A 288,358-nucleotide genomic window follows, 5' to 3' on the forward strand; every position below is an offset into this window, starting at 1 on the left:
TGCTCACTATTCCTGGAATACAAAGATAACCCCCACTTCTTGTCTCTACTGCAAACCATCTTCTTAAACCCCTCCACCCTCATCTCCAACAATAAGTGCGAGGAGCTTGTGGACTTCTTTGTCATTAAGATCAAGACCATTTGATCAGCTGCCTCTGCCACGTCCCTCCCTTCCACTCGCCCACTTGGCCAAACTTCCTATAATGCTCCCCCCAATCCTAGCCCAGAACTCTTGTCTTTCTCTAGTTTCTCTCCTATAACCTCATGCCTTCTCTGAGCTCATCTTGTCTATGAGACCCATCACCTGCTCCCTTGAATCTATTCTCACTAAACTGATTACCCAACTTTCCCTCCTGGTCCCCACATTAGCTGATATTGTAAACAGTTCGGTCTCTTCAGGTGTTGTCCCTCTCAACTTTAAATCTGCCATCATCACCCCCTCCTCAAAAAAACGCTTGACCCAACACCCTTGCAAACTACCATCCCATATCCAACTTTCATTTCCTCTTCAGTCTTTGAATGCATTGTTTCCTTCCAAATCCATTTCTCATCTATATGCTGCCCCTCGGCAACATCATCCAAAAGCACAGCATTAGTTTTCACATGTATGCTGACAACGCTCAGCTCTACTTCACCATCACTTCTCTCGACTCCTCCACTGTTGCTAAATTATCAGACTGCTTACTTGACATCCAGTACTGGATGAGCAGAAATTTCCACCAATTAAATATTGGACAACTGAAGCCATTGTTTTCAGTCCCTGCTCCAAACTCCACTCCCTAGCCACCGACTCCTTTCCCTCTCCCAGGCAATGATTTGAGATTAAGCCAGTCTGTTCACAACCTTGGTGTCATATTTGACCAAGATGAGCTTCCGACCTCATAGTCATGTCATCACTAAGGCCGCCTATTTCCACCCCTGTAGCATTGCCTGACTTCACCTGTCTCAGCTTATCTGCTGCGGAAAACCCTCATTCATGCCTTCGTTACCTTTAGACTTGACTATTCCTACACACATCAGGCTGGTCTCCCACACTCAACCCTCTGTAAACTTGGGGTCATCCAAAGCTCTGCTGCCCATGTTTTAACTCACACCAAGTCCCATTCCCCTATCACCCCTGTGCTCACTGACCTACATTGGCTTCCCAGTCAAGCAACGTCTTGATTTTAAAATTCTCAGCCTTGTTTTCAAATCCTTCCATGGCCTTGCCCCTCCCTATATATTCCCTAATCTCCTTCAGCCCCACTACCTTCCAAGATATCTGTGCTCCTCTAATTCTGGCCTCTTGTGCATCCCTGATTTTAATTGGCAGCTGTGCCTTCGTCTTCAGTTGCCTAGGCCCCAAGGTCTGGAATACCCTCCCTACGCCTCTCTCCACCTTGCTTTCCTCCTTTAAGACATTCTTCAAAACCTATCTCTTTGACCAAGCTTTTGGTCACCTGATCCAACATCTCCTTTTGTGGCTTGGTGTTATACTTTGTTTTGTAATGTTCCTGTAAAGCACCTTGGGACTTTTATTACGTTAAAGGTGCTATATAAATATACGCTGTTGTTGTGTTTGGCTTCTTACTGTGTTTGATGACTTCACTGTTGTTGGATGCTTGGAGATCATCTTGACTTGGTGCCAGATTCAAATTGGCAACGGGAAAGGGGACAATCCACCCTGCAGAGACAACTAGATCTTCATGGCAGTTTTCTTTACCGGCAGGGGCAAGGATTGTTGCACTGCTGTCTGCAAAATATTTCAGGAGTGCTTGGCTCAGTTGGTAACAAGTGCATCTCAGTCAGGAAGTTGTAAATTTGAGCTCCTTGCTAGGGGTTTATAATCTAATGATGTTGCAGTCTAGTATTGAGGAAGTACTGCATTTTTGCAAGTGCAGTCCTTTACATGAGATGCTAAACTGAATCCTTGTTCCATCTTATTTCGATGCTAAAGATCTGTGACACTAATTAAAGTAGTGTACGAGATTATACCAGTGTTCTGGCCAACATTCTTTCCTCAGAAAATACTAAAATCAGATAACTATTTGTGGGATCTTGCTCTGTTGCAAATTGCTGTAACAGTTGGCAACGATATTATTTGTAAAGCAGTTTGAAGTGTTTCTGGTGCTAAATAAAGTTTTCTTTGAGGCCTTCCTGGATTGTTCTGCTGTGTTTCCTGATTCCTTCCTGCTCCCATGTTGGCTCAAGCTCTCATTTGTTTCTTTGCTAAATTGCCTCAATTCTTTTGTCACTCTCTAGGTAAGAGAAATAAAGCTTACTGTAGCACTAGCACCTATTTTAGTGTCTAACCATCGAGGAAAGTGAATCAGTACCTTGGAAGGTTATCAATCCTGTGCCATTGTTTTTTTCCACGAGCCACTTTCTTGATCTTAAATTTGTGTCTCCTTCTAAAGCAATGGGTTCTGATGAAAGGTTACAGACCTGAAACATTAACTCTGTTTCTCTCTCCACAGATCCAGCACTTTGTTTTTATTTCAGATTTCCAGCAGCCGCAGTATTTTGCTTAGTAGAACAATCTATTTGTCTGTCATAACCCTTTGCAATTTTGAAGAGCTCCATCCAGTTACCCCTTTCCTTTTCCTGAAAAGAGTAAAAGTAATTGACATGAAATTGCTAAGAGTGAATTTCTCAGAAAACTTCAAACTCTGCTTTTGAAGTTGTGGTCACAAATGATAAATTCTGTTACAAACGGCACGAAAGATCACAACAACCTATACCTAATACAGAAAAGCAGCAAGAGACTGGTGGAACTATAGATATTTGACATGTTTAATTGCTCTAAAATATGTATCTTAAATGAAGGTGTGTAGTTGATGTCTCCAAAATACATTGAAAATCTATGTGCAAAGAGCAAGAAACTTCCACATTTAATTTGTAGTGACTTACTGCCCCCTGTTGATAATTCCACATAGGAACAGAATTGATGAATTAACAGTTCCGCAGCAAGTGGCATTCTTCTTCATTCCAGTATCCTCCATGTACTAAGCCCAAACTACCAAAGGACTAAATCATGTTTGATGTTCTCTCTTTAAGACCTTTGGGTAGAATTTCCACAAGACCTTCCAGATCTCCCACTGTAGCATCAGAGGAATCCCCAGAGAAATGGTGTAAACAGCCATTTATATCTTTTGTCTGGGGTTTCTGCTAAAGTTATAACAAATCATCAGGAAAACCCCCACAGAAGATCCTAGTGCTTTCTTTTGTCTTCGTCTTTTTCTCCTGTAAGCAAATATTCCCACCTGTTCCTGTAAGCAGTTTGAATTCAACAATCTTTTTGATATGATCTTGTTTTCTGGGTAACCAGACACTTGTGCTATTTTTTTTAAAAAATTGCACGCTTGCTGATGGATCTTGTAGAAGCTTTCAACTTTGTTCACCTGCTTTTTGTCAGTATTTGAACCCATGTGTCACTTCTCAATGTTTCACACGTAAAACTACATTTTGCACTCGGATTGTCGGTAGTCAATATGAATCTGTTAGATGCTATGTTCACTTACAGTTTGCATGTGAATTGAGGCAGACATATGTTAAGATAAGCAGATCATTTGAGTTAGAGGCACAGATTTATTTAGTGTTGATCTCCAGTTAGAAAAAAAACAAACCTGCTGACTAGTTCTTAACTATTCCTTTTCCTCAAAGAAATTTTCTGGGTCGATTTCGCTGTTTATTTTACTTTCTTCAAAACTAGTTACTAGCACTTCTGTTTGAGCTGAAGAGGATGATAAAGGGGTTAATTTTCTAATGTGAACACATTAACTACTTTTATTTAAGCATTTCAGTCTGTATACTTGCTTCCAAAGCATAACAATTCCACAAGAGTGCGTGGGGTTGGAGTGGTAATGAGTTTTACTCTGTGATGCGTGAAAGACCTGACTTGTTTTGTAGTAGTTTAGTTTAGTTTAGATACAGCACTGAAACAGGCCCTTCGGCCCACCGAGTCTGTGCCGACCATCAACCACCCATTTATACTAATCCCATATTCCTATCACATCCCCACCTGTCCCTATATATCCCCCTACCACCTACCTATTCTAGGGGCAATTTATAATGGCCAATTAACCTATCAACCTGCAAGTCTTTGGAATGTGGGAGGAAACCGGAGCACCCGGAGGAAACCCACGCAGACACAGGGAGAACTTGCAAACTCCGCACAGGCAGTACCCAGAATCGAACCCGGGTCCCTGGAGCTGTGAGGCTGCGGTGCTAACCACTGCGTCACTGTGCCGCCCCTGTACATCACCAATTCCACCACCCTCACCCACCTTATGTTTTAACTACTTGTTTCCACATGATAATGGAGTAACCAGGAGAGAGCCTCAACTATCCATATTAGTGGTCAACATCCATCAGGAATGTGACATGTGACAGTGAACGGCATCGACAGCAAACTCCAACTGAGATAAACAGCACAAATCTTCAGCTCGCTACATCTGTTCCTGCAAACCAGATTTTTATGCAGTATACAATTAATTGCATTTATAAAGAAATACTTTTATTTACATAGTGCCTTTCACGACCACAGGATGTCCCAAACAACTTTACAATCAATTAATTACTTTTGAAGTCTAGTCATTGTTGTAATGTAGCAGCCACTTTGAACACAGCAAGCTCCTGCAAACAGCAATATGATAGAGACCAGATAATCCATTTTTTATGATGTTGATTGAGGGATAAATATTGACCAGGACACTGGGGATAACTCCCCTGCTCTTCAAAATAGTGCCATGGGATCTTTTATGGCCTCAGTTTAACATATCATGTGAAAGACAGCACCTACAACAATGCAGCACTCCCTCTATCTTGCACTGAAGTGCCAGCCTTGATTTTTGTGCTCAAGTCCTGGAATGGGACTTGAACCCACCAACTTCTGACTTAGGCGAGAGTGCTACAAACTGAGCCACAGATGGCACCTATACAAACACCTTTACTACAGAAAAATGGCTCATGTCACTTTACAGAAGCATGAAGGAAAAAATGGATGTTAAGCCGTAGAGAGTTGGAGAGGTGATCAAGAGGTTTGTTGAAGAGTTTAATTTGAAGGAGGGTCATACACAGGAAGTGGACAGACAGAAGGCTTTAGGGAAGGAATTCAATTGTGGAAATTGGATGGCTAAAAATATAGCTCCTGATGAACAAAGGGGAGTGAGGGAAAAGGAGGATGATTTGGGAGGGGAGGAATGGGGAGGTTGTATGGCAGACAGCGTTTACAAGGATAGGGCGGTGCAAGGCCATGAAGGAAACTAAAAGACAAAACATGGATTTAAAATTTGTGGCTTTGTGAAACCAGGAATCAAGTACGATTGATGGGTGAGTTGCCTTGGGCTAGGATAAATAGCAGAGTTTTGGATAAGCTGAAGTTTATGGAGAGTAGAGGACGGAAGGCTACCAAGGAGAGCATTGAAATAGTCTATAGGTGATGTTAGGCCGCCTGAAAGCAAACATCCTGACTTTTATTAATGATCAGAAGTGGACAATCCTGATTTAACCAAAGAACATAAGAAATAGAAGAGTAGACCATATGGCCCTTAGAGCTGGCTCCACCATCCAATATGATTATGGCTGATCTTCTGCCCCAACTCCACTTTCCTGCCCACTCCCCATATCCCTTAATTCCCTAAGGGATCAAAAATCTATCTCAGCTTTGAGTATATTCAGTGATGGAGAATCCACAACCATCTGGAGTAGAGAATTCCAAAGATTCACAACCCTCAGTGAAGAAATTTCTCCTGATCTTAGTCCTAAATAATCAACCCCTTATCCTGAGACTGTGCACCCCCCCCCCCCGTTTCAGATTTTCCAGTCAGGGGAAACAATTTCTCAGCGTCTACCCTGTCAAGCCCCTTCAGATTCTTGGACGTTTGAATGAGATCAGCTCTCATTCTTCTAAACTCCAGCCCAATTTACTCAGCCTCTTATCATAGGACAATCCTCTCACCCCAGAAACCAATCTAGTGAACCTTCATTGTACCTTATGCAACTATAACAAGATTTCCTTGTTCTTGCACTCCAGTCCCTTTGCCATAAAGGCCAGCATGCCAATTGCCTTCCTAATTGCTTGCTGTACCTGTATGCTAACTTTGTGTTCCTTGCATTTCGTACACATACATCCAAATCTTTATGATCAATATTTAAAGGTTTCAGGCCTTTAAAAAAAAAAGTAACAGAAAAGCAGAATAAAGTGAATAACCCCACACTTCCCCACATTATACTCCATCTGTCACCTTGCTGTCCACTTACTTTACCTGTCCATATCTCTTTGCAGCCGCTTTGCATCCTCCTCACCGTTTGCATTCCAACCTAGCTTTGTTTCATCAGCAAACTTAGATACATTATGCTTGGTCTCAGGCATATTCTTCACTCTACCATCATCAAGGTAGGGAACCAATCCTGGTTCAACGAGGAGTGTAGAAGAGCATGCCAGGATCACACCAGGCATACATAAAAATGTAATGCCAACCTGGTGAAACTACAATGCATGCTGTAGACACAGCTAAGCGATCTCACAATCAATGGATCAAATCATAGCTCTGCAGTCCTGCCACATCCAGTCATGAATGATTGTGGACAACTAAATAACTAATGGGAGGAAGTGGCTTCAAAAACAGCAAAACCACCACCCCGCCCCCCCACCCCACAACCCCTCCATCCTCAAGACAGAGAGACAGAGAGCGAGTGGGAGCCAGAGCCAGAGCGCGAGCAAGCCAGAGCCAGAGCGCGAGCAAGCCAGAGCCAGAGCGCGAGCAAGAGAGACAGAGAGACAGACAGAGAAAGAGCAAGTGGGCGAGAGCGAGCAAGCCAGAGCGCTAATGAGAAGGACACAGAGCGAGCCAGAGCCAGAGAGAGAGAGCGAGAGCGAGAGACACATATAGAGAGACAGACAGAGAGCCGGAGAGTGAGCGAGAGCCTCAGCGAGCCGGACTGTGCGCGAGCCGGACAGAGAGCGAGAGAAAGAGAGGGAGAGACAGACAGACAGAAGAACAAAGAGAGAGAGAGCGCGCGTGCGAGAGAGCTAGAGAGCGAGCGAGAGAGTGCGCGCATGTGCGCGCGAGAGAGAGCGCGCGCGAGAAAGAGAGAGAGAGAGAGCGCGCGCGAGAAAGAGAGAGAGAGAGAGCGCGCGCGAGAAAGAGAGAGAGAGAGCGCGCGCGAGAAAGAGAGAGAGAGAGAGCGCGCGCGAGAAAGAGAGAGAGAGAGAGCGCGCGCGAGAAAGAGAGAGAGAGAGAGCGCGCGCGAGAAAGAGAGAGAGCGCGCGCGAAAAAGAGAGAGAGAGCGCGCGCGAGAAAGAGAGAGAGAGAGCGCGCGCGAGAAAGAGAGAGAGAGAGCGCGCGCGAGAAAGAGAGAGAGAGAGAGCGCGCGCGAGAAAGAGAGAGAGAGAGAGCGCGCGCGAGAAAGAGAGAGAGAGAGAGCGCGCGCGAGAAAGAGAGAGAGCGCGCGCGAAAAAGAGAGAGAGAGCGCGCGCGAGAAAGAGAGAGAGAGAGCGCGCGCGAGAAAGAGAGAGAGAGAGCGCGCGCGAGAAAGAGAGAGAGAGCGCGCGCGAAAAAGAGAGAGAGAGCGCGCGCGAGAAAGAGAGAGAGAGAGCGCGCGCGAGAAAGAGAGAGAGAGAGCGCGCGCGAGAAAGAGAGAGAGAGCGCGCGCGAGAAAGAGAGAGAGAGAGCGCGCGCGAGAAAGAGAGAGAGAGCGCGCGCGAGAAAGAGAGAGAGAGCGCGCGCGCGAGAAAGAGAGAGAGAGAGCGCGCGCGAGAAAGAGAGAGAGAGCGCGCGCGAGAAAGAGAGAGAGAGAGCGCGCGCGAGAAAGAGAGAGAGAGCGCGCGCGAGAAAGAGAGAGAGAGCGCGCGCGCGAGAAAGAGAGAGAGAGAGCGCGCGCGAGAAAGAGAGAGAGAGAGCGCGCGCGAGAAAGAGAGAGAGAGCGCGCGCGAGAAAGAGAGAGAGAGCGCGCGCGAGAAAGAGAGAGAGAGCGCGCGCGAGAAAGAGAGAGAGAGCGCGCGCGAGAGAGAGAGAGGGCGCGCGAGAAAGAGAGAGAGAGGGCGCGCGAGAAAGAGAGAGAGAGGGCGCGCGAGAAAGAGAGAGAGAGCGCGCGCGAGAAAGAGAGAGAGAGCGCGCGCGAGAAAGAGAGAGAGAGCGCGCGCGAGAAAGAGAGAGAGAGCGCGCGCGAGAAAGAGAGAGAGAGCGCGCGCGAGAAAGAGAGAGAGAGCGCGCGCGAGAAAGAGAGAGAGCGCGCGCGAGAGAGAGAGAGAGCGCGCGCGAGAAAGAGAGAGAGAGAGCGCGCGCGAGAAAGAGAGAGAGAGCGAGAGAGAGCGAGCGAGAAAGAGAGAGCGAGCGAGAAAGAGAGAGCGAGCGAGAAAGAGAGAGCGAGAGTGCGAGAGAGCGAGAGTGCGAGAGAGCGAGAAAGAGAGAGACAGAGAGAGACAGAGAGAGAAAGAGAGAGAAAGAGAGAGAGACAGAGAGTGGGAGAAACAGAGTGAGAGAGAGACACAGAGAGGGAGACAGAGACACAGAGAGGGAGACAGAGACACAGAGAGAGAGACAGAGACACAGAGAGAGAGACAGAGACACAGAGACACAGAGACACAGAGAGACAGAGACACAGAGAGAGAGAGACAGAGACAGAGAGAGAGAGAGACAGAGACACAGAGAGAGAGAGAGACAGAGACACAGAGAGAGAGAGACAGAGACACAGAGAGAGAGAGAGACAGAGCGAGAGAGAGAGAGAGAGACAGACAGACAGAGACAGAGACACACAGTGATCAAGATCACTCCTGACAAATGGACATCTCTCAAGTACTCCACATCGCTACAAGTGTGCTGGCAAACATTGGCTACTTGTGCAAGCAAAGAAATTCCAGGTATCTCACTAAATCAGTGTCCAACAGAGTGATGAGAAAGTAAGTCAATAAATTAATCTCATTTAAAGCTTCTTCACAAAATTGCGCGTTATTGTTTTGATTATTAGCAAATTTTTTATGCCTTTATCTTTCTGAAATTGTCTCACCAGCCCCCTATCTAAGACAAAAATTTTAATGTGCCCCCCCACCCACCCCCATGCAAAAAGGTTGGACAACCCTGACCTAGAAAGCCAAGGACAGCAAATGCATGGGAACACCACCCTCCAAGCCACACACCATCCTGACTTGGAAATATAATAGCCATTCCTTCACAGTCTCTGGATCAAAATCCTGAAACTCCCTCCCCAACAGCACTGTGGGTGTACCTGCACTAGAAGGACTGCAGCGGTTCAGGAAGGCAGCTCACCACCACCTTCTCAAGTGCAATTAGGAAAGGGCAACAAATGCTGGCCTGGCCAGCAATGTCCACATCCCATGAAACAAATTTTTAAAAAAATCCCTGTGCCTGTTTTCAGGGGCTAATTTAGCCTCCCCCACCTCCAAAATCCATGCAATTAAATGTTTTTGTTTCCTAAAAAAAGTCTGCTAATTTATATTTTGCCTGCATATCTTGGCCTTTGCTTTAACTGTATTTTCCCACTTGCACCTTTGTTGGTGACCTTTCCATGCCTCTCCAAAGCCAGCAAATGGACTCCATTGCAAACTTTTTTTTGCTGTCTCCTGCTCCAGCTCCAAACACTGCGGCAAAGAAAACACAAATACAAGAGAGAAACAGAGGTGAAGAGAGATGGGAAAGAAACACAAATAACCAGATGCATAAATCAGTAAGTCAGGGAGATCGTTCACAATAAAAATCATAGTTCTCAGACACAGAGGAAGACCATGATAGAAACACCTAGCCAGCCACGGAATGATCCAGATGATCAGTAGACAGACATCAAAGGGACACTGGCAGAGACCTTGACCAGGAAACACATCATTGGAAATACAAAGATCACAAGTGACACAAACTGGGTAAAATCAAATGCAGAAATTGGGAGTGTGCCAAGAAACTGGTCAAGGCGACAAAATTGGAGACACACAACAGGGTGGGGGAGGGGTAGAGACAGGATTCAGAGAGATCAACTAGCAATTTATACTGCTTTACATATACAAACATTCAATAGTTAGAACAACATCTGCAACAAAAGTTAACTTTGAATTTACAATCTCATCTTTTGTTCTGTATAAGAAAACTCAATAAATATGTCTCTCGTAAGAGTTATTTGGAACTCTCTGGAGAAGTGCTGCAGTTTAAAAGACTTGGTTGTAGTAGTTCAGAACACATGATGCAAACCAAATATGGAAGATGCCAGCAGCATTACATACCAAAACACTAGCAATGTGTTATCACTAGATGTCACTATTATTTTGCTGTGTGAGTAAAAATGATACAAAAGAGCTACCTTTTCTGAACTGCAAATTAAAAAAGATTGACAAGAATTTAGAATTTTCTAAAGGATTGATTCATGGAAGTTTTTGCAATTTGGAAAGCAAATAGGAAAACCTACATCTGTTTTTCAAAATCTAGAATAGATTGTCAATAAACTGTGCCTGAAACAGCTCAGAGACAAAGACTTTAAGGCAGATGTCTATTTAATCTTTATTATATTAATTGGACCACCTTAATGTCCTCAAAAATTATCTTTCAATTCACCATCCCATCGGTATATTCTAAGGAAATTAAATGTATTTTTACATTTCTCTCTCCTAATTAATTGGCATTTATAGTTGATGCAATTAATTATTTGTTGGTTCAGCATCAATTGTTCTATTTAGGCATACAATTTCTAAATTCAAAAATCATTCTCTACATTTCTTGTATTCTACACTGGCGTCAACCAGTTCATTGTTAGAGACATCATATACACAAACTACCCCAGAGTAGCAGTAATATGCAAATTCAGCAATTAAATTCCTCACACTTTTACACAGAATTACATCTACTAACATTGCAATATTTTCATCCTTTCTCTATAGACTGCATGGCAGAGATCTGTAGGTGAAAAACTGCACTGCACAGGGATGCTGTGTGGAAGGAACAGAGCATTACTGGGAGGGGAAAGGGACAAGGAGGAAGAAGAGATTAAGTGCAATTAAAAAAGAACCATTACGGTTCAGAACAGACACACTGCATTCACCATCAGAAAAAGTATTCACATAAAACCCTCTGAGGGATGAATTCTGCCTGGAATTGGACCATGGACAAGAAGTTGTAATATTTGATTCTGTGTTATTATGCAGTCACAAGATACGTAGTGGGATTCCCCACCCCATTTGTTCCAATGCAACAGAAAAAAAAAAACTTAATTCCCTCTTACAGATCCACTACAACCATATAAAATAACAGAGTGCTGCAGCATTTAATTTCTTTGCTGTGTTTTGCTTTATTATCTATGTACTAAGATTGTTAAAGATAACTGTGGAGACAGAAGGCACAAACATCTGTTTTTTTGTAGTTGATACACAGCAGCTTTACATCAGAAGCTTCAGGTGCAAAGCATGTTGGGGAGGATTAAATGGAGTCTTATTGAAGAAAAAACCTTTTGAAAACTATGTAAAGATTGATGCATCAGCAGGGACTAAACCCACGCATGCAAGCTTAATACTCCTTCTCCAGCTCTAAATTGTGGGGTAAAGAATTCATTCATGCCGTTTGTTTTTTGCTCTCCTCTCCTTACGGTGCTTGTTCATGGTATGATTTGGTTCCACAGGTGCTTGTAGTCCTCAGGTCCTTCATTTATTAGCCTACACTTTGAATGACAGCAGCCTCAACAAACAGAGTTTCAAAAAGAGTCAAAAAGCTGACCCTGATTCCATATTCAATTGATTCAATACATCAACGCATTGTCACGTACTCATCAATCTGTCATGGGAACAGGCAGTGCTTGCAGATCAGAGGTAATGTGCCATGGATTTGTGCCCTGAAATCCAAGCACAACCCATAACCTTAGAGACCCTATCAACAGTACATGCAATTCACAACTCTAATTAATCATGGTCCCAATGTGAATCTAATTCAAGTAGTAGATGAAATCAACTCTCAATTGATAGAAAACTATCAAATTTTACTGCTGAAAAAGAAATGCCACAATCTTACATTAGAATCTTGGTAATAATCCTACACGAAAGTGGATATGCTGTGATATTGCAAATTGCAAAAGCAAAAGGTGTCATGGGTACAACAGAAAACACAGCACCACAATGACCATTAGCTGGGTATACTTATTTTAATAAATTACTTTGAAGTTTTTTTTTTAATGTACATTTAATACCGTTCCAGATGAGGCACGTTTGAAGTGGTAATATAACTTTAACAGGATATGAATACCAGTGCCAAGATGCCTGCAATTCTCTGCTTTTGTGAATTTCTAGTTCAGAAAAATATACTTATACTTCTAAAATTCAGAAGGATTGTTTTTGGAATTCTCTTCACAATATACAACCCATTGCATTTGAGCACAATCTGTGTACATACAGATCATTACAAAAACTCCACAAAGTAATCGGAAATCAGATGGGCCACATTTTAAATAAACTTGAAACAAATTTAGAAATTCTCAACTAGAAATTTAGTTCAAACTCACTCCTTAGCACATCTGCAAAACAGTGACAAAACTAGAACCAGCTGTTTTCTCTGAAATCAAAAGTTAATTTAAGACTGTATTGGACTGAGAAAAGCAACTGAAATGGGGTGCTATGAGTTTTTGGTGTGTAAGGGTCCACTATTAAAAGCAGTGCCAATAGTGATCTAACTGGTGAATCGACCAGTGGTGAACTATACACCTTGTAGTGCTAATCAGAAGGGCAGTTTTATTAATGCTCAATTTTAGAAAATCATACTTCTCTCAACACAATAGAGATTAATGAGCAAAATTCTGGAAAAGGTTCTGAATTTAGGATTCTGTCATTCCTTTTTCCACACTATTTATCCCAGTATAAATTTGATACCTTTCCTATCCTGATTTTGGAGTTACAGAATTTGAGAAAACTAAAATTACCAAGTAAATGATCACCTTATTCTAAGGCATAGCGTACCCTCAAAATGGGCTTGTCAGTGCATTTCTTAACAGAGCATTTGATAGCAAAAATAACTCCAGTATAAAGGGAAAAAAATAAAAGGACTGATGAGGGCAGATCCAGTTTTTGTACTGGTTTCATATGAGAATTAAATGAAGATAATTTTGAAAAATTGATTCATTAAATTTTTTTTTGGGGGGGGGGGGGGGGGAGGGGGTTGCTAGGAAAATAAGCCCTTCACTGCCTATATCTGACCATTTAAAAACCACTTATCAAGGGAAATTCATTTCCCAAAGTTTGCAAAAACTGTCTGAAGAGTGCAATAGTTATCAATTTCCATAATCTAACATTCATTCTGACCAAATTATGTTCTCTTTCTGGGATTTTAAAATTGACTCCAATGGAACCATTTGATCAGTTAGCTTACCCAAGTAAACACAAGTCAATAATGCTTCACGGGAATGTGTTTTTTCCAAACAGAATGAACTTTTGGTAAAACAGGTGGTTCATAATATCAAGAAAGAGATTTTCTCAAGTGCCAAAAGAACCACCCAAAGACAGGTTCCCGCTGGTTCAAAAAGCGAACTCAACCCAATTAGCTTATGCCTTAATGCACAAAGTAGCAGAGAAGAGATGAAAATTAATGGTAGCAGGCCGACAAAGCTGTTTGCATATAGGCTAAAGCTGAGGTAGCAGATTACGTGTTTGAGGCTATGCACGGTAAGCAGCCGAGGCCACGTGCAAGGAAAGAACAGGGACGTGCTTAATCTGCCAAACTGGATAACTTTCTGCAGTTTTAGTGAAACCCTTTCGACTTTAAAACAAAAGGCAGCTTTTCACTCAAGTACAAAAAAGTTTCTCTAAATTCCCCACAATATTTTGCCTTAAATGTTAAATATAAAATTCATGTCAAAAATAGTATTAGATCATCCATACATATTGTTCTTTAGAAAACTGCAGTTACTTTCACAGGTCAATTTTTATCCTAAGCTGAAAGTTATCAGAAAATAAAAATCTTCTTTAACAGATACCTCAACCCCAGCCTTCTCACAAAATGAACAAAAGACATGGGATACGGATGAGACACTTGAAATTCTCTCTCTTTAACAAGCCTCACAAGTGAAAAAACAATTGTTTCTTTTACTCTTAGCAGTTTAATTGTCCCAGATATTGACATAAGAATCTACAGCTCATTTATTACAACTTCTGCCTCATCCATCTACAAATATTAGCCAAAATAGCGAACTTAATATATCCATAATGTATTTTGTTCAAATTTGTAAGAGGGCTGAGGAAAGTTACTGCTGTAGCTTCACAGATTGCCTTCCTTAATGGTTTGCAAAGTTAAGTGAACTTATTGATTTGCATAGCCTTCTTCAAAAATCTATGTACACATTTCTATGCAAGCCAATTGGGCCCCTTCTCTTTGCCATCCGCCACACCACCCCTCCCAAACCATGTCCATTCTGTGGAGTTTCAGGGATGTAACAGAAACAAATCCACGCTGTGAAAAGTATACAGACTTAGTTAAAGTGGATTCTATGATTTTTCTTAGGGGTAATAGTACAAAATTACCACCGCCAAAGGGAACACAAACTGAAATCCAATCGGGAAACAGTTTATTATTACAGGGGTAGCAAATAGATCAGATCAATCACCACAAAATGATGTTCCTTTCCCCTTTCAACTGGTGTACAAGTTGCAACCCTGAGATGTGGCTCTGAATGTGTCCCTTCTCCAAAATTGTGGATGCTGATCACCAGCATCAAATGGAACTTCCTCCATCACGATGACACTTTGGATAGTACTTGAACTGGCAGTGCTGAATACATATGTTCAAGCAGCTTGCATTAAAAATTAAGCAGCCAAAACCACATGGCTACATCCACTTCCATAACTCTTAAAGCAGTCCTTCTTCAAAATGGTTTCCAATTTTCATAGGCCATTTCATCTTTCAATGTCCAGTAGATCCAATGAAATCAATACATTGTTCTTTGTTCAGATCTGCTCTTTTTCTTCAAAGCCATTATCTTCACACACTGCTGTCCTGCAGCAGTGGCTCATTGTCCTCATCACTGCTAATGGGTGGAGTGGTGGGACTGTTGCCAAGACTGCTGCTATGCTTCCTTGCATTACTGGATTTACCAGATAAGCTATGCTCAGGAATAAATAAGGCAACCAAAAATGCCACCAGGACTGTAATAGCTCCAAACAGGAAAGGTGGTCCCGGGATAAAGGAATCCTGATTGAACAAGAAATGAATGAAGAAATGAATGAAGCAGCCACCAACAGCGTGCATTTATACAGTACCTTTAACACAGAATAAATGTTCAAAAACATTTCACATAGCATATTGGGAGAGGTGGTCAATGCTTGGACAAAGAGGTTTTAAAGAAGAACTTAAAAGGAGAGGGAGGTGGGTGGAGAGGGAGAAAATGTGGGAGAGAATTTCAGCAGTGGACCCAGATAACGGAAAACATGGCTGCCAAAGGAGCAGGGGATACAAAGGCAATCAGAGGAATAGAAAGTTGAGGATGGGAGTCATAGGGCTGGCTGAGGTGACAAAGGTAGGGTGGGGTGAGGCCATGGAGGGATTTAAATACAAGAATGAGAATTTTAAATCTAAGGAACTGGGGGATCAGGAGTCAATGAAGATAAGTGATAGAGATGTTGGGTAAGTTGGACTTAGTGTGGGATAAGATACAGTTTTGGATAAGCGATAGCTTACAGAGGGTGGATGATGGAAGGCCAACCTGTAACATTGGAGCAGTCGAGTCTGGAACAACAAAAGTTCCAGGGATGAGAGTTTCAGTGGCAGTTGCGATGCTAGAGAGGTGGAACTAGCCAGTCTTTGTGATAGAGAGGATATGGGGTTGGAAGTTTAGCTCAGGGTTAAATAGGACACAGCTTGTGGACAACCTGGTTCAGGCTGAGACAATGGCCGGGGAGAGGATTGGAATTCATAGATAATGGTGGAAGCTGAATACAATGGCTTGAGTCTTTTCAACATTCAACCGGAGGAAACTGCAGCTCTGCCAGGACTGGATGCTGAATAAATAAACTGACAACATATAGGGGTTGAGAGGGGTGACATCAGCATACAAGTGGAAGTTGACCCCATATCTGCAGATGATATCACTACATGGCAATATTACAATGAGGAAGAGCCAAAGATACAGCTTTGGGATAGTCCAAAGGCAATGGTGCAAGGATTGGAAGAGAAGCGTTATGGAGGACAAGTACTTATGGAGCTAACTAATTGTACAAAGACATTTGGTATTTTTTCTTTGCAGATAGTTTTGGTTAAATGCTACTTAAGAAAATTTCTTCCTTACAAAATGGAGCACTGTGGAAAAACTTCAGTTCACTAATAAAATGACAGAAGTGACAAATCTACTAGATTTCTTCGAGGATGTAACTAGTAGAGTTGATGAGGGGGAGCCGGTGGATGTGGTTTATTTGGACTTTCAGAAGGCTTTTAACAAAGTCCCACATAAGAGATTAGTGTGTAAAATTAAAGCGCATGGGATTGGGGTTAGTGTATTGCGATGGATAGAAAATTAGTTGGCAGACAGGAAACAAAGAGTAGGGATAAATAGGTCTTTTTCCAAATGGAGGCAGTGACTAGTGGGGTACCGCAGGAATCAGTGCTAGGACCCCAGCTATTCACAATATGTCTTAATGATTTAGATGAGGGAACTAAATGTAATATCTCCAAATTTGCAGATGACAAAACTGGGTGGGAGGATGAGTTGTGAGGAGGATGCAGAGAGGCTTCAGGGTGATTTGGACAAGTTGAGTGAGTGGGCTAATGCATGGCAGATGCAGTATAATGTGGATAAATGTGAGGTTATCCACTTTGGTAACAAAAACAGGAAGGCAGATTATCTGAATGGCTATAAACTGAGAGAGGGGAATATGCAATGAGACCTAGGTGTTCTCGTACACCAGTCACTGAAGGTAGCATGCAGGTCCAACAGGTGGTAAAAAAGGCAAATGGTATGTTGGCCTTCATAGCGAGAGAATTCCAGTACAGGAGCAAGGATGTCTTGCTGCAATTAAACAGGGCCTTGGTGAGGCCACACCTGGAATATTGTGTGCAGTTTTGGTCTCCTTATCTATAGAGAGAGTGCAGTGAAGGTTTACCAGACTGATTACTGGGATGGCGGGACTGACGTATGAGGAGAGATTGAGTCGGTTAGGATTATAGTTGCTGGAGTTCAGAAGAATGAGGGGGGATCTCATAGAAACTTATAAGATTCTAAAAGGACTTGACAGGGTAGATGCAGGAAGGATGTTCCCAATGGTGTGGGAATCCAGAACCAGGGGTCATAGTCTAAGGATACAGGGTAAACCTTTCAGGACTGAGATGAGGAGAAATTTCTTCACCAGAGAGTGGTGAACCTGTGGAATTCGTTACCACAGAAAGCAGTTGAGATCAAAACATTGTATGTTTTCAAAAAGGAGTTAGATATAGCTGTTGGGGTGAAAGGGATCAAAGGATATGGGGCAAAAGCAGGAACAGGTTACTGAGTTGGATGATGAGCCATGATCATAATGAATGGTGCAGCAGGCTCGAAGGGCCAAATGGCCTACTCCTGCTCCTATTTTCTATGTTTCTGCATTAAGTGAGGAGAGAAGTGGGGAAGTGGAAGAGAGGAAAGGTAGATTAAGAGAGGTACTGAATGGGCTCCACAAAATTACTGTGCCAAGAACCAAATGAAGATCTTTGCAGAACAGCAATTAGCTACAATTTTAAAGAATACATTTGAACAGTAAGATCAGCTTCAAACTATTCTGACTTATAACAAAATTCAATAAAATGGCAATAAATCAATAAAACGGTTTCCATCTTTATGACAGCAGTTAAAGAGGGCACGACGCTGAAGAAGCATTGAAAGGTTTATGCAACATACAAGAACAGGATTTGACAAAAAAAAAAGAACGTGCAGCAAATCCCTTTCCATAAGGGCAAAAATTAAGGCTCCTAACAATCAAAGCAAGTGCAAAGCTATTAAAAAAGATAGAAACTTCATATTGTTAAGAGTTATCAGGCAATAAATAAAAACCTGCATTCATTTCAAATAGAATTACTTGTATGAAACCATGTAGAGGATATACTAAAATGTTGCAACAATGCAGTAAATTACAGATTATATTCGATGAGAACTCAAATGTAAATATTCTTGCTTCTTTTGCATAAAAGCTTTATAAATTAATTACTGGACAATATGGTTGTACAGCATTTTCGGTTATTGACTGGAGGATTGGACACAAGACCATCATGATTTTTCAGTTGACCATCTCTGTAGGAATGTACTAATGTCCACACCTTACAGCTTGGACACAACTCTAAGAACGTGGGAACAAGTTACTTTCCTACCCTGTAACTAGGAAAACAGTGCATTGCAAGAGAGAATGAGGTGGGAATATTTTTTCAAAAAAGGATGAAGATCTATTCTAACCTTGAAAAGGAGACAAAGACTGATTAAAATCCTAAGTACAGTCAAGTGTTACAATTAGCTTTATTATACAAGACCCTTTATTCTATCTGTAGCCAAAATGATCATTCACTAATGCCATTAGTAGGCAGGCAGAAACTGATGTCGTTGCTTTGAAATTCAAAGTGAAATCCAAGGTTGGTTTGAAAACAAATTGGAAGTTAACCCATGGAAACAAAGGATTTAAAAAAATCTATTGTTGAAACGCAACTTTAAATGTTTTTCTGTATAAGCATACAATCCCCTGCAATCCCATTTATACATTCAAACATAATATAAGAATACAAGATAAATATTAGATTTGCTGCAATTAGTACAAAAATAAGCAAAAAAAATTGAACTAGAAAATAACATTTGATATAAAGATTTACCTCCATTTTGGAATTTTGCACATTGACCTTTTCGTTAGAGATTGCATCCAGCTCCACGTGAAACATGTAGAAAATAAACCCATATAGAGCAGGTCCAAGGCCATTGCACAACCCTCTGATTCCTGTGATCATTCCTTGCACAACACCTAAAATAACCAAAATATATTATAAATTAAAAACATTACTTCAAAGGAGACTGAAGCTGCACTAACAACATATACTGATGATATAATAACAATTATTTCTTTGTTAATTTTTTTTTAAATGGAAAGGAAAATCTTATGCCTTTAAAATTACCACCATCTGAAATCCATGCACTTTTCTTTGGAATTCTCTACTTCAGAGAGCTATGGAGGCTGAGGCATTGAATAAATTCAAGGCTGAGATAGGCAGATTTTTGAACTATAGGGGAGTCAAGGGTTACGGGGACCAGGCAGGAAAAGTGGAGTTGAGGCCAACATCAGATGAGCCATGATTGTATTAAATGGTGGAGCAGGCTCAAGGGGCCATATGGCCTACTGCTCTGCTCAGATTTCTCACATCCTTATATTATTTAGCCATAGACTTTTTGGTGGCTACAGCAACAATTATATGCAAATTTAATTTTAGTATTACACTGACTCAGTTTTTTAAAAAATCAATAAGAAGCCAAAAGGCACATTTCAGATGGATTTCAATTTAGGAAAAGATTTGCATTTCCAGCAAAGCAATCAGCTTTTTACAGAATTGTTGATCTTAAACCACCATGCAGGAAGTTGCAGAGCAGAAGCCAAGTGCTTCCTCAGACAGGTAAGAGAAGGGAGAATAGGAAAGACAGTTTTTTTTTAAAAAGAAAAAATAAATAAGGGAAAGTTACAACAACTAAATCTGCCTGCTAAAAGTAATAGTGATTAGAGGGATATCTGCTACTTGTGTGCATCTACTCAACAGATTGGCAACAGAAATTAGATGACAGTGGGAATTTGGTTTGGGGTGCCCCACACACTGTGGGACACAACAAAAAGTAGAAATACAGTGGTCAGAGGGGATTCGATAGTTAGGGGGCTGGACAGGTGCTAACGTAAGTCAAGGGGCATCGGCAAATATATAAATAATCAGACATTAAATAAATCTAAAGGGATTTTTTAAGCCAAAGGATGGGACTGCTGAAACCTGTTGCAATTCCTGTGCCATGTGCTGGAAGTGCCTTCCAAGGCTCAAACATGAACTTAAAGGTTTCTGAGCTTGAGGAGCGGTTGGAGTTACTGCAGAGCATATGAAAGACTAAGAATTTCCTGGGGCATTTGTTCTAGGAGCTGGTCATCCCACAGCTACAGATATGTCAGGAACATAGTAAGTGGGTGGCCATTTGGCAGGGTAGGAAGAGGCAGACAGTGCAAAAATTGTCTGGGAGTTTGGCACTCTCAAGGCAATTTTCAGCACTGACTACAAATAAGGGTGACAATGCCTTGGTGGGGGGGGGAGGGGGGGCTGGAGACTAGAGCACACCCACGCACTGTGGGGCAAATAACAGTATGGGGGACAGCAAAATGTAGAAGTACAGTGGTCATAGGAGATTCAAGAGTCAGGGGGCTGGACACTTGTTTCTGCAACCATCAACGTGACTCACATGGTGTGTTGCCTCCCTGGTGCCAGGGTAAAGGATGTCAGATGGCATAGAACATTTGGGGTGTAGCGGCGCAGGGAAGGGAGGGGCTGAACAGCCAGAATTCATGGGTCATATGGGAACAGATGACATAGGAAGGAAAAAGGGTTGAGATCCTGCAGTCTGTGTTTCAAGAGCTAGGGAGGAAATGTAAAAGCTGGACCTCATAAATGTAGCAATATCTGGATTACTGCCACTGTCATGTGCCATTGAGTACAGGAATAATAGGATGAAACAGGTTAATGCACGATTGGGAAAAGTGGCACAGAAGGGAGAGCTTCAGATTCTTGGGACATTCCACCTACTTCTGAGGCAGGAAGGAGCTGTTCAAGGTGGACAGGTTACACAGAGTCTATTTAGTTAGAATTACAGAACAATAGAGGGGTTATAATGTCACTGGATGTATACTATAAGCCAAACAGTGGGAATGAGATAAAGGAGCAAATTTGCAGGCAAATTACAGGAAGATACCAGAACCAGAGTGCAATGAGTGACTTCAATTATCCTAATATAGACTGGGATATTAACAGTGTAAATGTAAAGAGAGGGAAGAATTCTGAATGTGTACAAGCCCAACAAGGAAGGAAGCAGTGCTTGAAGTTGAGCATGTTTCAATCGGAGAACATTTGGGGAACAGTGATCATATCATCAATAGAATAGTTATGCAAAAGGACAAGGTATAATAGTGTAAAAATTCTTAACTGCAGAAGGGGTAACTTCAGTGAATTGAAAAAGGAACTGGTCCAGGTGGATTAGAATCGAAAAATTGTTGACAGAACAGTAATTGAACAACAGGAGGTTTTCAAACAGGAGATGGTTTGGGTACAGAGTAGAAATATACTGAAGTTGAAAAGAGTCAAAAGTCAGAAAATGGAGAATCGACAGAACCCAAGGCAGAATCTTAAACATTCCTTTGTTTGAAGGGGAAAATGGAAGGGAGCTCCTCATTTGGCTAAACATATAGTTGTAGAGAGTCAAGAGAGTGAGGAGCAGACCCAAGCATTTAAAGAGAAGCTCGAAAGAACAGCTGCACAGGAAGTTGTACAGCACGGAAGGAAAAAAACACAAAGTAACATCACGGCACAAGTGGTGGTGGGAGTAAGTTTACAGGTAAACATTTAAGTTAACCTACTTATAACAATTTAGGTCAAGCAATTAGTTTAAAAACTAAAACAATAAGCTAAATTGATTAAATACATAAACTTTGATTAATTAAATAAATAAAACAAGGTTAGATTAAGATGACAGTGCAGCTGATGTTCCGCAAGTGAAACACGTTGGGTTTTGTAGAGAGCATTGTGATCCCAGACAACCACATCTGCAGTAAGTGTCTGCATCTCCAGAAACTTCAGCTCACAGTTGTTGAGCTGGAGTCCGAGCTGCAGACAGAGAGCATCGGGATGGCGAGAGTTGCCTCCTGGTTAAAAGGCTCCAGGTAATCACACTCCTTAAGTTAGGTAGCAGTGCTGATCTGATTAAATGATCAGGGACAGGAGGTGTGACTGCAAGTCACGAAGGTAAGGGGACCCCAGCTGCAAGTACAAGGTTCTTGCTGCCTGTGTGGATGAGGACAAAGTCTGCAGTGTGATAAGCAACTGACCATGGCACCCTGGTACAAGAGGCCATTCAAGTGCGAGGAATAAATAAGAATGTGGTAGTAATAGGGGGAAAGTAAAATCAGGGGAATAGATACTGCTCTCTGCAGCTGTAACCAGGAGTTCTGAAGGCTGTGCTGTCTGCCAGGGTTAAGGACATCTCCTCAGAATTGGAGAAGAACTTGGAGTAGGAGAGTAAAGAGAAAGAGTTGCATTTAATTAGTCTCTTTCAGGACTTCCCAAGTGCTTTACAGCCAAATAAATATTTTTGCAGTGTAGATACTGTTGTAATGTAGGAAACAGGACAGCCAATTTGCACACAGCAAGCTCCCACAAAGAGCAATGTGATAATGACCAGCTAATCTGCTTTTAGTGATGGTGAGTGAGTGATAAATACTGGCCATCCCCTGCTCTTCTTTGAAATAGTGTTATGGGATCTGTCCACCTGAGACAGCAGAAGGGACCTGGGTTAAACAACTCATTCAAAAGATAGCACCTCCGACAGTGCAGCACTCCCTCAGTACTGCACTGGAATGGCAGCCTAGATTATGTGTAGAGAGGGAGGATCCAGTTGTTATGATCCACATAGGAGCCCATGACATAGGTAAAACTTGAAATGAGGTCCTGCTGAGAGTATTTGAAGAGCTAGGGTTAAAATTAAAATGCAGAACCTCACAGACAATAAATCACTGGATTGGTACCTGAGCCATGCACAAATTGGCATAGGGACAAACAGATTAAAAGGTTAAATCCATGGCTGAAAGAGTAGTGTGGGAGGCAGGGCTTTGGATTCATGGCACCAGTACTGGGGAAACAATGGGATGTTCCATTGGGATCGGCTCCACATAAACCTGGCTGGGATCAGTGTCCTGGCAAATCGAAGAACTAAGTCAGTAGATAGAACTTTAAAAACTATTTAAGTGGGGCTGGGAGGATTTAGGAAAGGGTAAATTCAAAAGCAATGAGTAAAATGTCAAGGCACTACAGCAGAGTAGGTCATGAAGGGGCAGAGGACTTAACCGAGGTAATGGCATTAGTGACTTGGGTGACATGAGGGAACAATAGAAAAAAATAAAGCTAAAGGCACTATATTTGAACATGTGAAGCATTCACAATAAAATAGAGGAATTAACAGTACAGATAGAAATTAATGGGTTTGGTCTAATAGCCATTGCCAAGACTTGGTTACAGAGAGACCACGGTTGGGAATTAAATATTGCAGGATATTTGGCTTTTAGAAGAGATAGGAAAAATGGAAAAGGGGGAGAGGTTGCCCTAATAACAGATGATGAGATAAAGACAGTGGAGAGAAAGGACCTTAGCTCGGAAAAATCAAGATGTAGAATCAGGTTTGAGTGGAGCTAAAACAAGGGCAGAAAATAATACTCAGCAGTTCATAGAATCCCCAACAGTAGCATAGTGGTAATGTTACTGGACTAGTAAGCCAGAGGCCTGGACTAATGCTCCGAAAACACGAGTTCAAATCCCCACATAACAGCGGGGGCAATTTAAATTCAATTAATAAATCCAAAATAAAATGCTGGTCTCTTAATAATGATCATGAAACTACCAGAAAAAAACAACATCTGGTTCACTAATGTCCTTCAAGGGATAAAATCTGCTGTCCTTCCCCGGTCTGGCCTACATGTGACTCCAGACCCACAACAATATGGATGACTCTTAACTGCCCTCTGAAATGGCCTAGTAAGCCACCCAGTTGTATCAAACTGCTATGGAAAAGTTAAAGAATAAAAAAAACTGACGGACCATCCGGCATCGATCTAGGCACCAGAAACAATAAAGGCTGATCCTCCTCACTAACATCTAGGGACTTATGCCAAAATTGGGAGAGCTGTCAAGCAACAGCTGGGCATAGTCATACTGAAAGAATCATAGCTTACAACCAACTTCCCAGACTCCTCCATCATCAGAGGGTGGCAGTGGCACAGTTGGAAGGGAGTGGCCTTGTGAGTCCTCAACAATGACTCTGGAACCCATGATGTCTCATGCTCATTACCACCTCCCACCCCTCCCTCAGCTGATGAATCAATGCCTCTGCAGGTTGAACACCACTTCGAAGAAGCACTGAGGATAGCAAGGGCACAGAATGTACTCTGGGTGGGAGACTACTAACCCAGCTAGCCAAGTCCTAAAGGACATAGCTGCTAGACTGAGCCTACAGTCGTTGGTGAGAACCAACGAGCAGGGAAAAAACCTACTCATCCTCTCCAATCTAACTGTCACAGATGCATCTGTCCACGACAGTATTGGTACGGGTGACCACTGTACATTCCTTGTGGAGACCAAGTCCTGTCTTCACACAGAGAACACCCTCCATCATGCTACGTGGCACTACCACTGTGCTAAATGGGTTAGACTCAACAGATCTAGCAGCTCAAAACTGGGCATCCATGAGACACTGTGGGCCATCAGCGGCAGTATTGTATTCAATCACAATCTGTAACCTCATGGCCCACCATATCTCTTGCTCTACCATTACAATCAAGCCAACGGATCAGCCCTGGTTCAATGAGGAGTGCTGGAGAGCATGCAGGGAACAGCACCAAGCAGGAAATGCCAATTTCATGAAGCAACAACACAGGACTACATGCATGCTAAAAAAATAAACAGACGCAGCATGCTGTAGACAGAGCTAAGCGATCCCACAACCAACAGATCAGATCAAAGCTCTTCAGTCCTGCTGCATCCAGTTGTGAATGGTGGTGGACAATTAAACAACTAAACAGAGGAGGCTGCTCCAAAAGCATCCCCATCCTGAATGATGGCGGAGCCCAGTACGTGAGTGTAAAAGACAAGGCTAGAACATGTACAACCATCTTCAACCAAAAGTGCCGAGTGGATGATCCAACTTGGCCTCCTCCTGAGGTCCCAGCATCATAGATGCCAGTCGTTAGGCAATTCAAAACACTTCACGTGACATCAAGAAACGGGTGAAAGCACTGGATACAGCAAAGGCTATGGGCCCTGATAACATCCTGGCTTTAGTACTGAAGACTTGTGCTCTAGAACTAGCCGTGCCCTTCACCAAGTTCCAGTACAGCTACAACACTAGAATTTAACCAAGGTGGAAAATTTCCCAGGTTTGCCCAGTCCACAAAAAGTAGGACAATTCCAATCCAGCCAATTACTACCCGATCAGTCTACTCTCAATCATCCAAACAGATGGAACGTTTCGTCGACAGTGCTATCAAGCAACAGTTACTCGGCAATAACCTGCTCACCGCTACTTAGTTTGGGTTCTGCCAGGGCCACTCAGCTCCAGACCTCATTACAGTCTTGGTCCAAACATGGACAAAAGAGCTGAATTCCAGAGGAGAAGTGAGAGCAATTGCCCTTGACATCAAGGCAGCATTTGACTGAGTGTGGCACCAAGGAGTTCCAGCTAAATTGAAGTTAATGGGAATCGGGACAACAGTCTCCACTGGCTGGAGTCACACCTAGCACAGAGAAAGATGGTTGTGTTTGCTGGAGGCCAATGATCTTTAAAAAAAAAGACTTGCATTCATATAGCACCTTTCACAACCACCAGACGTTTTAAAAGCGCTTTACAGCCAATTAAGTACTTTTGACACTGTTGTAATGTAGGATGCACAGCAAACATGCACAAACAGCAATGGGATAATAACCAGATAATCTGCTTTTGTGATGTTGATTGAGGGATAAATATTGGCTAGGACACCGGGGATAATTCCCTTGCTCTTCTTCAGAATAGTGCCATAGGACCTTTTACATCCACCTGAGCAAGTAGATGGGGCCTTGGTTTAACATCTCATCCAAAAGATGGCAGCTCAGACAGTCCAGTAGTCCCACAGTACTGCACTGGAGTGTCAGCCTCAATTTTTGTGCTCAAGCCCTGGCATGGGACTTGAGCCTGGAACTTTGCGCTTCAGAGGCGAGAGTGCTACCACCAGAGCCAGGGATGACATCCCAGGTCACCACTGCTGGAGTTCCTCAGGGTAGTGGCCCTAGCCCCAATCATCTTCAACTGCTTCATCAATAATCTTCCCTCCCACATAAGGTCAGAAGCGGGGATGTTCGCAACTGCTCAAATACTGAAACAGTCCATGCCCGCATGCAGCAAGACCTGGACAACATTCAGACTTGGGCTGATAATCCTCCTTGGTTATCGGGGTGGTGCGAGGGGGCAGGAAGACTGCAAATGTTATACCCCTGTTCAAAAAAGGAGAGGGGGTTAAACCAAGCAATTACAGGCAAGTCAGCCTATCAGTGGGGGGTAACATTTAGAGACAATAATGCAGAATAAAATTAATTGCCATTTTGAAGTGTGGGCTAACAAAAGAAAACCAGCACGAATTTGTTAAAGACAAAATCACATTTGACTCAACTTGATCAAGTTCTTTGATGAAGTAGTGACAAGAGTTGATGAAGCTAGTGAGGTTGATGTGTGCATGGACTTTCAAAAGACATTTGACAAGGTAACAAGCAAAACTGAAGCCTATGGGATTAAAAAGGACAGTGGCAACGTGAATATAAAACTGGCTAAGGGACAAAAAGAAGAGAGTAGTGGTAAATGGTTGTTTTTCCAGACAGGAGGGAAGTACAAAGTGGTATTCTCCAATGGGTGATATTGGGACCACTGCTCTTTTTGATATACATTAGTGACCTGAACTTGGATATAGAGATATTTACTGCAAAGTTTGCAGATTCTATGAAATTCTGAAATTTAGTCAAGAGTGAAGAGGAGAGTAACAAACTTCAGGAGGGCACAGTCAGACACGTGACAGCTGAAATTTAATGTAGTGAGGTGTGAAGTGATACAATTTGGTAGGAAGAATGAGGAAAGGGAATATGAACTAAATGTTACAATTTTAAAAGGGATGCAAGAACAGAGTGTTGGGGCTGTATGTACACATTTCTTGATTGTGGCAGGACAAGTAGAGAAGGCTGTTTAACAAAAGTATTTGGGATCATTGGCTTTATAAATAGAGGCGGAGAGTGTAAAGCAAGGAAGTTATGCTAAACCTTTATAAAACACTAGTTAGCCCTCCGCTAGAATATTGTGTACATTTCTGAGCACCACACTAAGAAGAATGTCAAAGTTTTAGAGATGGTGCAGGACAGATTTATTAGAATGCTACCAGGGATTAGGGACTTCAGTTATGTGGATAGATTGGAGAAGCTGGGATTGTTCTCCTCAGAGCAGAGAAGGTTAAGAGGAGATTTGATAGAAGTGTTCAAAATCATGAAGCAAGGAGAAATTGTTTCCAGTGGTACAAGGGTCAGTAATCAGAGGACACAGATTTAAGGTGATTAGCAAAAGAACCAAAGGCAACACTATTTAAAAAAAAACAGTGAGTTGTGATCTGGCATGCACTACTTGAAAGGGTGGTGAAAGCAGACTGAATAGTAACATTCAAAAGGGAATTGGATAAATCCTTGAAGGGATAATAATTACAGGTCTATGGGGAAAGAGCATGGGAGTAGGATTAATTAGACCGAAGATGGGCCAAAAGGCCTCCTTCTGTGCTGCATCATTCTATGATTCTAGCTACAGTTCTGCACCTCTTTAACCACCAAATTCACAGTGGGATGTAAAGGGAGCCAAGACATCTACCCTTGGAACAAGGCACAGAACCGAAGTCCCCATGGAGAAGCTCTCTTTCAAAACTCAACTTTCAGCTTCAGTCTAAGATGACAAAATGATCAACTCTGAAAGGACATATTTATCTAAATTGTACACGCAGTAGATCATAAAAAGCAGAGACATGATATATAACATTTCTGAATGAAACCCAATATCTTACTGTATTTTTGGATATAATGTTTTTGAGGGATTGAGAACTCCAATATGTAATAATTGAACAGGATAATGACACCATCTCTGACTCAGAGGCCATTACTGTAGATTTCCTCAGTTACCACTGGGTGGAGGTCCAAGAAATGAGAGAATTTAATTTTTAATGACAGGAAGCCAAAGCAAAAGTTTGGGCCATCAATAAGCAAACCAAAACCAACTCGCCCATAGACAACTGTTCTCTGTCTACAGTAATTTTGTTAAGATCATCACAGAGCTCAAGACACCAGAAATAGGGGAAGCAGTAGCTATTTAATGTAGCTATTTTTAGTATGTGATTAAATCATTCTTATTTCTGTAAACTTTTGTTACTCAGTAGCACATAAAGCTTTTAGGACCAAGGTAAAAGGGTCAAGTTTAATGCTTTAAAACTGCAGCTGGTCACAGTTAAACCACCCCCCACCCCCAAAATACCTTTTCAAAATCAAGAAGAAAATATTGAGCATAATCAAAACTTCGATCTGTTTTTCAGTAATTTATTTTATTCAAAAGAGGGCTGCTTTCTCCTCACCGAGATCAGAGAATAAATCTGTGAGCTAACGGCAAAGGAAGGAAAAAAATTCTAAACCTAAATCTTCATTCTTACAAATGAGATATGGACAGCTGCAAAGTCAAAGAACCATAAGAATCTATTCTTTGCAAAATGTCAACGTACTTCTTTCTTCACACCCTCACCCATGAAAGTAATATTGCATCCTTTGACTAGGACCTCACTAGCTTCCATTAAAATTTACACGGACAAAATGGATGCGTGCAAAGTCTTGAAGTCCCATTCTAAATGGTAGATTAAAATGCATCACTACACCCTAAAAATAAAATCAAGGCACATAAATAAATAAAATCATAGAGAAGATCTGGAAAAGGACAGAAGCAATACTTTAAGTTTAAAAATGCAAATCACCTCCTTTCGAAAAATAATGAGTGTTCACATTTCAAGAACTGCTATGGTAAGTGGATCTGGATTACTGGTTCAGAAAGAACTTTTTTTTTTATTCGATCATGGGATGTGGGCGTTGCTGGCTAGGACAGCATTTATTGCCCATCCCTAATTGCCTTCGGGAAGGTGGGGAGCTGCCTTCTTGAACCACTGCAGTCCTTGGGATGTATGGTAGAAAACAGCACAAAAGTACACCCACAATGCTGTTAGGAAGGGAGTTCCAGAATTTTGATCCAGCGACAGTGAAGGAACAGCAATATAATTCCAAGTTGGGATGGTGTGTGGATTGAAGGGGAACTTGTGTGGTGTTCCCATGCATCTGCTGCCTTTGTCCTTCTAGGTGGTAGAGATCGCGGGTTTGGAAGATGCTGTCGAAGGAACCTTGGCGAGTTGCTGCAGCGCATCATTGCTGTCATTGTGCCTCGGTGGTGGATGATCAAGCAGGCTACTTTGTCCTGGATGGTGTCAAGCTTTGAGTGTTGTTGGAGCTGGACCCATTCAGGCAAGTGCAGAATATTCCAACACACTCCTGACTTGTGCCTTGTAGATGGTGGACAAGCATTGGGGAGTCAGGAGGTGAATTACTCACCACAGAATTTCCAGCCTCTGACCTGCTCTTGCAGCCACAGCATTTATGTGGCTGGTCCTGTTTAATTTCTGGTCAATGGTAACGTCTAGGCTGCAGATAGTGGGGGATTCAGTGATGGTAATGCCATTGAACATCAAGGGGAGATGGTTAGATTTTCTCTTGTTGGCGATGGTCATTGCCTGGTACTTGTGTGGCGCAAATGTTACTTGCCACTTATCAGCCCAAGCCTGGATGTTGTCCAGGTCTTGCTGCAACATGGGTTGCTTCAGTACCTGAGGAGTCACAAATGCTGCTGAACATTGTGCAATCATCAGGGAACATTCCCACTTCTGACCTTATGATTGAAGGAAGGTCATTGATGAAGCAGCTGCAGATGGTTGGACCTAGGACACTACCCTGAGAAACTCCGGCAGTGATGTCCTGGGACTGAGATGATTGACCTGCAACAACCACAACCATCTTCCTTTGTGCTAGGTATGACTCCAACCAGCAGAGAGTTTCCCCTCGATTTCCAGTGACTCCAGTTTTGCTATGGCCTTGATGCCGTACCGGTCAAATGCTGCCACCATTCGCGACTCCTCAGATACTGAAGCAGCCTGTGTCCAGATGCAGCGAAACCTGGACAACATTAAGGCTTGATTGGTCAGGTTGGATTTGGTAATTGGTCAGGTTGGATTTGTCCTGCTTTTTGTGTACAAGACATACTTGGGCAACTTTCCACATAGCCAGGTAGATGCCAATGTTGTAGCTGTACAGTAACAGCTGTGCTAGGGGCACAGCTAGTTCTGGAGTCTTCAGTATTATTGCCAGAATGTTGTCAAGGCTCACAGCCTTTGCAGTATCCAGTGCCTTCAGCTGTTTCTTATCATCACATGGAGTGAACCGGATTTGCTGAAGACAGGCATCTGAGATGCTGGGGACCTCAAGAGGAGCTGAGGTGGTTCATCCAATCAGCACTTCTAGCTGAAGATGGTTGCAAATGCTTCAGTCTTGTCTTTTGCACGGATGTGCTGGGCTCCCCCATTATTGAGGATGGGGATATTTGTGGAGCCTCCTCCTCCTGTTAATTGTCCACCACCATTCACAATTGGATGTAGCAGGACTGCAGAGCTTAGATCTGATCCGTTGGTTGTAGGATCTTTTAGCCCTGTCTATTGCATGCTGCTTCCGCTATTCGGCATGCAGGTAGTCCTGTGTTGTAGCTTCACCAGGTTCACCTCATTTGTAGGTATGCCTGGTGCTGCTCCTGGCATGCCCTCCTGCACTCTTCATTGAATCCTGCTTGATGGTAAAGGTAGAGTGCAGGATATGTCAGGCCATGAGGTTGCAGATTATGATTGAATACAGTTCTGCTGATGGCCCACAGCGCCTCATGGATGCTCAGTTTTGAGTTGCTAGATCTGTTCGAAATCTATCCCTTTTAGCACGGTGGTACTGTCACACAACACAATGGTGCGTATCCTCAATGTGAAGATGGGACTTTGTCTCCACAAGGACTGTGCAGTGGTCACTCCTACCAATACTGTCATGGACAGATGCATCTGTGACAGGTAGATTGGCGAGCATGAGTTCAAGTAGGTTTTTCCCTCACCACCTGCCGCAGACCCAGTCTAGCAGCTATGCCCTTTAGGACTCAGCCAGCTCAGTCAGTAGTGGTGCTACTGAGCCACTCTTGCTGATGGACAATTAAGTCCCCCAACCAGAGTACATTGTGTCCTTGCTACCCTCAGTGCTTTTTCCAATTGGTATTCAACAATTCATCAGCTGGGGTTGGGGGAGGGGTGGGGGTGGTGTTAGGTGGTGGTAATCAGAAGGAGGTTTCCTTGCCCAAGTTTGACCTAATGCCATGCGACTTCATGGGTCCAGAGTCAATGTTGAGGACCCCAGGGCAACTCCCTCACAACTGTATACCACTGTGCCGCCACCTCTGGTGGGTCTGACCTGCCGGTGGGACAAGATACACCCAGGGATGGTGGTGGCTGTAGGACTGAGTTTATTTTATTTTAGGATTATTAGAATTTAGTTGTCATTTCCTTAAGTGGAACAATTAAAATTATATTTTGTATGCAACATAACCACAAAGCACAATGTTAGCTAAAGTTCTGATGACATGTCGAGACCCTTTATTTAAAAGTCGCTAAACTGTGCATTACTCCAGGGAGACTGTTAGGTTTTAAATGGTAAAAAAAAACTGTAAACAATCCCTGTCTGGTCACGAAGCTGTGAAACGAGATAAGCGCACATCAATCCCATTAAGTGATCACTGTGGTTGAATGGCCACAGCACAGTGGCATCGGATTATGATATGACCTTTTGTGAAGGAATTCAGAGAGTCAAGGAAGCTCGAATCTGGAGATACCACCCCCCAGCTCCCCGCCTTCCACCCCCCATTGAATGACAATGACGTAAATCAGGCTCGAAGTATCATCATGGAAGGGCAGTTAGGTAATGACTGATTAATCAGACGAACAGAAATGGGGTTTTACCTAATATGGCACAGAACCAAGCTGGAAAAGTGTATAAAGAAAGAACTTGTAAGACCCCAAAAGCATGCAACATCATTAAGACAACAGAAGATAGACTTCATTCAAGAGACGAGGCATCCAGTTAACTGGAGGTTGAGGACGGGTGTTCCATTGTGAACGCAACTGCTAACCACTGCCCTTTGCCAAGTATCACGATTTTGCTTATTGTGGAAAACTTAATAAAGTCTGTGAAGCTTGTGGAAGCACCCTCATACCAGTGTAGTTCTGTAACTAGTCTGAGCTGGAAGTCCCTTTTAGATCTGCTCTCCCAACTGAAACTGTAATTCTAATTCACCCAAGTCTTACAAGTAAATTGGAGCAAACCCCAGAACTTACATGCAGGGACATTGTCTGTAAGGTATGATTCCGTGAGTATGACTATGTCAGGCTGTTGCTTTACTAGTCTGTGGGACAGCTCTCCCAATTTTGGCACAAGTCCCCAGATGTTAGTAAGGAGGGTTTTGCAGGGTCAACAGGGCCAGGTTTGCCATTGTCATTTCCAGTGCCTAGGACGATGCCTGGTGGCCCATCAGTTTTATTCCTTTTCTTACGCTTTGTAGCAGTTTTGATACAACCGAGTGACTGCAGGACTGAACATTGAGTTCAATAATTTCAGAGCATGCCGGGCCCCCCCATTTTACTTTTAGTTTTTTTATTCTTTTTTCTTTTTTGTGTTTATTTTATTTTGTTCAGTTTCTTTCTACTGTGCCTACCCACTGTTTATTTTCATGTTTGTGCTTGTGGCTGTTCAGTTTTCAGTCCATTAACACCCTATCTGTACTAATGCTCTGTCTTTCAGCACACTATTAACATATTGTTTGCCTTTGCTCCATGACCTTCTGGTCAGTTATTCTATGACCTTGTCCCATCAACACCTTCTCTTTTGATATCTCTTGCCCCAACCCCACTTTATTTGTTTAAAATCTTTTACATTTCTTACATCTGCCAGTTCTGAAGAAGGGTCCCTGACCTGAAACGTTAACTCTGCCTCTCTCTCCACAGATGCTGCCAGACCTGCTGAGTATTTCCAGCATTTCTTGTTTTTATTTGAGATTTCCAGCATCTGCAGTATTTTGCTTTTACCTATTTTAGCAATGTTCATTAAGGGCAAAATACAAGAACATAGGAAATAGGAGCAGGAGTGGACCATATGGCCCATTGAGCCTGGTCCGCCATTCAATACAATTATGGCTGATTTTCTGCCTCATCACCATTTTCCCCCTTCACTGCCCATATTCCTCGATTCCTTGAGAGACCAAAACTCTGTCCGTCTCAGCCTTAAAGATATTCAACGGTGGAGCATCCACAACCCTCTGGGGTAGAGAACTCAAAGGATTCACAACCCTTTGAATGAAGAAATTTGTCCTCATCTCAGTCCGTAGTGATCAGTCATCGTAGGACCATGCCTTCGTGTTCTAGATTCTCCAGCCAGGGGAAACAACCTCTCAGTGCCTATTCTGTCAAGCCCCTTCAGAATCTTGGATGTTTCAATGATATCACCTCTCATTCTGCTAAACTCCACAGAGAAAATAGACCTAATTCACTCAGCCTCTCATCCCAGGGACCAATCCAGTGAACCTTCACTGTACTGCCCCCAATGCAAGTATATCCTTTAAGCACGGAGACTGAAACTGCACACAGTACTCTAGGCGTGGTCTTATCAAAGCCCTGTACAATTGTAGCAAGAACTCTTTATTCTTGTACTCTGATTCCCTTGCAATTAAGGCAAATGTGCCATTTGCCTTCCTAATTGCTTGCTGCACTTGCATGCTAGCTTTGTGTTCCTTGTACAAGTACATTCAAATCTCTCTGAACGTCAACATTTACAAGTTTCATGCCTCTTAAAAAATATTCTGCTTTTCTATCCTTACTGTCAAAGTGCCTTACATTTCCCCACATTATACTCCATCTGCCACCTTGTTGCCCACTCACTTAACCCATCTATTTCTCTTTTCAGCCTTTGTGTCTTCCTCACAGCTTGCATCAGCAAAAAAATTGGATACATTACTCTGTCTCTTCGTCCAAGTCATTAACATCGATTGTAAATAGCTGAGACCCCAGCACCAATCCTTGCGGTACTCCACTAGTTACAGTCTGCAAACATGAAAATGTCATGTTTATCCCTACTCTTTGCTTCCAGTCAGTTAACCAATCCTCTATCCATGCTAATATATTACCCTCAACTCCATCTTGTGTATTAACCTTTTGTGTGGCACCTTATTGAAAGCCTTTTTTTATACTACATCTACTGGTTCCCCTTTATCTAAAGAACAAAGAACAGTACAGCATAGGAACAGGCCATTCGGCCCTCCAAGCCTGCTCTACTACTAGTTACATTAGTAAACTACTAGTTACATTCTCAAAAAATTCTAAAATGTAACAATTTTTCTTTCATAAAACTGATACTATCATACTATGATCTATGATACTAAAATCATACTATAATTTTTTTTTAAAGTGCATTGTTAAGACTACATTAATAATAGGTTCCAGGACTTTCCTGATGACTGATGTTAGCTAACAGGCAGGTAGTTCCCCGTTTTCTCTCTCCCTCCTCCGGCAGAACTCCCCTGTACTTCAAATAATGCCATGTGATCTTTTACACCCACTTGAAAGCCTTCATCTTCTGGGGACCTGATCGGAGGTAGTGGCAGCGAATAAGAGAGCGTGAGGAGAACAGCACAGACCTGATCAATGTATTTCTAAAAAGCAAGGAGTGATGTCACAGGACAGCAGGTAAGTATTAGTTGCTTAGTTTTAAGGATTTCTTTCTTTGTTTGAATTAGCACTGGGAAACAAAGAACTGTATTAAGTTTATAGTTTAGCTAGTTAAATTAATTAATAAAATTTCAATTGAGTTGTGTATAACAGTAAATGAATTAGTATCAAGAGTATTAGCACAGAGCAGGTCTAGATGCATTAATTGAAATTAATAGTTTATACAAGGTAATAACTAGATTCTAAAAGAGGGGAGAGAGATGTTTTTTCTTAGATCATGGATGGGCAGCTTACTTTTCCCATGGGGATTTCAGGAGACTGTGTGTCTTGAGGGAACATGTACGTAGGAAGGGTGTTGCCAGCACTGGAGACTGCTGGGGGATGGGCACCAGCAAATAGTAGTAGAAATGAGCAATAAGGTGCACAAAGTGAGTGTGTAGGATAGAACTATAGAAGGAATAATTTGTATTTTTATAGCACCTTTAACATAATAAAATGTTCCAAGGCACTTTACAGGAGCATTATAAAACAGAGTGTGACACTGAGCCACATAAGGAGATATGTCAGATGGCAAAAAGCTTGATCAAAGAGGTAGGTTTTAAGGAGTATCTTAAAAGGAGGAAAGCAAGGTGGAGAGATGTAGGAAAGGTATTCCAGAGCTTGGGGCTGAGGCAACTGAAGGCACGGCCACCATTGGCGGAGCGATTAAAATCAGGGATGTACAAGAGGCCAGAATTAGAAGAGTGCAGATATCTTGGTGGATTATGGGGTTTGAGAAAATTACAGAGTTAGGGAGGGCAAAGACATGGAGGGATTTGAAAACAAGAATGAGAATTTTAAAATCAAGACGTTGCTTGACTGGGAGCCAATGTAGGACAGCGAGCACAGGGGTGATAGGGGAATGGGACTTTGCCTTTGACTTAACTCCCGAGTTTTGGATGACTTCAAGTTTACAGAGAGTAGAATGTGGGAGACTAGCCCGGACTGCGTTGGAATAGTCAAGTCTACGAAAACATGAATGAGGGTTTCAGTGACAGATCAGCTGAGATGGGGCAAAATCAGAAGTAGTAGCATATAGATAAAGGACTTTGAGGAATACAAAGACAGGTTTAGAATGTATGCATATGAATGCACAAAGTGTGGCGAATAAGGTTGGTAGCTATAAGCACAAATAGCTGTGTGGGAATATGATATAGTGGCAATGAGGGAAACATGGCTTAATAATGCTGAGGAATGGGCGCTTAACATTCAATGATACAAACAGTTCATAAAGATGGGGAAGGAAGAAAAGGGAGATCGGGTGACTGTACTGATTAGGGAAGACATGGTAGTGTTGGGGAGAGAGGATGTCCTTGAGGACGAGGACAGACTTGCAAAGCAAAAAAGCCTATTGCATAGGTTTCTAAATAGTGAGAGTAAAGGAGCAAATCTGCAGGGAAATCAAAGAGACATGCAAGAACCATAGAGTGGTGATATTGGGGGACTTGAACCAAATATCGATTGGGATAATATTAAAGGGAAAGGAGGGGGCGGAATTTCTGAAATGTGTTAGGGAGAACTTCCTTGACCAGACTGCCCTTGGTCCAACTTGGAAGCACACATTGCTGGATCTGGTGCTGGGGAATATAGACCAATATAGATAGGTTGAGTGAGTGGGCAAACATCTGGCAGATGGAGTATAATGTGGGAAAATGTGAAGTTGTCACTTTGGCAGGAAGAATAAAAAAAGCAGAGTATTTCTTAAACTGGGAATGACTGCAGAATTCCAAGGTGCAGAGGGATCTAGGTGTTCTAGTGCATGAGTCACAAAAAGTTAGTATGCAGGTAGAGCAAGTAATCTTTTATTACGAGAGGAAATTAAAATAAAAGTAAGGATGTTATCCTTCAGTTATACAGGGCATTGGTCAGATCACAACTCAAATACTGTGATAAAAACAGAAAGTGCTGTAAAATACTCAGCAGGTCTGACAACATCTGCAGAGACAGAAGCAAAGTTAATGTTTCAGGTCAGCGACCTTTCAACAGAACTGTTCACCTCATTAAAAGAACATACATACAAACACACAATTAGGAGAAGTAGGCCATTCGGCTCCTCAAGCCTGCTCCGCCATTCAATAAGATCATGGCTGATCTGTTTGTGTCTCGATTTCCACACTCCCATCGACCCCCGATAACCTTTGATTCCCTTGCCTAACAAGAATCTATCTGCCCCCACCTTAAAAATATTCAGTGACACCGCCTCCATCACCACCTGAGGTAGAGTTCCAAAGTCGCACAACCCTCTGAGAAAAAATTTCTCCGCATCTCTGTCATAAATGGGTGACCCCTTATTTTTAAATAGTGACCCCTAGTTCTAGATTCTCCCACAAGAGGAAACATCCTTTCCCCATCCACCCTGTTAAAGTCTCCTCAGGATCTTATACATCACCTCTTACTCTTCTAAACTCCAGCGGAGACAAGCCTAGCCTGTCCAATCTTTCCCCATTAGTCAACCTGCCCAATCCAGGTAATAGTCTACTAAACCTTCTCTGAACTGCTTCCAATGCATTTACAACCTTCCTTAAATAAGGAGACCAGTACTGTACACAGTACTCAAGATGTTGTCTCACCAATGCTCTGTATAACCTGAAGCATAACCTCCCTACTTTTGCATTCAATTCCCCTTGCAATAAACGATATCTTTCTACTAGCTTTCCTAATTACTTGCTGTACCTGCATACTAGTCCTTTGCGATTCATGCACTAGGACACTCAGATCCCTCTGCATCTCAGAGCTCTGCAATCTCTCACCATTTAGATAATATGCTTCTTTATTCTTCCTGCCAAAATAGACAATTTCACACTTTCCAACATTATACTCCATTTGCCAGATTTTTGCCCACTCACTTCACCTATCTATATCTCTTTGTAGCCTCATGTCCTTTTCACAACTTACTTTCCTACCTATCTTTGTGTCATCAGCAAATTTAGCAACTAAACCTTCAGTCCCTTCATCAAAGTCATTTATATAAAATTGTAAGACTTTGAGGCTCCAGCACTGATCCCTATGGCACACCATTCGTTACATCATGCCAACCAGAAAATAACCTATTTATGCCTACTGTTTCCTGTTAGCTAGCCAATCTCGTATCCATGCCAATATGTCACCTCCTACACAATTATTTGTCACAATAATCTTCGACATGCCACCTCATCAAATGCCTTCTGGAAATCTAAGTACAGTACATCCACTGGTTCCGTTTCATCCACAGCACATGTTACTTCTTCAAAGATCTCCAATAAATTGGTTCAACATGATTTCCCTTTCACAAAACCATGTTGACTCCACCTGATTACCTTGACTTGTTCTAAATGCCAAGCTATAACGTCTTGAATAATAGCTTCTAACCTTTCCCAATGGCAGATGTTAAGCCAACAGGCCTATAGTTTCCTGCTTTCTGTCTCCCTTGCTTTTTGAATAAAAGAGTTACATTTGCTATTTTCCAATCTAATGGAACCTTCCCCGAATTTAGGGAATTTTAGAATTATCTCACTTGGACTTCATCCTAGGGTCTTAAAAGAAGTGACATCAGGATCCGGGGACTTGTCAGCCTGCAGCTCCAACAATTTGCTCAGTACCACTTCCTTGGTGATGGTAATATTCTTGAGTTCCTAACCACCCCCCTCCATCTCCTCATTTATATCTATTTCTGGGAAGTTACTTGTATCCTCCATAGTGAAGACTGATGCAAAATACCTGTTCATTCATCTGCCATCTCCTTAATTCCATAATTAATTCCCTAGACTCAATTCTATAGGACCAACACTCACTTTGTTGACACTTTTCTTTTTAAAATATCTATAGAACCTCTTACTATCCGTTTTTATATTTCTAGCTAGCTTTCTCTCTCTCCTACTCTAATTTTTCCCTCATTAATCTTTTAGTCATTCTTTGCTGTTTTTTTATATTCTGTCCAATCTTCTGAGCTGCCACCCATCTTTCTGCAATTCTATGCTTTTTTTTTTTAAAGTTTGATAATATCTTTAACTTTTTTAGCTAACCACGGATGGTGGGTTCTCCTCTTGGAGTTTTTCTTTCTGGTTGGAATGTATCTGTTCTGTGTATTCTGAAATATCCCCATAAACGTCTGCCACTGCATCTCTATTGACCTATCCCTTAACCTACTTTCCCAGTTCACTTCAGTTAGCTCTGCTTTCAGGACTTCATAATTGCCCTTACTTAAGTTTAAAGTACCAGTCTTAGACTCACTCTTCTCTCCCTCAAACTGAATGTAGAATTCAAATCATTATGATCACTGCCGCCCAGGGGCACCTTCACTATGAGGCCATTAATTAAGCCCATCTCCTAGTATAGCCTGCTCTCTGGTTGGCTCCAGAACGTGCTGTTCCAAGAAACTACCCTGAAAGCATTCTATGAACTCTTCATTTAGGCTACCTATGCCCATCTGATTTTTCCAGTCTATATGTAGATTAAAATCCACCATGATTATTGCCATACCTTTCTGACAAGCATCCATTACTTCTTCCTTTGTACCCTGCCCTACCATGTAGTTACTGTTAGTGGGACCTATAAACCACTCCCACAAGTGACTTCTTGCCTTTATCATTTCTCATCTCTACCAAAACCACTTCTACATCCTGGTTTCCTGAACTTAGGTCATCCCTCTCTGTTGTCCTAATACCATCATTAATTGACAGAGCCACTTCTCCACCTTTTCCTAGCTTCCTGTCCTTCCTAAATGTCACATACCCGTCAAATTTCAGGTCCTAATCTATGTCATCCTGCAACCATGTCTCTGTAATGGCCATCAGATGATTGTACTTATTTATTTTTTATTTGCACTATTAGTTCATCCATTTTGTTTCGAATGCTACGTGCATTCAGATACAGAGCCTTTAGTTTTGTCCTTTTATCATTTTTGTAACCTCAAGCATTGTCTGCTGATTTACTCAGGTTTGTACCCACTGTCCCTTCCTGCCATGGTCGGTTTATCTTTTCCCATATTAATACCTTTCTGCCTTGCCTGGTCTCTACTCTGATTTACCACATCTTCCCTTGATCCCTTGTCCCCACTATTTGTGTTAAAACCCCCTCTACTTCCCTAGTTATGTGGCTTGCTGGAACAGCATGGTTCAGGTATAGACCACCCCAACGGTACAGCCCCCACTTCCCCTAGTATTGGTGCCAGTGCCCCACAAACCGGGACCCACTTCTACTACACCAGTCTTTGAGCCATGCATTTATTTCTTAAATCTTATTTGCCCTATGCCAATTTGCATGTGCCTCAGGTAATATTCCAGAGATTATTACTTTTGAGGTTCTGCTTCTTAATTTGGTGCCTAGCTCCTCAAACTGACTATACAGAACACCTCCTTCCTTGGCCTGCCTATGTCGTGGTACTAACGTGGACCAGGATGACTGGATCCTCCTCCTCCCACTGCAAGTTCCTCTCCAGACCTGAGCAGATGTCTCAAACCCTAGCACCATGCAGGCAACACAGCCTTCTGGACTCTCACTCTTGGCTGCAGAAAATAGTGTCAATCCCCTCTCACTATACTGTCCTCCACTACCACGACTTTCCTTTTTGCTCCCCCCGCTTGAATGGCTTCCTGTGCCATAGAGTCATAGAGTTATACAGCACAGGAACAGGCCCTTTGGCCCATCATGTCAGTGCCGGCCATCAAGCACCTAACTATTCTAATCCCATTTTCCAGCACTTGGCCTGTAGCCTTGTACGCTATGGCGTTTCAAGTGCTCATCTAAATACTTCCTAAATATATGTTGTGAGGGTTCCTGCCTCTACCACCCCTTCAGGTAGTGTGTTCCAGATTCCAACCACTTTCTGGGTGAAAAGTTTTTTGCTCAAATTCCCTCTAAACCTCCTGCCTTACCTTAAATCTATGCCCCCTGGTTATTGATCCCTCCGCTAAGGTAATAAGTTTCTTCCTATCTATCCGATCAATGCCCCTCATTATTTTACATACCTCAATCAGGTCCCCTCCCCACCTTCTCTGCTCTAAGGAAAACAACCCTAGCCTATCCAGTCTCTCTTCATAGCTGAAATGCTCCAGCCCAGGCAACATCCTGGTGAATCTCCTCTGCACCCTCTCCAGTGCAATCACATCCTTCCTACAGTGTGGTGACCTGAACTGTACACAGTACTTCAGCTGTGGCCTAACTAGCATGTTATACAGCAGCATCATAACCTCCCTGCTCTTATATTCTATGCCTCAGCTAGTAATGGCAAGTTTCCCATATGCCTTCCTAACCACCTTATTTACCTGTGCCTTCAATTATCTATGGACAGGTACACCAAGGTCCCTCTGACCCTCTGTACTTCCTAGGGTCCTACCATCCATTGTATATTCCCTTGCCTTGTTAGTCCTACCAAAATGCATCACCTCACACTTCTCAGGATTAAATTCCATTTGCCACTGCTCCGCCCATCTTACCAGCCCATCTATATTATCCTGTAATGTAAGGCTTTCCTCCTCACTATTTACGACACCACCAATATTAGTGTCATCTGCGAACTTACTGATCATACCTCCTACATTCACATCTAAATCATTACAAACAGCAAGGGTCCCAGCACCAATCCCTGCGATACACCACTGGTCACAGGTTTCCACTCGCAAAAACCACCCTCGACCATCTCCCACTGCCTCCTGCCACTAATCCAATTTTGGATCCAATTCGCCAAATTGCCCTGGATCCCATGGGCTCTTACCTTCTTAACCAATCTCCCATTCAAGACCTTATCAAAAGCCTTACTGAAGTCCATGTAGACCATATCAACTGCTTTACCCTAGTCTACACATCTAGTCACCACCTCAAAAAATTCAATCAAGTTTGTCAGACCATGGCGCCATTGTCAGACTGCTCATCCACACTGCAGCCCTCACTCTTGTCCATGCAACATTGGTTACCAAAATTGAGGCTCATGGAATAGGAGGGTCAGTGTCAGCATGCATTAAAAAATTGGCTTAAGGACAGAAAACAGTGAGTCTTGGTAAATGGCCGTTATTCCAGACCGGACTTGAGTGAGTGCTGAGGAGATTTACTAGAAATGGCTCTAGGAATGATGGACAGTGGTGTCCCTCAAGGTTTAGTGCCAGGACCACTACTCTTTTCATATATTGTTACGACCAGGTGAGAAGGGGGTCTAGGGGTTCCCTCTCAGCCTTTGCCTGGTTTGACCATCACAGGGTTTAACTTTTAAAATACTGTGTTTTAAGCTTCCCCTCAGTGAATCCTTGTTCACCGTTCTTCAATTGTAATGGCAAAGAAATTAACCAGACAGGTTTTCTTAGATTTAAACAAGAAAGGTGTAAGTTTATCAACCTTAAAACTCTAATTAATTTGGTTAAAACTACTAGAAATACATGACGCGACCACGCTAGCATGCAGATTCGAGAAACACACGTGCAAAAAGAGACAGAGGAGGAGAAAGAAGGAGAAAGGTTTAAAGTAATAGCTGGAGTTCAGTTGCTGGCTTTTGGGTTTGACGTAAAGTCTTCGATGGCAGTTCTTGTTGGGGCCCAGTGCACACTTTTTAGTTGCAGGAATCTTTTCTCGAGGTTTGAGTGTCTTCAGTGGATCCTCCTGGAACTTCGTGACAGAGAGAAAGGGAGAGACTTTCCTTCTCTGTTATCTTCAAATTGCAGCCTCTTCTCAAAACTGTTCTCTGAGCACAATTCAGAACTCCAAGTTGGCCAGCAGGTTTGTCCCTTATTTGGAACAACCACTCCTGCGGTATGTGGATTTCAAAGCTCTCAGGGAGGGTGGGGGGGGGGGGGGGGATGATGTGGTGCAGTGCTGTCTCTTACACAGACAAGATGTGGATCACCATTGCCCACACCAATCTTTGTTAACTGAAATCAGTGAGAAGTTCCCATTGTCTTTTTTTTTTCAATAGTCTTTTAGAATGCAAAACAAGCAGTCATGTTTCAGTGATCTTTTGAACCAAGCTACTTTTTCAGTCCAGTGACCACGGTGACTGCAACAACTACCGCGGAATCTCTCTGCTCAGCATAGTGGGGAAAGTCTTTGCTCGAGTCGCTCTAAACAGGCTCCAGAAGCTGGCCGAGCACGTCTACCCTGAGGCACAGTGTGGCTTTCGTGCAGAGAGATCGACCGTTGACATGCTGATCTCCCTTTGTCAGATACAGGAGAAATGCCACGAACAACAGATGCCCCTCTACATTGCTTTCATTGATCTCACCAAAGCCTTTGACCTCGTCAGCAGACGTCGTCTCTTCAGACTACTAGAAAAGATTGGATGTCCACCAAAGCTACTAAGTATCATCACCTCATTCCATGACAATATGAAAGGCACAATTCAACATGGCGGCTCCTCATCAGACCCCTTTCCTATCCTGAGTGGCGTGAAACAGGACTGCGTTCTCGCACCCACACTTTTTGGGATTTTCTTCTCCCTGCTGCTTTCACATGCGTTCAAGTCTTCTGAAGAAGGAAGTTTCCTCCACACAAGATCAGGGGGCAGGTTGTTCAACCTTGCCCGTCTTAGAGCGAAGTCCAAAGTACGGAAAGTCCTCATCAGGGAACTCCTCTTTGCTGACGATGCTGCTTTAACATCTCACACTGAAGAGTGCCTGCAGAGTCTCATCGACAGGTTTGCGGCTGCCTGCAATGAATTTGGCCTAACCATCAGCCTCAAGAAAATGAACATCATGGGGCAGGACGTCAGAAATGCTCCATCCATCAATATTGGCGACCACGCTCTGGAAGTGGTTCAAGAGTTCACCTACCTAGGCTCAACTATCACCAGTAACCTGTCTCTAGATGCAGAAATCAACAAGCGCATGGGTAAGGCTTCCACTGCTATGTCCAGACTGGCCAAGAGAGTGTGGGAAAATGGCGCACTGACACGGAACACAAAAGTCCGAGTGTATCAAGCCTGTGTCCTCAGTACCTTGCTCTATGGCAGCGAGGCCTGGACAACGTATGTTAGCCAAGAGCGACGTCTCAATTCATTCCATCTTCGCTGCCTCCGGAGAATACTTGGCATCAGGTGGCAGGACCGTATCTCCAACACAGAAGTCCGCATGGAAGATGGCAGGATCCCCAAAGACACATTGTACAGCGAGCTCGCCACTGGTATCAGACCCACCGGCCGTCCATGTCTCCACTTTAAAGACGTCTGCAAACGCGACATGAAGTCCTGTGACATTGATCACAAGTCGTGGGAGTCAGTTGCCAGCGTTCGCCAGAGCTGGCGGGCAGCCATAAAGGCGGGGCTAAAGTGTGGCGAGTCGAAGAGACTTAGTAGTTGGCAGGAAAAAAGACAGAAGCGCAAGGGAAGAGCCAACTGTGTAACAGCCCCGACAAACAAATTTTTCTGCAGCACCTGTGGAAGAGCCTGTCACTCTAGAATTGGCCTTTATAGCCACTCCAGGCGCTGCTCCACATACCACTGACCACCTCCAGGCGCGTATCCATTGTCTCTCGAGATAAGGAGGCCAAAGAAGAACAGTTTAAAATTAATGTTACATATGATGAAATTAATGTCTCATTTTGGCAGGTGTGGCTTTCATAACTATATGACTTAGTTATTAGAATAGACAGTAAAATTTCAATATTTGCCAATGATACCAAATTTGGAAGTGTGGCAGACAGTGACGATGATACCAATTGACTGCAACAGGACATAGCATAGACTAGCAGAATGAGCAGATGAAATTTAATACAGAGAAGTGTAAGGTGATGCATTTTGGTACCAGGGATAGGGAAAGATAACATATACTTAGTGGAACAGTTATAAACAGTGTGCAGGAACAGAGAGACCTGGGGGGTTCAAGTGCACAGATCTTTTAAGGTGGCAGGACAAATTGAGAGAGTAGTTAGAAATGCATATGGGATCTTAGGCGTCATAAATAGAGGTATTGAGTACAAACGCAGGAAAGTTACGCTGAACCTTTATAAAGCGCTGGTTAGACCACAACTAGAGAGTATTGTGCCCAGTTCTGGTAACTATATTTTAGAAAGGATATGAGGGTCCTTAAGAGGGTGCAGACGAGATTTACTAGAGTGGTTCTAGGAATGATGGATTTTAGCTACAAGGTCAGGTTAGAGAAACTGCAGTTATTCTTCTTGGAGTAAAGGAGATTGAGGGGAGATTTGATAGAGGTGTACAAGATCACGAGAGGTTCAAGTACGATAAACAAAGAAAAGCTGTTCTCATTAGCTGATTGCTCAAGGACTAGGTGACATAGATTAAGGTTTTGGTCAAGAAATGCAGGGGGAATGCGAGGAAGATCTTTTTTTTTCAAATGCAGCAAGTGGTGATGACCTGGAACTTGTTGCCTATGAGCGGAGACATTGAACAATTTCAAAAAGGAATTGAATGTGCACTTGAAAGGAACTCAGCTTGCAAGGCTATGGGGATACAGTGGGGGAATGGGACTGACTGGATTAGAGTCAGAGTTATACAGCACAGAAACAGGCCCTTCGGCCCAACGCGTCTGCGCCGACCATCAAGCACTCATCCAATCTGATCCCATTTTACCGCGCTTGGCTCATAGCCTTGTACTCAATACCTCTATTTATGAAGCCTAAGATCACACTTCTCAGGATCAAATTCCATCTGCCACTGCTCCGCCCATCTCACCAACCCAACTATATCGTCCTGTAATCTAAGGCTTTCCTCTTCACTATCCACAACACCACCAATTTCCGTGACATCTGCGGACTTACTGATCATACCTCCTATATTAATGTCTAAATTAATGTACACTACAAACAGCAAGAGTCCCAGCACTGATCTCTGAGGTACCCCACTGGTCACAGGCCTTCATTTGCAAAAAACCACCCTCGACCATCACCCTCTGCCTCCTTCCATTAAGCCAATTTTGGATCCAATTTGCCAAATTACCCTGGATCCCATGGGCTCCTACCTTCTTAATCAATCAATCTCCCATACTGGACCTAATCAAAAGCCTTATTGAAGTCCATGTGGACCACATCAACTGCCCTACCCTCATCTACACATCTGGTCACTTCCTCGAAAAATTCTATCAAATTTGTTAGACACTATCTCTCACTGACAAACCATGCTGACTATCCCTGCTTAATCCCTGCTTCTCCAAGTGGAGATTAATCTTATGTCTCAGAATATTTTTCAATAGTTTCCCTACCACTGGCATTCAACTCACTGGCCTATAATTACCCGGTTTATCCCTGCTACCCTTCTTGAATAATGGTACCACATTCACTGTCCCTCAAGTCCTCTGGTATCTCTCCGGTGGCCAGAGAGGATTTGAAAATTTGTGTCAGAGCCCCTATCTCCTCTCTTGCCTCACATAGCAGCCTGGGATACATCTCATCTGGGCCTTGGTCCCTAATGGGCCCCACTCTTTCCCTGGTTATCCTCTTGCCCTTAATATACTTATAAAACGCCTTGGGATTTTCCTTTATCTTGTCTGCCAGTGTTGTTTCATGCCCCCTCTTTGCTCTCCTAATTACTTTTTTTTTTAAGTACCCCTCTACACTTTCTATACTTCTCTAGGGCCTCCACTGTTTTCAGCGCTCTGAATCTGCCACAAGCCTCCTTTATGGATTGCTCCGCAGAGAGCCAACATTGACTCTCAGAATTGTTACAGCGCAGAAGGTGGCCGTTCAGCCCATCCTGTCTGCACCAGCTCTTCAAATGAGCAATTCACTCAGCTCCATTCCCCCGCCTTCTCCCCGCAGCCCTGCACATTCTTCCTTTGCATACAACAGGCTAATTCCCTTCTGAATGCTTCCATTGAACCTGCCTCCACCACACGATCAGACAGTGTATTCTAGACCTGCGTGAAAACGTTTTTCATGTCGCTTTTGCTTCTTTTATCAGTTACTTTAAATTTGTGCTCTCTCGCTCTCGAGCCTTTTATGGGAATAGTTTCTCCCCATCTACTCTATCCAGACCCCTCATGATTTTGAATACCTCTATCAAATCTCTCAGCCTTCTTTTCTCCAAGGAAAACAGTCCTAACTTCTCCAAGGAAAACAGTCCTAACTTCTCCAATCTATCTTCATAACTGAAGTTCTTCATCTCGTGAATCTTTTCTTCACTTTCTCCAATGCCCTCACGTCTTTCCTAAAGTGCAGCTCCCAGACTGGATGCAATACTCCAGCTGTGGCCGAACTAGTGTCTTATACAAGTTCAACATAACCTCCTTGCTCTTGTACTCTATGCCCCTATTAATAAAGCCCAGGATACTGTATGCTTTATTAATCACACTCTCAACCTGTCCTGCCATCTTCAATGCCTTATGCACATATACACCCAGGTCCTGCTGTTCCCACACCCCCTTTAGAGTTGTACCCATTATTTTATATTCTCTCCATGTTCTTCCTACCAAAATGAGTCACATCACATTTCTCCACATTGAACTTCATCTTCCACTTGTCTGCCCATTCCACCAACTTGTCTATGTCCGTTTGAAGTTCTATGCTATCCTCCTCACAGTTCACAATGCTTCCAAGTTTTACATCATCCACAAACTTTGAACTTGTGCCCTGTACATCAGGAAAAGCAAGGGCCCCAACACTGACCCTGGAGAACTCCACTACAAACCTTCCTCCAGCCCAAGAAACATCCATTAATCACTACTCTTTGTTTCTTGCCACTCAGTCAATTCTGTATCCATGTTGCTACTGTCCCATTTATTCCATGAGCGGTAACTTTGCTCGCAAGTCTATTGTGTGGCACTGTATCAAACGCCTTTTGGAAGTCCATGTACACCACATCAACTGCATTGCCCTCATCAACCCTTTCAGTTACCTCTTCAAAAAACCCCAGCAAGTTAGTTAAACATGATTTTCCCTCAACAAATCCATGTTGGCTTTCTTTAATTAACCCGCATTTGACCATGTGACTATTAATTTTGTCCTGAATTATTCTTTCTAGCAGTTTCCTCACCACCAAAGTTAAATTGACTCGCTGGGCCAAAAGACATCCTTCTGTTCTGTAATGACTCTGACTCCACAGTACAGCATTTGCTCAGGGTTGCACTGGAGTATCAGCATAGACTTTGTGCTCCAGTCTCTAGAGTGAGACTTAAACATAAAACCTACTGACTCAGGAGGCAATAGTACTACTAAGAATGACACAGAGCTTTGAAAATCTTGTTAATATTGCCAGGCAGGTTCCAAAGGAGTCAGCAGACAAAAACAGCAGGACATTCATTAGCTTGTGCAGGTACAGTTGTTTATAAGTTGCTGATTGCAATCGTATATCAGAGTGCTGTTCCTTACCCCATAGTTGCGAGGATATGCAGACAGCAATAAGTACAAAACCACTGACCAGCCCTGTATACATCGATGGTCCAAGATTTGGACATCAGAATGCACAGAACAGTCCTAGTAACTGGCCAAGAAATACGGACACTTTCACTTCTGTTGCCATTCATCTGGCATGGTGTCTGGAGTCTACAAGGGAAACTCTGCTTTTGAAGGCAGCAATGGCACCTTATCTGGTCACCATAAGGATTGCTGTTAATGCATGCCAATTGCTCTCATTCTTTTTGACCATGATTTCTAATATTTTACAAATGTGGACAATTCGGGAGAGATGGTGGCATAGTGGTAATGTCACTGAACTAGTAATCCAGAGACCTGGGCGAATGCCCTGGGGACATGGGTTCAAATCCCACCATGGCAGCTGGTGGAATTTAAATTCAAATAATTAATTTCAATTAATTAATAAAAATCTGGAATTGAAAGCTGGTCTCAGTAATGGTGCCATGAAACTATCGTCGATTGTCATTTAAAAAACCATCTGGTTCACTAATGTCCTTTAGGGAAACAAATCGGCCATCCTTATCCGACCTGGCCTACAGGTGACTCGAGACCCACAGCAATGTGGTTGACTCTTAAATGTCCTAGCAAGGCACTCAGCTGTCAAGGGCAATTAGGGATGGGAAACAAATGCGGGCCTTGCCAGCGATGCCCACATCCCATGAAAGAATTTTTAAAAATGTATTTGAAGCTTATTGAAATCTCAAGGTTAGAGTCAACTTGGGGAACTAAGGAACCACCTTAATTCACACAAAGAGATACTGATCCAGAGATGGTTTATGCATCCCACAAGTAACCATCAGAAACATCTTAATTATGCAGCACAATTAAAAGAAAAAGAAAGTGGCAAAGAAATGCATTGCATGTAGATAGCACTTCTCACATCGTCAGAATTTCCGAAGTGGTTCACAGTAAATGAAGTATTTTTGAAGCGTAATTACTGTTGCAATGCAGGGAAATTCAGAAACCAAATTATCCACAGCAAGTTCCACAAACAGCAATTCGACAGACAAACAGATAATCTATATTTTTTGTAAAAAAAAAAAAAAAACTGGTGTTGGTTGAGGAATAAACTTCAGCCAAGCCATCAGGAAAACCTCCCTGCTCCTCTTCAAATAGTGCTGTGGGATATTTACATGATCAAATTGGCAGAGCCTTAGCTGAATTCAAAAGATGGCAACTCCAACAATGGAACATTCCTTTGATACAGCAATGTTAGCCGAGATAATAAAGGCCTGAAGCAGAGTCTGAAGTCATAACCTTCTGACATAGAGGTGAGAATTCTACTGTGGAGCCAAACCTGCCACTGTATTGAACACCATCAATCAAGTCATAAAGTGGTAACATTCTTACAGAAAATAAGTTACTGCCAGGAAGCAACTCATATTTGCAGCACTCCTAAATTAACTCAGCATAAACTGGGTTATTTGCTTTAAATGATCCACTTCAACACAGGAGGCAGCAATTCGGCTCATCGTTCGTGTGATGGCTTTTTGAATGAGCTATCCCACCATCTGTTCTTACTCCACAATCCTGAAAATGTTTCCTTTTCACATATATATCCAATTCCATTTTGAAACTTACTGCTGAACCAGTTTCCAGCACCCTTTCAGGCAATGTATTCCAGATTATAACTCGCTTCTTCAGGAAAAGTATCATTTTCACTCTGGGTTTTTTATTTGCCTCTTATAGGCTCAAAAGGCATAACTGCATTCATAAGAGGCACAGACAGCAAATCAGATTCAAAGTGCTGATACTGTACAAGCAATTGATCACCTAAACATTAACAAATGGAATCCACTAGATGCATCAACACAGTATCTAAATTGCAAAAATGTAGAATTGGTCTTTGAACACTTTTGTGATGACTAACATGCAATAGTCATTACTAAATTCAAATACAAATTGAACGTTAACTAAGAATAATATTTGCTTGTTTCAAACAAATGAGCGAAGTTAAATCACTCACCCTGCTGATCAGAATCTGCATTTGTCGAAACCAGAGCACTGACTGCTGGAAAAGTAATACTGGACATTGCTGCCACAGCTCCTGCTGCCCACATCATCCTAAGAAAGCAAACGGCAATTAAAGATTCAGTGCCAGAATACTTACTTCAATATATCCCTTTCATGTGTTATGACAGCTTCATCTTCTTTTCCACTCCCCAAAAAAGCCCCAAGAACAAACTACTAATATCACAGCCAGTTTCAAAATTACTATTTGTATCTCGAGAGCTTGCAAATAGAAAATGATACAAACCAGAAGTCCTGAAAAAAAATGGGGTCCTCTTTTCCAGATGTACTCTGGAAGCAATAACTTATTTTAAATATATGCATTTTACACACACACTTACTTGTGCAATTCTCTCAGCATGAGGAATTTGCAAGTTCAGGCATTCAAAATTCCACATAACTAGTTTCTAGCACCATTGGATTTGCATAACTGCATTTTACAGAATACATGCCAGTACCCCAAATGAAGTACGCCTGCTTACCAGGGTTGGGATCCAAAGCCATACCAAGCCAGCTGCAACATCTGAAATCCAAGGCCAAGGAGAACAGTGTTCTTATTACCTATGGACCTCATTAGGATACTAAGAAAGACAGTCTGTAAAAATAGAAATTGGGAAAAAAAATGATTGTGTGCCGATTTCTTAACTTTAAAGAATGCTTGCATCTTTAGATATGAAGAATTTACTAGCCTAAGAGAATGGGAAGGTGAGGTGTGACATATTGCCTTTCTGCAAACTGGCTCATCCAGCAGAAAATCAAATCTTAATCCAATTTACCAGTGGTCAACTTTTAATATTGATAATCAACAATGGCTTTATTAAAAATCTGTTGTTCAGAGCATTGACGCATGAAACTCTAAATGAAAAGGGAAACTCAATTTTGTTGGTTACAGTTTCTACTGAGATACTGTTTCACAGCTTCTTGGATAGAAGCTTAATTTTGCTCAGTATACATGAGCAATAGCTGATTTGCAAAAACTGCTTTTTGAAAAGGTTACAAATTAAGAATGCGGACTTCCTCAAAGGTTTAATGAATAAATATCCACATAATCTGGCACTGAGCCATAAATTAGGTGGTTACAATTGGCCTCCAAATCCATGGGCTAGGGAAGCGGAAAAAACAAACAAATGCCATAGCTTGCACACACACTTATTAGCATCCAGTTAGCCCAACTAGAAACTGCACGTGTGGGGAAAGGGATCGGGTATTCTGTGGCGCCCTCCATAGTCAATTCGTCTGTTAACACTCAAAGATGAGAATGCCCACATGGGCCACAATAGAGCTGTCTTCCCTACTTGCTCTTGTGAATTCATCAAAATAATCATAACTAAAAATCAAGAAAATGTTATTCTGAAATGCAATAGTAAAGGGATGACTATCTGTACCTGTGGAATGTCACCTGACTAAGAATCAAAGAGAAGGGATAAAACTGGAAAAAAAAAACAGTATATGAATGTGAATTTATTAAATTCAGTGCATGTGATATAATGGAGATATGACAACTTTTACTAAAAGGATAAAATCATTTATATTCAAACTGGAACAGAATGGATAATACAGTGAATGTTTGATAATTAACAACTGTTATCAGTATTCTGAATGCTGATTTATATAGTTGCTAATGCCACAAGCAGACTTTGCTTACTGTAATTAAAGTGAAATTGAATTACAAACAAACCATAATATTGGCCTAATACGAGTGATTAAAATCAAATGTTGAAATTCCTTTTGTCAATATTTTAACAAAATAGTTGGCATCAGTTTAAAAAAAAGGGATTTAACTTGAATTAAATTGAAAGAAATTAAAATGCACTGAATGTTACCACAATACGAAATTTTACAATATACCATCTTACATGCTTTTTAAAAAATTCCATCACGGGATGTGAGCACGGGATAAGGCCAGCATTTGTTGCCCATTAGAAGATGGTGGTGAGCCGCCTTCTTGAACCATTGCAGTCCATGTGGTGTAGGTATGCCCATGGTGCTGTTAGGAAGTTCCAGGATTTTGACCCAGTGACAGTGAAGGAATGACGATATAGTGCCAAAAACAATTAAGGATGGGCAATAAATGCTGACCTTGCCAGCGACACTTAAATTCCATGAAAGAATTTTTTTTTTAAAGTCAGGATGGTGTGTGACGGAAGCAAACTTGCAGGTGATAATCCCATGCATCTGCTGCTCCTGTTCTTCTACTGGTAGAGGTCACAGGTTTGGAAGGTGCTGTCGAAGAAGCTTTGGCAAGTTGCTACAGTGCATCTTGTAGATGGTACACATTGATGTCACTGTACATCGGTGGTGGAGGGAGTGAATGTTTAAGGTGGTGGATGGGTTGCCAATCAAATCGGCTGCTTTATCCTAGATGGTGTCGAGCTTCTTGAATGTTCTTGGAGCTGCACCTATCCAGGCAAGTGGAGGGTATTCCATCACACTCCTGAAGTGTGCCTTGTAGATGACAGAAAGGCGTTGGGGTGTCCTCCTTGTGCAGCCTCATTGTTCTGTAATCAAGACCCATTGCTCCATGTCTCCCTGAAACACATCCTATTCTAGTATCTTCAAATTATAACTCTTACCTCCTTTAGTCTGTTTTAATCTGCAAATTTTACAGTTCAAGCTTGCTGCTAACAATTCATGTTTTCTTCATTTAACTATTCTTCCCTTCTACCATGATGCTGTCAATACAACAGGCCTTGGCCCTTAATTTATGACTCTCAATTATTACAACATGAATTAGTACAATTCTTATTTCTATCAGTCCACTGGGTGTACAATATATGACCAGCGGAAGTGCATGATCACAGATAGAGCCCCATCAATAATACATTACATATTGGCTTTGGAAGGAGTGCAGCACAAATTCATCAGACCATTACCAGAGCTCCAAGGGTTACATTATGAGGAGACATTACATATACTCGACTTGAATTCCCTGGAATATAGAAAGTTAAGGGCTGATTTGATTGAGATTTTAGGATTTTGAAAAAGTAATTGATAGGGTAGATAGAGAAAATCTCTTTTCTTGCTGTTGGGGAGTCTAGGACAAGGGGCCATAAACTTAAGAGCTGAGCCAGGTCATTCAGGAGTAGTTAGGAAATACTTGTTACACAATGGGTGGTAGAAGTGTGTAACTTCCTCCTGAAAAAGCAGTAGATGCTAACTCAACTAATTTTAAATCTGAGATTGATAGTCTTTGCTAACCAAGGGTATTAAGGGGTATGAAGCCAAGGCAGGTGGGCATGGTTTTAGGATACAAATGAGCCATGATCTCACTAAATGGTGGAACAGGCTAGAGGGGTTGAATGGCCTACTCCTGTTGCTACCTTGTGGAACTGCTTCCAATGAAAGCATTACTACAATATGATCCAGGTCCCTGGGTTTTAAATCCACATCATTGTAACATGTAACCAACTTGTAGGCTAGAAAGAACAAGTTCAATACGATCAACAAGAGAACAAATTGCACACATCTTGTGAAGGAACAGAATAAAGCCTATTTCTCATTAGACATTTATTCCACCCCCCTCCCCCCCATATTGTTTCATTATTCTTTAGTATTGTTCAAAATTTGTTGCAAGTTGGGTTGCAAATAGGAGAGAGAGAGAGAGAGAGAGAGAGAGAGAGAGAGAGAGAGAGAGAGAGAGAGAGATTTCCTTGCTCCAGCTTCAGTATTTAAACTGTCAGAGTTATAGAGAGATACAGCACTGAAACAGGCCCTTCGGCCCACCAAGTCTGTGCCGACCAACAACCACCCATTTATACTAATCCTACATTAATCCCATATTCCCTACCACATTCCCACCATTCTCCTACCACCTACCTACACTAGGGGAAATTTACAATGGCCAATTTTCCTATCAACCTGCAAATCTTTGGCTGTGGGAGGAAACCGGAGCACCCGGAGGAAACCCACGGGGTCACAGGGAGAACTTGCAAACTCCACACAGGCAGTACCCAGAACTGAACCGGGGTTGCTGGAGCTGTGAGGCTGCAGTGCTAACCACTGTGCCGCCCCTGTGGCTAGTTCAAAAAAACCTGGACCAGCCACTTTGCCATGTAAACCAGCTGGTTTAACCTGTCTTGACTCTGTGGATTGTATCATCTTAGCAGGGCTTGGAATGTGCTTCCTTACACCTTCAATGTCTGATCAAAAGTCCATTGTGGGTTAAATGGACCAGGGAATAGTTCTTTGCCTCCACAAGCAATGTCTGCTAGTAGGCAAATGTCCTTCCAGTCAAGTATCTGGTGATTTTTATTAACAAGTCCTTTCTTCACTCCAACAGTTCATATATCAATGTTCATATGACAAAATTAATATGCATCATTCTTGGCAGGCAGGGGTCTGCATGACACATGGAAATAGGTATGGGGCTCATCCTACATTGTGTGATCCTCTGCTCCTGAGGATCCGTATGCGTCAGTCAAAATCAACAGGCAGGTGCGATCCACGTAGAGGCCCTGGTCATGAGCAGCAGCCCCCAAGGAGAGCTCGCCATTACGATGGGCATGCATCTACCGGCCCCACATGACATGTCATCGGCTGTCAGAGCACCAGTGTCAGAGGTGATTGCGCATGTAGAGAGGGTGGTGACACGTCTCTGTGCCCTGCTCAATAAGGAACTGCAGGCCATGGGCTACGCTGGACATCTTATGCCTTTGGTCCTCATAGTGGCAGCGGTTCTCAATCTTGACGCCTATGCAGCTTTTTAGGGGCCCACCAGAGACCTTTGTGGGATCTCACAGTCAGCAGCACACCACTGCATCAGGGAGGTCACTGATGCCCTGCACCGGAGGGCTAATGAGTATGTTCGCTTCAGGACGGACTCTCACAGCCAGGCCCAGAGGCCATCAGTTTCAGCACCATTGCCAGAGAACCATAGGTTTTAATGTTCATAGACTGCACTCATGTGGCCATCAGGCCTCCCATCAGGCTACATCTGCAGACATCATAAAGGAATCCTCTCAATCTAGGTGAAGCTGGTATGTGATCACCAGAGATGTTTCATGCAAATCTGTCACCGCTTCTCAGGCAGCTGCCATGACACCTGTGACCTGAGTCAGTCCCAGCCTCCACCGCTGTTCACTGAACTGGCTCAGATGGAGGGGTGGCTTCTTGGAGATAAGGGCTATCCTTTGCAGACATGGCTCCTGACACCACAGAGAGACCCCACCACTGTTGCAGAGGAGAGATACAACGCCAGACACTGAGCTACATGAGCCATCATTGAGCAGGAGATCAGCATGCTGAAAGAACGCTTCCAATGCCTGGATGGATAGGTTGATGCCCTGTACTATGGGCCAAAAAACCCAGCTCCTTTCTTTGCTGCACAACTATGCACCCAATAGGGGGCAGGCCTGGCATGATGAGGAGAGACATTAACAGGATTCCTCCTCGGACTATGAGGACACTGAAAACCTACAACATGAAAGATGCGTGGGAGGGCAGATGGCACCCAGGCGCTGCACACAGGGCTAACAGTGAGCTAGGGATCTACGGCAGTGGCTTATCAGACAGAGGTTCTCTACTCCATAGGAACTGACATGAGCTCTGCAAGCCACACATCACCCTCGCTCACCTGGTGTGCATCAATCCACATCTGCAGCATTAGAGGCAGCAGCTGACTGAGCAAATGTCCATGTCACTGCATCCGTGGAGACGCTCGTGAGTAATGGTGGCATGGCAACAATGTTATTGCATACGTTGGTTCTCCTGAAGGGCCAACAGTGCAAAGGGATTTGACATTGGCACTACATGCTGGCACACATCATTCATAGAAAAAAGGACACGCATGTTGGTGAGGAACATTTAGTGAAAGACATATTTACATTGCTGTGACACACGTGCATTCCCATTTGTGTCAGAGTGTTCTCTGTAAATGGAGAGGTTGCCCCTTCTTGGTGCAACCTCTGCACTGCCAGCCTGACTGCAGGAAGGCTGCTGTTCCGATTGTGCTTTGGCTGTGGATGATTTTGGCGCTCATACCCTGTGCACACGAGGCCTAGCGGGCCCCGGCTGGCTAGCTGGAGTTCTCGTGCATCCCCTTCCAGCATTGGACCCACGGCTATTCACCTTCTCTGCCCTCTGCAGCCAGACTACTACAGTTCAGGTGGGAGAGCTCTTCTTACCGTCGCTGGTGAAAAGGATCTCCCGCCTTGCCCACACAGCCTGGAGGAGAGTGTGCAAGGAGGCTTCACTATACTGTGGGACCACCCTAGAGCACCCCTCTACCATCCTCGGCTTTTGGTGTGGTCCTTGAAATGCAAAAGGTGACTCTACCGTGTAACTGCTCTATTTTCTGGCTGCAAGGTTTGTCTTGCACATGTTTGAAAAAAAATGTAGGACTAGTGAGGAAATCTGTGCTGTTGTCATGGTTTTTCAACTATTACACATCGACACATGTTCACAAACACTGCTTCTGCAGCAGCTGATCATATTTATTGGTGTAATATTTCTAGTTGGCAATCCAGCTAGAATATGAACATATTTTCCTGGTTTTTAACAAAGATCGTTTAATTGCAGTTACGTGTATTCTCACATAACAGTTAGCAGAGAAATGAATAGATTCCAAATGCATATTAGTCTGCAGCTTTTCACAGTCAGATGATTAGAAGCTCATAGTATGTAAATATTCTTCAATTATGGTTTTATTTCTGTTGTGTATTTGCCTTTTATGGTATATTTAAGACTCACGTCCTGGAATGTGCAAAATTAAGATTATTCACCCAGGTGTGGCACGCCTACAAGAAGGAATGTTACACTTGAGTGGGACAAGAGGATCGCAACTTCACAGGACACTGGGACACAGCAGGGTAAGTATGTGGCAGCAAAGCAGAAAGTGCTGGGTCAGGCAGCATCTGTAAAGAGAGCAGAGTTAACTTTCAGGTCTGTGAACTTGGACAAGTCAACTCTGCTTCTCTCTCCACAGATGCTGCCTGATCTGCTGAGTTTCTGCAGCACTTTCTGCTTTGCTGTCAGATTGACAGCAGTTCCATTCTTCAACAATGAGCTAAGTATTCTTTGACAGCTGTCAGGAAGCAGGTGCTGGGGCACTTTAAATAGGGCCCCAGCACCTGCTGCACAACTGTCAAAAGAGCTCACTGCGCCGAATGTCCCGCCTCTCCCCATGTAGTATGGGGCGGGGGGGGTGCGGCTCGGCGCAGTGATGCTAATGAGCCCCGCACGACACATCACGGGGGCTCTGTGGCGACCGCTGAATGAGAGCACCCCACCGAGTTTAAAGGGCGCCGCCACAAAAATTCAGCCCCTTGTTTTGAAAAATCATTAAATGTTTGAAAAGCAGATTGCAATGCAGGTAGATGAACAAAATTATTCAACACTCACCTGTGCTATTATTGAGAGGATTCCCACCACAGCTATAAAGGCTGCCAGATTTCCAGCAGAAAAATCGATAACCTAACAAAGGAGAAAAATGTTAATAGTAGACTGAGAAATAGCAGTATCTGGTGACTTGCCTTGGTAATAGATAGCTCTGTGCAAGTTTAAAAAGGTCAAAATAATTACAGAAGCATTTAAATAGCACTTTCCCCATCAGTGTGATTTTCAACAGTTGACAATTTTATTTTTAGGTTTAATGATCAAAGAAAACATAATGCAGATATTCTTCTGACAATTTGTAAATAAAGTCAGCTTCCCTGATTTGTTGATTTTTACCAGGTAGCAGTGAAGGCAATCCAATTAGCCTCAGCTCCCCTGGGTTCAGGCTGAGGTAATGGTTGGGATGGTGGTAAAGCGAAGAAAAAGGGGAACAAAGTCAAAGTCAGCCTCCTGATCACTATACAGCTGTAAGGATACACTAATAGGTAACAGTGAAGAAAACTCAGCTGTGGCCCTCATCACAAACCAAATAATCTGACACAGTTAAATCTCAAATATAAATAATGGCTACTTAGGCAAGGTATCAGAGAGCAACTGATGCCTGTAGAACTACATCTCTGTAGATAATAAACATCTCCAGGAGAGTAGTCATGAGAAAACTGGCATGGAGAAAAGTTCTCTTCTATAAATCAAGTTTAGTTTAGAAGCTAAAAGGACTCCTTTACATAATTACTAGCCTCCTGTTGAAAAAAAATAATTTTCTTGAAGTTAGAAAGTGCTCTGTAAAATCAGTGTTTCAACCCAATGTTCTCAGCTTTATAACAGACTGACAACCTTGCTAACCAATTAAACAATAGGACTGAGAATGTCAAAGAGAGCAAGAAATGCTGACTGGAAAATCTGACACACCTGTTTAAGATAAAGAAAAAAGCTAGAGTACTGGCCAGCCTCAGGCAGGTACGACAGAAACACAGTTATACAGATGAGCAGCACAGTGGTGTCCTTCCCAACCTTCTTCAAGGACTGTAACAAAAGAAAAAATGCTACTTTACAAATTTTGTCAGCTTTAAGATGGTTATTCACATTATATGGTATAACAGATCTGAAGCACACATCCTAGAACTGTTGGCCCAGCAATCTGGAATTTAATGGCACTGCACAAAGCAGCATAAATATCAAGTAATGCAGCTGTAAATGAATAACAGGATTGTGGAAAAATATTGACCAAGATGGGACCTGGGAGTAACAGTTGTCTTGAAATTCCTCAAGACAAAGTGGGATGGAGTATAGATTCAAGGTGTAATCCTGCCATTGTCCGGAGTACTTGGCAGGCCCCAACTGGAATACCTTGGGCAGTTCTACCCCATTACATCGTATTGGCACAAGAGCAGAACAAGCAGACTCAAAGTAGATTCAAGCAAGATGTACACAAGCATTTCCAAGAGGGCGGTCAGTTTTTTCTTTAAAGAAAAGATTGAGATTTTCCATATTTTGAGTGTAATTTGTATATGCATCATATATAGAATACAGTGCAAAAGACACTGAATGAACGAGCTTGCCATGCACTTAACTACTTTATAATCCAGTTTTGCCTCATCTCCCAAAATTCCTGACTCATATTAGGTATCTGCTGGTAGTTTATCCCAGTGGTTATTTTCCCATCTGAGTCCATACAGCTTGCAGTGAACAATTACACTGAAGGGGCATCAAGCCAACCTAGATCTAGCCCTCACCAATCATTGATACACATACTTCCCAGCGGGGGTCACTGGACAGCCACAAGCTGAAACACTGGGCAGAATTTTAACTGACCTGACCCACAGGAAGCAGGTCGATCAGAAAATCAAGGGGAACCCACCATTCGACACTCTTTCCCCCCCCCCCACCACCCACCCCCCATGCTGTGGAGCCTTAACACCACTGTCTCTGACGCCAGTGATCGGTTCCCTGTCCAGAAGCCCAGCTTAATTGACAGCTGAGCCTTCAGTCGGGCGAGCAGCCAATCCCTGACTACGGCAGAAGCAGGTTAAGTCTGTACTGGGACTGGGCTTCAATGAGTGCGTTGGTCGAACAAAGAGAGCTGCCAAACCTAGGGTCAGCGTGGGAGGTTGGGTCCCGAAATGGGGGGGGGTGGGGGGTGCGGGGAGGGACCTGCTGGTGAGTGTGAGGACAGAGGTGTTGGGCAAAGGTCGTTGGTGGAGGGATGGGCTGATCAGGTACTTACCTCCTCAATCCATCATGTCCTTGTCTGAAGAAGGCTGCGGAGTTCCCCACAGCTCAGGAAGCCCAACTGACAACAGTAGAAGTCCAAAACCTGCCAGGTAATGAGGCTATGAGCCTCATTGGGTCGTGTTGGCTGCCTGACCAACTTCCAGCTTCAGTTAAAGCCAGAAATGGGTGGTTATGGGCCAGGAGGCAGATTGTTCCAACTTTAATCCTCCACCAGACTTCAACCATTTTTTTCCAGTTAAAGTTCCCCCCACTGACTTTGTTTTTCCTTTGCCTACCAAGTATGTTGGCTAGCTATTATTTAACGCACAAACCGGAGTTAATTACATCTGTTTCTAACCAATTTAACGAGCTCACCCTATCGATCTTTATTCCTGACTTGGGACACACTTAGAGAATAAACTGTCTTAAGAAATTATTTGTTCCATCAGCTCAAGACAACAATAAGTACCCAACATTGAAGATCCTTGCTGGAGTTTCTTTGTCCTACACACTGACAAGGATAGCCTAGTGTTCCCTAATCTTTCTTCCTGAAACTTTGGCACCTAACTGGGGCCTTCCCAACATTTTTGTATAAGAGGGAGAAGGTGCTGTACAAACCAGCAACAAAACATGGACAGTTTAAGATGCAAGGTCAGACCAACCTAAGCCATATCCAAGATGGCAGGGCAAACAGCCCTGAAAGCATATTCCAGCAAAACCACTGTCTGTGGAGAATTGTGCTTTCCATAACAGCAAGAGCCAAGTTGTTAATGTTACAGATTCCCCTCCAAATGTGCTCTTGCTGTCAAGAAGTAAATGTTACGACCGGGTAAGAAAGATGTCTAGGGGTCCCTCTCTGCCTTCACTTGGTCTTAACGTAACAGGGTTTAATTTTAAACACACTGTGTTTTTAGCTCCCCCTTGGTGAATCCTTGTTCACCACTTTCTAATTATAAGGCAAAGAAAGCAGCACAAACAGGCTTTCTTAAGTTTAAAGAAGGAAAGTTGAAATTTATTAAACTTAAACTCTAATTCGGTTAACGCCTACAGATACACGACATGCCCACGCGAGCACGCATATGCGATACACACATGCAAATAGAGACAGAAAAGGGAAGAAATAAAGTGGAAAAATTTGAGGCAATATCTGAAGAGATTTTGTTCTGGGTCTTCGAGCTCATTGTAGAGTCCTTGATTGTAGGTAGATCTTGCTTTTTGTTGGGGCCCAGTATTCTTCTGAAACCTTGTTCGCTGTAGGAGACGTTTCTCTCTTGGGGTTCATGTGTCTTCAGTGGATTCAGAAGCTGGAGAGAAAGAAATGGGAGCAGGCAGACAGGAGAGGTTGTGGCAAGCTAGCCAGGAGAGATCTTCTCAGTCCAGGAGCATTCTGCTTTCTGCCCAAATGGTTCGTACAAATTCAAAAAACTCAGGTTGCCCCGCAGGTTAGTCATGTGACTAGCTGGTCTGAACATGGCCATTCGTGTATTCAGCCATCGTAGCAGTCAACCTAGAATGCGAGCTCCCCCACCTTCAACGTCTGGTGATCAAAAGTCCATTGTGGGTTGAATGTCAGGAAATGGCTGCTTTGCCCTTCCAAACACTGTCTGTTAAAACACAAATGTCTTTTCCAGCCATGACTGACCTGTTTAACAAGTCCTTTCTTCAATCCAGTAACAGTTTAAAATCACTGTTCTTGACAAAATTAATGTGCCTCATTCTTGGCAGGTGAGGGCCTAGCATGACATAAAACTGTAATACTGCCTTCATACTATAGCCATAAAGCCAAGTACAATATGGGGAGAAAACATTAAACCACTTTTATTGCTTAAAAGCCTCTCTGGCAAAAATAACATGAAAATGAGATAACTGATGCTTCAAATGAATGTGCAGAAGTGGATGTTGGATAAAGCAGTTTATTCTATTCTTGAAGAACTTATATATATCTGGTACAGTCAATTTGTAAAAGTTGCTTATAATCAAATCTTTGAATAATGAGCCTCTGCATGCAACAGGATTTTGTTAAGTAATTACTTATAATGTTACTTTATTTATTTAGAGATACAGCACTGAAACAGGCCCTTTGGCCCACCGAGTCTGTGCCGACCAACAACCACCCATTTATACTAATCCTACATTAACCCCATATTCTCTACCACATCCCCACCATTCTCCTACCACCTACCTATACTAGGGGCAATTTACAATGGCCAATTTACCCATCAACCTGCAAGTCTTTGGCGGTCGGAGGAAACTGGAGCACCCGGCGGAAACCCATGCAGACACAGGGAGAACTTGCAAACTCTGCACAGGCAGTACCCAGAACTGAACCCGGGTCGCTGGAGCTGTGAGGCTGCGGTGCTAACCACTGCGCCGTCCTGCGCCAATATTTACTTCCAATATTATTAAATTCTGCAACAGTCTGATCACTTACTGATGTTAACAAAAATGCAATGCAGTCTGGACTAGTCCAATAAGTGCTGCAAAATGAATTAACGCATATATGAAGGATGAAATTCTGCCTCACAGTAGCCTGATGCAGAGATCAGCCAGCATACAAAGTTGTCAAATGAAGTTTGTGCATTCAACAGTTAAAAAATAAAAACAGACATCAATAACCTGTACTTATTCTTTTGGGCCTCCTTATCTCGAGAGACAATGGATATGCGACTGGAGGTGGTCAGTGGTTTGTGAAGCAGCGCCTGGAGTGGCTATAAAGGCCAATTCTGGAGTGACAGGCTCTTCCACAGGTGCTGCAGAGAAATTTGTTTGTCGGGGCTGTTGCACAGTTGGCTCTCCCCTTGCGCCTCTGTCTTTTTTCCTGCCAACTACTAAGTCTCTTCGACTCGCCACAATTTAGCCCTGTCTTTATGGCTGCCCGCCAGCTCTGGCGAATGCTGGCAACTGACTCCCACGACTTGTGATCAATTTCACACGATTTCATGTCGCGTTTGCAGACGTCTTCAAAGCGGAGACATGGACGGCCGGTGGGTCTGATACCAGTGGCGAGCTCGCTGTACAATGTGTCTTTGGGGATCCTGCCATCTTCCATGCGGCTCACATGGCCAAGCCAAAAACAGACATCAATAACCTGTACTTATATAGTGCTTTTAACATAGTAAAGCATCCTAAGCTGCTTCACAGGAGGGTTATAAAACAAAAATTTGACACCGAGCCACATAGGTATCAGGGCAGATGACCAAAAGCTTGGTCAAAGATAGGTTTTAAGCTGAGTCTTAAAACAAAAAAACAAAAAAGAGAAGTTTAGGCAGCAGGGAGTTCCAGAACTTAGGGCCTTGGCAGCTGAAGGCTCAGCCACCAATAGTGGAACGATTAAAATCGGTGACACGCAAGAGGCTAGAAGTGGAGAAGTGCAGAAATCTGAGGGTTGAAAGGCTGGAGCAGAATAGAGATAGGGAGGAGCAAGGCCAGGGAAGGATGTGAAACCAAGGATAAGAATTTTTTTTAAACTGAGGTATTGCTTAATCGGGAGCCAATGTAGTTCAGCAAATACAAGGGTGATTGGTGTACAGGACTAGGTGCAAGTTAGGACATTGTTAGCAGAGGCATGTGTGAACCTTTATAAAAGGTATGACTTACTTAATACCACAGCAACAAATCTTGCATTCTGGTAATTACAGTTTACATACAGATCACTGAATGCTTACAGAGAAAGGGTCCGCTTGCTCCCATGAGAAAGGTGATCCCCGTGAAGCTGGTCGAACCTTCTCAGGGAGAGATTCAGGCACAGCCACCAAGATAAAGCAGATGTCCAATGCAGCAATCACAGTGGCTACAAGTACCACAAGGTTATCACCATATTTACTTGAAAGATAAGCACCAATGGCAGGACTGGTTACCAAGCTTGCTGCAAAGGTCGCTGATACCTAGAGAAGGAACAAAAAAGTTTTACTGAGAAAATCATTAACATATTAACACAAAATGTGAACATCTCCGAAAACAAAACAAGCAACCTATGAGGTAAATACTAGATAAGCATATAGGGGATGAAATTGGTCTACGCCAGTGAAAACAGGCTCATAGTGCATTGGCAGCCTGTTTCATACTATTGTTGCAACACGACCTGATGATTTGCTATGAACCCATTTTGCACTACTAGCATAGATCAATTTCACCTCCCATATTATTTTTAAGCTTCAAAGTATTTTCTTAGTTAGTTCACCAAAGGGATAGGAATGAAGAACCCGAATGTAATAAATAACACCACTGCACATGCGACTGGGTCATCATCAATGCCACTACAATTGTAAGACCAGTAAAGAAGTGTCTAATGGTTTATGGGAATTGTCTCCAACTCCTGTATTCTAATAGAGAATTGGATCCATTTTACAAACCTTGAACCAACTCAGTTGTCCTTTATTTGGCGCTGGAGGCAAAGAGGATTACAACAGGAGTCTAAATTCTGTCCAAGACACCAGCGAATACAACTCAGCAAAAAATACTGCCAGAGTCACAATAAAAAACTGCATCACTTTAAGGGCTCAAAGCAAACTCACTTTGTAATAAAGCTGACACCGCTTAGAGACAGATGCCATAGAATCCCATTATATGGTGATTTTCATTTGTTGAGGTCAGACATGTTTATCTGCATAATTAAATTATTTAAAATGGAAAACAAATATTGTAAAATCAGCTGGGCACCAGGTAAACTAAAAAGATTGCTAGTTACCATGCTTAACTGGGCACAAGTTGGGTGCTTGGTGGCCTGCACGGACATAGTGGGTCAGGGGGGGGGGGGCCTGCTTCTGTGCTGTATAACTCTATGACTAAGTCAGACAGATCAATACCATTTAAAAATCTATATATTATTTCTTGCTGCTAAATTTATGCCAGTGACTCCTTACTCTCACTGAATCCTTTGGATGGTCACTGACAGCATCTCATATATTGGGACAGCGCAAACACTTCAATCACTTTTTCTCCTCTTAGAACTGATGGTGTTGCACTTGCACCATTAAGTTTGTAGCCTGCAGCAAAATCAACAGCAATTGGAAAGCAAACAATCATCTGGCAATTATTTCAGAATGAAACATAAAACACAAGTTTCTCTTTTCGTAGCATATTAGCTCTTTGCAATAATAAAAAGGATCAAAGTCAGCAAACATTAAATATAGACCATTTTGAAGATCCTTTTTTTATTTTTGTCACAATTTTGGCATGTGCAATTATCCTTGGATCACAATGGTCTCTTTACAGTGCAATTAGGAGTTGCAAAATTAAACATTTAGATATTAAAATGGTTGATGAAGTCCTACATAATGCAAAATAGGTTGTGCTTCATCTGGAACAGTATGCAACTAAAACTGAAGAAAGTACAATTATATTTCATAGCAGATCCAAGAAGGAAATCAAATTAATACAAGTGAAACATACAAAGATAATAGATAGGATATGTGCAGAGCAGTCCTCACTGGAGTTGAAGCATCTCCTATAACTCACTGCTCATCAGAATCTAGTTCCTCATCTACTATCCAGGACAACGGGCGGACAATGTGCTTCCAAGTTCTTTAGCAATGGTATGTTATGTACCCATTAGAAAGAAAACAAGTGTGTATGGTTGAATTTACATCTTCATTTTGTCCCCTCCTTCCCCGAGGAGCAGCATTCATTCATTTGGCAGACACTTTGCTCCTAGTGCACGTCAAGATTCACCATATGCAGTAAATATGTACTTGATCGTTCCATATCCTTTGCTGGTGTTACGATCAGGTGAGGAGTCGTCGAAAGGCTCCCCTTTTGTCACGCTCCTTATTTGGCCACAACAGGGTTTATTTCTTTTAAACAATGGATGTGCTGACCAATTCTTGAGTGTTTAACCCTTTATGTGCTATGGTCATAAAAGAACCAATTGGAGAGGTTTTCTGGTATTTAAACAAGAGGTTAGTTTATTGTACTTAAAAATCAAAACCCGAACTAAGTAAAAATAACAATGCTACAACTTTCACACATAAATAGGTTACAGAGTGAAGGTGGATAGTTTGGTTGGGTTAGAGTCCAGAACAAATAAAATAATATACAGTCTGTGGAGTCTGGCAATTCAGTTGTCTTTCAGTTGAATTCGTGATACTGAAGTTCCTGGCTGGTAGAGGTGGCCACTGGTTCAGGATTTTCTTGGAGACAGTGCTACAGATGGCTTTTTCACCAGAGTCTTTGCAGCAATAGAGTTGGATGTTTTGCTGCCGGTAGACACAGAGAGGGAGGGGCAGAGAGAGAGAGACACAGACAGAGAGAGAGAGAGAACCACAGATAGACAGAACCCCCTTGGGTCCTGTACTGGTTAAAATTCAAAAGCTTGTCTCATGTATTCAAAAGAAACTCCAAGTTTTCGCACAAATGGAGAGAATAGGACAATCATGTGACAGTGTATTCTATTTTGCACTTTAATGAGATTCAAGTCTAAGAATTCCCATCTCTCTCGGGTCTTATTATTTCAATGTTTACCCCTTGAGGTAAGTTTCCACTAGTGTTAAAAGTTCCAAGATGGCTTTGAATGTCTCGCTAATGAGGGCAATACCAGGCAGCTCATTCAAACCGCTTAAGCCATTGTTCTGGATGAGGGCTATTCAGACATACATTTCCACCTGGCTACACCTTGGAATGTGAGGTATTTCAATGCAAACTGCAGTGGCCATCTCAGCTGCTTTCTTTTTAAAAGCTGAATTTAAGTTTCCAGCCGATTAATTAAAAATCACTCGGCATAGCACGTTCACGACAGTGGGTTGCAAGCATCATAACACCAGGTGTCGATCTACATTCATTGAAATGTTCTATTTATTCTATGGGTAAATGGTGCTAGTAGAATTTCAACTCTGCTTTGCATGAAAGTTTGGAACACCACATCCTGCTGCAGACCATTAAATATTGTTTCACATACATGAATCATCAGCTTTGATTGACAATATGAACCATTAATCTTATAGGCAATGAAATGACTAACTGTATCAATTAATATAGACTGAGCATGCCAGATTTTAGACAATGAAAATAAATAATGTCTAATATATAGAAAGTTGCACATTGTTTAAACCCCAATAGCAGATACCGAACAGGAAGGTGAAGCTAAATCGCAACATAGAGCTTTATCCACTTAAAATCAAACTGAAGAGTGATAACACCACTGGTTTGGCAGAAGTCCACAGCTCATTGTACAACAGCAAACAGGGTGGAGATATCACACGTCACCAAAGAAATGCAGGTAAGCTGTGCGGGACTGGGAAACTACAGCTACAGGTTTTTATTTTTAACCTCAGTTCAGACTCAAATTACTTAAACAGCTAATTGGAGGTTCAGGAAACCTGCTACTCCTCTTGCCCCACTTTCCAGTTTTTCAAACAATACCAACTATTCAATTTCTTTCCATACAATAACAAGTTACCAGTGTAGCATTTCACGTTATACCAATAACACTGCGGACCATCATTCAAATTATGTTAGGATCTTAATAAGACGGTCAACATTAAAATATGACATATGAGCCGCCAGACCAATCTAAAATACATGACAGGATTTCACGTTTTAAGAGTTTTATTTTAACAGCTAAACTAAAAGAAATCCCCATTAATTACATAGTACTTTGTAAGTATCTGATACCCAAATTACAAAGAAAGGTATTTTCTTTACTTAGTAAAACACTTGAAAACTTCATACCACACTTGTACATTATAAAGTCCTCTGTGATGACAAAATCTTTACAGTAAAAAGTCCCAAACTCCTCCCAGTTGCATTGGATTGGATCTTCCAGACTTTTCTCAAAGTCAGCATACTCTTCATTCACTTCTCCAAGCACTTTCGACCGAATGTCCATGAATATGGTGATCCCTGGTGATACTGTTGGTCTTTTCCTTCTCCACAAACTTCAACTTTCAAAACAGGTTCAAATCTTTGCAGCCTTTCGCTGCATCAGTCGTCCCAGAGCAGGCAATTCCTCTCTCGCTCCCTTGAAGCTGCCACCGCTGGTCACCTTCCTTTCTTACAGCCTGGTCTGAGGCTGCCACTGCCGGTTTCCTTTCATACAGCCCATCTGCCTTAAGAAAATCTGTTAAATTTATCTGGAATCAAAAGTCAATATCTTATTGTTCTTTCCAATATGCAAAGTCCAGAAGTCTGGTTTCAGCACAGCCACCTGGGCCTTTTCAGGTGTTAGCAGCTGCCATGCACATCTGCATTCTGAGAATCACTGACTCCTTGCTTAAGATCCACAAATCTGGGAGGCTGAAACCCATTGTTCTTCAGGTGTTATACCCCTGCAGTCCCTATTTTTCAAAAAAGTTTTTGATCTGGGTTCTCTGTTGTCCTGAGTTGATGCAAGGTCACCTGACTTTTGACTCCATCGTTAACTTTTAAAAATCGCTGTTTCTAAAACATAATCATGTTACAAAGTCCAGCATCCATAACAATTAGAATATTAAACTACAAAGTTCCAGCACGTAACGTTATTCAAAAGGCTGTTGTACCTACTATATAGGGTCAAAAAAGCTCACAGCATTTGGATGCAGAAAAAGGAGAAAACGCAAAACAAAAAACGCAGGTAAGGTTTGTTATAAGATCCAAAGTTAATACTATTAGCTAAAAGCAGATTCTGACATCTTGCTAAATCACCTTTTGTGAAAGAGAATTGCTTCAAAATACTGAATATAGTGTACAGCACATTGGCTTGGAAAAATCCAGCTTAACAATATATACTTGGGTCCTTAGCTAAGCAAATATGCCCAGAGATGTTTGTGAATCCAATTTCTGTTTCACAGCCAAATGAAGTCATATTACAAGCATGAAATGAAACTGATACAAAAGTGGGAGTGTGCGTGGCGTGACTGCTGGGCTTATGCAACACTATTAAACCAATACTGTCCCACACCACCCACCCCCCGCAACACATCAATAATTGTTTGAACTGAATCTGCACATTAACTGCAAAAGAGAAGACCAGTATCTGCACTGAAACCTGCAAATATACTTTCTGAGATGCAATATAAAGTGCGTGTGCGGGCGCACTGAGAAATAGAACTAGCTGATTTGCTCTTGCATATAGCTGGCATGGGCAAAATGGGCCAAATGGCCTTCCCTGTGCTGTAACCATTCTATGGTTCTATTCTACGAACTTGTTGTGGTCAGTTTAGTAGTCACTTTTATTGCTTGCTGGGAATAGCTTGCCTCTATGAATGTGAAATACGACTTCCTGCTTATGTAGGTCACTGCAAAGGCAAGCAAGTTACCTGCGTCAGCTTAATGAGTGTTAGGTGTTAAAAGCAGCTAATATTAAATCACTGGAATCATTAATTGATTATATCTGGCTACGGTCTTTATTTCACAGGTGTAATGATTTTGTCAAGAAAGTCTTTCTGCAGTTGCTGTGTGTCTTCGAAACCTATTTGTGATGGACAGTTCTATTTAGAACCATAGCAATTTACAGTACAGAAAGAAATAATTCGTGGAATCACGTCTATGCTGGCTGTTTGCCAGAGCAATCCAAAACTAACTTAACTGCCCTTCATCCTCCTCGTTGCCCAATATCTTCCTTACTTCAAGCATTTACCCAGTTTTCCTTTAAAGTACGCAATGGTCTCTGCTTCAACCATTCCCTATTCCATGCTCCAACACTATTTCTTCAGTGTCTCTCCTTGCTCTCAATGAATATATTAAATGAATGACCTCCATGTCACTGACTCCTCAACCAGAGCAACAGTCTTTTCCTCTTCAACCACCTAAACATTTCTTGATTTAAAAACAAATGAATCTCTCCTTAGTAGAAATTGTCCCAGCATCTCAAGTCTCATTATTATATCTTATCCTAGAGTCTATGTTTTATATTCTCTATAGCTTTAAAGTCCTATTTATAATGGGTCATCCAGAACTCCACATAGTACTGTAATACAAATCTATTACTTTTTTGCTCCTGTACTCTTAAGCCTCTATTTATAAACCCAAAATGCTGTTGACCTATTTTATGGCTTTATATGCCTACACTCACACTTCCATTTAATTGTAAAGATAAATGTTCTTCCGTTGTCTCAGTTCAGGATTCAAAAGGGAGAAAATAACTGTTTCTAGTAAAATAATAACTATTTCTCTTTCATTGTATTGCCATGAAGCAAAGAGCATTTCATCAAGAAGGTATTTAGAGAACTGATAAAGACTTTTATGACCATTGCTTTGACAGGGACCATGTATGTAAAAAAAAAACTAATCATCATTCAGTTACATTTACTCTTGCTTCTGTTTAATTTTACTTCCTGATAAACCTAAAAAGGATGTGCATTTACATAGCACCTTTCACAACTTCAGAACGTTCCAGTATCAGTGTACAGAGTAACAGTAAATTGGGTTCTGTTCACAGGGCTCCCAGACTACCTTGTGTAGTCACAATTTGAAAATCATATTTTTGCCCTTTGCACAGAGTACAAGAACATATCTGTAGAATTACAATCCCTTTCCTCCAAACCCCCCATTGAGAAAACTTAAAGAAAATACAGCTGTTTACATTACAGTCATGAAAATTATATAAACACTTATAAGATCTGCAAACATTTAGATGGAAATATTTTAGTTAAGGTTCAAATAAGAAGTGGCAGTGGAATCCCAATATTTTTATCTACCTGCTTTAACAAAAATTTAGAAAGAACTACTAAGTGGTATGGTACTTAGCTGTACTAAAAGGCTGGTTTGAAGAAAAACTGTGGGCTTGACAAGGAAAGAAAGAATGTGCATTTATATAAACGCCTCTCATGACTTCAAGGCTTCCAGAGTCCTTATCAGCCTATTGAAATATAGTCATAGGTGTACTGTAGGAAATGCAACAGCCAGTTTGTGTAATGCAAGGTCCCACAAACAGCAATGTGATAACAACCAGATATTCTGTTTTAGTGTTAGTTGGGGAATAAATGTTGGGCAGGTCACGGGAGGATCGCCCCTACTCTTCTTCAAAATCCTGCCATGAGATCTTTTACATCCAGCTAAAATAAAAAGTGCCCAATGCCCCAACTAAAAGACAGCACCTCTGACAGTGTAACACACTCTCAATACTCCATTGAAGTGTCAGCCTATATCATGACCTTCCAACGCAGATGACTTCAGTCAATTCGATTCACTCCGCGTGATATCAAGAAACAACTGAAGGCACTGGATACTGCAAAAGCTATGGGCCCTGACAATATTCCAGCAATAGTACTGAAGACCTGTGCTCCAGAACTTGCCGCGCCCCTAGCCAAGCTGTTCCAGTACAGCTACAACACTGGCACCTACCCTGCAATGTGGAAAATTGCCCAGGTATGTTCTGTACACAAAAATCAGGACAAGTCCAACCCGGACAATTACCGCCCCATCAGCCTACTCTTAATCATCAGTAAAGTGAGGAAGGTGTCATCAACAGCACTTGCTTAGCAATAACCTGCTCAGTGATGCTCAGTTTGGGTTCCGCCAGGGCCACTCAGCTCCTGACCTCATTACAGCCTTGGTTCAAACATGGACAAAAGAGCTGAACTCCAGACGTGAGGTGAGAGTGACTGCCCTTGACATCAAGGCAGCATTTGACCGAGTATGGCATCAAGGAGCCCTAGTAAAACTGAGGTCAATGGGAATCAGGGGGAAAACCCTCTGCTGGCTGGAGTCATACCTAGCGCAAAGGAAGATGTTTGCGGTTGTTGGAGGTCAATCATCTGAGCTCCAGGACATCACTGCAGGAGTTCCTCAGGGTAGTGTCCTTGGCCCAACCATCTTCAGCTGCTTCATCAATGACCTTCCTTCAATCACAAGGTCAGAAGTGGGGATGTTCGCTGATGATTGCACAATGTTCAGCACCATTCGTGACTCCTCAGATACTGAAGCAGTCCGTGTAGAAATGCAGCAAGACCTGGACAATATCCAGGCTTGGGCTGATAAGTGGCAAGTAACATTCGTGCCAAACAAGTGCCAGGCAATGACCATCTCCAACAAGAGAGAATCTAACCATCTCCCCTTGACATTCAACGGCATTACCATCGCTGAATCCCCCACTATCAACATCCTAGGGGCTACCATTGACCAGAAACTGAACTGGAGTAGCCATATAAATACCGTGGCTACAAGAGCAGGTCAGAGGCTAGGAATCCTGAGGTGAGTAACTCACCTCCTGACTCCCCAAAGCCTGCCCACCAACTACAAGGCACAAGTCAGGAGTGTCATGGAATACTCTCCACTTGCCTGGATGGGTGCAGCTCCAACAACACTCAAGAAGCTCGACACTATCCAGGACAAAGCAGCCCGCTTGATTGTTTGTAGATGGGGTGCCATTCACTCCCTCCACCACCGACGCACAGTGGCAGCAGTGTGTACCATCTACAAGATGCACTGCAGCAATGCACCAAGGCTCCTTAGACAGCACCTTCCAAACCCGCGACCTCTACCAACTAGAAGGACAAGGGCAGCAAATGCATGGGAACACCACCACCTGCAAGTTCCCCTCCAAGTCACACATAATCCTGACTTGGAACTATCTCGCCGTTCCTTCACTGTCGTTGGGTCAAAATCCTGGAACTCCCTTCCTAACAGCACTGTGGGTGTACCTACCCCAAATGGACTGCAGCGGTTCAAGGCGGCAGCTCACCACCACCTTCTCAAGGGCAATTAGGGATGGGCAATAAATGCTGGCCTGGCCAGCGATGCCCACATCCCATGAATGCATATAAAAAAAAAAGATGAGATAGTTCTACCCACTGAGCTACTGGCTTGTCCTCTCAAACTGGAGGCCAGTTTTAGAATCTCAATGTTGGAGACAGTTGTTAGTCTTCCAGGACACAAGATTACAGGCTCAGCTGGGCTTGTCAGGAAGGAAGATCAAAATCTAGCCTTAAAAGTATTATAACGCACCACCTAGGCACGCAACCAAGGACAGTCATTGACTCAGTCTGTTAAAATAGATAATCCTGACCAGGATTGGGGTCAGAAATCCAATCAAAAGGAAGGTGGAGTGAAAAAAAAAGGATATAAACATTAAAAAAAGGTCTTACAAAGGCAACTTTAAAAAATGCAAAAACTAAGTTTCATATGTACAGAAAAGTTTAAGAAGTGTATCTTACCAGTCCATATGCTGTACTTCTCTCATGTTCTTGAGTAATGTCAGCTACATATGCAAATATTACTGAGAAAGTGACTGCAAAAACTCCAGACACTGAAATAACAGCAAAATACCACCTAGGAAAGTAAGCAGAAATAAGAGTAAAAAACGTAACAAATTGCACCTCCAATATAAATTAAAATTAGCATTTTTACTTTGTTTCAAATCATAAGATTTATTTTTAAGCAAGAAAGATTTTTGACTTTAGTGTTAAAACCAAAACTTATCCCTGAAAAATAACTTGAAAATTAGAGTTGAACCCAGGGATGTTGGCTTACTACAGTCCTTTAGGTGATACACCCAGCCAGATTTCCCATTTAGTGCAGTAATCACATCTTCATCTTTTGACAGGTAGCATTAATGCATAGAAATTCTTCAGCCAACTGTGTACTGGCCTGAACAGTCCAGTGGGCAGGAAGCACTGATCATGCAACTAAGGATGCAAATGGACTTCTTTTAGCATAAATTTTGCAAAGACAGGATTACTTTATTTTCTAAGCATTACTTGCTCCTTCCAAAATTATTTTACTGACTAAAGCTGGTATTTTCAGGTTACAAAGATTTGGTTTTACTGTTGACCTGAAGCAACATATTGGGCCCAAGCGGATATTACCAGACTTTACCTAAAAAGTCAGGAGAAAGATAAAACCTGGGGATCAGAAGGTCTATTTATAAGCCGAGCATTAAAATGTCAATACTGCCCTCTCTTTCTCTTTCAGTCTTACCCAAATGTTATTTTTATTCATACACTTTATCTCGCTGCTTAATTATCTGATGTGCAGTGCATTTGGTCATGATTCAATCTGAAACACAATGCAAATTGTTCCACACACTAATTTATTTTACTGTCAGGATAGTTATTAACCCATTCTCAGCAGTTTATACCTCCCTCTTCCACGCCCCCCCCCTCCCCCCCTGCTGCCAAATGCGTGCATGTGAACACTGTGATTCCACCATTCTAACTATAATTCTTACCATGGACTTATCCTCATTAAAGGAATTGGGACACAAGTGAAGAACACTGTCAGTAAGAGAAATGATCTCCTCCCCCACACATCAGACAAAGCACCTATTAGCGGAGCACTCATAAATGATAAAAAACCCTAAAAGGAAGACAGAAAGCATAGGATTAGACAAAACTACAACAAAACAGGTAACTTTTACATTACTACAATATAAACACAGGTAATAGACTGGTTTCATAAGAAAATGAAGATAAAATCTGCAATACTTGGCTAAACACCAAATTAGAGCTCTCAAACTTTAAGTACCAGAAAAAAGGTTTCAAAGACGGTCATTCTTTGACCCAGCTCTTCTATGTATAGTGCTTACACGTCCTGGTCAAATATAGACCAACAGTAGTTCTCTAAACACTACACCATTGACATCTAGATTTCACATGGAAAGATTTGAATTTGAAATTGCATTATTGCACAGCTTTTTGTATTTTAATTTTCAACTGCCTGAAGCACTACTTAGCTAATTTATGCAGCATAGGGTACCACAGAAGTGCATCAAACATAGTGCAGTTTACTAGTATTGCGAACAAATAATGCAGTCTAGCTGTTGAAGCACACTGGTTTGTTTTCACCACTTGTTGAAGTGGTATCTACATGTTTAACATTTTGAATTTTGTATACATTGGAGCTAGTTAGATCTTGGAGGTAAAAGAAAGTAAGTCAATATGTTTGAAATGCAATTTCAATTTGATTTGATGTGTACTTTGAACACTGCATTGTCAATAATATGGTATTGGAATTAAATATTATTTTCAATGTGGAACGACTAAGAATCACAGAGCAAAGGCATCTTTTAACAGTGTTATAAATGTCACCAACATCCACTCCAGTACAGTACACACTTTTACTATCGTCTTGGGAAGCTGTAGATGGAGAAGAAAATGCTCGGGTGTAGGCTTAAAATTGATGCTCACTCTCTGGAATGAAAGCATTAAATTTGACAAAGTACTAACCATACTACAAAATCTGTTTATCCAGGACATTCCTCTCCCATTCATTCCCACTGACTGGTGCTGATTGACTCTGAAGTGTCATGCACATCTACGTTTCAATTCTTCAAGTCACAGAGTTTACGGGCTGCTTTGTGCAGCCCCCGACGTTGGGCTCGGGTGGGGTGGGGGTTGGTTGCGAAAGATCGCGCCGGCAGTGGCCCGCCACAGAGTCAGACGGCAGGATTGCTAGGCCTGATCTTCCCGGCGGCAGTGAGGCACCATGACAGACGCCCGCCGCTCGGCAATGGCACCGGGTTTTTAATATTTAAATTAACTCAATGCATACATTTAAATCCAATTCCCAACAATCTTACTTTCGGTTCCAGATCTTCAGTGGGATGGGCGGCACTCACTCGCCTTCACTTTCCCATCCAGGGAAAGCTGGCGCCAAGGTAGGGAAGGGGGGGGTGGGGGGGTGGTTGTGGGGAATCAGAGCATTTTAGCGTGGGGGGGTTAATGAGAGGGGTGACTTCTGCAGTGTGTGCAGTTGGGGGGTGGGGGGGGGCGGGGCAGAGAAAACAGGCGAAACATTTTATTTGGGGGGGGGGGGGGATGGAAAGAGGGGAGAGCGGGGTCAACTGTCATCTGTCAACGCAAGCCTGGCAGCCCTTTGAAAATGGCACCAGCACCTGTGCAGAAACAGCCAACGCCGTTGATGCATTGCCAAAGCTGCCCCGTGATTGTGGGGGAGCCACCGCCCTGCATATTATAATAAACCATATAGTGCGTTAGATCACGGTGGCATGAAAGTAAAATGCAGCCTTATTTTTTCACATGCTGAATCTGCCAAATCAAGACAGACCTGAACAATTCACATATTGCAACATAAGCAAAAGGAAATATGGCTGCATGGTGAAGACTTGCAACACTTGTGTCTCATGAAAAACAGAGTTTTTGATTAAAAACAAAACAGGAATTCCCAGTATTGCAGAGGAATCTACCAAGTTTTCTACATATTTGGTGTAGCAAATATTTTGCAACTAAAGTCAACACACAGATTTTGTGCACACAGGCTGAAGGTTATACTAAATAGCAAAGTAATGCAGATGATGGAAAAAGTTAAAATAAATAAAAAAAAACAGCGCTGCAAACACAAAGTAAGCATTCTTGGAGAGAACAAATTTATGTTTCGGTTGCACTGGTTCACTGTGAGCTATGTCCTACACCTCCAACTGACAGGAAGTGACTTCAAGCAGCTACCAATTCATCTAGCCAGTTGCTTTACCCACAACAACAAAAGATCATGCAGACTGGAGACTCTTCAAACCTCTCTCTTAACTTACTGTCTTCAAGGTTCGAACTCAAACAGAGTATTGCTCTACAGTACATGATCTTCCACGACCTAACCCAAATGCACACTTCGACAACAAGCATCAACAGGTTAAAAGCAAAATACTGCGGATGCTGGAAATCTGAAATAAAAACAAGAAATGCTGGAAATACTCAGCAGGTCTGGCAGCATCTGTGGAGAGAGAAGCAGAGTTAACGTTTCAGGTCAGTGACCCTTCTTCAGAACTGGCAAATATTAGAAATGTAAAAGGTTATAAGCAAGTAAAGTGGGGGTGGGGCAAGAGATAACAAAAGGAGAAGGTGTAGATAGGACGAGGTCACAGAATAGCTGACCAGAAGGTCATGGAGCAAAGATATGTTACTGGTGTGTTGAAAGACAAAGCATTAGTACAGAAAGGGTGTTAACGGACTGAAAAATCAAACAGCCACAAGTACAAACATGAAAAAAAACAGGTTATCTGACCTAGGAGGCCATCATAGCAAAGCCCAGCACCAACCTCATTAGTTGCACTTGCAACAGGTCTCAGGAAAGGTGCAACAAGGATGTACAACAATAGCCACACATTATGTGGGTATAGGGGGAGCCATTCCTTTAAAACGGCATCCTTGTTGCTTAGGTCCAGACAGACAGGCCCAAGTGGAAGCAGAGGTACAATGTATGCTAAAGGGCAGCTTAGATGAACCTAGTCAGGACAGCTGGAATTCGCAGATGGGCTTGATGACTAAACCTGGTGGGTCAGCTCAAACTTGCATAGACTCTAGAAAAGTCGTTGTGGTAAAGAAGGCAGACTCCAACTAAACTTCACATTTAAAAGGACTGTATGGACAGAGTGGGCAACACAATAATGTCTTAAAGAGACAGATGTGTTGGAAGGATACTGTCAAATTCCTTTGACACCCCAGGGTAAGAAAAAATCAGCTTGTGTTATACTGGACAGGGTTTTCCAGTGTCAAGTGATGCCACATAGGTTAAGCGGTACTCGAGAAAAGTCTCAGAATAGTGAACCCAGTAGTGGTCAGTGCTCCTAGCTGTGCAGCTCACCTGACTGAGGTGATGAACAATAGGGACTCTTCCATGGCCTCCTGGTCTCCAGAGACAATGGGTAAGCGTCTAGAGGTGGTCAGTGGTTTGTGAAGCAGTGCCTGGAGTCGCTATAAAGGCCAATTCTAGAGTGACAGACTCTTCCACAGGCGCTGCAGATAAAACTGGTTGTCGGGTTGGCTCTCCCCTCGCGCTTCTGTCTTTTTTCCTGCCAACCGCTAAGTCTCTTCGACTCGCCACTCTTTAGCCCCTTTATGGCTGTCCGCCAGTTCTGGCGATCACTGGCAACTGACCACCACGACTTGTGGTCAATGTCACAGGACTTCATGTCACATTTGCAGACGTCTTTAAAGCGGAGACATGGACAGCCGGCGGGTCTGATACCAGTGACGAGCTCGCTGTACAATGTGTCTTTGGGGATCCTGCCATCTTCCATGCGGCTCACATGGCCAAGCCACCTCGAGCGCTGCTGGCTCAGTAGGGTGTATACGCTGGGGATGTTGGGAGCCTCGAAGACTTCTAGGTTGGAGATACGGTCCTGCCACCTGATGCCAAGGATTCTCCGGAGGCAGCGAAGATGGAATGAGTTGAGATGTCGCTCTTGGCTGATATACGTTGTCCAGGCCTCGCCGTCATACGGAGGACACAGGCTTGAAACACTCGGACTTTTGTGTTCCGTGTCAGTGCGCCATTTTCCCACACCCTCTTGGCCAGTTTAGACATAACAGTGGACGCCTTTCCCATGCGCTTGTTGATCTCTGCATCGAGACAGGTTACTGGTGATAGTTCAGCCTAGGTAGGTGAACCCTGAACCACTTCCAGAGCGTGGTCACCGATATTGATGGATGGAGCATTTCTGACATCCTATCCCATGAAGTTCATTTTCTTGAGGCTGATGGTTAGGGCAAATTCGTTGCAGGCAGCCGCAATCCTGTCGTGAGTCTCTGCAGACACTTCTGTGCTCAGAGCTGTGCTTCTCACCTGACTGAGATGATGGACAATAGGGACACTTGGAAGGAAAACACTTGGAAGACTATGCTTGTAAATTTAAAATAGGTTAATTGGAACAACCTTTTGAAAATTTAAAGCCGAAATGTTCTGGTGGAACTTGTTGCTGTAGCTTAAAATTTTTTTGTTTTAGAAATGTGTATATCTGTAAATGCATGAAAAAAAAGTTAGCATTTTTTCAATTTGTATTTTTTTTATCCATTGTAATGAAACGCACTTCAGGAATGGCGTTCCATTCCGCTAGGGACGGAGGTGTCATGGTCCTGTAGTTTTTTTTCGGAATATGTGGTTTGCCTTTAAGGTTTGCAGAGGATCAGTGTTGCTGTAAGAGCCGGCAAGCCCTAGGAGTAATAGGAAGGTGCATTTTCATTGCCTTAGAAACAGCCATTTGGAGACTGCGATTCTAAGCGTGCATTCTCGTTGCCATAGAAACAGTCACTGGGAGTGAGCCTGATGCGATACATTTGTTACAATTCAGTTTTGAACTGGCTTACGAGTTGAAGACAGTTTGCCCTAACAGAACACACAGACAGGAGACACAGCTGTGGTGTTCAGACACCTGAAAAAGAGCTCTCAACCATTTAAACTGAAGGAATAGGATTTTAGTCTGTTTTATCATCTATCAAAATTTTAAAAGTCAAGCCCAAAACAGAGATCACTGGTAATTTAAACCGAAGGAAGGGAAGTTCAACTGTGACAATCTTTTATCCCTCAAAAACTCTAAAGTCAGATTGATTCTGTTGAAAGTGTTTGCAAGTCGTTAATTGTTGAAATTCGCTGGAGAAGGAAAGCAACATTTCGTGAAGACTTTGAGGAACATTGGACTGTAAATTTGCAAGGACTCAACTTTTCTATTTTAAATGTTGTTTATATCTTCATAGTGTTTAAGAATTTAGTTCTTCTAATTAAAGAGTTAATTTATTGATTTAAAGACACCTGGCTTGGTTAGCCTCATTCAGGGGTTAACAGATGGTACAATTTGGCTGGGTCTTCCTTTAATTTGGAAAGTTTTTAAATGATATGTTAGCCGATCTGTGGAGCAACGGGATTGAATTAACAGTGCGTTGGTCCCACCGCAATCAGAATCGTATATTTTGACTGGGGGCTTTGACAGCAGCAGTCGGTCGTAACAAATACGTAGCTGTATACTAACTTTGCTTTTAATTTCTGCAATGGTAACATCGTTTTACTTTGAAAATCTGTCAATCTTTGCAGATAGGATAAAAGGTGCAAAGGATCCCCGAGAGCATGTCGACATTTGCAGGAGGTTCCCCCTCACCCTCACCTCCCCCAAAAAAGTTTAAAACCATTCTATTAATGGATGCAGATCTTAACTACTCAGCATGGGCAAAATCACTGTAAACTAGAGAGATTACACAGCAATCTCACACTCACAAAGCTGAATGAATGAATGAAATAAAGGACAAATCGCCACTTCTAAATAATATGAGTAAGCTCCCTTCCAGGTTGCATGAAATGGAGTCTTAGCTTGAAAGATGAATTGCTTTTTAATTTTTAAAATGTTCAAGTGAAATTAGGGAGTCTGCCATGACAAAACATTTCAGATCTGGTTTTCTTATCTGCTCATAAATACAAAATTGCTCCATTCTATAAATAGATCCCAAAATATAGAAGAGGAGTCATGCTCAATTGAATTTGAAGATCATGAAATAAGGGTCTAAAAAGAGCTCCTAAAAGAACATCTGAAGCAAAGTCTAACTGATGTTTGTCATCTATTGCTTCAGTAGCACAGCTGAAACTGATCCTCTCACCGAATGTCCACACACATGTACATTAAGACAACAGATGGTGATTAAGAGCAGGAAGGTAGCAGAACTTTTGTCTCTCCCTAACCAAGAAGCACAAAGTTAGTTGTAATGTTACAACTGCTGGCCATGCTGACATCATCAAAATAAACAAGGTGGTGGGGGGTGAGGGATCAAGCCTGGGTAGATGCAGCAAACCAAGGGGTAGAGTCAAGGCAGGAAAGCAGAATAGTAATATGGGAAATGAATGGCAGGAATGGACAGAGAAAAAACCTAATAACACACCAACAGTCAAGACGAGATGTTACAAAGACAACAAGACAAAACTAAAGGCTCTGTATCTGAATGCACATAGTCGATTCATAACAAAGAAGATGAGCTGATGGTGCACATTGAAATAAATAAATATGATCTGATAACCATTACAAAAATGTGGCTGCAGGATGACAAGGATTGGGTCCTGAATATTGAGGGGTATATGGCATTCAAGAAGAATAGAAAGCTAGGAAAAAGGTGGAGAGGTAGCACTGTTAATCAAGGATGGCATAGGTGCAATATTTAGAGATGACCTTGGTTCAAGAGATCAGGATGTAGAATCGGTTTGGAGGAGATGAGGAATAATAAGGGAAAAAAGTCACTAGTGGGAGTGGTCTACAGGCCCCCAAACAGTAACCATACTGTAGGATGAAGTATACAAGAAATAATATTGGGTGCTTGTGATAAAGGGATGGCAATAATCATGGGGTATTGTAATCTACATATAAACTGGGAAAATCAGGTTGGCAATAGTAGCCTAGATGAGGAGTTCATAGAATGCTTTTGAGATAGTTTCTTAGAGCAGCACATTCTGGAACCAACCAGAGAACAGATTATATTAGATTTAGCATTGTGTAATGTGGCAGGATTAATTAATGACCTCAGATTAAAGGCACCTCTCAGTAGCAGTAACCACAATATGATTGAATTTTACATCCAGTTTGAGAGAGAGAAGAGTGGGTTTAAGACTAGTATTTTAAACTTGAATAAGGGCAACTATGTAAGCATGAAAGCTGAGCTAGCAGAAGTGAACTGCATTACTAGGCTAGGAGATAGATCAATAGAGAAGCAGTGGCAGACATTTAAGGGAATATTTCAGAATATCAGAATGGGCGGCACAGTGGCGCAGTGGTTAGCACCGCAGCCTTACAGCTCCAGCGACCCGGGTTCAATTCTGGGTACTGCCTGTGTGGAGTTTGCAAGTTCTCCCTGTGTCTGCGTGGGTTTCCTCCCACATACCAAAGACTTGCAGGTTGATAGGTAAATTGGCCATTAGCAATTGCCCCTAGTATAGGTAGGTGGTAGGGAAATATAGGGACAGGTGGGGATGTGGTAGGAATATGGAATTAGTGCCGGATTAGTATAAATGGGTGGTTGATGGTTGGCACAGACTCGGTGGGCCGAAGGGCCTGTTTCAGTGCTGTATCTCTGAACTAAACTAAATACTCAGAATAAATACATTCCTACTATAAAGAAAAATTCTAAACCACCATCCGTGGTTTACTAAAGTAGTTAAGGAAAGCATCAAACTTAAGCAAAAAGCATATAATTGTGCAAGGATAAGTTGCAGGTCAGATGATTGGACAGAATATCAAGAATGACAGAGAATGACTAAAAGGTTCATCAGGAGAAAGAAATTCAAGTATGAGAGGAAGCTAGCTAGAAATGTAAAAATGTTTCTACAGGATTTAAAAAAGGAAAAGTAGTAGTAAAGTGAGTGTTGAGCAAGAATGGGGAGTTGATAGAAAATAAAGGAAATGACGGATAAAATTAACAAATATTTTGCTTCTGTCTTCACTATAGAGGATACTAAAAACATTCCAGCAATAGCTATAAATCAGGAGGTGGAAGGAAGAGAGGAACTTGCTGAAATTACAATCCCCAGAGAGGCGGTACTGAGCAAACTGATGAAACTGCGGGCTGACAAGTCTTTGGGTCCTGATGGGCTTCATCCCAGGGTCTTAAAAGAGGTGGCTATTGAGGTAAATGTGCTGGTGTTAATTTTTCAAAATTCTCTAGATTCTGGAAAGGTTCCATCAGACAGGAAAGTAGCAAATGTAACCCCTCTATTCAAGAAGTGGGGGTGGAGGGAGGCAGGAAACAGGTAACTATAGGCCAGTTAGCTTGACATCTGTCATGGGGAAGGTGTTAGAATCGATCATTAAGGAGGCTATAGCTGGGCACTTAGAAAAACTCAAGATGATTGGGAATTTATGTTTAACCAATTTATTGGAGTTCTTTGAAGGAGTAACATGCGCTGTGGATAAAGGGGAGTATGATCAGAACAAATCAGCACGGTTTTACTAAAGGGAGCTCCTGTTTGACAAATTTACTAGAGTTTTTTTTGAGGATATAACTAGTAGGGTAGATAAAGGGGAACCAGTAGATATAGTATACCTGGATTTTCAAAAGGCATTTCGATAAGTTGCCACATAAAAGATTAATAGGCAAGATAAGGGTCCATGGTGTTGGGGGTAATACATTAGCATGGATAGAGGATTGGTTAACAGACCGGAAGCAGAGAATGGGCATAAATGGGGCATTTTCAAGTTGGCAGGCAGTTAATAGTGAGGTGCCGCAACGATCAGTGCCAGGGCCTCAGCTATTCACACTCTATATTAATGACTGGGATGAAGAGACAGAGAGTAATATATCGAAGTTTGATAATGATACAAAGCTCGGAGGAAAGGTAGGTGGGGAGGATATAGAGAGGCTGCAAAGAGATATAGACAGGTTAAATGAATGGGCAACAAGATGGCAAATGGAGTATAATGTGTGAAGTTGTTCACTTCGGCTGTAAAAATAGAAAAGCAGAATATTTTTTTTTTAAAAAGGTGTGAAACTGATAAGTGCTCATGTTCAGTGAGACTTGGGAGTACTCGTACAAGGAACACACAAACTTAACTTGCAGGTGTAGCAGGCTATTAGGAAGGCAAATGACATATTGGCCTTTATTGCAAGGGGATTGGAGTGCAGGAATAAAGTCGTCTTACTAAAATTGTACATGGCTTTGGTGAGACCACACCTGGAATACTGTGCAGTTTTGGTCTCCACATTTAAGAACGGATATACTTGCACTGAAGGCAGTGCAGCAAAGATTTAATAAATTGGTCCCTGGGATGAGGGGGTTGTTCTATGATGAGGAGCTGAGTAAATTGGGCCTATATTCTCTGGAGTTTAGAAGGAGAGGTGATCTAATTGAGACATACAAGATTCTGAAAGGACTTGATAGAGTAGAAGCTGAGAGATTGTTCCCACTGGTCAGGTAAGCTAGAACACGGGGACACAGTCACAGGATAAAGGGGTCAATCATTCAGGACTGAGATGAGGAGAAATTACTTCACTCAAAGGGTTGTGAATCTTTGGAATTTTCTACCCCAGAGGGTTGTGGATGCTTCATCATTGAACACATTTAAGGCAGGGTTAGATAGATTTTTAGTCTCGCAGGGAATTAAAGGATATGGGGAGCAGGCAGGAAAGTGGAACTGAAGCCCAAGATCAGCCATGATAGTATTGAATAGTGGAGTAGGCGCGATGGGCCACAAGGTCTACTTCTGCTCCGATTTCTTGCGTTCTTGTGGGAGCCCACCGACATACTGTACTTGGATTTCCAGAAGGCATTTGACAAGGTGTCACATAAAAGGTTATTGTGCAAAGTAGGAGCTCATTGCGTGGGGGTAACATATGAGCATGGATAGAAGATTGGCTGGCTGGCAGAAAACTGAGTATGTACAAATGGGTCCTTTACTGATTGGCAGGATGAGAGAGTGGAGTCCGCTGGGGTCTCCGCTGGGGTCTGCGCTGGGGCCTCAACCTTTTACAATTTATATCAATGACTTTGATATGGGGAGTGATGGCATGGTAGCTAATTTTGCAGATGACACAAAGATAGGTAGGAAAGTATGTTGTGAAGAGGACATAAGGAATTTTGCAGATCGATATAGATAGGTTGAGTGAGTGGGCAAAAATCTGACAGATGGAGTATAATGTGGCTGTGTCCCCGTGTTCTAGATTCTCTGACCAGTGGGAACAATCTCTCAGCTTCTACCCTATCAAGCCCTTTCAGAATCTTGTAGGTCTCAATTAGATCACCTCTCATTCTTCTGAACTCCAGAGAATGCAGCCTCTCATCGTAGGACAATTTGTTCACTTTGGCAGGAAGTGGCGATCAAGCCTATCTATTCTAATCGCATTTTCCAGCACTTGGCCCTTAGCCTTGTATGCGATGGAGTTTCAAGTGCTCATCTAAATACTTCTTAAATGTTGTGAGGGTTCCTGCCTCTACCACCCCTACAGGCAGTGTGTTCCAGATTCCAACCACCCTCTGGGTGAAAACATTTTTCCTCAAATCCCCCCTAAACCTCCTGCCCCTTACCTTAAATCTATGTCCCCCTGGTTATTGACATCTCCGCTAAGGGAAAATGTTTCTTCCCCTCTACCCTATCTATGCCCCTCATAATTTTGTATACTTCAATCAGGTCCCCCCTCAGCCTTCTCTGCTTCAAGGAAAACAACCCTTGCCTATCCAGTCTCTCTTCATAGCTGAAATGCTCCAGCCCAGGCAACAACCTGGTGAATCTCCTCTGCACCCTCTCCAGTGCAATCACATCCTTCCTATAGTGTTGTCATGGTCCTGTATTTTTTTTCTCTCCGGGAATATGCAGTGTACCTTTAAGGCTTTTGCAAAGGATCAGTACTGCTTTAAGACCCAGCAGGCCTCCGAGTTACCGGAAGGTGCATTTTTGTTGCCTTGGAGACTGCGATTCAAAGGGTGCATTCTCATTACCACAGATACAGCCACTTCAATTGAGCATCATGCAAAACATTTGTTACAATTCAATTTTGAACTGGCTTTTAGATGAAGACAGTCTGTTTATAACAGAGAGCACAGACAGCCAGCTAGTGTTAGCACCTGAAAAAAAAAAGAGATCTTAGCCATTTAAACTGAAGGAAGAGAATTTTGTCTGTTTAATTATTATCTCAAAATTTTTTAATACTCAAGCCAGAACAGAGATCTCAGATAGTTTAAACTGAAGGAAGGGAAGTTAGACTGTGACAATCTTTTATCACTCAAAAACGCTAAAGTCAGATTGATTCATTTAAAAAGTGTTTGCAAGTTGTTAATTGTTGAAATCCATTGCTGGAAGGAAAACATCACTTACTGCTGGAATTAGACTACGGACTGTTCTACTGTGGAAGAACCTTTTTTCCCTATCAGACGGCTGTGAGGACTTCAAGCAACATTGAACTGTAAATTTTCAAAGTCTCTAATTTTTGCTATTTTAACTGTTGTTTATATCTTCATAGTGTTTAGGAATTTAGTTTTTCTAACTAAACAGTTAATTTGTTGATTTAAAGACACCTGGCTTGGTTAGTCTCATTCGGGGGTTAATAGATAGTAAAATTTGGCTGGGTCTTTCTTTAATTTGGAAAATTTAATATGATATGTTAATTCAATCCCGTCCCTCCACAGATTGCCTAACAGTGCATGTCTCCCACCACAATCAGAATCGTATGTTTTGATTGGGGGGCTTTGACTGGAGCGGTCGGTCATAACAGTGTGGCAACCAGAACTGTGCACAGTACTCCAGCTGTGGCCTAACTAGCATTTTATACAGCTCCATCACAACCTCCCTGCTCTTATATTCTATGCCTCAGCTAATAAAGGCAAGTATCCAATAGGCCTTCCTAACCACCTTATCTACCTGTGCTGCTGCCTTCAGTGATCTATGGACAAGTACACCAAGTTCCCTCTGACCTTGTGTACTTCCTATGGTCCTACCATCCATTGTATATTCCCTTGCCTTGTTAGTCCTCCCAAAATGCATCACCTCACACTTCTCAGGATTAAATTCTATTTGCCACTGCTCTGCCCATCTCATCAGCCCATCTATAACTTCCTGTAATCTAAGGCTATCCTCCTCACTATTTACGACACAATTTTCGTGTCATCTGCGAACTTACTGATCATACCTCCTATATGCACGTCTAAATCATTAATGTACACTACAAACAGCAAGGGTCCCAGCACTGATCCCTGAGGTACGCCACTGGCTTTCAATCACAAAAACATGACTGAAGATATATCTTATCTGAATATGTATGATCAATTACCCACTGGAAATCAGAGTAGTGACACATTCATTATGGACCTGTTATTGAACCAGTGAAGATCGTTCTACAGATATATACATTCAATCTGTTTGAATGCTCTGCACATTCATGGAAATCTCTATAAAAGTTGATAATTTTAAGAGGAAATGACTCCTCTTCGCATTCCTTTTTCCCAGTACTTTACAACTAAAAGGAAACGCAAAGCTTCTTAAAAAAAATTAATACATGCAAGAATCACAGTGCAAAATCCAAAGCGATCAATATGCCAGATCTAACGGTCACCCAAGTTCAGAACACAGCTGTACTAATCAAGAATTTTTCGTGCTAAAAAGACATGATGCAACAGAAATGATTAAGTCAATTGTTATGTTGTATTTGGGAATTGGCCTGCTCAACTTCAAATGTAATTGTCATCCATTACTGAATAGACCTTCCATCCTTTAAAAAGCTAATTACTGAACACTCAGAATTCCTGATTCCAAATGCCAGTTAGTGCTATCATTAAGCAAACATGCATTACCATAAGTCGCTTATGGGAGTTGTATATCCCAACAATTTGAAGATTCCCATAATACATTTCATAAAGGCAGCAATAAAAGGTAAAAAAAAAGTCAAATTGAAACTTCTAACAAGTATATTAGCTTATGGTACCTAGATGAAATGAATTGGGAAAACATTCTAAATTTAATCACTTTAGGCAATTAAAAATTCCAGAGCCGTAAAATGGAGTGTACGTGTATTAAACATATAGGACAAATATTTATTGCACTTTGTAAGACATTTTCTCATTTAAGAGATAGGTTTTCACAAGATGTGCCAGAGTTCATCAGGGAGCCGTCATCTCATTTTGTTTTGCATAGGCTGTATCGCAAGAAGTATGATATGTATGCAAGCTGCCTTTTACAGACTATCAAAAAATGTGTGGATTTCTGCAAGCTCGTCTGAACATGTAACATACATTCTCAAAGCTATTGATAAAAATCAACCAACTGCACTGATGTTTGATGCCTACCAATTAGATTAATTTCAACCTGTTGCATTGTTTCAGTTTTGTGTGCCTAACCCATAGACTTGAAAGTGCCTTTTTTGATCAATCTGCAAAGAACTGGCTAACAGAACAAAATAGTTTATATGACAGTGATAATCCTTGCCAACTACAAAGACTAGCATAGCAGCATGCCGTTCCAGAAAATGTACGATATCGGAATGCAGAATTTCGTCATGATGATTTGTTTTTTTTTTGCCTCGAGTTCTTAAAGCAGAAACTGTCAGTACAATGGACCTTCCACCAGTTGCATTGCAAGGCAGCCTCCACAGCACCATACAATGTTAAATATACAAAGTGATTCCTGACAACGCAGCCAGCTGCGGATGTCATTAGACCGTGCCAAGCTGCGCACATGCGCAAATGGGCTCCTGCTCTGCGCGCGTGTGCAGTGTTCCACATTGCCAGGACTGGTTGGCGCATGCGCAGATGACGTCATCACGTAACGCGGGGAAGCGAGGAGAGCACATCCGCCTGGTCACTGACTGCAAGCCGCTCGCTCCCCGCTTCTGCCCCCCACCCCCCCCCCACCCGCTGCTCACTCCACATTCCCACCCTGCCCGCTCGCTCCCCACTTGCCCCCACCCCACCCGCTCTCTCTCCGCTTCCCCCGCCCGCTCTCTCCCCACTATGGGTTTACGTTGCCTTGCTGTGATTAATTGAGCAGCACCATCTTTAGTTCTGGCAGCTGCCTGAATGTCGCAGACTGTGTCGTTTTCGTGGAACAGGCTACGTTTGCTCATGTGCCAGTACAGCGCCAGCAAATGCAGCCTTAAACATATGTCAGGCAAACCCCCACCTGCCAAGACTGAGGCACACATGATTTCACCCTGACTGGAAAGACATTTGCATAGTAACAGACAGTGTTGCAACAATGGGGACCCAGTCATTGCTTCCCTAATACAAAGTCGTCGTCAGACCAGTTTTGGTCACATGACTGATTGATGCAGGTTTTGAATTTGAACCACCAACAGAGGATTTGATCTCACAAAGCCTTGTCCTACCGGTTGGAACAGAACCTCCTCTCCAGTCCTGCCTGCCTCCATCTCGTTCCCACGGAACTGAATCTTGTTAAAACACGTGAACCTCAAAGAGAGAAAAGTCTCCTACGTGAACAAGGTTGAAGAAGAACACTAGGCCCCGACGAACAGCAAGACTACCTACAATCAAGTGAGCTCAAAGCACAGTAAAAAAACACCATTAGAGACTGCCTCAAAGCTTTCACCTTATAACTTCTCTTTTCCGTCCCTATCTGCATGCATATATTGCGTGTGCATGCTGGAGTGGGCACGTAATATATCCGTAGGCGTCAACCGTATTAGAGTTTGTCTAAATTTTAATAAATTTCACTTTTCTCCTTTAAACCTGAGAAAACCTGGTGTGTTGGTTTCTTTGCCTTATAATTGGAAAGTCGTGAACAAGGATTCACAAAGGGGGAACTCAAAACACTGTTTAAAAAATAATACCCTGTTACAATAAGACCAGGTGAAGATAGTGACAGACATCTTTCACACCTGTTCGTAACACATAACAGGCACAACAATGTTAAAATACTTCAGTCTAGTTATGTTTTAGACAATGGATCACCCCCAATAATGGGAGGGTGGGTGAACTGGAGGTGGGTGGGGGAAGATTCATACAGGGCAGCAAACAACAAAGTATCTTAGAATCTTGTAAGACACAACAACAAACAGAACCGGGTCATAGAATCATAGAATGGTTGCAGCACAGGAGACGGCCATTCGACCCATCATGACTATGCCAGATCACTGGAAAAGCAACTCAGCTAGTCCCATTCCCATGTCCCTTTTTTCCTCGTCAGGTACTTATCCAATTCCCTTTTGAAAGTTCTGATTGTATCTGCTGCAACCACACTCAGTTAGCGCATTCCAGATCCTGACCACTTGCTGGTCAGCCTCATTCTCAAGCAACTTTGTTTACCCTGTCACCAACAGAATAGTCTGGTGAATCCATCGCATTAGTTGGCTATCAGCAGCACGTTTTACTTTACATTTTAGCACTGACATCTAGGCTGTGCCAGCAAAATTGTAAACTAAATGGGTAATTAGTTGTGCTATCATGGGAGATGCAGAGTGGGTTGTAATGATAGAAGCCTTACACCGGGTTAACTGGATAGTTGTTTAGTCAGAAAACACATGCAACACAAAGGAACCTGAAATCATGTTAGAATAGATTTGCAAGTGCATGAACAAAATATAGATCAAATTCAGAAGTTAGCAATTGGGAGTTTCTGATGATTTCAATAAAGTTAATACAATAGATCAACTGCAGAGATATAGTGAGTAGAGTTATGATAAAAAAGGACACACTAATTTTCTTACAAAATATTCAGCCAAATAGATTAACATTTGTCATAAAATGCTTCCAGAAACACAAGGCAAAAATAATTTAAAACTCTCCATGCAAGCAAAATGCAATGCACTCCTGCATTGTAACATTCCATGGAACAGCGTCCTCATATGCCAACCTTCCTTCTTAAATTCTTGCACTATTTTTAAAAATCTAAACTTTTAGTAACCAAGAAGCAAATTGGAACTAGACCTCTGGTGTATCATGTACTTCCGTAGATGTCACACACATTTCAATAAAACAAGAAGAGCCAAGTGCAGTAAGGAATTGCAACAACTCATGTAGAGGGGCTCAGGCAGAAATCACAAGTATTATTGGACCTTGCCTGGAAAAGATCTAAGCTCAGACACATCTTTTGGCTTTGGAGAATTGACTATTGTCTCCTCTTTCACTGGCTGTAGTCCTTTTTCATTGATTTTCAAGCTAAGGAACACTACCTCAGATTGCATAAAGGCGCACTTGCTCTTTTTCAACTTCACATTGTGCTCATTGAGCCTTTTTAACACTTCATCCAACACATGAAGATTCTCTTCCTCTGTTGCAGTCGCGATCAGCACATCATCCTGATTACACAAGGAACGTGGTACTGCTTGCAAACTCTTATCCATTGTAACTTAGAAGATTTTTGGAGAAGACTTCATGCCATAGGGCAGCTTCGTGCAGGAGTAGAATCCCAAGTGCGTTTATCATAAGGTTCTGCTGACTCTCTCGATCCACTCTGTGGATCCAACTTCGTAAATGGCTTGGATCCCACTAATTCCGCATACAAATCTTGAGAGGTCAATAACGGATACTGCTCACCATCTACTATCTGGTTGATTGCGACTTTTCAATCCCCGCATAGTCTCATGGTTTTGTCTGACTTGGGCACTGCTATAATGGAGGTACTCCAATCACTGATCAGTTTTCACTAGCACAACATTCCCTTCTAGCTTCTTTAGTTTCTCTTCAACTTGGGTTTTGGGAGCATAAGGAACCAACCTAGTCTTGCAACATACTGGTTTTACATCAGGCTTAATTCAGATATGTGCTTTCACAGCAATTTACTTTCATAGTTATCCTCGAAAATGTTCCTGTAACTATTCAATAGCTGATCATGCTTCTTGGTCATCTCAACTTAGAAAACATGCTTCCAGTCTAACTTGAGCTTACGAAGCCAGACTTTTCCTATTAACACTGGTATGTCGACATATCTCACTACAAAAATGGGTAGCAGATTGGCTAGCTAACAGGAAACAAAGTAGGTATAAATGGGTCATTTTCTGGTTGGCAAGATATAATCAGTGGTGTGCCCTCAACTTTTACAATTTGTATAAATGACTTGGGTGAAGGGACCAAAGGCATGGTTGCTAACTTTGCTGATTACACAAAGATAGGTAGGAAAGTAAGTTGTGAAGAGGACATAAGGAGGCTACAAAGGGATACAGGTAGGTTAAATGAATGGGCAAAGATCTGGCAAATGGAATATAAAGTGGGAAAATGTGAAATTGCCCATTTTGGCAGGAAGAATAAAAAAAGCATTTTATTTAAAGGGTGAGAGATTGCAGAGCTCCGAGATGCAGACGGATCGGAGTGTCCCAGTGCATGAATCGCAAAAGGTTAATATGCAGGTACAGCAAGTAATTAGGAAAGCTAATAGAATGCTATCATTTATTGTGAGGGGAATTGAATACAAAAGTAGGGAGGTTATGCTTCAGCTATACAGGCATTGGTGAGACCACATTTGGAGTAGTGTGTGCAGTATTGGTCTCCTTATTTAAGGAAAGATGTAAATGCATTGGAAGCAGTTCAGGGAAGGTTTACCAGACTAATACCTGGAATGGGTGGGTTGTCTTATGAGGAAAGGCTGGACAGGCTAGGCTTGTATCCATTGGAGTTTAGAAGAGTAAGAGGCAACTTGATTGAAACATACAAGATTCTGAGGGGTCTTGACAGGGTGGATATGGAAAGGATGCTTCCTCTTGTGGGAGAAACTCTGAGGATCGTCAGTCTTTGGAATTCTACTCCTCAAAAGGCAGTGGAAGCAGAGTCTTTGAATACTTTTAAGGCAGTGGTAGATAGATTCTTGATAAGCAAAGGGATGAAAGGTTATTGGGGGTAATTGGGAATGTGGAGTTGAGATTACAATCAGATCAGCTATAATCTTATTGAATGGAAGAGCAGGCTCAAGTGGCCTACTCCTACTTCTAATTCGTATGTTTGTACGGGTGACTTGAGCTAATTGCCTTTATATTGGTCATTGCACTCCATCCGTCCAAACATTTCTAACACATCAGCAGAGTAGGTTTCCAATTGAACAGTGCTTTCAATTAGAGGTACATCACTGAATTTGCTTTCTCACGTGTCTCAACTCATGATGGAGCAATCTGCAGCCATATCAATGCGTATGTTGATGTACAGTTGATTTAAGAACACATCTGTACAAAATCCTCTGTCATTTGACGGATTGCTAGTGGCATAAATGCTGTATAACCCAACAGCGCCTCTTCACTTAAGCACTCTGCCTTTACTTCAAGATTGCGAATTCCGCCCTTGTTACAACACTGTTTCCCATTACTAGAAAGAGTTCTCTTTCCTGCTTTGGACTTCACTCCGCAAGCAGTTGCAATATGGCCTATCTTTTGGCAATTAAAGCATTCGCCATTTTTGTACCGACATGCCAGTGCCGTGTGGCTGCCATTTCAACGATAACAAGTCATTAAACTTAACGGCACTCTTCTGATCAAGTCTCCCCGCTTTAGACTTGACAGAAGCTGTAACTAGTCACTTGCATAGGATGAAATTCCTGAGCATTCTTTGATGCCATCTCATGGTAGAAGCAATCTTACACAATAGCTCAAATGCAAGATTGTGTGTGTTTAAGTAACTTTGACTGGATTCTCATCCACCAACCCACACATGAATCAGTCTCATAATGTACAGGTTGCAATGTAATGATAAATTCTTCTGTGCCACAGTTCGCTACTTCTCTGATTTCTGGTTCTAAATCTGTAGCTTTACACTATCTCTAGTGGCTTAGGAGTAAAATGTTCCTCCAACTTGGAGATGATTATTTTAAATGGCAAAGCTTTTGCCTTGTTGGGAGCAAGAAGGTTCGTTAGCATGCCGCACTCTTCCGGGCCAATCTCAGTTAGCAAAATTGCTTCCCCGAGCTCAGGAATTTCCTTATACCGAGTCTGGGCCTCTTCATTTTCACCTTCCGAGTTCGAATATATTATTAGCTCTGAAGAACATGTATGTACATCATGAGTCAACGTATGAACTGAACGGCTCTCAAGCTCTAACACACATTCCTAGCCTTCTGATGTATTCCATGGGTGCAGTCATTTTATCCTGCTTTCAAATGCAACAATGACACACTAAACACTTTACTGTGGCTGTCTGTTAACAATGATACAGAAGCTGTCAGCCTAATCAGAACAAACTTACCAAAGCTAGCCTTGTTGAACCAAATGAATGCTAGGACCCTGCAGAATCCATTTAACTGAGTGCAGCCACACGTCAGAAACAACAAGGCTCAACCCAATCTAGATGAAAATCTTGACCATCCTAGCAGGTAGGTCACTGGGAGCTAGCTTATTTTGTTCATCATGGTCTCTACTGCCTTTGCTGAAAACATTTTTTTTTTTTTACTTTACTCCCATTTTGTAACCAAAATCTTTATATATTGGGAGGAACTTGTAAAGAAAGACATTCACCAAGGCGGCCAGATTTCATGTTTAATGATACCATCACGCACTGGGTATGTTCAGGACATAGACATTACAATACCACTCACAAGAGACTGCAGCATAACTTCCGCTGCTCACCGTTCACCTTTAAAATGTGCATTGTGCTCATTCTGCATACTCATTTCCTAAATTATACTAAATTTACTGAAACAAAATACTTGAAGAAAGCAAATTTTTTCTTTAAGCTCAACAAAAATAATTTCACAACAGTTAAATGCATGATGTGCAACATCAGAATGAAATTTCAGCTGCAATGACCATGACAGCAATCTTCAAAGCTCTGATACTGCAACCTCACATGCAATCTACATCTCTACTCATCTCTATTCCTATGAACGGATATCAAATTTAATTCTCTCTGCTAATCCGGAAACTGAATTGCAGATATATTCTTACCTTAACACCCTGAATAAGGCCATTCATTAAAAATGTATGTTTGGGAAAGGTTTCGTGTAGAACCTATCAAGAAAGAGAATAAAAATATTAGATATATAATCGACAAAATCTAGTTAATACTTAGATTTACAGAAAATAGATTCAGTATCAACAATCTCATTATGAGCAAGCTAAAATGAACTAAGCAAAGTTTTCAAGCTGTAATTTAATTTGGCAGCAGCCATGTCTGTATTGCGATATATGCAAATGCTACATTAGTTACCCAGAGAAATTTTATCCATGTCAGTTGCAACAATCCCTCTAATTTTGTTCTGGACAGCGCAGTTGAGTTATCGACGGATGTAGCCCCTTTAAATTTTTTGCACACGAGTGGTAATTAAAAAGGGTCTGACTTGTGCACAGCGACTTTCAGGTTGCTGTGCAGCTGCTCGGTTTACAGGGAACATTGGTCAATAGTGAAGACCAGGAAGCCAGTGTACTGAAACAGGTTTTCGTTCAGAGTGCACAAATGTCACAAGGTGGTAAACAAAGGTTATGTTTTATTTCATACCAACACTGAGCCAGCATGGTAAATAACTTTAAGAATATAATCTGTGTTTTCACAACCTTCCCTATTTCCCAGTAATGGGCACATTAATGAGCAAACTGAACTGGTGCAGCCAAAAAAAAAAATACCATGGCTACAAGGGCAGGTCAGAGGCTGAAAATTCTCCACCTCCTGACTCACCAAAGCCTGTCCACCATCTACAAGTCAAGAATGTGATGGGATACTCTCCACTGGCCTGGATGAGTGCGGCTCCAACAACACTCAGGAAGCTGGACATCATCAGGGACAAAGCAGCCCATTGGATTGGCACCCCATCCACCACCTTTCATATTCACTCCCTCCACCAGCGACGCACAGTGGCAGCAGTATGCACCATCTACAAGATGCGCTGCAGCACTCAACGCCTCCTTCAACAGCACCTTCCAAGTCCGCGACCACTTCCACCTGGAAGGACAAGGACAGCAGTCGCATAGGAACACCAGCTGCAAGTTCCCCTCCAAGCCACACACAACCCCGACTTGGAAATACATCACCGTTCCTTCGCTGTCGCTGGATCAAAATCAGAGAGTCCGAGAGTTCGACAGCACAGAAACAGGCCCTTCGGCCCAACGCGCTTGCTCCAACCATCAAGTATCCATCCAATCTAATCCCATTTTCCAGCACTTGGCCCTTAGCCTTGTATGCTTATGGTATTTCAAGTGCCCATCTAAATACTTCTTAAATGTTGCGGGTTCCTGCTTCTACCACCCCTTCAGGCAGTGAACACACTGGATTCCAACCACCCTCTGGGTGAAAACATTTTTCCTCAACTCCCCTCTAAACCTCCTGCCCCTTACCTTAAATCTATGCCCCCTGGTTATTGACATCTCCGCTAAGGGAAAAAGTTTCTTCCTATCTATCCCATCAATGCCCCACAATTTTGTATACCTCAATCAGGTCCCCCCTCAGCCTTCTCTGCTCCAAGGAAAACAACCCCAGCCTATCTAGTCTCTCTTCATAACTGAAATGCACCAGCCCAGGCAACATCCTGGTGAATCTCCTCTGCACCCTCTCCAGTGCAATCACATCCTTCCTATAATGTGGTGACCAGAACTGTACACAGTACTCCAGCTGTGGCCTAACCAGCATTTTATACAGCTCTAACATAATCTCCCTGCTCTTATATTCTATGCCTCGGCTAATAAAGGCAAGTATTCTGTATGCCTTCCTAATCACCTTATCTACCTGTGCTGCTGCCTTCAGTGATTCAGTGATCTATAGACAAGCACCCCAAGGTCCCTCTGACCCTCTCTACTCCTAGGGTCCTACCATCCATTGTATATTCCCTTGCCATGTTAGTCGTCCCAAAGTGCATCACCTTACACTTCTCAGGATTAAATTCCATCTACCAGTGCTCCACCAATCTTACCAGCCCAACTATATCGTCCTGTAATTGAAGACTTTCCTCCTTACTATTTACGACACCACCAATTTTCGTGGCGTCTGCGAACTTACTGATCATACCTCCTATATTCACGTCTAAATCATTAATGTACACTACAAACAGCAAGGCTCCCAGCGCCGATCCCTGGGGTACCCCACTGGTCACAGGCCTCCATTGACAAAAGCAACCATCGACCATCACCCTCTGCCTCTTCCACTAAGCCAATTTTGGATCCAATTTGCCAAATTACCCTAGAGCCCATGGGCTTTTACTTTCTTAACCAATCTCCCATGCGGGACGTTATCAAAAGCCTTACTGAAGTCCATGTAGACTATATCAACTGCTTTACCCTCATCTACACATCTTGTCACCTCCTCAAAAAATTCAATCAAATTTGTTAGACACAATCTCCCCCTGACAAAGCCATGCTGACTATCTCTGATTAATTCCTGTCTCAGAATTTTTTCCAATAATTTCCCTACCACTGATGTTAGACTCATTGGCCTATAAATTACCTGGTTTATCCCTGCAACCCTTCTTGAATAATGTTACCACATTTGCAGTCCTCCAGTCCTCTGGTACCTCTCCCGTGGCCAGAGAGGATTTGAAAATTTGTGTCAGAGCCCCTGCTATCTCCCCCTTGCCTCACATAACAGCCTGGGATACATCTCACCTGGGCCTGGGGATTTATTCACCTATAAGCCCGCTGATACAACTAATACTTCCACCTTTTCAATGCTAATTTGTTCATGTATATCACAATCCCCCCCTCCCTGACCGCTACACTAAATCATCCCTCTCCATAGTGAACACAGATGAAAAGTAATCATTCAAAACCGCACCTATGTCCTCCGGCTCCACACACAGATTGCATCTTTGATTCCTAAAATCCTGGAACTCCCCCCGCTAATAGCAATGTGGGTGTAACTACACCAGATGGACTGCAATGGTTCAAGAACACAGCTCACCACCACCTTTAAAGGCAATTAGGAATGGGCAACAAATGCTGACCTTGCCAGTGACACCCACATCCTATGAAGGAATTTAAAAAAAAACTTCTAAGTGGCATTAGACCATAATATACTGCTTACTGTAAGCAATTTAGTACAGGTGATTTTAGCAATCACCTCAAACCAAGTTGCTAGTCATCTGCTCCATGTAGCGAGGACACCATTGGAAAAAAAACCAAAATGCATCACCCATAATGAACTGGAAAAAAAACGCCAGCAATATGCAGAACATGGTAGTCCTCATCCCTTCAAGATCACTGAACTGGAGAAAGCATGAAGGGGCCTAAAATGTGGCAAAGCAATGGGAAATGAAAATATTACACCAGAATTCTTGAAACAACTTGGCCCCCGTGCTCGTGTCTGGCTGACTCAGTTCTACACAAGAATCATCAGCTCAAACTCACTCCCAAAGGTATGGCAAAAATCACTGCCATTCCAAAACCCAGATAAGATCTCACACTGGCTGCCAGCGATCGACAGTTTTCACTACTTTCTGCGTGCTTTAAGATCGGAGTGTCTTATCCTGCAACACACATCTCTGGAAGTAGAGACCATCCTTAATTCAATCAAGTTGGTTTCCGTAAGAGGCGCAGCATGTGATCAGGTTCTGGCACACATCACTTATATTGAAAATGGCTTCCAAAAGAACCTGAAGACAGGCATAGTGCTACTGGACCTCACACCTGCCTATGATACAATGTGGCACACTGGCCTGCTCCTAAAGCTGTCCAGAGTACTTCCAACCTGGGTCAGGACAGTTGTTGAAACACTCTTTCGCAACAGATGATTTAGAGTCCACCTTGGACAAGGGAGAAGTGCTTGGAGAAGACTGGCCAACGGACTACCACAGGGCTCAGTGCTAGCCCCAACGCTGTTCTAATATATATATATATATACACAATGACCCGCCAACAACCACGTCTCGCAAGTTCATCTATACAGATGACATCTGTTGTGCCACACAAGCTCCATCCTTCTGCACCCTGGACCAGATTCTTAACAAAGACAGTACAAAGTTAACTGACTATTGCAGCACATGACGTCTCACATTAGATATGGTTTTAGAGGGATTCAGTGTATTACACCTCCACAATGCCAGTGCCAAAAAAGACCTGCGTATCTACATGGATGGTCAGAGACTAAAGCGTGATCCCAACCCAACAATCTTGGGAGTGACTCTGGATAGGACTTTGTCCTTCTGGGAGCATTTGAAGAAAACAGCAGCAAAGGTCGAAACCGGAAACAACCGATTAACCAAACTTGCTGGATCTACATCCATGTGGCGCTGCGGCCACAACGCTCTGGACCTCAGCACGTGCCCCATCATACTCAGCAGCTGAGTACTGTGCGCCTGTCCGGTATAGGTCAGCACGCACACGCACACGCGCACGCACACGCGCGCGCACACGCGCGCACACGCGCGCACACGCGCGCGCACGCGCACGCACGCGCACGCACGCGCACGCACGCGCACGCACGCGCACGCACGCGCACGCACGCGCACGCACACGCACGCACACGCACGCACACGCACGCACACGCACGCACACGCACGCACACGCACGCACACGCACGCACACGCACGCACACGCACGCACACGCACGCACACGCACGCACACGCACGCACACGCACGCACACGCACACACACACACACACATTTTATTGATACTCAAATGAATGCAACAATGTACATCATAACTGGAACCCTCCGCTCAACGCTCAGCCCCTGGCTTCCTGTCCTCTCAAACATCACTCCCCCATATCCGCCGATTGACGAAAACCCACAAGCTGGTGGAAACCTTCCGTGCTGCACCTCACTTACCACTCCATAATGACATGTTCAATCCACCTACTGCCCACTTTCCATCTCGGCGCCCCATATGGAGCAACCTTCCTGAGCACGATCTACCAGCAGACATCCTTTGGGTCAAGGAATGGGAAACACGGGAAGTCACTAACAATTCCTTGTGAGAAACCCCCGTCTGTCGAATGGCAGGCTTTGAACGACCATGGAGAGAGTAGTCCTAGCTAAACAGGTTCAGGACAAGCCAGGGCCACTGTGCAGCCAACCTCCACTGCTGGGGACTCAGTACAAACCCCTTATGCATTTGTGGAGGGACACAAACAATGCTGCACATTACCGAGGAGCATCTCCTCTACAGACTAAGTGGTGGACTAATCATCTTAAACCCAGCAAATAAGGAGGCTATCACTTAGCTCCAGGGATTTGTATTCGCTAAATAAATAAAAATACTTTGCTAAACAACTCTATTCTGTCCGCAAGTGCGATCCTGACCCCTCCGTCCCTCCATCTATTCCCATTCCAGCCTCTGTTTGGGCTCCTACACTGTTGCAACCAAGCTCAGGAATAATATCTCCTTTTTCTCCAGGGCAATCTGCATTCTTCTGCTTAGAGCACTGACTTTAGTCATTCAGATCTTAGCTATATTCCTCTCTCTTGACCTGAAGACTCCACAACAGAACTATAGAGAGCTGTTTGATGATATAAAAGATGAGGTGATGAAAAAGAAATGCAAAAAAAGTGCAAATTGCTGGGATGGTGAAAACCTAGGAAAAAGGGCAAGAAAATGCTTTGGGTGAACACAGAAAGAACTGCTAATGCAGGAGGTTTAGAAAATTCTGGAAACAAAGCAAGTCCAGAAAAGATAAACAATAGCCTGACCATAGATTGCCATCACCAGAACTATATTCTGGCAAAAGATCTGCACCCAAATCATCACACCACCTCCTCTTTTTTTCTCCTCTCTAACCCACCTCCCCCACAATCTTGACAGATCCACCCCACATCCCCAGCACCAACGTAACTTTAAAGAGAGTGATTATCTGGTCAGTTATCTCATTGCTGTTTGTGGAACCTAGCTGTATGGAAATTGGTTGCTGTTTCCCTAAATTTCAGAGACTATACTTTAAAAGTACTGAATTGGCTGTGAAGCACTTTGAGTCATGAAAGATGCAGTAAAATTGCAAGTTCTTCCTTATGTTTCTTTAATTCCAGCACGTTCTGTTCCCACTCAAATGTTCCAGTGCACTATCAATAAAACATCACTAATTTTAATAGGTTTATTGCTGGGGAAATTGGCTTTGGTCCAGTTTATTTAATTGTCTGGACAAAATCACATCCGTTAAGTAGAATGAGAGATTATTGTAGTACCCCTAGTACCTCACTGTACACTAGTGTATTACTGCCATTTTCAACCATGACAATGATCAGTTAAAAAATTCCCTTACAGGTCAGCAGCTTGTGACACTATAGGCAACAAGTTCTCGTCATTGCTTTACCTCTTTCACAAGCTAAGACAGTCCATTCTGGTTTCCATAAGAACAATTTTGTTTCACTTTTGCCAAATCGTTACTTTGTTTCTTAAATGAATTGTGGTAAATGGTATTGATACTTTTTTAAAACTCAGATTAAAATAATACATATTTTATTTTTGCAAAGCAATGCTTGTTCATGTGTCTCAAGTTAAAACAAAGACAGAAGATCCTGTCTAACAGAAGGTTTAGAAAGTGTAGCACAAAAATGTTTAAAATTACTTAATTGAAAAGTTTGATGTGTCTTCTCTGATAGTGTTATTCTAACAAAGCTGTAATGAAATATAGCCAAATTACTGGGGTGATAATTCTGACCCAAGGCCTAGCTGGTGACAGGAAAAACAAATGGCAGTGGGCAGTGTCAACTAAACACCAGACTTACTAGTGAAAATTGGGGCAGGGGGAGAATGTAGAATGGAAGATAGTTAAGTGAAGCAACTCCACCTATCTACCACAAAAATACAACTGTTTGCTGTAAACTATGATAATCGACTCTCCACAAATGGTCAGCATTTTTGAATTCACATATCACTGAACATTTCTGAACACGTTTCAATCCAATTGCAGCTAATAATTAGACCAGGTGAAAATCATTTAATTCAAGGGATTAGTTACTCTTTTCAAAAATTGGTCAGTGAGGCAACCAGTCAATATATTTTAGGTGATGTTGCCCAGAAAACTGAGAACACTCCCCTGCTCTTTGAATAATGCCATGGGATCTTTTATAACTATCTGAATAGGCAGTTATGAACTCGAGTTAACGTCTCATCCGAAAAGATAACCACCGACAAAGGCAGAAATCCTCAGCGTCAATCCAGAAAAGATGCTCGAATCCTGCAGCAGTACTTGAACACAAGGCCTTCTGACTCAGAGCAAAAGTGCTACCAGTGAGCTATGTTAATGTTCATGATTTATTTATTTTTTTTTAAATTTTATTTTAGAGATACAGCACTGAAACAGGCCCTTCGGCCCACCGAGTCTGTGCCGACCAACAACCACCCATTTATACTAATCCTACAGTAATCCCATATTCCCTAACACCTACCTACACTAGGGGCAATTTACAATGGCCAATTTACCTATCACCTGCAAGTCTTTGGCTGTGGGAGGAAACCGGGAGCACCCGGCGAAAACCCACGGGGTCACAGGGAGAACTTGCAAACTCCACACAGGCAGTACCCAGAATCGAACCCGGGTCGCTGGAGCTGTGAGGCTGCGGTGCTAACCACTGCGCCACTGTATCTTAATTTATACCAAAAATGTCAGCATAGATATTAGATTAGCAATTCAATAACACAAATGTCAATTTAATGAAAGGAAACAAATTAGTAATTTAAAATAAATGGAGTAGATTTCAGCAGGTTATCAAAACAGAAACAGTATAAAAGAGAGCTACTGCTGCAGAATGAAATTTGTTGGAAGGTCTTTCAACTCAACTTCATGGAATGAGATGAGATCAATCCAACTGCTTTGTGCACATTGTTTTCTGAATTTACAGATATAACTGCAGGGAGTTAGGCCATTTCAAGCTACCTGCTGAAATACTACTAATACAAATATTATCAACGTTAGTTTTTTTCCCACTGTCAGTCTATTAATAGTTGTTAGAGTAGAGAGAGATTCCACTAATACAGCTAAGAATCACTGATTTGTGGCATGTATTGTCAAGGGATTAGTTACTCTTTTCAAAAACTATGGTATCACTATTTCTAATCAATTTATTACAATTTTAATCTAAAGTTCCTTTTTGCCAAGACTGCCATTTCTTTTATTTATTCATTCACAGGATGTGGGCGTTGCAGGCAAACCCAGCTTTTAGCTCATCGCTAGTTGTCACCACCACCTTCTTGAGGACAATTGAGTGACTGGTTAGGCCATTTCAGAAGCCTTTTAAGTTAACCATCTGCTACGGATCTGGAGTCAAATATAGGCCAAATTGGGTAAGGATGGCAGGTTTCCTTCCCTAAAGGACATTCGTGAACCAGATGAATTTCTTAGTCAGTCAATCTGGGAGTTGCATGGTTACCATTACTGGTACTAGCTTTTTACTCCAGATTTATTTAATTAACTGATCCTTAATTCTCCAATTGCTGTGGTGGAGTCTGAACTCACGTTTCCAGATTAGTCCAGGCCTCTGTATTACTGGTCCAGTAACATATCCACTATGCTACCATACCTAATCATACTACTACGAATATTAAAGTAAATACTCTAGACCAAACAAGCTTATGCTTGGGTATTTATGCAGAAAGGGTCAGGGAAGCCAGTTTTTTTTTAAATAAACAGACCTTTAAAAAGTTTCTTTACCATAATTTTTTCCAACTATGCCTCTGACACTTTCTGGAATATTTTTCTACATTAATGCACTATAAAATGCAGACTGTTGTTCTTACGCTATTTTCCTCCACCTCCTCCCCCACTTTCCTCTTCTCCGGTGAAGGTGGTGACATACTAGAATATGGTTGCATGGCCACCAGTGCCCAGAAGTTACAGCAGCTGTAGGCGTTGCTGTCCCGACTTGAGCCATTTATATTAACCATATGCTACAAATTTGAGAGCATGTGGAATTGTCACTCTTTCTTGCATGCACCCAATAAATTACTGTGGTCTGGATTTTGCAGTCAGGGAAGGAACACCAACTACTACTCGCGAAGCTTTTGTTGGCATTTGAATGGAGATTTGCTCTAATCCGGTCCCTGTTCCAATGCAAAACCCTCTATAGATGATCAGTGGCATTTATCAGCAGGGCAAGAAACAGCATGGCTCTTCAACCAGATTGAAAGAAGCCTCACAGACACAAAGGGCCTGATTTTAACCCACTCCAAACCCATTCACTTACAGTTAAAATCAGGCCTGCAGAGTCTAAACCAGGAAGTATAAAGCAAGTATAATTAGATTTAAATCATATACAGAAATTGAAATAAAGATTGGGAAAGACAGGAGGGATTGAGAGAGAGAGAAGAAACAGAAATTTTAAATCTCCAACACTAATTAACTTCTGAAGGAATGAGACTCCAGACCTGTAAAATTAATTTTTTAGGACCAGAGAAGTTGGTTGGAAGTAATTATCACTTTTCACACCATTAAAAAATCACTTACTCCCAAATTTCCTATTTCTGCCACATTTAGTGTGTTATTAGTGGGTAACTACCCCATGTTACTTGCATTTCAATGTGTGTCGGGGACATTCTGTGATAGCAACTTGAGGAGGAGCAGGGTAACTCGGACCGCAACTTCCAGATTTCTGTGTTTAACAGCACATGTGCAGGGTCGAGGTTGCTGTCTGATTTATTCCATAACAGTGAGTGCTGACAGCCTCACCATTATTATTAATGCAAATTCAGGACCGAAATATCAGAGGTAAAAATGATCTTAGGTTAATGGCGTGTTAGGCTGAGAATCGAATTTGTTAAACTTTGCTCAGAGCAGAGTTTAATATATGGCTTATGCAGCAAGTGATTTTCAATTGTTGTAAATTTCTGTTCAAAGAATTTTGTTTCTGCTTCAGTGACTTAAAATAGGTCAAATGTCTACTCTTTTGATCATCTTATTTTTCTATGAACTTACTTGAATGACACTGTAAATATTGTTATCACACAGGTCTGGGATTTTCTTTTAAAAACAAAGCACTCACTTTCCCAATTTGACTGAACAACAATAAAAACAATGGCCCCAAAATTAACTTGCTTGATCAGACTCAAACCAGTTACATTATTGACAGATAAATGGGCTTCCCGAAGGTAGAAGAAAAAAGTGTGTGGCGGGGGGCAAAGAATAGAGCGCAAAACATGTTACAAACATGCTTCCTCTCCCAGATCATTTTACAGAAGGATGCCTGAACTCAGGGTGCTGTTTGTTAGCAAATCCGTAGAAGCGCTATAAAAGCTACAATTTGTTCAAAGTTAATACTGGACGGGAATGCCATTTAGATATTTAAATAAATTAAAATTAATGAATTAATTATACTTACACCGCCACCTTCCATCCCACTGCGATTTTCCTGCCACTGGCTGGCAATCCCGCGCCTTCGGATCCCCGGGCTGCCCCGGCTATTTAAATGAGCCACCGCACTTAGGATCACTGCAGCTCCATTTTCGGTGGCGGGAATGTACAATTCAGTCCACTAAGTCTATGCACATCTCCAACAACAGAGGGTCTAACTACCTCCCGTACACGTTCAATGGCATTACCATAATCAAAACCCCAACACCACCACCTTGTGGGTTACCATTGACCAGAAACATAAATGCTGTGACTACAAGAGCAGGTCAGAGGCTGGAAATTCTGCAGTGACTCACTGCTGACTCCTCAAAGCCTTTCCACCACCTACAAAGCACAAGTAAGGAGTGTGATGGAATACTCGCCACTTGTCTGGATGGGTGCAGCTCCAAAAGCATTCAAGAAGCTGAACACCATTCAGGATAATGCAAAGCGCTTGGTCAGCACCCCGTTCACCAACTTAAAACATTTACTCCCTCCCTCCACCACTGACTGCGTAGTTCCAGTGCATATACTATCTACCAGATGCACTGCAGCAATTCCCCAAGGCTTCTTCAACGGCACCTCCCGAAACCACGATCTCTACCACATAGAAAGTTAAGGGCATCAGGCGCATGGGAGCACTAGTACATCAACGTTCGCTTGCAATGCAGTCACCTTCCCAACTTGGAAATATATCGCTGTTCCTTCATGTCACTGGGTCAAGATCCTGGAACTCACTACCCAACAGCACTGCAGGAGTATCTTCACTATATGGACTGCAGCGGTTCAAGGCAGCAGCTGACTACCACCTTCTCTAAGACAATTTGGAACAGAAGATAATGGCCTCGCTAGTGACACCCCCCACAACTGTGAATGAATAAATGTTTTTCTTCCCCAAATGGGTAGTGAAGGTTCTGTTTGCTTCCCCATTGGTATGGGAAGGTGGTGTGCCATGATGAATGTATTGGTGACCAATAGTGGGAATGGAACAGAACAGCAGGGTGGTTGAAAGTTTAACTGATAACTGATGAAACCTCCAAGCATACGTTCAGAGGTGGCAATCCTAATGGTAGTTCCACAGAAGATTGCACTAGGGTGCCAAGAGGCAAGTCTTTTTCCCGGTCTCAATTCATATTCAAACAAACATATTTCATCAGTTGGTGGTTAACGCTGAGTTTAGGTTTCTAAATAAAAGGGACAAAATTCCACATTATGCATGGCCCCAATAGGCAGATGTACTGTGAAAACTGAGGATTTAATCAGCTCCACTAAAGAAATCTTTCCCAATATTTCTTCATATACTACTTCTCAAAGTAAGTTATAGAAATCTTGCCTCTGCTTGTGCCAAATACAGCTAATATTAACAAAAGCCAGATTTCTATATCATTTTGATGACAAGCAGCATAAATTTACATTAGACAAAGTATGTGGTTCCTGTAAGATGTTAACTAGTTTTCTGAGTGTATTAAATAGTAGCTCTTCTAAAAGAGAAAGTAGATCTTCTGGCACAGAAACAGCACAGCTCTTCCAGGTACACTCGGTCTGCAAGTAAATGGAGTCTTTTAAGTACTGTCTGAACAAAGGCCTTCCTCATGATGCGAAGGAGTGAGATGCTCCTGTAGTCAGTCTCCTTTGTGGCCTTTGTTTTTGTATAGTGAGATGATTTTGGACAAAGCAGATGGTTTATAAGGCCTATGCTCTCAGCACCTTGCTGTTTGGCTGTACAACATGGACAACTTATAGCTACCAGGAGAAGAATCTCAATAATTTACATCTTCACTGTCTGCATTACAATAGTGACTACACATCAAAAGTACTGCAGTTGTAAACTGCTTTTGGATGTCTCGTGATCATGAAAAGCATTATATAAATGCAAGTCTTTCTCTTTTAGGTTACAAGGTTGGCATCCTTCCATCTACGAAACATGATGGGACATGCTGCAAACAATCCATTTAGGTGGGGTGTCTGGCAGGACAAAATCACAAATGCAGCAGTCCTCTCAAAGGCAGAGCTCCCAAGTGTGTTGGCACTAATCAAACAGAGGCGGCTTCGGTGGATCAGACACGTCCGCGGGATGGAAGACAGTCGCATACCCAAGAACCTTCTATATGGTGAGGTAGCCAGGGCCAGACAACCAGTAGGGTGCCCAAAGCTCCCCTTCAAGGATGCTTGCGAGCTTGACATGAAGGCCATAAATGTCAACTATTGCACTTGGGAGTCATTAGCTGGCGAAAGAGCGAAATGGCGACACATCCTGTGGACTGGTATGCACAACCACGACAACCAGTTGCTATAGCGGCTTGGTAACAGGCGCCAATGTCAAAAGCAACAACTCATAGCGTCACTTGGCAGCTTCACGTGCAGCACTTGTGGCATAACCTGCCTCTCAAAGATTGGCCTTCATAGCCATCAGCAAATGTGCACCAAGAGAAGACACCCCACCTAAGTGGATTGTTTGCTGTGTGTCCATCATCTTTCATAGATGGAAGGATGCCAACCTTGTAACCTAAAAGATAAAGACTTGCATTTATATAGCACCTTTCACAATCACAAGACACCCCAAAGTGGTTTACAACCAAATGAATTACTTTTGAAGTGTAATCACAATTGTAACTTAGGAAACGTGCAGCCAATTTGTGCACAGCAAACTCCCACAAACAGCAATGTGATAATGACCAAATAATCTGTTTTTGTGATATTGATTGAGGGAGCAATATTGGCCAGGACACCAGGGATAACTTCTCCAATGCTCTTCCTCAAAATAGCGCCATTGGATCTTTCACATCCACCTGACAGGGCAGACAGCGCCTTGGTTTAATGTCTCATACAAAAAAGCTACACTTTTGACAGTGCACAAGAGTGTTATCCTTGATTTTTGTGCTCAAGCTCTGAAATGGGACATGAATCCACAAAATACCAGATTTATTGAATTTATCAGCTTGCCAAGAAGCTGCTGTACTCACGCTGAAAAATATTTACACTAAGTCAATGCAGCAAATCAGAATTGCTCCAAATATTCAGGTATTTCTATTTCAAAACATGACAGTGCCTGCCTAAGGAACATGTGGCCAAAAATAAGAAATATCAAAACCAATATTCACAGGAGTGAAAACTGTTAATCAAATGTTTGCACCTTGATGTTTGAAAAGATGATGGTTAAAATCTAAAAGTTTGGTTATTGAGAGATAAAATTATATTACATTTATTGAGTTACATGGCACCTGTGAAAGTCCATGAGAATAGTGCTGATACATTACTATCTAGCCTTTATGATACTAGATTAAATTAAAAACAAAAAAAGTGTTACAAAAAAACCCACATTGTACAAATATGAAACACTGCAGGAAGTGGTTCTGAATTTCACTTTGGACGAGCTAACAGGAATATGTCTTGCTTGCCAAATTTTACAGAGCTGAATAAAGACCAAGGTTAAACATAGGTAGCATTGGCTTTGCATATTGCAAGCCAATTACTAGTTTAATCCCTGTACAGTGAAAAGGTATGCAAAGGAAGACATTTTCTTTTTGGAACAAGAGATATTACTCCAACAGAATGATCATATGGTAACACGGTCAACTAACTGGCCTGGATAATTTAGACCAGTAAATCCACCATGCTGTGACTGATCTGATAAATATTTAGGCAGTTTTCCCTTCCTCAATGGATATTCTCCAAACCAAAATACTTAAAACATTGCCAGTAGATTACTGTTAAATAAGAAATACTTTGTGGCATCCACACTGCCACCCTCACCATGCGCCCCCTCCCCTCCACCTCCGAATCTGTGACTCTGTAATGCATGGAATGGAAGTAGATAAACGGTCCTTCACATTGGAATTAATATCGATGGCTGTGCAAAGTGAAGACCACCAAGCTAGGATAATTATTCTATTAGTAATACACTTCTTGAATTTTTAGCAAAATCTAGCTCCAAAAATGCAACTCATTTTCCAGTGGTTCGCCATCCTTGATTTTCCCATATTTTAAGCTCTTCCAGAAATTCCAGGGTCAGCAGGATCCACTGTTCTGTGGTATACATTCCCTTTCAGCAAATGAAGCTATTCCAAGATGCACATAGACCTGTCCCAATACCATCACTGCTCTGACAAAAGGGAGGGAAAATGGCAGCGTTAAACAGCTGGACCATCCTCTTTGCTGAGCTTTTCACGATCTATAAAAAGCAAAAGTGAATTAGTCCGGTTTTAGTTTTTAGGATTTACCTCAAAAGGGCTGGATTTCATAAGCCTGCAAAAAAAAAAAATGGCAGCCGCCCGTGCGGGCCGCAGCAGCTCAATTATATAGCCAGCCGGGCCTCACCACCATCCCCCCCCACCCCGATCACGTGAAGGGGGCGGGCTGTCCGTCCCTGGCAATGGCCTCAGCTGAATGTGTGCAGGTGCTGACACCATTTTTAAAGGGCTGTCAACCCTACCAGTAAATTTAAAAAGAAATATTACATGAAATAAAATAAATATATCTCTTTTGCCCCTCTCCCCCACCCCCCCCAATAACAATTAATTATTTGCCCTTTTGCCCCCCCACAAAAATCACCTTTACTATCTGTCCTTCCCCTGCACCCCCTCCCCAACTGCACAAACTTTAAACTATAACCCTTCCCACCATTCCCTAAACCCATAACGCTGCCACCGGCAATATTGGGCCAGGCCCTGCTGGCATCAAGGTCCATGGTGGGCCTCATTCGGGACAATCTTCATGCACCTGCCCCCTCCGCCCACCAATCCCCAAGGATCCTGATGTCAAGGGCTCTTTAAAATTCAAACCAAAATTTCTAAATTTCATTGTACAAATTCTACTTATTACACTTGCTTCTAAGTCAGCTGAATAAGATTAAAAGCCACTGGTATATTTTGACAATTTTGAAAAGATACGCAGGAGCTTTCTTTATAGACTTTGAGAGCACAACTGCTCTGGATGCAGACATAAATCTTCCTTTTTTAACTGATACGTTGAATGCATCATTTCCCGTCCTCTTGTCCTCTGTCACCATTTTCTTTTCTGAAGAATTCTAGAAAACTTATAGTCAAGGCCTCTGCTATTCATTTTCTAGGTTTTCTCAATCCTCACCTTTAAACTCTGATTTGTCGACTTTAAAGTTTGTGTAACTTATTTAGTACTCTGAGTAATAATCTTCACTTAATTGTTCTGCACCCATCTCTGGTGATTATACAATGGCAATAGCCATCTCCTCTGAAAAATGAGGCAAAGCACTTAAATTGTCCTTCAGACATTGTCTCATTATTTACTATAAGCTTGCCTCCCTCATCTTTTAGCACCCATGCCCCTAACTTGACTATCCATATACCACAAATTTACCTATAGAAAGCCTCCTTTTGCCCTTAATGCTTTGTTTTTGCCAATTTCCTCCCTTTTAACCTTTCTAATCCAGCTTTCTGTAGCTCTCCTATATTCTTTGTATTTGTTCCGGCTTTCACTTCAGTTATTTGCTTTAAGCAATAGATGCTAAGTTTCAAATATGATCTAACCTACCTATTTTTGGTAGATCAATTGAGCATGCTATAGTTTCCAGAACCAGGTCAAGCAGTGCTTCACTGCCTGTTGGGACTAGAAAATACTGACGGAAAAAAAAAACCCAGTCCTGAACACATTCCAAGTAAAACCTCCCCGTTTACCACATTTAATCAATATCTTCCACAATTACAATTCCACTGTTAATAAATCCCACTAACTTACAAATTTCATCCTCAATTTCCTTTCCAATATTCAGCAGTCGATATATAAAATATTTTAGAGGTACATCAATAAAAAAGGCCGGCTGTGATGGGATTAGAAGCATTAAAGGACAGACAGTTAATAGCACACGGTAATGATAGATGGCAGAAATAATAAATAATTGTTTTGCTTTGCTGTTTACCAGGGAGATAGAACTGGTAGACATGACATTGAATGATGAGATGAGTAATGAGATGTGCATTTAATCTAAAATAAAAAGGCATGTACTGAATAAACTAATCAAAGAAGATAAAGCCCCGGTCCAGATGGATTATATCCACGTATTTTAAAAGAATCTAGGGAAGAGATAGCAGAAGCATTACTACACATATTTAATAATTTGTTAGGAAAAGGCATAGTGCCAGAAGACTGGCGGATAGCTAATGTAATTCCTATATTTAAGAAGGGGGAACAATTATAGACCAGTCAGCTTAACATTGGTGGTAGGAAGAATAATGGAATCCCTAAAGAAGAAATAAAATATTTAGAAACAAGAAACATTATAAAGAATCACCAGCATGGATTTAAAAAGGGATAATCTTGCTTGACCAACCTTGTTGGATTTTTTGAGGAGGTAACTGAGAATTAACAATGGTAATGCAGAAGATGTAATTTATCTCTATTTTCAAAAGGCCTTCGATAAGGTGCCCCATAATAGACTAATGAATAAGGTCAGAGAATGCAGATCAGGGGACAAGTGGTAGAATGGATTGCTAGCTGATCTCAAGACAGAGAGCAGAGAGTGGAAGTAAAGGGTTGTCAATCAGAGTGGCAGAAGATGGGGAAGTGGTGTTCCGCAAGGAGCAGTGCTGGGACAACTGCTGTTCACAATTTACATTAACAATTTGAACTTTGGAATCAAAACAACAATTTCTAAATTTACGGATGATGTCAAATATTTTGGGGTGGGGGGGGTGTGGTCACGAGAGCCAATACCGAGGAGGACTGCAACAGATTACAGGAGGATGTTAATAAACTTGCAGAATGGGTAACTAATTGCCAAATGAAGCTTAACACAGATAACTATTTTGATAGGAAGATTAGGGGGGGTCACTTATTACTTGGAAGGTGCGAGCCTAGGTGGTGTAGCAGAACAAAGGGATTTTGGAGTACAAATAGACTAATCACTAAAAGTTGCGCCACAGGTTAGCAAGGTCATTTTTTTTTTTAAAAAGCCTGCCAAGCACTAGGCTTTATTTGTAGAGATATAGAATTGAAAAGTAGAGAAGTTATGCTAAACCTGTATCGAAACTTGGTTAGACCACACTTAGAGAGTACTGCATGCAGTTCTGGTCGCTATATTATTAAAAGGATATAGAGGCACTTGAGAGGGTGCAGAGAAGATTTACAAGGATGATACCAAAAATGTGCAGGTACACATATCAGGAAAGGATCGAAAGACTGGGCCTCTTTTCTCTTCAAAAAAGGTGGCTGAGGGGCGACATAATAGAGATTTTTAAAATTATGGAAGGCTTTGATAAGAGTGGATACAGAGAGAATGTTTCCTCTTATGGGGAAGAGCATAACTAGAGGTCATCAACATAAGATAGTCGCCAAGAAATCCAATAGGGAATTCAGAAGAAACATTTTACACTCAGTGTTGAGAATGTGGAATTCACTGCCACAGGTAGTGGTTGAAGCAAATAATATAAATGCATTTCAGGGGAAGCTAGACAAGCATATGAAGGGGAAGGAAATAGAGTGTTACAATGTTAGATTTAGATGAGGAAAAATGGGAAGAGGCTCGAATATAGCATAAACATCAGCATGGATTGGTTGGGTCAAAAGACTTATTTCTGTGCTGTACATCCCATGTATATGATCCTATTCTCCCAATAACGTGACTGCCTCCTTGCTATTCCATCAGCACAATCCAACAGGGATTTTATTTAAATCCTTACACACTTGTGCTAGAACACGGTCTCCAATATTGTTGTGCCACTTCCTTTCCAGTCCCTCCTGAACTTTGCATCAAGGAATATTTAATTACCAATCTTGACCCACCTGCAGCTGCTTTGTTATGATTTTCCCAATGTACACACATAATAATTTAACTGTGTTTAACAAGGTGAAAGCACAAGTGTTGAATCTGTAACATTTAGATGTGATGCAGCAAACCAAAACTTTAAAAAGTTAACGTGGCTTTATTTTTATATCAGTTTATGAAATTGCACCAGCATTTGAGAGATTTAAATAGCAGTTAACACTTGCAATTTCAGCATTAAATAAATGCCGCTTGAAAAATGTCGAGTCCTTACAAGTTTCACTTTTAAAAAAAATAGCTGCATAAAATGCACACGAGAGGGGACTTCAATACAGGGAAGTTACTGAACCAAAAGCACATTGAGCAGTACTTTATTGTATCCAAATAAAAGAGAGATCATACCTTCAAATTAACTGCTAATGTCTGCATTTTGAAGTATGATTAAAATCTCAAAGCTTCTAAACAGCAAGCAAATGCCCCAATACAAGTCAGGTCACTCAAAGGTTTCCAGATCGAGGACAGTGCTACATCGAAAAACACTGATAAGATCTTTCACAATATGCTCATACAAAGGAGTAAGGTGGCATATTTATTACTGGGCCATTTCAGTACAGTGTCAAATTTTCCTTAATGCAGTAAGCAACTGCAGATATTTACCATTAAACATACTGTACTTACCGTTAGCATTGGAGTGGTTAACAATCCCCAGGCAAAGAATTCTAAAAAGATGACAACTACAGCATGATAAACACTAGGCCGACCGATTCCTTGTTGCTGAAAAACAAATATGGAAGAACTTACCATAGGAACAATAATCAATAACTTACAATGCAACTAAATGTTTTACAAAGTACATTTGTTTAATGCAAGCACTTTCAGTACACTAAGCATTCAGAGAACTATAGCAGAGATATTTCACCCAATACACAGATTCATATTTTGTAAAATAGTAACAAAGGCGGGGATTGTAGCTGCATAATTATAGCATATACACCTGATTATACTGTGCAATTAGTTTGATTATGGTAATTATGATTCTCTCATTTAAAGTTATCCTGATCCTTCTGCTTTCTCTGACTACTGTCCCATCTTGATCTTCCTTTTACTCTCTTAAAAGATTTCTCAAATACTTTCTTGTCTCCTGCCTCCATACTCATCTATCAAAATTCCTGCTCAAATTCCTCTTGTCCACCTGCCATCCTAATCGACACAGGCAGCCCTGACCCAAATCACAAATTACGCTTCCCATCTTGGGTGTGCTATTTATCTTTGACACCAACGATCTGTCGACAGGAGTAAAATAGTGCAGATGCTGAAAATCTGGGGGAAACACCCCAGAAAATAGGAAAGGGCATCGACCTGAAACGTTAGACCTGTCTACAGAGTTTCGCAGTGTGGACGATGCTAACCTCCTCCATTGCTCTTCCTCTGTTGTTCAGCTATGTAGGAATGCATTCATGTAGTTCCACTCTTGCCTGTCTGAACAGAGCCAGAACATCTCCAACAACTGTTTCTGCTCCAATCCAGGTGCTACTACTGTTACCAGATTTCTGCTGTTTCTTTCGTAAAATATGTTTTAAAGAACTTATAGTTGAATTATGGACATTGATTCATCTGGAAATTGCTGAAATTTGTGGGTTTTTAAAAAAATGGAGACTGAGGTTTGGGAATAAATGAAAAGTAAACAGACTGGAAGGCACCTGTGTCTAAATAACCCAACAGGGGTTGAGCTTTTGACCTGTGAAAAAATGTTTGCAAAAGGAGTGACAGGCCAAGAGTTATGGTTGTCATTGACTTGCTTCTGAACAGTTTTGGTTTCATTTTGAACTGTCAAAAAAAGTCAGTTGCTGCTTGCCTGCCAGGAGAATACAGCTGATAACTTTCTCTCTTGAAAAGTGTTCCCGCATCAAGTGTGTTTCCTATTTCCTCCTGTATTTGAAGAAACCTTTACTGCTACATTGATGCTATAAAGACCCAAGAAAATCCTTGTTGCTGCTTCCTGCTGTAAAGCCTGACTGCAGCTTTCTGTCCTAAATCTCTTGGAAAGCCTACCCAAACTGATCAACATCATCGCCTGGAAAGAATTGTTCTCGGAAGATCCCATTGCCTTTGGGACACTCGCCAAGACAAAGGACTTCCTTCCATATCTTTTTTTCAGCTTAAGTTTTTTTTTATTCCTTCATTTCTTGCAAGCAAAAATCCCTTTTTTAAAAAAAAACAGTCGTGTATGTATGAGTGTGTGCGCGTTAGGACTAGGATAAATAAGGTGCTTTAATATTGCAATTAGTGTATATGTTTTACTTCATTGCTGGTTAAAACTGATAATTTTGTTGTTTATTAAAGAAACCTGGTTGGTGTGCTTTATTCTGGGGAAAAAGAGAGAGCATCTGATTGTTTCGGTAAGTGGGAAAATTTAAATATATGTTGTGACCTGTGGAGGAGAAGTAGGATGGAATTAGCAGTGCACTCTTCCCGCCTCGGTTGTAACACTACCTACAAAGTCCCTCAAGGATGTATTCTTGACCCCGTCTCTCCCTCAACTACATGCTGACCCTTTCAGACACCAGTTGCTGGCAAAGAGTTAGCTTCCATATATATGCTGATGAAACCAAGCTTTCTCTCTCCACCACCTCTCTTGACTGTCAAACTGCATGCTGTCAGGGTATCTACTCAGCATCATGGAAGAGTTACAACTTAGCACTAAAGCTATCATTTTCTGCCCCTATATAATCTCTGCTCCCTTGTTGCAGATTTCATTCTCTCCACTGGCCACTTGCTCAGGCTGAACCAAACTGACATGCACGGGAATCATTCTGGCAAGCATACAACAGTGAAAAAATAATTTTTTCAGTGATGAAGTTGCAGGGCACGCGTGCACGTTTTTAAAAACTTGTTCCCAGGCTACCCTGAATTCCTGGTTGCCCAGTTTGGGCTGTTACATCTGGCTTTAGTCGGTCTCGATTAGTACAGCACAAATGCGACGATAATGAAAAATGCCCTCATGGAGGAGACTTGGTTTTGCCTTCACAAAGTGGTCACTCCAATCAATGCTCCTTGTGGACAGGTGTTTACACAACATTAGGTTAGTGAGAATGAGGTGAAGTAGGTTACCTCTTTGTGTTGGTTCCCTCTCTACCTCAACCCAGCCTACTAATCATTTCCTGTAGGACTTTGCCAGCCGTGATCACCATCAAATGTGGCTTGGTGGTGAACACTGAAGTTCCTCATCCAGAGTACATTTGGTGCACTTACTTCCTTCAATGCTTCCTCCAAGTGATGTTCAACACAGAGAAGTGCTCATCAATAGGGATGCAGGAAGTGGTTGTTCCAGTAGCGATTTACAGGAGGTTTCATTGACTTAATTTGACTTGAATCCACAAGACTTCATGACATTTGCAGTCAATGTTAAAGACGCCTAGGGTCACTTCCACCTAAACGTATATCACTATGTACCCATTTGATGATGAGTCTATTGTGCCAATGGGACAAGATATAACCAAGGGATTGTGATAGAGTCATCTAGAATTTTGGCTGAGATAAATGTTTGCAGAAGAGTAAAATTTTTAAATCCACACTGCAATGACAGCATCATTGTGGATCATTACTGAAAGTAACAAGTTGAAGCTGTGACACCACCTGAGATGCAATGTTAAGAGCATTTTTTAAAAAGACACTTGTACTAAAGATTTCACAGATGATTTAAAGTAATACTATCTTAAACACAAAAAGGAATTTTCATCTTCGGGCAAACAAAGCAGCAAAAAGAGCAGAGATTATGGTCACTTTATTCTTCACAACACAAAAACAGATGGTTAATGTAGATCAATAGAATCGGCATTCATTTGTCAAATCTTACTTAAAAATCCCTAATCTTATGTCCCTTTGCTAGTTTCCTAATACAGTTGTACTTACAGCACTCTTAAAATCTAGCACCCAGGTTAAATTCTGGTGCTATATTGATCACTTATTTCTTATTGCGAGAATGACAGCATTATGTTAATTGACTGCAACAGCACCAACCCATGTACTCCAATTACATTATTGTTCTGCAAACTTGATAACCGTTGAAAAGAAATAGGGTATCTCAAATTATACCTTGAAATATCAAAGAAACCATTTTAAAACGTTCATATATAGGATTATGTAACATATAACTTTAAAAAAATGATTTTTCCACCACTACTTTTGCAAAACTAATTTTGATGCTATGCTGTATTAAATTTTTTAACATTAAAAATGTGGGGGTGGGGATGCATTCGATTCTTCTTCTAAGTTGAAAGCAATACAAAAGAAAAGCCATGAAATATGCTGCAGATTAAGACCAGGGTTTACCCAGCAAGCGGCCGTTCTAGCCAATGAGTTTGCTTTAATTTATAAGTCAGTTTCCCAGGGGAGAACCTTTCCTAATCACCACCACAAATCCGAAGAGGACAAAGGATGGGAAGGTGATAGAAGCCCAGGCAGTCCTGGGAGAGAAAGGAAAGCAGGAGACACAGGGGGCCCTCCTCCAGCCAAAAAGAAAGGTGCTGTGAGCAAGAGTGAGACCCGGAAACCTGTGTGCTTCCATTGTAATGAAGCAGGGCATTTAAAAGCTGACTGCTGAAAACTAAAGGGAAAACCCGCAAGGTTAATCTGGGCATAGCCGCTCAGTGAAGAAGCGAACCTGATGGAAAGAACAGCAGCACAAGCTGTGGCTTTAACTACAGTAAGAGTGAGACCCAGGATGCTTAAGGCTGCAAGTACAGGAAAACTAGGATTCCTGAAGGTTTTCAAGGTTGCGTGTCTGAAAGGAAGTAACCCCACATCCCTCAGGTGGGGCAAACAAGCCCATAGTAATTCTCAGGGACACAGAACCCTTTTACTGGGAAAAGCCTGACTTTTCCCCCAGCGAGAGTGCTGTGAACACCAGAATGGTGGTGAATGGTGTTGGAGGGCAGTGTATGCCTGTACCTGTACACCAGGTTCACTTGGAGTGCGGCCTAGTTTCGGAACCGGTGACCGTAGGGATTGTCCCTAGTTTGCTTGTGGACGGGGTTGACCTGCTCCTGGGTAAGGATCTGGCAGGGGTAAAGGTGATAGCCCCCCCGAGTAGTGAATGAAAGACCACAGGAGATCAGAGACAGGGCAATGATGGGAGACGGACCCCTGCAGTTTCCCTGAATGCGTAGTGGATCAGGCCATGATCAAACTAGCTCCCCCAGAGGAGACTGCATTGGCAGTGTAGGCAGATGACCATGTGGTCTGCCTGTCCGAGACTTTCTTTGGAAAGTTAGGAGACCCAGGGAATGAATTAAATGGATTTTCCCTAGGTGGGGCTCAGCGAGCCGACCCAGTATTGCAAGAGTTAGCACAAGCTGCTCAGTCTGAAAGTGAAGCAGAGGGAGTCCCTGACTGCTACTATTTAAAGAATAAAAGGTACTGATGAGGAAATGGAGTTCTCCTCACTCATCTGAGAGCAAGGGGTGGGCAGTCGTTCACCAGTTAGTGGTGCCACAGAGGTACCGAAGAGAAATATTAAGGGCCCACGAGACTATAGTGGCTGTACATGCCGGTAGACTAAAGACCAAAGACAGCAGTTTGGCTGGCCAAAATTCCACAAAGATGTGGTGGAGTACTGTAGACCTTGCCACATGTGCCAGGTGGAGGGGAACCACCAACCTACAGTGAAGCCTGCACCCCAAGTCCTGTACTGGTATTTGGAGGACCCTCCAGCAGAGGGCTAGTGAACTGTAAGGGACCCCTGCTGAGAACAAAAGGGGACAGGCAGGCGCAAGGCTGGCAAAAGTTTAGAAAGGGAAGGGGTAAAAGAGACCAAGAGAGCAGGTTAAAGGAAGTCTGGGAGGCTTCTCAGATGAAAACCCCTACTGTCCGGTCAACCAACCCCCAAAAATTTGAAAAGTTAGACCCCACGTCCTCCTACATGAATGCAGACACTAGAAACACCCCACCAGAGTTGCTAACAGCATGTACAGGAACATGCAGAGACAAAGAAAGACCCCTAGTGGGCAGAGAAACCATGAGGGTGATGCCTCAACTAGTCGAGGTGCCACAGGGATATGCAGTAGAGTCTGCACAAACACCTGCAGGCAGGAGTGGCCCAGAGAACGAAGGGGAGATTAACAAAGAATCCTCAGTCAGAGAAAAATGGAACCACCATCCCCTGAAGTCAAAAGCCTTTGCATGATTCAGCAAAGTACTGACAGTGTGTCCAGGATAGACCCGCCCACTACTATAATAAAAGCAAAATACTGCGGATGCTGGAAATCTGAAACAAAAACAAGAAATGCTGGATTCACTACTAACTCTCTTGGAAAAAAATTCCAGTTTCGGGCTAATTAAATCCAACTCCCCCGCCCCTTGGCAGACCTCAACAGGAACAAAGACCCTAGGCAGTCATGGCAATGGGCAAACCGAAGAAAAACTTCCAAGAACTATATGGTTACTAGGACGCCAAAAAGGGAAAGTTAAAGCAACATTGGCACCAAGAAACATCAGTTTTAGTAAGTTTTAGGATTTGTGATTGAATGGGAATGAATGAGAGAAATGCTTGGTTTTCTGTACCTTATATTTTCTCTCAGCCCTTTTAATGAAATGCACCTTTTTTCAAATTGCATTTCATTCCCTTGGGTGTGGAGGTGTCATGCAGGCCCCCATCTGCCAAGAATGAGGCATATTAATTTTGCTACATGGACATTAAATTTCAAATTGTTGCTAGGGAGAAGAGAAGGCTTGTGACAAGGGGTTGCCAGGCCCCTGGCTGGAAGGACATTTTTGCATATTAACAGACAGTGTTGGAACAAAAGGAGCTGTCCCCTGCTCCAGTGCAATCCACGAACAGACCTGGTCAACCCAGTTAGTCATATGACTAACCTGCTTGGCAGTCTGGGTTTTTGTTTTCCTGAATTGTAGAGTTTGGAGCAGAAAGCAGAATGCTCCCCGATTGAAAAGACCTCTCCTGGCTGGCTCGCCACAGCCTCTTTTGTCTGCTCCCATTTCTTTTTCACAGAACGCCAAAACCCACCGAAGACACATGAACCCCAAGAGAGAAAAGTCTCCTACAGTGAACAAGATTTAAGAAGAATACTGGGCCCCAACGAAAAGCAAGATTCACCTACAATCAAGGACTCGAGAGTGAGCTCAAAGACCCGTAACAAAAACTTATCAAATATTGCCTCAAATATTTCCACTTTATTTCTTCTCTTTTCTGTCTCTATTTGCATGTGTGTATCGCATATGCATGCTGGCGTGGGCGCGTCCTGTATCCAAGCGTCAACCGAATTAGAGTTTGAGTTTAAGTTTAATAACATTTCACCTTTCTTCTTTAAACCCAAGAAAGCCTGTTTGTGCTGGTTACTTTGCCTTATAATTGGAAAGCGGTGAACAAGGAATCACCAAGGGGGAGCTAAAACAACTGTTTAAAAATAAAACCTTGTTACAGTAAGACCAGGTGAAGTCTGAAAGGGAACCCTAGACCTCTTTTTCACCTGTTCATAAGAATATGTACTGGGGGTAGACAGGAGAGGGAATAAGGCAACTGAAATTTGCTGAGCAACAGTTCTGTCATGTTTTGGAGGAATGCACAGAGAAAGTTAACCATATATTTACTGCCCTTGATTTATTTCAACAAACATCCATACCCACTTTTAACAGCACCCTTCTATCCATTGGAGCGTTGCAATTACATCAAATGTCTAAAATGGTGTTGTGTAACCATTTTACCAAGTATACAAATAACTTTCTTCTCCTCATCCCAACAGACATAAAAAATTATTTAACAAAAACATAGGCTGCTACAACCTTTTTCTGCTTTTTTCAATTTCTTCCTTCTCCAAAATGTCCCAAAGCACATTTTATTTTGTTTGGCAGATAATTTGCATTGTTCTTGTCACAAATAAGAATAGAGTTCTTGTAGCTCCGTGTACCTTTTTAACCTCTGGCAACTCACTTCTGAAAACTGACTCAAGATTTTTTTTTAAACTGTGGAGCTTTGCAAACCATGCATTGTATACATTATGGAGAAAATAGTTTAAAGTTGCTAGCATCATCAGGCTAGAAAATCCTCTGGGATGTTTAAGATAGGACTAAGCACAGCTGCATGCTCCCTGCCCCTCCCTCTTCCAATGGTTCAATGGCGTGTCGAAAGCGGGTAGACATACACATTTAAACAACTTGCATTTATGTGGTGCATTTTATGTTCCAACATGCTTCCCAGCCAATAGTTTGTGAAATGTAGTCACTGCTAATTTTTTGTAGGCAAACACACTGATGGAAAGGGGGGAGGGGGGGGGGGGGTCTCAGTTTAACTTCTCATCCAAGGGACGGCATCTCTAATAATACGATGCTCACTCAGCTCTTTCTAGATTTAAGTGCTTAAGTCCTGAAGGGGAGTTGAACACACAAGCTTCTGTCAGACGAAAGCAAACAGACACACATGCACATCTACATAAGCTAGTTAACAATTTCCAATGGAGGATACCATAATTTCCCAATATAGCAAACTCTCATTAACAACCATGTCAGGTGGTTCCCTGGAGGGAGGCAAATTACAGAGGGGTTGAAGAATTTCATTGCAGTTATCTTCTCACTCTTTTGACTAGCAATGACAACACCAGAATTTTTTTTTTTTTAAAAAAGAGACATTAATTAGAAGCACCTCTACAATACTGTAACAAAAATACCATTAATATCCTTATTTGAAATGTAATCATCTTAAAATAGGAAGGAAAATCAGGTACAATTTTGTTCTTTATAAAATTTTAAAAGGTTGTTACTTCCTAATTAACCTACAGCAGCCTGGGACTGTAGCCTGGGATGGACGAGATGGCTCCTGGGCTGGAAGCTCCCTTGCTGTTCAACTCTATCCATGGCCATCTGCTCCCATCCCTAACGTTTTCTCCCCCAATCTGCCCTCTTAAACTGTTTAAATTCCCCTGGCTCTTTAAATCAGTTCATTTTAGCCCTATCTAAAAGTTAACAGTTAGTTTAGTGTATGTTACCTGGGCCCACTGCCCTCCCCCAGCCACACCTGCTCTTTGTTTTCTCAATGAAATTGATCCGGATGAAATTGACGAGCACAGCTGCCGATACTTCAATCTCCGATCCTGCTGTCTTCACAGTCCAGAGTGTCTGCAGCCACGGCATGCGGTAAGTCCATTGAGGTGAAGAAGGAGCTGCGGGACCCTAGGGAAGTCCTGTGAAAAGGTGCCCCGATCACCCAAAAAATCCACGAACGGCCCCTCCGGCCGCAACTTCAAAGCGCCCGCGGGAGATGGCTCGGAGAGCATCTGCAGCGCACTGTCGGCAATGCTGCATGCCTTTATTTAAACCACTGCAAAAAAAAAACCCCATAGCGAATGTAATCACCTCTAAGTCTGCCAAAAGATGCTTCACCTCCCAAAGGACGTGGATGAGCTTTCCGGACGTCGATGGTGGGCACTGAGGAAATGGCTTATTACCTGCACCAGATTCCACCCCCCTCCCCCCCCCACCCCCGTCCCCTTCCCTGCTCCACCCTCTCAGCTCACCCCCTCACAACCCCGTCCCAGCCCGCCCCCCCTCGCACCATCTTCACCCCGCACCCCCTTCCCCTGCACCCCCCCCCCCCACCCCCTCCCTCTACCCCTCCCCCTTGCATCCCCTCCTCCCACCGGCACCATCCTACACCTGTGTAGGGGCCCCAACAACCCCACTGCCTTGTGGGCGTCTCGGGAGAGACTAAGGCTAAGGGAGTAAACCCTAACAGAAAATCCGGAGCGGAACCCCGTAGGCGGTCATGTGTCACCTTTGGCATGTTTCCGGCAGTTCCTGCAGCCATACTGGTGCCAAACGTCGTGTCCTGCACTCCTTTGGACCCCACCAGAAAGGCCGAGAGGGGGGTTTTGACGACTGGGCAACTCTCAACCTCCATAAATTTGCCCAGGCATGCGCCATGGAGAGGTCACTCCATAGTTGCCTCACAGCGACTGAAACAACACGGAAGGCAGCAGTTACGGGTTATAAGTCCAGATAAATTGGCGTAGAAACTGGGCGCCACGGGTTGCCTTTGTCGGTGGGAGAGGTCATTGCACCTCACTGGACAGCTACCGCCCGCCTCAAACCGGGCAGCCCCCGGTCAATAAGGTTCTGTCCCGCCACAGTCTGCCTGCTTCAATGGGTGCTTGGAGCTCAGGGTCATTGCCCGAAAGGTGGACTGATACACCGCACCAAACAACATGAAAAAAGGAAAGAAGGTACCAGCCCTTCGCTTTGCAAGCTGGAACGTCAGAACTATGTGTCCTGGCCTGTCGGAAGACCTTACACAAATCAACGATTCTCGGAAGACCGCCATCATTAACAACGAGCTCAGTAGACTCAATGTGGACATTGCAGCACTTCAGGAGACTCGCCTCCCCGCGAGTGGCTCTCTAGCAGAGCAAGACTACACCTTCTTCTGGCAGGGCAGGGATCCTGAAGAACCAAGACAGCATGGAGTGGGCTTTGCCATCAGAAACTCCTTGCTCAGCATGATAGAGCCTCCCTCAAATGGCTCGGAACGCATACTGTCCATCCGACTGCTCACCACCTCTGGTCCAGTACACCTACTCAGCATCTATGCTCCAACACTCTGTTCCGCACCTGAAGCTAAAGACCAGTTCTATGAACAACTCCATAACATCATTAGCAGCATCCCCAACACCGAACACCTATTCCTGCTGGGGGACTTTAATGCCAGGGTTGGGGCCGACCATGACTCATGGCCCTCCTGCCTTGGGCGCTATGGCGTTGGAAGGATGAATGAGAATGGGCAGAGACTGCTTGAGTTGTGTACCTATCATAACCTCTGCATCACCAACTCGTTCTTTCACACTAAACCCTGTCACCAGGTTTCATGGAGGCACCCAAGATCACGTCGTTGGCACCAGCTAGACCTCATTGTCACAAGGCGAGCCGCCTTAAACAGTGTTCAAATCACACGCAGCTTCCACAGTGCGGACTGCGACACCGACCACTCCCTGGTGTGCAGCAAGGTTAGACTCAGACCAAAGAAGTTGCATCATTCCAAGCAGAAGGGCCACCCGCGCATCAACACGAGCAGAATTTCTCACCCACAGCTGTTACAAAAATTTCTAAATTCACTTGTAACAGCCCTTCAAAACACTCCCACAGGGGATGCTGAGACCAAGTGGGCCCACATCAGAGACACCATCTATGAGTCAGCTTTGACCACCTACGGCAAAAGTGCGAAGAGAAATGCAGACTGGTTTCAATCTCATAATGAAGAGCTGGAACCTGTCATAGCCGCTAAGCGCATTGCACTTTTGAACTACAAGAAAGCCCCCAGCGATTTAACATCCGCAGCACTTAAAGCAGCCAGAAGTACTGCACAAAGAACAGCTAGGCGTTGCGCAAACGACTACTGGCAACACCTATGCAGCCATATTCAGCTGGCCTCAGACACCGGAAACATCAGAGGAATGTATGATGGCATGAAGAGAGCTCTTGGGCCAACCATCAAGAAGATCACCCCCCTCAAATCTAAATCGGGGGACATAATCACTGACCAACGCAAACAGATGGACCGCTGGGTTGAGCACTACCTAGAACTGTACTCCAGGGAGAATGCTGTCACTGAGACTGCCCTCAATGCAGCCCAGCCTCTACCAGTCATGGATGAGCTGGACATACAGCCAACCAAATCGGAACTCAGTGATGCCATTGATTCCCTAGCCAGCGGTAAAGCCCCTGGGAAGGACAGCATTACCCCTGAAATAATCAAGAGTGCCAAGCCTGCTATACTCTCAGCACTACATGAACTGCTATGCCTGTGCTGGGACGAGGGAGCAGTACCCCAGGACATGCGCGATGCCAATATCATCACCCTCTATAAAAACAAAGGTGACCGCGGTGACTGCAACAACTACCGTGGAATCTCCCTGCTCAGCATAGTGGGGAAAGTCTTTGCTCGAGTCGCTCTGAACAGGCTCCAGAAGCTGGCCGAGCGCGTCTACCCTGAGGCACAGTGTGGCTTTCGTGCAGAGAGATCGACTATTGACATGCTGTTCTCCCTTCGTCAGATACAGGAGAAATGCCGTGAACAACAGATGCCCCTCTACATTGCTTTCATTGATCTCACCAAAGCCTTTGACCTCGTCAGCAGACGTGGTCTCTTCAGACTACTAGAAAAGATCGGATGTCCACCAAAGCTACTAAGTATCATCACCTCATTCCATGACAATATGAAAGGCACAATTCAACATGGTGGCTCCTCATCAGAGCCCTTTCCTATCCTGAGTGGTGTGAAACAGGGCTGTGTTCTCGCACCCACACTTTTTGGGATTTTCTTCTCCCTGCTGCTTTCACATGCGTTCAAATCCTCTGAAGAAGGAATTTTCCTCCACACAAGATCAGGGGGCAGGTTGTTCAACCTTGCCCGTCTAAGAGCGAAGTCCAAAGTACGGAAAGTCCTCATCAGAGAACTCCTCTTTGCTGACGATGCTGCTTTAACATCTCACACTGAAGAATGCCTGCAGAGTCTCATCGACAGGTTTGCGTCTGCCTGCAATGAATTTGGCCTAACCATCAGCCTCAAGAAAACGAACATCATGGGGCAGGATGTCAGAAATGCTCCATCCATCAATATTGGCGACCACGCTCTGGAAGTGGTTCAAGAGTTCACCTACCTAGGCTCAACTATCACCAGTAACCTGTCTCTAGATGCAGAAATCAACAAGCGCATGGATAAGGCTTCCACTGCTATGTTCAGACTGGCCAAGAGAGTGTGGGAAAATGGCGCACTGACACGGAACACAAAAGTCCGAGTGTTTCAGGCCTGTGTCCTCAGTACCTTGCTCTACGGCAGCGAGGCCTGGACAACGTATGCCAGCCAAGAGCGACGTCTCAATTCATTCCATCTTCGCTGCCTTCGGAGAATACTTGGCATCAGGTGGCAGGACTATATCTCCAACACAGAAGTCCTTGAAGCGGCCAACACCCCCAGCTTATACACACTACTGAGTCAGCGGCGCTTGAGATGGCTTGGCCATGTGAGCCGCATGGAAGATGGCAGGATCCCCAAAGACACATTGTACAGCGAGCTCGCCACTGGTATCAGACCCACCGGCCGTCCATGTCTCCGTTATAAAGACGTCTGCAAACGCGACATGAAATCGTGTGACATTGATCACAAGTCGTGGGAGTCAGTTGCCAGCATTCGCCAGAGCTGGCGGGCAGCCATAAAGACAGGGCTAAATTGTGGCGAGTCGAAGAGACTTAGTAGTTGGCGGGAAAAAAGACAGAGGCGCAAGGGGAGAGCCAACTGTGCAACAGCCCCAACAAACAAGTTTCTCTGCAGCACCTGTGGAAGAGCCTGTCACTCCAGAATTGGCCTTTATAGCCACTCCAGGCGCTGCTTCACAAACCACTGACCACCTCCAGGCGCGTATCCATTGTCTCTCGAGATAAGGAGGCCCAAAAGAACCTACAGTATCAGCATGCTTTAAGGTTTTCTCCAAGACAGGGAAACTACAGGGTAAAATCTGCTGCAGGTCCATGCTAGATATCCATAGGGATTTTTTTTTATGATAAAAGGTATCAGTGACAGCAGTAGTCCATTGGGAAGATTTTAATCACTAATCTGACAGTCAAAGAGAGATAAAGCTGGATATCAAGAAATGTAGAGGACAAGAGGAGGCCTGGAGTTTCCTCCTCACGTGTGCCCAGATACACTCATAATCTGGCACAAACCAACTACATAAATGTAAAAGATGACAATATTTTGGGAGTAGATTTTCTTGATCTTTAGGTCCTGTCCATCAAACCCTCCCTCAAACACTGTCTGTTTATCATTACCCATATTGCTACCCTCCATGACCTTTTGGTCAGCTATGTGGCCTTGTCCAATCTGCACCTTCGCCTTTGTTATCTCTTGCCCCACCCCCACCTCACTTGCTTATAACCTGTGACATTTTTAATATTGGTCAGTTCCAAAGAAGGGTCACTGACCCGAAACGTTAACTCTGCTTCTCTTTCCACAGATGCTGCCAGACCTGCTGAGTGGTTCCAGCATTTCTTGAAGAATAGTTCGGTGCTTGATAGCCGGCACAGACACGATGGGCCGAAGGGCCTGTTTCTGTGCTGTATAACACTATGGCTCTAAGTATTGGGCCCTTAGAGGATGAGACTGGGGAATTAATAATGGGAAAGGAGGAAATGGCAGAGACTTTGAGCAAATATTTTATATGTCTTGACAGTAGACGATAATAATAGCAGAAAATCAAGAGGCAAAAGGGAGAGAGGAACTTAAAACAAATCACTATCACCAGAGAAAAAGTCGTAGAAAAACTAATGGAACAAAAGGCTGACAAGTCCCCTGGACCTGATGGCCTGTATCCTAGAGTCTTAAAAAAAAAGTGGCTGCAGAGATAGTGGATGCATTGGTTGTAATCTTCCAAAATTCCCTAGATTCTGGGAACGTCCCAGCAGACAAAAACTGCAAATGTAACACCTCTATTCAAGAAAGGAAGGGTGGGGGAGCAACAGGAAACTATAGGCCAGTTAGCCTAACATCTGTCATTGGGAAAATGCTAGTATCCATTATTAAGGAAATAGTAGCAGGGCATTTAGAAAATCATAATGCAATCAGGCAGAGTCAACATGGTTTTATGAAAGGGAAATTGTGTTTGACAAGTTTGAGGTCTTTGCAGATGTAACAAGCAGGGCGGATAAAGGGGGACCAGCAAATATAGTGTATTTGGATTTCCAAAAGGCATTCGAGGAGGTACCACATTAAAAGGATTCTACACAAGGTATGAGATCATGATGTTGGGGATAATGTATTAGCATGGATAGAGGATTGATGAACAGGAAAAGGAGAGTTGGAATAAATCAGGCATTTTCAGGTTGGCAAACTGTAAGAAGGAGTGCCGCAGGGATCACTACTGGGACCTCAACTATTTACAATCTATATTAATGACTTGGATGAAGGGACCATGTGTATCGTAGCCAAATTTGAGAGCGATACAAAGATAGGTAGGAAAGCAAGTTGTGAGAACACAAAGCAAGAGATTAAGAGATAGGTTAAGTGAGTGGGCAAAAATTTGGCAGATGGAAGTATAATATGGGAAACTGTGAGGTTGTCCATTTTGGCAGGAATAGAAAAACAGATTATTTACATGGAGAGCGACTGCAGAACTCTAGAACAGAGGGATCTGGGTGTCCTCGTACACGAATCACAAAAAGTTAGCATGCAGGTACAGCAAGTAATTAGGAAGGAAAATGGAATGTTGGCATTTATTACATGGTGGATGGAGTATAAAAATAGGGACGTCTTGTGACAACCGTACAGGGCATTGGTGAGACCGCACCTAGAATACAGTGTACTGTTTTGGTCACCTTATTTAAGGAGGGATATACTTGCGTTGGAAGTTCAGAGAAGGCTCACTAGGCTGCGTCCTGGCGTGAAGGGGCTGTCTTATGTGGAAAGGTTGAACAGTTTGAGCCTGTACTCATTGGAGTTTAGATGAATGAGGGGTGATTTTATTGAAACATACAAAACATTGAGGGGCCTTGACAGGGTAGCTGCTGAGAAGATGTTTTCCCCTTGAGGGGGAATCTAGAAGCAGGCGACACAGTTTCAAAATAAGGGGTCTCCCTTTTACAATGAAGATAAGAAGGAATTTCTTCTCTCAGAGGGTTGTTACTCTTTGGAATTCTTTTCCCCAGACAGCAGTGGGTCATTGAATATATTCAAGGCTTAGTTAGACAGATTTTTGATCTACAAGCGTCATGGTTTATGGGGACAGATAGGGAAGTGGAGTTAAGGCCATAATCCTTTCAGTTATGATCTTATTGAATGGAGGAGCAGGCTTAACGGGCCAAATGGCCTACTCCTGCTCCTGTTTCTTATGTTATGAATGAATCTCCATCCACAAAACTGGTCACTGCTACATCATTTTATTGGGAAGTTTTCAATTGACTATCTGCACATTCCAATTACTTATTAGTTTAGTTGCTTATAATTCTGGTTCAAATTACTTTAACAGTCAAAAATCTGAGCGTTTCCTCAAATTTAAGCTTTGGAAAGTTTCACTTCTTTAAAAAACTTACAGAAAATGGTTGACTATCTGAACAGTATGACATAGAAACAAACATTGAAGTCCCAGTGCACATGAATAACCTCAATCTACAATTCCATCCTCTCAACCAAAAGATTAATTTCATTTTAGTAAGGTTACCAAAATATACACCATTAGGCCAATTCCAATATAATATTAGAATTGCTACTGCTTGTACAGATATGTATAAAAAAAATTGATTTCTTTTGCCTAATCTGCAGTATTGGTCAGGGTGAGCCCAGTATTGTTTTAAAGCATCTTACTAGACATCTTCCTTTATAAAAATAGAAAATATGTGATCATAGATTTGATCTAGTCACTGCATATGCAGCTCCAACAAAACAAACTACTGGTCTGCAGCAGCTCCAGTATCCATGACAGCACAGGCTTCCCAAGGCAACTGACTGACAGGAGCACAAACCTGCTAAGTAATTAGCCTTGTAGAAGCTACTGCAAAAACTCAAGTCAAACCAAAAAATACCCTTCAAGAAAGATAATTGCACTCAAACAGGTCCACTAAATAAGTGTTTAATTATGCTGTCATTTCCTCAAATATCAAGAGAATTTTATGCTAAAGTAACTGCTTGCTCAAGACAGATCCACTGCACTTGCAGATGGTGCAAAACAGAGAATAGCATTTAATAATTTAGGCATGCACCATAGTTTTTGGAAGAAGAATAGGGAAATACGAAAGTAGAGGCCTAGAAAAAAAACTGCTGTCCATCGACCAGATCCTAATACCAGTCAACCACTCCCTTAAATATCTAATTTTCACAAATTATCCACCTTTTTGGAGAGTGCATTTCACACATTTACCATCCTTTGCGCAACAGCTAAACAATCTAAACTGTCTATGCACATTCTCTTTTCCAAACTTGAGTCCGTGACCTTCTCTCCAACATAAGGTTAGAAGTGGGAATGTTCAATGATGATTGCTGTGTTTTGTACCGTTTGCAACTCCTCAGATACTGAAGCAATCTGTGTCCACATGCAGCTAAACTTGGACAACATTCAGGCTGGGCTGACAAGTGGCAAGTAACATTAACGTCACACAAGTTGATCATTTCCTGACACAAGAGAGAATCTAACCATTTCCCCTTGACATTCGACAAAACAACCACCTCTTAGCCAGTCCCTCGGGATCGAGGACTTGCTTCTACTCTGGTTCAATGCGTTCGGAGATGGCTGATAGTCCAATGTGTGATCTGCAGACTCTGCCACACAAGGGGCAGGTAGACGAGTAGTTTGGAGGCTAGTGCGCTCCCTCCGAAGCCTCGACTTTGCCTCTACATGTACCTGACGAAGTCCCTCAAGGTGCTTTCCTGAATGAGCTTTCTCCATCTAGGACGGTCACGAGCCAGGGACTCCCACAAGTCGATGGGAATGTCTGATCTCTTCAGACATTTAACAGCATTATCATCGCCGAATCCCCCACCATCAACATCCTGGGGATAACCATTAACCAGAAACTTAACTGGGCTAGCCATATAAATACCATGGCGACAAGTGCAGGTCAGAGGCTAGGAATTCTGCCGCAAGTAACTCACTTCCTGACTCCCCAAAGCCTGTCCACCATCTACAAGACACATCAAGAGTGTGTTGGAATACTCTCCAATTGCCTGGACGAGTGAGGCTCCAACAACACTCAAGCAGCTTGACAATAGCCAAAACAAAGCAGCCACTTGATTGGCACCCCATCCACCATCAGTGCACAGTGGTAGGAACGTGTACCACCTACAAAGATGCACTGCAGCAATTGGCCAAAGCTCCTTTGACAGCATCTTCCAAGCCCTCGACCTCTTACCACCTAGAGGAATAAGGGCAGCAGACGCATGGGAACACCACCACCTGCAAGTTCCCCTCCAGGTCACACACCACCGACCTGAAATTATATCGCCGTCCTCCACTGGCTCTGCGTCAAAATCCTGGAACTCCCTCCGTAACAGCACTGTGGGTGTACCTACACCACATGGACTGCAGCGGTTCAAAAAGTTGTTCACCACCACCTGATCAAGGGCAATTCGGGATGTGCAATAAATGCTGGCCTTGCCAACAACGCTCGCATCCCGAGGAACAAGTTCTTTTTTTTTTAAACAAGTTCTAAATTTTATGGCCATCTGGAACATATAAAGCATTCAATTTATCTACTTCTTTAAGAATCTTAAATTGAACAATATCTCTTCTGAGCCTTTTCTTCCTCAAGTAAACAATTCCAAACTCTGTTCCTTTTAGCTGAGACATGTCAAATGTCTAGATATTCCTGCCCAGTATGGCAACCAAAACTGTATGCAGTACACAGACTCATTACTGCCTCCTGGGATTTGTGCTCCACCCTCTTTGAGGGAAGGTGGGGCTGTGAGAGGGAAAATGGGATTAATGTGGGATTAGTATAAATGGGTGGTTGATGGTCGTTGCGGACTCGGTGGGCCGAAGGGCCTGTTTCGGTACTGTATCTCTCTATGACTCTGTCTATACTTCCTCAAATACAATTAACCTTACTTACTGCTGCTGCAGACAGATTGATTTTAGTTAAAATCCACCAACAGCTCCAGATTTCACTCGTGTTGTGACCTGTAGCCTAGAGCCATATAGCTTATATTCCCATAGCTCATTTCCTTTCCTTACCCTGCATTTGTCTACATGAAATGTCACTCATCATTTCAACTTCCCCACCTATCCACATCCTTTTGGTGTCTGGTTTGCTTGTTTGAAAGAACTCAATGACATGCAGCATTCTTGTTATAGAATTTACAGCACTAAGCAACAAGTTAAGGTAGTCATCGTGACCTTTTTAAAAACACATTCTACATGAGGAGAAACAGTCATTGTGGTAACGTTTCAAAGTGAATTCTATGATATTTGGAAATCTCAGTACTTATACCGGCAGTACAGGGCTAAAATGGAAGCCATCTCTCGGTCAAATGTTACCTTATTCAAGCAAGTGTCAGAAAGTCCTTCTCTGTGATAAGTAAAATCAACAGTCTGAAAAACAAACTGGTCTGTTAGAGTGTAGGCTTGTCTGGACAGTTAACTTGAATAATGCTTAAACTATTATAGGAACATAATGGTCAAAACTTGCCATTACATTAAGCAGGTGTGCTTGGCTGCCCCATTCTCAACATTACTCCAAAAATAAAGAAGAAAGGTCACAGACCTGAAACATTAACTCTGCTTCTCTCTCCACAGATGCTGCCTGACCTGAGTATTTCCAACACTTAGCTTTTGTTCCAAAGATCAAGAACCTGATATCTTTAGACACGATAGGGTTGAAACTCATCTTGGGCAGTAACACAAAATTGCAAATTGTAAATATAGACAGCAAATCGGCAACTTGTTTTACATCACACACAATTTTATTCATGCAGGATGTAAAATGAGTTGTCGATTCACTATTACCCATTTTGCATATCGCCCAAGAACAAATCGGACCCACGCAGGTCTTGTGCTGTATTACCTGCACACCTCGTTCCTTGCGTCCTGCTAAAGTTAGTTCAGTGCATCAGCGTGCTCACATTATAATGCAAACTACTGATGCATGAATGAATGCAGCTGTAATTCCAAGGCCACCGATTCATTTTGTTTCTTTTAAAATTTGCAGTGACAATGCAAAATTGCAACTTGAACTATCAGTTTGATATCTGGAATTGCACAGCAGCAGGAAAACATACAGAATGCTTACATATGTGCATTAAAAGTGAAGAGGTAAAGAACTGCTCATCACCCTGAAAGGAAGCGAGGGATGCACAGAGTGAAGACTTCACCGGAGTGGAGACGTAGTCAGAGTGTGAAGGTGAGAATTTGGTTCACGTGGCAAGTTCTGATAAATTTTTCACGTTCAATTTAGATTTAGAGTCAGGCTCTGACAGAGAACTTTCAAACTTCAAGTTAGTTAAGTTGCCTCGTTAAACAGAAAGCTGCCTGGCAGTGACAGTTATCTGTCAATGAGCTGAAAATAATTGGTTCAATAGGTGTTAATTACTGTAGCAGGAAAATAACATAAGCTAGCTAGTGACTCATCAGAGATTCTATAAAAGCAGTCACATTTGCAAACCGCAAAGAGTGAAGAATTCATCAGAGTAGAGACATAGTCAGAGTGTTAAGGTGGACAAGCTGCTAACTCTGGACGAGCTGACAAAGGCAGTCAGGTCCTTCGGGAAGAGTAAAACTCCCGGAAGCAATGGCTTACCGGTTGAGTTGTATTCGGCCCTGTGGGACTGGGTCGGCCGAGACCTGCTGGAAGTATACGAGAGTATGCTTCTGGCCGGCAGCATGTCAGAATCCATGAGGAAAGGCATCATCACCCTCATCTACAAGCGGAAGGGGAAGAAGGCAGAAGTCAGAAATTGGCGGCCCATCTCACTGCTTAATGTTGACAAGATTCTATCCAAAGTCAAAGTCATCGCCAGTCGAGTCAAGTCTGCTCTGGAGTTGGTGATTCACCCCAAACAGACCTGCACTGTACCCGGCAGGACGATCTCTAATAGTCTTGCGCTACTCAGGGATATGATCGCCTCTGTACGCGACAGCAGGGTGGACACCTGCCTCATCAACTTGGACCAGGAGAAGGCTTTTGACAGGATATCGCACACCTACATGATGGACGTGCTTTCCAAAATGGAGTTTGAGGAGGGAATCTGCAATTGGATCATACTGCTCTACACAAACATCAGTAGGGCAGTCTCAATCAATGGGTGGGAATCAGAAAGTTTCCCAATCCAATCTGGAGTCAGACAGGGCTGTCCTCTCTCTCCTGTCATGTTTGTTTGCTGTATTGACCCCTTTGCTGAGTCTATTAGGAAGGATGCGGGCATAAGAGGGGTGACAACCCCAGGCAGCGGAGGCACTGAGGTTAAAACCTCCCTGTACATGGATGACGTCGCCGTCTTCTGCTCGGATCCGCTGTCCGTGCGCAGACTGATAAGCATCTGCAACCAGTTCGAACTGGCCTCGGGAGCCAAAGTTAACCACGGCAAGAGCGAGGCCATGTTCTTTGGCAACTGGGCTGACCAATCCTTTGTCCCCTTCACCGTCGGGTCAGACTATCCCGAAGGTGCTGGGGATATGGTTCAGAAGGGCCAGGGGGTGCACCAAAACCTGGAGGGAGCAAGTAGCCATGGTACACCATAAAATGAGCATGTGGGAGCAGTGATCTCTCTCCATTGTGGGTAAGAATCAGGTCCTCAGGTGCGAGGCGCTCACGTTGTTGCTGTACCTGGCGCAGGTCTGGCCCATACCCCACTCCTGCGCCGTGGCAGTCACCCAAGCCATTTTCCGCTTCATTTGGGGATCCAAAATGGACCGGGTCCGGAGGGACACTATGTTCAAACCTCTGGATAAGGGCAGGAAAAATGTACCTAACGTCACCCTCATCCTGATGACCACCTTGGTGTGCAGCTGCATCAAGCTGTGCTTAGAGCCCCAGTACGCCAACACCAAGCGTCACTACGTGCTGAGGTTCTATATGTCCCCGGTGTTGCAAACGATGGGCCTGGTCACATTTCCGCGGAACACTCCATCCAGTTGGACCGTGCCATACTACCTATCCTTTGTGGAAAAGTTTCTGTGGAAAAACACCCTTGACCACCAATCCATCAGGCAGTGGTCTGCACGGAATGTCCTCAAAGCCCTACGGGAAAAAGGAGATGGTGGATCCTGTCGGATGGTTCCCCGAGCAGACTGCCAAAGTCATTTGGCAGAATGCCTCATCACCAGAACTTTCAAACAAGCACCAAGATGTAGCTTGGCTGGTGGTGAGAACAGCCCTCCCCAGGAGATCCTTCCTGCATGACCGGAGTCGCACCCCCTCCGCACACTGCCCTCGAGGTGGCTGTGGTGGGCAAGAGACTGTTGCCCACCTCCTTCTGGAATGTGTCTTTGCAAAGCAGGTGTGGAAAGAGATGCAGTGGTTTTTGTCGAGGTTCATCCCAAGCGGCTCTGTAACACAGGAGTCTGTGTTCTACGGGCTGTTCCCAGGGACGCACACCGAGAAACACTGACGGCTGCTGGAGGACCATTAATTCGGTGAAAGATGCTCTTCGGTCTGCCCAAAACTTGCTGGTCTTCCAGTGCAAAGAGTTGTCCACAACCGAGTGGTGCAGACTGGCACATTCCAAGGTCCAGGACTATGGGCTGAGGGACGCAATAAGGCTTGGGGTAGCCGCAGCAAAGGCTCAATGGAGAAAGACCACTGTGTAAAGTTCCCCTACCAAAGTGAACTGAGGGGCTGGATCCATGGGAAACCCCTCGGGCTGTATACGCCAAATACGGGTTTGTTGCAAAATGTACATGGCATGTAAAATGAAATGGAAGGGTTGTGAGGCAACTCACTGCTGTATTGAAGGAAACTGAACTCCTTTGCACTTTTTGTATTGTCAACGGTGCTGTTTTGAACTGTTTAGTACGATTTTTTTTTCAAAACAGATTTTTAGGAATAAAAGTATATTTTGGGGGAAAAAAGTTAAGGTGGGAATTTGGTTCACGTAGGAATACACTGCAGAAAAAGAGAAATGGACGTGTGATATTCCAGCAAAGAAGTTAAGTGATTGATTGGTAAACATTTTCTCTTTTCCTCATCTAAACTAAGGAATTTTGTACAACATTAGTTGGAGTAATTGCCATCAGAATCTTCCAGGACTCAGTCTGTGAATGCACTACATTCAGAGAAAAAAATAAAAAGTGACATCATAGGGAAATAAGTGATTGGTTGGTGAGTATTTTGCTCTTTTGCTCATTTAGATTAGATTAGAGATACAGCACTGAAACAGGCCCTTCGGCCCACCGAGTCTGTGCCGACCATCAACCACCCATTTATACTAATCCTACACTAATCCCATATTCCTACCAAACATCCCCATCTGTCCCTATATTTCCCTACCACCTACCTATACTAGTGACAATTTATAATGGCCAATTTACCTACCAACCTGCAAGTCTTTTGGCTTGTGGGAGGAAACCGGAGCACCCGGAGAAAACCCACGCAGACACAGGGAGAACTTGCAAACTCCACACAGGCAGTGCCCAGAATCGAACCCGGGTCCCTGGAGCTGTGAGGCTGCGGTGCTAAACACTGCGCCACTGTGCCGCCCTTTCAAAACTCCAGTAATTGTAAGGTTTTATTATTAGTAAAGCTTATTGAGAGTAGTAGGGTTTATTAGTTAATCAAAAAATAAATTAAGTATTGCATAATAAAAATGGCACGGCAGGCGATGTGCTGCGACAGCATGATGTGGGAGCTCCTGGATGCCAGTGGGATCCAGGGCAAAGATGCCTGCAGTATGCATCTCCGGCTGCAGGAACTTCAGCTCAGAGTTTATGAGCTGGAGGCCCAGCTACATACACTGCGACACATCAGGGAAGGGGAAAGTTACCTGGACACTCAGTACGAGGAGGCGGTCACACCCCTTAGGATAGGGTCTTCAGATTTGGTCCAAGGTCAGGGACAGAAGAGTGTGACTGCGAGTGAGGCAGGTATGGGGATCCAGAACCTAGACGCGGAGGAGCCTCAGCTTTTGCAACTTTTTTTTCATTCATCCATGGGATGTGGGCGTTTGCTGGATAGGCCAGCATTTATTGCCCATTCCTAATTGCCCTTGAAAATGTGGTGGTGAGCTGCCTTCTTGAACCACTGCAGTCCATGTGGGGTAGGTACACCCATAGTGCTGTTAGGAAGGGAGTTCCAGGATTTTGACCCAGAGATAGTGAAGGAACGGCGATACAGTTCCAAGTCAGGATGGTGTGTGACTTGGAGGGGAACTTGCAGGTGGTGGTGTTCCCATGCATTTGCTGCCCTTGTCTTTCTAGTTAGTAGAAGTCGCAGGTTTGGAAGGTGCTGTCTAAGGAGCCTTAGTGTATTGCTGCAGTGCATCTTGTAGATGGTACACACTGCTGCCACTGTGCGTCAGTGGTGGAGGGAGTGAATGTTCGTGGATGGGGTGCCAATCAAGTTTGTGGATGGGGTGGACAGGCTTTGGGGAGTCAGGAGATAAGTTAGTTACTCGCCGCAGGACTCAGAGCCTCTGACCTGCTCTTGTAGCCACGGTATTTATACGGCTACTCCAGTTCAGTTTCTGGTTAATGGTAGCCTCTCGGATGTTGATAGTGGGGGTTTCAGCGATGGTAATGCCATTGAATGTCAAGGGGAGAGTGTTAAATTTCTCCCTTGTTGGAGATGGTCACTGCTTGGCACTTGTGTGGCGTGAATGTTACTTGCCACTTATCAGCCCAAGCTTGGATACTGTCCAGGTCTTGCTGCATTTCTACACGGACTGCTTCAGTATGAGTCATGAATGGTGCTAAGCATTGTGCAATCATCAGGGAACATCCCCACTTCTGACCTAATGATTGAAGGAAGGTCATTGATGAAGCAGCTGAAGATGGTTGGAAGAGGAGGAACTCCTGAAGTGATGTCCTGGAGCACAGATGATTGACCTCCGACAACCACAGCCATTTTCCTTTGTGCTAGGTATGACTCCAACCAGCGGAGAGTTTTCCCCCCCGATTCCCATTGACTTCAGTTTTGCTAAGGCTCCTTGATTCCATACTTGGTCAAATGCTGCCTTGAGGTCAAGGGCAGTCACTCTCACCTCAAGTTCAGCTCTTTTGTCCATGTTTGAAACTAGGCTCTAATGAGGTCAGGAGCTGAGTGGCCCTGGCGTAAGCCAAACTGAGCAGGTTATTGCTAAGCAAGTGCTGCTTGATGGCGCTGTTGATGACATCTTCCATCACTTTGCTGATGACTGAGAGTAGGCTGATGGGGCCGTAATTGGCCAAGTTGGACTTGTCCTGCTTTTTGTGTACAGGATATACATGGGCAATTTTCCACATTGCCGGGTAGATGCCAGTGTTGTAGCTGTACTGGAAGAGCTTGACTGGACCAGCCCCGCAACCCTCCAAGGTATCTGCACTGCTCTAATTCTGGCCTCTCGTGCATTCCTGATTTTAATCGCTCCACACTGGTGGCCACACATTCAGTTGCCTAGGCCCCAAGCTCTGGAAGACCCACCCTAAGCCGCTCTGCCTCACTTTCCTTCTTTTATACAGTCCTTAAAACCTACCTCTTTGACCAAGCTTTTGGCCATCTGACCCAATATCTCATTTTCTGGCTTGGTGTCATACTTTGTTTGATCTTCTCCTTTATCTTAGGCAGTCGCTCAGGATCACAGATGACTTGCTTCCAATCCAGATTGATGGCTTCCGAGATAGCTGACAAGTCCAATGCATGATTGCAGATTCTGCCACGAGATACAGGTGGTGCATGTAGGGTCAAGCAGATGAGTAATAGTAGTCGCCGCATGTTCCTGAAGTGCCTTAAGGTGTACAATGCCTGCCGGAATGAGCTTTCTCCATCTAGGACGGTCACAAGCCAGGGGCTCCCATGAGTCGATGAGGTTTTTGATCTCTTCAGGGATACTTTGAGGACATCGCAAATGTTTCCGCCGTCCTGGGAGGGTCCTGTTGCGATCAAGTTCTGTGTAGAACAGCTGCTTCGGGAATCTGGTGTCAGGCATCTAAACAACATGTCCCGCCCAGCTGAGCTAGTTTTGGGGTAATTAGTGCCCCAATACTGGGCAGGTTGGTTTGGGAGAGGACGCTGCTGTTGGACCGCCTTTCTTGCCACCAAATTTGGAGGATCTTGGAGGCACCTCTAGTGGTACTTCTCCAGTGCTTGGAGGTGCCTGCTGTCGGTTGTCCAAGAAAGAGTGCAGGGATCGCTGCAGCCTGGTAAACCAATATGTTAGTCTTGGGTTTAAGATCCTGATCCTCACATACTTCCTTCCTCAGCTGTGTCATGCCAGTAAATGCATGTCCTATTTAAAACTTTAAACATGGACTGTATTCTGCACAGAATCTTCTGGAACTGAATTTTCCCATTTTATTTTAATAAAACACAATGGACATTAAAAGGGCTGCATTAGATGGCTGCCGAGGGCTAGGTGACTTTTGAAATTGAATTACCATGGGTGGAGTGACTCCCTTTAATGGGCATACCAAGATGAAACCATTTGTGGAATTCACACCTCCTATTGTTTGTGGTCTTACCCAAAAATCAATATCTATGGACTCCAAAACTCACCATCTCCAAGCTTGAAACTTAATAAGGAGAGCTGTAAGAAGCCAGTTAAATCCTAAGTATAGAGATGAATGGCCACCATCCAGCTCCCATTGTGTAGCAATGGCTTTGAACTTCAAATCATTCTGGGCTGACAACAGAAGTATTCTTCAGGTGGTCACATGAAGTTTAATTTATTTATTTTTATTTTATTTAGAGATACAGCACTGAAACAGGCCCTTCGGCCCACCGAGTCTGTGCCGACCATCAACCACCCATTTATACTAATCCTACATTAATCCCATATTCCCTACCACATCCACACCTTTCTCCTACCACCTACCTACACTAGGGGCAATTACAATGGCCAATTTACCTATCAACCTGCAAGTCTTTGGCTGTGGGAGGAAACCGGAGCACCCGGCAGAAACCCACGCGGTCACAGGGAGAACTTGCAAACTCCACACAGGCAGTACCCAGAACTGAACCCGGGTCGCTGGAGCTGTGAGGCTGCGGTGCTAACCACTGTGCCGCCCAATCTTAATCTTAAACTCTAATCCGGTTAATGACTACGAATCTGCGATGCGACCACGCTAGCATGATACACGCACAGACAGACACACGCACAGACAGACACACGCAAAAAGTAGAAGGAATAAAGGGGAAAAGTTTGAGGTAATATCTGGTAGTTACAGTCCTTTAAGTTCAATGTGGAGTCTTTGGTTGCCGCTAAGTCCTGCAATTCATTGGGGCCCAGTTCATGCTTCAAGGTTCTAGAGGTTTACGTGTCTTCCGTGGGTCCGGTGGCTTGGAAGAAAGAGAGAGAGAGAGAGAGAGAGAAACAGCCAGGCGAAAGACTTGCGCGTTTCAGCTTCCGTTGCACACTGCCTTCTGAATTCTAACTGTCCTGTGGCTAGTTCAAAAAACCTGGACCAGCCAGTTAGTCATGTGACCAGCTGGTTTAACTAATCCTGGCTCTGTGGATTGTATCATCTTAGCACTTCCTTACACCTTCAATGTCTGGTGATCAAAATCCATTTGGGTCAATTGGGGCAAGGAATAGCCCTTTGTCTCCACAAGCAGCATCTCTTACTATGCAAATTTCCTTCCAGCCTAATGTCTGGTGATCTTCAAACAAGTCATTTCTTCACTCTAGCAACAGTTTAAAATCAATGTTCAGATGACAAAAATAATATGCTTCATTTTTGGCAGGTGGGGGTCTGCATGACAGTGCTTATGCTCCATACAAGCCTCCTTCCATCCTACTGCATATCCTTCTATTCCTTTCTACTTCATGTACTTATCTAACTTCCCCTTAAATGCATCTATAGCATTTGCTTCAACTACTCACGCGGTAGCAAGCTACCCTAAGATTTGTTAGAATGTGGAAAGACATTTCTTCTGAATTTTTTTATTGGAATTATTAGTGATATTTATATGGCCCCTAGGTTTGGACTTTCCTAAAAGTAGACAGGTCTTCTCTACATTTTCACCATCAAATGCTTTCATATTTTTCAAGGTCACCCCTCAGACTTTTTTCTCAAACAGAGCCCCCAGCTTATTCAGTCTTTCTTGATGCTTTTAAAGTCTCAGGTCTGACATTGCCCTTGTAAATACATTTTGCATCTTCTCCAGTATCTCTATATTCTTTCTGTAATATCAAGAAAAGAACTGTACACAATAATCCAAGTGTGGTCTAATCAAGGTTCTATATAAGATTAACAATAACTTCCCTACCTTTCAATTCTATTCCTTTAGAAATGAACCAGAGTGATTTGCTTGCATTTTTTTTTTTATGGCCTTATTAACTTGTGTTGCTACTTTCAATGATTTATGAATGCGTACCTATAGATGCCTTTGTTCTGCCATACAGTACACAGTTAAGTGTTTCTTTTTTAATCTATTTTGCAGGTGACTCCCTGTGCAAAGTTCTTGGTTTTCTACTTGATATGCTCCAAGACGGCACCTAATTAAATCTTGCCAAATTATCAAACTGTAACTCATGTCAATGACTATGAATGATTGTTGCAATTCCAAAACGAACCAGCCACGCCAAAATAAATCAGTAAACCCAGATAGTAAAATTAATTCTTCGAAAGAATAGTGTTAACATATCTACATCTCATAGAATCTCAGAATTGTTACAGCACAGGAGGCGGCAATTCGGCCCATCGTGTCTGCAGCAGCTCTCTGAATGAACAATTCACTTAGTGCCATTCCCCCACAACCCTGCACATTATTCCTTTTCAGGTACCTTTCTAATTCCCTTTTGAATGTCTCGATTGAACCTGCCTCCACCACACTCTCTGGCAGCGCATTCCAGATCCTAACCATTCGCTGCATGAAAACGTTTTTCCTCATGTCACTTTTGCCAATCACTTTAAATCTGTGCCCTCTCTTTCTTGATCCTTTCTTAAGTGGGAACAGTTTCTTCCCATCTACTCTGTCCCGACCCCTCATGATTTTGAATATCTCTATCAAATCTCCTCCCAGCCGTCCCTTCTCCAAGGAAAACAGTCCCAAGTTCTGCAATCTATCTTCATAACTGAAATTCCTCACCCCGGAACCATTTTAGTGAATTAGGCCAATCCGGTAACGTGAGGAAATATGGCATCTTCTTTACTTTGTTCTAAAATGATAAATTATTCTGATTTAATAAAGTGAGTCCAACTATATCTGTTGCTCTGTATGTTCACCTTACTGTGAAATAAAGCTACTTTTTCAATTCTTTCAAGCCTCATCTCACCAAGTTTTTGTTTGGCCTGTCTTTGAAGAGATTGAAGCACATGAAAGATAAAACAAAAAAGATCCTGTCACAAAGGGGTCCTGGTGTCACACTCCGAGTTATGCTATAGTATAAGTAGATATACAGCTGCACAAGTCAACTCCCAGAGAAGTTAAGGCACTTAGACTGCTTATGAAAGTGAATGGCCCCAATGAACCTGGAAGTTATCTACATCAATAATATAAAAGCAAAATACTGCAGATGCTGGAAATCTGAAATAAAAACAGGAAATGCCGGAAATACTCAGCAGGTCTGGCAGTGGAGAGAGATGCAGAGTTAACGTTTCAGGTTATCAGAACTGGAAAAGGTTAGAAATGTAATAGAGTTTAAGCAAATAAAGCAGGGGTGGGGCAAGAGATAACCAAAGGCAAGGTGTTGATAGGACAGAGTCAGAGAATAACTGACCAGAAGGTCATGGAGATAAGGCAAACGGTACGCTAATGGTGTGCTGAAAGACAAAGCATTAGTGCAGAGAGGGTGTTAATGGACAGAAAAATGAATAGCCCTGGCCCAAAACACAAACTTTAAAAAAAAAAAACAGTGGGCAGGCACATGGTAAGAAAAATGAAGGATGAAACAAACTAAAATAAAAGAAAAAGAAAAAGAAAAAAAACATTGGGCGGGGGGGGGGGGGGCCATCATGCTCTGAAATTATTGAACTCAATGTTCAGTCTGGCAGGCTGTAGTGTGCCGAATCGGTAAATGAGATGCTGTTCCTCGAGCTTGCATTGATGTTCACTGGAACACTGCAGCAATCCCAGGACAGAGATGTGAGCATGAGAGCAGGGGGAGAGGGGGGTTGAAATGGCAAGCAACCAGAAGCTCAGGGTCATGCTTTCGGACTGAGCAGAGGTATTCCGCAAAGTGGTCACTCAATCTGCATTTCGTCTCCCCAAAGTAGAGGAGACTACATTGTGAGCAGCGAATACAATATACTAAATTGAAAGAAGTACAAGTAAATCGCTGTTTCACCTGCAAGGAGTGTTTCGTCCCCTTGGATAGTGAGGAGAGAGGAGGAAAATGGGCAGGTATCACACCTCCTGCGATTGCATGGGAAGGTGCTATGGGAAGGGGACGAGGCGTTGGAGGTGCTGGGGGTAAAGGAGAAGCGAACCAGGGTGTCGCGGAGGGAACGATCCCTTCCGAATGCTGACAGGGGATCTACATCAAACTTGTATTGATAACAGCAAGTAAAGACCATCATGCAATTTAAATATGTCTAACTCAATGTCCAGTACACAGATATTTAATTACAGAATACAAGTGACATGGCACCTAGAAAAGTCACCCATTTTGCCCAGAGGCCATTTTGTTTTTTAAAAATTGATTCATAGGATTATGGCAACACTGCAACTGCCCAGAAAGGATGGGCCTTCGTTTTGAACCACTGCAGTCCTTGAGGTGCTGATGCTCCATTAAGTGTTAAGCAGAAAATGCCAAGATTATAATCCAACAATGAAGAAGGGACAATAATACATATTCAAGTCAAATGGTTTGTGATTTGCAGACAAGCACGTTCCGATGATATTGCTGCTGTTGCCCATCTCAGGTGATATAGGTTGCAGGGTAGGAGGTACTATGAAAGCAAGCTTGATGAATTGCTGCAGTTTATTCTATAAGATAATGTAGACTGCAGCCACAATGTACTAGTGGTGGAGGAAGTAAATATCACATCCAATGGCAGAAGCCATTGCTACTGGATGATGGCAATTTTTTTTGAATGTTGTAGTTGCATTCATGCAGACAAGTGGCAAGTACAGCATCACATTCTTGACTTCAATCTTGTAGATGATGGAAAGGCTTCAAGTTGTCAGGCGACCCAGTCATTCGGAGCACCTAACCTGTTTTGCAATAAATACAGGGTATCGATATAGCTGGTCTAGTTAAGCTTCTAGTTAATGTTGTTGATGCAGGGGGACTTGGTGGTGCCTTTGAAGGTCAGGGGGAAGTTGTTGAACTTTCGCAAGTTAGAGATTGTTATTACCAACACTTCTGTAGTGCACATTACCTGTCACTTATGCCAGTTGTGTACATTTTACTGTATCAATTGGATTGCCAAAGGCTTATATCAAACCAATATTAAAATCATAGGAGATCTAAGTGACACAGCTACGACATTTGCCTTCTTTTACAGCTGCAGCCTCGATCAAGTACAGACTAGATTGATGGTATAAAAGACTTCTCTAACTGCTAGCTGTAGAAGAATTGTAGGAAGTGAATTTGTGCAGTGCAGTTCCTAACGGGCAAGGAAAAAAACCTGCTAATTTGGTATTAATTGACAACCAGGTCCACCACAGGTCGATGAAGTGGGAATGGAAAATGTTAATGGTGCAGAGGGTGTGCTTGAGGTTAGGGTGGAAGCACACTTCTGGGCAGAGTACCGTCTTACACACACTTTTAACGTCTGCACATATGTTGAAGATCTCAACGGTCACTAATGACTATCTGTCTATAATTTCGTTCTCATGGTACTGTAGTTCTTCCTTCTTGCTAAAATCTTCCAAGAACCCAAGTTTTGCATTATATAATCACCACTTCTTGATTTACCTACTTTTCCTTTTTACGGTTTTTAACTCTGCTCCTGCACTATGGTTCTCATATATCTACATATAACTGTACTTCACTTGACCCAAGAATGCTGTTTCATTCCTGAGCAACAACATTTCTCACCTCAGTTGAAGAAATTCACAAACACATTTAAAACAGATACAGAGACTATAGTCGAGACCTGATTTCTCCAGTAGGTCCAGAGAAATCAAGTTGCCCATGTTATGGAACTAGACAAATGCTATTAACAGTTGGAGACCAGTAGTACTAAAGTACAATTCGCAGCCAGCAAAACTCAATTTAAGTAGCCGGCCGCAAATCTGATTTCCCAGTCAGTAAATTTCAATATTTTATAAGGGCAGGAGTGTTAAAAAAAAAAAATTGCTTTAATTTATAAAAAGTGACCCGAAGTTACACCTTTTTGAAACCTATTCAGGCACTCTATAGGAGTTTCACTGTGCATATCAAAACAATGCAGCAACAAGTATACAGTTTTAGATACTGTTGGGGGGGACGGCCTATCGGGGGCAGGCTGCAGTGAACGGGCCTCTGGCACGGGGTCCTGCACTGTGGCTCAGAAGGGAAGGAGGGAGAATGGGAGAGCACTAGTCATCGGGGACTCGATGGTGAGGAGTACCGACAGGCGGTTCTGTGGGCGCAAGCGAGACGCACGGATGGTTTGTTGCCTACCTGGTGCCAGGGTCCGTGATGTTTGTGATCGCGTCTTCAGGATCCTTAAAGGGGAGGGGGAGCAGCCAGAGGTCGTGGTGCACATTGGCACCAACGACGTAGGAAGGAAGGGTGGCACAGATGTTAGAAGTGAGTTTAGGGAGTTAGGCTGGAAGCTGAAAGCTCGGACGGACAGAGTTGTTATCTCTGGTTTGTTGCCGGCGCCACGTGATAGTGAGGCTAGGAATAGGGAGAGAGCACAGCTGAACACGTGGCTGCAGGAATGGTGTAGAAGAGAGGGCTTCCAGTTCTTGGATAATTGGACTGCATTCTGGGGAAGATGGGACCTGTTCAAACAGGACGGGCTGCATCTGAACCAGAGGGGCACCAATATCCTGGGAGGGAGGTTTGCTAGTACTGTTCGGGAGGGTTTAAACTAGTTTGGGAGGGGGATGGGAACCGGACTTGTAGTCCAGGGACCAGTGGGTCCACTCAGAAAGACAAAGAGTGTAGTGAGGTATTGGGGAAGGTAGCACTGTCGCAGAGGACAGATGGGCACGGAGAAGGGTTAAAGTGCGTATACTTCAACGCAAGAAGCATCAGGAATAAGGTGAGTGAATTGAAGGCGTGGATGGGCACTTGGGACTACGATGTTGTGGCCATCACTGAAACGTGGATAGGTGAGGGGGAGGAATGGTTCTTGGAGGTACCTGGTTATAGATGTTTTCATAAGATTAGGAATGGTGGTAAAAGAGGTGGGGGGGTGGCATTGTTAGTTAGAAATAGTGTAACAACTGCTGAAAGAATTTTCGAGGAGGATCTGCCGACTGAGGCACTGTGGGTTGAGGTCAGGAACAGGAAAGGAGCAGTCACCTTGATGGGAGTTTTCTATCGGCCCCCCAATAGCAGCAGGGAGGTGGAAGAGCAGATTGGGAAACAGATTTTGGAAAGGAGCAGAAGTCACAGGGTAGTAATTATGGGGGATTTCAACTTCCCAAACATTGATTGGCAACTCTTTAGATCGAATAGTTTGGATGGGGTCGTGTTTGTGCAGTATGTCCAGGAAGCTTTTCTGACTCAGTATGTAGACTGCCCGACCAGAGGGGAGGCAATATTGGATTTGGTACTAGGTAATGAACCAGGGCAAGTGATAGAGCTGTTGGTGGGCGAGCACTTTGGAGATAGTGATCACAATTCTGTAGCATTCACTGTGGTAATGGAGAGGGATAGGTATGTGCAACAGGGCAAGGTTTACAATTGGGGGAAGGGTAGATATGATGCTGTCAGGCAGGAACTGAGGAGCATAAGTTGGGAGCATATGCTGGCAGGGAAGGGCACGGTCGAAATGTGGAACTTTTTCAAGGAGCAGATAGTAGGGGCCATTGATAAGCATGTCCCTGTCAGACAGGGAAGGGATGGTCATGTGAGGGAACCGTGGTTGACAAGAGAGGTTGAGAGTCTTGTTAGGAAGAAGAAGGATGCGTATATAAGGTTGAGGAAAAAGGGCACAGGCATAGCTCTGGAGGGATACAAGATGGCCAGGAAGGATCTGAAGAAAGGGATTAGGAGAGCTAAGAGAGGGCATGAAAAATGCTTGGCGGGTAGGATAAAAGAAAACCCCAAGGCCTTTTACGCGTATGTCAGAAATATGAGGATGACTAGGGGGACCGTAGGTCCGGTCAAGGACAATAGCGGGAGACTGTGTGTTGAGCCGGAAGAGATAAGTGAGGTTTTGAATGAGTACTTCTCTTCGGTATTTACGAATGAGAAGGGGTGTATTACTGAAGAGGACGGTGTGAAACAGACTGGTAAGCTCGAGGAAGTGCTCGTTAGGAGGGAAGATGTGTTGGGGTTTTTGAATAACTTGAAGATAGACAAGTCTCCCGGGCCTGACGGGGTATATCCAAGGATGTTATGGGAAGCAAGGGATGAAATTGCAGAGCCGCTGGCAATGATCTTTTCATCTTCTCTGTTGACGGGGGTGGTACCAGGTGATTGGAGGGTGGCAAATGTTGTGCCCCTGTTCAAGAAAGGGAATAGGAACAACCCTGGGAATTACAGGCCAGTTAGTCTTACTTCGGTGGTAGGCAAGTTGATGGAAAAGGTGCTGAGGGATAGGATTTCTGAGCATCTGGAAAGACACTGCTTGATTCGGGACAGTCAGCACGGTTTTGTGAGGGGTAGGTCTTGCCTCACAAGCCTGATTGAATTCTTTGAGCAGGTGACCAAGCAAGTGGATGAGGGTAAACCAGTGGATGTGGTGTACATGGATTTTAGTAAGGCATTTGATAAGGTCCCCCATGGTAGACTTATGGAGAAAGTCAGGAGGCATGGGATAGTGGGGAATGTGGCCAGTTGGATTAAGAATTGGCTAACTGATAGAAGGCAGAGAGTGGTCTTAGATGGTAAATACTCAGCCTGGAGCCCAGTTACCAGTGGCGTGCCACAGGGATCAGTTCTGGGTCCTCTCCTGTTTGTGATTTTTATTAACGACTTGGATGAGGAAGTCGAAGGGTGGGTCAGTAAATTTGCAGATGATACAAAGGTTGGTGGAGTTGTGGATACCGAGGAGGGCTATTGTCGTCTGCAAAGGGACTTGGATAGGTTGCAGTGCTGGGCTGAAAAGTGGCAGATGGAGTTTAACCCTGAAAAGTGTGAGGTCGTCCATTTTGGAAGGACAAACACGAATGCAAAATACTGGGTTAACGGTAGGGTTCTTGGGCATGTGGAGGAGCAGAGAGACCTTGGGGTCTATGTGCATAGATCGTTGAAAGTTGCAACTCAAGTGGATAGGGCTGTGAAGAAGGCATATGGGGTGTTAGCGTTCATTAGCAGAGGGATTGAATTTAAGAGCCGTGAGGTGATGATGCAGCTGTACAGGACCTTGGTAAGGCCTCATTTGGAGTACTGTGTGCAGTTCTGGTCGCCTCATTTTAGGAAGGATGTGGAAGCCTTGGAGAGGGTGCAGAGGAGATTTACCAGGATGTTGCCTGGAATGGAGAATAAGTCTTACGAGGAAAGGCTGAACATTCTAGGCCTCTTCTCATTAGAACGGAGAAGGATGAGGGGTGACATGATAGAGGTTTATAAGATGATCAGGGGAATAGATAGGGTAGACAGTCAGAAACTTTTTCCCCGGGTGGAGCAAAGCGTTACAAGGGGTCATAAATTTAAAGTGAAGGGTGGGAGATATAAGGGGGATGTCAGGGGAAGTTTCTTTACCCAGAGAGTGGTCGGGGCATGGAATGCCTTGCCTGGGGAAGTTGTTGAGTCAGAAACTTTAGGGACTTTCAAACGGCTTTTAGATAGGTATATGGATAAAGGAGAATGATGGGGTATAGATTAAATTGTCCTTGACAGAGGACAAAGGATCGGCACAACATCGTGGGCCGAAGGGCCTGTTCTGTGCTGTATTTTTCTATGTTCTATGTTCTATGACACAGCCTCCACAGAGAGCAATTCAGAACACAGAGTCAGACTGGGATGCAACTCTGGAATTAGGTTTGTCATTTTGCAAAAAAAAAAAAAAATTGACAGTATAACTGCAATACAACAAGTCTCCATGTACAAAATAGTTTGTTCCAGATGATTCTTCTCTGCACGCACCAAAGAAACACAATTGCATGGCAACATGCTTGGTCTGAGCAGATACAACTTATCTACTTGACTACCCCTACAAACAGCTTTCACTTAGTTCGCACTGTATAGTAAATATATTATAGTGTCTAATTGTTAGCTTTTTTACACAGTCAAGTATAAAACAGGAAGATTAGTCATACATATTAGGTGCCATTTTGCACCAGCAACACAATACCAAAGGTATTAGTAACATTTCTGCTTATTTGTACTTCCTTAGATGTCAAAAGCCTTACTATATATCAAAAATCTAAAACGGAAATGTTTTGCACTTTGTACCATTCAAGAATGACCACGTAATACTTTGAGATGGGTAACTGGATAGTGCACAAATTAGGAAACTGTCTTTTCACACAATTCAGCTCAGATTAACACAATGAATTCTGGTCTCCAAAGCCAAATATTCCCTAAGAGTTTGTGCTCCTAATGGACATGCAAAACTGCACCATTAAACACTAATCAATAGTATCAATAATATAGGATAGACCACAAGAATGTCTGGTTTTGGCATTATCACAGGTGACATGGCACAGTCATTGACACTGGAGAGGAGACATGTTGATTACAAAGCATAGTTGACACTTTACGTGTAACCTGTGCTGTATGCCACCTGGAAGCAAAGCAAGACTACTAAAAGATTTAATCATGGATCGGTATTCAGCCCCACATGCCTGTTCTTACATTGTAAGATTATGGTTTATCTGTATCTTAACTCCATTTACCTACCTTGGTTCTATATTCCTGATTACCTTTGCTTAACAAAAATCTATTAATCGAAGTCTTGAAATCTTCAACTGACGTACCTCAATAGCTTCTTAAGTGCTGGAAGAGTTCTAAACTGTTATCACCTTTCGCATGAAGTAGTACTTCCTGACTTCACCCCTGAAAGGTCTCACGGTCCGGTAGTTTTTTTTTTCAGAATATGCAGTTTGCCTTTAAGGTTTGCAAGGGATCAGTATTGCTTTAAGAACCGGCAAGCCTCAGGAGTTATAGGAAGGTGCATTTTCGTTGCCTTGGAAACAGCCATTTGGAGACTGCGATTCAAAGGGTGCATTCTCGATGCCATAGAAACAGTCACTGGGAGTGAGCCTGATGCGATACATCTGTTACAATTCAATTTGAACTGGCTTTTAGTGAGACAGTTTGTTCTAACAGACAGACAGAAGACATGCGGACAGACAGCTGAGGTGTTTAGCACACCTGAAAAAGAGGTCGCAACCATTTAAACTGAAGGAAGAGGATTTTAGTCTGTTTAATTAATATCTCCCAAAACTCTAAAACATTAAGCCAAAACAGAGATCTCTGGTAATTTAAACTGAATGGAGAGAAGTTAGACTGTGACAATCTTTCATCCCTCAAAAAAGTCAGATTGATTCTGTTGAAAGTGTTTGCAAGTCGTTAATTGTTGAAACTGGAGAAGGAAAGCAACATTCTGTGAGGACTTTAAGCAACATTGGACTGTAAATTTGCAAGGACTCTAATTTTTTCTATTTTAAGTGTTGTTTATATCTTCATAGTGTTCAAGAGTTTAGTTCTTCTAATTGAAGAGTTAATTTCTTGATTTAAAGACACCTGGTTTGGTTAGCCTCATTCAGGGGTTAATAGATGGTACAATTTGGTTGGGTCTTTCTTTAATTTGGAACGTTTTAAATGATATGTTAGGCAATTTATGGAGCGACGGGATTGAATTAACAGTGCATTTCTCCCACTACAATCAGAATCGTATATTTTGATTGGAGGCGTTGACTGGAGCAGTCAGTCGTAACAAAGGCCGAACTCTGATGTTAAGGTTATGCCCCCTTGTTCTGGACCACCCACCAGAGAAAAACAGTTTGTCGCTAACTACCCTATCGAATCCTTTAAATCATCTTAAATCTCAATTAGATCACCTCTTAATCTTCTATATGCAAAGGAATAAAAGCCTAGTCTATGCATAAATTTGACTCTTTTAGCTCCAATATCATTCTAGTGAACCTGTGGTATACCCCACTCCAATGAAAATATAATCCTTCCCAAAGTGGTGTCCAGAACTGAATGCAGTAATGCAGATATTTTCTTAAATAAAGAGAAAGGATCATTTTAAAAGCAGTAAAACTTAAACTAAATAGTCCCAAGCAGCTTTTATAAATCAAAATTATTTTTTGAAGATTTCAAACCTGAAAACTCACATTGAAAAAGCCTACAGTTGGTCAATCAACCACTCAACTCAAAAGTAGAAGAAACAAACTGCTTGAAGACAAAATTACACAGGGCTATCTTCTCTTTCAAAGTCACTCAACTCAGATGAAAAGTTACAATCCTTAAATTTGGAACAGAACGATGGCTATAATTAGATACATGGAGTTTAGGTTGACACTTAGGAACCAATTTTACAAACACACACTTCCAAACAGGATCTCATTCACAAGGAACACATATTAAGATGTCGCAGCCAGCTTCCTATGAATTTTGATCCATTATTTTTAAATAGATGGAAAATTATGGAAGCGCACTCACAACTTTCCAGTATGCACTCCTGGAAGGCAAGGCACACTGCTGGTAGCAGCTGTATAAATTCAGTCCCAAATATTTTTGGTTTATTTCCTTAAAGGCCTGCTCGGGTCTGCAAATGAAACCCGATCTGAGCCCGACAGAATCACATCCGACCCAAGCCCGACTCGGCCTGAGTCCTTTCATTTTTTCCTGCGACCTGACCAACGAAATAAAGTTGATTATACTAAAGAGGTCGTGCTCTACCTTAGATGGAATCACTCACTGCAGACTAGTCCGGAGTGTTTCCCGCCTTGACGTCCTGGCTGTCACTACGTCCGACCCGGCCCGACCCCGAATGCCGGACCCGGAAGAACAACCCGACCCGAACCCAACACATGGCGTCGGGTCCCGGTCGGGTAGCCATGTTCTATATTTCCTTACTTCCAAAAACAGACAGCAATGTTTGAGTACTAGTCTTAACTAATGTCAGAACATTTAATTACACATTATAAAAGAGAGCTTCACAAAAGCACATGTTGGTATACCAACAAGCTGTCACAGAAATAAGAAAATTTCACGCTTATAATGTCCCACAGGTTCCTAATCGTAGATGAGCCACAGAAAGGTTGTGAATGAAAGCAGAGAAGAAGAAATAAACGCAATCTGGGCTCCTCTTGTATAACTCCTTGCAGGGGAACAAGAGTGGTATTGCCAAAGGGCGGGAGCCAGGTCACAAATGGCACAGGGATGACTGGCATGGCAATTAAAGTGTATTTACAACGTTCCCACCAGTGGAGTTAAGGTAAAACCTGATACTTAGCCATCCACACTATTCTATACATAATCCAGAAGTATAAAAAACAGATGTTAGGTAGCAATTATGTTCCATTCTCAATCTAAAATCAAAGCCAAAGAAAGTCGAAACTTTATATTTTAAAAAAGCAGTACAATGTGCATACCAATACGTATATGCAAGGGCTTAAAGGGCATTTTGAGTTCAGCAAATATGGATATGGTTATGGCGGCAATTATATGCCTGATTGCATAGCCCCCTTAAAAAGATTCATCATGATAACATTGTTGAACTCCATTTACTTGAGCATTTCTGGGAAGTTAATTTATTTAATACATTGCATTAAATCCTGCAGTTTTTCTTTGCCCTGAATTTCCCTAACTGAAAGACCAGCTGGAGTTGACACCAGTGTGGCGCAAGATGAAAAGGAGACAATATGCAAATTATTTACATTCAATAATAGCAATTTCAGTCCAAAAATTATTAAAACACTACACAATTGCTATAAACAATGTATGTTGCATATTAAAACAATGGTAAATGGGGTATCACAAGGATCAGTGCTTGGGCCACAGCTGTTCAAATCATTTGTGTAGATTGTGGATATGGGGACCAAATGTCATATTTCCAAATTTGTTGATGACACAAAACTAGGATGGAATGTAAGTTGTGAGGAGGATGCAAGGAGGCTTCAAGGGGATTTGGTCAGACTAAGTGAACGGGCAAGAACACGGCAGATGGAATATAATGTGAATAAGTGTGAAGTGATCCACTTTGATAGATAAAACATAGAAAGGCAGAGTATTTCTTAAATGGTGAGAGTTTGGGAAGTGTTGATGTCCAAAGGGACCTGGGTGTCTTTGGTCATGAATCACTAAAAGCTAGCATGCAGGTGCAGCAAGCAATTAGGAAGGCAAATAGTATGTTGGCCTTTATTGCATGGGGATTTGAGTACAGGAGTAACGATGTCTTGCTCGATGAGACTGCAACTGCAGTATTCTGTACAGTTTTGGTCTCCTTATCTAAGGAAGAACATACTTGCTATAGAGGGAGTGTAACAGACGTTCACCAGACTAATCCCTGGGATGGCGGAATTGTCTTATAAAGGAGAGATTGTAGAAAATGGGCCTGTATTCTCTTGAGTTTCGAACAATGAGAGGTGATCTCATTGAAACTTACAAAATTCTTACAGGGCATGACAGGGTGGATGTGGATAGGATGTTCCCTCTAGCTGGTGAGTCTAGAACCAGGGGACACAATCTCAGAATAAAGGGCAGGCCATTTAAGACTGAGATGAGGAGGAATTTCTTTGCTCAGAGGGTGGTGAATCTGTGGAATTTTCTATGCCAAGGGCTGTGGAAGCTCAATCATTGAGCATGTTCAAGACGGAAATCGACAAATTTCTGGATACTAATGACATCAAAGGATATGGGAATAATGGGGGAAAATGGCAAAGGTAGATGATCAGCCACGATCTGTTTGAATGGCGGAGCAGGTTCGATGGGCCGAATGGCCGACTCCTGCTATTTCCTATGATCCTATAAATAGTGAATCATGTTTGTGTTCTGCTCACAGTTCCACTAAATTCAAATAAAGAGAATAATGAATAACTTGCAGTTAAGTAGAAGATTTTCAGATGACAAACTTCAACGCGGAAGCTTGTTCTATCACCTGAACCCAGAGATTAGATTAAAAGCCAAATACTGTGGATGCTGGAAATCTGAAGTAAAAACAGAAAGCGCTGGAAATAGGCAGCAGGTCAGGCAGCATCTGTGGAGAGAGAAGCAGAGTTAACGTTTCAGGTCTGTTCTGATGAAAAGGTCACAGACCTGAAATATTAACTCCTCTTCTGCTGAGTATTTCCAGCACTTTCTGCTTTTATTACAGAGATTAGATGGTTTTATTTATTTGATAATCTCCTGTATCTCTTATAATATACACCTTTTCAATTATACATGACAAAAGAATTATTCTAGTTATGGAAGTTTCGCACTGCCAATGACTAAACTCTATGCTCAAGTCACAACTTAGTGACAATTTGCATGTGAACATTGCTGTAAGTTTTAAAAAAATTCAACAAAATTGCAATATAGCAATTAATCCACACTACTACATTCAACAAATCATACTTTTATGTTGCGGTTACTTTGAAGTTAAAAAAACCTCTCCACCTTTTGCAGATTGTTATTTTAGCTGCGATTCAAAAAGGGCCCCAGTTCGATTCATATAAACAGCCCAATTTCATGAGGCTGTTAGTGGGATATTGATACTTGTTTTTTTTTTCAAATTGATAGTTTGATTATTTACAAAGAAACCTTTAAATTCTGTTCCTGGTCTGCTTTGTTGGTTTCATAAACCACACCCATTCAACTACGATATAATTTGTGACATCAGCGAGTAAAGCCAACCAAGTCTCTCCTTTGCATTCACTGTGTTTGATATACAAAGGTAATATAGTCATTGAAGGTTTGAAAGACACCCCCACCCCCAACCACTTTCAGCTAATGATTTTCAGAAATCATGGAAATTCATACAAGGCAACATTTTTAGCAATATAAACAATCTGAGGTGATGGCAAAGTAAATATACCGTTCCCTTGACATTATGGTAAGAACGTTCAGTAAATTCCAATTAGTGAATACATCGATTACCAAGGCCTTGGGGAAGGCGTCTAACTTTGCTTCACTTATGTTAAAACATATTTGACCTTTGTACTTTGGAGGGTACTAAGGCCACCAACACCAGGGTGTCTAGTAGGCTTTAAAAGATGGCAGCTTGACTTGAACCGACTTAACACATTTAATGTAGTATTTTTTATTTAATTATGGACATCTATTGAGGCCCTGCAGCATCATTTTACCTAATTTACAGGTCATCTACTTGCATTTGTCTTAGCATTTTCAAAAACTGCAGACAACCAAAAATTGGCATGTAAATACGGTACTAATACAAGTAGATTTTTTTTAAATTAAGAAATGGTGCATTTTAGAAGTATCAAATATAATACGAAACGTAATGTTTCTCACTAGCGGAGGGAGATTATAAAATTCCTTCAGTGAGTTCTTTGTTACACTTTCAATCTTAAGGCAGTAAAAGAGATACATGGCCCTGGGGATGTTGGTGCAATCGGACAACATCCAGCCCAAAAATACCGGAACTAGATTTTTTAAAAAACAAATCCATTTTACGGAGCTGTGTGGAGTCGCTAAAACTTGAAGAAATCCACCATAAACACTTGGATTAGCCCATTTTCAGAGCAGTGTCTACTTCTCAGAATAACGAAGTATAAGGCAAATCGTGGGGGTGGGGAAGACTAGAGCAATACATTTTTTCGACCCGTTAACCATGAAAAATTGTTGCAAAAGACACACGATTTTCTCCTGAAAGACCGCATACAAAAAATACAACCACTAGATTTACACCCAGCGGGTCGCAGTAACGGAATTAGCAAGAATCGTCTTTTATTTTCGTGTAATTAGAAAAGATGTTAAAACAATTGTAGAGCGTTTAATGAAATATAGGTTACTTACTGCACTCTGATCCCTCGTAATAATATTTTTGGCCAGCATGACGGTGCGGCTTACTCTTTTCTTTTTCTCCTGTGTCATCTTGTCACATTTTATAAGGGTTACAAGGCGCGCCTCCGCCTGCTCTTCGGTTTTCCGGGCGGGACGAGGCAGCTGCTGGTTGGCAAGAGGATCGGCGGGGGTATCGGTGAGGGTGACTGTCCAGAACAGGGGGCTTCCACTCTCACTCATTAAACGATACAATCCAAGCTGAGCCTTCTTCACACTCGCTACATTGTAGCTGCAACATTCCTTGCTCGCGCTTCCCTCCGCCGCTGTCACGTGATCCAGGGTTCAACAACGCGTGAGCTGCAAGCTCTATCACAGGAGAACTGGTTTTCGCGCCAAGTACAAAAATAAACTTTTTTCCCTACACTGCAACAATCCAATTTATAAGAATAAACTCACCTGGATACAATACAGCGAACCGTAAATTACTAACTTATTTATTCTGTAAATTATAATTGACACATTTATTGTAAACACACATGGATTCACAGTCAGCACAAACTGAACCTCGGTTATTTATAGACTGCAAACATGCGGCTGTCAATGCTAACTGTTAAATTGCACAGATACAACCACAGCAACCTGTCAAACACACACTCGTAATTTACATTGACACATACTGCTACTCTAAATGCTTATTCAATGGAGCACCTCCCACCACCCCATTTTTAAAAATTATGCTCAAGATATGAACGTCATTGGCAAGGCCGGCATTCCTAGTTGCCATTGAGTTGGTGGTATTGAACCTTCGTGAAACACAGAAGTCTATTTGGGGAAGGCATTTGCACAGTGCTGTTAGGTAGGGAGTTCCAGGATTTTGACCCAGCAATTACGAAGGAACAGCAACACATTTCCAAGTCGAGATGGTGTGTGACTTTGAGGAAAACTTGGAGGTAAGTGGTCTGCACGGAATGTCCTCAAGGCCCTACGGGAAAAGGAAACGGTGGATCCTGTCGGATGGTTCCCCGAGCAGACCGTCAAAGTCATTTGGCGGAATGCCTCATCACCAGAACTTTCAAACAAGCACCAAGACGTAGCTTGGCTGGTGGTGAGAAGGGCCCTCCCCGTCAGATCCTTCATGCACACCCGAAGTCTCGCCCCCTCCGCACAGTGCCCCCGCGTTGGCTGTGGTGGGGAAGAGACGGTTGCCCACCTCCTCCTGGAATGTGCCTTTGCAAAGCAGGTGTGGAAAGAGATGCAGTGGTTTTTGTCAAGGTTCATCCCAAGCAGCTCTGTAACACAGGAGTCTGTGCTCTACGGGCTGTTCCCAGGGACGCACAGCGAGACAAACATCAACTGCTGCTGGAGGACGATGAATTCGGTGAAAGACGCCCTTTGGTCTGTCCGAAACTTGCTGGTCTTCCAGCGCAAAGAGTTGTCCACCACCGAATGTTGCAGACTGGCACATTCCAAGGTCCAGGACTACGTGCTGAGGGACGCACTAAAGCTTGGGGCAGCCGCAGCAAAGGCTCAATGGGGAAAGACCACAGTGTAAGGTTCCCCCACCAAGCTGGACTGAGGGGCTGGATCAATGGGAAACCCCTCGAACTGTATTGTTAATATTCTCAATTGCTGTAAATGTAAAACTGTAATTGACATGACAATTGTGAAACGGAAGGGTTGGGAAGAAACACATGACAGTATTGAAGGAAACTGATCTCCCTTGCAATGTTTGTATTTTTTGGTGCTGTTTGGAAACTGTCTGGCAATGTAAATTTTACAGATGTTTATGAATAAAGTATATTTTGGAAATATAAAAAAAAAGAAAACTTGGAGGTAATGGTGTTCCCACACTATTATTACGCAGGTGTAAACCCAGACACAAAAAAATGCAACAGACTGAACAATAACCCTAGGAAGTACAGAGGGTCAGAAGGACCACAGATCATTGAAGGCAACAGCACAGGTAGTTAAGGTGGTTAGGAAGGCATATGGAATACTTGCCTTTATTGGCCGAGGCATAGAATATAAGAGCAGGGAGGTTATGATGGAGCTGTATAAAACGCTAATTAGGGCACATCTAGAGTACTGTGTACAGTTCTGGTCACCACGCTATAGGAAGGAAGTGATTGCACTGGAGAGGGTGCAGAGGAGATTCACCAGGATGTTGCCTGGGCTGTAACATTTCAGCTATGAAGAGAGACTGGATAGGCTAGGGTTGTTTTCCTTAGAACAGAGAAGGCTGAGGGGGGATCTGATTGAGGTATACAAAATTATGAGGGGCATTGATAGGATAGATGGGAAGAAACTTTCCCTTAGTGGAGGGGTTAATAACCAGGGGGCATAGATTTAAGGTAAGGGGCAGGAGATTTAGAGGGGATTTGAGGAAAATGTTTTTTACCCAGAGGGTGGTTGGAATCTGGAACACACTGCCTGAAGGGGTAGTAGAGGCAGGAACCCTCACAACATTTAAGAAGTATTTAGATGAGCACTTGAAATGCCATAACACACAAGGCTATGGACCAAGTGCTGGAAAATGGGATTAGAATAGATAGGTGCTTGATGGCCGGCACAGATACGATGGGCCGAAGGGTCTGTTTCTGTGCTGTATAACTCTATGACTCTAATAAGCGACAAATAACTCCAACTGCTAAATACAAATTGTTACTGAATATTTAAATAATTGATAGAAAACAAAGCAATATATGTTCCAAATTTCTATAAGGTGATGGGAGATAGACAAAGGAAAGTCAATGAGCACAGATGAAATGGCTTCATTTCTTTTCAAAAAGAATGAAGAAATTTAGCCCTGGCTCAGTTGGTAGCACACTTACCTCTGGGTCAGTAGGTGGATTCAAGTTCCACTTCAGGGCTTAAGCACAAGAATCAAGGTTGACACTCCAGTATTGAGGAAGTGCTGCATTGTTGGAGGTGCTGTCTTTTTGATGAGACATTAAACAGAGGCCCTGTCTGCCCCATCATGGCACTATTTTGAAGAAGATCAGAGGAGTTATTCCTGTTGTCCTTCCCAATATTTATCCCTCAATCAACATCACAAAAACAGACTATCTGGTCATTATCACATTGCTGTTGTGGGCAAATTGGCTTTTTTTTAATTCATGGGATGTGGGCATCGCTGGCTAGGACAGCATTTATTGCCCATCCCGAATTGCCTTTGAGAAGGTGGTGGTGAGCTGCCTTCTTGAACGGCTGCAGCCAATGTGGCTTAGGTACACACACAGTGCTGTTAGGAAGGGGGTTCCAGGATTTTGACCCGGTGACAGAGAAGGAACGGTGATATAGTTCCAAGTCAGGATGGTGTGTGGCTTGGAGGGGAACTTGCAGTTGGTGGTGTTCCCATGCAATTGCTGCCCTTGTCCTTCTAATTGGTAGAGGTCGCAGGTTTGGAAGGTGCTGTGTAAGGAGCCATGGTGCATTGCTGTAGCGTATCTTGTAGATGGTACACACTGCTGCCACTGTGCATCGTGGTGGAGGGAGTGAATGTTTGTGGATGGGGTGCCAATTAAGCGGGCTGCTTTGGCCTCGATGGTGTCAAGCTTCTTGAGTGTTGTTGGAGCTGCACCCATCCAGGCAAATGGAGAACATTCCATCACACTCCTGACTTGTGCCTTGTAGGTGGTGGACAGGCTTTGGGGAGTCAGGAGGTGAATTATTTGCCACAGGATTCCTAGCCTCTGACTGCGAACATCCTCACTTCTGATTGAAACATCTGAAGATGGTTGGGCATAGGACACTATCCTGAGGAACTGCAGTGATGTCCTGGAACTCCTGCAGTGATATCCTGGAGATTGACCTACAACAACCACAACCATCTTCCTTTGTGCTAGGTTTGACTCCAACCAGCGAAGTGTTTTCCCCCGGTTCCCATTGACTCCAGTTTTGCGAGGGCTCCTTGATGCTATACTCGGTCAAATGCTGCCTTGATGTCAAGGGCAGTCACTCTCACCTCACGTCTTCAGTTCAGCTCTTTTGTCCATGTTTGAACCAAGGCTGTAATGAGGTCAGGAGCTGAATGGCCCTGGCGGAACCCAAACTGAGCGTCACTGAGCAGGTTATTGCTAAGTAAGTGCTGCTTGATGGCACTGTTGATGACACCTTCCATCACTTTGCTGATGATTGAGAGTAGACTGATGGGGCGGCAATTAGCCGGGTTGGATTTGTCCTGCTTTTTGTGTACTGGACATACATGGGCAATTTTCCACATTGCCGGGTAGATGCCAGTGTTGTAGCTGTACTAGGACAGCTTGGCTAGAGGCACGGCAAGTTCTGGAGCACAGGTCTTCAGTACTATTGCCGGAATGTGGTCAGGGCCCATAGCCTTTCCAGTATCCAGTGCCTTCAGTCGTTTCTTGATGTCACATGGAGTGAATTGAATTGGCTGAAGACTGACATCTGTGATGTTGGGAACTTCAGGAGGAAGCCGAGATGGATCATCCACTCAGCACTTCTGGCTGAAGATGGTTCCAAATGCTTCAGCCTTATCTTTCGCACTGATGTGCTGTGCTGCCCCATCATTGAGGATGGGGATATTTGTGGAGCCTCCTCCTCCTGTTAGTTGTTTAATTGTCCACCACCATTCATGACTGGATGTTGCTGGAGAGCAGAGCTTAGATCTGATCTGTTGGTTGTGCGATCGCTTAGCTCTGTCTATTGCATGCTGCTTACGCTGTTTGGCATGCAAGCAGTCCTGGGTTGTAACTTCACCAGGCTGACATCTCATTTTGAGGTCTGCCTGGTGCTGCTCCTGGCATGTCCTCTTCATTGAACCAGGGTTGATCCCCTGGCTTGATGGTCGTGGTAGATATGTTGGGCCATGAGGTTACAGATTGTGTTGCCCCACAGCGCCTCATGGATGCCCAGTTTGAGTTGCTCGATCTGTTCAAAGTCTATTCCATTTGGCATGGCGGTAGTGCCACACATCATGATGGTGGGTATCCTCAATGTGAAGATGGGACTTTGTCTCCACAAGGACTGTGCAGTGGTCACTCCTACCAATACCATCATGGACAGATGAATCTGCGACAGGCAGATTGGTGAGGACGTGGTCAAGTATGTTTCTCCCTCTAAAATAAAAGCAAAATACTGCGGATGCTGGAAGGTTCCGAAGAAGGGTCACTGACCCGAAACGTTAACTCTGCTTCTCTTTCCACAGATGCTGCCAGACCTGCTGAGTGACTCCAGCATTTCTTGTTTATGTTTCTCCCTCTTGTTGGTTCCCTCACCACCTGCCGCAGACCCAGTCCATCAGCTATGACCTTAAGGAATCGGTATCCACCGCTAATGAATTATTTTTGAAGAGCAGTTACTGTTGTTATGCAGGGAAATACAGCAGACAGTTTGTGCACAACTAGATCAGAAAACTAGCAATGGGACAAATGATTATATTAATCTGTTTTGTTGATGTTGGTTGAAGGATTCACTTTGGATACGAAAACTTTCATCTTCAAATAGATCCCTGACACCCACTTGATTGAGCCCATGGGGCCTCAGTTTAACATCATTCAAAACACAGTAAATTTGATAATACACCATTTCCACGGTACTGCACTGAAATGTCAGCCTGATGTCTTAGAGGGGGACTTGAAACTATAATGTTCTAACTCAAAAGTGGCGAGTTATATTACTGAGCTGAGCAGGTGGTTTGAACCTGCAGCTAATATTCAGTTTAATTAGGCAGCATAACATAGGTAATCCAAAATTGGGAAAGGGCACAAAATGCACAATTAGTTACAAAATATTAGTAAAATAGTGGTTCTAAAGAAAACTAGAATTTTTGCAACTCTGCAGTTCAGAGTCCAAAACTTGTGTTTGACAACTTTTGCAAGTTCTCCCTGTGACCGCATGGGTTTCTGCCGGGTGCTCCGGTTTCCTCCCGCAGCCAAAGACTTGCAGGTTGATAGGTAAATTGGCTATTGTAAATTGCCCCTGGTGTAAGTAGGTGGCACGGGAATGGTGGGAATGTGGTAGGGAATATGGGATTAATGTAGGATTAGTATAAATGGGTGGTTGTTGGTTGGCACAGACTTGGTGGGCTGAAGGGCCTGTTTCAGTGCTGTATCTCTCTGTGACTCTATGACTCTAACTGGAGATTGGATTGCCCAGTCAGGGATCGTTTACCATTTTCATCACTGAATTTAGGGGTGTGTACAGTATGCTGAGACCAATCAGTTTACTGGTATTTAGGAGAGCCTGAGACCGAGAGACTGAGACAACAGACTGAAGTTGCGTTGCTAAAGTTAGTTTGGGATCTGAAGGCCGAGGCTATTTCAGTTTTTAATTGGCAAACTCAGCTCGTGTGTCTTGGTTTAAATGAAAGTCATGAATAAATAATACCTAAAATTAAAATTCGTATTGAATTTCACAGCTGCACCTTGTTGCAATTTCAGAGGAACAAGTGCAGATTTTAGAATATAAAGATATATTTCAAAATAACTGTTCAAGGTAAGAAATAGGAACATTGGAGCAGGAGTAGGCCATTCAGCCCATCGAGCCTAACCCGCCATTCAATACAATCATGGCTGATCATCCACTTCAATGCCTTTTCCCCACACTATCCTCGTATCTCCTTATGTCATTTGTATTTAGAAATCTGTCAATCTCTGCTTTAAACATACTCAATGACTGAGCTTCCACAGCCCTCTGGGATAGAGAATTCAAAAGATTCACAACCCTCTGAGTAAAGAAATTTCCACTCATCTCTGTCCTAAGCGGCTTCCCCCTTATTTTGAAATTGTGTCCCCTGGTTCTAGACTCCTCAACCAGGGGAAACATCTTACCTGCATCTACCCAGTCTATCCCTTTAAGTATTTTGTAGGTTTCAATGAGATCACCTCCCATTCTTCAAAACACTAGAGAATACAGGCCCAGTTTCCCCAATCTCTCTTCATAGCACAGTCCTGCCATCCCGGGAACAAGTCTGGCGAACCTTGGTTGCACTCCCTCTATGACAATAATATCCTTCCTCAGGGAAGGGGAGCAAAACCTCACACTTTACTCCAAGTGCGGTCTAACCAAGTTCTATACAATTGAAGCAAGACTTCACTACTCCTGTACTCAAATCCTCTTGCAATAAAGGCTAACATACCATTAGCCTTTCTAATTGCTTGCTGCACCTGCATGTTAGCTTTCAGTGACTTATTGACAAGGACACCCAGGTCCTTTTGTACATTTACGTTTTCTAATCTCTTACCACTTAAGAATTGCTCTGCACATCTATTCCTCCTACCAAAGTGGATAACCTCACATTTTCCACATTATATTCCATCTGCCACATTCTTGCCCACTCACTAAGTCTGTCCAAATCCTCTTGAAGCCGCTTTGCATCTTCCTGACAAGACACATTCCCACCTAGTTTGTGTCATCTGCAAACTTGGAAATACTACATTTAGTCTCCACATCCAAATCATGGATATATATTGTGAACAGCTGGGGCCCAAGCAGTGATGCCTGCGGTATCCCACTAGTCACAGCCTGCCAACACAAGAATAACCCATTTATTCCTACTCTCTGTAGGCCAGACCAGGTAAGGACAGCAGATTTCCTTCCCTAAAGGACATTAGGGAACCAGATACGTTTTTACAACAATCGACAATGGCTTCATGGTCACACTAGACTAGCTTTTTAATTCCAGATTTTGTTAATTGAATTCAAATTTCACCATCTGCCGTGGTGGGATTCAAACCCACGTCCCCAGAGCATTAGCCTGGGCCTCTGGGCTACCAGGCCAGTGACATTACCACTACGCCACCACCTTTTTATTAATTAGCCCTTTCTCATTACATAAAACTAGATCTAAAATAGCCTGTTCTCTGGTCGGTTCCTCAACATACTGCTCTCAAAAACTATCTCTCACACACTCCAGAAGCTTGTCCTCCACAGCATTAGTGCTCATTAGTCTATATGCAGATTGAAGTCACCCATGATGACTGTATTACCCATGGCACATGCTTCTCTAATCTCCTGATTAATACCATGCCCCACACTATCACTACTGTTTGGTGGCCTATAAACAACTGCTACCAATGTTTGCTGCCCCTTGCTGTTTCTTAGCTCCACCCAAACAGATTCCACACTTTGTTCTTCTGATCTGAGATCCTCTCTTACTAATGTACTGATCCCATCCCTTAGTATCAGCTCAACACCACCTCCTTTTCCTTTTTGCCTATCCTTCCTAAATGTCGAATATCCTTGATTATTCAGTTCCCAGTCTTGGTCACCCTGTAGCCACGTTTCCGTTATGGCAATTAGATCATACCCATTTACCTCTATTTGGGCCTTTAAATCATCTACCTTGTTGCGAATGCTGCATGCATTCAGGTAGAGTGCCCTTAACCGTGTCTTCTTGACATTATTCTGCATTCTAAGCCTAGTTTGTGCTCGCCTTTGTTTCGCCTGCCTTCTAATATCACTTGCTACTTTTCTACCTCCTGTTATCAGCTTTACTTTCTTCCAATTTGAGCTACCCGTCAGGTTCCCATCCCCCTGACGTCCCACCTACCCCAGAACCCGTCCCAATGCCTCAGAAATCTGATGCCCTCCCTCCTACACCAATTTTCCAGCCACGTATTCAATCGCTCAATCCTCCTATTCCTATGCTCACTAGCATGTGGCACGGGGAGTAATCCTGAGATTACTGCTTTGGAGGTCCTGCTTTTTAATTTCCTTCCTAACTCCCTAAAATCTGCTTTCAGGACCTCATCCCTTCCTACCTATGTCATTGCTAGGGACTTGGTCTTAATATGTATCATCACCACGAAGTCTCTCATTAGTAACTATTTTGAAAATGTTGGTGAGCTCTTTAAAAGCCCAGTTTCAAAGCATGTTATATGTAACTTTTGATCTGTCTTTAGATCCAAATACACAGCAATGAAACATTTTAATTTTATGTTTACATGGAAAAAGTCATCTCAGATTATTCCCATATTTTCGTTCTACTACACATTCAGACTACTTGGATTGTACAGGTTGAACAAAATAATATATAATTTGCCATTCGACCTAAATCCTCAGTCATTCTTAATGTGCATTCAGATTTATAGCTGAAAATCAACTGATTACAAATTATGCAGCGTTAACTCTGTTGTACATCGAGTGCTCCGTGTACTGTACTTTTGCTGTATCAGTGTTGGTTGGAACAGGTCTGCTGTCGTTTTGGGTTTCTATGGATTTCAAATTACCCCGGAAATATGGTTTCATTGGCAGTGGTTGACAGTGTGTAGGTTGCATAGCAACTGCACCAAAACAATGTGAAAGTCTACAATTACATTGTGTCAGCGTCGGAATAAAACGCGGTTATATCTGGAGTAGCTACAATAGCAATTTTAATTGCCGAGTGAAGGTAGTAAACGCAGGGTTTCCTGTGTTTAGGATTAACGGTGACATATTCGGAATAAACTTCTGCGCAACGCAGCGTAGCTACCTGCAAATTATTGCTGATCGGAAGAGGTATGTACAACGACAATTGTTGAAAGAGTTACACATAAATATATTTCATTGTTTGCACTGTAGAATTAATTTGACGTGAATTGTTTGCAGCAGGTAACACGAAATGGCCCTGGCAAGTGGTCAATGGATTCAAAAAGAAGTCAGAGGAGAACCTCCGTGTCCCAGGTAAATTGCACACAATGAAAGCAAGCAATTTTGCATGCAGAAACTTATTTAACAAATCCCAATAATTATAATCTTTATTAAATTTCTGTTTGTTTTGAAGCTTTAGATAATAAAAATCATTTTACTAGGACCAGGTTTATTATGTACATGCACGTTTATTTTTAATACCTACACAGTATACTATTAAGCAGTCTGTGTAGAAATGCAGCAAGACCTGGACAATATCCAGGCTTGGGCTGATAAGTGGCAAGTAACATTCGCGCCACACAAGTGCCAGGCAATGACCATCTCCAACAAGAGAGAATCTAACCATCTCCCCTTGACATTCAATGGCATTACCATCGCTGAATCCCCCACTATCAACATCTTAGGGGCTGCCATTGACCAGAAACTGAACTGGAATAGCCATATAAATACCGTGGCTACAGGAGCAGGTCAAAGGCTAGGAATCCTGTGGTGAGTAACTCACCTCCTGACTCCCCAAAGCCTGTCCACCATCTACAAGGCACAAGTCAGGAGTGTGATGGAATACTCTCCACTTGCTTGCATGAGTGCATCTCCAACAACACTCAAGAAGCTCGACACCATCCAGAACAAAGCAGCCCGCTTGATTGGCACATCATCTACAAACATTTACTCCCTCCACCACCGACGCACAGTAGCAGCAGTGTGTACCATCTACAAGATGCACTGCAGCAATGCACCAAGGCTCCTTAGACAGCACCTTCCTGCTTCCTGGGAAGCAGCCACGACACCTACATACTTTGACAGTCCCAGATGCCACAGCTTTTCAGGCCCCTGCTAGCCTTCAGGGATGGATTTATGGAGACAAGGGCTACCCATTGAAGACATGGCTACTGACTCCTGTGAAGAACCCTCATAATGCAGCAAAGAAGAGGTACAACAGTTGCCACAGCTCCACTCAAGTGATCATCGAGCAGGCCATTGGGCTGCTGAAGATGAAATTCTGGTGCCTGGATCAATCCGGTGGAGCCCTGCAGTATGCCCCAGCGAGGGTCTCGCATATCATGGAGGTCTGCTGTGCTCTGTACAATCAAGCACTGCAGAGGGGGGCAGGTCTTGTATGGCGAGGACATGATTGATCACCAGTCCTCAGCTGACAAGGAGGACGTGGAGGAGGGTGAGGAGCAGGCAGCACTGGATGTTGAATCCCTTGCACCGGAGGCCGGGACGGCAACAGACAATCTCATACATACTCACTTCCAGCCATTATGATGGCCTCTCAAAGTGAACTCAATAAAGACTCCCCTCAATGTATTCAGTCTGTCGCCTTCTTTCCATCTGGATACTGTGCCTAGCGCCCAGCGGAATCACGCACTGTGGCACATCTGAGATGCTTACTAAAGGAGGGCTGTGCCTACATTGGCAGCCCAATGAGGGAGGCATCTCACAATTAAGGAATGAAAGAATAAGCATTTTACAACAATGAATTCTTCTTTGGCCTCCTTGTCTCGAGAGACAATGGGTAAGTGCCTGGAGATGGTCAATGGTTTGTGAAGCAGCTCCTTGAGTGGCTATAAAGGCCAATTCTAGAGTGACAGGCTCTTCCACAGGTGCTGCAGATAAAATTGGTTGTCGGGGCTGCTACACAGTTGGCTCTCCCCTTGCGCTTCTGTCTTTTTTCCTGCCAACTGCTAAGTCTCTTCGACTCGCCAAACTTTAGCCCCGCTTTTAAGGCTGCCCGCCAGCTCTGGCGATCGCTGGCAACTGACTCCCACGACTTGTGGTCAATGTCACAGGATTTCATGTCACGTTTGCAGACGTCTTTAAAGCGGACACATGGACGGCCGGTGGGTCTGATACCAGTGACGAGTTCGCTGTACCATGTGTCCTTGGGGATCCTGCCATCTTCCATGCGGCTCCCATGGCCAAGCCATCTGAAGCGCCGCTGGCTCAGTAGGGTGTATATGCTGGGAATGTTGGCTGCCTCAAGGACTTCTGTGTTGGAGATACGGTCCTGCCACCTGATGCCAAGGATTCTCCAGAGGCAGCGAAGATGGAATGAATTGAGACGTCGCTCTTGGCTGACATACGTTGTCCAGGCCTTGCTGCCATAGAGCAAGGTACTGAGGACACAAGCTTGATACACTCGGACATTTGTGTTCCGTGTCAGTGCGCCATTTTCCCACACTCTTTTGGCCAGTCTGGACATAGCAGTGGAAGCCTTTCCCATGCTCTTGTTAATTTCTGCATCGAATGAATTAGAACTTTAATAATGATATCACTTTATAATACAAAACAAATGGCAAATGTAAAACACCCGTGAACCCCCAATGTCTCTAAGTGGTTTTCTTTATATGTTTTTGAGTGCTTCTGTGAGCAGCTAGGCTGGAGGCAGGCTGTGCCTTGGCCTGGGATGATTTTGGCAGCCGTTCTCTGGCTGCCTGAGGCCTGGAGGACCCCGGTTACCTGAGGGTTTCCTGCTCAGGTATCATGTCTACTGGAGTTGGGTTCACTGGTGGAGGGGCTGAGGAGCCGGTGTCCACACTCAATGTGCCCTGAGGAGAGTCCCCAGCTATGGAGATCAGCCACTCCTCCTCCCTTTCAAGGCTCACTTGAACCTTCCTGCTGAACAGAGAAAGACGAGGATGTGGAGAAGACTCCAGGCACCTCGTCCTTCTCTCCCCTTGCCAATGCTACGTTGAGCTCATGGCCAAGGCAGTGGCGTGCAGGTCTGCGCGCATTTGTGGAATCTGGCTCTCCATGAGGCTCAGCAACACCTTTATGGAGGAAACCATGCACTCACATGCCTGGGACATGGCAGCCGTCGTGGCATGGATGGACTCCTCCATCGTCCGCTCATGGCCACGCATAGCCTCTGGCGGCTCTGCCAGATATTGCCTTACCTCTCTCTGCAACTCCAGCTTGCCCTGTATGGTCAACACCAGAGGCTTATTATCAGCCTGGGGCTCAGCATGGGCCTGGTCACCCACAGTCCTCTGACTATCAGTGGCCTCAGCTGTCACAGCCTCCACCAGCTGCTTGGACATGTGTGCAGTGCTCTGATTAGCTTGGGATGCTAATTCTAAGACTGAACTCATATCCACTGAGGTGAAAGTGTCTGCGCTGGTGGAAGGTGCAGGGGAGTCATGTGACCATGCATCTTCTGACTGCTGCTGCTCCTCAGACGTTGACGGCTGTACCCCTTCAGCTGGAGCCTCCTGTGGACGACAACCTGCATGAGAGAACACAAACACTTGTGGGTTAGGCTGTGCAGATCTTGCCATGTCATCCATGCGTGACATGGATCTCCAAAAGTGTGGTGAATTCGAGTGAAGACAATCCTCACTTTCTTGCATGGAAACTCCAGTCTCACCATCCACTATTGATTGGCCACCCTGGCCCTTGCTAGCTCCAGTGCCTCCTCCTCAGCCCTGGAAAGAGGCTGGATATCAGCTATTCCTCCATCAGTCCGCGAGGTCGCTGTTGCGTAATGGGCCCATTTGTCCAGCAAGTGGGAAGAGGGACATAGTAAGACTGCAGGAAGAGCAAGAGAACAGTTCTGCTAGTGGCAGCCCCTCGTCCCCTGATGGGGTTTTCTACATGGATCCTCCCCACGTCTGCTCTCAGGAGACGTCATTGGGCTGAGCTGTGAAAGAAGGTGGCCTGTTGTCAAGATGCAGTCATGCATCTGCCAGGTTATAGTGATGCCTCACCCCCTTGCCATCGCCTTTGTGGTGACTCCCTTTCCATGTTGCACTGACTCCCACTAGCTACATGCAAGCCCCAAAGAGGAGAGAGTTATGGAGCAATCACCTTGGCAGAACGAAGGAGGTCATTGACTCTCTTCTTGCATTGGACCCAGTTGCATTGGGTGACTCCATGGCTACTGACCTCCTCTGCAATCTCTATCCAGGCTTGCTTGGTCAGGCGGGGGGACCTCTTTTGCCATCCCTTAGAAAGAGCATCTCCTGCCTTTCCCTTGTAGCCTGGAGGAGAATCTCCATGCAAGCATCGCTGAACCATAGAATCACCCAGTGTCTTGTCTCAGCCATAGTGCCCAGTACCTCCTGTGTGCGCCAATGTTCCTATGTCCTTCTCCAGGGTTAAGGGGTGGATTCAGGAGTTCCAACAGCTGCTCACTGGGTCCACCAGCAATCCAGAATCATTGATTCTGTAAAGGTCAGCATTACAAGCAGGACTGGTAGCACTTTAACAAAGGCGCTATCACTTGCTTTGTGGTCATCTGACGCCACATTCCGCCTCAGAGCCCGCCACGTCACGTGATTAGATGGGCCCTGATGAGGATCGAGCGGGGGAGTGGAACTGACTGATTGCTCCACAGAGAGTTGGCATAAACGCGATTAGTCGAATGGCCTTCTTGTATGCCATAAATGACTCTGTGATTGTAATGTATATTCTATGCCAGCTGAAAAATCAACAAACATTTCCTATCATAGCCCTATCTGTTCTGTGGCCACCAAGAAATAATCCAATAAATAATCCATCATCGATAAAAATGCTTCATTTTTGACACAAAGAATCTTTATGGTTTCAGGTACGTCTCTATAGGGCTATAGGGATCAAGGGGAGAAAGTGGGAACAGGGTACTGAGTTTGGATGATCAGCCATGATCGTATTGAATGGTGGTGCAGGCTCCTATTTTTCTATGTTTCTATGTCTCATATAATTTATTTATTTATTTAGAGATACAGCACTGAAACAGGCCCTTCGGCCCACTGAGTCTGTGCTGACCAACAACCACCCATTTATACTAACCCTACAGTAATCTCATATTCCCTACCACCTACCTACACTAGGGGCAATTTACAATGGCCAATTTACCTATCACCTGCAAGTCTTTGGCTGTGGGAGGAAACCGGAGCACCCGGCGAAAACCCACGTGGTCACAGGGAGAACTTGCAAACTCCACACAGGCAGTACCCAGAATCGAACCCGGGTCGCTGGAGCTGTGAGGCTGCGGTGCTAACCACTGCGCCACTGTATCTTAATTTACACCAAAAATGTCAGCATAGATATTAGATTAGCAATTCAATAACACAAATGTCAATTTAATGAAAGGAAACAAATTAGTAATTTAAAATAAATGGAGTAAATTTCAGCAGGTTATCAAAACAGAAACAGTATAAAAGAGAGCTACTGCTGCAGAATGAAATTTGTTGGAAGGTCTTTCAACTTAACTTCATGGAATGAGATGAGATCAATCCAACTGCTTTGTGCACATTGTTTTCTGAATTTACAGATATAACTGCAGGGAGTTAGGCCGTTTCAAGCTGTGAGGCTGCGGTGCTAACCACTGCGCCACTGTGCCGCCCAATGCTTTACTTTGTTGCATAAAAGTAAACATTTTTATTCAGCTAATAATAAATGAGAAGATGTGAATTTATGCTTTTTAATCATGAGTAAGTACTTTGATGTAAGGAAGAAAAATTAAACAAATGCATGTTTTTGAACTTATTGGAAGATTATGTAATGATAAATATACTTATTACATTCTAGTTGATATTTGTGGCATTGCATACGGTGAGTCAAAACCAAGTGTAGATTTCATAGGAGCCGGGTTAAAGGGCGGGGTATAATTATACCATGGCATATAGACATAATTCAGTTCCTATTTTATCATCAGACATCTGTCCTTTTTGATATAATACTATGGTTTTATATTATACTTATAGTTAAATAATAAAACTGATGACAATTTGGGAAGCAGGGAAGTAGAGTTGGTTGGAGCTTAGTGACTAGTTTTCACTGCTCCTTCCAGAGGAGGGTTGGAGCAGGACTCCACCCCACCATAACTTTGATGCAAATAGAGCTGTTTCACATTGCAGACTGGCCTTCAAACAGGATATCTACCATTACGACGGAGCCCACCGCTGCTAGGGGAGGAAAGTGCATGCAATGGTGAAGTGGGATAGCCATTTAAAAGGAGTAGAAGAGCCCCAAAGATCGCTATTATATTGCTCTACATGGAACCAGCAGTCTATTTAAAACTAACTGCTTAATTGGAAATAAAAATGAAATAAATGCATTCATTGTGGACTTTACACTATAGCGACTATTGATGTTCAAAGACAGAGACAATGCAGACCTATGAATTCACTAGTTCTATTAAATACTTTTCTTAATATCATAATTAGATTGTAAAAGTCGGTACGTTTAAAATTAAAATGTTTGACTGCAGTTTCCATTGTTGTTGTATTCCTGATGATGAAACTGTTTTGCGTATACCTGTATTGTTAATGTGAGTTTTACAATTGTACACAAGCAATCATAACTCTTCCACAGCCTCACTTGCAATTTAATTTTCTTTGTCTTTTAGCTTTAATCAGATTGAAGACGATCAATTTAGGGGAATGTCACCCAGTGTTGCCATCAATGGGGACCAACAGAACAGGTGCAGAATAAAGCTTTCTGCATTCTGCACCCACATGTACCTTAAACCTAACTCCATTCAGTTTCAGCTTCAGAAGAGGACTGTTCTTCTCTGCGGGTTGTATCAAAGCGAACATTCGGTTTCCCACAACAGCCATCATCTGATGCCTATTATTTGCAGTCCCATGCTTTTTTTTAAATTCATTCATGGGATGTGGGCGTCATTGGCTATGCCAGCATTTATTGCCCATCCCTAATTGCCCTTGAGAAGGTGGTGGTGAGCTGCCTTCTTGAACCACTGCAGTCCATTTGGGGTAGGTAGACCCACAGTGCTGTTAGGAAGGGAGTTCCAGGATTTTGACCCAGCGACAGTGAAGGAACGGCGATATAGTCCCAAGTCAGGATGGTGTGTGACTTGGAGGGGAACTTGCAGGTGGTGGTGTTCCCATGTATTTGCTGCCCTTGTCCTTCTAGTTGGTAGAGATCGCGGGTTTGGAAGGTGCTGTCTAAGGAGCCTTGCTGCAGTGCATCTTGTAGATGGTACACACTGCTGCTACTGTGCGTCGGTGATGGAGGGAGCAAATGTTTGTAGATGGTGTGCCAATCAAGCAGGCTGCTTTGTCCTGGATGGTGTCAAGCTTTTATTTATTTTATTTATTTAGAGATACAGCACTGAAACAGGCCCTTCGGCCCACCGAGTCTGTGCCGACCATCAACCATCCATTTATACTAATCCATCACGAATCCCATATTCCTACCACATCCCCACCTGTCCCTCTATTCCCCTACCACCTACCTATACTAGGGGCAATTTATAATGGCCAATTTACCTATCAACCTGCAAGTCTTTTGGTGGTGGGAGGAAACCGGAGTACCCGACGAAAACCCACGCAGACACGGGGAGAACTTGCAAACTCCACACAGGCAGTACCCAGAATTGAACCCGGGTCGCTGGAGCTGTGAGGCTGCGGTGCTAACCACTGCGCCACTGTGCCGCCCATTTTCCTGCTTCTTGAGTGTTGTTGGAGCTGCATCCATCCAGGCAAGTGGAGGGTATTCCATCACGCTCCTGACTTGTGCCTTGTAGATGGTGGACAGGCTTTGGGGAGTCAGGAGGTGAGTTACGACCCTCAGGATTCCTAGCCTCTGACCTGCTCTTGTAGCCACGGTATTTATATGGCTACTCCAGTTCAGTTTCTGGACTTGCATTTATACCTTCTAAAGACAAGGTTGTGACTATCCAAAATTATTTCACTTTGGGCCCTTACAGTTGGTGAAGCAAAGAGGCTTTCTTTCCATCAGTCTGATCTGGATTTGACGACAGTCCTGCAAGGTGAAAGAAAGTTTGAATAATTTTCCAAATACATGCTGTTGGTGTTGAGTCTCACTGTTAGGCAATGGAGATTCTTACTTACAAATAGATAAATAATTCCTCAAGATAATAGGGTTCAATGGCATTTATAGGCTTTCATAGAAATTAAGCATACACTGATAACTATTACTAATAATACCTACACATATATTTGAGATTACACTAATGATAATACGTTTCACTACAGAATTCACTGCATTACAGTTTTCAAGCTTGAAGGGTTAACGGCTGATCAGGCCTTGTCGAATCTTGAAGAATCTGTTCTAGCACCCCTCTTTATATAATTTTTTCTCCAGTGCAGATTCACATGTTATCAAAGGATGGCCTCATCCCATTGTTCACTTAATGAATTTCAGTTTTAATGAGAAGTTCTCCCATTCACTTTATCAAGGGTTTATCTTGACTGAGTTGTCAATCAAATAATTCAAGTGAAGACAGCTACAGAGACCCAACATTTTTTAGTTATCACTTGATTATATGCCTTAACAATATTCTCGGAGGATTTGGGCAACCAAGCTACAATTGCTCGAAAGGATGGCATCATTGCCCAATCAACTATCTCACAGCTCTCATTCTCTCATTCAATCAACTAACAAAGTCTGTTTTGCCTCTGCTGAAGTCTTATCAGCTATATGTCCCTGTCCTTGCTTTTCATTTCACTGGAAATAAAACTAAAACCAAAATCTCCTGCCTTCTTACAGAAAAATAAAAGCTAAAAGTTAATATAAAGAATTAACTCTTCCCTTACATAATTTCTGGCAGTGCATTTGGGAAATTATGGGTCATGGTCTCTGCTTTTACAATCGTTTCCCAACATACACCTCCAGTGAGGAAGGTTCCTGCTGGCAGGACAAACTGACAAAATCGGCCCTAGTAAGCAAATTCACTGTGACAACCAGTTCTGTCCTCTACCTGCATTGTAATTTGAGTTTTTTCTTGTGAAGGTATCCTTTAAAATTACGTTTCGTCATTTGTAGGCATGGCCATGCATTGGCAGTTGCTGGAAACATAGCATTCATATTTGGAGGCTGTTCTACTGTTAGTATGAAAGTGAGTAATCCTATAAGATGTTACTTTCATTTTTATTCAGTATATTGTAGATTTATAATATCTTTGATATAATAATCTCTATGTGACACTGACCTCAGATATTCAATTATTTACAGTAGTATATCAAAGGCTTTGAAGTTTAGACACCCACATCTTTTCTGACAGTTGTTTTTCCATTGGTAGCAGATTATCAATGAAATTGTCACAGCCTGTTAACTGAAGTAGTTTAACAGTTTATACATAATTTTCAGTTTATCATACCAGTAGTGTTATATCTCATATAATCCTCATTTATGCAGCATGCCATATTGGCAAAGAGAGAACCAAAAGCTTGATCAAAGAAGTGGGTTTTAAGGAATATTAAAAAGATGGTGGGGGAAGTGGAGGCATTTGAAGAGGGGAATTCTAGGGTGTGGAGTCTTGGCAGCTAAACACTCACGTCTGAGTGGAGGTTTACATAGAAATAGATAGAAATTACAACATGGAAACAGGCCATTGGACTCAACCTCTCCATGTTAGTCCTTACCCTCCATGTAAGCAATTAGTTCCGATCACATTTATTCACCCTGTTCCCATATCCCTTCAACTATTTTCCATCATCCACCTATCCAATCTAATCTAGAATGTTAACATAGATTATGCCTCAAGCAATAATGGTGGAAGGGAATTGTACAACCTCACAGTTTCTGTAAAGAATTTTTCCTGCCCTCTGTCCTAAATCTTTTTCATTTAACTTTCATCTATGGCTGCTCGTGCTTGATACATCAACTACTGGAAATGGTCAACATCTTCTACTTGGTCCCCTTCTTTCAAATTTAAAACACTTCTATCCTATTCCCTAGTAAACGTATTGTTTTAACAATGAAGCCCCAAATGTTCAAACCCTTCTTTGTTTTTGTTTTTCCTCGTACCAGGCAGCATCCTGCTAAATCTCGGTATGCTTTTTATAGTGTAAAGTCCAATACTTCATACAGTACTCCAACAACAACAACAGCATCTTTAATGTAATAAAATGTCACAAAGCCACAAAGCGCTTCACAGGAGCGTTTTAATCCAAATTTTGACACTGAGCCACGTCAGGAGATATTAGGGCAGATGGCCAAAAGCTTGGTCAAAGAGGTGGGTTTTAAGGACCATCTTAAAGGAGGAAAGAGAGATAGAGAGGTGGAGAGGTTTAGGGAGGGAATTCCAAAACTTAGGGCCTTGACAGCTGTTATGGCCGAGGAGAGGGGAGTGCACTGTCTTTTCTAGTTCCACTTCTCTACAGGTCACAACATATATTTAAATGTTTACCCAGTTACCGATGTGGTCAATCATATAATCTACTCTTTATCCCAGAATAAAATACAGCAACCAGGTTTCTTTAATAAACAACAAAATTATCAGTTTATTATAAAACAAGACATATCCAGTCATGAAGCAAAGCATTAACACACAGATTGAAATATGAAAGTTCCCTTTTAAAATCCCCTACACACAAACTTACACACACACTGAAAAAATACAGAAATTCTCTCTGCGGAGGTCTGTTACAAGAAAAAGACAAAAGAATAATATTTTGGCCAAATACTTGCTAATTCTTGGAGAAAAAAGAGATGTGGAAGGATGTCAGTTGTCCATTTTGCTCTGGCGTCCGGGTAAAAGGTAATGGGTCACTGGGATCTTTTCTGGAGCAACTCTTTTCAGGTGGCATTGAGAATTAATCTGGCAGATTTCCCCAGGAGAAATGTGGCATTAGGGGTTTCAGCCTGCAGGGTTTTTTCCAAAGACAGGAGGAAAGAGGAGCTGACATACTGGACTTCTCAGGGTCTCTTAGAGAGGTGCAGGAAAGATGAGCTGGGGGTGTCTTTTTCCTTGGCAGGCAAAACACTAGCTGTCTTCAAAACAGTTCACACCCCAACTGAGCTGAAAACAATCCAAATCCCAGACAGAAAATTAACCTCTTGACCTCCATAAACCTTGACATGTGGCTTCTCTTTAAACATCTCCCCTTAGTCCAAGGTTCCTTTTGTTTATTTATCTTAAGGCAGGTGATCTCCAGTAGAGGTTTTTAGCACTCCTTGATTCTTTCAGGAAGCGTTTTCAGTCAAGTGTCCTTTTAATGACCCAAGTGAAAGAAAACAGTTTGAGTTCTGCTAGGGCCGCTCAGCTCCAGACCTCATTACAGCCTTAGTCCAAACATGGACTAAAGAATTAAATTCAAGAGATGAGGTGAGAGTAACTGTCCTTGACATCAAGACAGCATTTGACCGAGTTTGGCATCAAGGAGCCCTGGCAAAATTGAAGTCAAAGGGAATCGGGGGAAAACTCTTCACTGGTCAGAGTAATACCTAGCACAAAGGAAGATGGCTGTGGTTGTTGGAGGCCAATCCTCTCAACCCCAAGGCATTGCTGCAGGAGTTCCTCAGGGTAGTGTCCTGGACCCAACAATCTTCAGTTGCTTCATCAATGACCTTCCCTCCATCAACAGGTCAGATGTGGGGATGTTCGCTGATGATTGTATGATGTTCAGTACCATTTGTGACTCTTCAGCTACTGAAGCAGTCCATGCCCTCAGCAAGACCTGGATAGAACAGAGAGATCTTGGTGTCCATGTACATAAATCCCTGAAGGTTGCTACCCAGGTTAATAGGGCTGTTAAGAAGGCATATGGTGTGTTAGCTTTTATTAGTAGGGGGATCGAGTTTCGGAGCCACGAGGTCATGCTGCAGCTGTACAAAACTCTGGTGAGACCGCACCTGGAGTATTGCGTGCAGTTCTGGTCACTGCATTATAGGAAAGATGTGGAAGCTTTGGAAAGGGTGCAGAGGAGATTTACTAGGATGTTGCCTGGTATGGAGGGAAGGTCTTACGAGGAAAGGCTGAGGGACTTGAGGTTGTTTTCGTTGGAGAGAAGGAGGAGGAGAGGTGACTTAATAGAGACATATAAGATAATCAGAGGGTTAGATAGGGTGGATAGTGAGAGTCTTTTTCCTCGGATGGTGATGGCAAACACGAGGGGACATAGCTTTAAGTTGAGGGGTGATAGATATAGGACAGATGTCAGAGGTAGTTTCTTTACTCAGAGAGTAGTAGGGGCGTGGAACGCCCTGCCTGCAACAGGAGTAGACTTGCCAACTTTAAGGGCATTTAGGTGGTCATTGGATAGACATATGGATGAAAATGGAATAGTGTAGGTCAGATGGTTTCACAGGTCGGCGCAACATCGAGGGCCGAAGGGCCTGTACTGTGCTGTAATGTTCTAATTCTAATTCTAATTCTAAAACAAAGTCCAGCATTTCTTCAGGCTTCCAAATGAATCCATTTCCACAATTTAAATATGAGTCCTTAAAAACATATTTTTTAAAAAAAGAAGCCTCTCATAACACAGCTAATGGCATGGCCACTAATGGTGAAGCGATTAAAATTGGGGATGTTCAAGAGGCCTGAATTAGCTGAGCGCAGATACCTCAGGGTAGGGAGGGGTGGCTGGAGGAGATTACAGAAATATGGAGGGGGGAGGCCATAGAGAGATTTGAAAACGAGGATGAGGATTTTAAAATTGAGTCATTGCTTGGCCGGGAGCCAATATAGGTCAGTGAGCACAAGGGTTATGCGTGAACAGAACTTGATGAGAGTATGGACACAGGCAGAAGAGTTCTGGATGATCTGAAACTTATGAAGGGTAGAATGTAGGAGGTTGAGCAGGAGTACATTGAAATAATCAACTCTAGAGATAACAAGGGCATGGATGTGGGTTTCAGCAGCAGATGAGCTGAGGCAGGGAATAGGGCGATGTTATGGAGGTGGAAGTGGACAGTTTTAGTAATGATGCGATGAGTAGTCAGAAGCTTACTTCGGGGTCAAGGTTGCAAATAGTCTGATTCAGCCTCAGATAGTTGCAAGAGAGAGGGATGGAATCATTGGCTAGGAAATGGAGTTTATAGTGGAGACGAAAGAAAATGGCTTTGGTATTCCCAATATTTAAGTGGAGGAACTTTCTGAAATCTAGTACTGAATGCTGGACAAGCAGTCAAATAATTTAGAGACAGTGGAAGAATTGAGAAATGTGGTGGTGAAGTAGAGCTGGTGTCATCAATGTACATGTGAAAACTGACTCTGTGTTTTCAGATGATGTCACTGAGGGACAGCATGTAGATGAGACATAGGAGGGGGCCAAGATATTTGGGGGACACCAGAGGTAATGATGTGGGATCAGGAAGTGAAGCCATTGCAGGTGATACTCTGGTGACTTGTTATTGCTTCAGCTTACACGTGCTAACTGCAGGAGAACTGAATCACGTGATATTGCATCACATCCTGTGATGACATAGATATTAGTATAAACATATTTGAATGATTATATTTAACCTACTAAAAAATACACTATCACAACATCCCCCTTCCCTTAAACACCCCCATATAGCATAACATGTACATGAAAAAGTAACCCTTATGAGATATAAGAAATTTGACAACTATAACACTATTTACATAAAACACTTAACTGTAACAAGAACATTTGAAAGGTTTTCTTCAAGATTTTCTCAATGTTTGGAACCGTGCTGGTTGTTGGCTGACTCGACCAGACCTTGTGACATGCATGTGTGTCCTCTCCTCCTGAAAATTGTATTTGGGGGGATTGTCCTCAGTTGTCAGTGTGTTGCTTGTTTTCTCTTCATCTTCAAAACATACACTGGTCTCAGGTCTAACCCCAACAATGTGATCAAACCTGCTGACAAGGGTGGTGCTGTTGTTGTCTGGTGTACCGACCTCTACTTTGCAGAGGCTGAGCGCCAACACTCAGACACTTCTGCCTACCTCCCCCTGGACCATGACCCAGCCACTGAACATCAAGCCACTGTCTCCAGGACTGTCACTGACCTCATCTCTTCCAGAGATCTTCCCTCTACAGCTTCCAACCTCATAGTCCCGCAACCCCGGACAGCCTGCTTCTACCTCCCTCCTAAAATCCACAAACAGGACTGTCCTGATAGATCCATCGTTTCAGCCAGTTCCTGTTTCACTGAACTTATTTCTTCCTACCTTGACTCCATCTTTTCTCCCTTGGCCCAGTCTCTTCCCATCTACATCCGTGACTCTTCTGACGCCCTATGTGATTTCGACAATTTCCAGTTTTCTGGCCCTAACTGCCTCCTCCTCACTATGGATGTCCAACCTCTCTACATCTCCATCTCCCACCAGGATGATCTGATGCTTCTCTGTTTCTTCCTTAAACAGAGGCCCAGCCAGTCCCCATTCACCACCACCCTCCTGGCTGAACTTGTTCTTACATTGAACAACTTCTCCTTCAACTCCATTCACTTCCTTCAAATAAAAGGTGTTGCTATGGGTACCCGCATGGGTCCCAGTTATGCCTGTCTTTTTGTGGGATATGTTGAACATTCCTTGTTCCAGTCCTACTCAAGCCCCCTCCCTCACCTCTTTTTCCGCTACATTGATGACTGTATCAGTGCTGCTTTCTGCTCTTGCCCTGAACTGGAAAACTTCATCAACTTTACTTCTAATTTCCACCCTTCTTTCACCTTTACATGCCTATCTCTGACACTTCCCTTCTCTTCCTTGACTTCTCTGTCTCTATCTCTGTGGATAAGCTGTCTACTAATATACATTAGAAGCCCGCCGACTCCCACAGCTACATTGACTATACTTCCTCACACCCTGTTTCCTGTAAGGACTCCATCCTATTCTCCCAGTTTCTCTGTCTTTACGTATCTGTTCCAATGATGCAACCTTCCACGACAGCGCTTCTGACATGGCTTCCTTTTGCCTCAACCAAGGAGTCCCCCCCCACTATGGTTGATAGGGCTCTCAACCAAGTCCGACCTATTTCCCGCACGTCTGCCCTCACCTCTTCCCATCCCTCCCAGAAGTGCGACAGGGTTCCCCTTGTCCTCACTTTCCACCCCACCAGCCTCCACATCCAAAGGATCATCCTCCACCATTTCCCCCACCTCCAGCGTGATGCCACCACCAAACACATCTTCCTTCCCCTCCCCTGTCAGCATTCCGAAGGGATCGTTCCCTCCTTGAAACCCTGGTCCACTCCTCCATCACCCCCGACTCCTCGTCGCCTTCCCACAGTACCTTCCCATGCAATTGCAGGAGGTGTAATACCTGCCATTTTACCTCCTCTCTCCTCACCATCCAAGGCCCCAAACACTCCTTCCAGGTGAAGCAATGATTTACTTGTACTTCCTTCAATTTAGTATACTGTATTTGCTGCTCCCAATGGGATTGCCTTTATATTGGGGATACCAAATGCAGATTGGGTTACCGCTTTGCGGAACACCTCCACTCAGTCCGAAAGCATGACCCAGAGCTTCTGGTTGCTTGCCATTTCAACATATCCCCCCCCTGCTGTCATGCCCACATTTCTGTCCTTGGTCTGCTGCAGTATTCCAGTGAACATCAATACAAGATTGAGGAGCAGCACCTGATCTTTCGATTAGACACTCTACAGCCTTGCGAACTCAACCTTGAGTTCAACAATTTCAGAGCATGACTGGCCTTTTTATACATTTTTCCTCTTTTTTAGTATTTTATTTTATTTTCTAAACGTGCCTGTTTTTCATGTGGACAGAGCTGCTCATTATTCTGCCATTAACACTCTCTCTGGATTAATGCTTTATCTTTCACCACAAGCAGGAACACGCTCTTTGCCTTTGTCCCATGGCAGCTTTGTTATTTAATCTCTCCTGCCCTCTGCCCTATCACACACCGTCCCTTTTGTTCTCTTCCCCACCAAACCGCACACCCCCTTCATTTGCTTAAAACCTAATTCTTTTCTAACCTTTGCCAGTTCTGATGAGAGGTCACAGACCTGAACCCTTGGGGTGGATTGGTTGGGGGTCGTGGCGGGGGTGCCCAGAAATTATCTCCGGGAGTGTCCCGCCAAGGGCCTCGATGACGGGAAGGCCCCGCCCCATATTACCAGTAGCGGTGAGGCCTTGTGGCGGCCCCCCCCCCCCCCACCGTTCGGCTACGGGGACCTAATTAAAATATTTTAATTAATTTAAATTACGTGAATAATGACCTACCTTGTCATGATGGCCGTCCTGCTTCAATATTCCGGCTGGCTGTCGGAACTCCCACGCCTTCGGATCTCCGTTCGGAGATCCAAGGTGGAACACTGGTGGCAGGTCCGCATAGGTGATGCTGGTTATTCGCCTTGTGGAGAGAGTCCCCTGAGATGAGTTTATTTCCTTTACAGAACCACACATTTGGTGTTGTCACCTCATATGAACATGTTTCTTTGCATACCTTGGACACCTCTGCTGGGTTCCATGTCTGTTATTGTGGGTGAAGGACCTTCACCTTCTGACAAACGTATAGTGGTGTAATTCTGCACCCACATGCACGTCATGTGCGTCTTTCATCTTATCTGTTTCTGATGTAACTGGTTTGTGATCAAGGACGACTTGGTGAGATGATAGCTTGGTAGTGTGGTTCTCACACGTTGACCAAAGATAATCTCAGCAGGTGATGGCAATCAGGAGTCTAATGGCATTGTGCAAAGATGCAATAATGGAACTTGGATATCTTACCTGGTTTCTGAATGCTTTTTGATCAGCGATTTGACTGTCCTGACCATACGTTCAGCCATCCCATTCGAACGAGGATATCTGGGTAATGATGTGACATGATTGATGGACCATCATTCACATATATCCTGAAATGGTTTTCCGGTGTATTGTGGGCCCTTGTCGGACACCACTTCTACCAGGGCACCAAAAAGACTAAAGATGGCACTAACACTGTTGGCCACTGCTGTACTCGATGTGTCTCGAAGCTTCTGCACAATAGGAAATTTGGAGTAATAGTCAGTCACTAGCAGATGCACAGATCCGTTGCTATCTTTATCCATGGTGATAATGGTATGTCATGCGGTTGGAGAAGCTCTTTCGTCGTCTGTTTCATTTGTACCTTTGAGAATGTGAGATGCAGGATACTCAGTTGATCGGCTTGACTGACAATCTGATTCTTGCTGATTGTCCATTGTTGAAGCTTTTTCATCAGATTCTCTCCCCATGCTGTCAGATTTCATAGGGGAGTCTTGTACCTATCCAATGGGTGGTGCACCTGTTTTGACTGCTGTGGTCTTCTGACTGGGTTAGCTCAGGGAAGATGAACAAATTAAATTCATTTCACGCCGGCAATGCTCCTACTGTTGGTCCTGACACATTCACTCTGTAGCATATCTGAGTGAACCATATTGTCTCTTTGTACCTGCACTGCAGGTCTAGGAAGCTGAGGCACTTTAGTGTTAAGCCAATGTATGCCATACGCTTCATGCTTGTGGGTTGGACCACAAACTACCATGTCTCGTGGTACATGTCCTTGAGGATGCAGAAAGGTAGAGTGTTGGCACCTGCACCAGTGTCAATTTTCACTCTCAGTCGATGCCATCCAGCCTTATTGGGGCAGACGATCTGGAGTGTTGCAAAAGCTTCTGTTTTGTTAATAGACTGGACCTGTTGCACTAGGATGGTCATGTAAAACAGCTGTTCACCTGTAGTGTCTTCACCTCGATCCACTTCCATTTTGGTCAGACCCCATTTCATGGATGAGTCTATCCTTTTGGCGAAGCCTGGAGGTATCCTGCCTTCCTTTGCCTCTGGGTGGCATAGTTCTATGGTTTGAGTGCTGCCCACTTTGGCTTCTCCCCGTGTTTCTGCTGCTGGACCTTCTAAAATGTTTGGCCCAGCGCCGTCTAAGCCTGTGTGCTTTGCCTGTGCCTGCGTAGGCCGGGCATCTACATGGTTGGTGGGAGAGCTCGCAGTTACTGCATACCTTCTGCCTGTGTGCCTTGGATATTCTACCCACAGGCCTTTCAGACCCTAGGGCTTGCAAACATTGTTTAGCTGTGATAATTGCATTGTATCTGCGTCCGTCCTGTAGTGTACTCTCCACGCGGTGCCCCCTTGGCTTTTCCACAAGGTCTTTCTGGAATGCTCAATAGCAGTGGAGGTGATAACCAACTCTATAATTCATTCTGAGAGTTCAGTATCAGAGAAGTTGCACCCTCTTGTTTTCCCTCTGCATCCGTGTCATGCAGACCCCCACCTACCATGAATGAGGCATATATATTTCGCCACATGGACATTAAATTTTAAAATTGTTACTGGGAAGAAAAGAAGACTTATTACAAGGGGTTGCCAAGCCCCTGGCGGAAAGACATTTTTTTTCATACTAGCAGACAGTGTTGGAACAAAGGAACCAGTCCCTTCCCCAATACACAGAAGAGACCTGGTCAAACCAGTCAGTCACGTGACCACCTGCTGGCCGACTAGGGGAGTTTTAAATTGGAGAAAGAGTGTTGGAACTCAGAAAGCTCTTTGCTCCTGGACTGAGAACATCTCTGTCCTGTCTGCTCCCATCTCTTTCTCACAGAACTCCAAGACCCATTGAAGACACAGGAACCCCAAAAGGAGAAATGTCTCATACAGTGAACAAGGTTCAAGAAGAATACTGTGCCCCACCAAAAAGCAAGATTAACCTGCAAGCAAGGACTACAGCGAGCTCGAAGCACAGTCACAAAAAAAATCCCTTAAGAGATTGCCTCAAACTTTTTCACTTTTTTTTTTACTTCTGCTCTCTTCTGTCTCTATTTGCATGTGTGTATCGCGTATGCATGCTAGTGTGGGGCACGGCGTGTATCCGTAGGCGTTAACTGAATTAGAGTTTAAGTTTAAATTTTAATACATTTCACTTTTCTTCTTTAAATCTAAGAAAGCCTGTTTGTGCTCATTTCTTTGCCTTATAATTCAAAAGTGGTGAACAAGGATTCACCAAGGGGGAGCTCAAAACACAGTGTGTTTAAAAAACAAAACCCTGTTACAATAAGAGCAAGCTAAGGCTGAAAGAGATCCCTAGACATCTTTCTCACCTGGTCATAACAATCGGTTAACAAAGTCGTCCAAGCTCTCGTTGGTTTTCTGTCTGTACCGCATGAGTTCCAGAAGGTGTACCCTGAAATTTACTTTAATCCTAAACTTTCGAATGTTGCCCATAGCTTTGACAGATCCTTCTGGTCGGCATTAGATAAAATGCTTTCCAGTCCGTCTCTGGAAACCCAGCTGCCATTGCCTAAGCCTTCTACCCTTTTCTATTCCTGGGGAGCAAACCTTGCTTTAAAAGTTGCAGCAAGCTGCAATGTCTGCAGAGCTGAGTAGGAGCCACACCCTGAGCTGTGGTGCTGCCATGCGGGCTTGTGAGCTTGCAGACGTGAGGGGCCCTGGCATCAGGCTCGGCTAATGGCGTACGAGTGTGGCGATGGTGGGAAGGGATCCACGTCAAAACACAACGCTGCACTGATCTCTGTGTCTGAAGCTACCAATAATTTTCTTACTGGCTCAGGGCAAAACCAGAATGCACTCAAATTACCATCAATCACTACTCGCACTGTTGCTTTCCCGATGTGAGAGCTGTGATCCGGCCGCAGTGCTTCAGGTAGGGCTTCTGATTTGAAGTTTCATTTTCAGCGACCGATCAATGCTGCATACTCACTACTGCTGTCACTATATTGTATTATCTCTTTCTAGAGTAAGACAAACAAAACTGAAGGGCAGGCATAAAAGTTTGAATGCAGAGCTTTAATGGAGATTTGTTGTTGCTTCAGCTTACAGGTGCTAACTAACTGTGCAGGAGAGCTGAATCACGTGATATTGAATCACTTCCTGTGATGACACACAGATTAGCGTAAACATATATTTAAATTAGGCCCTCCTGCCTTGGACGCTATGGGATTGGATGAATGAATGAGAATGGACAGAGACTGCTGGAGTTGTGTACCTATCACAACCCCTGCATCACCAACTCATTCTTTCATACTAAGCCCTGTCACCAGGTTTCATGGAGACACGCAAGATCACGTCATTGGCTCCAGCTGGACCTCATCGTCACAAGGCGAGCCTCTATAAACAGTGTCCAAATCACACGCAGCTTCCACAGTGTGGACTGTGACACCGATCACTCCCTGGTGTGCAGCAAAGTTAGACTCAAACCAAAGAAGCTACATCACTCCAAGCAGAAGGGCCACCCACGCATCAACACTAACAGAATTTCTAATCTACAGTTGTTACATAAGTTTCTAAATTCACTTGAAAAAGCCCTTCAAAGCACTCCTGCAGGGGATGCAGAGACCAAGTGGGCCCACATCAGAGATGCAATCTATGACTCAGCAATGACCACCTTTGGCAAACGTGAGAAGCAGAATACAGACTGGTTTCAATCTCACTTTGAAGAGCTGGAACCTGTCATAGCCGCTAAGCGCATTGCACTGTTGAACTACAAGAAAGCCCTCAGCAAGTTAACATCCATAGCACTTAAAGTAGCCAGAAGCGCTGCACAAAGAACAGCCAGGCGCTGTGCAAATGACTACTGGCAACACCTATGCAGTCATATTCAGCTGGCCTCTGACACCGGAAACATCAGAGAAATGTATGATGGCATTAAGAGAGCATTTGGGCCAACCATCAGGAAGATCGCCCCCCTCAAATCTAAATCAGGGGAAACGATCACTGACCAACACAAGTAAATGGACCGCTGTGTGGAGAACTACCTAGAACTGTACTCCAGTGAAAATGTTGTCACTGATACCGCCCTCAATGCAGCCCAGTCTCTGCCAGTCATGGATGAGCTGGACGAACAGCCAACTAAATCGGAACTCAGTGATGCCATTGATTCTCTAACCAGTGGAAAAGTCCCTGGAAAGGACAACATTACCCCTGAAATAATCAAGAGTGCCAAGCCTGCTATACTCTCAGCACTCCATGAACTGCTTTGCCTGTGCTAGGATGAGGGAGCAGTACCATAGGACATGCGCGATGCCAATATCATCACGCTCTACTAGAACAAGGGTGACCGCGGTGACTGCAACAACTACCGTGGAATCTCTCTGCTCAGCATAGTGGGGAAAGTCTTCACTCGAGTCATTTTAACAGACTCCAGAAGCTGGCTGAGTGTGTCTACCCTGAGGCACAGTGTGGCTTTCGAGCAGAGAGATCCACCATTGACATGCTGTTCTCCCTTCGCCAGCTACAGGAGGAATGCCGCGAACAACAGATACCCCTCTACGTTGCTTTCACAGATCTCACCAAAGCCTTTGACCTCGTCAGCAGACGTGGTCTCTTCAGACTACTAGCAAAGATCAGATGTCCACCAAAGCTACTAAGTATCATCACCTCATTCCATGACAATATGGAAGGCACAATTCAGCATAGCGGTGCCTCATCAGACCCCTTTCCTATCCTAAGTGGTGTGAAACAGGGCTGTGTTCTCGCACCTACACTGTTTGGGATCTTCTTCTCACTGCTGCTCTCACATGTGTTCAAGTCTTCAGAAGAAGGAATTTTCCTCCACACAAGATCAGATGGCAGGTTGTTCAACCTTGCCAGTCTAAGAGCGAAGACCAAAGTATGGAAAGTCCTCATCAGGGAACTCCTCTTTGCTGACGGTGCTGCATTAACATCTCACACTGAAGAGTGTCTGCAGAGACTCATCAATAGGATTTGGCTGCCTGCAACAAATTTCGCCTAACCATCAGCTTCAAAAAAACGAACATCATGGGACAGGACGTCAGAAATGCTCCATCCATCAATATCGGCGACCACGCTCTGGAAGTGGTTCAAGAGTTCACCTACCTAGGCTCAACTAGCGCCAGGAACCTCTCTCGATGCAGAAATCAACAAGCGCATGGGAAAGGCGTCCGCTGCTATGTCCAGACTGGCCAAGAGGGTGTGGGAAAATGGCGCACTGACACGGAACACAAAAGTCTGGGTGTTTCAAGCTTGTGTCCTCAGTACCTTGCTCTATGGCAGCGAGGCCTGGACAACGTATATCAGCCAAGAGCGATGTCTCAACTCATTCTATCGTCGCTGCCTCCGAAGAATCCTTGGCATCAGGTGACAGGACTGTATCTCCAACGCAGAAGCCCTCGAGGCGGGCAACATCCCCAGCATATACACCCTACTGAGCCAGCGGCGCTTGAGATGGCTTGGCCATGTGAGCCGCATGGAAGATGGCAGGATCCCCAAGGATGCATTGTACAGCGAGCTCGCCACTGGTATCAGACCCACCGGCCGTCCATGTCTCCGCTTTAAAGACGTCTGCAAACGTGACATGAAATCCTGTGACATTGACCACAAGTCGTGGGAGTCAGTTGCCAGTGATCGCCAGAGCTGGCGGACAGCCATAAAGGCGGGGCTAAAAAGTGGCGAGTCGAAGAGATTTAGCAGTTGGCAGGAAAAAAGACAGAAGTGCAAGGAGAGAGCCAACTGTGTAACATCCCCGACAACCAATTATATCTGCAGTGACTGTGGAAGAGTCTGTCACTCTAGAATTGACCTTTATAGCCACTCCAGGTGCTGCTGCACAAACCACTGACTACCTCCAGGCACTTACCCATTGTCTCTCGAGACAAGGAGGCCAAAGAAGAGAAAATATTTAAATTATTATTTTTAACATACTAAAAAATATACTATCACAACATGGTCAACTGTGTCAAAGGTTGGAGACAGGTTGAGAAGGATGAGGAGGGATTGTTTACCTTTATCACAGTTATATAGGATGTCATTTGTGACCTTGATAAGTGTCGTTTTGGTACTTGGGCAGGGGCAGAAACTTAATTGGAGATATTCAAACATGGAGTTGCGGGAAAGATGGACATGAATTTTGGGAGATGACACAAGTTCCAAATACTTTGGAGAGGAAAGGGAGTTTGGAGAGGGGTGGTAATTTGCAGGGATGGTGAAATCAAGGTTGGGTTTTTGTGAGGAGAGAGATGATGATGCAGAATTGAAGGAGAGAGGGACACACCTGAAGAGAGAGAACTTTAACAATATGAGCTAATATGGGAATGAGGGGGTCAGCTGTTTGTGGGAATGGAGTCAAGGGAGCAGGAGATGTGTCTCATGACAAGTTAAGCTCGGAGAGTGCATGAGGGCAGATAGGACGAAGTGAGGTTTTACATAGGCACAGCATTACCTAGTGTGATAAAACCTAGAATTCCATTAGCTATTTTTTTAATGGCTTTATCAACCTGAGGTACTGGCCTGGAGTTTCCACTCAGTTATATTGTTTCTTTTGGGATTATTTGCTCAAAATTGGTGTAATCACTTCAAAAGTCTACCGAGTTCGAAGCACAAATTGCATTCAGTACAAATCGAGTTTCCGCAATCTTATGATCTATTTTTAAAAACATAGCACTAGAATTGGACTGCCCCACCACCTCAAAACTAACCATGCTCCCAGGGTGAATTGATCACCATTGGGACTTTCTGTTAACTGTGCTCATTTACAGGCCTTTGAGGCTGGCTGTTTTGCGTGCAAGGACATCAATAGACACATTTTAAAAGGTTTTGAATGCAATTTTAAAAAACATTATTAAGAAATTGATGACTGTGTCCCATAATAACTAGAAAATAATATGGTATTTTTTTTAAAGTGATTTTTAGTAAGTTCAAATTGGGCCACTCACAATTGATGGATTGATAGTCATAGAGTCATAGAGCCATAGAGAGATACAGCACTGAAACAGGCCCATCGGCCCACCGAGACTGTGCCGACCAACAACCACCCATTTATACTAATTCTACATTAATCCCATATTCCCTACCACATCCCCACCATTCTCCTACCACCTACCTATACTAGGGCAATTTACAATGGCCAATTTACCTATCAACCTGCAAGTCTTTGGCTGTGGGAGGAAACCAGAGCACCCGGTGAAAACCCACGTGGTCACAGGGAGAACGTGCAAACTCTGCACAGGCAGTACCCAGAACTGAACCCGGGTCGCTGGAACTATGAGGCTGCAGTGCTAACCACTGCGCCGCCCCGCAGTCCACCTGCTTTATTGGGTGCTTGGAGCTCAGGGTCATTGCCCCACAAGTGGACTGTAACACCGCACCAAACGGCATGACAAAAAAGGAAAGAAGGTACCAGCCCTTCATTTTGCAAGATGAAACGTCATAACTATGTGTCCTGGCCTATCGGAAGACCTTACACAAATCAACGATTCTCGGAAGACCGCCATCATTAACAACGAGCTCAGTAGACTCAATGTGGACATTGCAGCACTTCAGGAGACATGCCTCCCTGCGAGCGGATCTCTAAGGGAGCAAGACGACACCTTCTTCTGGCAGGGTAGGGATCCTGAAGAACCAAGACAGCATGGAGTGGGCTTTGCCATCAGAAACACTTTGCTCAGCATGAAAGAGCCACCTTCAAATGGCTTGGAACGCATACTGTCCATCCAACTGCTCACCGCCTCTGGTCCAGTACACCTACTCAGCATCTATCCTCCAACACTTTGCTCCCCACCTGAAGTTAAAGACCAGTTCTACAAGGAACTCCATAATATCATTAGTAGCATTCCCAATACCGAACAATTGTTCCTGCTGGGGGACTTTAACGCCAGGGTTGGGGCTGACCATGACTCATGGTCCTCCTGCCTTGGGCGCTATGTCATTGGAAGGATGAATGAGAATGTACAGAGACTGCTGGAGTTGTGTACCTATCACAACCTCTGCGTTCTTTCATACTAAACCCTGTCACCAGGTTTCATGGAGGCATCCAAGATCACGTCATTGGCACCAGCTGGACCTCATTGTCACAAGGCGAGCCTCTATAAACAGATTGTCCAAATCACACACAGCTTCCAGAGTGCGGACTGCGACACTGACCACTCCCTGGTGTGCAGCATAGTTAGACTCAAACCAAAGAAGCTACATCACTCCAAGCAGAAGGGCCGCCCGCTCATCAACACCAACGGAATTTCTTATCCACAACTGTTACATTAATGCTTATTTTTTGGGATAAATTTAATTTCAGCTATAATACCCAAACTTCACTAAGTTACCACTCCAAAATATATCAAGGAATAGTTTAGAAAGCAAAATCTAAAAAGAAATGTTTACAAATGCTGCCCAATTGCTCTGGTTTATGGCAGATTTTTCCATGAAATATGCAAATGAGTTTGAGCGGATTCTCAACAACAACAATAACTTGAATTTATATACTGCCTTTAACATAATAAAACATCCCAGGCGCTTCACAGGGGGAGTGTCAGGAGAAAACCACTTTTTAAAGCAGACACAATTTGCCGATTGCATCCAAAGTGTAAACTCTACCCCACTGTTATTATTGTCCTGTGAACCTGTACCCCCAAATCCACGTGTTCTTACACAGCATCAAGCCTACTTCCATTCCATTTCTCACCTCCCCTGATGTTGAATTCCATCTGCTACTTCTTAGCTCATCCTATCAATATCCCTTTGCAGCGTCCTTTGGTCTTCGAAAGAATTAACTATACCATCTGTTTTGGTATCATCTTCAAATTTCAACATCACTCCCTCTAGACCTATATCCAAATCATTGATAGACACAGTTATCAGAAGTGGCCCCAGAACTGAAATCTCTGGGACGCCACTACCCAATTCCAACAACTCTTAGAAAACACCCTTAATCCCTAAACTCTGTTTTCTCCCTTCGAACTAATTTTTAATTGGGGAGCTATCCTCCCCAAAAGACTGATGCAAAGAACATTTAATTCTGATCATCATCTACAAATTGACAATCTTAGCTGATTTGGGGTCCTACTTCACTCTTAACAATTCTCTATTGACTGACATACTTGTAAAATATTTTACTATTGCTTTTGAATTTTTAAAAAATGTTTTCCTCACATTCCCTGTTTGTTTGATTTATTTTGATTTTAACTTTGTTATGATCAGGTGAGGAGGGGTAGAAGTGTTGCTCTCTTGTCCTTTTCCTTGTTTGACCACAACAGGGTTCATTTATTTTTAAAGTGAACTTGCTTGCCAATTCAATGAATGTTTAACCATTTACATGCTATGATCATAAAAGAACCAATTGGACAGGTTTTCTTGTGTATTGCTGAAAATAGAGACATGTTGTCAGTAATACTCAAGTTCTGTATTACCAAAGGTTTTCTTGTGTTTAACAAAAAAAGAGGTTAGCTTTATTGTACTTAAACCCATATAAGTAAAATAAACTATGCTCCAACTTTCACACACTCACACACACACCCACATGCACACACAAATAGGTTATAGAGTGGGGAAAGATAGGTTGGTGTGATTAGAGTCCGGAGCAATAAAAAGGGGTATACAGTCTGTGGATTTTGGTGACTGGCTTGACTTCTGGCTGAACTTGGTGGTCCTGAGGCTTCCATCTTGTAGATGGGGACAGCAGATTCGATGGTCCTGGAAACAACGATGCAGATGAGTTCCTTCACAGGGTCACTGTCTGCCGCAGTGATAGACTTAGGTGGTTACGGCCAGCAGGCAGGGTTCGAAACTTGCAAGGTGGACTGGAGAGAGAGAGAGAGAGAGAGAGGGACCCCCATTTGGGTCTCCTCTGGCCAGTGTCCAGTTACTTGTCTGGCTGCAGAGAGAGAAGAAACAGCTTAAATCATGCAGATGGTGGGTCTGTTACATGATAGCTCAGTGTGTATTTCCTCTTGCAACGTAATTAGTTCATGTCTAGGAATTCCAGTCTCTCAATCAGGCCTTTGAGTGGTTCATCTCCACCAGTTCAATGTCCCAAGTGATTGCCTCTATTGGCTTGTTAATGGGGACTGGCCAGATGATTTTCTCCAAATTCCCCAAGTCATTGTTCTGGAGGGAACTGGCCAGACAATTCAACTCCACCTCAATACATTGGAATGTAGGGTGTTCTGCTGCAAATTTCAGTGGCCATTTTATCAGCTAGCAGTCACCTTTTGGTCTGTTCCTTTTGTCCTTTTAAAAAAAAATTAATTCAGGTTTCCAGCTGATGGATTTTTAAAAGATCATCATTCGGCCTAACACGTGTTCGTGACAACCTCTTTTCTTATGTTCTCATGTTCTCCTTTAATATTTTAATTATTATTCTTATAATCCTCACAGGCCTTTTTCAACTTTTTTCTTGGTTTCTAATATCTTTATTTATCCATGGCAACCCAAAACTATTAGTATTTTCCTTCTTTTTGATGGAATAGACTTATCTGTACCATTGCAATCTTTTTAAAAACATTCCACTGCTGTTCTACAATCCTGTGTGCCAATTTCCCCTTCCATATCACATCAGCTAAAATCTGCCCTAACCCAATCTGGTGTTCAAGTTTTTGTACTGACTTTTTCTCTTTCTAGTTGGATCTTGAACCTTACCATTTTACGATCACTACTCCCAATGTGCTAAGCTTCAGTTAACTCATCTACCTGATCTATTTCATTATTTATAACCAGATTTAGCAACACCTCTGCCATTGTAGGCCTACTGACATACTGCTGGATGAAGGAGTCCTGTGTGCATTTTAGATATTTCATTCCTTTTTCTCAATTGATAAGTGCATAACTAAAATCTCACAGAACAATAATTTTGTCATTCTCACTCATCTCTCTAATGTGACTGCAGATTTTCTCTTCCATTTCCTTCCCCCAGTTTGGGGTCCGTAACATGCCCATAATAATGTAACAAATCATTTTTAAACTTTGTGTTCTATCTATATTGACTCAATCTGTACTCCTTCCTTATCTACATTGACCCACTGTGCAGCTCCTTTTTAGCAGAGGCCACTGGATGACAATTAGGAGCAGGAATGCCATGAGATTTTTTTTCTTTCCCAAGCCCAGGGATACTGAAGCCTTTCTGGTTGAGATCAGCTCTTGGGGGATTGAGTAAGAGCAAGTACAATATATAGAAATAGTTTATTTTGGTTTATACATTCTAACAGAATATTGTAAGACGATTGCTTTAGAAGTTTCAGTCAGCACTTTTTTCTTAAGGAGAAAGCAAAAACTATAGGTGCTGGAAATCAGAAATAAAAACAGAAAATGCTGAAAACAGCAAGTCAATCAGCATCTGTGAAGAGAACAGATATGTTAACATTTCAGTTGTAATTAGTAATTTCCACTATAAACCAATGATGTGACGTGTCATGAGTGAAATGTTTGAATATAATTCTGGAACAATAATTTTGTGTTTGTTAGGGTGAGCAGCCCAAATATTTTAGTGACTTCTACATGCTTACAGGTATGTGGCTATAGTGATGTTCTTTCAACTATTTAGGAAACGTAAAATAATGCATGGTTTATTTAAACCTCCTATTTGTTTTACTTCTGGCGATTCCCAGTTGCTACAAGTCTTGTGTTAGAAGATGCAGGTCTGGTCCTGTAATTCCACACATGGAATGCTTTTGATGTCATTGGGTCATTGTGGGGGAGTCATGCAGTGGAGGTCAGGAGCCTGCCCCCACAGATAACAGAGCGACATTGGTATAAGCCTGGCAGCTGCTAATCTGCCTGCTATCTCAGGCAGGATGTGAAAACCTAGAGAGAGACGAAGAAAAAGAAATATGAATACTTTACTGAAGTCTATAAACCATTCATTATTGCTATCTTTTTAATACAAGGGTTTCTGTGCATGTTAATGTTCAATAAGTCATTTTATTTTCAAGTAATAGTAAGCAAAGTATAAAGAAAATACAAAACTTCCAGCTATCAGGCCCAGATATAAATGGCTGACAATCAAGTTTAAAAAAAAACCCTTGTGGGTAAATATACTTCTTGGTGTGATACTGAGCCAATGAGAGGAGGAAGGTTCCTGATTCACTCCCTGCCCTGCATTGTTGAGTTGTTATAAATGGCCACAATACTCCTGGACTTCGGAAATGAAAAATCAACCAGTGTGGTGGGAGGTTGTGGGGGGAAGGGGAGAAGGGGTTCCCACAATTGATCGCAATCCATTGACCATTGTTGGGAACTGTACTTGTGTTATGGTGGGAAGGACTGGATTGGGCTTGTCTAGGATGTCATCTATCATCCAAAAGCCTGTTGAAATCCATTGTCCAGCCTCGCAAAGAATGACCATATGAATGAATTGTTGGAGGGTGACCTGTGCCTGTAGAACTGATGCTCAGAAAATACCAGCACTTCCTGGAGAGGAAGGCAGAGGAAAGAACATTGGGTGGGAAATAAACATCAGAAACTTTTAAAATCTTTCTTTATTAATGTACTTTACTAATGCTCAACTGGAAGATTGCACCTCCAGTACAGTTCAGAAGCATCGGCTTAGATTGGGCTGAATTTAGTCTGGCTGTTTTGAGTGGGAATGGTTGGCATGGGGGGTGTTGGGATGGAGAATTGCTCAGAACCATCCGCCCAAAAATTCGGCATTGTGACATCGGTTCCGGATTTTGTCAGTGGCAGGAAAGCACCAAGGCTGCAGTGCTGCCCCACGCGATGGAAAGCTGTTTTAAATTGCTGAGATGTTGTTTATAATGCATTTACAAATCATTATTTCCAATTTAATGGTTGGCTCTTGATTTAGTAGATGGCGGATGGCATTCACGTGCCTTTGGTTTAACGGCCATTAAAACTTGATGACACCAAGACGAGAGGCTTCAGAGCCTCCATGGGGAGGCAGACCTAAGCATTGCTTCATAGGTGAAGAGGGGGGGTTAGCAGACCACTGTTGCACTAAGTTGCTCTGTGCTATGCAAAGGGGCTCGGGGTCTTGGGAGCTTTGCAAGGGGGTTCGAGGTCTTGGGGGCTGTGCTCAGGTTTCGTGTGGGTTTGGGGGGGTTCTGAAATGGGTAATGAAACTGCAGTGTGGTAACATTTTCGCTCATACAGCTGGAAGAGAGGGTCGGCTATCTGTAAGGTTGGGCTTTGAGTGCCATCAGGAACTCTTAGATGAAAGATTTCTCAAAAGATCAGTTGCCAAGGCAGACCTTGTTTCTGCATTGACAGCGATCTAAAGTTGCACAGATCACCTGGCATGGGTCTTATACACCCAGTCTTTTTGGACTGCCGTGGCATAATGTGGAGCCTCCAATGGAGGGAGGGACAATAGCAGCTGAACCTGACTGTGAAGCTCAACGATGAGAACAGCAGCAACAGCCAGCAATGCCAAGAAGGGCCCACCTATGCCCAGAGAGTGTACCGGACTCAGATCAGCAACCTCCAAATGTGTGAACGCCATTGTCAACGAAGACTGCAGCTCTCCAGGGAGGCTGTCACCGACTTATTCGCCATGCCGCAGGATGAGTTGCGACCTATGGGCTTTAGGGGTCACCCTATGCCAGTGGCCCTGAAGATCACAATGGCACTCAACATCTATGCATCTGGCTCTTTCCAGGGATCCACCGGGGACATGAGTGGGGTCTCCCAGACAGCAGCCCAACACTACATCAAGGAGGTGACCAATGCCCTGTTTAAGAGGGCTATTGACTATGTGTGCGACCAGACCAATCCTGACAGTCAGGCCGAGAAGGCCATTGGGTTCGGGGCAATTGCTGGATTCCCCCAGGTGCAAAGTGTAATGGATTGCACACATGTGGCCATCAAGGCTCAAAACGACCAGCCAGCCACCTTCATTAACAGGAAGGGCTTCCATTCAATCAATGCTCAACTGGTCTGCGACCATCAAAAGTGTTTCCTCCAGGTGTGGGCCCGCTTCCTGGGAAGCAGCCATGATGCCCACATACTTCGACAGTCCCAGGTGCCACAGCTTTTTAGGCCCCCTATTAACCTTCAGGGATGGAATCTTTGGGACAAGGGCTACCCCATTGAAGACTTGACTGCTCACGCTTGTGAGGAACCCTTGCAATGCAGTGGAGGAGAGGTTCAACAGTTGCCCGGATCCACACAACTGACCGTTGAGAAGGCCATTGGCTTACTGAAGATGAGATTCCACTGCTTCGATTGATCTGGTGGAGCCCTGCAGTATGCACCAGCGAGGGTCTCGTGTATCGTAGTGGGTTGCTGTGCTCTGCACAATCTAGCACTGCAGAACGGGGAGGCCTTACATGAAGATGAGATGCTGGAGCAACATCCCTCCACCGACAAGGAGGCACAGTGGAGAGACAGGAGCAAGCAGGACTGGATGGTGAAGACATTTCACCGGAGGCCACGCAGATAGAGTGATGTGCCAAGGAGGCAAGAGACAACCTCATAAACACCTGCTTCCAGCCTCTCTGATGTCCAGCAACAGAGACTCCAATTAAGACTCACCTTAGCGCATGTAGTCTGTCGCCTCTTTTCCATTTGTATTTCCACACTTTCAACAAGCTGCAATGGACGCTAGTGCCCATGGGAGAACATATGTTAATGAGAGCAATGGGCACATTGGTATTGCATTAAGGGGGAAGGGGCAAGTCAGCAGCTCACAATTAAGGCACAATGGAAAAATGCCTCCACACAATGATCATTAATGATTGTATCAAAAGAACTTTTAATTAATCAATAAATTGCATATGCTGTACACCTGTGAGACCAAAAGTGTGGCTAGGTGGATTTCTTAATACATTTGTGAGTGCTCCTACGCAGTGCGATCCCTGCAACAGCAGCTGGGCTGGAGACAGTCTGCTGATCAAACTGCCTCTTGGCCTTTGATGACTTCGGCGGGCATCCTTTGGGTGCTTGGACTCTCCTCAGGCGTCGCAGCTGCTGGAGCTGGGTTTACTGGTGGAGGGGCAGAGGAGCCGGTGTCCACACTCAGAGCGCCCTGAGGGGAGCCCTCAGCTGTGGAGGTCAGCCTCTCCTCCTCCCTTTTAAGGCTCACTTGAACCTCCCTGCTCACCAGAGAAGGATGGGGAGCAGGAAAAGTCTCCAGGCTGCTGTCCTTCTTGCCTTGCCACTACAGAGTTGAGCTCGTGGCAAAGGTGATGGTGTGCAGGTCTGCATGTATTTGTGGAATCTGGCTCTCCATGAAGATTGCCAACCTCTCGATGGATGACGCCATGCACTCACGTGCCTAGGACATGGCAGCAGTCATGGCATGGATGGACTCCTTCATCATCCGCTCAAGGCTGCACATGGCCTCTGGCATCTAGGCCAAATGTTGTCTTACCTCTCTCTGCAACTGTAGCATGCCCTGTGCTGTCGACACCAGAGGCTTGTCATCATCCTGGTGCTCAGCATAGGCCTGGACACCCACAGTCCTCCGACTGTCAGAGGCCTCAGCTGTCTCAGTCTCAGCTGCTTGGGTGTGTGTGCCGTGCTCCCACCAGCTTTAACCCTGATTCTACAGCTGAAAGTAAACCCACCGAGGTGGAAATATCTGCGCTGGTGGAAGGTGCAGGAGAGTCATGGGGCGGTGCGTCCTCTAAGTGATCCTCCTCCTCAGAGGTGGAATTTTGTCCTGCTTCCACTGAAGTCTCCTGCAGATGGCAACTTGCATGAGAGAACACAAATATGTGGGTTAGGATGAGCAGATCTAGTCATGCCAACCATGCGTGATGTAGGTCACCATAGTTGAACTGTATGTTCATGAAAGTCAATCGTCACTCTCTGCCCGGGGACTGCAGTCTCACCATCTGCTATGAGTCACCACCAGATTGAGGACCTCCTCCTCTGTTGTGGAGAGAGGCCTAATGTCAGAGATCTTTCTGCCAGTCCTTGATGCCTCCCTCATGTTGTGGGCTCTCTTGTCCTGCAAGTGGAAAGAGGGAGATAGTCATATTAAACTGAAACATCAATGACAGTTATGCTAGTGGCATCCTCTTGTTCCCTACTAGGGTGTCCTATATAGCTCTTCCACCCGTCAGCTCTCAGGTGAGTTAATGGGGGCAAGCTGTGAAAGAGGAGTGGCCTGTGGCCATGCAGCCATGCACTTTCAGATCCTGGTTGAGGAGGTCATGCTTGACCCCCTTTGCCAGCGACTTTGTGCTGCCTCCTTCCCCATGTCTCACTTCCTACTGCGAGTTCTCATGCAAACCCTCAAAAGGAGAGAGGTATGAAGCACTCACCTTGGTGGAATGAATGAGGTCGTTGACTCTCTTCCTGCACTGGACCCATGTCCCTGGGTGTGGTGGGGGGGGGGGGGGGGAACAATGATCCTACGGCTGCTGACCTTCTCAGCGATCTCCATCCAGGCTTGTTTGGTCAGGTGGGAGGACATTTTCTGGCCATCACTGGGGAAGAGGATCTCTCACATTCCCCTTGCAGTCTGGAGGAGAATCTCCAGGGAGGCATTGCTAAACCGTGGGGCCACCCAGTGTCTTCCTTCTGCCATGGTTGATGCAGGCTCCGTTAAAGCTTCTTTGCCTAACAGTCTGATGCAGGGGTCCTGGGGCAGCAAGCGGCAACTGGAGGGGTCTTCAGGCACCAGGGACAGCTGGAGGAGTCCTGAGGCACCAGGGGCAACTGAAGGGGTCCTGAGGCACCAGGGGCAGCTGAAGGGGTCCGGAGCCTGTAAGCAACACTGTTGAACGCAGGCCATTCTCAAAAGGCAAGAATGAATGCAGAGCTGGCAGACCCTTAAAAATGGCATCAGCATCTGCTCCGGGGTCATCTGACAATGTAATAAATGTCTCGCCTCCTGCCCCCACCGCATGATTGCGGGGGGTGGGGGGAGCATCGCCTTCAGTATGTAATATGGCCACCCGCTGCATGATTGCGGTGTGCTGGCTGTGCATGTCGCAGTCAGGAACGGCGCCGATTTCCAGGCCTGCTGCTAAATTCAGCTCGTTATGTGCTCAGGACTCTGGAGTGAATTTATAACACATAACTTTCAGAATCAGAGGCAAGAATGCTACAGCTGAATCAAGGCTGGCACCAACAAGGAGGTTGAATTTCAGTTGTGGTTGTTATTTTCATAAGGCTTTCTGGCAGTTGTAATGAAGCTCCTGATTTGGTTAATATTCTGATTTTTGTTGGCAGATATTCAAGGAAATTTAATTCGCCCCACCCCACAAAACTTAGGCAGAACAGGAGTTAAAATGAAGCAGGCCAATTTATTGCTCTATTTTAATCCTGTGGCACTTCTGACGTGCTGTTTTACCATCCTGCTCAGTGAAGTCTTGTCTGGGTGAATGCTGGGATGTATTCCTAACACTCAGATTTTTAAATTAGGATATAGTTAGAGACTCAGTGAATTGTAAAACTGGGAATTTGCAATGTCACCTCGACTTAAAAATAATGAATTATAGTAAGTAAATAGAAATAATTAAGTAAAGAATAACTTAAAAATATCTTTCGGGTTAAATATATTAAGTGGAATGATTGGATCAGAGCCTAGAATGATGTGTAAAACATATATGATGTGTAGTTGCCTGCTCTCACATACTTGCCTTCCTACCTATCTATGTTTCATCAACAAATTTGGCTACATGCGTCAAGGTGTGACTTGAGTTCACTTTCAGTGACCATAGATGACCTTGAAGTGCAGACTGAATCATGTGCTGAAATACCTCAGTAGCTGAGTTGACTCCAAAGTTCATCGGAAAATAGTTGTTTTGTATATTGCATTCTTCTTGGGCGTGAAATCAGTTGTTAGTGCATTTTCTGCTGAGTCATAGTTGTCTTGTGCAGGCGTGAGTGTCTCAAAAATATTTTCCAATGTTTCACTTCCATGGTGAAGAAGTAAGGCCATTTTTCTCTTATCATTGGTGATTCCAAAACCCACCATTGCACCCTCAAATCGCCGCAGCCACTTCTGCCAACATAGAAACACAGATGAGGGCTCGGACTGCGCATCAAAATGTGATAAGTTGGGCATACCTGTCGCTGGCTTGATCTTCAGTGCAGCGAGAGTGCATCAAGGATCCAGGATAGCATTCCATAGGCACAAACGCACACACGTCAAAAAGTAATAATGGCAGGTGGAAGAAACAAATGCACATTTTGTAGGGTGCTATAAATGTTGCAATAAATTCTTCCCTAAGATTTAAGCAGACCAAACTACCCTTGCATTGATGTATGAGAAAAGATGGCTGTCCTGCTTTAGCTGCACAGAAATACAAGACCTGCTGTGAACAACACTGTCCATATTTGACAATCTGCATTACCTGGAGTTTATACCTGGCTATAAAGTAAATGCAGATTCTGTCCTCGTTGCCATTGTAAGATCTCACATTGTAGATCTGCTATTGTAAATCTCTGGAAGAAACACATGGCACTACCTTCTTGATCACTGCTGTATATTGAACCTTTATTATCAACTCCTTCTATTGGCACACTGTGCATGCTACTCAAAGAATTTAGGGTAGCCTCAAATGAATAATACACTTCATATCAAATGAACAATTAATGAACAATGCACTACAGTGGTGGGTGGGGGGAGGTGCGGGGGGACGGATGGCAGTGATTGTTGAGGGTAGGGGGGTGGGTGCTGGCACAGGGGAGGCCTTCGCCACTGGGGGCCCTCCGTGGGCCACAGATTTCCCAAGCAGGAGGGCACCTACCCGCCCAGCACATAGGGAGGTCATCTGGTTTTACTAGGCAGCCTCCCCATCTGGCTGGTTAAATGCCAAGCGACCGATAAAATTCAGCCCTAAGTATCCTTTCTAACAGTATGATAAATCTTAATTACTGCTACATAACCTTTCTGGCACTGAAAATTAGCGGTTACAAAGGTGTAATCTCTACTTCAGCTTTTAATTATTGGAGATTTTATTTATAACTTTTTTTTCTGTCTCTATTTTCTCTTTCTCTCAATCCAATCTTTCTTCCTCCTCTTTGTTTTGCTTTTGGGACCTGATTTGTCATTGATTTCTCTATTCTAACTCATACTTCCTGGTTTAGACTGCACTGTTCTATTTGCAAAACATAAAACTAGTAAACATTCATTTATGGGGCCTGGAGGAACCTGAATTCCTTCAGACACTTCTGATACACCCAGTCTTTAACAGCCAGTGGCCCGTCTGCTGCCTCTATATGCACCTTTTTGGCAGATAGCTGGCTGTTGGAAAGCAAATGAAAACCAACTGCTAAAATCGTGATTGACCACCCACTCGTTCGTGCCTGGACATTGAAATTCCCTCTATTGTGTCCATACATAGGAGGCAAGAATAGTTATTTTTAAATTTGGGGCGGCACAGTGGCGCAGTGGTTAGCACCGCAGCCTCACAGCTCCAGGGACCCGGGTTCAATTCTGGGTACTGCCTGTGTGGAGTTTGCAAGTTCTCCGTGTGACCGCGTGGTTTTTCACCGGGTGCTCCGGTTTCCTCCCACAACCAAAGACTTGCAGGTGATAGGTAAATTGGCCGTTGTAAATTGCCCCTAGTGTAGGTAGGTGATAGGGAATATGAGATTACTGTAGGGTTAGTATAAATGGGTGGTTGTTGGTCAGCACAGACTCGGTGGGCCGAAGGGCCTGTTTCAGTGCTGTATCTCTAAATAAAAAAAAATAAATAAAATGTTATTCTCTCCCAGTGTGGAAGAAACTGGAGCAAAATAAATCAAACTTCCTCGGATGAGTACTTGCAAACTACTTTATTAACTTGTGCACAAGGAGAACAAACACAGTAGAGCTCACATTGAGACTCAGTGCGATGTTCTAAAGAATTACAGTCAAACAGTGGCAATTATACTATTCTGCAACCAATAATCTTACAACAATATTTCAATCCTTAATTTGTATTCTAAAGCACCAATAATATTACAATTTAATTCTTGCTCTAAACGAATAAGATACAGTAATTTTCAATCCTTCGTCTACATATCTATCTCACCATTGACCTTGCAGCTGGTACAGCGCAACAACAGAAAGAGACATCAGGCTTCAACAACACTCTTCTTATCTCATCAGCCAGACATGGCACATTCCTAAGGAGCAGTTTGCGTGAGAAACATACTGACCAAGCAAACTCACACCCCTAGTCCAAGGATGGCTCACCTCAGGTTCCACACTTCCCCCCTTTTGTCCTGGAAGGACAACTGCCAGGTCTCACTCAAGTTCTATATTTGCTAGCCATTGGGCTTCATCCTTAGTGGGGTCATGATTCAGAAGGAGAGGGAGGAGATGGATTATTGGATTACCACCAGGACCCTGGAGATTCTGTGACCGGCAAACGGAGCGGATGCAACAAAGGAAGAGTTGGATGACAACGTACAGGATGAGCTGCACAGACCCCCCCCCACCCCACCTTGTGCCGCCAGCAAGAAGTGAAGGGCCATTGTCGCTAGATATGATTTCAGGGATTCCAAACCTAGGCCCATATTCACGTAACAGTAACCTGGCTACAGTAATAGCAGCACTTAGTTGTATCCCATACATTTAGGCATTTGTATCATCACCATTACATAATCAATTGTGCGAACATAATACAGCCGCAATTTCACTCTTAGAGCATGTTGATCATTCATTAATTCATTTTAAGTATATATGAATAGGTTATACAATCACCCTTGTGTGGCATAACTAATTGTCTACCTTTTATAGAGCAAGTTTGAAAACTGATTGTCTTTAAGGTAGCTGTCCATCCTGTATTCATACATCCTCACACATCGCCTAATTAATTTCTTAAGTTTCCAAATTAAGTATGTCACATATAACACCATGATACCCAAAACCACTATCAGGACATGGGAGATAATTCTAAACCAGGGGTGCATCTGCACGTTTGACCCCCAGTCCCATAAGTCCTCCCACCAGGTTGAATCGTTTATCTCGTCAATCTCATCTTGTAGCTTCTTCAACTGTTGTTCCAGATTGTAGTACACTACAGCAGTGGCTTCTAGCTGCTGTCTCTCTTTACCCAAGCGTGTGGGCAATTGCGCAATAGTATACTTATTTTACTGGAGGTAATTTGTCAAACCCTCCTTAATACTTTCTGTCTTTCGTTTTTGTATGTCTACCAACTCCATCTTCCCCACCCTGGTTGGTATTTGTGGGTTGAAACAAAACGTACTGTTGTTCACCGGACAAGTCTGGTTATGTCCATACTGGTACTCCTTTGTTGTGGTGGTTAAGCAATATCTCCCCTTTCCCATATAGGCCACATGGGTTAGCCCTGACAATGCTTTCCTAGTCTGCATGGTGTAATTTACAGTGGCATTAAACCCACATTTTGATTCTGCCGTTTTATATATAGGATGAGGACATATGACCACCAGGTTTTCCAGACTACACTCAGACAATGTTGTTCCAACTACCTCTTTTCCAATTTCCATAACGTAGGGTAAAATATCATGGTATTCTATGTAATCTTTTCCCCTTCCCCTATATTTTCTACTTCATGTAATTGCATCCCTAACTTATCTCTCAGAATTACATGTATTCCCAACACTACTCCAATACTCATAGATCCTGTATTTACACATTCCTGACCTTTCCATACCTTAAGTTTTCTGAGTTGGCACCTGATAATTTTATCATTTGTGTGACTAGCTAAGTCCTCCAACTGGGTATCATTGATCCAAACTGGTACCTGTCCTGCATCAATTTGCCTCCAATTTTCCTTCGTTTGTTCTAACATCCACGGACCATATGTACTGCAAACACTTTCATTATTTGAAATGTCGTGGACCTCCTTTACCTTTTCTATGATATCATTAATAGTATGAGCATGACCTTCCCGTACTCTCACCAGTCCTGTCACTGTTTTTGACAGATCCTGTCCTACTTTAGCTACACCACTTCTGTGCCTTTTGTTCCTTTTTCAAAATATCCTTTACTAGCTGACTGAGAGTTCTATCCTTCTGGTCCACATTTTCCAAATCTATAGTATTGACAATTGAAGTTCCTGTATTAAGGACTCTGGCTGCGTCATTCACTAAACTGCGTTTGTGTCTCTTTCCCTTTATTATTTTCTCATTACCAAATTCCTGTCTCAACAATTGTTGCAGTAATACCTTGTACAACTCTCAGGTCTTCTCAGGGCACCAGTCAGGTAGCTGGATATCTGAGATATTCAATATTACTGGTACCAACTCAAGCTTTATATTATCATATACAATTTTATTACTTTTTATTATTGCAAGTCCATTTTCTGGTCCTGTAGTCAAGGCCGGGCAAGGGAGACCAGTCACTTGTGGCTGTTGGGTCGTAACCTTACTCGTTAGTAATTCGGATGTGGGATTAACCGTGGTGATTGGAGCTTGTTGTCTGTTTAATAAATTTTGAGTGCTGGTTTGATTGCTGGCTCCTTCCCTTGTACACCCCCCAATGATTTTGACACAAAAGGTCCCTGGAGGGCCTTTGCTGTCAAAATGCGACACACCTGGTAGATTAAATTGTCCACTAAAGTAAAAGCAAAATACTGCTGATGCTGAAAATTCGAAACAAAAACAAGAAATGCTGGAAATACTCAGCAGATTAAATTGCCCGCCAGGCATATAGTAGTTCTTTGCAGGATATTATATAAAGGGGCTGGCTTTAAGTCAAATCCATCAGTAAGGTTCCTGCGATACCCAACAAGGCCCAAAAATGATCTCAGAGCCTTAGTATCTTGTGGTAGGGGGAGTTGGAAGTTTGAGGATTGTCTGTACTCGCATCTGCTCTGTCTCACGCTTTCCCTGTGTTATCACTATTCTCAAATAATAAACCTTTTCTTTCAATATCTGTGCCTTTTCCGGGTTAACTTTCACTCCAACCTTCCAAAGGAGTTGAAGGAGCTCCTCCAGTAGGTCAATTGTCACACTGATAAAGATGCTGTGACATTTGATGTCTGCAATTAAGTTTTTAAATTCTTAAAGCTGCTGGATCTCTTGTTGGGCATCAGTTCTCATGTGGCCTTGGAACCTGACGTCACCTGCTTAAAAAAACACAAAGAATCCATTGTGGCTCTGCCCCTGAGCCCAATGGGTTAATTTGTCCAATTCTATCTGTCAATTTAGAAATTTAAGGTTTAATAATGTCCATTATATATAAATTTTACTCTCAGCAATGCAAAATTGTGTGGTGGATTAAATGGAAAAACAGCAGCTGCAGCGGGGTTTTTTTTTCAAGGGGCGGAGCAAAATCGTCTCAGCTGCGTCACTTTACAAAACCTTTTTCTTCTCTGATCGAAAAAAAACCACACAATAGATTTTAATCTATTTTTTTAAAATCCTTTTGGTATTCTTAGGGTTGCTCTCCTTTGAAGTTGAAAATGCCACAAATGCTTCCGTTGCTTTCCAAATAACAAATCACATCTGCACACTTGCACTGGTATTCCACTGTCATGCCACATATTCTGAACTCTCAGGTGATCTTATCAAAAGATCAAATATCATCGGTGAGGAAAAGTGGGGGGCGCTGGTGGTGTCTATCTGAGATCTTTGCTTACCTCCCCCTGTCGGGCCAGACTTTCAAATGTAGCTCTCTTAAAAACTCATATCTCCAAGAGAAAACTATCAATTGCTAGTCTTATCTACACTTTCCTGACTTTCACTGGAAAATTCGAGGCTTCTTGGAAATTAGCTGTTTATTTCACTATTTGTTTATCCCCAGAATTCCTTTATTAGCGCTTGCATCAGCCAGATCTGATTGCCAATTCCTATTAATTATAATTCTATTTCATTTTGAGCCCTGGAGAACCTTTACAATTAATATTCATAATTCCTTAAAACAGAAATCAAACATTTCCATTTGATTCCAGACATTAGTGTATATTGTTTATGTTTTTTTTTTACCTTAGATGACATTTTAACTCCTTAAATAACTTGCCAAATTAAACTGGATTTTCGACATCTCACATTATTCCAAATTCAAATAACAGTAAATTTCCCTTTGAGTGCTTTAAATAACCACACAGATCAATTAAATTTTGTTTATTGATTCCAATTTCTTATGCCCAGACTTGGTTGTACTTTTTGTACGTTAAAGACAGAAGTGCTTGCAACTATCTCTCCCTCTCAAGCACTTTGTCTCATTGATAAAGATAGTTGCAGCAGGGTTAATTTCTTGATTGTCTCCAAGGGGGCGGAGCAAAGCATTCTCCGCTGCGTCGCTTTACGTAACCCTTTTGTTTTAATGGAAAAGAACTAAACTCCATTTTAAATGTTTTTTTTATCCTTAAATAAGAGGTTTCTAATCCAAGGATTATTATTTTTTTTAAAACAAAGATGATTCCAAATTCCAATTCACTGCAATAATATTTAAAATCAAAACTGCCAATGTTATATGAGTGAGCCCTCTGTCCGGAACTGAAGACTCCTCCAAAACATGACATAATAAACTTGAAAGTTCATTGTGGCAACAAATGAAATTTCCAGTTCTTCAACTTAAACAGGTCAATTAACCTTAACAGTATTAATTCAATTCAGACTTATTAACTTATACTACTTATTAACTATACACAGAACAGAATAGCACGTGCTTATTTTAAAAGACAGGTAAATTATGTAATTTTTCTTGTTCTTCAGGCGCCTTTCAAATGACTGTAATAAAACCAAAAACTAAAGAAAAAGTTATTTAACATTCTTACAACAAAAGATTTAACACTAGGTCCTTACACAAACTTTAATCTTTCCTATATCTCCTTTGTTTATCCTTCTCTCCCTTAAACCAATATCCAATTCCTGACATTTGCTACTTAAAACAGTCAGTAAAACATGTCTTTAATTTAAACTCCAAAAAAAAACTAGAACAGATTTTAAACTGGAACTCCAATTAAAGCAATGTTTTAAACTTCAAATTGGATTTCTGCCAAACCTCTTCAGATCTGCAAGGCTGAAGCTTATCTCTTAGAAAATTGTTCATTGCCTTTTCACAGTTGCAAAACCAACTTTTAAAATCAAAATAAAATTTTAACTTAAAATATAATTCAATTTTATATCCCATTCCTGGGTGCACAACACTAAATAGAAATGAACACACTCAACAATCACTTTTCACACTCTTTCAATTCCAAACAACTTAATAGACTCATGCTTTCACCATTAAAGCCAGACAACAAAGAGTTAACGACAGTCTACAGAACACAAGCTGTACAGAACACAAGCTGTACATCCCAGACATTCAATTCATGGAAGCTTCCAACATTCACACACTTGAATCAAAAGACACAGTAACTTGTTTTTACTCACTTGAAATTTCCTCCTCCTAATCAACAGGAGGTTCAGACTCCTTAGGAGCCGGCCCCTTTTGTGTTTGCGCGACCGGGATCCTGGCTTTGGGTGCCTGTCTCACTTCCTCAGTCCTTCGTACACTTTCCTGACTCTTCCGCGACTCATCTAAGCGCTTCAGCATTCGGTCCTTATTAAAGGTACCGTTGGGCGGGAACATCTTTCCCCTACCCTGCGTCCATTTCACCCATCTCGGGACATATAGAATGCTTTCAGGCCCATAATGTATCTACATATATGCATTAGGTGTTCCCTTAATTACAACAAAAGCTAATTAGACTTTACCTTACCGGCCGACTTCCGAATTACCTACCAATCTCGTCGACCTGGCTCTAACGGGGCCTCTAACCCCGAGAGGGACTCGAACCACCCTCAAACTCCTCCGGATCCGGACGGGGACTCTAACCCCGAGGGGGACTCTAACCACCCTCTGAGGGGAACTCTAACCTCCCTCAACCCTTGACGTCAAACCGGGTACTCTAACCCCGAGGGGGACTCGAACCTCCCTCAAACTCTTCTGACTTATCCCGGTAGTGCTACACAGGTGAGCTTGTGCGTTTCCTTGGTCAAAACCTCGTATTGCCGAAATCAGGCAGCCACGGTCATCGAGCCGTTGACCCGTGAGGCACCACGCTATTCTCCCGTGCTAGCACTCCGGGGGTTCGTCATCTCGGTGGAACCTCCAAGAAACTGTGGAAGAAACTAGAGCAAAATAAATCAAACTTCCTCGGATGAGTACTCGCAAACTACTTTATTAACTTGTGCACAAGGAGAACAAACACAGTAGAGCTCACATTGAGACTCAGTGCGATGTTCTAAAGAATTACAGTCAAACAGTGGCAATTATACTATTCTGCAACCAATAATCTTACAACAACATTTCAATCCAATTGGACTTGAATATAGGGAGTACAATTAAGAATTTTGCAGATGATACAAAAATTGTCTGTGTGGTTGATAATGAAGAAAGGAGTTGTAGACGGCAGGAATATATCAATGAACTTGTCAGGTGGGCGGATCACTGGCAAATGGAGCTCAATCTGGAGAAGTGTGAGGTAAGGCGTTGAGGAAGGCTAACAAGGCAAGAGAATACACAATAAATGATAGGAAACTGAGAAGTGTAGAGGAACAGAGGGACCTTGGAGTGTTTGTCCACAGATCCCTGAGATGGCTGGACAGGTAGATAAGGTGGTCAGGAAGGCATATGGGATACTTGCCTTTATTTACCGAGGCATAAAATATAAGGGCAGGGAGATTATGGCCAAAGCTGGAGTACTGTGTGCAGTTCTGGTCACTGCACTATAGGAAGGATGGGATTGCAGTAGAGAGGGTACAAAGGAGATTTTACGAGGATGTTGCGTGGATTGGAGAATTTTAATTATGAGGAAAGATTGAATGAGCTGGGGTTGTTTTCTTTGGAACAGGTGAGGCTGAGGGGAGACCTAACTGAAGTGTAAAAATTATGAGGGGTTTAGATAGAGTGGATAGGAAGGCCTTGATTGAGGGGTCCATAACCAGGAAGCATAGATTTAGGGTAAGAGGTAGGAGGTTTAGAGGGAATTTGAGGGAAAGTTTCATCCAGAGGGTGGTGGGGATCTGGAACACAGTGCCAAAAAGGATGGTAGAGGTAAAAACTCTCATAACATTTAAAAGGTACTTGGATATGCACTTGAAGTGCCGTAGCCTACAAGGCTACAGACCAAGAGATGGAAAGTGGAATTAGGCTGGATGGCTCCTTGTCAGCTGGCACAGACACGATGGGCCAAACGGCCTCATTCTCTGCTGTAAATTTCTGTGATTCTATGATTATATGAAGTTTGCACAGATCAAGGATCAAACAACAGACCTTTCTACCCTGTATAACTCAGTGTTCCACTATACAGTGAATTTACCCAATTGTGGTTTTTTAAAAACTCATTTCAAATCAATCAATGTAGCTGTTGCTATTGACTTGGGGTAAACAGAATCAATGAGACTGAACAGTTTTAAAATCATGATGTTCACAATAACAAAGTGATTATTTCCATCTTTAAAAATTACTGTATTACATATTGTTTAGTGATAAATGTTCCCTTTATAACAGTAACTCCTTCTGATCTGACCTGGGAAATAATACCACAAAGTGGATACATACCATCATCCAGAGAAGGGCACTCCATGTGGTAAGACAACATAGGATTATTGGAGTGAGTAACTGCCAGACACTGGGGTGGATATCTGATTATACTGATTATGTTTGTTGCCTTCACAGCATAACTGGGTAGAAGTAACAACAGTGAATGAGGCACAATTCAACAGTTTTTAATTTTTAGTAGCAGTGAAAAAAAATCTTCCCCTTGTTCTAGATGAGAGCACATTGGTCTCAAGTGAGATGGGCTAGTCACTTCCAGTTTGATTCATTTCTCTCTTTTCTGTGGTGTCACTTGCCAGTGATACTGACAGGGTCAGTTATTGGCTGATTTAGTTTCATCCCTGAGTGAAGCAGGAGTCAGCTATTTGTTGTGACAGCAGTTGGTGAGTTCACGGCAAAAAAAGGCCAGGATTATCTTTCTACAGCAATTCATTAGTGGCAGAAAGGAGAAGTTGACGCTGAGATGCATGTAAAGATGTATTGACACTGCCATTAACATGTTTACAGTAGCTGGCTACCAACTGGAAGTAAAATTGAAAAATTGTGAGGAATCAAAGTTTATTCCACTTTACTGATACCATTGATGAAAACCATGATGGTCAAGTAGAATAGGTAGCTACTTTGCCTGGTGCCAAACTCTGAGACATTGTTGGCCTTGAAATGACCCTTAGGTAACATGTCGTTTGGGAGTTCCTTTCACCTGAGATGTGAAATCTGTGTCTCTGTATTTCATGTTTTTTAGAATTTGTGATTCTGGATATGTTGTACAGGTTGTGTTGCTTGAGTAATTTATTATTCCTTTTTGTAACAAAAATTGTTTTTGTTTTAGTTGATAAGGTGATCGTGTCACAGAAGCACTTTCAACTCCAATTGAAAACAATGGGAGCATGGGTGTGAGTGAATGAGACAAGGAATCTTTGTGGAAGTCATGTGTCTTCAGTCAAGATGTACTTTTATTAGTTCCCGCTCCCTACTCTCATTGTAACCAACAGAAATTTATTCTGCAATGTATTACAATTTATATTATAATCTAACTTGAGTATTCCTCCAGTTCTATTTTTAAATCTAATGTAAAAAATATTTTTCTAACAACTGTAGTATAAGGTTGAGTAAGACAATTTACGGTTTACACCATGTGAATTGCTCTGAAAAGAACAGTTATTTTCTTGAAAGAAGAGGTTTTAGAAGAACTGTTATGACCAGACGTTTTGGGCACCATACTCTGCCCGTCTTCTGGAGAAAAGACTGGATCTGTGGAAGAGGTGGGTTTATATGTGGTGGAAGATGGGAGTGTGGGCAGGATCTTGCTGCTGATTGGTCAGGCTTAGTGTGACTGAGATAGGTCAGTATACGCTATTGTTCTTGCTCCTGATTGATCAGCTAATCTATCCTGTGGTAGGTCAGTACATGCTAATGTTCTTGGTGTGTGGCGGATCTTGAGTGTGTGGAGGGTTGTATGTTGTTAAGGTTTGTTGTACTTTGGTATGTTGGCTGCAGAGCAGGTGGTGGTTTGATTCTTGAGTAATGGTAGCCAGATGTCACTGATGAATAGGCCGCTGTCTTGGGGGACAGTGTGGTGTTGGTAGATCTCCATGGCCTCCCTGACGTGTCTAGTATGCCAGTGCATGGTAGATGAGATGAGTTTGGAACTGGACCATTCGATGTTCTAGTTGTTAAGTGTGCTTGACAATAGCTGACTTGTCCCATATCATCAAGCATGCGTAAATCATCTTACTCAACCTTACCGCTGTCACTCTGAAAACCGTCGAACAATGTTTACTGGAATATATACCAGTAAAATTAAACTGTACATCTGGGCTTGAAACAAATTGTTGCCATTTTAGCAATGAATTGTATTGGTAGCACATTTTCCTTCCCTTTCTTTCCCATTCCCCAGACCACACATAAAGTAATATTAAGAACTTTCCATATCCTAATTAGTTTGCCTGAATTTGAACATGCCACTTTTCTTGTACTGCCTACTTATCTTCCAGCTATTGTACAATGGGTTCTGTAAAATTAAAAACAGCAGCAAAACATTTAAGCTTTAGCCTAAAGTAAAAAAAACTCTTTGTTTTTAAGTGTTGTGAAAGGAAAAATCTATTTGTTTGGTGGCCGGTCCCATCACCTTGTAGAGGAATGTTTACCTGGAATGTTTCGCTTTGATATAGGTGAGTTTGTGCCAAATTTATTTCTATGTTTTTACCATTTAAAATATTAATTTTGTCTCTAGTTTCCTTTTGTAATTTTTACAAATCATCTAGTTCTTTATTGAAAGTAATGTTTGCCCCAAAGTTGCAATCATCAGGACACTTCAGATTTAATATTTTTTCTCACAGAATGGATATAATCTACTAAAGGAGTCAAGTGCAGATAGGCTTCATAAACTGCCCCAAGCACCATTTCCTTCCTTTCACCCCCAATTGGACTTCTAGTAGCTGCTCTTTCCATGCCCATCGCACACATTTCTCTCCCATCTGCCCCTCCAAGACTATCTGGTAGAAGGTGGCAGCAGGATCAGGGTAGCAACAGTAATGACCACTTCTGCCTCCATTTCTGTTCAATCTCCTGGTTACTGAAGGCCTCAGTCTTGACCAGGACCTTCAGTAAAAGTTTGGCTGACATCTTCAGGACTCTTCGGCTGCTGCCTCTTTGGTTCAACTGCGCTACGACCAGGATTTCCCTCAGTGACTCCTTCCTGACAACAGGAATCCCAAAGGGAGCTCTCTCTGCATGTCAAATTAACTCAGAGCCAGGCAAATTGACCAGGGTTACAGCAACCATGGAGAAGTAGATGGATGTCACATATTTTGTTTAACACATTCTATAATTACTGTGTTGCCATTTTTTATTCCACTGCGCCTCCTAGTCTGATATCATTTGTAAAATCTGACCAATGTACATTGAGTTTCTGAATCCAAGTAAGTGATGTAAATTATAAGGAGCAGTAGGCCCAATACTGAGCCCTGGGACACCATGTAGAGTATTTGCCCCCCTCTAATCACCACCCTTCAACCAGTACTGATTGTTTTTTTATTGTTCAGCCAAAACTTATTCCACTTTGAATTTTTAACCCTGAATCCCCACGATGTTGAGCATAATTAGTAACCATTTGTATGAACTTTGTCAAATTTCTTTTGGAAGCATAAGTGCACAATGTTGTAGGATTGACCCTAAACAACCTGAGTTATCACTTCCTTAAAGAAATCAAGCAGTTTGATCCAACAAGATCATCCCCATCTAAAGTTATATTGACGGCTGTTTACTCGGCTGTTGATGTATAAATAATCCTCAGGTTTAATCCCAATAATCAATTCCATTAATTTTCATTTTTTTGTTTATTTTTATTCAATTAAAGTAAGACTAATAGATCTGCAATTTCTAATGGTTGTTTTGTCACCCTTTTGCATATAGGCAACACACTGCCCTATTCCCAATCTACTCGTGTCTCCCCAGTGTTCACTACCTCCCTCGTAATGATTGACAATGCCTCACAAATCCCCTCACTATAGTCTTCTTCAACTGTCTGGGATAAATGCAGTCTGACCCTGGGAATTTTTAAATATGTTTTATGCCCTATCAGACAGTCTAGGGTTACTGTCTTCTTTATAACCACAGCACCTTACTATCATTACAAGGTTTTTGTAAGCATGTACCGTATAGGCTGATTGGGGGAAAAGTTCATTCGCCTAGCAGCGCTACACAGACTTATGTTGATTCCCTGGGGGCAGGCGGAGCTGTGGGCTGTTATCTGCATAGCCTGCATAGATTTCTCCATTGATATCATTGAAGAGGCGGCACAGTGGCGCAGTGGTTAGCACCGCAGCCTCGCAGCTCCAAGGACCCGGGTTCGATTCCGGGTACTGCCTGTGTGGAGTTTGCAAGTTCTCCCTGTGTCTGCGTGGGTTTTCTCCGGGTGCTCCGGTTTCCTCCCACAAGCCAAAAGACTTGCAGGTTGATAGGTAAATTGGCCATTATAAATTGTCACTAGTATAGGTAGGTGGTAGGGAAATATAGGAACAGGTGGGGGTGTTTGGTAGTAATATGGGACTAGTGTAGGATTAGTATAAATGGGTGGTTGATGTTCGGCACAGACTCGGTGGGCCGAAGGGCCTGTTTCAGTGCTGTATCTCTAATCTAAAAAAAAAAAGAGCGCTGCATGGGTGCACAGGTAGTGGCCCAAGGCAACACTAGATATGTGAGGATGAATATTTTCGAATTTTGCTTGGTTGCCTTTGGGAATTAGCAGTATTTATAAGAGGCCTTCCCTTGAGAGATTTGATGGGTGGAGTAGAGCATACAACATGCTAGTAAGTAGCTTTTTTTATTCTATGTTTTCTTTTGCTCTGATTTGAGGAGATGTCAGAAGACGGCCAATTTAATGTCACCAACTCTTGAGATTTTTTGGGAAATTGCTCTTCTATATTTTATTTTATATTATTATATTCTGACCATTTCCTCATGTTTGTAGACATTTCTGAACTAAGCAACTCCATGCCAAGAGTGAGGCATGTATACAGGCTTTTAGAAACGGGGATGCTGTTTTGGATAGCAGTCATCAGTGGGAACCCTGACTGATTTACTTTTCTTCTTAGTGGAAGAATGCTGATGGCAATTATGGCATCCCAGCCCAAGTGGAATTGGCCAACTCTCTACAGACCAGTGATTGAACCTATCTGGTCTGCATTTACCTACTAAATAGATGCAACATCTCTCTCATGCATTCATTCCTGGAATCCCTAATACCATGAAGAAAATTCAGTTCATTACCCCTCTACTTTCCTATTGAGGGGTGCTCTTGTCAAACCATTACCAAGACCACTTTGGCCAACTATCAAAGTGAAGTATCTATTCGCATATTAATCCTAGTTTCCAGTGCCGAACGTGGGAGCTCAGCAGAGTGAGGGATAATACCTGTTTTGCATCATCTGTACCAGCCACCGATAGGTTTGATGAAACAAATCAAGGAGCAAGTTCAAGGCCAGGTACAAGGGGCTGTCATTAATTTGGAAACCAAGTCATTCAACACTTCAACAATTTAATGCATGTATGAGACCTGATAGTATAAAGATGATGGAGATGCTCCCTTCATAGAACTGTGATAATCAATCTGAAACCCCACACTGGCTGATTTTAATAGCAAATAATAGTACAAGAAAATTCCAGGTGGGTTAATTTTGTCCAAAGTACTGTCCTAGAGTTTCTTTGGAAGTAATATAATAAATTATATTACCAATAATTATTTTTTCTTAATTTTCCTGCGCTCATTATTTCAAAGTCCAAATAATGCCAAAGGGACTCACTTTTCAGAAAGACACTATGGTAGTACTTTGAATTGCAAAGACTTTGTCTGGACTTTATTAAGTTTCTGAAATAAGCCAGAAGACCGAATTCCAATGTTGTTTTTTATTGAATTGTTCAGAGTCTTTAACATGGGAGAAGCTGCAGATAAATGGCATTGCACCATGTACTTTGAACCACAGTGCAGCATTGGTTGGGGACAACATTTTTGTCTTCAGTGGAATCCAGAATGGGGCAGTTTCTGATGATCTTTTCGTGTTTAACACAGGTTGGTACAGCACTTCAACATGCATCCCAATTAATGATAAACTGAAGACAATTTGGGTAGTTTTGACTTTGGGTTATAGGGTAAAATGGGCAATATTAGGATCAGCCTTCTATTATACATCTCTCCTGATTTCCTTTTCAATTGACTTCAAAATCAAAATTACCCCATTGACTCTTCGCTAGGTTTCACTTCCATGGGAACTCTCTGGCTCAATCAAGTAATCACTATCCATGATTTAAGCCTGGTAGTCAGTGTTAGGAAACTAGTCAAGCACGGTGGCCATCTTAGCCATTCTTATATAAAGCAATGGCTACATTAGCAGGAATCACTGAATAGTAATCAGGAGTGGAAGGGCTAGATGATTCTTTTTCTTATTTGCTCCCTAAACTAGGAGTGCAGAAGCTAATTGTAATATCTCTACCTCAGTACGGCTCAGGTCAGCTAACTCAGTACAAACTGGGCATTATATCCTGACCTTCCTACTTTGTATAGCTTAGCTAATCAATTGATAAACTTGCTGAGCAATTGGGAAACGTTGCTAGTGTGGAGATATTAAACTCTTTCAAATTTCATTCTTTCAAATATAACCAGACTGAGTAAAAAAAATGGGTACATTCACATGCTTGAAAGATGGGAGAATTGGTGTTGCAGCATTGCAGCTCAGTCTCCAACCAAAAGCATGGCTCTTTTCTAAGAGTGTGGGGTCAATGAAGTACCTGATAGTGTATCATCCATATATAAGGACACGTCATAGGACTAAAAGTTTATTTAATTTGTTTTGTTATGACCTGTCTGAATGGTGTAAGTCTGGAAAGTACTGATGTGAACACTTAATGCATTTTTATGACATCATTAGGTCTGCAATTTTAACAGTCTTCATCTGTTTAAAATAAAGGTTTAATGCCAGCTTAAATTTGCAAAGTGAAATGATTGCAGTACATTAAGTTCTCTTGCTAAAATTGAAACTGCTCTACTCTTTCTAATAAATTATTTAGAAACATTCACTACTGTAGTATTTGGGTCCTCCTCAGGAAAATATTGGGAACGCAAAATGGGCTCGCAGCGAATCAGCAGCCAAATTTTCACTGTGCCAGTTTTTATTTTCCATTGACTTGGAAAATATTGCCAAGATTTTTAATTTCAAACCAAGTAAAAGCAACAGTGAGATCAGGAAATGAATCTCCAAAAAGAGTTTAAACTATTGTTCTGTGCACTTCTGTAGAAAGAAGATCGGCTGTGGTGAAAAATCGGCTGCCAATTCACTACGAGCCTGTTTTGCGCTACTAGCGCAGACCAATTTCACCCCCATAAAGTCCAAAAAATCTCTCTGCTTGAGTTTCTCCAAATACACCAGGAATTGAGAAAAGGGCAGTAAAATGGGACACTGGCTGTGAAGATCTGAAGTCATGCCTGTGGCCCAATGATCTGTTGACATTCACTGTCCAGCCTCAGGCAGGAAGAATGGACACTTGGCTGTAATCCTCCAGCCGGGGTCAGCAGCTTCAGGAGAGAAGAGAAGTAACATGAATAAATCTTCATCTTAGAGGGTGGGCTGGCAATCTGCTTTATGGGTCTCCCCGTGCTGCCCTTGAGCTATATGCCAGAAGTTTTAAGTGAGCAGCTTTTGTTCTTTAAAAAAAATTGCCGACCTCCTTTACATCCTTATCTCCACGTAATTATTCTCTTGATAACACTGCTAAGCCTGAAGTTTCACTGTGGAGAATCATGACTGTTTCTTATCTCTTCTGCCGCTGTGCTGCCTGTGACTTATTTCCACCCCAATTGTTTCCACTATTATCTCTCCTGAAGACATGGGGCTGGATGGTTAGGCCCTGCCAGGTGCGGGTTGGGGACGTGGGGAGGGGAAAAGAAGGCAGAGGAAAAGAAGGTGCTGAAAAGAGCGGCACTGGCCTGCGTGCTGGGTACCTAATGCCATTCCTGCCGCCGGTGAGTTTCATCAGGGCGGGGGAAGATCGGCCCTGAGAACCTGCCCGATTCGCAGATGAGGCCAATTAAGGTAGTTAAAGAGCCCACTGAGAGCTAGTAGAGGGCCAGCTTGACATTTTGGTGAGGATGCATGGACATGGCAACACAGCAGGGATCCAGTCATGCTGCCCCAAGGAATTAGGTGGGCTCATAAAAGGGAGAATGGCTGAAAGGGGCACTCGGCCATCGGCACACAAGTGCCATCGCATTTGCGCAGGTTGCAGGGAATGTATTACCTATGCACTCAGGCATTGCAGGGGATTGTCACCCTGCTGGCATTGCAGGAGCATAAGAGGAGGGGCAAGACTTCCAAATACAACTGGGAGTCCACCAAGGAAGGCAGCAGCTTGCAATGGGAACATGATTCTCAGATTTCGGGTTCAATGGCGATGAGGAGTAACATCCTCCACAGCAAGGCAGAGCCCAGCATGAGGAGGGTAACAGAGAACGATGAGAGGCAGGAAAACCACGGAAGCCCATACCTCCAGCATAGGATCTACTGCCAAAGAAGGAGCAATCTTGAGATGGCCGAGAATCAGTGCCGCAGGTGACTGCGACTCTCCAGGCAGGCAGATGGTCACAGAGATTTGTGCCCTCATGGCAGAAGAGCTCACATCTCACAGCATTGCTCGCAATGCCCTGCCACTAGCTGTGAAGATCATCGTAGCCTTGATCTTCTTTGCCTCTTGCTCCTTCCAAGGATCAATTACGGACCTTGGTGGCATTTCGCAAACGGCTGTACACCACTGCATTTTGCAGGTCACTGATGCTCTATTTGTGAGAGCTGGACAGTACATTCAATTCCAGACAGATGGGGCCTCACAGGCACAAAGGACAGTAAGCTTCGCCCCATTTCTGGATTCCCCCAGGTGCAGGATGTCATCAATTGCACTTATGTGGCCATCAAGGCACTCAGTGACCAGTCAGTGAGATTCATCAACAGGAAGAGCTTCCATTTCCTCAATGTTCAGCTGGTCTGCAACCAACAAGTACTTCCTCCATGTGTATGCTTGCTTTTCTGGCAGCTGCCATGACTCCTTCATTCTCTGCCAGTCCAGGGTGCCGCAGCTCTTCATTCCACCCCCCAAACTACATGGTTGGATTCTAGGGGACAAGGGATATCCCTTGAAGAGATAGCTACTCAGCCCCTTTACAGCACCCCGAGACAAAGCCACAGAGGCACTATAACCGAAGCCATCTGCTCACAAGGACCACCATCAAGCAGGCCATTGGGTTTCTGAAACTGCAGTTTTGGTGCCTGAATCAGTTGGGTGGCATGCTGCAGTACACTCCTGCAAGCGTCTCTCGTACATTGTGGTGGTCTGCTGTGCTCTCAATAACATTGCCCTCCGGAGAGGTCTGGACCTTGAAGAGGGTGAAGCACTAGATCGACCCAGCTCATTGGAAGAAGAAGAGGAACAGGATGTGGAAGAAGAGGAGGAAGAGGAGAAGCAGGAGGAAAATACAGAATAGAGGTGCGCTAGCTGCACTGGGTGGTGCCTGGGCTCAGTGCGGGGCTTGAGGGTCTTGTCAGGATTCCCTCAAAGTCAGGGATCATCTGATCCAGGCAAGTTGCAGCTGAGCCCTTCTAATCCAGTAGGACAGCATTGTCTGGAACCCCCTTTGAGTTGCCAGTGAGAGCAATTCCATTGAAGATCCAACCTGGAATAGATCCACTCTTACTGTCATTGAAGGATGCACACCTTCTCAGTGGTTTCAGTGACCCCATTAAAGGACCGTTGCTCCCCTTCACCACCTCAACCCTCTTTTTTTGTCTCGTAATTGAAAAATGGAAGCTCACACATCTAGCGCCATGTGTCAATATTTACATGGTGTTGACAAATAGAAAAAGTGCACAATTACAGGTGAAATAAACCCCAGTGACCCACTTAGTGCTGTACCCAACAGTGGCCTCCATTCTTGGTCACCTCTATGCAGTGCTCCCCTGTGGCCTCAGATGAGGTGGAGGCAGCCTGCTCACTCATCTCTGCTTGTGGCTGAGATGCACGTGGCGGTCGTCCTTGTTGTTGTATTGTTGAGGCTGTTGTACTGGCATCAGTGCAGGGACAGCCTCCATCACTGGGCCCTACTGCATAGATGGTCCTTCAGTTAGAGGTGCTGAGGAGGCCGATGATGATGTTCACATCCCCTGAGGAGTGGCACCCTAATTCTCCTCTGTGACTGCTTCAGCCCTTGGTCGATACTCCGGATGGCTGGAGGGGACGACCAGCTGGGGCACAACTAGCATCCCTTCCAAACGTCTCTGCACTATCAGCGCCACTAACTGGTCCATGCTGCAGAACGTGGCATGCATTCTGTGAATGTCAGTGGGCACTCTTTGAGTGTTGCCGCATATGGCTCTCCATGAGGTTGGCTACTCTCTCAATGGAACAGCTCATGTGTTCAAAACCCTGAGCCATGGTAATGTACTTGAGCTAAATGGACTCCTCCATTCTCAGCCCATGATCCTGCACTGCCTCAGGGAACTCTGACATGTAGGAGCACATCAGTTGCTGCTGGTCTAAGTAAAACCTCCTTTCTTCTGACTCCTGAGGCCCTGCATCTGTGCTCAGCTGAGCATGGCTGTGTCTGTCCTCCATCCTCCAAGGGGGACTGCCCACAGCTGCCTCTGCATCTGTCACCTTGGCGGGCTCACTCGTGACATGCTCATTACCCAATGCCACCCTACCTATCCCTGTGCCAGGCGCCACCAAGGTGACTGTATCTGCACTGGTGGACTGGTGGAGGTTGCGCTTGTAAGGTGTGACACTGCTTGCTCTGATGTTTCTGTTGGCAGCGCCTGCCCCAGTGCAGACACAGGAATCTGTCCTTCCCCTTTGAGCTTTGAACCTGTGGGAGACACAAGAGATCATGAGAGCAAGCCTTGGTGAGAAGAAGCCTTTGCAGTGCTGAGGCTTCCCAATGCAGCTGAGCCTTTGGCATGCTGGCAGTTGGGTTGGAGTGCAATGTAGCCTGAATCTATGCATTCCAATTTCTCTTCACCCTCTCCACCAGGGATGCCCATCTTGCCTTCCCCGACTTGTTCATGGTCAGCCACCCCAGCAATCTCCATTGGTCTCTCCTGCATGGTGGTGATGATGTGTAGAATGGGAACCCCTCCAGTCTGCACTCTTCTGCGGGCATTATGTGCACTTTTCTCCCGCCTCTACTGGCCTCTATGGACACTGCCAATGGCTCATTAACAGCACTATGGCTCTGGACCTTGCTGAGGGGTCAGTGTATTCTGGGCAGACATTCCTTCCATGTTCAGGAGCAGCTTGTGCCCTCAGGCTCCTAGCTGGAATGTCTGCTGGAGATTGAATACTCAGAGACCTGTCATGAGGGTCTGGTGTTGCACTCATCTTGCCAGATTAATAAGGTATTGACCTTTTCCTGCACTGCACTCCTGACCACACTCTGTCTGCTGAAGGTGTCAGCCATCTCTATCCAGGCCTGTTTGGTTTGGGAGGGTGGCCTTTTCCTGCCACCATCTGGGAAAAGGAGCTCCCTCCTCTTGTTCACTGCCTCAAGGGAGACCTTCAGATCTGTGTCTTCAAAGCAAGGGGCAGCCCTGCCCTGGGTTCCAGCGCTCTGCCTTTCCTGCTCCATGTCTGCTACTGCAATTGAATCAGTAAAACGACAGCCATAGTAATGGCTGCTATGGTCTGTTTAAAATCAAGCCACACTCGCTCAGTCCTTCCTCCATTCCCGCTCCCACAGCCAGTAATTGGCCACCCAACCCACCCTCCAGCCAATTAACAGACAGTCCCTGTGAAAATCGGGGCCTGTGCCTGTTTCCACTCGAGGACGAGATTGGAATCAAGAAACAATTCCGACGTCTGTTTCCTAACCCTAAAAGAATCAGGCCCATGTTCTCATGTTAGGGTACAGACCCATGTGTGTTGGCAGCCCTTTATTATCTTTTTGAACTGATATTTTTAATATGATCCTCGGCACCATCAGAGAGAGGGAACTGTACCAGCTCTCTGTCATCTGTTGCCAGTTCCAGAATTTTCCATTAGAAGTAATGATGGACATTGAATACACATTCCCATATTTGGGCAGAAAAGTTGCAAATGGAATTTAACCCAGAGAAGAGTGAGGTGATGCATTTGGGGAGGTCAAATAAGGCAAAGGAATACACAATAAATGGGAGAATACTGAGAGATGTAGAGGAAGTGAGGGCCCTTGCAGTGAATGTCCACAGATCCCTAAAGGCAGCAGGACAGGTTGATAATATGGTTAAGAAGGCATATGGAATACTTATATATTATATAAATCAGATATAGAATCTGGGACAATTTTATAGTCTGTATTTCCTGTTCTATTATCAGAGCAGCTGGCATATTTACCTATTAACTCATTGAGGTAATTGCAGTCTGTAATTTAATCCTTTTAAGATACTTATGCATATGTAATGATTGAAATGGATGTGGTAGATTAAAAAAAAACTAATGTTTAAGAATTTTCAATACTCTCAGTGTGTATGCCTTTCTGTTTCAGGTTAAAGCTTTTGTTTAAATGCCCTATTGTTTGTTTTATGTTATTTAGTATCTCTGACTTGGACCCCAGTCAAAACTATTGGCCTGACTCCAGCTCCCAGGTAGGTTCTGGTTTAAGTTGTGACACCTGCCATCAAAAATGTGTTCGGGGGCTGACATAAAGAGATATAAATTATGGGATTAGCAGGTATTACAGAGACAAACTTGTTAAACAACACTGTAGTTTGATCACTATTCTGATCAAGGTATTTGCACATAAACATCTCTCTCTCCTTAAAATCCACCTCTTTGACCAAGTTTGGTCATTTGTCCTAATGGGGGGAATTTTACCAGGCCCTTGGAGGCGTCTTCTGTAAAGTGACAGCCCACCCAGCAGCGGGAAGCCAATTAAGCTTGTTTAATGGACAGTAAGTCGCAATTTTCCAAGGGAAATGCAATTTTGTTGGTGTCACACGAGCTCCATGTTGTATCAGAGCTTCAGCTACTCGGAGGGGACGGCTGTGCCGTGGGAGGTCGGAGCGCCATGAAAATAAGATGTAATCTGACAGTTTAATGGTGCAAGCGGCAAGCCTGAGGGCATCTGCAGGCAGAGGCTTGTCATTGCAAGAGCAGCTCCTGGAGACTGCTCTGCTCTCACAGATAGTGCTGTGTGCATAGATAGCTGCCCGTTCCTTCTGTCTTTTTTCAGTCATTTCGCTCTGCCCTCCTTTGAGGTTTTCGCCTCAGCAGTACACAGACACTCCAGCCACTGTGAAGGCTGCCAGTGCATTGATTTAAAAAAAATTCTTTCATGGGATGTGGGCATTGCTGGCAAGGTCAGCATTTGTTGCCTATCCCAAATTGCTCTTGAACTGAATGGCTTGCTAGGCCATTTCAGAGTCAACCACATTGCTGTGGGTCTGGAGTCACATGTAGGCCAGACCAGGTAAGGACGGCAGATTTCCTTCCCTAAAGGACATTAGTGAACCAGATGGGTTTTTATGACAATCAATGATAGTTTCATGGCACCATTACTGAGACTAGCTTTCAATTCCAAATTTTTATTAATTAATTTAATTTAAATTCCACTGATTGGCCCTCCCTCCTTCGCAAACTGCCTGCCATCCCTAACTGGTCAGTGAACCTGGAGGTTGCCTGCTTAATTGGTCACCCAGAATATGCGCTGTTCTGATGATTGGGTTATGGATCTGTAAAGGTCCTGAAAGCTGAAAATATTCTATGTCCAGAAAATTCAGGCCAATGTCTCCTTCTTTGACTCGATGTAAATTTTTTGCCTGTTTAGGTCATGTGAAGCATCTTGGGATATTTTACTACATTAAAGGTGTGATATAATTGTAATTGATTGTTGTTACTATAACCATGTGGAACTGAGGACTGTTGCATTATTCAATGTGCTTTTCTTTGGAAAAGATGTGAAACAGAGGCCCCATTTGCCTTTTGAGATGGTTCAGGTAGATGTTAAACATCCCTTGGCCCTGCTCAGAGAACAGGGAGTTGACCTGATGACCAGCATTTCGATGAAAGGTCAGTGACCTGAAATGTTAACTCTGTTTAACTTTCTACAGATGCTGTCCAACCTGCTAAGTATTTCCAGCATTTTCTGTTTTTTTTCCAAAGAAAAGATTAACTGATCATTCCTTTTCAATAGTTTGTGGAATGTTCCTAGTGTAGAATGGCTGGCATATTTGCCTACACATCCACAGTGTTTACACCCCAAAAGTAATTAATTGGGCTGGATTTTCCCAGCCCTCTAGGGCCATTTGGGAGGCAGGAGAGTGTAAAATGACGAGACAGGGCAGGGTGGAGTGCCCGTCGCCTTCCCACTGCCATGACATTAAGCCAGTGGCGGGAATGTGGAAGATGGCCCTCCCACCCAGAGGCCAGTTGTGCCACTTAAGTGGCCAATTAAGGGCTTCTTCCTGCCGCTGCTGGAATTTTACCAGTGGCAAGCGGGCCCTGCACCACAAGGGGGAACTGCCTGGTGAAACCTGCAGGCTCAGTGTGGGGCGCCTCATAATCAAGCACTCTGTGGTCCACGGAGGGGCCCCCAGCAGCATTGGCTGCTCCCCCAGCAACACCCCCCAACCCCTCCTTCATCCTGTCCCCTCCACCAGTTACCCCAGCCCCCCATCACTGGGGCCTGCCTAACTGGCCCCATGGCGACCCCTGATCCCACTCACCTTCTTCCAAGGGATACGTCCATTGCTACTTCTCTTGGCTGAGTGCAGTCCCTGCAGCGACCACTACTCCCATTGGTGTTGCTGGGACTGCTAAACTGCCAGTCCTACGATTGGAAGCTATTTAGCTGCACAATGGGCCTAATCCGACCAGGGGGTCCCCCAAACAGCTGAGGCAGAGTTGCCCCCGGTTTTACAGACCATCATCAGGACCACTGCCACCCTGACAAAATCCAGCCCATTATGTGAAGCATTTTAAGCAATCTCAATGGTACAATAAGGTGCTATGTAAATACTTATATTTCTTTTCTTCTTTCACTGGGAAAGACGTTTTTTACATGAGCTTGATCAAAATGTATATACTAGATCTGCATCCCTGCAATCTGCCTATCTTTCTTCCATTACATTCTGGGAAACCTTCTGTTCTTTGCTACATTTTCTGTGCTTCCCTCCCCCTCTTCTATATTGCTGTAACTATTTATACCTCCTCTGTATTAATCTGTTAATTGTGTATCACTGGTTTGATTATATGCAGATGAAGGGTGTTAACTGAGCACTTACAAGCAGACACTGAGACTGGTGGAGGGTTTGAGTGGGGAGCTAAATGTTTGTAGCTTTTACTCTGCACAATAAATGTGAAACTTAGTAAATATAGGTGCCACCATTATCCTTCCATAACAAGTTTTCTGGAGTTCCACACTCTGGATGCATCTTTTGTTTTTTACTTGACCCATTACCACCCCATTTTGTCTTGCACAATCATCCCAATTGTTGCTTAATCACTTCTGCCCTCCACCTTGTCACAGATTTCCCCTTTTTTGTTCTTTTCTGGTCCCCCACCCCCACTTATTTGCCCAGGTTCTGTACTTGCTTAAAAACTGTTAGGGAACGAAATTCATTCACCCCGATTTATGGGTATGGAGGCTGCAATGTGCAACTGTGCACAACCATTCAGATCGAGGTGGGTGACACAAAATTCGTCTACCCATCTCATCTGCATGATTTCAGCATCATTACCTGCACCTCCAGCACTGGTCTTCTCAATGCTGCCAGTGAACTCTACACACAGTAGGAGGCAATGGCAGTGTTATTTGTCAACATTTACCCTGTCAGCCCTCTCAGAATTTTATATGTTTCAATGAAATGAGCTCTCATTCTTCTAAACTCCAGAGAATATAGGCCTATTCTATCAATCTCACCTCAGGACAGCCCTCTCATTCCAGGAATAAGTCTAGTGAATTTTTGTTGTACTCCTTGGGCAAGTGTATCCTTACTTAGGTAAGGAGACCAAATGGTACATAGTACTACAGGTGTAGTCTCACCAAAGTCTATATGTTTGCAGCAAGATTTCCCTACTGTCATACTCCAACCCCCTTGCAATAAAGGTTAACTGCATTTCCCTTCCTTACTGCTTGTTGTATCTGCATGTTAACTTTTTGTGATTCATGGGTGATAAATGGTCTTTTTCTGGTTGGCAAGATGTAACTAGTGAGGTGTCACAGGGTTCGGTCCTTGGGCCCCAACTATTTACAATCTATATAAATGACTTGGATGCATGGATAGAAGGCACTATAGCAAAATTTGCCAATGACACTAAAATAGATTAGATTTTAGATTAGCTTAGAGATACAGCACTGAAACAGGCCCTTCGGCCCACCGAGTCTGTGCCGAACATCAACCACCCATTTATACTAATCCCACACTAATCCCATATTCCTACCAAACATCCCCACCTGTCCCTATATTTCCCTACAACCTACCTATACTAGTGACAATTTATAATGGCCAATTTACCTATCAACCTGCAAGTCTTTTGGCTTGTGGGAGGAAACTGGAGCACCCGGAGAAAACCCACGCAGACACAGGGAGAACTTGCAAACTCCACACAGGCAGTGCCCGGAATCGAACCCAGGTCCCTGAAGCTGTGAGGCTGCGGTGCTAACCACTGTGCCACTGTGCCGCCCTAATAGGTGGGACAGTAAGTTGCAATAAAGAAATAAGAAATCTACAAATGGATATGGATAGATTTGATAAATGGGCCAAAATTTGGCAGATGGATTTTAACGTGAATAAGTGTGAGGTTATCCAATTTGGTCGGAAGAATAAAAAGGCAAATTATTATCTAAATGGAGAAAAACTTCAGAATGCTTCGGTGCAGAGGGATCTGGGTGTCCCTGTGCATGAATCGCAGAAAACTAGTTTGCAGGTACAGCAGGTGATAAGGAAGGCAAATGGAATTTTGGCATTTATTGCCAAATAGAGTAGAGTATAAAAGTAGGGAAGTGTTGCTGCAACTGTACAAGGCATTAGTGAGACAGCACTTGGAGTATTGTGTACAGTTTTGGTCCCCTTACTTGAGAAAGGATGTAGTTGCATTGGAGGCAGTTAGAGGAGGTTCACTAGATTGATTCCAGAGATGGGGGGCTTGTCCTATGAAGAGAGATTGAGCAGTTTAGGCCTTTACTCTATGGAGTTTAGAAGAATGAAAGGAGATCTAATTGAGGTATATAAAATGATTAAGGGGATTGACAAAGTAGATATAGAGAGGATGCTTCCTCTTGTGGGGCAACTTAGAATGAGAGGTCAAGTTTTAGGATAAGGAGTAGCAGATTTAAAACAGAGGTGAGGAGAAATTACTTCTCTCAATGGGTTGTGAATCTGTGGAATTCACTACCCCAGAGTTCGGTGGATGCCGGGATATTGGGCAAATTTAAAGAACAAAGAACAAAGAAATTTACAGCACAGGAACAGGCCCTTCGGCCCTCCAAGCCTGCGCCGATCCAGATCCTCTATCTAAACATGTCGCCTATTAAGGAGGAGATAGACAGATTTTTAATTAGTAAAGGGTTGAAGGGTTACGGAGAATGGGCAAGAAAGTGGAGTTGAGGCCGCGATGAGATCAACCATGATCGTATTGAATGGTGGAGCAGGCCCGAGGGGGCTGAATTGCCTACTCCTGCTCCTAGTTCTTATGTTCTTATGTACAAGAATACCCAAATCTCTCTGAAACCCAAAATTTATTAGTCTCTCGCCATTTAAAAAATATTTTGCTTTCTATTCTTCCTACCAAAGTGGATAATTTCACACTTTTCATATTATAGACCATCTGCCACCTCCTTGCCCAATCACTAAATCTATCGATATCCCTTTGCAGTCTCTTTGCGTCCTCCTCACAGCTTACTTTCCCATGTAGCTTTTTATCATCAGCATACTTGGATATATTACACTCAGTCCCCTCATCTAAGTAATTGACATAGATTGTAAATTGTAAAGAGCTGAAGCCCAATCACTGACCCTTGTGGCACTCCACTAGTTACATCCTGCCATTCTGAAAAATGACCCATTTATTCCAACTCTCTGTATTCTATCCTTTAACTAATCCTCGATCCATGCTAAGCGATTACCTCTAATCCATGCGCCCTAATGTTAAGTAACAATCTTTTGTGTGGTATTTTATTAAATGCCTTCTGAAAATCCAAATATACTTCATTTACTGGTTCCCCCCTTATCTACCCTGCTAGTTACACCCTCAAAAACTATCATAGATTTGTCAAACATGATTTCCGTTTCATAAAACTGTGTTGCCTCTGCCTCTTTCTTAATATATATTTTCATGCAAATTTAAGAAATACATCCATTTTATGCATGTTAGAAATTGTTCCAATATGTTTTCCCATCCAGAAACAAATATAAAGTATAATGAACTGTTTTAATCAGAACCCACGTCTTTCCCTGAGAATTAATTAATAGAATCATAAAACATCAGTCAAGTGTTACAATGCAAAAAAGCTTAATGCATTGCAGAGTTCCATAATATGTAGAACTGCATTTTATGTTAAAAACTTTTTGTCACAAAACATGCTAGGTTGAATGATGATTTTTTAATCCACCAGCTGGAAACCTGAATATTAAATTGGTGGAGACAAACCAGTCAAACCTTGCAAGCTTTGAACTCTGCCTGCTGACCGTGATCACTGAGGCATATTCCCTGCTGCAGACTGTAGTGTTCAGTGGTTTAATTGATCTATGTTTGATTGTGTTAGTCTGCACACCGATTGATGTTCACTATGTTTAATGACTTAAGCCTGATGGGGAAGCTACTGAGAGTAGAGAACTTTTCGGAAAGAACAGACAGAGATCTCCCTTCTCGAATGAATTCAGCTCCGTTGTTGTCTCCCGGGGAACCACTGGATCAGCATCCACATCTTCAAACCGGAAGCCTCAGGACCACCAAAGGAAAGTTGCAGGACCACTAAATTGAGCCCGAAGCCAGCCAAGTCACCAACCTCCACAGACTGTATGCTTCTTTTATTTCTCTGGACTCTAATTCAACCAATCTATCCTTCCCCCCTTACGTGTGTGTGTGTGTGTGTGTGTGTGTGTGTGTGTGTGTGTGTGTGTGTGTGTGTGTGTGTGTGTGTGTGTGTGTGTGTGTGTGTGTGTGTGTGTGTGTGTGTGTGTGTGTGTGTGAGAGAAAGGTGGATCGTATTTTATTATTTTTACTTAGACTGGTGTAAGTTTAATAAAGTTAACCTCTTTCTTTGTTAAACTTGAGAGTACCTGTCTGATTGGCTTTTTTTATGATCACGACATGTAAACAGCTAAACACTCACTGAATTAGCAAGTATATCCACTTAAAAAAGAAATAAATCTGTTGTGGTCAAACAAGGAGAGGGAGAAGAGGGGAGCCCTTCGACCCCTCCTCACCTGATCGTAACATTTTGTATAAGAATAATATTTTAGTCAAACATTTAAAATGCTGTAATTTGGAGACATTTTAATAAAGAAAATGCTACTTTAGTGTTTACAGAACAGCACATATGAAATTGAATTACATGATTTTAGCATAAATTTGATTCAGTAATGTTTTGCAAAGTACATATTATGTATAATTAGTGAGGAATTATACATAGTTAATATTTTTACTAAGCAACCAAAATAATTTGTGTTTTTTGTGTATTGTTTCATCATGCCTTGCCATGGCACCTGAATTTATTGCTCACAGGTGTTAGTATCTTCTGAAAATTAATCTCATTGCCATCTGTCATCTTCAGTGTCAAATTCCTATTAATTACAGAGTACAGCAGCTGGTAATTCAACTGGGGCTCATGAATCCTTTAAATGTTGAGTACCTGACTCTGTATTTATTGTTTATTAAAATTCATTGTGGGCTCCAAGGTTCTGGGATGATGCACTGGAGGAGCAGGTGCAAAGGAGGAGAGATGTCCTGTATCCACAGGGGGCCAGAAGTCCCTCAGACACAAGGTCAGAAGGCAGTGGGAGCAGATAGCCATTGAGGTCAATGCCAGAATTCAAGACCCAAGGACTTGGATGCAGTACCGCAAGAAGTTGTGACCTCACACGAGTGGCCAAAGTCAGTGAATGCTTCTTCAAATGCCAGATACTACCAAAAGTACCAAAAGCCTTACTCACTACACAATTCATCACTGCCCTATCACTCACCTACCAGCAGTCTCTATCAATCAGGATTCATACCTGAGGCTGTAGCAAGTGGAAGGGCTGAAACCATTGGAGGTGACGGTATCCTCATACCTAATCTTCCTTCTCGCATCCCATCTCCCCCTCATCCCAAACTCCCTTCTGATTTATAAGCTGCAGATGGTGTAAGCATTCACCACTTACATTCCTCTCTTTGCTGGCACCACAACCTTACCCTTCTGTCCTTCTCCTTTCAGATCCCCAAGAAATGCAACCTGGCTGGGCAGTGCAGGAACAGCAAGAGGCCAGTGAAGTTGAAGACACAGCACCATCACTTGATTTCACACGTGCAGCCACCAGCCCAGATACTGACACTGCATTTGGAGGATAGCATAGAGGTGGGATCTGCTCGGGATGAGACACCAGGCATGAATGGCCTGCAGCCAGGACAGGGGGAAAGATAGCACAGGTGCCAGCTTGCTGGAGAGCAAAGGTATGAGTTCTGCTGCAGAGGACTTGGATGAGGACTTCAATGGGACAGCCTATAGTAGAAGGCTGATGGGTATGCACAACAAAATGCTTTGTGCATTGGGAAACCTGCCAGAAATCTTGCATTCAATGCCAAGGAGCATGGAGGAGTCCAGCAACAACTTGACACAGGCTTTGCGCAGAGCTTCAAGCCTATCTTTTCAAGCTTGGAAGTGGTGGCCAACTCCATCAGCACATTTGTGGACCCAACCATAATGCAGTGTCTGATTGCCGAGGTCAAAACTTCCACTGCAACAGCAGCAACAGCCAGTTGAGTGCTGCAGTAGAAGTTCAAACTGTTGTAATGCAAGGTTAGCTTGCTATCATGCAAGCTCAGACTTCTGTCATCATGACTGTGGATTACACTGTGCAAAGGGTCTTGCAGGGTGTCACAGCAGTTCAGCCATACATTGCTAGCAGTCCTGAGGTGCCACCCCTGAGAGTGTTAGTGGCTCTATGGAGCACAAAACGGCTGTCCTCTCTCTGGAAGACAGCATACATCCTCCCACCTGCCACTCCACTAGTGCCCTTGTTGTTGCCAGTCAGCCAGCCCACCCACCAGGACTGCTGCTGCCTGTGTCAAGTTGGTGCAGTCTGCAGCTGGGTCTTATAGGACCAAAGCTGCTCAAGATCCTCCTCCAAGGCCATCTGCAATTCCCCATGAATAAGAGAATGCACCAGGGGGATTACTCCACTTTTGTATGCAATATGGCATGCTTTGATTTATAAATTTGGTTTGGAATATTTATTTTGTCTTGACTTTTATTTTTGTATTGTGGCCAAATGGACACTCTGATGGTCAGTGATGGAGGGAAGGTAACGTGTGTAGGACTGTTGGTGACTGGGAAATTGGGGCTGTGGTTACTGGTATCCCACTGGGATGAGCTCTCACGGACAGCCTGGCCAGAAAGCAGCTGTCTAGGTCGTCTCTTCTCTTCCTCTTCCTCCTCTTCTTCCTGCTTCTCTTCCTTTTCTTCATGCTACTGCTCCTGAACTGCTCACTGTACAGCTGTTGGCAAGGACTAGCCCCTTATGATAGTGAGGTTGTGCAGCATGCAGTAGAATCTTAACACCCCCTCTGCTGAGCACTGCAGGGCTCCTCCAAAGCGGTCCAGACAGCAGAAACATTTGACAGGATTTTTTTCTGCCCTTGTGGCAGGCGCGGAGGTGGGGAGGGGAGGAAACAAAATGGCAGCAGCGCCATTCCCACTGTCATCCGGGCCCCCTGCCATTTTGTCTGAGGTAGGGTAGACTGAGGACAGCCTTCCCACCCCAGGCCAATTGAGGCCCTTAAGTGGCCACTTAGTTGAGGGCCTCATCTCACTTCCACTTAGATTTTGTTGAAGGTGAAGGGACCAGCCCCCGTGGGGAGACCCTGCCAAGTAAAGCCTGGCGGCCTCCTAGTGGGGTGGGGGTGAGGGAGGTTCCTCCTTTGGGGGAAATCCAGGGCCCCTGGAGGACCCCCCGGCAGCGATGGCCACCACCCAGCAAGACCCACCCCTCCCACACTCACGAGTAACCCCTCACCCTATCAGCGGGCCTGCCTGAATGGCCCCAGTGACCTTGACCCCACTTACCTCACCTGGGGTCTTCTCCAGTCTTTGTACTGTAGGACCTCTAGCAATACCGGCAGTGGCCACTACTCCTGGTGGTGCTGCCAGTACTGCAGAACTGTTGGCTTTCTGATTGGCTGGCAACTCTGGCGGCGGGACCTTGCCCCTTAAAAGGATGGCATCCCCGACTGTGGGCAGTTAATTGCCTGCCTGCCATGAAATAGCAACGAGATCTGACGGAGGGCTGACGCAGGGTCTCCCCCCCCACCCCTCCTTCCAGCCCACTGCCAGGACTCCCATCACCGGAATAAAATCCAGCCCATTGTTTCAGCATGCCAATGGTCTGCTCTATCACATTTTATGTGGCAGCATGGCTTTTATTGTACACATGCTGCACTCAGGTGTGTGGGTTGCAACCTGGAGTCATCAGCCACGTGATCAGCAGATAGCCGTTGTTACCCAGTAGCCACCCTTCGGTTTACTGTGGTGGCTCAGATGCACTGCAGACTGCCACAGAATGAAGGCATCAATACTGCTGTCAGGATACCGGGTATTGGCCTGCATGATTCTCTGCCTATGGACGCACACTAGCTGGACGTTGAGTGAGTGGAATCTCTTCCAGTTTCTGTATAGGGCAGGGTTGACATGCGGCATCCACAAAGCAATGCATATGCAGTTGATGGCACCCTGCACCATGGGAAAACCAGCAATCCTAACAAAGCCGCATGCTCTCTCCTCCTGCTTCTCTCTGGCAAGAGAGAATGAAATGTAGTTAGCTCTTAACGAATACAAAATATCACTAACCTCCCTCATGCAACAGTGAATGGCAAACGGTGAGATGTTGCAAATATCTCCAGCTCCAACCTGGAAGGAGCGGAGACACATAAAAGTTCATCACCTTGGTCACCTTCGCAGCCACTGGCAATGTGGTCCTTGCCCTGCTCTGAGGTTGCAGTTGTGACTGCAGTAGGTGACAGATTTCACTAAAGATATTCTTACTGAAGTGCAAACATCACCCATATTATTCTTCGCTGAGGTTCAGGCGGGAGAATTGCTCCCTGAACACTGTGGGCAGACATGGCCTCCTGCTGAGAGCCCTTCTGCACCTCTTCCTCCTTCTTCCAGCAGCTTTGTCCTTCTCTGTGTGGCTCCTGTTCACTCTCCAAGTCATGCTGTATTCTAAGGGGAATGCCTACTAATGCACCCATGTCTGTGAGCAATTAATTTGTGCAGAAGTTTTGAAGTCAGTAAAAGCTCCTTATGCACCTATCACAATACTCCCTGTAGATGTTTTCAACTTCAAATTGTTATAGAAAGCACCGAATGGTTGTAGAATTGAAGCAACATCAGAAGAAATCAATCAGCAACTAACCTGTATGTAGTTGATGATCTTTTTAAATAGCACTGATGATGAGGTGGGGTAGGGATCCTTCCTGCTGCTGAACATGCATTCAGCTGTGCAAAGTTAAGAGAGGGCATTAGCTGGAGCATTGAACTCCAAAATTGCACCACTGGCATCAAATCAGTGTTTCACATGATATGCCTATTCCACATACTTCCACTGGCCATTCACTGCACCCATGCTAACGCCATCACCAATATGTTATCTGGCACAATTCTCCTCAAGAATGTGTGTGTGCGCCAAGGACATCTTTTCATACACCAAATGGCACCTGTGGTGCCAAACACTGGGTGCTAATAATCTGAATTTCATGCCAATAGAATCTTACAGTACTGAAGTGGCCATTCAGGCTGTCGTGCTTGTACAGGCTGTTTAAAAGGGCTTTGTAGTTATCTCTGTTCCCCTGCTCCTTGCTCATTGCCCTGTAAATGACTTGTTTTCAAGAATATATCTAATTTTCTTTTGAAAATTGCTACTAAAACTGCTTCCACCATCTTTCAGGCAGTGCATTCAAGATCTTAACAACTGACTGTGTAAAAAAAACATTCTCATTCACGCCTGGATTTTTTCAAGTGATTTTAAATCTGTGTCTTCTGGTTACCGACTCTCTTGCCAGTGGAAATGGTTTCTCCCATTGATTCTATCAAAACCACTCAGAATTTTGAAGACCTCTATCAATTTCCCGTTAATCTTCTCTGCTCGAAGGAAAGCAGCCACGTTCATAGAAAAAAAACTCTGCGAAATGCCTCCTCGACTCCTGAAGGCAATCAAAATAATTTTCTGGAGATCATAGTGACCATGAAGTTTATCACCTAATACCCCACCTACCTTTAGTATATCTTTATAGAATTGAAACACTAAGGGGCAAAAAAGTTAGTGGGGGTTGTATATAGACCCCCAAACTGTAATGGTGATGTTGGGAATGGCATTAAACAGGAAATTAGAGATGCATGTGAGAAAAGAACATCTGTAGTTATGGGTGACTTTCATCTGCATATAGATTGGGCAAATCAAATTAGTCACGATGCCGTAGAGGAGGAATTCTTGGAGTGTATACGGAATGGTTTTCTGGACCAATATGTTGAGGAACCAACGAGAGAACAGGGCATCCTAGACTGGGTATTGTGTACTGAGAGAGGAATAATTAACAATCTAGTGGTGCAAGACCCCTTGGGAGCGACCATAATATGATAGAATTCTTCATCAAGGTGGAGAGTGACGTAGTTGATTCTGAGACTAGGGTCCTGAATCTTAGTAAAGGAAACTACGAAGGAATGAGGCGCAGGTTGGCCATGATGGATTGGGAAACGTTACTTAAAGGGATGATGGTGGATAGGCAATGGCAAACATTTAAAGAGCACATGGATGGACAGCAACAATAGTTTATCCCTGGCTGGCGCAAAAGTAAAACAGGAAAGATAGCCAAACCATGGCTTACAAGGAAAATTAGAGATGGCATTAGATCCAAGGAAGAGGCATATAAATTTTCCAAGAAAAACAACAGACCTGAGGATTGGGAGCAGTTTAGAATTCAGCAAAGGAGGACCAAGGGATTAAGAAGGAGAAAATAGAGCACAAGAGCAAGCTCGCGGGGAACATAGAAACTGACTGTAAAAGTTTCCATAGGTATGTGAAGAGAAAAAGATTGGTGAAGACAAAATTAGGTCCCTTACAGTCAGAAACAGGGGAATTTATTATGGGGAACAAAGAAATGGCTGACCAACTAAATGCATACTTTGGTTCTGTCTTCACAAAGGAGGTCACAAATATCATACCAGAACTGTTGTGGAACACAGGGCTTAGTGAGAGAGAGGAACTGAAAGAAATCAGTATTAGTAGAGAAATGGTGTTGGGGAAATTGATGGGATTGAAGGCCAATAAATCCCCAGGGCCTGATGGTATGCATCCCAGAGTACTTAAGGAAGTGGCCCTAGAAATAGTGGATGCATTGGTGGTCATCTTCCAAGATGCTATAGACTCTGGAACAGCTCCTACAGATTGGAAAGTAGCTAATTTAACCCCACAATTTAAAAAGAGAGGTAGCGAGAAAGCAGGGTATTATAGACCAGTTAGCTTGACGTCGGTAGTGGAGAAAATTCTAGAGTCCATTCTCAAAGATTTTATAGCAGAGCACTTAGAGAACAATGGTAGAATCGGGCAGAGTCAGCAGGGGTTTACGAAAGGGCAATCATGCTTGACAGTGGCGCAGTGGTTAGCACCGAAGCCTCACAGCTCCAGCGACCTGGGTTCAGTTCTGGGTACTGCCTGTGCGGAGTTTGCAAATTCTCCCTGTGACCGCGCCGGTTTCCGCCGGATGCTCTGGTTTCCTCCCACAGCCAAAGACATGCAGGTTGATAGGTAAATTGGCCATTGTAAATTGCCCCTAGTGAGGTAGGAGAATGGTGGGGATGTGGTAGGGAATATGGGGTTAATGTAGTATTAGTATAAATGGGTGGTTGTTGGTCAGCACAGACTTGGTGGGCCGAAGGGCCTGTTTCAGTGCTGTATCTCTAAATAAAATAAATAAATAAATAAATAATTGCATTATATTGCATTATTGGTCATTGAAAATAGTCTACTGGAGCAAGGACGGATGCTAAGAAGTCATTTAAAACCTCTGCCATATCATGAGAGTTCACCTGAATCTGTCCTGAAGAATCCTTAAAAGTCCCAATACAATCCAAAAGCAAAATACTGCAGATGCTGGAACTCTGAAATAAAAACAGAAAATGCTGGAAATACTCAGCAGGTCTGACAGCATTTGTGGAGACAGAAACAGAGTTAATGTTTCAGGTGTGTGACCTTTCATCAGAACTTTCCATCAGGATGGTTTTAAAGATATTGCATTTCTTTCTGTGATGTTAATAGCCCCAACTACTATGGTTGTCCAATCAACCCAATTCTTATCCTTTGCCATCTTTGCAAATCTAGCCTTCTTGACATCAGCAAACAGATTAAACTCTTGACAACTTTGGTTCATTTGATCAAATTGAATTCAATAATATTGTGGTCACTGTTCATTTTACAATTTACAGACTTTTAAAACCCAGGCTTGGAAACACCCTTCCTGACAAAGCTCATTTCTCTCTCATCTTAAACCTTGGTGGTTTTCTGCTCTGTGAGCCAAGACTGTCATGCAGGTTTCTCAATATTATGAAAAAAAAGGAATGAAAGCTAAGAAAATATTTTGCTTTCTAAACTGGGCCTAACACTGGAGGCACATTCAAGCAATACCTGTTGTTTTGAAGTACAAATGGTAGCATAAGTCACAGCTGAAAAAAATATATAGTTAAATTTACGGTGACATCAGCAATTTTTGTTCAATTTTCAAAATCCAAAAATTCCACTGAAGATTTTCAAGTAGAATATTCTTAAGAGTGACAAGCCATCTTCTTTTAGATTTTTCTTTCAACTTTATTGAGGGCCTGCTCTGTCAATGAAGATTTTGGGCAATCAGGATATCATTAGATACTTTTGTCTCACTTTTAAAATTTTTTGACATTTCATTCAATACTGACAGTTAAATAATGCCAAAACTCTTTTTGTGCAGCACAGAAGTACAGATATCTGACAGTTAAAGTACTCAAACAATTAAGTGTTTGTCTATCAATCAAGATAGTCACACATTAGTCTACCAGTTAAGGCAACCATATATTGAAAAATAAAATCAGTTTGCAAATCGCATCTGTCTTTCAAACCTGTTGGAATTTCAGATAGCGAAATTGAACTTGGGTGGTAGCTCGAAATGGGCAATAGTGAATTGGCATCCCAGTTTACACCCTGACCGATTTTCTTTTGCATTCACTTCAATGGAAGAGAAAATCAGGCAGGATGTAAAACAAGCTGCAGATTTGCTATTGCCCATTTCGTGCCACTGGCAAAGACCAATTCCACCCCCTCAAATCCTCCAAAAGTAGCATCTTACAAAAGCTTATTTCTTATTTCCTAGATCCTAGCACTTCAACTGCAGTTCGGTGCATCTGATTAATGGAGAAAAGGAACATCTGTTATCGAAGCTGTGGTTGAAACAATGCAACTGCATTGTTTCATGAGAATTTATAAGACAAATAGATCCTTTTATACTGAAAGTCAAAGGTCACATTGGAGCCAAAACCTGTGTAAACATCTGCCATCTAACAGAGACTAATGAGAGTAATGTGAGGGATTTTTTTTTACCTTAAAAGGTAGCTCTGTGGATACAGAGAGAGAGAACACAGGAACATCACAGAAAGAAGTCCAGCCAGTGGCTGTGGAAAGGCCAGCCAAAATAAGAAAGGAGCCCTGCTGTGAATTCTACACTTCAACTTGTTGCAGCAGAGAACTAAAAGTGACCACAGCCTCCAGTCAGAAGTCTTAACCACCAGAAAACTACAAACACCCAGGTCCAAGAAGGTTCAACAGGTTTACCGTGAAGACCGACCTCACTTCAAACACTTACCATTTTCCTCTCTTTCTTGTGTGTGTGTGTGAATGCGTGTGAATGCGTGCATGGGTACAGCTGCGACCATTTCAGGAATGAATGTTGTTCAATAAATGGTTAATCTTCTGTTTTAAACCTACAAGAAAACCTGTCACTGTCTGTTTATTTGACAAATAAACACCAGGGGTTAAAGCCCTAGTAACTAAAACACTTGTTGCGGTCAGTTGGGAGGTGAACAGTGGGACCAAGCCACTCTATCACCCACCTGGCTGTAATAATGTGGAGTGAATTGAATGACAGGTCTTGATGAAATTGTAGCATCTTCTCTGCCTTTTTGTGCCTAGGTCCCCAATTGGATGTCTGTACCAGCTGCCGTTGTGTTGGACATTCTTGAAAAGTGGCACAAAAACTTTAATGAAACATACTACAGTCAAATTTGGGGTGGCGCAGTGGTTAGCACTGTGGCCTCACAGCTCCAGCAAACCGGGTTCAGTTCTGGGTACTGCCTGTGCGGAGTTTGCAAGTTCTCCCTGTGACCGTGTGGGTTTCCACCAGGTGCTCTGGTTTCCTCCCACCGCCAAAGACTTGCAGGTTGATAGGTAAATTGTCCATTGTAAATTGTCCCTAGTGTAGGTAGGTGGTAGGAGAATGGTGGGGATGTGGTAGGGAATAAGGGGTTAATGTAGGATTAGTGTAAATGGGTGGTTGTTGGTCAGCACAGACTCAGTGGGCCGAAGGGCCTGTTTCAGTGCTGTATCTCTCTATGACCCTCTAAATTAGCTGACAGCCAAGTGCATGAAGCCAGGCACTGTTACCCATTGCTCCCATTAGGCTGCTCCTGCAGTCTTTAGCAAGAACTGGCCTTTTTAAAGGCTGCACTCAATTTCCAGGTAGATGACATGCATTTTACACAGGCTTTACATCAATTGTTCCTTCAATTAACAAGCAAATAAGAGAATGCATGTAAATTCTTCTATAAATACCTTTCTAGACTTTCAGAAAACACAGCTCCATTTCCATTGGCGTAAAAGCGGTGCATGGAAATTTGGAGCATTTTAGTATTTCATTGTCTTACCTAATGAGAGGAAAGAGACAAGCTTGGTAGGGGCCCCTCAGGTAATGTTGTTGAACCTCCCAAAATCCAAGCCCAACTGTGGGTGGGTAACATGGTCTTGGTGAAGAGAGGTCAGAGCTCATCATGAAACTTTCATCTCTTAAGTTGATTCATTTAAATGATCAGTGTTGTTTTATGTGTAGAGAGCAGCAAATTGAGAGATATCAAACCTTATATTACATAGTATTTTATACCATTTACAGCACAGAAACAGACCTTAGCCCTACTGGTCCAAACCAGTATTTATGCTCCACATGAGCCTTTTTCCACCCTACTTCATCTAACTCTATCAACATATCTTTCTGTTCCTTTCTCCATCATGTTCCCCTTAAATGCAGCTATGCTATTTACTTGAACTGCTCCTGTTGGTAGTGAGTTCCACATTCTAACTACTCTCTGGGTAAAGAAGTTTCTCCTGAATTCTGTATTGAATTTATTAGTGACGACCATAAATTTATAGCCCCTAGTTCTGGTCTCCATGTGGAAACATCTTTTCTATGTCTACCCTATCAAACTCTTTCACAATCTTAAAGACCTCTATCAGACCACCACTCAGTCTTCTCTTTTTTAGAGAAGAGTCCCAATCTTTCTCTTAGTTCTAGTATCATTCTAGTAATTATTTTTCCACCTTCTGTAGTGTCTTTATATCCTTTCTATAATATGGAGACCAAAACTGTTCACAGTACTCCAAGTGCGGTCTATCTAAGGTTCTATACAACTTTTCTGCTTTTGAATTCTAACCCTCCAGAAGTAAACCTGAGTGCTTTGTTTGCTCTTTATGGCCCTATCAACTCGCAATGCTACTTTTAGTGATTCGTGCATCGGTATCCTCTAATCCCTCTGCTCCTCTACCCCATTTAGACACTTAGTTTCCAAGGAGTAAATGGCCTCCTTATTATTCATACAAAAATGTACCACATCATACTTACCTCTGATGAAATTCATTTGTCAATTACATGCTCATTCTGTAAGTTTATTAATGTCATCCTGTATTTTGTCACACTCTTCCTCTGTATTTGCTACAGCCCCCAATTTGATGTTGTCCGCAAATTTTGAAACTGTATTCTGATTCCTGAATCCAAAGTGTTTATAAATGGTGAACAACAGTCGTCCCAGCACTGATCCCTGTAGGATACCACTTCCAACCTTTTGTCAGTCTGAATAACTATTTTTAACCCCTACTCTCTGTTTTCTGTTTTTTAGCCAGCTTGCTATAAATTCTATAACTCGTCGCCTAACTCCACATGCCTTAGTCATGAGTCTATAATGAAGGCCTTTTGAAAAGCCATCTACTGCATTACTCTTGCCTCTCCTTTCTGTTACTTCTTCAAAGAATTCAATAAGGTTGGTCAAACATGATTTACCCTTTTGAAATCCGTGCTGACTACTCTTAATTGTATTTTCAGTTTCTAGATTTTTTTTGTCACATCTTTGAGTAAGGATTCCATTATATTTCCTACCACTTACTGGTCTATAGTTGTCTGGATTGGTTCTACATTTTTAAATATAGGAACTGCATTAGCTTGTTAGCTAGTCCTCGTGAACTGTTCCCTTTTACAATTAATTTTTATATTTATGTAATTGTGCCTCTGCTATCTCTTCCTTAACCTCCTTTGATATGCTGTCTAAGTTCAATTAGTTGATTAATTATCTCCCCCCTTTTTATCTTAAAATGCCTTTATATCTTTTTTTATCTCTTCTTCAGTTATGCCCACTATGTTAGTCTCCCAGGTAACTACGAGACAAAATAATTATTTTATCTTCACTGCCATTACCTGTTTATTGTGTGTGTCTCTTCGTGACCTTATCCCTATCCTGATTTTTCTTTTGTTTTTATGTATCTGTAGAATACTTTACTTTTTCTTTTTATATTCCTTGATAATTTAAGTTTGTAGTTTCCCTTTGCGTTCTTAATACTTTGACTCCTTTCCTAACCTTTTCGTTTTCTGTTTTATGATTTTCGACTTTGTTGTCAATATACTTAGTGTATGCGGTTTTCTTCCAAGTTCTCCATACGTTTTAAATATACCATATTAAAAACTGTGGAACACCTTCAAATGTCTTACCTTTGTAGATAAACATTTCTAGAAGACTTCTTCTTCAAACCCTTTTCACTAAAGCATTGCAGCTGACTTGCAGGTTCTTAAGCAGCTTGTATCTCTGCACTAACTCTCGTTTATTCAGAGGAGTTTATGGGAACTCCACTCTCCCATATTAGCGGACAAAAGGATTACATTAAAATACATAACGGATGAATAATACCAATTTTGGTACTTTATTTTTTCATAGGTTTCAAAATCAATTTACAGAAATGATTTATTCATGAATGTTAACAATAAAATAGTGTTTTAAAATACTGGTGTTGATAATTGTAAATAATGTCATGTTCCTTTAGGAGGCAGGGTGGTATTTACAGGCTCACATTTACTTGCCCACCCTGGTCTCACTATTTTTATTCATTCACAGGATGTCAGCATTGCTGGCAAAGTCAGCATTTATTTCTCATCCTTAATTGCCCTCAACAAGTTGGTAGTGAACCACTTTCTTGAATACAACTGAGTGGCTGCTAGCTATGTTAGATGGCATTCATGAGTCACCCCCATTGCTGTGGTTCTGGAGTCACATATAGGCCAGATGGAATAAGGACAACAGATTTCCTTTCCTAAAGGACATTAGTGAACCAGGCGGGTTTTTATGACAATCCGGTAGTTTCATAGTCACAACTACTAGTACTAGATTTTATTACAGATTTATTTATTTAACTAAATTTAAATTCCCCAATTTGAACTCATGTCTGCGGATCATTGATCCAAGCCTCTGGATTACTAGCCCAGTAGTATAAGCACCATGCTACCGTACCCCTGATAATGCTCCTTACACAGTAGCAGTAGGTCAAATATTCAGATAAATGTATCCTTACTTGGTGAGTTAAAGTCCTTTGGCTTAAGAATATAATTTAGGATCAATAAAAGCAAATTACTGCGGATGCTGGAAATCTGAAATAAAAACAAGAAACGCTGGAAATACTCAGCAGGTCTGGTAGCATCTGTGGAGAGAGAAGCAGAGTTTTAGGATCATTTTGTTTTTCTTGTTCTCATAAAGAAAATTATTTGGATTTATATTTTTATCATGTAATTGAAAGACTCAAAATGGTTCATTTTGCTGCTGCTCTGCAGGAAACGCAACAGACATTCTACCCCAATGACAGGATTTCATTTAAGGTCTTAATAGTCCATACCATCCATCTAAAACTTTGCAACACTAATTACAGTATTTTCTGGAGTATCTTGACATGGCATTAAAACTTGCCGAGATTAGAAAAGCACACAAGAATTGTTTGGAGATCCTTCCTCAAAACGTAATTTGCAGTGTTAGAATAATTAGAGGATTTTTAATCCCATCTCAAAAATTATATTAAACATTGCTGCATGTTCTCTTAACCTCTGTGTTAGCTGATACTATACACAAAGCACTGACCACTCAAGATGGGACCAGTAATGCTGCAACGTGGATTCTTTATTTCAGCATGGTTCTGCATGTACACACAGGTCTTCACTATACAGGTACTTACTTAAAACCAGAAGTCACCTGGAGTGTTACATCACAGCTTTTACACTGCTGGCATGATAATGTAGCCACAACTCTTAAAGGTGTACGCACAATAAACATTTCCTTAACTATTACCTCTCATTTTTGTTTTAGATGCACCCACACCTTTGCTACAGTGGGAGAACTTCTTTATTTATTTGGGGGTACTGCAGTAGAGAATTTATATTATAAGGATATCCATGTGCTTGATACAGGTACGTAATTTAATCCTGTTTTCATCTACTTAAGGTTTGTTTATTTGTGCTAGGTAATATGTTTGTGGCATGATATTCCTCTTTTACAGTTTGTGAAACCAGGTATCACTCCAATAAAAACTGCATGGTGCAATGACACTTCCATTTATTGGTGAGAGTCCCAAATCTTCAGTGATATTAGTTGCATGCAAACAAATGCACAGAAAGACATTGAATTTCCCACACAAAACAGGTCATTTGATCCAACCAACCCATGTCAGCATTTACTCAATATTTGAGTAAACTGATTAAAAATGGAATAAAACCACACAGGTTTAGAATGTAATCTGAACCTGTGTTACTATGCTGTGACATATTTCTAAGTAGTACTATTATCTCATAGAATCATAAAAGGAGGGAGGCCACTCAGCCCATCAAGTCTGCACTGGCTCCTTCAAAAAACAATCCAGTTAGTCCCACTCCCCTGCTCTTTCCCCATATCCTTGCAATTTTTTCTCGTTCAAGTATTTATCCAATTCCTTTTTGAAGGCTACTATTGAATCTATATCCACCGCCCTTTCAGTCAGTGCATTCCAAATATTAACCACTTGTGTTAAAACATTTTTCCTCATGTTGCCTCCAATTCTTTTGCCAATTACCTTATATCTGTGCTCTCTGGTTATCGATCCTTCAAGCATTGGGAACAGTTTCTCTTTATTTACTCTATCTAAACTCTTCATGAGTTTAAGTTCCTCTGTCAAATCTCCTCTTAGCCTTCTCTCCTCCAAAGGAGGACAACTTCAGCTTCTCAAGTCTATTGATGTCACTGTAATTCTCTCATCCCTGGAACTATTCTAGTATATCTCTTCTGTACCCTCTCCAAAGACTTCACATCTTCCCAAACTATAGTGCCCAGAACTGGACACAATACTCCAGCTGGGACCAAACTAGTGTTTTATATAGGTTTAGCATAACTCCCAGGCTTTTATACTCTTATGCCTTTATTTTTAAAGCCCAGGATCCCATATGATTTATCAACAGCTTTGTTAACCTGTCCTCTCACCTTCAAAGATTGGTGCACAAACACATCCAGGTTCTCTCTTTTTGCACCCCCTTTAAAATTGGAACCATTTAACATGTATTGGCTCTCCTAATTTTTTCGACCAAATTGTGTCACCTCACACTTCGGGCTAGATTTTATGGGCCCCTCTGAGGTGGGAGCAGAGGCAGGGGGGGCCCATAGAATCACGATGGGTGGCGGGGACACAGGGCCCGTCACCTCCCAATCGCCCCTCTGTTGCCAAGTGATTTTGCTGGGGACGGGATAGGCCAACAACAGCCTTCCTGCCCAGAGACCAATTGAGGCCCTTAAGTAGTCTATTAATGGCCACTTAAGGGCCTCTTCCCGCCGCTGCTGGGTTCTAACCAGCGGCGGGTGGTACCTCCTCCATGCGGGGAGGGTGCCTTGTTGGGGGGGGTCTCTCCTTCATGGGCAATCTGAGGCCCACGAAGGACCCCCTCTGCTGGCAAAACCTAAAACTTCATGGTTCTTTCCTGCCCACCCCCCTCACTGGTGCCTTCCAGTCTGGCCCCAGCTACCCCGCCTCACTTACCCGAGGTGCGGGGTTTCATCTCTCGGCCTGGATCCAAGGCCTCTGCAGTACCGGCAGTGGCCACCACCCCCAGTGGCACAGCCCCGCCTCCTCCACAAAATCCAGCCCTTCATCTGCCACATGCCTGACCATTCCATATGGTCTAAAGACAGCATTTGCATAATACCATTCATAACCTCAGGATTTCCCAAACACATTTCAGCCATTGAAATATAATCACATTTTTAGGCAAACAGAACAGCCATTTACAAACAGCAAGATCCCATGTACAGTAATAAGATGAATAACCAATTAATTGGTGTTCGCCAGGATACTAGAACTGTCTGCTCTTTTTCAAAGAAAGTACTATGGCATCTTTAAGCCTACCTCAACAGGCAGATTTAACATCCAGCACCTCTGACATTGCAGCACTGCCTCAGTATGCACTGTAGTGCGAACCTAGGTTATATACGCAAGTCCTGGAGTGGGCTTACACCCACAACCTGAAAACACAGGGTTGCTACTTTGGCATGGAGGAAACATTCCTACTCCTTCTGGCTCACAAGCAGTGTTGTAAAGGCACTTACCTCATGGATTTAGCCCTTCTCAACCCTGGCACTTGCCGGGTTTCCTGATTTAGGAAACCCAGCCCCAATGAGTTAAAAGTAGAATGACAGTTAAAATGAAGACAGGCAGTCTCATTATAATATTTAAATGACTGATCTGTTTACTGTGAGTGGATTGGCCACCTGCTCCTTATTCTGCTTCCATTAAAACTGGAAGTGTACAGGCTTGAGGCAGATTGGGTTCTTGTTGCAGATTTTCTGCATTTTAAACACTAACACGACCCCAACCCACCCTTTTTTGGGAGCTAAGATTCAGCCCATTGTTTCAAATCATTGACCTTTCATTGGAAGTGGCCTTTTGTTCTTTCCTCTTCTCTCCCCTTTCCCTGCCTCTATATTTGCTTAAAACCTGTTACAGCTCTAACTTCTGTCAGTTCAGATGAAACAATGGGGGGAATTTTCCCAGGCACTTGGAGGCAGATGTGGAGGTGAAGGTGCCAGAAAAATTTGAAAAAATGTGTCGGGACTTTCTGCCGGAGTGTTCCCAAATCCAGTCGCTTTTCTGCAGGGGCGAGTTGGTGGAGAAGTTGGGAACCCCCGTAGCTGAGGCGGGAAGGCAATTAATGTCATTAAGGAGGCAATTAAGAGGGATTCTCCTCATGGAATCCCTCTTTCCCTACAGGGGAGCATCTCATGCTGTGGGCTGGATTTTCGTATTCCACCGCCGTGAGCGGTGGCGAGATTGCAAAATGGCGGCGGTCCCGCTTGTGATGTTTGTGGCCATTAGCAAAATGACAGCGGCCGTCCCCACAATCACGTGGTGGAGGCAGCATTGGCGATGCCATTAACGGTGTCACCTGATGTTGCTAGTGCCATCTTTAAAAGGCTGCCAGCCCTGCATTTACTGTCCTTGCATTGAATAGCAGCTTACTGCATCAACACTTCAGTGGTTTGCCTTAATTTTGCAACTCAGCAAACATCCCCCCGGGCATCATTCTGACTATGTCAGATGTAAGAGCATGGGTGGCCCCATGGTTCAGCGATGCCTCACTGCTGATTCTCCTCCAGGCTGCAAGGGAAAGCAGCAGGACCTCTTCCCCAGCGATGGCAAGAAGAGGTCCTCCCACCTGATCAGGCAAGCCTGGACAGAGATTGCAAAGGAGGTTAATAGCCGTGGGTACCTGGGTCCAGTGCAGGAAGAGGGTCAATGATCTCCTACGCTCAGCCAAGGTAGGTTGCATGGTTCCACATAGCTTGCTGTGACCTGCTTGCCCATAAGCATAAAGACGCACAGTTGACACAGCCATTCCAATGATAGGAAATTCATAGTGTAATGATAGCAGAAGACTGACTGTATAAGTGAGACCAGTCTCCCTCGTTTCTATCTTAGCCAATTGAGACACATGACAGACAGGGTTAGTATGAGAGCAGTGACATCCCCCAGGTACAGAAGAGGGGCCCATGTTATCATTGACGTGATGTAGAGACTTTTGGAACTTAACAATAACTGCATCCTTGATCTTTCAGGAGAAGAGGGCCCACAACAGCAGGGAGGCATGCAGGGCTGGTGGCAGGGTGCCTGATCTGCGGCCTCTGTCTCAGGCTGAAGAGGAGGTGCTTGAGTTAGCCAGGTGCCAAAGGGGACATGCCATATCGGACGTCAAGCTCAGGGTCCCACTTGAAGAGAGTGATTATTGACAAACACAGAATGAATTGAAATTACATTTTATCCAGAAAAACAACGCTGTCATCATTGCGACGTGTGTACTATAACACCTAAATGTCTGTTCTTTACATTGTATCTTGCAGGGCAGTGCTCGCAAATGCTTAGAGACAATGAGGAAATAATGACAACCTCTGAGGATGAGCAACACTTAGAGGACGCACCATCCCATGACTCTGTTGCACCATCCACCAGCGCAGATACTCTCACCTCGGTGGGTATCCAATCAGCATTAGATTCGGGGTCACAAGCTGGTGAGAGCAGCATGTACGAGCCAAAGCAGCTGGCTGAGGCTGAGACAGCTGAGTCCTCTGATAGTCAGAGAACTGTGGTTGTCCAGACCCATACTGAGCCCTAGGCTGATGATGAGATTCTGGTGTCGACAACACAGGACATGCTGGAGTTACAGGGAGAGGTAAGGCAACATCTCATGGACAAAGACGAGAGTGGTCCTAAAGGAAGAGTGCTAAATTGGGGGAAGGCTAACTATACCAAAATTCGGCAGGAGCTGGGGAATGTAGATTGGGAGCAGCTCTTTGAAGGTAAATCCACATTTGATATGTGGGAGGCTTTTAAAGAGAGGTTGATTAGCGTGCCGGAGAGACATGTTCCTGTGAAAATGAGGGATAGAAATGGCAAGATTAGGGAACCATGGATGACAGGTGAAATTGTGAGACTAGCAAAGAGGAAAAAGGAAGCATACAAAAGGTCTAGGAGGCTGAAGAAAGACGAAGCTTTGAAAGAATATCGGGAATGTAGGACCAATCTGAAACGAAGAATTAAGAGGGCTAAAAGGGGTCATGAAATATCTTTAGCAAACAGGGTTAAGGAAAATCCCAAAGCCTTTTATTCATATATAAGGAGCAAGAGGGTAACTAGAGAAAGGATTGGCCCACTCAAGGACAAAGGAGGAAAGTTATGCGTGGAGTCAGAGAAAATGGGTGAGATTTTAAATGAGTACTTTGCATCGGTATTCACTGAGGAGAGGGACATGACGGATGTTGAGGTTCGGGACAGATGTTTGATTACTCTAGGTCAAGTCGGCATAAGGAGGGAGGAAGTGTTGGGTATTCTAAAAGGACAAGTCCCCAGGTCCGGATGGGATCTATCCCAGGTTACTGAGGGAAGTGAGAGAGGAAATAGCTAGGGCCTTAACAAATATCTTTGCAGCATCCTTAAACACAGGTGAGGTCCCGGAGGACTGGAGAATTGCTAATGTTGTCCCCTTGTTTAAGAAGGGTAGCAGGGAAAATCCAGGTAATTATAGACCGGTGAGCCTGACGTCAGTGGTAGGGAAGCTGCTGGAGAAGATACTGAGGGATAGGATCTATTCCCATTTGGAAGAAAATGAGCTTATCAGTGATAGGCAACATGGTTTTGTGCAGGGAAGGTCATGTCTTACCAACTTAATAGAATTCTTTCAGGAAGTGACAAAGTTGATTGATGAGGGAAGGGCTGTAGATGTCATATACATGGACTTCAGTAAAGCGTTTGATAAGGTTCCCCATGGTAGGCTGATGGAGAAAGTGAAGTCGCATGGGGTCCAGGGTGTACTAGCTAGATGAATAAAGAACTGGCTGGGCAACAGGAGACAGTGAGTAGTAGTGGAAGGGAGTTTCTCAAAATGGAGACGTGTGACCAGTGGTGTTCCACAGGGATCCGTGCTGGGACCAATGTTGTTTGTGATATACATAAATGATTTGGAGGAAAGTATAGGTGGTCTGATTAGCAAGTTTGCAGACGACACTAAGATTGGTGGAGTAGCAGATAGTGAAGGGGACTGTCAGAGAATACAGCAGAATATAGATAGATTGGAGAGTTGGGCAGAGAAATGGCAGATGGAGTTCAATCAGGGCAAATGCGAGGTGATGCATTTTGGAAGATCCAATTCAAGAGTGAACTATACAGTAAATGGAAATGTCCTGGGGAAAATTGATGTACAGAGAGATTTGGGTGTTCAGGTCCATTGTTCCCTGAAGGTGGCAACGCAGGTCAATAGAGTGGTCAAGAAGGCATACGGCATGCTTTCCTTCATTAGAAAGACGGAGGTTGAGGGGGGACCTGATTGAGGTGTACAAAATCATGAGAGGTATAGACAGGGTGGATAGCAAGAAGCTTTTTCCCAGAGTGGGGGATTCAATTACGAGGGGTCACGAGTTCAAAGTGAGAGGGGAAAAGTTTAGGGGGTATATGCGTGGAAAGTTCTTTACGCAGAGGGTGGTGGGTGCCTGGAATGCGTTGCCAGCGGAGGTGGTAGACGCGGGCACGATAGCGTCTTTTAAGATGTATCTAGACAGATACATGAATGGGCAGGAAGCAAAGAGATACAGACCCTTAGAAAATAGGCGACATGTTTAGATAGAGGATCTGGATCGGCGCAGGCTTGGAGGGCCGGAGGGCCTGTTCCTGTGCTGTAATTTTCTTTGTTCTCTTTGTTCTTTGTTCTCACAGTTTGCCGTCCACTGTTGTGTAAGAGAGGTCACTGAGGCTCTCTATTCAATAAAAGCTAACTACATTTCACTGTCACATCTCAGAAAGAAGTAGGCGAAGTGAGCAAATGGCTTTGCCGGGATTGCAGGCTTCCCCATGGTGCAGGGTCCCATTGACTTCATGCACATCATTTTGCAGGTGCTGCTATCAACTCTGCCATGTACCAGAACCAAAGGGATTCCACCCTTGGCTTCTCTATCTCCATTTAGTCACAGAGTCATATAGCACTGAAACAGACCCTTCGGCCCATCAAGTCTGTGCCGACCATCAACCACCCATTTTATACTAATCCTATATTAATCCTATATTCCCTACTACATCCCCACCTTCCCACAATTCTCACCACCCTTGGAGGGCTGAAGGGCCTGTTCCTGTGCTGTAATTTTCTTTGTTCTTTGTTCTGACCGAGATACCAGAGACCATGCGCAGCCTTGATCGGACAATGGAGGAGTCCATACATGCTATAACTGCTGCCATGTCCCAAACAGGTGAGCACATGGCTTCATCCATCGAGAGGTTGGCAACATTCCACAGATGCGCAATGACCTATAAACCCCTGCCTTGGCCATGACTTCAAATCAACAGTGGCAGGGCGAGAGAAGGACAAGGAACCTGGAGAGTGTTCCTGCTCCTAGTCCTTCTCCAGAGAGCAGGGAAGTTACAACGAGCCTTGAAAATGAGGAGGAGAAGCTGTGCTCCACATCTGGGTTCTTCCCTCAGGGTAATTTGAATGTGGACACTGGCTCCTCAGCCCCTCCTCCCATGTGTCCAGCTCCAGCAGCCGCAACGCCTGAGGACAGTCCTGCACCAGTGCAGGAGGCCCTCAGGCAGCCAGGGCCCTATTGCCTCAGGCACCCAGAGGATGACCGTCGAAGTCATCCCAGGCCAGGGGACGTCCTGATCAGCAGCCTGCCTCCAGTCCAGCTGCTAACGCAGAGGTAACACGGCGAAGGAGCACACGCAAATGTATTAAAAAGAACACCTTGACATATATAGGTATTCAGGGGTGAGACAGATACATCATGTTTACTTTAATTAAATGTATTTTCTTGCCAATCATCAGCCTTCATTGTCTGAAAACCACATGGAGTGATTATGTGTCTTTCAATTCCATCATAAGTCTTAAAGTATTGCCAATGTGACGATTGACATCATTAGCATGCCAATATGCATGATGTTTAATTGCATGAATGATGTCACATGGGCAATGGCTTAATTTGTTGCTGTCATTCATGCTGGAGAGACAGAGGTTATGGAGGCAGATAACTTGAGACTACATATATGATGGTGGGTTTTGTTAGCAAACATATTTATTGAAATTCATGGATTGTAGAAACGTGCGATTATTGGTTTCTGCCTTTCCTCCCTTGCACGTTGCTCACCAAGTCTGGCCTCCATCACTGCGCTCTAATTTTCCATGCATGCTTGCCCTTGTGTGCCCGCTGTGTCTTCAACGTTGGAGGATGTCTCATGGTTCCGTACTTCTTCATCTTGCAAGGCCTCTCCGCTCTATAATGTGACGTTGTGTAGCATGCAGCAGAATACAACGATGCGCACAACCCTGTCTGGTGCATACTGAACGGCTCCACTAGATCTATTAAGGCAGCAGAACCACATCTTCAGCATACCAATGGCCTACTCGATGGTCACTCAGACGATTACAAACGCCTGGTAGGATTGCGGCAAATTAGATACAAATGCATGCAAAACATTATTTAACATATTTAAACAACGATCTGGCCTCGCAGCGGAGGTGCTGCCATGAAACCTCACTGCCTCCGAGAAAATCAGAAACTGGAATTACGGCATTGGGTTCCATGGCGGACTAACCTACGCTGATTATCCGGTGCCCCCTGTCCAAAAGTCCTGCCTTCCAATGAAGCATAAAATCCAGCTCTGTATCTCCAATCCGGCAGGTTGGAGCACACTGGGAGTAATTGATCAGTGAAACCGATAATCTGTGAATGGTTTGATCAGTTACAGTGAAGAGCTGTAGATATGGCCAGTGGCTGCCTTGCAAAGCACTCCTTCTGTCAGAGAGTGCTATCATTGCTTGACAGGTAAGGGCCAACTGCCTGGAAGGCACTTCACCTGACCAGCACTTCACCCACTCTCAGCTGTATTTCCCTGCTGCCGGCCTTCAGAGCAGTGTAATGCTGTACAGCTTGTGTTTGTGTTTTTGAGACCGTCCCTGATTTGGGGCTAGAGGTTTCCAGGTTCTGGAAGTCAAACTCAGATTGGACAAACAAATAGTCCTATGAGCGAGGAAAAAGAAAAAACTTGTTTCTTTCACCAAGGACATGTGACTGGGAGGTCAAGTTTCAATTTCAAGAAAACTCTACAGAGCGTTAAGGCAGCCAAAGGCTTTGAGGAGTTGTGAAGGACTCTGCAGAGGATGAAAAATCAGCCAGATTGTTTTAAAGAGACCATTGGTGATTGACTTACGGCAGTTGTCTTTGGCAATTGAAAAGTTATCAGTGGAGCCACACCATCAGAACAGTAATGGACAAAGCCAAGGTTGTTTGAGAGGTGACAAAACCAAACTAAGGTTCAAGATTGCATCGCTCGCTATCGACGGGACCTCATTACTTCCGTATCTGCATCATGGAGGATAGAACTTTAAAAACTATTTGAGAAAGATCCTGATTTTGTTGTACTGTGAGACTGTGCAATGCCATCTTGATGATAAGCCTGTTCAGAGGATGAGTAAGGACTACCTTTGTTGCATCTGATTGTTAACATATAACCTTTAAGATATACATACATCGACCATGTGGTAACTGTTAGTTCTTGTTTAATTTATGTTGTTTTTGGTTTGATTGTTTGTTATGACCAGGTGAGAAGGTCTAGGGGTTCCCTTTCAGCCTTTGCCTGGTTTAATCATAACAGGGTTTATTTTTTTAAAAAACACTGTGTTTTAGCTCTCCCTTAGTGAATCCTTGTTCACTGCTTCCCAATTGTAAGGCAAAGAAATCAATTCAGACAAGTTTTCTTAGATTTTAAACAAGAAAGGTAGAAGTTTACTAATCTGCAACTCTAATCCGGTTACCGACTAGGAATATGCAACGCGACCACGCTAGCGTTCATACGTGATAAACACACACACAGATAGAAACAGAAAATGTAGAAGGAATAAAGAGGAAAAGTTTGAGGCAATACCTGGTAGTTACAGTCCTTTAAGTTCAACGTGGAGTCTTTGGTTGCCGGTAAGTCTTGCAATTCGTTGGGGCCCAGTTCATGCTTCAACTTGTCCTGATGTAGGAGTCTTTTTTCTCTTGAGGTTTACGTGTCTTCAGTGGGTCTGGTGGCTTGGGGAGAAAGCGAGAGAGAGCCTGTCAGGAGAGAGAGGCTTTCTTGTTTCAGGTTCCAGTTCAAACAGCCTTTTGTTTCTTTTTCTGTGGCACAATTCAAAAAACCCCAGGTTGCCCAGCAGGTTAGTCATGTGACCAGCTAGTTTGACCACTTCTGTTTGTGGATTCTGCCATCTTAGCAGTCATCCGGGAATGTGAGCTTCCTCACCTTCAATGTCTGGTGATCACAGCCCATTTTGGGTTAAGTGGACCAAGGAATAGTCCTTTGTCTCTCCAAGCACTGTCTGTTAGTATGCAAATGTTTTTCCAGCCAAGTGTCTGGTGATTTTTTTTTTAACAAGTCCTTTCTTCACTCCAGCAATGGGCTAAAATCAATGTTCATATGACAAAATTTGCACATTTCCATGCCTGCCTAAGGGTGCTGTGTTCTTGTTGAGGTCTGCAGGGAGTGGGGAGGTTAGGTTTAATTAGCCCTTGGTTGGAGTTCTGTTCGGGGCGGTGGCAGTGGGTGGTTCCACTCTGAACTCTATTTCAGTGCCTTGATGAGTCAAGCAAGGGCTTTTCACCTCAGGGGATGTCTGGTTCCCTTTTTTCCTGGCTGTGGGGTAGATTCTTTGTTAATCTTCCCTTTGTCCTCAGGGACACTCCTACTTGCAGGTAATTGTCCAGATTCTACTGCACTCCCTTCCGGCACTTTGACCAGGTGAGGCATCACCCTCATGGTTTCTCTGCCCTCTTGAGAAATGTCTTTGTCTCTGCAGGTGCCTGTAAATGCTGTTAGCAATTCTGGTGGGGTGCTTCCAGTGCATTTACATAGGAGGATGTGGGATCTAATTTTTCAAACATTTCAGGGTAGACTGACCGAACAGTAGGGGTTTTCATCCAGGATTCTTCCCGGACTTCCTTTAACCTGCCCTCTTGGTCCCTTTCCCCCCATTCCTTTCTAACCTGTTGCCAGCCTGGTGCCTGCCTGTCCCTTTTTGTTCTCGGCAGAAGTCCCTTACAGTTCACCAGCTCTCCGCTGGAGGGTCCTCCAAACACCGATACAGGACTTAGGGGTGCATATATCACCGTAGGTTGGGGTTTCCCCTCAAACTTAGGTCTTGCTGCACGTGGGCACGGACTACTTCAGTACCTGAGGATTTGCAAATGGCACTGAACACTGTGCAATCATCAGTGAACATCCCCACTTCTGACCTTGCGTTTGAGGGAAGGCCATTGATAAAGCAGTTGAAGATAGTTGGGCCTAGGACACTACCCAGAGGAACTCTTGCAGCTATGTCCTGGGGCTGAGATGATTGGCTTCCAATAACCACAACCATCTTCCTTTGTGCTAGGTATGACTCCAACCAATGGAGCATCTTCCCCCGATTGACTTCAGTTTTGCTAGAGCTTCTTGATACCATACTCAGTCAAATGCTGCCTTGATGTCAAAGGCAGTCACTCTCATCTCTTGAATTCAGCTCTTTTGTCCATGTTTGGACCAAGTCTGTGATGAGATCTGGAGCCAACTGGCCTTGGTGGAACCGTAACTGAGCATTGGTTCACAGATTATTGCGAAGTGCTGCTTTCTCTGTGGCACAATTCAAAAAACCCCAGGTTTCCCAGCATGTTAATCATGTGACTAGCTGGTTTGACCACTTTTGTTTGTGGATTCTGCCATCTTAGCAGTCATCCTGGAATATGAGCATCCTCACCTTCAATGTCTGGTGATCAAAGTCCATTGTGGGTTGAATGTGTCAGGGAATGGTCCTTTGTCTCTCCAAGCACTGTCTGTTAGTATGCAAATGTTTTTCCAGCCAAGTGCCTGGTGATTTTTTTTTAACAAGTCCTTTCTTCACTCCAGTAACAGTTTAAAATCAATGTTCATATGACAAAATTAATATGCCACATTCTTGGCAGGTGGGGGTCTGCATGACAGTTAAAGTAAAATTTAGAAACATGAAACCTTGTTCGTTTGTTTTTTGGTTTCCTAAATTGGGGTCAGTTGCTGGATTCAATTTTTTTTGGTTTTTTGGTGGTCTTCACAGGGATCAAAACAGTGGCATGGGAGCAGCTTATGCAGCTCCACCATCCCCCTCTGCTGAGGGTCTAGGACAGGGGGCTTTCCACTGCAACATGTTCCAGCCGAACTAGCAGCAGCAGCAGATGCCTTCTCTGCAGCACATGTCCCTCTACAGGGCAGAGGGGATGACCACCTAGATGCAGATGAAAGGAGGTGAGATTCTCCAACCTGCAAATGACCAGCTATCCTAATATACGTGAGCACAAGTGCCTCAGGAGGCTCAGCCTGTCACAACAGGTCAATGCTGACATCTTCATCCTCATGGCATGACCTCCTCCCCAGTGGACAAGGGGGGCATACATTGCCAGTGTCCAACAAGGTGCCATCACTGGAGGCCCACTCCCACCTCATCCCACAACCCCATGTCTCTGACTTTTGCCAACTTGTGTGAACTTTTCTCCTGCACGGAGAGAAAGCAGGGAGGTAGGATCATAAGGATATGAATTGATTGTAATCAGAGGAGTGAAGGAAAACATTGGTGTATAGTGACTGTGAGGTATTTGGGTGCGAGAGGGCAGTAGGCTGAGGGTCATTGCGAGCATTGGCTGCTCAGATGGGATGTGAAGTGCCTGCAGAGAGAGAAATGAGTGGAGCTGCAAGGTGTGCTGGCCTGGGACTTGCTGTGCAGGAGAATGCTGTGCCAGTGTAGGGCTTGGCATCTGACAGTGTCACACCACTCACCTGCCATGCCCTCCTGAGGCCCTGGATCCTCCTGTTCCACTGTCTCCAAGTTAGAGGGGCCACGCTGCTGCTGTTCACTTCCTTGGCCACCCAACCGTGCCTGCTTGGCTGAAGAAGGTGCCCCTGCCTCCTGCCCTTAGGGGAGCTCACCTCACTGCAGCCCCTCAACCCCCTTATGTGGACCATCAGATAAGAGTGTGAGACCCGGGGGCCCAGCCTTCCCAGGCTTCCTTGCCATCCCTGTGAGTGCTGCAGCCTAAAAAATCCAAGTCCTGGTGAGCTTCCCTGAAGCATGCTGTGGTCCCTTTAATTTAAAATAATTCCTCTGACAAAATGGCAGCAACATCACACCCACTGTCCCTAATAGATAGGAAGCTCAGAGGCAGGCTCTTAAATAGTTTGCAACCATGAGGCCCGCTACTCTAGAGATTGGTTTTGCAGTCTTGACGTCCAAAAAAACTAAGTTGGGAAAATTCAGCCTGATAACTCTTGTTTCAGTCTCCATAGATTCTACCTAACCTGTTGAGCATTTTCATTTTTATTACTAGAGTTAGAAAGACATGCAGATAGGGTTAGATGAAGTCAGGTGGGAGGGGATTTGTTTGGAGTGTAAACATAAGACAGACCAGTTGCATCGAATGGCCTGTTTCTATGCTGTGAATTTTATGTATTCCTAAGCAATATCAAGCTTTCTTACCTAGTTGATACGATTTAATTCCTTTTATTTATTCATGAGATGTGGGTGTTGCTGACAAGGACATCATTTATTGCCCATCCCTAATCCCCTTCTTGAACAGCTGCAGTCCATGTGGTGAAGATACTCCCATAATGCTGTTAGGTAGGAGGTCACTTGACCCAACAACCATGAAGGAACAGTGATATATTGCCAAATCAGAATGTGAGTGACTAGAAGGGCAACTTGCAGGTGGTGGTGTTTCCATGTACCTGCTGTCCTTGTCTTTCTAGGCAATAGATCATGTGGATTTAAGAGGTGCTGTTGAAGAAGCCTTGGCAATTTGTTGCAGTGCATCTTGTAGATGGTACACACTGCTGCCACAGTGCACCAGTGGTGGAGGGAGTGAGCATTTCAGATGGTGATGGGGTGCCAATCAAGGGGGCTGGTTTGTCCTGAATGCTGTCGAACTTCTTGAGAGTTGTTGGAGATGCACTCATCCAGGCAAGTAGAAAGTATTCCATCACACTCCTGACTTGCACCTTGTAAATGGTGGAAAGGCTTTGGGGAGTCAGGAGTTGAGTCATTAATTGCAGAATATACAACCTCTGACCTGCTCTTGTAGCCACAGTATTTACATGGCTGGTCTAGTTAAGATTCTGGTTAGTGATGACCCCAGGATGTTGATGGTGGGAGATTTAGTAATGGTAATGCAGTTGAATGTCAAGTGGAGGTGGTTAGACTCTCTACTGTTGAAGATGGTCATTGTTTGGCACTTTTGTGGTGTGAATATTTCTTGCCACTTATCAGCCCAAGCCTGAATGTTATCCAGAGCATGGACTGCTTCATTATCTAAAGAGCTGTGAATGGCACTGTGCAAGTGTCAGTGAACATCCCCACTTCTGATCTTATGATGGGGGGGAAGGTCATTAATGAAGCAGCTGAAGATGGTTGGGCCTCGGACACTACCCTGAGGAACTCAACCAGTGATGTCCTGGAATAAAAACAAGAAATGCTGGAAATACTCAGCATCTGTGGAGAGAGAAGCAGAGTTAATGTTTCAGGTCAGTGACCCTTCTTCAGAACTGATGTCCTGGGGCTGAGATGATTGACCTCCAACAACCACAACCATCTTCCTTTGCACGTCAAGTAATTCTTGCATTTTAAAATGTTTAAGAAACTCATGATACCAAATATTATGTTAAAGAATCAGAGAGGTGCAAAATGGCAAGATATGTCTTATTTTAGAGAATTCTGATAAACGAAAAATAATTGATATCAAGCTTTATGTATACTTACTCAACTACATGTATCCTGCAATTCTCAATGGGTTATATAATTTTACCTCAACTTTACTATGTTATTTTAAAATCTGTTCTTTTGTCTGGGAAGTTGAAATGCAGGATGTATAAAGGGTTTGAATAAATATTTCAAGAAGAGGATGAGACAGAACAAAAACAAACTATTGCACATACTGGAAATCAGAAATAAAAGCAGAAAATGATGGGAATACTTATCAGGTCAGGCAACATCTGTGGAGAGAGAAACAGATTTAATGTTTCAGGTCGATGACCTTTCATCAGAACAGAAGATACAGAATTACAAGGAGAGAGCAGTGCAATGGGTACTGAGCAGGAGCAGTCGATTCGAAATGGTTTGATGTTGTGCCTATATTCAAGAAGGGCAACAAATCAGATACGGGAAATACAGATCTATTACTTTTACTTTAACATATTGGCCTGGATTTTGCTTCGCCGCTAACATTGAAGAAAAATCTTAGTGATCTTTGTAGCATGGATTTTCCCTTTCCTGATGTTACTTTGATTCCGGCGCAACTCACGAGGATGTCTGGCACTCAACAACAGTGATCAACAGTCATCAAGCAGGCTAAGCAGTCAATCACATTGAAGAATTTGCATGGCTAGCAAACCAGGCAGCGAAAACTACTCATTATCCTTCCATTTTTTAATAATTTTACAGAGAGCAAAATAAAGATTGGGGCATTCATATGGGATTAAAGTAAAATCTGAAATATCATAAACAGACTTAATTTTTTCTTATTATTTTAAAAATCTACTGAATTTTTTTTATTATAATGGAGAGCTCTGACATCCCACAAATATAAAATTAGTTTTCAGGGCCATTAATAACCCAGATATGCTTCATTCAACAAGATGTAACTTTTTCAAGGGTTTTTACTTTGAAGGTATAATAGCGTAAAAGTGGAAGTTCATGCCAATTCAAGTGATTTCTAAAGATTTCCATCTGCAGGGACTTCAACAACACACCCTGTGGAGGAGCGGGGAATTACTACAGCAACTTCTGGATTTCTGCGTTAATTGTGCACATGCGGACACCAGAAGCTGCTGTCAGTTCCACAGTTGTAATGACAGCAAATGCTTACAGTTTCATTATCATTTTAATTGAAAAATCTGGGCCAATGGTATCTATTATCAGATGTAAACTTGAAGAATATGGCTGTAACTTCGGTGGGAGATCTGGCATATAATAACTTAGTAAATAGCAGTCAATGTGGATTCAGAAATAGAAAATTCTGTCCAACCAGCCTCCTTAACTTTTTTGAGGAAGCAACATTCCAAATGAATTGTGGAAAAGCGTTACAATATAGTGTACCTAGATTTCGAAAAGATTTTGGCCAAGTTCCACATGAAAGGCTATTTAGTTAAGATCAAAGCAGTGGAGATTCAGCGTTGAACTTGGGTATAGATAAAAATATTAGCAAAAGGTAGAAAACAAAGGATAGATGTTAGAGGAGTTATGCTGGATAGAGTCAAGTTCTGAGTGGATTGTCCCAAGGATCAGTGTTGGGACTACAACTATTTCTGATTTATATCAATGTCTTGGAGTCAAACTAATACCAAGCTCGGAGAGCCAGTGGAATCAGGAGGCAGCTAAGAAATTACAGAATGAGTTGGACAAGATTAGTGAGATTTAATGTTGATATAAGTGTAAGGCCATTGTAGATTGGAAGACAAAATGGACAACACACACAATCCATGAATGGTGTTGAAGTACCTATAGCTACCTTCGGGTCTTAGTAGACTTGTCGTTCAGCATGTCTAACCAATGCTAAGCTGCAATCAACAAAACTTACAGAATGTTAAACTATGTAACCACACAGTAGAATACAGTCATAAGATGTTATTATCAAACTGTATATGCTGTAGTTAGATCACATCTTGTGTCCAGTACTGGTCAGTGAGACACAAGGGAGATGTTCAAGTGTTGGAAAAGAGCCACAAGAGTAATCCCTAGGTTTGCGGTTTGAGTTAGGAGGAAAGATTTTTTTAAAATCAAGTTTTTCAACCCTGAAAGATGGGATCTGGAGGTTATCTTGTAGAGATTTATATGATTGTTAAGGGTATAAAAAAGATAAATCTGGAAAATTGCTTTAAATTATGTTGCAAGAGTATGACAAGCACTACAGGCTCAAGCTAGTAAAAAGCAAATTTAGAACTGATGTAGGAACAAAGGAACAGGAGTAGGCCATTGAGCCTCTCCATTCAGTTAGATCATGGTTAACTCCAACTACCTGTCTTGCTTCCATAACCCATAATACCATTACCTAACAAGGATCTATCAATCTCAGTTTTGAATTTTTCAGTTGACCTAGTCTCAACAGTTTTTTGGGAGAGTGTTCCAGATTTTCACTACCCTTTGTGTAAAGCAGTACTTTCTGACATTACTGCTAAATGGCCTAGCTCTTATTTTAAGGTTATTCCTCCCTTGTTCTGGACTACCCCATCAGAGGAAAGAGTTTCTCTCTATCTAACCTCATAACTTAACACTTTTAGCCCCAATATCACTCCGGTGAATCTGTGCTGTATCCCCGCTGATGCCAATATATCCTTCCTGAGGTGAGGCATGCAGACAATGTTTAAGCTGAGCTCTGTACAGGTGCACCATAACTTCAATCCCCTTTGTATTCCAACCCCTTTGAGATAAAGGCCAACATTCCATTAGATTTTTAAATTATATTTTGTATCTGTTCAATAGTTTTTAGTGATTTCTCTACTGGAACCCCTAAATCTCTCCGCTCCTCTACACTTCTCGCCATTTAGAAAATAAACTGATCTATTTTCTTATGTCAAAGGAGATGACCTCACACATTCCTACCTTGAACTCCATCAGTTTTGCCCACTCATTTAATCCATCAAAGTCCCTTTGCAAGTTTCTGCTCCCATCTATACTATTTACGGTGCCACCTAACTTAGTGACATAAGACTTAGATATATGGTTCTCTATTCCTTCATGAAAGTCATTTATTAATTTTGTGAAAAGCTGAGGCCCCACTACAGATCCCTGGGGGTACACCACCTATTAATTTGAGTACATACCCAATAACAGAAAGTCTCTCTTTACACAAAGAGTGATCAACATATAGAATAGTCTCCAAGATAGAATCATAAATTTAAAAAAAACTGACATAATTTAAGAACCAATTGGATGCTGTAATAGATCTTTAGGATCATTCTGGATGGACATATGAAAATGGGCCAAGTAGTGTTCCATAATGATTTAAATTATTTTGTGATCTCTAGCAAAAAGCTGGCACAGACAGCATAGGCTGAATGGCCTCCTGTGCTGTAAATTTCTATGTTTCTGTAGTATCTGATGTACAATAATTTGTTTTAATTCATTCATTGATTAATGAATGTCACTTTATTGTTTCAGTATCATTGACTTGGAGCCAGTGTGAGGTCAAAGGAGAAGGACCATCAGGCAGGGGATACCATACCTTCACTTCCCACCATGATAAGGTAGATTTAAAGTTGTGCTGTATTGTGCTTTTCTGTATATTTAACTACATTGTTAAAAATGTTTTAAATTATAGTAACAATATTGTTAAATACAGGATATCTATGTATTTGGTGGATCTTATCATGACCAAGCGGGCAGCTTAACAACATTAAATGATGTTGTGAAATTGAGCCTTGGTAAGTGCCTTTTTGGTATCATTTTATGAATATTTGTTGTAACTGCAATGCAAATGCATGGCAAAATTGTAATTGGACTGAAAACTGTAATATAGGAAACATGGCTTGTCTAGCCGTTTCAGGGTGTAAGTACATTTTTTGAGGGGAAGAAATGTTATTTTAACAGTATGAGCTGCTTGAAGGCAGCGGAATGGTGCAGCATATTTTGTACTAGAATGCAATGTCATGGAGTGATAGGATGTGAATTTACTTCTTTGATTCCACATGTGGAAAGTTCATGATTTCACTTAAACTGTTATAGAAAAGGTGACGAATGTAGGCAATACTATTCCAGAGGGTGTTGAGGGTGGGGGTAGGGGTGGGGGGAAGTGGGGAGCAGGAAAACATTTATGTAGCCCCAAAATTGCAGGTCAAAAGTGGATATCTCCAGCTATTTACTTCGTGGAACGCCCTGCATGGAACGCCCTGCCTGCAACAGTAGTAGACTCGCCAACTTTAAGGGCATTTAAGTGGTCATTGGATAGACATATGGATGAAAATGGAATAGTGTAGGTCAGATGGTTTCACAGGTCGGCGCAACATCGAGGGCCGAAGGGCCTGTACTGCGCTGTAATGTTCTAATTCTAAAAAGTTCCACAAGACCATCACCAAATAAACTACGGTACAGTGATACAAGAACTGGTGAACTGAAAGAAATGACTTGAGATATATCTCTGCCTGGGCAGGGTGCTGTTAGTCAACATTTGCCTCATAGTGTCGGGTCTAATTCTAGGAAATGAAGTGGGACAAGTAAGTAAATGCAAGAGTAGGAGAATATCCAGGAAGCACAATTAGGTTTAATATCAAAACTGAAAAGAAGAGGGAACAATCAAAGATAAAGGTACTAAACTTGACTGAGAAAAAGGCCAATTTCAATGAGATGGGAAGTGAACTTGCCCTGATAAAGTGAAAAGATAAATTGAAAAATAAGACAGTGCCCCAACAATGGAAAATGTTCAAACAAGGGATAACTATGGGTGGTGCAGTAAAAGTTGGAACCCCTTGGATAAGTAGACAAATTCAAATTGAAATTAGACTTATCAAAGCAGCTCTGGACAAATTTAGAGCTAATAGGACAAAAAAAATCAAGCTGAATCTAGAAAATATAGACGGGAAGCAGAAAGATTATAAAAATGAGGCGTGAAGTAAGATTGGCAAGTAACAGAGGAAAATAGTAAAAGAATTTATAACACATGAGAAGTACAAAAAACAATCACGACATGTGGGCCAGGATTTTATTTGGGTGACAGTGGTCTTGACCACCAGCAAAAGCACTGGCGAGAGCCCCACATCGCCTCCTCTGAGGAAGGCCCGCCGGATCAAGTGCCAATCGGGCACTTAAGTGGACAGCGGCAGGCCTTTCCCAGGATCAAGGACCCGTATGCTGAGAACTGCCGGCCAATCTGAGGCCTGCAGCTCTTTAACTGAGCAGTGCCACCGTGGACTTGGCTGCTGTCGGTGGAGCACTCAGCCAAAGCCCTGGACCCAGGCCACATGTATGTCTCAGCGGGAGGGGTTTCGCAGAGTGAGCGTCGCAGGGTAGAGGTTGATAGGGGGGGTCGGCAGCAAGGACAAGTGGGGGGGGCTCTAAGTGGGCACCCCCATTCCCGATGCCGGGTCCCTCGTTCAAGCACTAAGTGCCTTTTAACGAGGGGGCCCACACCCCAGAGCCAGCAAGCAACCCGCATGGACCCTCCCTACCGCCGCTGGGCTAATACCAGCAGCAGCAGGATGAGGCCCTCAATTGGGCATAAATTGCCCACTTAACATGACCATTGATATTCAGGGCCTCTTGCCACTGTTCCCAATTCCAGCTGACTCCAGGGCTAACCAAGTTGCTTCAGCCCAATGACCTGCATTGCTAGCAGTGGAAGCACCCTGATGTCATGACACTTTTCTTCCACAGCCAATGTGCAATCTGAGGGCTGGATTTAGTGGAGCCAGCAGGGCTCCTGGAGCCGGGTCGTAAAGGTGGAAGGAAATTAGCCTCAACCATTCAGAGCCTCCCCGGCTCTATTTAATGGTGCCCAGGGTAATTAATTGCCTGGCACTGGATCCCTATCCATTTAAAAATCAGGGCTGATGGCCGGTACTGCAGGGGGCCTTGGAATCAGGCTCATTGCTGCAGACCTGGACCCAAGGTAAGTGAGGCAGGGTCACTGGGGCAGTCCGGCACAGCCCGGCAATAGGGGGAGGGAGGGTGGGCATTAATTAGAGGGGGAGCATCTGTTAGGAGTTCAGGGAGGTGGCTTATTTTCTGTTGGGGCCCTCTGTGGGCCACAGATTGCCCACAGATGAGGACCCACATCAAACTCACAGGAAGGTTGCCTAGTTTTACTGACAACCACCCCTGTGGTGGAGGCGCCCCCGCCATTGGTTCATGCTTGCAGTGGGGAGAAGAGGCCCTTAATTGGTTGAAAATAGGCCTCTTAAGATCCTTAATTGGCTTCTGGGCAAGAAGGCCGACGTCGGCCTATCCCGCCCCTGATAATAATTGTGGTGCGATGGGAAGGCGACAGGCCCTCTGTCCCCTGCGTCCCGTTGCAATTCTATAGGACCCCTTGCCTCCGAGCCCATCTCCAGGTAGCCCAGTAAATCCAGCCCCGAATGTGCAATAACTTCATAAATATTGGCCCAGATTTTGTGGTAGTAAAGAAATCGTCAACGCTCACTGCCATTACTCCTCTGTAACTGACCTTTGGAGTCCGCACGTGCGCAGAAAAACGCAGAGTTCCGTAAGTTGCTGTCAATGATTCAACACTGCTCCAAAGTGAGCAGTTGAGGCTCCCAGCAGAATGCAATCAATTAGAAATCATTGAACCAATGAGAACTTCCATTGTTATGCTATTAGTCTCCCTGGGAAAGACCCTTGAAAAGGTTACACCTTGTTGAGAATACTTCAATATGATTTGCTGTTTACCCTGCTTGATGACTGAAGTGCTGTTGATCATTTTGAGATTCCCTTGACTTGGCACAAAATTCAAACTAACATTAGGAAAGGCAAAATCCACGTCATATAGATCGCAAGATCTTTGTGGACAGCTTTCTTTGAGGTCAGTGGCAAACACCATTGCTTTGCCCGTGACCGCAAATTCCAGTCCTATGTATGGAAATGTACACTCTCATAAAGGGCTGGATTTAATGCTCCGTTGGAAGGTGGGATTTTTGGAGGGAAGGCTGGAGAATCGGCGCAGATTCATCTGCCACAGAACCTGAAGCTGTAATGCCGGTTTCATATTTTTTCAGATGCGGCAATGTTTCGTGGTGATACCTGCGCTGCAATGCAACGGGATTGTAGTTTAAATATGTTAAATACTGTTTTGCATGCATTGGTATCTAATTCACCGGGATCCTACCAGCCATTCGCAATCTTCTGCATGATGTGCGGCACTCATGTGCCTTCACTTTCCCGTCTTTGAAAAGCTGGTGCCACCGAGGCAACAGTCCTTGGTGCCTGTAAAGTTAGGTGAGTTATCTGTTGTTATCTTATTGAATTATTTTTAGCATCCGACATTTCTACTAAGCTCAGTCTGCAAATGTGAGGGGAGGTTGGAACTCTGCAAGTGGATACTGTTGGCAGTGGGGGTGGGGGCATGGGGTGGGGGTAAGGGTGGATCTCTGCAAATGGATACTGTTGGGGGCAAGGGGAAAACTCTGCAAGTGGATACTGTTGGGGCGGGGGCAGAAATTGGCAATTATACAGGTTGTTCCTTTTGTGGGTCCAGTGCACGCAATTCAAAACGGTATTGGTATGGTCACTTATTGAAAAATTGTGAGAGCAAGATCAAGCCATGCCATAGAACTCATGCTGGAATCCTGCAGAACCAGAAATAACACAAAACTTTTCCCAGATAGGTGTACTTGACCTTTTGAAGGAAGCTGAAGTTAGAAGGAGGATCAAGATAGGTATGATTCACCCTGTTTTCTTGAATCTCCTTGCTGATAAGGCATCTCCATGGGAGGCGGGCCCAAGAGGCTGCTGTGGCTCAAACAGGAAGCTTCTAGATGCGAACAGCAGCAGCCACCAAGGCCAAGAAGAGACCAGATATGCTAGCGAGTCTATAAGACATGGATGACATACCTGCAAATATCTGAGCTCAACTTCCAATGATGACTGCAGATGTTCAGAGAGGCGCACCTCTGCGCACTGCTGAAGGATGATTTGCAACCAATGGATTTTGGTGGTCACCCTATGCCTGTGGCCCTCAAAATTACTGTGGCCGTAAACTTTTATGCCTCTGGATCATTCTAGGGATCCACCAGTGACATATGTGGGATCACTCAATCCACAGCGCACTGCTGCATTAAGGAGGTGACCAATGCTCTGTTCAGGAGGGCGAGTGACTATGTGCACTACAGCACAGACCCTGAGAGTCAGGCTGAGGGGATCATTGGATTGGGGCCACTGCAGGATTCCCATAGGTCCAAGCTGTGATTGACTGCACACATGTGACCATTAAGGCTCCCAGGGACCAACCAGCCGCCTTAATTAACAGGAAGGGGTTTTATTCAATTAATGTTCAACTGGTATGCAACCACAGAAAGTGGTTCCGACAAGCGTGTGCCTGCTTCCCGGGGAGCTGCCATGACTCATGCATACTTAGCCAGTCCCAGGTGCCACTGCTTTTCACTCCACCCTCTCACCTTCAGGGGTGGATTCTTGGGGATAAGGGCTACCCCTTGAAGCCATGGCTTGTAACACAGTTAGGAACCCCAGCAATGATGCTAAAGAGCATTACAAAGCCTGTCATGGCTCCACCCAATTGACCATCGAGATGGCCACTGGTATGCTGAAGATGCAGTTCTGCTGCCTCGATAGATCTAGTGGAGCCGTTCAGTATACAGCAGACAGGGTTGTGCGCATCATTGTATTCTGCTGCATTCTACACAACATCGCATTACAGAGGGGAGAGGCCTTGCAAGATGAAGAAGTACGGAACCATGAGACATCCTCCAACGATGAAGACACAGAGGGCACACAAGGGCAAGCGTGCATCGACAATCAGAGAACAGACATGCTGAGCAGTGTGCAAGGGAGGAAAGGCAGAGATTAATAATTGCACATTTCTACGATCCATGAATTTCAATAAATATGTTTGCTAACAAAACCCACCATCATACAAGTTTAGTTTAGAGATACAGCACTGAAACAGGCCCTTCAGCCCACCGAGTCTGTGCTGACCATCAACCACCCATTTATACTAATCCTACACTAATTCCATATTCCTACCACATCCCCACCTGTCCCTATATTTCCCTACTGCGTACCTATACTAGGGGCAATTGCTAATGGCCAATTTACCTATCAACCTGCAAGTCTTTGGCATGTGGGAGGAAACCGGAGCACCCGGAGGAAACCCACGCAAACACAGGGAGAACTTGCAAACTCCACACAGGCAGTACCCGGAATCGAACCCAGGTCACTGGAGCTGTGAGGTTGCGGTGCTAACCACTGCGCCACTGTGCCGCCGACATGCAGTCTCAAGTTATCTGCCTCCTTAACCTCTGTCTCTCCAGCATGAATGGCAGCAACAAACTAAGCCATTGCCTATGTGACATCATTTGTGCAATTAATCGTCAAGCATATTGGCATGCTAATGATGTCAGTGGTCACATTGGCAATACTGTAAGGCTTATGATGGAATTGAAAGACACATAATCACTCCATGGTGGAATGTGGTTTTCAGACAATAAAAACTGATGATTGGCAGGAAAATAGATTTAATTAAAGTAAACATGATATATCTGTCTCACCTGTGAATACCCATAAATGTCAAGGTGTTCTTTTTAATACATTTGCGTGTGCTCCTTCGCAGTGTTACCTCTGCGTTAGCAGCTGGACTGGAGGCAGGCTGCTGATCAGAATGCTCCTTGGCCTGGGCTGACTGTGGCGGTCGTCTTCTGGGTACCTGAGACCTGGAGGGCCTCGGCTGTCTGAAGGATTCCTGCACTGGTACAGGACTGTCCTCAGGTTTTGCGGCTGCTGGAGCTGGACTCACTGGCAGAGGAGCTGAGGAGTCAGTGTCCACACTGAAATCGCCCTGAGGGGAGACCCCAGAGGTGGAACACAGCCTTCCTCCTTCCTCTCAAGGCTCATTGTAACCTCCCTACTCTCTGGAGAAGGACCAGGAGCAGGAACACTCTCCATGCTCCTGGTCCTTCTCTCGCCCTGCCACTGCTGATTTGAATTTATGGCCAAGGTGAGTGTTTACAGGTCATTGCATATCTGTTGGATCTGGGTCTCTATGAGGGTCGCTAACCTCTTGATGGATGAAACCATGCGCTTACATGCCTGGGACATGGCAACAGTCATGGCACGTATGGACTCCTCCATCATCCAATCGAGTCTGCGCATGGCCTCTGGCATCGTTGCCAAATGTTGCCTTACCTCTTCCTGTAACTCCAGCATGTCCTGTGCTGTCAGCTCCAGAGGCTCGTCATCAGCCTGGAGCTCAGCATGGACAGTCCTCCGACTGTCAGAGGTCTCGGCTGTCTCAGCCTCAGCCAGTTGCTGAAGCGTGTATGTGGTGCTCTCACCAGTTTGTGAATGCAAATCTAATGCTGATTGGATACCCACCGAGGTGAGACTATCTACGCTGGTGGAAGGTGCAACAGAGTCATGGGATGGTGCATCCTCTAAGTGTTGCTCATCCTCAGAAGTTGTTGTTGTTACCCTATTCTCTCAGCATTTGCGACCGCTGCCCTGCAAGATACAATGTAAAGAACAGTCATTTAGGTGTTATAGTATACGTGCCACAATGATGACGGCTTTGCGTTTCTGCATAGAAAGTAATTTTGATTCATTCTGTATTTGTCAATAATCACTCTCTTCAACTGGGACCCTGTGCTCGACATCCGATATGACACGTCCTCCTTGGCACCCGGCTAACCCGAGTGCCTCCTCTTTGGCCTGAAACAGAGGCCGCAGGTAGGGCACCCGGCCACTGGCCCTCGACACCTCCTTGCTGCTGTGGGCCCTCTTCTCCTGAAAGATCAAGGATGCAGTTATTGTTAAGTTGTAAACATTCTCCATCATGTCAATGCCAACATGAGCCCCTCTTCTGCATCTGGGGGATGTCGCTGCTCTGAACTGACTCCATCTGTCTCAATTGGGCTAAGATCGAAACAAAGGAGTTTGGTCTCACTTATGCAGTCAGTCATCTGCTGGCATTACGCTTTGACCTTCCTATCATTGGAATGGCTGTGCCAACCATGTATCTTTATGCTTGTGGGCGAGCAGATCGCAGCTAGCTATATGGAACCTTGCAACTGTAGGAGTGTAGGAGGTCATTGACCCTCTTCCTGCACTGGACCCAGTTACGACGGGTGACCCCACAGCTACTGACCTCCTTTGCGATCTTCGGCTTGCTTGGTCAGGCAGGAGGACCTCTTCATGCCATCACTGGGGAGGAGGACGTCCTGCCTTTCCCTTGCAGCCTGGAGGACAATTAGCAGGGAGGCATCACTGAACCGTGGGGCCACCCTTGCTCTTATGTTTGACATGGTCAGAATGATGCCCAGGGTGTGGTGGGGGTGGGGGGGGTGGTGGGTGTGGGTGGATGTTTGCTGAGTTACATAATTATGACAAACCACTGAAGTGTTGTTGCAGTAAGCTGCTATTCAATACAAGGAGAGTAAATGCAGGGCTGTCAGCCTTTTAAAAATGGTGCCAGCACCTGATCCAACACCTGGGCGGCACAGTGGCGCAGTGGTTAGCACTGCAGCCTCACAGCTCCAGGGACCCGGGTTCGATTCTGGGTACTGCCTGTGTGGAGTTTGCAAGTTCTCCCTGTGTCTGCGTGGGTTTTCTCCGGGTGCTCCGGTTTCCTTCCACAAGCCAAAAGACTTGCAGGTTGGTAGGTAAATTGACCATTATAAATTGTCACTAGTATAGGTAGGTGGTAGGGAAATATAGGGACAGGTGGGGATGTTTGGTAGGAATATGGGATTAGTGTAGGATTAGTATAAATGGGTGGTTGATGGTCGGCACAGACTCGGTGGGCCGAAGGGCCTGTTTCAGTGCTGTATCTCTAATCTAATCTAATCTAAAAACATCAGGTGATGCCGTTAATGGCATTGCCAATGCCACCCCCACCATGTGATTGGGGAGACAGCCGCCGTCATTACGCGAAATGGCTGCCCACCACGTAATCGTGGCAGCGCGATCGCAAACCTCTCAGGGGGGACTGTCGCCTTTTTGCGCACTCGCCACTGCTCACGGCAGTGGGATAATAAAGTCCAGTCCAAAACGTGTGTTCTGGTACAAGTAAGTATATATTGCCTTCATAAAATAGATTTGTGAATGTATATTCATTTGTGTAAACACATGTATGTACAATAGCCTCATTGATCATGAATTGAAAGCTCAATTTTAAAAAAACAAAGAAAATTAAAGAAGTAGTTAAAGAAAGGGTATGGATGAATAGAAATAAATGATCAAGGAATTCTTCTATTGCGGATGTTAAGAATTTTAGGTATGTTCTAGACATCCTCTCAAATCGCTAGCCAAACTAAGATAATGGGCTGATATAAGCCAGATTAAATAGACGTAAGTGCTTCTGGTGAGGACTCATAAGAACATAAGAAATAGGAGCAGGAGTTGGCCGTTTGGCCCCTTGAGCATGCTCTGCCATTCAACAAGATCATGGCTGATCTAATTGTGGCCTTACCTCCACTTTCCATCCTGCCCCCAATAACCCTTTACTCCTTTGTAAATCTGAATTCTGTCTAGCTCAGCCTTGAATATATTCAGTGTTCCAACCTTGACTGCTCTCTGGGGAAGAGAATTCCAAAGATTAATGACCCTCTGTGAGAAGAAATTCCTCGTCAGCTCCTTCTTAAAAGGAAAGCCCTTCATTTTTTAACTGTGCCAGTTCTTGATTCCGCACAACAGGAAACATCCGCTCAGCATCTACCCTTTCAAGCCCCCTTAGAATCTAATGTTTCAATAAGATCACCTCTCATTCTTCTAAACTGAGTATAGGCCCAACCTGTCAACCTTTCCTCCATAAGACAACCCTTTCATCCCAGAAAGCAACCTCGTGAAGCAAGTATATCCCTCCTTAAAAAAGGAGAGCAGAACTGTACTCTAGGCGTTGTCTCACCAATGTCCTGTACAGTTGTAGCAAGACTTCCCTACTTTTATACTCCATCCCCCTTGCAATAAAGGCCAACATTCCATTTGCCTTCCTAATTACTTGCTGTACCTGCATGCTAACATATTTGTGATTCATGTACAAGAACACCTAGATCCCTCTGTACGGCAGCATTCTGCATTCTCTCCATTTAAATAATATTCTGCTTTTCTATTCTTTCCCCAAAGTGGACAGCCTCACATTTTCCCACATTATACTCCATCTGCCAATTTATTTTCCCTACAATACACTCAGTCCCTTCATCTAAGTCATTAATATAAATCGTAAATAGTTGAGGGCCTGGCATTGATCCCTGTGGCATCCCATCAGTTACAGTTGGCTAACCTGAAAATGTCCCATTTATCCTGACTCTCTGTTTCCTGTTAGTTAGCTAATGCTCTATCCATGCCAATATATTACCTCCAAAACCATGAGCTCTTATCTTGTTTAGTAACCTTTTATGTGGCACAAAATTAAATGCCTTTTGGAAATCCAAAAACACTACATCTACTGGTTCCCCTTTATCGACCCTGCTTGTTACATCCTCAAAGAACTCTAATATATTTGTCAAAACCATGTTGACTCTGCTTGATTATACTATGATTTTCAAAATGTCCTGCTACTACTTCCTTAATAATGGATTTCAGCATTTTTCCAATGGCAGATGTTAGGCGAACTGGCTTATAGTTTCCTACTTTCTGTCTCCCTCCTTTCTTGAATAGAGGTGTTACATTTGCGGTTTTTCAATCTGCTGGGACCTTTCCAGAATCTAGAGAATTTTGGAAGATTGCAACCAGTGCACCCACTATCTCTGCAGCCACTTCTTTTAAGACTTTAGGATGCAGGCCATCAGGTTCAGGGGACCTGTCAGCCTTTAGTCCCATTAGTTTTAGTCGTACCTTTTTTCCAGTGTTAGTGATTGTTTTAAGTTCCTTTCTCCCTTTTGTGTGTTGTTTTTCTACTATTCTTGGGATACTTTTTGTGCCTTTTTCTGTGAAGACAAATACAAAATACGTGTTCAAAGTCTCTACCATTTCCTTGTTTGCCATTATTAATTCCTCAGTCTCATCCTCTAAGGGACCAAAGTTTACTTTAGCTACTCTCTTCCTTTTTATATACTTGCAGAAGCTCTTACTGTCTGTTTTTATATTTTTTGCTAGTTTACTCTCATATTCTAATTTCTTTTTTGTCATCCTTTGCTGGGTTTCTAAAATTTTCCTAACCTCTGGCCCACCACTAATCTTGACAACATTGTATGCCGTTTGATTCAATTTGATACCATCCTTAACTTCATACTGAGCAAATTGTTGGAGCTGCGGGCTGACAAGTCCTCGGGGTCCTGCTGGACTTCATCCTAGGGTCTCAAAAGAAATGGCAAGTGAGGTAGTTGATGTATTGGTTTTGATTTTCCAAAATTCCGTAGATTTGGGAAAGGTTCCATTAGATTGGAAAATTGCCAATGTAACTCCTTTATTCAAAAAGGGAGGGAGACAAAAAGCAGGAAACTCCAGGCCAGTTAGCTTAACATCTGTCATATGGAAAATGTTAGAAACTATTATTCAAGATGTTATAGCAGGGCACTTAGAAAAAAATCAGAGTCAACACGGTTTTGTGAAAGGGAAATCATGTACAACCAATTTATTGGAGTTCTTTGAAGAAGTAACATGTGCTTTGGATAAAGGAGAACTGGTGGATGTACTGTACTTAGATTTCCAGAAGGTATTTGATAATATGCCACATCAAAGGTTATTGCAGAAAATAAAAACTCATGGTGTAGGGGGTAACATATTGGTATGGATAGAAGATTGGCTAGCTAACAGGAAACAGAAAGTAGGCATAAATGGGTCATTTTCTGGTTGGCAAGATGTAACGAGTGGTGTGCCACAGGGATCAGTGCTGGGGCCTCAACATTTTACAATTTATATAAATGACTTGGATGAAGGGACAGAAGGTATGGTTGTTAAATTTTCTGATGACACAAAGATAGGTAGGAAAGTAAGTTGTGAAGAGGACATAAATGGATTGCTTTCCCTTACATTGGTATTTTTGCGAATTGTCCCGATGAGTGTAAGACGAAATGCTTTGACAAAATGTCTCTGTTTTCAGCAATATTCAAGTTTTGTACTAACAAACAACTCATGTGATATTGTTAAACTTTTTCCTGCGATGCATGGAACCAAAGAAGTATCGTGCTTTCAATTATTTAACTTGTAAAATAAACTTGTTACATTTTCATCTAAGCTTTGCATTTTGCTGACATAAATAACATTTTAGATGTCACAAAATGTTTAAGTCGTGTTTGAGCTAGTTTAGTTTTAAAACTAATATCTACACAACAGCGTGAGCATAGATCCCACCAAGTTGCACAATTATGGCAGAAGACTGTTAGATATCATACAGGTGACATCGAACAGGTTGCTAAAACTTTTTACTTAATTATCACAACTGTATTTGTCAAGACATTATGGTCCGTATTCACAAAATATTTGTTGACATATGAAAGCTCTACATTAATTATGCAAATGACTACTTGAATAGATTTAGAACAATATAGCAGAAAGCTGTGTGTGAGCATATCAGCAAAAACTTCATGATTGTTATGTAAATGATGTTAGTGATTGTAAATATCAAATAATACCTCAAACAACAGAAACAATGGGCTGAATTTTACCAGCTCCCCAATGTCGGGGGTCGTGGCAAGGGGGCCTGGAAAATACTTCCAGGAGAGGCCCGCCACCATCCTTGATGCCGGGAAGGCCCCGCCCTATTTTACCGGCAGTAGTGAGGCCTCGGGGTGGTCCCCTGCTGCTCGACAGCGGAGCCTTAATTTAAATTTTAATTTTAATCAATGCATAAGCATTTACCTTGCCTCGATGGCTGTCCCACGCCGATATTCCAGACAGTGGCCGGAACTCCCATGTCTTCGGATCTCCATTCAGAGATCTGAGGCATGTCACTGGTGGGGAGGTGGGAGGAGTGAATTTTTCAGGGCAGGGGGGAAGCGGCAAAAGCGAACGCAGTTGGTTGAGGGGATGGTGGGAATGGGTTGAAGATTAAAGGAAAGAAAGTTCGGGGGGGAAAGGTCGTGATCGAAAATTTACTTTTTGTGGGGGGGACAGGACAAATAATAAAATGATTATTCATTGCGGGGGTGGGGGAGGGAATTGGTAGCGTGAATAAAATTTTATTTTAATTTTTCGAAACGGCGGCGAGCTATAAAAATTCAGCCCAATGTGTTACTTTTGCTTTAATCAATTCTTAAGCTTTTAACATGCGAATGTATCTTTCCATGTGAATCCATTACTGTTAGAAAGACGAGAACAACACCTTCCCACACTTCCCTTTACTTTGCTGTTTGGTTCCTACTTTGTTCAATTGATTATTTAAGTAAATAATTTGGGCTGGATTTTCAAACCCCCTTGTGGACGAGGTTGGGTGTAGTCACGCTTTGAAAAATCATACTCCTGGATGGCGTGTCACTCTTCTGACGCCTCTGGAACATGCTGCAATTTTCAAAGCGAGGGTGGGGAGGGGGGGATACGGCATCCTGCATGCCTGCAATTAACTGCCCATTAAGCTCATTGAAGAGCCAGAAGGAAATTTTCAAAGCGGCAAACTGGACGGGCGAAAGTTTTGGGGCACCTTAGTGCACATTTATCAGGAGCACCGTGGGGAGCCATGATGTGATGTCGCTGCTGAATTAAAATGCTGATGTAAAAGGATTATTCAACCTGAGGTGCTCAAGCTGCCATGGCTTAAGCAGAGTGGGTCAAGTACCTGTGATTAATTATTTGGCCACTTGTATGCACCATGCAGCTGCTGGCCCTCTGCTCTCTTGCCTGCTCCAATCTGCAAGGCAATAGCAAGCCCAGTCATGGCTACTGTTTGTCTTTGAGCATTGCACTCCAGAGCCAGTTTTTGTCTCCAGGCAGGAGCCGGCACCACTTATTGGGTTGCAAGCATGTCTCCAGCCCAATTAGGGGCTTTGCATATTAAAATAGTGTCGCATTAGCAATGCAGACGCAGCATAGGATCAGGACCGAGGAATGATCCGGGCGTCAGGTTCTCGGCTCCAAATTGAAAATCCAGCCCTATATAACAGAGCAGAACGTTATGCACAGTTTTTGGTTGTTCTTGCACCAAATAATAGATAATTATTAATACAAACAAATAGGAAAAGGCCGCTCAGTCATAATGTGACAGTTTGAGGGAACTGTGATTACAGATACTGACACTGGTTGGTTCCCTTTTCGGAAAATCTCATGTATCTGATGGCTGTAGCATGTGATTTTACAGAGAGATTTGAAAGGCAACTATTAGAATTCTCACATCGTTATACTCAACAAACTGCAGAACACATTGTGACCAAATAGGCAGCAATAAGCAATTTTTCTTACTTATTTTTTGTGTTGAATGTAAACTCATTGAAGATTTTAAAAAATCCAATCTAGCCATTTTATTGTTCCTTGGAGAGGAATGCTAACACATGAAAAATAAAATAGGGTGAGTTTATTTCAAATACTGAGAAACTTCACGCCTTTTCTTACCTATGTTTTAATTTAAAATTAAGTTTAGTTATAGATTTTCCCACAGAATTGTAATTATATTCTGTTACATATTTAAAGGTTGTTCATTCATATTTCATAGAAACATAGAAAATTTATGGCACCGAAGGTGTCCAATCAGTCCATCATGTCTGTGCCTGCCGATAAAGAACTATCCAGCCTAATCCTGCTTTCCAGCTCTTGGTCTGTAGCCCTATAGGTGATGGCACCTCAAGTAAATATCCAAGTATTTTTGAAATGCGGTGAGGCTTTTTGCCTCTACCACCCTTTCAGGCAGTGGGTCACAGACCCCAGCACCCTCTGGGTGAAAGAATTTCTCCTCAACCCCCCTCTAAACCTTCTGTCAATTACTTTAAACCTATGTCTCCCTAGTTATTGACCTCTCTGTTAAGAGATGTAGGTCCTTCCTATCCACCCTATCTAGACTCCTCATAATTTTATGGCTGAGTTTGTTGACAATGCTACCACTAGGTGGTGCTGCAGTGGCACATGCGCAAATGCAGCATGTGCCACTAAAACATCACAGTCTGCGACTTCAGGCAGCTGCCAGGACTAAAGATGGCGCTGCTCCAATAATCACATGAAGGCAACCTAACCTAAACACATGGCAGCACACAATGGCCAGAGGGAGATGGAGACCAAGGGAGCGGGCCGGGGGGGAGCGGAGCAGGCCGGGGACGGGGGGTGGAGCGGAGCGGAGCAGGCCGGGGATGGGAGGGAACCAGAGCGGGTCGGGGACGGTGGGGAGCAGAGCGAGTGGGAGACACTGGGGAGAGGAGCAGGCCAGGGACGCTGGGGAGCGGGGCGGGCCTGGGACTGCGGGGTGGGGGGGAGCGAGCGGGCCGGGGACAGGGGGGAGAGCGGAGCGGACGGAAAGAGCGGAGCGGCCGGAGAGAGCAGCGAGGGGGGAGCGGAGTAGCCGGAAAGCGCATCCGCAGAGGCCGACCAGGCGGGTTGCCTGAAGATGCACATGTCAAGCGATGACGTCGGCAGCACATGTGCTAACCAGTCCTGGCAAGTTGGAACGCAGCGCACGCGCAGAGAGCAGGAGCCCGTCTGCGCATGTGCGCATCTTGGTGCAGACTGTTGACACCAGTGGCCGGCTGCGTTGTCAGAAATCACTTTGTAATTTTATACACCTCAATTAAATCACCCCTCAGCCTCCTCTGTTCCAAAGAAAACAGCCCGAGGCTATCCAATCTTTACTCATAGGTAAAATTCCACATTCCTGGCAACATCCTAGTAAATCTCCTGTATACTTTCTCTAATGCAATCACATCCTTCCTGCAGTGACCTGAACTGCATGCAGTAATCTAGCTTGGCCTAATTAATATTTAATATAGTTCTAGCATAACGTCCTGCTCTTATATTGTATACCGAGGCTAATATAGGAAAGTATCCCACATGCCTTCTTCATCACCTTATCTACCTATCCTGCTACATTCAGGGATCTCTGGATATGCACTCTAAGACCCTCTGCTCCTTTACACTTCTCAGTATCCCATCATTTATTTCGTATTCCATTGCCTTGTTTGTCCTCCCCAAATTCATTACCTCACATTTTTCTGGATTGAATTCCATTTGCCACTTTTTTGCCCATCTGGCCAGTCCATTGGTATCTTCCTGCAGTCTATAGCTTTCTTCCTCACTATCAACTGTAATGGATTATAGTCTTAGCCCCTTTTTGGGACTATCCTAGATCAGGCACACTTCTCAGACAGAGTTGATGCATTTTGGGAAGACTAACAAGGCAAGGGAATATACAATGGATGGTAGGACCCTAGGAAGTACAGAGTGTCAGAGGGACCTTGGTGTACTTGTCCATAGATCACTGAAGGCAGCAGCACAGGTAGATAAGGTGGTTAGGAAAGCATATGGGATACTTGCCTTTATTAGCCAAGGCATAGAATATAAGAGCAGGGAGGTTATGATGGAGCTGTATAAAACGCTAGTTAGGCCACAGCTGGAGTACTGTGTACAGTTCTGGTCACCACACTATAGGAAGGATGTGATTGCACTGGAGAGGGGGCAGAGGAGATTCACCAGGATGCTGCCTGGGCTGGAGCATTTCAGCTATGAAGACAGACTGAAAAGGCTAGGGTTGTTTTCCTGAAAACAGAGAAGGCTGAGAGGGGACATGATTGAAGTATACAAAATTATGAGGGGCATTGATAGGTTAGATAGGAAGATACATTTTCCCTTAGTGGAGGTGTCAATAACTGGGGCATAGATTTAAGGTAAGGGGCAAGAGGTTTAGAGGGGATTTGAGGAAAAATCTTTTCACCCAGAGGGTGGTTGGAATCTGGAACACACTTCCTGAAGTAGTAGTATAGGCAGGAACCCTCACAACATTTAAGAGGTATTTAGATGAGCACTTGAAACACCATAGCATACAAAGCTACGGGCCAAGTGCTGGAAAATGGGACTAGAATAGTTAGGTGCTTGGTGGCCGGCACAGACACGATGGGTCGAAGGGCCTGTTTCTGTGCTGTATGACTCTATGACTCTATGACAATCACTCTTAACTAAAGGTTGAGAAAGACAGATCCTAAAGACACTGAATGGGTCTGAAAGACTGATCTAACTCTCCCTAAAGGAAAGGAACCAGCTGAGAATATTACTGTCCTCCAGATAGCCTTTTTAACAAGTTTCAGCTATATTATAATAACCTGGATATTATGAGGGTTCAGGAATCTCTCCTCTGTAATGTACCTCCCCACCAACAGTTTCCAGAGACGGGTTCACAAGTTAGGTGTTCATGGTTGTTTTCAGCCATTTCCCTGGGGGATCCAGCAGTCTTTTGGAGTCAGACTAGTAGGACCCCACATAATTTCAGGATCATTCAGGGTTCTGACCTTCCCAATTTGGATGATGACCTATTCATTCGCTCGTAGAGAATAAATCATATTCAAAGAATGAAGAAGATTGTACCAAAGATAAATAATCTAACATGCCTTTATTATAAACACTCAGATCTTTTGGTGCAATGAACCTTAGAGTTAGCTTGTCTGGTACAGGTTAAGAGGCGTAGTGAGTCTCATATTAACACCATTTATATTACAGCAAAAATGAAGTGGAAGATGCCTTTATATGTTGGACATTCCCCTGCACATAGGCATAATCATGCAGCATTCGTTCTTCATAGTCATGTAAGTACAGGAGCCAAACATTTTGAACATTCTCCTTTCAATTTTTCCCATTTCCTCCTTCAAGCTCTGTCTGACCTCCTTCAGTAAGGCAACTAAAGCCAGAGACTTCTTCACATTGGGTTCTACACGTCAATCAACTAACTTGTAATGGTTTGAGACAGACTCAGTTCTGCCTCAGAATTCTCCAACAAACAACTTGACTAAAAAATGCCACCATTTTGTTCTGTTTGTTAAGGATTAATCTCCTATGAGCAGACATGTTTAAGGTGAGATTTAAAAGAAACTTTCAAAATTAGAAGGGGTTTTCATACAGTACATGGGGAGAAGCTGCTTCCACTGACAAGAAGGTTGGTATTCAGTGGGCACAGATTTAAAATAATTGGCAAAAAATCCAGGGGGAGATGAGAATTTCATGCTACTCAATGAGGTGTTATGATCTGGAAAGCATTGTCTAAAAGGTTGGTGAAGTAGATTCAACAGTAAATTTTCAAAACAGAATTGGATATGTACTTAAAAAAGGAAAAAAAAAATGCAGGGCTATGGTGAACAAGTGGTTGAAGTGACCTAAATGGTAGCTCTTTCAGAGAGCCTGCACAGGCATGATAAGCCTCCTTCTGTGCTTTATATTTCTATGATGCTGTATAACTTATCCCATATTTATGAGGCATAATTGAACAACAGGGCTTGAACCTACTGTCAGGAAAACCCTACATGCAAAATGGGAAATATTAATTTCATTGGTTGATACTTACATTAGACTTCTAATGGAAAAATATTACAAGTTAACTTTTAAAAAATAGCAGCCAAGATGGCCACTGCAATTTACATTTGACGTACTGGGAGATTAAACTGGAGACAAAAAGTCTAACCAAGCCCAGCCAGAACAATGGCTTGCTCTCAGTGATTGAATTACCTAGAATAGCTTTATCGATACAGTTGTAAAGGCCATTCCCACCCATTGACTTTGAAAGAGCCTACACCCTCCAAATATGACTGGACATCCTGAGGCATGTAGCACCTTGAATTCCAGAGAAGATTCCAGAAAAAAACCTCATTAAAAAACAAAGGGGTTTGATATAACCATTGCGCAGCTCCGAAGGCACTGTAAGTTTTGTCATACAGACAGCAGAGAGGCAGTAACTGAAAAACCAGCAACGAAGCAGGCTCTCTCTCTCTCTCTCCCCAGAAAATATCAAGAGAAGATCCGGCTGCGACTGGGAATCGCACCCCGTCTGTCTGTTACAGACTGTCTTTAAATTCCATTTATTCCGGACATACGTCCAAACACCAAATCAATTTCCCTCTGCAATCTGTTTGTGTGTGTGTGAGCCTCGTGTGAATGTATGTGTGAATGTGTAGCGAATTTTGACTATTTTAAATCAGGTTAGTGTTAAGTGTAATAAACTTACCTCTTTCTTATTTAAACTCAAGAAAACCTGTCTGATTGGTTCTTTTGCAATCACGTTAGAGGAACAAAATAAGACAAACACTGAGGTGGTAAGCTCAACCACTTTGTTAAAAAAGGATAAAACTTGTTGCGGTCAAACAAGAGAAGGGCGGAAGGGGAGCCCAAGACCTCCTCCTCACCTGACCATAACACTACTAATGTCTTGTTTAGAAAGTCAGTATTCTGTCTAATATTTGGGTAGGTATTCAACTTTATCACCCAGATACAGAACTGGCATTGTGATCAGAAATGAAAAATGGGCAATTTTGATAATGAGTGGCCAATCCACCATGTCAGTTTTACATCTGGGCAGCAAGTAAAAGTCTACCCTGTTAGTTTTTAATTGAGAGAGGAAGATACAAGTTCAAGGCCAAAACTATAAGACACCACCAAGGTAAAAAAGAGAATATGAGGGAAATCAGGAAGTTATAATAAGCAATAATAAAAGCAAAATACTGCGGATGCTGGAAATCTGAAACAAAAACAAGAAATGCTGGAATTACTCAGCAGGTCTGGCAGCATCTGTGGAAAGAGAAGCAGAGTTAACGTTTCGGGTCAGTGACCCTTCTTCGGAACTAGCAGTTCCGAAGAAGGGTCACTGACCCGAAACGTTAACTCTGCTTCTCTTTCCACAGATGAGTTATAATAAGCAATTACTTGGCATGTGTTTTTTAAAAAATTTGTTCATTGAATGTGGGCATCTCTGACATAGCCAGTATCTATTGCCCATCCTGAACTGCACTTGAGAAGGTGGTGGTGAGCTTCTTTCTTGAACCGCTGCAGTAGGTGAGATGTAAGTACACTTAGTGCTTAGGGTGTTTGAGGATTTTGACCTAGCGATGATGAAGGAATGGTGATACATTTCCAACTTAGAATAGTGTGTGACTTGTGAGAGAATCTACAGGTGGTGGTGTTCCCATGTGTCTGCTGCCCTTGTCCTTCTAGGCGGTAGAGGTCCTGGGTTTGGAAGTGTTGTCAAAGAAGCCTTGGCAAGTTATAGAGTCATAGAGTGATACAGCACAGAAACAGGCCCTTCAGTCCATCGTTTCCAAGCCAGTACACAGTACTCTAGTTGTGGCCTAACTAGCATTTAATACAGCTCCATCATAACCTCCCTGCTCTTATATTTTATGCCTCGGCTAATAAAGGCAAGTATCCCACATGCCTTCCTAACCACCTTATCTACCTGCGCTGCTGCCTTCAGTGATCTATGGACAAGTACACCAAGGTCCCTCTGACCCTCTGTACTTCCTAGGGTCCTACCATCCATTGTATATTCCCTTGCCTTGTTAGTCCTCCAAAAATGCATCACCTCACACTTCTCAGGATTAAATTCCATTTGCCACTGCTCTGCCCATCTTACCAGCCCATCTATATCATTCTGTAATCGAAGGCTTTCCTCCTCACTATTTATGACACCACCAATTTTCATGTCATCTGCGAACTTACTGATCATACCTCCTATATTCACATCTAAATCATGAATGTACACTACAAACAGCAAGGGTCCCAGCACCGATCCCTGTGGTACACCACTGGTCACAGGTTTCCACTCGCATAAACAACCCTCGACCATCACCCTCTGTCTCCTGCCACTAAGGCAATTTTGGATCCAATTTGCAAAATTGCCCTGGATCCCATGGGCTCTTACCTGCTTGATCAATCTCCCATGTGGGACCTTATCGAAAGCGTTACTGAAGTCCATGTAAATTACATCAGCTGCTTTATCCTCATCTACACACCTAGTCACCTCCTCGAAAAATTCAATCAAATTTGTTAGATATGATCTCCCCCTGACAAAGCCATGCTGACTATCCTTGATTAATCTCTGTCTCTCCAAGTGGAGATTAATCCTGTCCCTCAGAATTTTTTCCAATAGTTTCCTTACCATTGATGTTAGACTCACTGGCCTGCAATTACCTGGTTTATCCCTGCCAACCTTCTTGAATAATGGTACCACATTCACTGTCCTCCAGTCCTCTGGCACCTCTCCTGTGGCCAGAGAGGATTTGAAAATTTGTGTCCAAGTCCCTGCAATCTCCTCCCTTGCTGCAGTGCATCTTTTAGATGGTAAATGCTCCAGCCATGGTGTGCTAGGGGTGGGGAGTGAATATTTAAGGTGGTAGATGGCATCCCAATCAAGCAGGCTGCTTTGTCTTAGATGGTATCAAACGTCTTGAGTGTTGTTGGAGCTGCACTCATTCAGACAATTGGCTAGTACTTCATCACACTACTGACTCATGCCTTGTAGATGGTGGAAAGGCTTTGGGGAGTCAGGAGATGAGTTACTCGCTGAGAATTCACAGCCTCTGACCTGATCCAGTTAAGTTTCTGTTCAATGTTGCCCCCCACCCCAACCCCAGGATATAGATGGCGGAAGATTCAGTGATTATAATGTTGTTGAATCTCTTCTTAGAGATGGTCATTGCCTGGCAATTATGTGGTGCAAATGTTACTTGTCACACGTCAACCCAAGGCTGGATGTTGTCTAGGTCTTGCAGTATGCAGCATGGACTCTTTCATTATCAGAGGAGTTGCGAATGGAACTGAACACTGTGCAATCATCAGCGAATAGCCCCACTCCTGACCAAACCATGGAGGGAAGGTCATTGATGAAACAGCTGAAGGTGTTTGGGCCCGAGGAAATCGTACAGAGATGATTGGCCTCCAACAACATGACCATCTTCCTTTGTGCTAGTTATGACTCTAGCCAGTGGAGGGTTTTCCCCCTGATTCCCATTGACTTCAATTTTGCTCGGGCTCCTTGATGCCACACTCAGTCAAATGCTGCCTTGATGTCAAGGAAAATCACTCTCACCTCACCTCCAGAATTCAACTCTTTTGTTCATGTTTGGATCAAGGTTGTAATGAGGTCTAAAGCTGAGTTTTCCTGGCAGAACCCAAACTGAGCATCAGTGAGCAGGTTATTGGTGAGTAAATGCAGCTTGATAGCACTGTCAATGACACCCTCCATCACTTTGCTGATGATTTGGAGTAGACTGTTGGACAATAATTGGCTGGATTGGATTTGTCTGGCTTTTTGAAGGCAGGACATACTTGGGCAATTTCCCATTTTGTCATGTTGATGCCACTGTTGTAGCTGTATTGGAACAGCTTAGTTAGAGGTACAGCTAGTTCTGGAACACAAGTCTTCAGTACAACTGTCGGACTGTTGTGAGGGTCCATGGTCTTTGCTGTGTTCAGTGTGCTCAGGCATTTCTTGATATCATATGGAGTGAATGAATTGGCTGAAAACTGGCATTTATGTTGGTGGACCTCAGGAGATAATCGTAAATGCTTCAGCCTTGTCTTTTGCATTCACATGCTGGGTTCTGCTATCTTTGAGGATAGGCGTGTTCATGGAGCCTCCTCCTCCTCCTGTTAGTTGTATAATTATCCACTACTATTCATGACTAGATTTGGCAGGATTGCAGAGCTTTGATATGATCCATTGGCTGTGGACACATCCATAGCACACTGCTTCCATTGTTTAGTACGCAGTCCTATGTTGGAACCTCGTTTTTACATTCACCTGGTGCTTCCCCTGGCATGCTCTTCTATATTCCTTGAATCAGGGTTGATTATTTGGCTTGATGATAATGGTAGCGGGATATGCCGAGCCATGAGTTACATATTGTGGTTGAATATAAGTCATGAGTCTGCTGATAGCCCACAATGCCTCATGGATATCCTGTTTTGAGCTGCTAGATCTGTTCTGAATCTAACCCAATTAACAAGTGCCGCACTACACGATGGCGGATGTTCTTAATGTGAAGATGGAACTTTGGGCTAAAAATTGGTTTGCTCCTGTTTTCGTGCATGGAGGTTGCAATTCACGTTCAGCCTGCAGCTGGTCCCATTGAGGAAGACAGCATGCAAACCTTGTGCTAACTCTTCATTTGAATGATTGTAATATTCAACCCAGTGTGACCCGTGCTGCTTGTTGGCTGAACACTCAACAGGGGGCCCAGCAGCGCATGTATTTAGCATATGTTCCAGCTAGTCTGCACCTCTTATAGGCTGCCTGCCACTCTTAAAGGGGAGTTGCTCTCATTATAAGGAAACTTCTGCTGACTGCCTGTAGTGCAAGTGGCAGTAAGGAGAAGGATGTCAAATAGAGCAACAGCCAAGAGAGATGGCTCTCAGGTTCTCGGAAGCAGTGCTGGAGGCCTTAATCCAGGCCACCACAGTACTTCCAGAAATTTTGTCAGAACAACAGTATGTCAAAAGCACCTCATCTGCAATTTGGATGGCTGGCCTTTTAAATAACTCTAATGGGGGGCTCCGTCAGCTGTGACTGGTTAACACAGGGTGTTCACTGGATCTGCATGGTCCAAGTTTGCAGAAAGTGTGTCATATCAGCCTGAAAGGCTGTTTGACATCATGATTTGCCCACTGCAAAATCTTCCGGTGCATGAAGGGCATGCCCACACTTGTGCCCTTCCCAGCATAAGGCGCCACAATAGGCCATGGTGGAAGTGGCCGGAAGCGCTGTGCCCGCTAATTTGAGCCATATTTTGCGGCATTTGTCTCCACATGGCTATGCAGTGGTTACTGCCATCAATACTGTCATGGACGGGCATCTTCGACAGTTGGATTGGTGAGGACGAGTTGAAGTAGGTTTTGTATTGGTTCTCTCACCACCTGCCAGAAGCCCAAGCAAGTCCCCAGATATTTGTGAGAAGCACATTGCAGAGTCGACTGGGATGAATCTGCCTTTGTCGTGTCCAGTGCCTAGGTCGATGCTGGGTGGTCCATCCAGTTTTATTCTTATTAGGCATTTTCATGGTGGCTTCCTAGGTTATTTCAGAGATCTGGAATCACATAAAGGATAGGACAGTGGATTGCCTTCCCTAAAGGACATTAGTGAACCAGATGGGTTTTTATGATAATCTGATCACTATTACTGAAACCAGCATTTTTTTTAATTTTCAGATTTCTTTCATTTAGTTAACTGATTTTAAATTCCTGAGTTGTCGTGGTGGGATTTGAACTCATTTTTCTGGATCATTAGTCCAGACTTCTGGATTACTAGTTCAGTAATAGCCACTATGCTACTGTACCTGTTTTAAAAGTCTGAAGATTGTAGGAGGAGAGAAACAATGAAGGAGGAATTGGGAAAGAACGAATTAGAGCTGGAGGCTGTGCAGTGGATCTTGGTTTCAACACAGTGGAAATGTAGGAAACCACAACTGCAGTAGAACAGTACATATGAGGCAGTTGATATGATAAACTTGATTCACCAAACAAACCATCCTATCATCTAGATAGGATAGGTGTAGGGAGCTTTGCTTCCAATGTCTTTTTTTGTTCTCACTCTCCCACACTAAATCTGCAACCCTAGAATTACGTTGAATATACGTCTGAGCAAAATAAGGAACTATTCAACACACTAGCTGTGGTTAACTCACTGTAGTATTTATTAAACATAAATTCAAAACTTACAGTTACCGATAAATTGCCCTCGCGAGTCTCTGTTTCTGGGTAGCTTTCCTTTACTAGAGTGTATTCTTACAACTGGTCCCGGGTAGTCACTCCTTCGGTGATGTATGTCTGAACTGGCTGACGAGGCCCGTTCACTTTCTGTGTCTGTCTGCAGATAATCGGCCCCGAACCCAAAGCCAAGCTGATATTTATACTGTCCTTGTCACATACACACTACACATCTCCATCCGTTTCGAAGTCCCCATCTCGATCTTGTTTGTGACTTAATGACTTCAGCACTCTGCCAGGGAGATCTGATCAACACAGATGAATACAATTTGCAGACATGCAGACATCAGCTCATCCAGCAGGAGTTAACCCATTGTCTTCCTTCACAAGCCTCTTTAAAATATACTGACTGTACTTTTATTTTTAAATATTTCCTTGGCCGGAATTTTGCCGTTGTCAGCGGCTCAGAGTTCAGGGAGCGGAAGCAGCTGAAGAACTTGTTCCCGATTCGCGCCTCGCTGCCGTCGCTATCGCGCTCAAGGCAGCCAATTAGCGGCCCCGCTGTGTATTTCTGAATGAAAAGGGTGCACGCAGACCGGAGGCTGAGCGTCGGCGGGGGTGGGGTGAGAGCCGGAAGAGGTTGCTGAAAGTCATTTAAAAGGGCTTTCAGCAGCCTCTGTGACTCCGAGAGGCTTACCTGCAGCAAGGAGGATGTTGGGAGGAGAAACTGCTGCAAAGGAAAAACAAGAGACTGAGGGTGAAAGGACTGGAGAAGGATTTAAAGTGCCCACCAATCCAACAATTGAAAATAAAACAGAACCCCACCAGAACCTGCTTGCAGCAATGGAAGGGAGAAGTAGCCGCATGGCCTCCCGCTTCTCATAGGAATCCTTACATGTCCTCCTCCAGGCGGCTAAGGCAAGGCGGAAGGTCCTCTTCCCATCCGACCGAAGGAAATGGCCTTCCCAGGTTACCAAGGTGTGGCTGGAGGTAGCGGAGAAGATCAGCATCCACAGAGTAGTTAGAAGGACATGGCTCCAGTGCTACAAGCGGGTGAATGATCTTCTGTGCTCTGCCAGGGTAAGGGGCATTCCGCAGCCATCTCATCTTTTATGTGACACGGGATGGTCTATGAGTGCTGATGCTGCAAGGTCAAAGTCATCTATGGTCAGTGATTGGCTGCAGCCATGCCTTGGGCCGCATAATGGGCACATCTGCGATGCACAGTGGTCCAGATGTGTTCCATCTGTGCACTTCACTGGCATTGGTTTGAGATGCAGCACTCAGCCCAAGGGGTAAGTGCTTGATCTTCCAAGTGTATATTTTAACTAAGTCCTTTATGTATACATAGGAAAAGAAGGCACATAATACCCGAGAGAGGTCCCGGACTGGTGGCGGCGTGGCCAACCTGACATATTTGAGAAGACTGGAGGAGGATGCATTAATGCCAGCAGGGGAGGACGGAGGACACGCTATACTGATGGCAAGGCCAGCGCACCTGGCCAGGAGAGTGAGTTCCCCAGTGTGTGGTCGGGGGGAGGTGGGGGTGGGGTGGGGGGTGTGGTGCGGTGATTGTTTCAGGCACTGAACGGTGCTCTCAAACTTAAAATCACACAGAAATGGCCACCATGCAGTCTATAACATGTCCTCCAGTCAGGAGTGCTGATCACAACCAATCATTCTGATTTACCCTGAAGGTGAAACACAGCAGCAGCCAGGAAGCGTCTCCAGGGCCCATCTGTCCACCTCTGAGGAGGAGGAGGGGACCTCAGCGGGTGCAGCATTACATCCTCGCCCTGCACCAAGAACCATTCATCTCGGTTGGGATGCGTGTCTCCTTGGGTTTGTGGTCACAACCTGATGTCAGCACCACACAATTGCTGGGCCAGCTGCCAGAGGCAGTACTAGCCAAAGCCTCTGACAACCGGAGGACTGTGGGAGGCCAGGCCAGTGCTGAGCCACAAGCTCATGACGAGCCTCTGCTGACATCCATTTGGCGGGAGATGTTGCAAGTGCAGCTTGTGGTGCGTGGAGATCTGGCGGAGTTACCAGAGACTTTGCGTGCTATGACTCAGACTTTGGAGATGTCCATCCAGGGCTTGAGTATCACACATTCTCTGTCATCTGTCCATCTGGCTTCTTCCATTAATAGATTGGCAGCTGCAGCGGAGGGCCTGATCCTGGAGGCCATGCATAGCCTCACAGAGTGGGTTCCATGAACCAGAGCATTAGAGATCTGACTCTGATGCTCAGGCGACAGTTTGAGGCTGCTCATTCCTCTGAGGTTAGCTGAGAGGACCAATTGAGCCTCGAGAGGGCACAGGGGCAGCAGCAGATTTCATATGGGAGTTCTTCTCAGGGCACTCCTGATGCACCCTGCAGCTCCTTGTCCCCTCTGCCAGTGACATCAGCACTGCATACTCCCAGGGTGTCAGAGGGTGTTCCTGAGACTTGTCAGGGTCACCTTGAGATGCTGCAGCCCGCACGGCCTCGGGCAGGCAGAGGATGCCCACTAAAGTCATCCAGAGCAACACGGCAGCCTGATCAGCCTCCTGCCTCTGGTGTGACTGGTGACGAGGGATCATCCACACACATGAGCACTCGCAAATATTTCAAAAAACCACATTAACAGCACTCCGGGGTCACTGGTGCAATATGTAAATATTTATTTGGCGCATAAATGCACTAAAAGTTATGAAATTCTTTACTTGGCATTTTCATATGTCACAGGTCATTGCTGATGTAAGCAAGCTGGTTGCTTTGCATGAGAAGGATTATTTGAGAGGTGACACATTTGGGCTGGGTGGTGTTTGATGGAAAGGTGGCCCGTTTCAGATCAGATTTCCCCCTGAAGGTGTGTCTCTGCGCTTCCAGCTCCTGCTAATGCCTCATCTCAGACTGCCATGTGAGTGTCTGGATGCTGTGGCTCTGTTCAGGAGAAACACCTGAGTATTAGAGCCTCCGGGTCTCCCTTGCACTTAGCTCCCCCAGACCTCCAGCTCCCTTTCCCCACCGTTCAGGTGGCTGCGGCCCTTTTTCCTCATTCATATCACCATTCTCGTCTGAGGAAGCCACGTGCTGACCTCGATCATCCTCCAGGGCCTCTCCCCTCTCCATCGCCAGGTTATCTAAGGCGCAGCAGATGACAATAATTCTAGAGCCCCTTGCTGGTGAGTACTGGAGGGCTCCACCTGAGTGATCGAGACAACTAAATCTCATTTTGAGAAAACCTATAGTCTGTTCTATGGTCCCTCTGGTGGTCGCATGGCTCTCATTGTAACATTCGTCTACCTCATTCCTTGGGTTCCTCACCGGTGTCATCAGCCATGGCCTCAGCAGATAACCCCTGTCGCCAAGTATCCATCCTTGCAGGCATTCAGGAGGACTGAATAGTGCTGGCATCTGGGAGTTCGGAGAACGAATGCATCATGACTTCTTCTAAGATATTGAGCACACACCTGCAATATACCCTTATGGTGGTCACAGACGATTTGAACATTCATTGAGTGGAACCCCTTGCGATGAATGAAGGGCCCTGACTGATCTTTAGCTGCTCGAATGGCCAAATGAGTGCAGTCTATAATGCCCTGGACAATGGGGAACCCAGCAATGTTGCTGAATCCTCTGGCTCTCTCGGCCTGACTGGCAGCATCCGTCTTGAACTTGATGAATTGGTTGGCACGCCTAAATATGGCATCAGTCACAATGTTAATGCAGTGATGCGCTGATCCTTGGAGACTCCGCCCATGTCGGCTGATGAAGCTGGGAATGAGCCTGATGCATAGAACAGAGTCTCTGTTTCTGGGTAGCTTTCCTTTACTAGAGTGTATTCTTACAACTGGTCCCGGGTAGTCACTCCTTCGGTGATGTATGTCTGAACTGGCTGACGAGGCCCGTTCACTTTCTGTGTCTGTCTGCAGATAATCGGCCCCGAACCCAAAGCCAAGCTGATATTTATACTGTCCTTGTCACATACACACTACACATCTCCATCCGTTTCGAAGTCCCCATCTCGATCTTGTTTGTGACTTAATGACTTCAGCACTCTGCCAGGGAGATCTGATCAACACAGATGAATACAATTTGCAGACATGCAGACATCAGCTCATCCAGCAGGAGTTAACCCATTGTCTTCCTTCACAAGCCTCTTTAAAATATACTGACTGTACTTTTATTTTTAAATATTTCCTTGGCCGGAATTTTGCCGTTGTCAGCGGCTCAGAGTTCAGGGAGCGGAAGCAGCTGAAGAACTTGTTCCCGATTCGCGCCTCGCTGCCGTCGCTATCGCGCGGCCCCGCTGCGTATTTCTGAATGAAAAGGGTGCACACAGACCGGAGGCTGAGTGTCGGCGGGGGTGGGGTGAGAGCCGGAAGAGGTTGCTGAAAGTCATTTAAAAGGGCTTTCAGCAGCCTCTGTGACTCCGAGAGGCTTACCTGCAGCAAGGAGGATGTTGGGAGGAGAAACTGCTGCAAAGGAAAAACAAGAGACTGAGGGTGAAAGGACTGGAGGAGGATTTAAAGTGCCCACCAATCCAACAATTGAAAATAAAACAGAACCCCACCAGAACCTGCTTGCAGCAATGGAAGGGAGAAGTAGCCGCATGGCCTCCCGCTTCTCATAGGAATCCTTACATGTCTTCCTCCAGGCGGCTAAGGCAAGGCGGAAGGTCCTCTTCCCATCCGACCGAAGGAAATGGCCTTCCCAGGTTACCAAGAAGGTGTGGCTGGAGGTAGCGGAGAAGATCAGCAGCCACAGAGTAGTTAGAAGGACATGGCTCCAGTGCTACAAGCGGGTGAATGATCTTCTGTGCTCTGCCAGGGTAAGGGGCATTCCGCAGCCATCTCATCTTTTATGTGACACGGGATGGTCTATGAGTGCTGATGCCGCAAGGTCAAAGTCATCTATGGTCAGTGATTGGCTGCAGCCATGCCTTGGGCCGCATAATGGGCACATCTGCGATGCACAGTGGTCCAGATGTGTTCCATCTGTGCACTTCACTGGCATTGGTTTGAGATGCAGCACTCAGCCCAAGGGGTGAGTGCTTGATCTTCCAAGTGTATATTTTAACTAAGTCCTTTATGTATACATAGGAAAAGAAGGCACATAATACCCGAGAGAGGTCCCGGACTGGTGGCGGCGTGGCCAACCTGACATATTTGAGAAGACTGGAGGAGGATGCATTAATGCCAGCAGGGGAGGACGGAAGACATGCTATACTGATGGCAAGGCCAGCGCACCTGGCCAGGAGAGTGAGTTCCCCAGTGTGTGGTCGGGGGAAGGTGGGGGTGGGGTGGGGGGTGTGGTGCGGTGATTGTTTCAGGCACTGAACGGTGCTCTCAAACTTAAAATCACACAGAACTGGCCACCATGCAGTCTATAACATGTCCTCCAGTCAGGAGTGCTGATCACAACCAATCATTCTGATTTTCCCTGAAGGTGAAACACAGCAGCAGCCAGGAAGCGTCTCCAGGGCCCATCTGTCCACCTCTGAGGAGGAGGAGGGGACCTCAGCGGGTGCAGCATTACATCCTCGCCCTGCACCAAGAACCATTCATCTTGGTTGGGATGCGTGTCTCCTTGGGTTTGTGGTCACAACCTGATGTCAGCACCACACAATTGCTGGGCCAGCTGCCAGAGGCAGTACTAGCCAAAGCCTCTGACAACCGGAGGACTGTGGGAGGCCAGGCCAGTGCTGAGCCACAAGCTCATGACGAGCCTCTGCTGACATCCATTTGGCGGGAGATGTTGCAAGTGCAGCTTGTGGTGCGTGGAGATCTGGCGGAGTTACCAGAGACTTTGAGTGCTATGACTCAGACTTTGGAGATGTCCATCCAGGGCTTGAGTATCACACATTCTCTGTCATCTGTCCATCTGGCTTCTTCCATTAACAGATTGGCAGCTGCAGTGGAGGGCCCGATCCTGGAGGCCATGCATAGCCTCACAGAGTGGGTTCCATGAACCAGAGCATTAGAGATCTGACTCTGATGCTCAGGCGACAGTTTGAGGCTGCTCATTCCTCTGAGGTTAGCTGAGAGGACCAATTGAGCCTCGAGAGGGCACAGGGGCAGCAGCAGATTTCATATGGGAGTTCTTCTCAGGGCACTCCTGATGCACCCTGCAGCTCCTTGTCCCCTCTGCCAGTGACATCAGCACTGCATACTCCCAGGGTGTCAGAGGGTGTTCCTGAGACTTGTCAGGGTCACCTTGAGATGCTGCAGCCCACACGGCCTCAGGCAGGCAGAGGATGCCCACTAAAGTCATCCAGAGCAACACGGCAGCCTGATCAGCCTCCTGCCTCTGGTGTGACTGGTGACGAGGGATCATCCACACACGTGAGCACTCGCAAATATTTCAAAAAACCACATTAACAGCACTCCGGGGTCACTGGTGCAATATGTAAATATTTATTTGGCGCATAAATGCACTAAAAGTTATGAAATTTTTTACTTGGCGTTTTCATATGTCACAGGTCATTGCTGATGTAAGCAAGCTGGTTGCTTTGCATGAGAAGGATTATTTGAGAGGTGACACATTTGGGCTGGGTGGTGTTTGATGGAAAGGTGGCCCGGTTCAGATCAGATTTCCCCCTGAAGGTGTGCCTCTGCGCTTTCAGCTCCTGCTAATGCCTCATCTCAGACTGCCATGTGAGTGTCTGGATGCTGTGGCTCTGTTCAGGAGAAACACCTGAGTATTAGAGCCTCCGGGTCTCCCTTGCACTTAGCTCCCCCAGACCTCCAGCTCCCTTTCCCCACCGTTCAGGTGGCTGCGGC

At 43.6% G+C, this 288,358-nt stretch overlaps 2 protein-coding genes across 2 annotated transcripts; one reads left to right on the plus strand and one right to left on the minus strand.

Annotated features, from left to right (window-relative positions):
* Positions 1-11,169: 11,169 nt before the first annotated feature.
* Positions 11,170-154,337, minus strand: LOC137369233 (hippocampus abundant transcript 1 protein-like). The gene is made up of 12 exons (XM_068030110.1): positions 153,992-154,337; positions 112,099-112,194; positions 93,390-93,452; positions 73,556-73,683; positions 72,543-72,657; positions 63,141-63,359; positions 58,174-58,287; positions 57,271-57,342; positions 50,415-50,527; positions 49,889-49,986; positions 18,773-18,918; positions 11,170-15,142 (listed from the first exon to the last, which is right to left on the minus strand). The coding sequence occupies exons 1-12, from the start codon at positions 154,217-154,219 to the stop codon at positions 14,933-14,935; spliced, it is 1,602 nt and encodes a 533-aa protein (XP_067886211.1). The 5' UTR covers positions 154,220-154,337; the 3' UTR covers positions 11,170-14,932.
* A 39,084-nt stretch (positions 154,338-193,421) lies between these two features.
* LOC137368816 (putative nuclease HARBI1) lies at positions 193,422-194,096 on the plus strand. The gene has a single exon (XM_068029019.1). The coding sequence runs from the start codon at positions 193,422-193,424 to the stop codon at positions 194,094-194,096; it is 675 nt and encodes a 224-aa protein (XP_067885120.1).
* Positions 194,097-288,358: the final 94,262 nt, after the last annotated feature.

This window comes from Heterodontus francisci, chromosome 4 (genome assembly GCF_036365525.1).
Source record: "Heterodontus francisci isolate sHetFra1 chromosome 4, sHetFra1.hap1, whole genome shotgun sequence".
Classification (NCBI taxonomy): Eukaryota; Metazoa; Chordata; class Chondrichthyes; order Heterodontiformes; family Heterodontidae; genus Heterodontus; species Heterodontus francisci.

Coding starts and splice junctions, on each gene's coding strand:
- LOC137368816 (XM_068029019.1), top strand. CDS start 193,422: ATGCCGCAGGATGAGTTGCGACCTATGGGCTTTAGGGGTCACCCTATG.
- LOC137369233 (XM_068030110.1), bottom strand. CDS start 154,219: ATGAGTGAGAGTGGAAGCCCCCTGTTCTGGACAGTCACCCTCACCGAT. Junction 63,360..72,542: donor GAAGTACAGCATATGGACTG/GTAAGATACACT, acceptor TTCCTTCTCTAG/GTATCAGCGACCTTTGCAGC. Junction 15,143..18,772: donor TGCAAAATTCCAAAATGGAG/GTAAATCTTTAT, acceptor TTGTTCAATCAG/GATTCCTTTATCCCGGGACC.